Consider the following 277,298-nt stretch of genomic DNA (forward strand, 5'->3'; position numbering starts at 1 on the left):
GATCAAAATAACATAGTAGGCAGGAAAAACAGGAGAGAATTCCAAAGACTTGTGGCTTGAAAGACAGTGGGACTTGTTGAGATCACCACATTTATAAGTCCAAACCCCATATCCCTACATTAATTTGTAAACAACTCCTAGAATTGTGTCCCCACAAAAGATGTTGAAGTCTTAACATCCAGTACTTGTGCATGTGACCTTATTTGGAAATAGGGTCTTCACAGAGGTAATCAAGTCAAATAAAGTCATTAGGGTAGACTCTAACCCAATATGACTGGTATTCTTATTAAAAGAGCAAATTTGGACACAGAGACAGACATGAACATGGGGAGAATGCCATTGAACATGAAGGCAGAGATTGGGGTGATGATTCTACAAGTGAAAGAACACCAAAGATTGCCAGCAAACCACAAGTTATGAGAAAGGCATGAACAGATTCTCTCTCAGCCCTCAGAAAGAACCAATCCTGCTGACACCTTAATATTAGATTTTGGGCCTCCAGAACTGTGAGACCACACATTTCTGTTGCTTAAGCCAGGGGTCCCCAACTCCTGAAACTAGTCCGTGGCCTGTTAGGAACTAAACTGCACAGCAGGAGGTGAGCAGCAGGTGAGTAAGTGAAGCTTCTTCTGTATTTACAGCTGCTCCTCACCACTTTCATTACCACCTGAACTCCACCTCCTGTCAGATCAGCAGCACCATTAGATTCTTATAGGAGCATGGACCCTATTGTGAACTGTGCATGCAAGGGATCTAGGTTGTATGCTCCTTATGGGAATCTAATGCCTGATGATCTGTCAATGTCTCCCATCACCTGCAGATGGGACCATCTAGTTACAGGAAAACAATCTCAGGGCTCTCACTGATTCTACGTTATGGTGAGTTGTGTAATTATTTTATTATATATTACAATGTAATAATGATAGAAATAAAGTACACAATAAATGCAATGCACTTGAATCATCCCAAAACCATCCCCCACCAACCCAGTCCATGGAAAAATTGTCTTCCATGTAACCAGTCCCTGGTGCCAAAAAGGTTGGGGACTGCTGTTATAGACTACACAGGTGACTGAAAGAGGAAGTTTAGGCTAAAAACCAGTGCGGTGTGTATACACACCAAATGTATTGAAAGCTGAGAATATATCATGAGGAACCAAGGAGGAAAGTGCTTTAGGTCATCAGATTTTTTTAAAATAGTTTTTTCAAGATTAATTTACATACAATAAATTGCATACATTTCAACTGTGCAATTCAATGAGTTTTGACAAACATGTAGACCATCCCAATCAAGCTATAAAACATTTCCCAGAAAGTTCACTTTTGCGTTTTCCAGCCAATCCCCTCTACAGCTATGGCTGCCAACCACTACGCTTCTATTACTGTAGATTGATACTGCCAGTTCTAGAACTTCACGTAAATAGATTTACACAATAGGCACTATTTTGTCTGTCTTCTTTCACACAGAATGATGGGTTTTTTTGTTTGTTTTCTTTCTTTTCCAAGACTATTTCTTAGTGTGAACAGCATGATTTTTTTTTGAGTGAATAAATGAGTCAAAAAGCTATGAACATTCAGGTACAAGTCTTTGTATGAACATATATTTTCCTTTCTCTTTGGTAAATACCTGAGAGTAGAATAGCTGGGCCACATGGTAAGTGTATGTTTATTTTTATAAGAAACTGTCAAACTGTTTTCTAAAGTAGCCATACCATTTTATACGACTACCTTTCCTACATCAAGGGTCAACAAACTTTTCCTGTGAAAGGCCAAAGAGTAAATAAACATGTTAGGCTTTGTGGGCCACGTATGGTGTCAGTTACATGTCCTTCTTTATTTTACAACACTTTAAAACTGTAAAAATAATTCTTAACTCAAGTGCCATACAAAAGCAGGCCATGGGTTAGACTTGGCTCCAATGAAAATTCTGTATCAAGTCGGGATTCAACCAGAAAAACAGGACCACCAGAAGATATATCTAGAATTAGGGATTCGTTACAAGAGTTTGGCAGCATGTAATTGTTAGAAGCTGGTTAAAAGTTTTGCTATTTTCTAAGGTTGTTGTCTCTATATCTTGTCCTGGAGTTTGAAATTCACAGGGCAGGCCATCAGGAGGGAAGATGGATGTACAGTGGGGGAGGTTAGGAATAGACTGGACTTCACACATCAGTTGAAGACCATGAGGAGAGACTGACACCTGTGTCAGTTCTTGTTGCCACTGACCTTGGTAGTGTGGGTATCTGACAGAAATCAGAACCTTCAACCACACCCTCACCAACACTTGGCATGGTCAGTTTGTAGATTTTAGCCATTGTATTGAGTGTATACTGATATCTCATTTTGGCTTTAATTTGCATTTCCATGACAAGTAATGATGCTGAGAATATTTTCATGTGTTATTGGCCATTTGTAGGTCATCAGATTTTAAGGGTACTTTTCTTTTCTTTTCTTTTCTTTTCTTTTTGATAAAGCAATATGAGGTCAAGAATAGCTCTACATGGCTGGGTACAGTGGCTCACGCCCGTAATCGCAGCACTTTGGGAGGCTGAGCCGGGCAAATTGCTTGAGCTCAGGAGATCAAGACCAGCTTGGACTACATAGCAAAACATAGTCTCTGCAAAAAATAAAAATTAAAAATTAGCCCAGTGTGGTGGTGGGCACCTGTAGTCCCAGCTACTTGGGAGGCTAAGGCAGAAGGATCACTTGAGCTTGGGAGGTTGAGGCTACAGTGAGCCGAGACTGAACCACTGCACTGTAGCCTGGGAGACAGAGCAAGACCCTGTCTCAAAAAAAATAAATAAGTAAAAATAGAAGAGCTCTACAGCTTATTTCAAAAAGCTACTTAGCATTTGGAGTCTTAGTTATCTTCGACATTGCTAGACTGACAGTTAAACACCTGAGCAATATCATCAGGTAGGCCTGGGTCAAACCCTGACCCTGCTGCCTCCTGGCTGTGTGATCTTGGGCCAGTTCCTTAACTTCTCTCAGCTTCAGCTTCTAAATGTATAAAACAATACCTACCCCATAGGTTGATTATGAAGCATGAATGAGATAAGATCAAGTCACTATTTGGGGATTCACACAATATGTTCACATAGATATCACAATCCTTTACAGCCTGGTACAGAGTAGACGCTCAATCAATGGTAGCACATTGTTCTGTGTCTGAAATTTAAACTTCCACCATTGGGATTGTGGAGAGAAATTTAAGAAGGGAAAGACAGTTGTCTCTCCAAAAATGCTGTAGCTGTGGTAGTACACATTTGTTGTTGTTGTTATTGCTGTTGTTACGCTTTCTTTTATCCCTTTTCTTCCTTCTGGATTCAGTGTCCTTCATAAAGTACATCCTTTAGAAGCTCTTTCAGAGAGGGTTTATGAATGGCACACTCTCAAAGCCTTTATTTGAAAGTGTCTTCATTACACTCTGTCATACAAGAGTGAGGACATAATAAAGACCCTTTTACATTTTTATTCTGTATCATACTGTGATTCCAAGAAGAGACTCAGCTCATTAAAAATGACTGCTTCAGCTTCAAGAAACCACATGTTTTAGTTAGGTGAAGCAAGTACTTTTAATTGTTGTTGGCACTGTCATTTACACCCTTTTAAGTGGATCTACCATCTCAAGGAATAAATTTGTTCAAATTTATGTTAAGGAAATTCATCCTTAGTAAGCAAGTACTGAATAATGATGGAAAATATGACCTGTTTGCCAGAAATATTCTGCAGGTTTCAGGTTTCCACTGCCCATCAGAGGCAGCATTGGGCAAGGTGTATTCAGCCTTTGCAGAATAGATGAACTTCCTAGAATACAGCTGACCTGGTTTGTATACCTTATCCATGCAGTGAAACAACGTGGTTAGAAAATAAAACCACCACTGAGAATACACAAATGCAGTGGTTCTCAAACTCGAGCATGCACCAGGACACGGAGGGCTTGCCGCAACACAGCTTGCTGCCCTGTCACCCCAGAGTTTCTGATTCATCAGGTGTGGGGCAGGTTGCTGAGAATTTTCACTTCTGACAAGTTCCCAGGTGACAGTGACACCTGGTTCAGGACAACATTTTGAGACCCAAAGATCTATGGTATTTAAATAAACTGTGGCCATCTATGCTGATCATCAGAATTTAACAGACCTAAGTTCTTTTTGGTTTCAGGATGTAGATAAGTTCTCTCCCTGATATTGATCACTACTGAAAATAATGGAGGAAATGTTTTCAGTAAGAAAAATCATTGCCTATTTGGAAAATTATTTGAAATCAGTTATTAAGGCTTGAAGATCAACTTACTATTTGGGTTTCACATAGTATGAACAATCGTAATGAAAATGACACATTGAGCGAATGTTGAAAAAGCTACTAGAAAATATGTCTTTAAAATGAGACTATAGGCCGAGTGCAGTGGCTTACACCTGTAATCTCAGCATTTTAGGAGGCTGAGGCATGCAAATTGCTTGAACTCAGTTCAAGACCAGCCTGGGCAACATGGTAAAACTTTTGTCTCTACAAAAAAAAAAAAAAATTTAGCCAGGCGTGGTAGCTCATGCCTGTAGTCCTGTAGTCCCAGCTACTGGGGAGGCTGAGGTGGGAGGATCACTTGAGCCCAGGAGGTCCAGAGGTTGCAATGAGCTGAGATCTGCCACTGCACTCCAGCCCGGGCAACAGAGCCAGACCCCGTCATAAAAAAAAAAAAAAAAAAAGACAGAGAGAGACTATATAAATAAGTCAATCTTACTCATTTATCTTTGGAATAAATATTCTGGGCTATAGCAGAACTTCAGGCCTGAAGTAGGTTAAAAATATAAATTAACAAATTTAAACAGAAATTTTTTTACTTTCTCCTACTTTTTGTCCTTGTCTTTACCTTTCTTTTCATGGTGCACCTTTTGTTTTCTGCTCTTTCTCTTTTGGCTCCACTTTACTAAATACTTCCAATGTTTTTTTTTTCCTTTTCTAGGGTTTGATATGTAGTACTACATACCAAATAAACAAACAGGATAGACTCCTTAAAGGAATCTGTTTCAAACAGCCAGACTTACTGGGTTTGAATGAAGTCCATGTGTCCTCTGCATGGATCTGAATAACTTTTCCAGTCTAATGCTATTATGATGTCAAGTGGAAATGGCTTCTCCAACCCACCCCATCTTAATGAGATCCTGACCCTCTGTGCTTATCTAATAGTGTGTATCACACAAAGTTAAGCTGCATGTATTTAGCCTACACATTCATTCGAAGGGGAATAGCGAAGTCATCGGAGCAGGGCTGAACTATGAAAAGAACAATTCCTTGTGTTTAAAGGAGCACAGAGATTACATTGATTAGCTGGCTCAACCTCTGGCAATTGCATTTTACCACTGTCAAAGCAAACTTATGGAAGCTTAATCTATGTTTTAGGAAAAGAGTCATTGTAAACACAACACCTTACTTCCTTTACATAGTTGATGTCTATCCAGTGAGTTGATCTATTTTATGAAACTCGCATCAGTATGGTTTGTCAGACCCAAACATCTAACTTTTACAGAACCTTGTTTGAACCCAGCCATCTCACTTTGCAGGGACTGGGGGGATGCAGGTTATTCTAATGAATGTAGCACATGTGGGTGCTAAGGCATCGCTTCTGATGGTAATGATCCATTTCTAGGGGCTCTCAGCCCCCACCAAAGGATATGCCATTTGTGTGAAACCCAGAGTCCTTGAATAACAAAGGCAGCTTCTAGCCCTGGGTGGGCCAAACTGAGCGCTTCAGGGTCACAAGCGTTCTCTCAGAGCAGGTGACTCCTGTCATCCTGTCGCCCGTCATAAGTATACTGCTGTCTATCTCCTCACAAAGCTTTTAACCATATTTTGGTTTCTCTGTGGTGCTCTTTACCAGAATTGATAGGGTTAGAACTTCAGCTGCCTCACTTCTCTCTTGTAAGGTGGGGCTGATAATACCAACCACCCCAGGTTGCCGTGTAGAGTAACGAGGTGATGAATGAAAGCACCTAGAACTATGCCCCGTCCATGGCTCCACAGCTGTTTTGCAAACGTGAGTATCACCCCCCACTTTGATTTTCTACCGATACCTATAAAAAAGAAAAAAGTGAGTTCATTATAACAAGCAACCTCTAACTCATTTTTTAGAGCCCAATTTTTTTGTGTGAGCTGCTTGAAATAGCTGCGCCCCCCAAACCAAAAAAAATGCTTCTCATGGAAGCATTCTATGAGAACACTGCAAGTGAAACTGTCTGTTCAGAAGGTGCTGGCTTACTACACATGTTAATGAATTGTTTTCCATCCTATAGACATAATCTGAATCAGAGACCTGAACAGAAGATGCAACTTCAGGCGCAGACCTCTGGGAGCCCTGAGATGGTCCAGATTCTGTTTAAAGGGTTTGTCTTAAAGAGTTAGAGGTAAAGATGAGCCTCTCCCTGATTTCTTTACATAAACAAAAATATAGGACAGTGGGGTAAGAGGTTTTCAAAACATTTTTATTATAAAAAATTCAAATACACACAAGAGCAAACAAAATAGTGCAATGGAGGGGGTTGTTTTTAAACAGCTGACATTATATTGCAATGCAGGGAGTAGAATGATAAAAAGAAAATATTTAAATGCTATGTTTATGCCTTCTGTGATGAATAGCTTATTTAAGTAATTATATGTTTCTATTCAAATTGTTATATGACACTCTCATCAGCAGTGACTAGCAGAAACCACAGTAAGATATACACGTGGCCTAGACTTTATGTATGACTAAGACCAAAGTTTTATGAAACGATTCTTAGTATTTGCAGTGCTCTCTTGATTTATTCACTGACTTCTTCATTTGTTCAGTATATGTTTGTAAGATTAAATAAAATAGGTGTTATAACATTTGTTTAGAGAACATCAATATAGAAAAGAGAATACACACCCCATTTAGTTTCAATTTTCCATCCATTCTTTCCGAAGATCTAACTAAAATTCTCCAGGGTACATAATTTCTTTTCTGCTATAGAACAAAACGTAGCTCACAAATCTAATATTCATGTGGACAGTTTATTGCAAAGGAACTTCTAAGCATTTTTATCATCATTTTGTGAAAAAGAAAACCTAGGAACATAGAACTTATATTCTATGACCTGTCCTTGGTCAAAATGCATAATCCCAAAGGAACGGCAGGACTTCTACCCCAGGGCAACACTCTTTCCACTTCATACTCAACACTGGCCTGTCCTGGTGGATTTGAATTTTCCACTGCAAGGTAATTATGGCCTTGTATATCCAAGCAGCTCAGAAAAGTCCTAAATCTGAAACAATCAAGTGTACTTTTTGCTTAAGCATTAAGCAGACTCCCATTCACCTCTGTACCAAAAGAGAGAGAGAGAACATTTGGATATGTCTAGCTTTGGTAATATAAATTAAATTAGAATTATTCTTTATCTACCCATCTAACACTTTTTCCCTCCCTCTTCTTTTTAAGAAATAAGCACAAATTAGCTCATCAAGATAGCAATGACTATGCGGTTTGAAAGAAGCAGCCCATGTTTGATGTTGCTTTGTTTCTAACAGAATTTTAAAAAAATGCTAAACTCAAACCCTATAATTCAGCCCAACCTGTTGCTATTCTTTGATGAAAGCATTTTTTAAAATAGCAGATAGGAAGCTGAGATTTGCATTGAGATAAAGATAGCATAGATCAAAAGCAATCATACATATGTCAGTTAGATTCAGTGATAAGATGTGGTAAGTGGTAGGTCCCATATCTAGTTACTTTATGTACAACCACATTTGCTGAATGCAGGCACTCTAATAGGCTAGACACTCATAGATGGAAATTAATGGAAGGCAATCTATGATGGTTAGACTGTTTGTTCTGGTATAGATCCAAGACTACATTTCTCCTAATTAGTAATATTACCGTAATTTTTTATAACTGTCTATGCTGCCCTGCCCAGAATAGTAAATTATCTTTGAAACTTTTATCTGGCATTTCTGAGGGGGTCAGCATTATTTTATAAGTACTCTATATCCCCCATACAGAAACTTAGAACTTAGACAATTTCCCCAATTTATTAGAAGGAAAAATATTTTGAGTTAAATTTTAAGGGGAGGAAAAATCCTCCCCTTAAAAAATCCATATAAGGCATTTTAGGGGGGAGGGTGCAAGTAATATAAAATAATGTCAATATCAATAGGACGCAGAAAAGAATGCTAAATTGGTTTTGAGGTGAAGTGGGATTGTGGAGAGGAGAGGATGAGAAGTAATGGTTTACTTGGTAAGTAAAATGGAAGAGTCATACAGTGGTTATTTTTCTGGAAGGCTGAGTTGTAGCAGAAACGTATTGATACAGACCACGGTTAATGCCACATGTCTCTTTGGGATGCCAGCCATACATTACCACTCATAATGAAGATAATCTTGGATAATCAAAGCCAGGCTATAAATCGCAGAGATTAAAAACCCGTATTAGGGAATTTCTATGCAGCTCAACATGGGGGTTGCTTCCTTACTTAATATATTCACTAAAGTCTAAAATTCTACAGCTGAATCTTCTCATTTACTTTCACCAGGCTTGAACACCCCTCATTTGTAATAATCAAGCCAAATTACCTTTTAGCTAAAATGGTGTTCTGCCATTGATGATCCAACAGGCCAGGGCTAGTGTGAAGCAGCTGAGGCACTTACCTCGAGCACAAAATTTAAGGTAGGGGGTGCCCACAGCTTCAGTAATCAAGATAAATAACATTTTAACTTCCCTACCGTAATCCTATCTCTGTTGAATCCTGTCTTTATTTAAAATTTTGATAGATTGTCCACCATGGATTTTTTTGCATTGAATTTGAGTTTTTAAATATTATTTTTCTTTATTACTGAGATGTGGGGCACTCTTTCAAATTTTGTTCCCTGAAGCAGGTGTTTCACATGGTCCGTAGTAGTCCTGGGCCTATAACCTTATTCTTATATTTACATCACTTCAGATTCAAAAAGTTATTTCTTACTTCTAGCCCAGAGTTTCCCAGCCTCAGCACTTTTGACATTTGGGGCCAGATAATTCTTTAGTTATAGGGGTGTCCTGTGCATGGCAGGATGTTCAGCAGCAACCCTGACATCTCCCCACTCAATGCCAGTAGCAATGCCAGATGCCTCCCCACCCCCACAGTTGTAATAGACCAAAAATGTCTCCACATATTGCCAAATCATCCCCAGTTGAGAACCACTGATCAAACCAACATCCCTCATGCTGCAACCACTCATTTGCTTCCCGTTGCTTTCCCAAGAGAGATGGGAAGCAGCTTTTCTTCATCTTCTAAATAACAACCCCATGAGATTCTTTGCTTTATAGAGCATGTGTTTACTTTATAATCTGATTAGAGTGATGATAATTACATTAGCATGTCTAGACTTACTAAGGTCAAAGCCTTGGCCTCTGTAAAGTTTATTCCTGTCTAATATCTGACATCTCAGTAGACCACTTGACCATCTGAAGCAGTGGCCTCTCCCGCAATTCAGAAATGCCTTGTAATCATAACCCCCTGTCAAACTGTAAACTCAACTCCTTCATTGCATTATGCCACAGGGATTAGTTACTCCCAGCAACATTCTACTCCCTTCAAAGTGAATTTCATCTTGGAATTTATCAGTAACCTTTATGTAAACTATCATATTTTCTTCCATCTCAGAAGCTAAGGCTCTAATGAGTCAGCTTACATTAAATAATTCAGCAATTCAACTTCCTCTGTGATCTTATTTTTTAACTACTACAATTTCAGGAAGCCATTTTGCCTATAATGAGCCAGAAAGATATTTAGCATTTTTCTTTCTGATCATTCAAAGGGAAAATTTATTATGAAATTTATAAAGCCCAGAGTCAGATTATACTGGAAGGTAAAAGTCCTTTTTTGGACGTGAGTTTTGTAAGAATATACTAAAAAGTCCTATAACCATCCATGCAAATTGCCATATGAATCATAAGTAAGTAGTCAGATGGATAAACTAGAAATTGTTCCTAATGATACACAATCTGTCACATTCACCCTCTGCTCTGTTGAACATTCACAAAATTCTGGTTACTTGTGTGTTTTTTTTCTTCCAGGTAAGAATAATGTATGTGAGAGTCTTATATTCAAGATAATGAGTTTGGATATTATACCAGTCAGAGTTGTTTACCGCAAGCAACAGAAAATAACTCTAGCTGATTTAAGCAGAGAAAAGCATGTGTTGCTGTGTTGTTCAATAGCTCAAGGCATTTCAACAGTGTTGGAACCAGGCTTAGAAAAGGAGGCCAGACAAGGGAAGCTAGGCAGCAGGTGGACAACTAAAATCACACCACTTAACCCATCTAATGGGGAAACCACCATCACTCCCCTCACGCTAAACACAGATATCACAGGTTGACTGGCAGCCACAGACACAGGACTTTGAATGTGCTGCTCCACCTCCGTGCCTCTGGATTTGCTGCTGTCTCTGATTCTATCTGTTACCAGCTCCCAGTTCAAAGGCAATAGCAGGTACATCCATTTAGTCAAGCCTGGGTCACATACCTGCATCCTAGCTGCAAGGGAGGCTAAAAAATGTGTGGAGTTTTCAGCTCCTAAAGTGGGAGTCAAGCAGCTAAAAAAAGAGAGACGGTTTCCACTGAGATGCGACAAACGGAGGTAATTAATAATAACAGATGAAGTCTTGGGCTCTGGAGTTAGACTGAATTTGAATCGATGCTATGTGACCTATGTGACCTTGGATAATAAATCACTTAAACCCTTACTTGTTTCTATTTCCTCACTTCTAAAATAGAGATAATACCGTTATCTGCATTAGAGACCCTTGTGAGGATTAAATACAAACATCCATGTACAATTTCTTAGCACAGGAACTGGCACAGAGTAAGTATTAATACTTCTATATTTCTGTGTGTGTGTGTGTGTGTGTGTGTGTTTAAATGAACACATGTTTATACCAACACATAACACTGATAGCAGAGACAGAGCTTCTCTACTCCCATTCTCTTTCCCTTTTAGAAACACCTACCAAATACTGAGAGAGTACCGCATATCTCAGACATTCATTTAGTTTAATGCTAGGCAAGGCAACTCGATTTAACTTTGGTCTCCTCCCTTAAAGCATACATGATCTAGCAGAGAGACACCAAGGATGAAAGAGTTATAATTCTACATATGTTATAATATAATAAAAACAAAAGTTCAGAGAGGGATAAGATTAATTTTATCTAGAGAGCTAGAAAAGATCATATAAAAGGAACTCAAAAGGGAATGTGAAGAATAGATAATAAGAATTTTCCAGAGAATAGAGAGAAATGGTTGTCTACCAAGCAGTGAGAATACTCCCAGCACAGCGGTATAAATGCAGGGTGTCTGGCAATGGGGAAGAATTCAGAAAGACAAGAGCATGGGTTGATGGGAAAGTAAACAAAGATGAATTGAGAAAGACAGATTAGGTCCAGATTGTCAAAACCCTCTGGGGTCACGGTGGTTATCCTGTCACCTGCTAACATGCATGCTAGCAAAACTGCTAGGAACTGACCCAAGGCCCTAGCAATGTGCCACATCATTGGCATCAGTATCTTCATATATTATTTGTTCTTTTTAAACTCATTATTCAGAAGTTAAATCCCAGGGATTAAGGTTGGCCTAAACAAAACAGTGGAATAGGCAAAGTTTCTCCTACTCGTTCCTTTTGTTGGGTCTTCCTTTCTCCCTTAACCTCCATCCCAGCTCCCCAGTGCCACCTGAAAGCCTCTGGTTCTGCATCACACCCATTGCAATGCTGCCAAAGCTTCAGGCCCTCATGTGTATTGCCAGCTCCAGATCCTCCCATTCTTCTTCCTCCACCAACACACCAGAGCCCTGATTTCTGTTTAGCTGACAAGACTGAGAATGGGCTAAACAGATAAACCAGACTTAACTTCCGTTCCTGTCAGTGGCCCTCTTAATAACACAGTATCCTGATAGTGACAGTGGCCTCCCCAGAACAGTTCCCCAACATCAGTTTCTGTCAGTTGCTACACCTACATCTTCCCCAACCTCTCCACCTCCCCATGCCCACCCTGCCACATGCTCTAATATGGACAAAATAATTCTTGTAGACCACAAAATAAGAATGCTCAAAAGCAGGATTGCTCCAGAAAATATGAGGCTAGCCACTGCTTCCTGGTTTCTTCTCAGGAAACTGAATCTGCTCTTCCCTCTGGACCAGAATCTGATCTCAAGTTCTCTAAGACCATCAACCCGGGGCAGGAGCCCAGTAGCTCCAGCATCTGCGTGACCAGAAATGGGATGATGTGGCTCCTTGCTGGAGATGTTTCAGCACATTGATTGCAAAACCCAGTGAGTTTCTCTCAGGTTTTGTTTCAGCTGCCAAGAGCCCAGGGCCTCAAGCCTTGTGAGCAGCTCCAGGAATCTCAGGGAATCGAGAAGAGACCCAGGACACTGGCATTGGCAAAATGTTGCTGGTGTGGCCGCGTGTAGCACTGAAGTGGCCTGGAGGGTGCGGCCCATTCGGAAGAGCTGTGGCTGGAAAGAGTTTGTACATAAGGGACAGGTAAAAATGAGCAATTATATTTGAGACAGATCCATTCATTCAGTGGCAATATATTTTTCTTCACATGCTTTTCTTTTCACAGCAAGCAAATGCACATGAAGCCAGTGACTATGAAGTCGGTCAGATTGAATTGACTCAGTTTTTCTCAAGTCTTCAAGCGTGAAGCATTGCAAACCTTCGAGTGTACACTGGGGAAAGAAAGGAAGGGAAAAAAGGACTCCACGGCAAAACCTAAGGAAAAGCCTGTGAAAAGAAAACGGCAAGATAGAGCAACACGATTTCAAATCTTAATCTCCTGAAATGGTGCTTCTAAAGCTGCACTTTCCACATTTCTAAGTGAGACTCTTCAAAACTCTGTGTCAAATCATGTTATAACCTTGCTTCTTATCTGTCTGCGATGGCTTTCAAGGGCCAGTAATTCCCCACATGCGGCAGAAAAGTTCACAGTAGAGATTTGTGCACTTGGCTAAGCTTCCCGCCTTGCTTTTTGTGGAGTGCTGGTGAAGGAGAGAGATTTCTTTTCCCTTTCAGAACTAATGCAACTGCCAAGGACACAGGCTAGAAGCAAACCAAATCACTCACTTGGACACATAATCTGCAGGACAACAACTTAATATTAGACTCTCTGCTTTTGTCCAGTAAAACACATGGCCTGGTAGAATGCCCCTGCAATTTTTTAAATTAAAAACTGGCAGACAAGACCACAAGTACAGGGGAGACTTTTTTGCTGCCTTCTTGCTAGACACCCTCCCTTGCCCCATCACCAGAGATGACCTGGAGTCTTGGGCGCTGGCTGCTGGGGTGACAGTGGTGCAGGGGGCTGAGGAAAGAAGAGTCATGGAAATCTTAATAAACTGCAGAGAGAGGGTGTCATCTGCCATAGGAAGGGTGGAGGCCACCTCACCGTCTCTTTCTCTACCTGCCTACTGGCCCTTGGACTGGCCTGAGGGTTTGCACAGGAAGAGGCAGGCGTGAAGAGCTCTGAACAGCATTCCCTGCATCAGGGGCCATAAATGCAAGTGTCAGCCAGGGTCTGGCAGGTAACATCAGCAAGTAAAATGGGTGAGGTCTAAGAAAAGAAAAGGAAGGAAGACATTATCTACTATGTTATTTGTTTTTGTTTTTTAATAAAGATAGTTTTATTTCTTTACAAAAAAAATTAAGATGGCCAAGGCAGGTGGATCACTTGAGGTCAGAAGTTTGAGACCAGCCTGAGCAATATGATGAAGCCCCATCTCTACTAAAAATGCAAAAATTAGCCGGGCGTGGTGGTGGGCACCTGTAATCCCAGCTACTCGGGAGGCTGAAGCAGGAGAATTGCTTGAACCCAGGAGGCAGAGGTTGCAATGGGCCAAGATTGCACCACTGCACTCCAGCCTGGGAGACAGAGAGAGACTCTACTTCAAAAAATAATAATAAAAAAAATTAAAATAAAGATGACATTCTGAAACAAAAACAAAATTAATTCCTCTTGGCAAGCTGATACACTTTCTTGTATTAGGCACGAGATCTATTGTTCCCATTTTCCCTTGACTTCCAAGAGGCTCAAAGCTATATTTTGTGCTTCCCTTTGATTTTTTTTGGACCCATCTTTCTCTCATTCTCACCTGTCTCCTCTCCCAATGTGCACACACATTTTATACACATACATCATATACACACATATATATGCCACATACCCATATACGAGCATCATAGGCTCTTCTATTTTTACCTCTGGCATTTTTCCCTTTATTGTAAGTTTTATCACAAATCCTTATGACAGTATGCAGTGTGAAGTAATAAATTAATAAAACGAGTGCTTTCTACATTCAGGAGGCTGATGTTTCCAATTCTTTAATCAGACTACCACACCATTAGCTGCCAAGGAATCCAGACAACCTGGAAACACAGATCAGATTCCACCCTTGGTTCCTAGAGTGGTACAGAGGACAAGACCTACAGGGTTCTGCCCACTCTTGGGTGAAAAAGGACCAAAATAGCAGAATCCAGAGCCCTATTTTTTAACCACCTTGAAGCACACTCTCCTATTCCTCCCACTCTCTCACTCTCTTTCTCTCTCTTTCTCTCTCTCTCTCACACACACACACACACACACACCTGGTAGTCTACACAGATGTGGCATAGATAACGGAAGTATAATACTAGTTTAAACATTCCAGAGTTCTTAATTCCTTACTATCAAGCCCTGTATTAATATGTGCCAAACTGGCCAGGCATGGTGGCTCACGCTTGTAATCCCAGCACTTTGGGAGACAGAGGCAGGAGGATCATTTGAGCCCAGGAGTTGGAGATCAGCCTAGGCAACATAGCAAGACCACCATTTCTACAAAAAAAAAAAAAAAAAAAAAAAATTATAATTAGCCAGGCATGGTGATGCATGCCTGTAGTCCTCACTACTTGGGAGGCTGAGGAAGGAGGATCACTTGAGCGCAGGAGTTCAAGGCTGTAGTGAGCTGTGATCGTGCCACTGCACTCCAGCCTAGGCAACAGAGAAAAACATTGTCTCTAAAATACACACACACGCATATATAGAGAGAGATACATATAAATAAATGCCAATGTCTTATTTTTTATTTTCTTCTGTTTTAGGCTTTGGTTTTGTTTTTGTTTTTATTCTGGAGATGGAGTCTCACTGTCACCTAGACTGGAGTACAGTGGCGTGATCTCATCTTACTGCAACCTCTGCCTCCTGGGTTCAAGCAATTCTCCTGCCTCAGCCTCCCGAGTAGCTGGGATTATAGGCGCCTGCCACCACTCCTGGCTAATTTTTGTATTTTTAGTAGAGATGAGGTTTCATCATGTTGGCCAGGCTGGTTCAAACTCCTGACCTCAAATGATCCACCTGCCTCGGCCTCCCAAAGTGCTGGGATTACAGGTGTGAGCCACTGTACCCAACCCATTTTAGGTATTTCCATATAAAACTCTGTACCAAATGTCCAAATTCAATGGAAAGGACCATTAAATTAATTCCAAATTCTAACTCCAAAAGTATTCTGATTTTTAAAACATCTTTTTATTTTCATTTTAAGGATTCGAAGGATTTCTCTTTGGAAGTTTGTTGCTTTTATTTCTATTTTTACTCACTATTTTCTCTGTCTGCAAGCCAAATAGAGATGATATACATTAGGAAGGAGCTACAGATTCAAAATTAATCTCCACCAAAGTTAATTCCTGCATAAATTAAGCTGAATTTGTTTTTTCAACACCATGAATCAAGTTTAATAGCTATAAATAAAACATGAATTTGAGTTTCCTCATTTATAACTTCAAATCCATGACATTTTAGCATAGGAAGGGTAACGTTTTCTTTTTTCTTCTTTTTTAGAGCTCTGAGGCTAGTCATCTGAGAGACTGTAGTAAATATTGTTGATTCAAATAAATTCCTCTCTATGGCTGAAAAAGCTAATACTAAGAAGCCCACAGAAAAATTATCTCTGCATTCCTTTGTATGCTTATGCAAAACATCATGATCCTCCTCTTGGGACCAGCAAACCAGTAGAGAAATTGCCAGAGATGTGAGCTTTGGGGGTTGGGAAGGCTGTTCTGCTGCATGAAGCGCATGGCTGGTTGTTGGCCTCAGGTTACTCTATGGCTATAATTAGTTCTTGGAGAAATCGTGAACTGGGATTAAAATAGGATGTCAGGATGACCCTGTTGAGACCTAACCTGTAGTAGGTGCTGTGGTGCACCCCTACCCGCTTTGCTTGGCCCAGTGCACCCTCCCCAGCTGTGTGAATGTCTGGTGCCAACACACTTACTACAGAAATTATGCCCCACCCCACCCTCCCACCAAGGCCAAGGCAGCCCACAACCATTGAGAGCACAAGAGGACAATCCCCTTCCCTCAATTTTGTCTTGAGGTTTACACTCCATAACTACATTGTTTGATGTGGTAGCCATTAGCCATATTAACTATTTAAATTTACATCAAATTTAATTAAACATTTAGTTCCTCAGTTATACTAGCCACACTGCAAGTGCTCAATGGCCATAGGTAGCCAGTGACAACTCTACTGGACAGTGCAGATTCTATAGAACATTTCCATTATCATGGTAAGTTCTACTGGCCAACACTGCTTTAGAGTCTACCCCTATGGATCAGACCAACGTGAGGCTTCCCCTGAGGCAACGTCCTTGCTCTCTTTCCCTCTCCCTATCCTGCTTTCATGCCGCCCCTTTAAGTTTTTTAATTCTGTTTCTGAAGAACACTCCCTCAATAAGTCTTCTGCATTTGAATCCCTGTTTTGGACTCTGCTTCTAGGGAATTCTATCCAAGACACTATCTCTATTGCTTTCAGCTTATCGTAAACCAAGGAGTAAGCGTTTATGCATGGAAGCCTTGGACTTCCTTACTCTAGAGATAACATGTAGTCATGCTTTCTGAAGTATAGCCTCGAAGAATCAGTGGGCCTAAATTTCATAAAAGGAAAGGGGTTCTGAGAACGTAATGGAAAGTTTCATTTTCACACCTGAGAGGAAGTGACTGAGGGGTGCAAGTCTCTGCAAGAGGCCGGGTCCTGTGCTCCACTTGCATGCAATGGCAAGATGGGGGCACTAGCTGAGGTGTGCTGGGAGAGTCCACAGTAAGAGCCACGGGTGTGAAAGCAGAATACATGGTCCGCGGTGGGAGACAAGCTGTTGATGGTAGAACCAAGCAGAGGAAAGGGGCAGTGGTAATGATGTGGCCAACAAGGACTAAGCGGTAGGCCCCCACCACATTTGTATCTGGAAGTAAGGTATGCTCTAATGACAGAGGGGAGGGAGCCCCAATACTAATACTGAATAACCAGCCTGGTGAGTGGACTTTCAGAACTGGATAAAATGTGTTATAAACACACATGTGTAGCCATCAGGGAAATGTAAATCAAAACCACAAGCGGATTTCACTTTACACCCATGAGGATGGCTATGCTCAAGAGGAAAAAAAATGTTGGCGAGCACGTGGAGAAATTGGAACCCTCAAGCATTGCTTGTAGGAATGTAAAATGGTACAATCACTTTGAAAAACAGTCCAGCAGTTCCTCAACAAACTACACATAGAGTTACCATACGACCCAGCGATTCCACTCCTAGGCATGTACCCAAAAGAAATGAAACATATGAAATGATACAAAAAGAAAAAAGTGTGTAGGTGAATGTTCATAGCAGCATTGTTCATAACAGCCACATAATAGAAACAACCCAAAGGTCCATCAACTGGTGAATGGATAAATTAAATGTGGTATAACCACACAATATTATGCAATGACAAAAAAGAATGGAGTATTGACATGTGCTACAACGTCAATGAACCTTTAAAGGACACAACATGAATGGATCTTGAAATGTCAAGAATAGATAAATCTATGGAGACATAAAGCAGATTAGTGGTTGCCAGGGGCTGGGGAGGTTTGGAGGAAGTGTGGAGTGACAGATAATGAGTTACAAAGTTTCTTTTTGGGGTGATGACAATGTTCTAAATGTGATTGTAGTGATGGCTGCACAACTCTGAAAATACTAAAAAAACACTTTAAATGGGTGAATTGTATGGGATATGAATTACATCTCAATAAAGCTGTTAGAAACACACACAGACACACACAAGCAATGTGAGTTTTTTGCACTGTAGCTGTGTGACAAAATCATTTACATTGCAATATTTGTTTATCTTTAAATTTATACCTGGGGACCCCTCCTGTATTTTTTCAGATGAGCCTGTGACTCAGGCTGAATGACTGGCAAAGGCACAATAACCTCTCAATTTCTTGAACATGTTCTATTTTATCTCTCTCTTCTGAAGTAACTGGTCAGATAAATATTAAATCAGACATATTGTCTGATGAATCGATCACCAAGAGATTCATGCAAGGAATGTAAAAGCTAGTGTGAAAATAAGGGCATGCCACATTCATCCTCAAACAGGAACACATACTGGGAAGATTATGAAATGTAATAGCCTCAAAATAAACTTTCTCATCCTAAACAGGAAATAGATGTTAAATAGAGAAAATCAATTTATTCCCTATTCTGACCTAAGTCTTCCCTTTGAGTCTTCAAATAAGTAGGTTTTCCCTTCCCAAATAGTCCAACCTGGAACTGTTCCATAGAAATAAAATGCAAGCCACACATGTAATTTTAAATTTTCTGAAGGTCACATTTTAAAAAATCAAAATAAAACTGTGAAATTAATTTTAAGAGTATATTTTATTTAACCAAATAGATCCAAAATATTAACAATTCAACATGCAACCAATATAAAAAATTATTGAGACATTACTTTTTTTAGTATTAAGTCTTCAAAATCCTGTTTATAGTTTACACTATTAGTGTGATCTAATAATAGATCTCAACTTAAACTACATTTCAAGTGCTTGTGGTTGCTGTATTGGACAGTGCAGTTCCAACTACTACCTTAAACTTAAAATCTATCCATCACTCTGCCAGGTGCAGTGATTCACGCCTGTAATCCCAGCACTTTGGGAGACCAAGGTGGGTGGATCACCTGAGGTCAGGAGTTCAATATCAGCCTGGCCAACATGGTGAAACCCTGTCTCTACTAAAAATAAAAAAAAATAAATAAATAAAAAATTAGCTAGGCATGGTGCCGGGCACCTATAATCCCAGCTACTTGAGAGGCTGAGGCAGGAAAATCACTTGAACCCAGGAGGCAGAGGTTGCAGTGAGCTGAGATCACTCCATTGCACTCTAGCCTGGGCAACAAAACTGAAACTCCATCTCAAAAAAAAAAAAAAAAAAATCTATCCATCAGTCAGTAGACCAGTGATTATTTTCAGTGATCAAGCACAGATAAGTTTGTCTTCCAGGGCCTCATCTAAAACTACCTGAACCTTAAGATCCCTTTAAGCTATAAAATTCTGAGGCTCTGGGATTTCTCATTCTAAAATCTCCTCCAGCATATCTAACCAGTCTGATTTTTAGTCATGCCTCCTACCAATCAACCAAGATTTGAAATACTTTTGTATGTGTTTGGGCCTGTGTAAAAATTGGCCCATGTTCAGATGATGTGGTCCATCTGCAAATTAAGGAATGAGACAGGCCGAGGAAAAGAGAATATTTTGGTTCATGGCTTAAGGATAATTAAATCAATTTTTAAACCATTTTTTATTTAGTTTAAAAGCAATGAGCTTTACCTACATGTGTGTGAAATGTAATAATGTATCCATTAAGTAAATACAAACATATAGGCTGGGTGTGGAGACTCACACCTGTAATCCCAGCACTTTGGGAGGCCAAGGCGGGCAGATCACCTGCGGTCAGGAGTTTGAGACCAGCCTGGCCAACATGGTAAAACCCCGCCTCTACTAAAAATACAAAAATTAGCTGGGCGTGGTGGCAGGTGCCTGTAATCCCAGTGACTCAGGAGGCTGAGGCAGGAGAATCGATTGAATCCAGGAGGCGGAGGTTGCAGTGAGCCGAGATGGTGCCACTGCACTCCAGCCTGAGTTACAGAGTGAGACTCCATCTCAAAAACAAAACAAAACAAAACAAAAATAAACAAAAAAAAACAAGAAAACTAACAAACATACACACAAGGATATTTATTGCTGTGCTTTTATTATAGTAAAATACTAAAAATTAATTAAATGTTCACCCAAAGACAGTTTTTTTTAAATGAGTGACACAATTCCAGACTAAGGTTGAAAGATCCCCGAGATATTCTGTAAACTGAAAAAAGCTAGATCCAGGACAATGGATATCTTTACGTGCATGAGGAAAAAAATGTGTTTTTATAACATATTTTATCCAGTTCTGAGCCAATTTCTTGCAATTTCTTATAATAATTTCTTACAATTTCTTACACATTCTTATAATAAATTTATACACATACACACACATTTAGCTATTGATTCTATTTTTCTAGGGAACCCTGACTAATATAGGTAGTTCATACAAAAGCCCATCACACAGTGGTATTAACAAGTGTTCAGTAAGTGGTTCTGCGGTTAAGGCTAGCTTCTTGTAACCTCAGGCATTCCTTGATTTGTACATTCATCGCTCCAATCTTCCATCTTTACATGAGTATTTTCTCCCTGTGTGTCTTCACATTATCTTCCTTCTGTGCATGTCTATCTCTATGTCTGAATTTCCCTTTTTTATGAGGACATCAGTCACGCTGAATAGGGCCTAGCCTATGCCCTCATTTTAAATGGACTGCCCTTTTCCTATTAAGTTGCATGACCCTATTTCCAAGCAGTTACCACATTCTGAGGTAACTGTGGGTTTGAACTTCAACATCTATTTAGGGGGACACAAATCAATCTATTACATGATCCAATGACAGCATCCAGGGAAGACAAAAACCTGAGAAAGGGTTGGGAGCCAGCAGCCACAGGCAGAATTACTACATTAGTCATCATGCTGTAGATTGCATTTCATTAGAGAGTTAGGGTTTGGCGGGGAATGGAGGCAGCTAGATATGAGCACCTCCTTTCATCTTTGTTTCTAGCCAAGGAAACCAACTGCAATTCTGAAGAACACAAAGGGAAGCACTCCAAAACATACTGCAAAATACCTATTCCCTAAGGCCAATGCAGTTGGCCTGTGCTGTACTGAAACTAAAATGAAAAGAAAAAGTAGTGGAAAATGCAACTTTGTACTTATTTTTCTCCAGTCCCAAGGGTATAATGAAAACAGACACTTTCAGCTCAAGATTTTGCTGCCAGGATTCTAGCCGGATTTCTCACAATGCCCTAGCCAACTATACGTTCATTAATTATTGGGAATCCAAGCTCCAAAGGAGGGATTTTCACAACCCATTCAGATCCCATCAGCATCCAAATCTTCCTAGAGGGGATATTTGCTGATTTTATTTCATCCAATTGACTATCCTGGTTGGAGCCCTTAAGTATGCATCACTTAGATATTACTCACTCAGAGTTTCATTAAGGACCAAAGAAAGCCATCCAAACACATTCTGAAGCAATAGCCAGATCTGCTGAGCCCTAAAGCAAGGAAAATTCTGGCCTTTCATGCTTAAGATTCTCTTCTTGGCAACCATCTTTAAAGACAGAGCATCTTTAAATGGTCTGTCAGACAAGCCCTTGATGCTGTTCATGTTTATATTTGTGAGATTACTTGTGAGGTGGGAGTGGAAGGAAGAAGGTAAAGATGAAGGCAAAAAAGGTGAGATACACTGGGGAGGTGAAGGTGGAGATGAGTGGATTGACACCCTGACAGATGGTAATCAATGGCCTTGATTACACACAATGACCACTGTGAGGGTAAATTCAGAAGTAAAAATAATAATTCCTCCTTACATTTACTGAACACTTATTAAGTGCTCTGAGTATTATCTTATATAAGCCTCACAGTAACTATGAAGTGGGAACTATTATTGCTCCCATTTTAAGGATGAGAATACTGAGACTTAAAAAGATTAAGTGATTTACCCAAGGTTGCACAACCACTTAAGCAGTAGTGACCAGACTGAAAACCAGACACTCTGACTTGGAAGCCAGCCTCGCAACTCCCACTCTTTATTATTTTTTATGTAATACTTGATATATACAATGTACGTATAAGACACATATGTTATCGTCTTAGTCTGTTTTGTGTTGCTATAAAATAATACCTAAGGCTGACTACAAGAAGCATGGCACTGGCACCTGCTTGGCTTCTGGTGAAAGCCTTGGACTGCTTCCACTTATGGCAGAAGGTGAAAGGGATCCAGCATGTGCAGAGATCACATGGAAAAAGAGGAGGAAGCAGTGGCAGGCTGAAGGGAGTGGCAGGGAGGAGAGGTGTCAGGCTCTTTTTAACAATCGGCTCTCTTGGAAACTAATGGAGTGAGAGCTCACTCACTCTCAAGGGAGGGCATTAACCTTTTCATGAGAGATCCACTCCTATGACCCAAACACTTCCTACTAGGCCCCACCTCTCAACAGTACCACACTGGGCATGAGGTTTGGTGGGAACAAACAAACCATATCTAAACCACAGCAGTTATAAAGCACAGTAATAACATAAATACCTGTGAACCTATCATGCAACTTAAGAACTGTCCCTCTTTGTCTGATACCTTTAAGTCACCTATGTGCCTCTACTCATCCCCTCTCCTCTCTACCCCAGCAGGATCCATCATTTTGAATTTTGTGTTTATCATTCTCTTGGTTTTAAAAAATAGCTTTACCACATAGGTAAATATCCTTAAAATTTTAGTTTTAGTTTGTTTTTTGAGCTTCCATAAAATGGGGTCAATCTTCTATATACAATTTGTCACTTTTTTTAACTCAATGTTATTTACCTAAAATTTGTTAATGTTGTATCAGTTAGCTGTACTTTAATCATTTTCACAGAGTCCATTTGTATAAATAGACCACAATTTATTTATACATTCTCCCATTGAGGAGCATTTGGGTTATTTCCAGTTTTTGCTGTTACAAGCAATGATGCTATAAACATTCTTGAACTTGCCAATGGGTGCACATGTGCAAGAATTTCCCTGGGGTACTGCATGGTGGTAAAGCATGCTTAATTTTATGAGATAATGTCAAATTATTTTCCAAAGTTTTTATACCCATTTACACTCCTCACTCATGTTGTAAGAGTCCTTGTTGCTCCACATACTCACCAAAAATAGATATTGTCAGGCTTCCTAGTGTTTGCTAAGTTAGTGGGAGCAAAATGATATCTCATTTGGTTTCAGTTTGTATTTGTACATTATTATTGTTATTATTGTTACTATAAGTCACATCCAGACAATATTTGTTTGCATTTACCTCAGTTTAACCCTCATGTTTACTGGGTATTTCTGAAACTGGCCCAATATCCCCATATAACTGATGCTTATGGTCTTTGGATAGACATAGAAATTGACCCTCTTGGTCTTAAAGCTTGAAATTTACATTTGTCTTATCTGAGTTCCTTTCTCAGGAAACTGATCCTCAGGCCTCCTAGATAGTATCAAGGAAATGAAACTTACCAGATCACCACATCCAGATAATAAGACACCAGACCCCTCATCTGTCATGATTGCTTCCTTACTGCTCCCTAATTCCTGTTTTCCCACACATAGTTACATTTCTTCCCTGCTATATAAATCCCTAATTTTAGTCAGTTGAGAAGACAGATTTAAGACTTACCTCCCCTTCTCCTTGGCTGCAGCACCTTGATGAAAGTTTCTTCCCTGGCAGTGCTTGTTGTCTCAGTGATTGGCTTTCTGTGCAGTGAGCAACAGGACCCAGATTGAACCCCTAGCATTTCAGTAACATTTCTGTTCCTCATTTTTGCTTATATTTCTGAACTCCCTACTGGAATAATTTTTCTTCTTCCTGAATTACATCCTTTAGAACTTCATTTAATTAAGAACCATTGGTTGTAAATTATCTCATTCTTTGCTACTCTGAAGATGTCTTTATTTAGCCCCTTTTCCTGGGAAAGTACGTTTCCTGGAACACAGTAAGTTAATCAGTTTGAAGATATTATTCTATTGTTGTCTAGTTTCCCTTGTCAAGGAGTCTCCTGTCAGCCAACTTGTTTTTATTTTGTAGGTGATCCTTTTCTCTGGCTTTTATTTAAGATCTTCTTTTGGCCTTTAGTATTTTGTTCTATTACACAAGAATGTGTCTAGGTGTGGAATTTTAGTCTGCTTAGTATATGTTGGTCTTCCTATAGCTGTGGATTCATGGCTGTCATCATATTTGGAAAATTATAATCCATGATATGTCAAATGTTGTCTCTCCTCTATTTGTTCATTCTATCTTTTGTATTGCTTAACTTCTCTGTCATACTTTTTATCTCCCTATCTAGCCCTTATCTAGCCCTAACAATAATTTCTCATATTTTTTTGATAGCTCACCAATTTTAACCAATCCGTTGTGTTATTAATATCTAGGTTATGGCTGGGTGTGGTGGCTCATACCTGTAATCCCAGCACTTTGGGAAACCAAGGCAGGAAGATCACTTGAGCCCAGGAGTTTGAGCCTAGCATGGGCAAGATGGCAAAACCTCATCTCTACAAAAAATTTAAAAATTAGCCAGGTGTGGTAGTGTGTGCCTGTAGTCCCAACTAGGAAGGCTAGGATGGGAGGATCCCTTGAGCCCAAGAGTTCAAGGCAGCAGAGAGCTGTGATCACACCACACCACTGCACTCCAGCCTGGGTGACAAAGTGAGACCTCGTCTCTATTTTTTTAATTACAAAAATTTTATATATATATAATTTATATATATATACTTATATATATATATCTACTTACCACTCAATGCTATGTATACATATATATATAGAGAGAGAGAGAGAGAGATGTTATAATTTTTCATTTCTTCATTTTATTTCAAATGAGAAAATGAATGCCATTTCTGATTTTCCAGGTCACTTTATAGTCTCTTCCATGCACATTTTCTAAGTAAATTTTTTTTATCTTTGAATTTTCTTTAAAATGCTACGTGTCTAATAATTACAATGTCTAGAATCTGTGGGGTGTGGGTCTATATCTGTTTTTAGTTTCAGCTGACATTCAATATGTATTCATTTCCTAGTGAGTTCTATAACAAATTACGACCAAATTGGTGACTTAAGACAACACAAACTCTTTCTCATACAGTTTGGGGTCAGAAGTCCAAAAGCGCTAAGCTAAAGTCAAGGCTGATTCTTCTGGAGGCTGTAGGAATGATGTTCCCTTGCCTTTTCTAGCTTCTAGGGGCTTCCATCATTCCATGGCCAATGACCCCTTCCTTGCATCATTCCATACTCCAACCTGTTGCATCTTCTACTTTATTTATTTATTTATTTATTTATTTATTTATTTATTTATTTTTGTAAAATGAGATGAGGTCTTGCTATGTTGCCTAGGCTGGTCTTGAACTCCTGAGCTCATGCGATCCTCCCACCTCAGCCTCCCAAAGTGCTGGGACTACATGCATGAGCCACCCTGCTTAGCCAACATCCTCTACTTCTGTAGTCACACTTTCCTCTGCCTCCCTCTTATAAGAACACTTGTGATTACATCTAGGACCCATTTGGATAATACAGAATAATCTCTTCATTCAAGATCCTTAACTTAATCACACCTGCAAAGTCCTTTTTGCCATGTAAGGTGATACTAACTAACAGTGCAGTGTGACAGGCTGCCCTACCAGGTTACTTAAAAGTATATGCCCGCTGCCTGAACCCTGAAGGCCAGATAGTAAGTCACGGCCATGGTACCCAGCTGAGGAGCAGGTGTCCCTGAGAGCCTAAACATCCCAGGGAGTATGTGAGAACCTACCAAAGAAAACAGTACCATCACACAAACACAGTAGGCAAAGAGCCCGAAAATTAGCTTAACAGCAGCTTAGAGAAGGGAGGTGGCACAGATCTCTTGAGCTGTGCTGCTGCCACTCAGGAGTGCCCTGCCCTGTATGTCTCAATAAACTCATCTACTTGCCAAACACAACTTCCCTAAATCATTCTTTGGTCTTTCGGCACCTTCCCAACTTGGGAGGGATAGGGGATGTTACAGTCTCAAATTTTTCTCATAACACACGGATCCAGGGCTTAGGACTGAGATATTCAGGGGTGCCATTTTCTAGCTCATTACACACTTACTGTGTCAGAGACTCAGTTGACAACAAGCATCCATTCCCCAACTCCCTTGCTAGTAAGGAAAATACTAATTTTTAGTCAAGCTTATTGTTGGCCAGTTAAAACTCCCTAGTTTTTGTTCACATCAAGATGTGATCATTGTGGTTAAATTTTTGACAATAAATTTTAAGTGGCAGTACTGTGTGCAAACTTCAGAATGTTTTGGTTTTGTTTTTTTTTAAATAGGCCTGCCCTTCATCCCTTTCCTTCCACAATTGGCCTGGAATGTGAGCATCTGGAGCTCTAGCTGCCATCTTGGGTCACAAGAACAAGGAGCATAACGTAGATCTGAGATGATTCATAAACTGTAAAGAAACAGGTCCCTGATGAATTTCTGATGAATCTGTCCTGGACACCTATCTCATGACGTCTTTTAGATGAAAACAAATAAAACTGTGTGTGTCTAAGCCACCATTATTTGTTTGTTCTGCTGTGTGAGGCTAAACTTAGTCCTAACTCATATCATCATTATGTCTTTTGTTTCTTTGTATATTTGGGGATTTTTTCATCATAATTATCCATTTGGTTTCACATAGTCTATAGGAATCCTGAAATCCTGAATTAATGACACCTTCCTCAAAAGGGATTTGAATTTATATATTTCTGGAATTACGTATGCTAACAACAAGGGACAGCTTTAGCCTCCTTAATTAGGACACAGGGCCTGGCAGCAGCCTCAGAGCTTAGCTTTCAATCCCTCATTTGTGACTGACACTGGCATTTCTCCTCCAAGTTTTGCAGTTTGCTTACCACTCAATGCTAGCTTTAGCTTACTATGCATGTTTGCATGTTGTTTTATTTTGTTTTGTTGACATTGGAAAGTTCCCTTTGTTTCTTGTAAGAGCTCAACGTATTTAAAAAAAGTTATAATCTGATTATATTGCCATTGTAGTGGAATATTACTTCAGAGTCCTGTTCACCATTCACCCAGAAGCGGCACTGACGCCCTTCCCATGCCAGTTTCACCATTAGATGTGCTACGAAGGCTTTATGTCAGATTGACCCATCCAATACTTTGATGCAAGCTTGGTACAAGCAGAGCTCTTCTGAAAATAATATTGTTACCACTTTCTATGTGGTAACAATTCACTCATGTATTTGTACTGGGGATTCGGTTTGCACTCATTACTATTATTTTCTTTTAGAGTTTCTGGGACCTCTTTCAAATTACACGAGTTCATTCCTCTGCCTGCAAAGATTCGGACCCATCCCCAGGGATGTGTATAATACAATTCTACTAAGGGAAATACACTATTACTCTGCAACTTGCTTTTTTAATTAATAATATGTCATTTTGCCTTTCAGTACTTATAGTCACCTCATTCTTCCTTCATAGCCGAATAGTATTCTGTGGTACATACCACAATTTATTAAACAATTTTACCATTGATAGACCTTTAGGTTGCTTCCAATATTTTGATATTATTAATACTGCTGTGCTATAATAAGCATATATATACTTGTATATGTGCACATATTTCTGAGTAAATTTATACTTATTGGTTCAAGGGGTATGAATATTTAACATTTTGATGGATGTTGCCAATTTGTCTCCACCAAAAGCCATGCTAATGTAATGTGTTTGTGACAGAGACTACTAATGCCAACTTAATATTAATTTTCCCAAATTCTATACTGAAAGAATCCCTATTTTATTTCAGAGCGGTGGTATGCCTAGCCAAAGGCAACATTTCACAGTCTCACTCTGAGCTAAGTGTAGTCACATGACTAACTTCTGTCCGCTGAACTATGAATGAAAGTGTCGTGTGGGGTGTGCTGCAGTGCCACTTACTGGAAGATGTGCCACTTTCCACCCTTCTATCTTTATTCCTTCTTCAAACCTTCTCAGTGGTTTGATGGCAAGGTCCTTGCAGTCATCATGAACCATGAAATCATCTTGAGGATAGGGGTAGTGGAGAAAAAAGAATGGAGCCTGAATCATGGAGAGACACTATGCAACTTTAGACTACCTACAGCTTGACTTTCATTATATGGGAGAATTAACCCATTATTTTCCAGGTCTTTGCTACATGCAGGTAAATACTATTTCTAAATAACACAGCACCCCTTTCAATCATATAAACAATACACCAGTCCCATTGAGTACTTGCTGTGGTCCCCATCATGTGCTGTAGACTGTCACCGCAGAGCCCTTGCTCACTACCACAGTGGCTGTTCTTTCTGCATGGGTCAGTGCAACCAGGTAGGTGGGCTTGTACATTGACTCCTCATCCTTTCTTTCCCAATTGGTGACCTCAGTTCACAGGACTAGTAGAACAAACTTTAAATTTTCATTTTTGGCTCAGATCATCTAGGGAAATTAGTCTACACAAATACACACACACACACATACGCACATCCAGTACATACAGAAAACCAAATGGCTTTTCAGAATCCACAAATCTTCCCATACTTGAAGCAATCCTTACTTCAGTCTGAAGAGTTTTCCAAAATAACCCCTCAGCCCCTTTTAAGAGAAGACCTATCTAATGAAAAATATAAACGTTCTATGGAATAAAACATTGCAGACTTAATAATTCAAAACTGCTACTAAATCAATGTACTGCTTGTTGGTTTGTCAATATAGCTTTTTCAATTAGACAATTTTATTACAGTGATGAATACCAATGGCACAATTAAGAGACTGCCGTTCTAAATTATGGTCTGTTTAGCCTAACAATCCATATTTGCTACTGAATAAATGTGATGACTATAGCCTCCTAAAGATGAATGGGCCTCTATTGGCAGCTGCACCTGTCCCTGGTGAGGACTGGGCAGGAATGACTCTCATCATATTCCTTCATGGGATCCTTCTGGCTGACCACTGTAATGGCATGTTGCCTCCCTTCACAGTGCCCTCTCCTACACCAGGAACACCTACCCTGCTGGTGATGGGTGTTGTAGATAGTGCCTGACAAGTAAGTTCCGAGTTCCACACCAAATCCCGCTTTTCCTGGTAAATGAAAACAGCACATGAGGTGAGGCACATTGGCTCTTTTTCCCAGCACTTAGGGAGGTCAAGGCAGGAGGATCGCTTGAGGCCAGGAGTAACAGAGCCTGGGCCGGGCGTGGTGGCTCACGTCTGTAATCCCAGCACTTTGGGAGGCCGAGGCGGGTGGATCATCTGAGGTCAGGGGTTCAAGACTAGCCTGGCTAACGTGGCAAAACCCCGTCTCTACTAAAAATACATAAATTAGCCAGGTGTGGTGATGCGTGTCTGTAGTCCCAGCTACTTGGGAGGCTGAGGCAGGAGAATCACTTGAACCTGGGAGGTGGAGGTTGCAGTGAACCAAGATGGCACCATTGTACTCCTGGTACAGCCTGAGTGACAGAGTGAGGCTCTGTCTCAAAAAGAAAAAACAAAACAAAACAAAACAAACAAAACAGAGCCTGGTTTCCTTTTCAGCAGAATGAGGATAATAATCTCTACTTTCTAGAGTTGTAATAATTATAAGTGTGTGTGCATTCCTCTGACACATAGCAGATACTCAGAAAAGGTTAGTTGACTTTGAATCTATCAAACATATGGATACAGCAAGCCCTATTCCTCGAGGAAGGGGCAAGAGCCTCCACTTCTCCATGGCAACATTGTGTTATTGCTTTCCTCCTCATCCTTATTAGAAGTACCTGCTTTGGGGCCCATAAATATCAGTGGGCAGCATTTTTGCTTCTTCCCTGACTTTGCTGCAGGCTCTTAGCTTCCAAGTCTTCCATGTTTAATGCCAAAACAGGGTCACCTGCATTTAAGTGAATGACAAACCACCAGAAGGCAGACAACTTGGCTTCTTTCCTTGTTTTATGCCCCCAAAGCATGGGCAGGCAAGGTCCGAGTTGTCTCTGTTTGCCCTCTGTACCCACCCTCCCCGACACACTTCTGGGCCTCTCCTGGGAGGCTCTACAGAGGACAATTCAATTCAGCTCATAAAGGTGGGGTAGGGCAACCAACTCATCTTGCTTTTCCTGGGAATTTCTGTTTTTCACATTAAAAGGCCAGCAGCATCCCAGGACAGATGGTCACCTGAGGTGGGGGGCACCACGGGCATGTGGATCTGAACGGCTTCTTTTGAGGGGCTTTGCCTATTGGGTGTGAAGCAGGCCTCGTGAGTCAGTGCCTGACCCTCTGGGTTTCCACTGGCTTCCGTCTTGACTTCAGAGACTCCTCCCTAAGGATCAGCACCAGGGTCACCGCCTCTGGTCTTGCTAGGCCTTGTAAATAACAACCCAGCCCAAGGGAGCAGCCCTTCTCAGCGTGCCCTTTCCTCATGGCAGATTGGCCGTTAGACATGAGCTGCACTACTTAACAACCCCCATTTTCCCCTCACTTTCCCAGGTTGCTCATAACAGAACCATGAGGAGAGAGAGTTCCTGGGACCCCAAACTGAAGCCTGGTCTCCCCTGCTGGTAACTAATGAGAGTCTCCAAGGGCTGAGGCCCGCATTTGTTACTGTGTTGACTCTTTTGTGAGCTATTTATCCTTTGGTAACATATGCCCTCATATAACTATATAACTATATATATATATATATATATATATATATATATATATATATATTTTTTTTTTTTTTTTTTTTTTTTAAAGGTGTAGTCTCACTCTGTCTCCCAGGCTGGAGTGCAGTGGCGCGATCTCAGCTCACTACAACATCCGCCTCCCAGGTTCAAGCAATTCTTCTGCCTCAGCCTCCCAAGTAGCTGGGACTACAGGCACGTGCCACCACACCCGGCTAATTTTTTGTATTTTTAGTAGAGAAAGGGTTTCACCATGTTAGCCGGACTGGTCTCAATCGCCTGACCTCATGATCCACCCGCCTCGGCCTCCCAAAGTGCTGGGATTGTAAGTATGAGCCACCGCACCTGGCCTATACCCTCATATTTAACATCAAATAGTTACTCAGCACCCACACTAGCTGCCCAGCATGGCACCATGGGGCATATTCCCCTGCCCTTGAGGAGTCCCTTGTCTTTGTTCCTATGTCCTCTTCAGGGTTCTGTGACACCCATCCTAGGCACTTTATTTCTCACATACTTACTCTGGCTGGGCGCCATGGCTCAGGACTGTAACCCCAACACTTTGGGAGGCCAAGGCAGGAGGACTGCTTGAGTCCAGGAGTTCAACACCAGCCTGGGCAACATAGGGAGACCCTGTCTATACAAAAAATAAAAAATTAGCTGTGCATGGTGGCACATGTCTGTAGTCCCAGCTACTCAGGAGGCTGAGTTGGAAGGATTGCTTGAGCCTAAGAGGAGCTGCAGTGAGCCATGATTGCACCACTGCACTCCAGCCTGGGTGACAGAGTGAGACCCTGTCTCAAAAAACAAAACAAGGCCAGGTGCGGTGGCTCACGCCTGTAATCCCAACACTTTGGAAGGCTGAGGCAGGCGGATCACTTGAGGTCAGGAGTTCAAGACCAGGCTGGCCAACATAGTGAAACCCCATCTCTACTAAAAACACACACACACACACACACACACACACACACACACACAAAATAGCTGCATGTAGTGGCACGTGCCTGTAGTCCCAGCTACTCGGGAGGCTGAGGCAGAAGAATTGCTTGAAGCCGGGAGGCGGAGGTTGCAGCAAGTGGAGATCCAGTCACTGCCCTCCAGCCTGGGTGACAGAGCAAGACTCCATCTCAAAAAACAAAACAACATAAACACACACACATATACTTGCTCTAAGTGTTCTTTCTTGTCTGATCAGGCTGGTCTCCTCTTAGCAATGGCTCTTAAGATTTGCAGGCGGCTCTGTCTCTTCAGAGAGCCTATGCAGACCTTATCCCGTTTGACTGGCAGACTCTCCACCGCCCGTTTTTCGGGTTGCAGGTAGAGGCCTGCAAAGGTGGAATGACTTGTCCAAAGATCTAGAGTTCATGAAGAGCCAGGCTGGAACTGAGCGCTCTAAAGGCATTTGCTGTCCTCGCCTGCCCAGTGTCAGTTCCCCTTCTCATGGCGGCAGCCTGACTTTGCTGTGGGAACTACCGCAATACCCTCTCTGTTGTTTGAAATTTGTGGGCTCATGATTGGGCCTGAATAATGAGAGCACCCATTCTCCTTGACTGTCACAATTAGCTCAAGGATGGGCCGGTAACCCAGCCAGGCCAATGAGCCTCAATCCCAAGGCTTTTGCAGGAACTGATGGAGGGGAAATTGTTCTCTGCCCACTGGGGTTGCTCAGCTGGGATGATATACACCCAGTCATTTTTGCCACTGTGGAGGGAAAGCCTGCCTGAGAATACAGTCAACCCAGAGGAAAGAGATCCAAGACTCTAATAGACACTGCCCTGGCAGCATGATTTGAGCTTTGCACATTTCACTCAGCCATGCCAGAAGATAATTTATCCCTGCACTTCATGGTTTCATACCTCCTCTTTTTGTATTAACTCAGTGTGAGTTGGGTTCCTGCATCTTGAAGCCAAAAAGTCATTACTAACACAACCACAGCCTCTTTCTCTGTGATCAGTGTCTCTCTTTCTCCCAACATGCCACATGCATTCCCATCATCAACATCTTCACTCCAGCTGATCTCCCCTGGCCTGTCCCACCATCCCTCCACCCCAGGCCAAGTCTTCTTCCTCTCTGTCCAGCCTTCCTTAGCTTCCGCGTCCTTCACTGCTCTGACCCCTTCTCAATTTCTGTACATGCTGGCACCACACAATTTCACACTTAATGCCACAGTTGTTGGCTCTTGTTTCCATATGTCGCTCTTGTCTCCAATTAAATTTTAAGTTCTTCAAAATCAGAGATTGTGTCCCACCCTTCCACAGATCCTGAAGCAATGCTGGGAAATAGTAACTAAATTTGTGTTGAGCACATACCGTAGGCCAGTCACAGCCCTAAGACCATTACATGCACTAATCATTAAATCCTCACAACAAACCTGTGAGGTAACTATGATCATTACCCCTATTTTACAGATGAGGAAAGCAAGGCATAAAAAGGTTAAGGAACTTCCTCAATTGGCTAGGAAGGGGTAGAATTAGGATTTTAACTCAGGCATTCTGGGCTCCAGAGCCCAGACTTAATTACTACACTACACAGCTTCTTAATGCATCTTTGATAAATATCAATTGATTCAACATACAGAATTGCAGAGTTACACCAAACCTAAAGCAGTAGGTGGTAACCTCTAGGGAGTCACTCTGATCATCTGAAAGGTTTTGTACCCTTCTAGAAAGTGCATGTGCACACACACACACCACATGCACACCACACGCACCCCTGACAGAAAGAAGAGTGGTAACCAGAAGCCCTGATTCTGGGGCTGCTTTGCTATCTTCACCCTAAACTTCAGTCCTTTGTTATGATTAGGTATGGGGAAAAGTATGAGAAAGATGTTGTCTCCACTCTCCAAAAGTTTGACCTCAGAGTAAGGCTAGAAGCTGACATGAGCAGCAAACAAATTGGTTTTCAATGCCTCCTGCCTCCTTATTCTGTAGCATTCATGGGGCAGTGAGCATTCACCACGTCTGCCTGCCCAGCATCCACTTCCCTCACTCTCATGACAGTGCTTTGATTTCCATTTGGGGGACCACCACTCCCCCATTGCATGCAACAATATTGGACAGTCAACCAACTGTCCACCCTCCTCTGGCCAAAGAGTAAGTACATGACCCACATGAGCCAGCTGGACTCTGCCCTGGGAATTTGAGCAATACAAGGAGGAAATTCAGTTGGAGGCAATTCAAAGACTTAGAGCATGAGTGCCCATCTGCCACACCAAACCCCTGAGCTCCTTTGCTTTCTTTCCTGTCCGAAACCTGATTCTTGAGCTTTCCCCTCAGTTCCACATGCTACCTGAGTTGGCTTTATAAATGCCAACCTGGCGAGGCTGAATTACATTTCCCAGAATTCGCTTTCCTGTATGTTTCCAGTTAGGGTGGGCCATGTAGAAGCTCCTGGAGTGAGATTTGCAGGGTGGAAGTGAAGCAGCACCAGTTTTTGTAGCTTGCACACATTGTCACTTTCCGCTGGCTCACCGCGTCAGCAGGAGGCAGGGGCTGGGCCTGTAGCTGCTCTACCCTTCCCAGGATCCTCCTTCAGCTTTCCCGACTTCTGAGCCAGACAGGTCTGCTTAGCACTGTGATGAAGTATCCTGACTTCTGCAGGAGACCCATGCCACCCAAATCAGAGGCACGGTTTCCGTCCCTCCTCATGGTCTCCAGCGGGTGGTTTCCAGCTTTTTCTTGTTCACCCCCACCTTACACCCATCTCCCTGGCCCAGCTGCCTGCCCTGTGGACTGCAAGCTTCAGCATCAGACCTGAGGGCAAGAGCCTTACAGAGACTGTGTCAGCAGCTCCCATGGGTAGGTAAGATCAAATCCTGGTAAGAAATCCCTAGTGCTGATTCCTGTTACGGCTGCTTCCTGGAAGGCAGTGTCACGTGGAACCTCTAAATTGCAGCATTCAGAGCTCCAGGAAGGGAAAATTTCAAGTTAAATAGAATTCTATATACCATGTCTTTGGAACCTTCAGCCCTCAAGATTCCAACATCATGACCTCAGTTTCAACACCTTTGTCCTTAGTCCTCATGTCATGCCTTTGATGCTGCCTGTTGTCGAAGCAGTAGAAGCCTGCGATGCAATCACTCTCTTGTTAGGTGTGGTTCTCAGCATTACAGGCATTTGTGCTTGCTTGAAGGTATATGCAGAAAAGAGACAGGGCAGATGTGACTTTGAAGGGCTTACTGAATCAAACCTCACCCTGAAAACCTTTGTGCTATTGAGGCTAAACCTGAGCTTTGGTATCTGACAGTTTCCAAGAATCAGTAAATAAGGGAGTTTTACATTCTTCATGGTTTCCATGAAATGGGAGCAAACAGATACATATATAAACATTAAAAAAAGTTTTCTTTACAACAAATAATGCGCTGAAAAATGCAGCCTATAATTTGTATTTGCTGTTTAGAAAGGAAGTCAAAGAGGTAAGATGGCTGAAATTGACACAAGTAATATTTCATAGTTTTAGAATTCTCAAAGCATGTGAAATAGGAAGAAGGAAGTTGTTGCCTAGAATCTTAGGAAACCATCACTGTTCAGTTATAATCACTGCCTCCTGAATCATTGAGGAGTCTTTTCTCCATATTTTTATTCGATTTTTGTTTTGTTGTCTTTCAAGGTAATATTGTATTTAGATACCAGATAGCCAAAAATGGAAACTTTTATCTCTGGGGGAAAAATGTTTAGAAAAATGTATTCAGTGTATCTAATATTGAAGTGAAATGCAGAAAAGATTTAATATTAAAAAAACACTATAGACTGGGCACCGGTGGCTCATGCCTGTAATCCCAGCACTTTGGGAGGCCGAAGAGGGCAGATCACCTGAGGTCAGGAGTTCAAGACCAGCCTCGCCAACATGGTGAAACCCCGTCTCTACTAAAAATACAAAAATTAGCTGGGCATGGTGGCGTGTGCCTGTAATCCCAGCTACTCAGGAGGCTGAGGCAGGAGAATTGCTTGAACTGGGACCCAGACCCGGGAGAAGGAGGTTGCAGTGAGCTGAGATTGTGCCACTGCACCACTCCAGCCTGTGCTACAGAGCAAGACTCTGTCTCAAAATAAATAAATAAATAAATAAATAAATAAATAAATAAATAAATAAATAAAAAAACAGAAAAAACAATATAGACATTGACATAGAAAAGAGATTTAATGTTAAGAAAACAACTTTATATTAACTGAGTACATCCTCCTGATGAGAAGTACTATAGTAAATATAAACCCATTATGTTATTAAAAAAAAAAAGAAAAGAAAGAGGCCGGGTGCGGTGGCTCACATCTGTAATCTCAGCACTTTGGGAGGCTGAGGTGGGCAGATCACTTGAGGTCAGGAGTTCAAGACCAGCCTGGCCAACATGATGAAACCCTGTCTCTACTAAAAATACAAAAATTAGCCAGGGGTGCTGGCACGTGCCTGTAATCACAGCTACTTGGGAGGCTGAGGCAGGAGAATTGCTTGAACCTGGGAGGCAGAGGTTGCAGTGAGCCAAGATGGTGCCATTGCATTCCAGCCTGGGCAAAGAAGGGAGACTATCTAAAAAAAAAAAAAAGGAAAAAGAAAGAAAGAAATCCCTAGTGCTTTGCTTCTCTAATTGATCTCTGTCTAATTTACTACCCTAAATCTTCCTAAGAGTCCTCTTTCATATAAGTTATTCAGAGTCTATTTCTGTTGCTTGCAGCCAAAAAATTCCAAACTGTAGACACTGCATAATATATAAGAAAATATTTGCAAATTATAAAGCACCACATACACGCATGTCCAATTACATTTGTTAGTATAGACCATGCTGGAAAGATGAAGTCTTGGATCAGACAGACAGATTCAAAACCGAATTCTGCTGGGTAATATTTGCATGTCTTTGGACAAAGTTACTTACTTTCACTGAGCCTGTTTCCCCTCTGTAAAAATTTTTAGAAGTTAGCAGCTAGTAGTTAGGATTAGGTCTCTGCTGTGGTTTAGATATGGTTGGTTTGTCACCACCAAAGCTCATGTTGCAATTTGAGCCCCGATGTGGTGCTCTTGGGGCACGGGGTCTAGTGGGAAGTGTTTGGGTGATAGCGGTGGATCCCTCATAAATGGCTTGGTGCTGTTCTCCCAGTAGTGAGCTCTGTCTCTTGTGAGACTGAATTAGTTCTCGTGGGGATGGATTCATTCCCGAGAGTGGGTTGTTATAAAGTCAGACGCCCTTCGGCTTTCCCTCTCTTCTCACATGTCTGCTTCCCCTCTGACGTTCTCCACCATCTTGTGAGGCAGCATGAGTGAGGGACCTCACCAGAAGCCGGGGCTGTGCCCTTGAACTTCTCAGCCTGCAGCACTGTGAGCTAAATAAGCGTCTTTCTTTTATAAATTACCCAGCCTCAGGTATTCTTTTATAGCATCACAAAATGTACGAAGACATTCATTCATGAATACAAGGGAAAGCCCTAACCTCTTATTGGCTTAAACAAGAAACAAGTATTTTTGTCTATTGTCAAAGTCATCAAGGTAAACAGCCTAGGGCAGGTATGGTGGCTCCCAGATCACCAGGGCCAGACTCCTTATGCTTTTGTTTTTACCCCCTCTGGACGACAGGCCCATCCTCATGCTCCACAGTGTCCACACCTTGCTGATAGGGAGACTGGGAGATACAGTCTTTATTATGTGCTGTGATTAAAATGGGCTCCTGTTGTTGAGGCGGGAGGGGAGAGTGGGCATGGGGAGGCAACCTGCTGCTCTGCTGCCGTGGAGACGGTAACAGGCTGTGGCGAGAGTGTGTGGAAATCCCTTCCCCCTCCTCCCCTTTCAGGCTCCTGTGCTCTTTCCCTGTTCTCCCCAGCACCCTTCCCAATGCCAACATTCACTGTGACAACAGTTTGTAATAGGACTTTCATCCTTAAGTCCAAGTAGCAAAATGGATGAAAAAAGTGCTCTGACGACCTCCACTTATATACAAAAATGGTGAGGTTAAGAGTTTATTATCACGCCTGTAATCCCAGCACTTTGGGAGGCCAAGGCATGTGGATCACCTGAGGTTAGGAGTTCAAGACCAGCCTGGCCAACATGGTGAAACCCCATGTCTACTAAAAGTACAAAAATTAGCCAGACATGGTGGCTCACGCCTGTAATCCCAGCTACTCGGGAGGCTGAGGCAGGAGAATCGCTTGAACCTGGGTGGTGGAGGTTGCAGTGAGCCGAGATCATGCCAGTGCACTCCAGCCTGGGCAACAGAGTGACTCCATCTCAAAACAACAACAACAACAAACTATAGTATTTACCCCAGAGTTTTGTGGTGGGGATTTAAAAATACAACATGAGAGAAACAATATAGTAAGCACTCCACAAATATTAGCAGCTATTATTATTATTGTCAACATTATCATCTTTATAAATGTGATCCTGATCAAGACTCTAGAGACAGGCCACTGGTTTCCCTCCAAGTTTACTCCTCATTCACTGTCTTTCTTTCTTTCTTTTTTTTTTTTTTTGGAGATGGAGTCTCACTCTGTCACCCAGGCTGGAGTGCAGTGGCGTGATCTCAGCTCACTGCAACCTCTGCCTCCCAGGTTCAAGCGATTCTCCTGCCTCAGCCTCCTAAGTAGCTGGGACTACAGGTGCATGCCACCACATGCAGCTAATTTTTTGTATTTTAATAGAGATGGGGTTTCACCATGTTGGCCAGGCTGGTCTCAAACTTCTGGCCTCAATTGATCCACCTGCCTTGGCCTCCCAAAGTGATGGGATTACAGGTGTGAGCCACCTCGCCTGGCATATACTGCTTTCTTTAGCTTCCATAGCCTCAACCGAGAGCAAGAGAATAAGGCTTCTGACATTCTTCCTAGGAAGCTTTACGGAACAGATTGGAAAATTCACAACAAGCCCTAAGTGGCCCATAGTGGATTAGTGGGGACTGTGGCCGTCAGGACTCCCCCTTAGCTGAGGCTTCTGTGTCTTCTGTGTCTGCTTTCTTAGGGCCCTTTAGCCTGTGAGCTCTTAGGAATGCAGGAAGACCCTCTCTTTCCCCCTGGGTGGTAACAAAATTTCCCCTGGTCCATCATTCCTGAGCCCTAGTTCAGTCTGTGTGCGGCCAGGTCAGCGCTCAATAGGGTTCCAAACCTGTTGGCTGCAAGCACAGACTCCCTCTGAGTGTGAATGTTATCTCTCACCAGATGAGGGATGTGCTCAGCCCAGATCAAACACTTGTTTATCTACAGGGTGGTGAGAGCCAAAACTCTGCTTCTGTTTCTCCCTGGTGGTTTATTTGCTTACCCTTATCACCTCTGAGCAGTGGTGTTGTTTGCATAGAGTTCTCGGTTTCTGGCATGTTAAATTTAGAGGTACCCCAGGCTTCTCGGAGGGATCAGAGTGTTGAGCAACTCCTCAGGGAGGTGCAGGAGAATATCACTGGATGAGGGGTCAGGAGATGAGGGCCTGGGTCTGTCTTCAAATGCAGAAATTGAGTGCAGAGGTCTCAAAGGCCTCTTCTGGCACTGACGTTCTGACTGGCCATGAAAGCCTTGGGTGTCATAAAGAAGAAAAGTTGAAGACTTAAAAGGAGGAAGTGTGAGTGTCTTCAGCCTCCGGTGTGAGGGAGAACTGTGAGTCTCTTTTGACCACAGTTTATTTTGTGTTGCTTCTTTTAGCTGCATGGTCCATACGCCAAAGGTGGGCAGGTGGAGGGCTGCTACTCACTAACTTGGTAGTGCAGAAATGGCTTTTAAAAACAGTGGCTATATGGCTGCGCACGGTGGTTCATGCCTGTAATCCCAGCACTTTGGGAGGCCGAGGCAGGCGGATCACTCGAGGTCAGGAGTTCGAGACCAGCCTGATCAACATGGAGAAACCCCGTCTCTACTAAAAATACAAAAATTAGCCGGGCGTGGTGGTGGGCGCCTGTAATCTCAGCTACTTGGGAGGCTGAGTCAGGAGAATCGCTTGAACCCAGGAGGCGGAGGTTGCAGTGAGCTGAGATCGTGCCATTGCACTCCAGCCTGGGCAACAAGAGCAAAACTCTGTCTCAAACAAAACAAAACAAAACAAAACATTGGATCTGGTGCAAAGAAGATGGAGAGAAATTCTAGAATTCCTGCAGGAAGTTAAGTGATGGTATAAAGAAGTCCTTACTCTGAGAAATGCTTCGTTAAAATCAGAATTTACAGAATAAACGGTTGGTAGGAGATAGAGGCATGTACTATTTACTTTACAAAATAATTCCTCACTTTATAAAAAGCCAAATATTTTCTCTTGGAAGTTAGCCTTGTGATGCTACCAGTAAGACTGAATCTATAATAAAGCTAATGATCCAACTTTTGGTTAAAAAACCCATTCTGTAAAAAGAAGCATAGGCATGCTATGCAGTGTTGTTATATACAAAGTGGGTTTTCTTCATAAACACAATCACATTTTTGGAAGACATTTCTGTAAGATAATGTCTTTCTCAAGGTCCAGTTTGGCTTGCGTGCCTCCTGGGAATTAAACAGGATAGATTTTTCCAGCTGCATTTGAAAGACAAATTCCGTTTCCTTGTGTTGAAAGGTCTGCAATGCCCACATCTCCCACAAGGGGGCAGCGCACCACTGGGTCTTCAGGTACAAGGACGGCCTGGGATTCGGAACGTGCGGCTGAGGGGCCTCCTTCCCAGGGGAAGAAAATCCACTGAAAGTCGTGAAGAGGCGGACCTTATGTACCACGACATAATTGAATTTCATATCTCACGAACCCTGCGTATTTGCCAGAAACTTTCGGGCTGTTCTCATTCAGAAAAGGATGAAATCATTTTGTGTGTTGGATAGTCCTTAGACATTCCCAGAAAAAAAATTATTTTTCATGTATATATGCAAAGTGTATCCAGCTAAATCACAAGCAAAAGTGACTTTAAGCAGGTACCAAGACACGCCGGATCATAAAGACACTGTTCTCCCTTCAAGTTCCTTTGGTGAGTTTATGGACACGCATGAGGTAAGCTGCGCCGTTCATGTTCTACTGCGCGTGACTTTGTACTGCCCCTGAGTGGAAAAGGTATTTGGGATTCGAAAGAAGTTATTATTAAGTACAAACAAATTCCCAAGAAAAGAAATGTAGTATGAAGATCAATTTGAGTGTGTAGGGGGAGTTTTCCTTTCCTGTTTTTGTACTGGGCTGGGCTTGCATTGGTGCACATAAAGGATAATAAAAGTAACTTAAAAAACCAAGGGATTCCATGGTGTCTGGTTTACAAGAGCTGATGGAGAAGATACAATTGCCAAAAGGGAGTATTGGGTGCCAAGACCCAGATCTGGCCTAAGGAAGCACGCATTGGTAGCGCCCTAGTTTTCACCTCATGGGAGGACGCAGCCAGGGAGGCCGTGCTTGACGGCTCTGTCAGGGCGGCAGAATCCAGTTACACCTCCCAACATCCATTTCCCTACTTCCTCAGGACCAGAACTCCCAAATGGTAGCCGGGTATAACACTGCACACAATCAGGTTTATGCTTCTCGGTCTCACTGTGATAGGTGAGACCGAGACACAGGACCAAATCATCACCAATGGATACAAGCAAAAGTGCTCTTCAAAGTGCAAGATGTTCTTTTTCTTACTTTTCCTACTTTTCTGATGTCTGGAATGTGGATGTGATGGTTCAACTGGAACAGGCACACTGGATAATGCGTAATCTTTATTTTGGGTTTTCAGTTACCCGCAGCTGAACCTAACCCTAATCAACAACAATGCCTTCAAAAAACAGGCCAGAGGTTAAGATGGACTTTTTTTTCCTAATTACTTGTTTTATCATTATTTTATCATTTTAATCACCCACCAACATTTGCTTTTATTTATTTATTTATTTTTGAGACAGGGTCTCTCATTTTCCCCAGGCTGGAGTGCAGTAACACAGTCACCACTCACTGCAGCTTCAACCTCCTTGGCTCAAGTGATCCTCCTGCCTCAGCCTCCCAAGCAGCTGGGACTATAAGCTGTGCTACCACACCCAGCTAATTTAAAAAAAAAATTTTCTGTAGAGACAGTGTCTCACTATGTTGCCCAGGCTGGTCTTGAACTCCTGGCCTCCCAAAGTGCTAGGATTACAAGCGTAAGCCACTGCGCCTGGCCCAACATTTATTAAATGTTGTATTAAGGGGCCAGGGGCAGTGGCTCATGCCTATAATCCCAGCACTTTGGGAGGCCGAGGCAGGCAGATCACTTGAGGTGAGGAGTTTGAGACCAGCCTGGCCAACATGGCGAAACCCCATCCCTACTAAAAATAAAAAAAATTAACTGCGCGTGGTGGCACATGCCTGTAATCCCAGCTACTTGGGAGGCTGAGGTGGGAGAAGTGCTTGAACCCAGGAGGCGGAGGTTACAGTGAGCCAAGATCACGCCACTGCACTCTTCCTGGGTGACAGAGCAAGACTCAGTCTCAATTAAAATAAAAAAGTGTTGTATAAAGGGTATTGCTGAGTGATCTGGTTTTAAGTTGGCTTAGGGATAGAGTTGGATCAGAACACCATAAGCAAAGTTCAGTTGTTAAAGAATCCTTCATAAAATTCCTCCACCATGACTGTATAAATGCAGCTGTACTTGGTCACAGCCCTTTTACCTAGAATCTCATGCTTCAAGTTAAAAACACAAAGTCAAAATCCTGTTCCTTCATTCAAGCTTGATGTTTGATGTAAAATATACAAAACCTATGGACAACTGCATTAATGGCCATGCACTGTGAGGATAATCTGCATCTGCTTTCACTGTGCTGTCCTGATTAATAACCATTTTTCTGGTTCTGGGGTTGAGGACAAGGGTTTAGCCTCTAGATCCCTACACAGTAACAAAGATTCACAGTTTTCATACTGCCATTTGTCCATCCTAGACCCAGTAGGGAAAATGGATGAGTAAAGAATTTCTCACCACTCCAGGCAATATGCAGGTACTTAGGGTGGAATAATAGAGGACATTGTCCTAGCAGCCCTGAGTCCTCAGCTGGTTGGACAATGCACAGGACTTCTGTTAGCAGGTCCTGATAAGTCTGAGTGCAGCATGGGCCCAGTGCCCCCAAGCTCTCAGAGCAGCATTAAGCCCCGTTTTATTGGGACTGCTGGGTATGGCCCTGAGAATGGCGCCTGGCAGTCTAGTCTCATCCAAAGCAGGGAGGTGGGGCTCCACAACACAGTGAGAGTGGCCAGACATTCGGAGATAGAGGTTTCCTGGGTAAGCATAACCAACCTGCCTTTTAAAAAAACATAGCTAGCAGATGCCAACGCCACCGGAAGCCCTGTACTACCAGCGTGGTCAACTCCACCGTGTTCTTAGAAATTGCCATCGACAGTGAGCCCTTGGGCCGCATCTCCATCAAGCTGTTTGCAGACAAGATTCCAAAGACAGCAGAAAACTTCTGTGCTCTGAGCACTGGAGAGAAAGGATTTGGGTATAAGGGTTCCTGCTTTCACACAATTATTCCAGGGTTTATGTGTCAGGGTGGTGACTTCACACGCCATAATGGCACTGGTCCATCTATGGGGAGAAATTTGATGACGAGAACTTCATCCTGAAGCATAAAGGTCCTGGCATCTTGTCCATAGCAAACGCTGGACCCAACACAGATGGTTCCCAGTTTTTCATCTGCACTGCCAAGACTGAGTGGTTGGATGGCAACCATGTAGTCTATGGCAAGGTGAAAGAAGGCATGAATATTGTGGAGGCCATGGAGCACTTTGGGTCCAGGAATGGCAAGACCAGCAAGATCACCATCGCTGACTGTGGACAACTCTAATCAGTTTGACTTGTGTTTTGTCTTAACCACCAGACCATTCCTTCTGTAGCTCAGGAGAGCACCCCTCCACCCCATTTGCTCGTAGTATCCTAGAATCTTTGTACTCCCGCTGCAGTTCCATGCTTTCCTTATTCCCTTCCATGCCTAGCTGGATTGCAGAGTTAAGTTTATGATTATGAAATAAAAACTAAATAATAACAACAGCAACAAAAGCATAGCTAAAAGCCAATTGCCCACATATTTTTCAAACGAGCCATAGCGCCTGATTGCAGATTGCTGTTATAATCAGGTTGCACAACCCAGCTTCATATCCGAAGCCTGCATGTTTCACTTACTTTAGAGGACAGTCTGGTGGCCAAAGGAAAAAAGAAAAACTAATTACAAAGTAGCATTTCCCTGGAAGGTTCCAGGCCACCCCATAAGAATTATTCCAGAAATCCCTTACTAAAACACTCTATAATTTACCACCACACTTAGCGAAGTGCTGTAAGTTAAAGAATGGAAACATATTTGCAGTAAAAATTGCACAATAGCCTAGAGCTTCAGGGTTCTGAGACGGTTGTTTTTTTTTAGGCTTCGCTAAGGTCTGGATGCATTATTTTAAATACTGTCAACACCTGTCTCTAATTCCACTCTCACAGAAAGACTTCAAAACAATTACACAGAATCTCAGATAAATGGAGATGAACAAGGTTCTCATTTGGCAAACCTAGGCATTTTGGCACCTAAGGGTTCATCCCTCACTACATATGAATGATGCGCCATTTTGGTTTTTGCATCAGTTTGGTTTACATGGTCTAGTGCTGGAGAGCCTCATCATTTCTTGGCATACTGAAACACAAAGCCACGGATTAGGAGAGAGGAGAGTCCAATGACTCCTGGTCCAGGAGGCTACCTGTTTTTCACAGGGCATCATTCTCTAGATTCAGGAGAGTAAACCCATTTTATCTCACTTGCCAGCAGTTGGTAGTGGCTCCTAGCAGAGTGTGATAAAGCTTCTGAGGCTCAGGAAGAATGAGTGGCATGATTGATTAGTCATGTCTGCAATAAATTAGGGGAAGGGAAGGGTGTACGTAGATGGGATAGGAGTATCTGCATTTGAAGCAATGTATTTCATCAATTCAAATGAGCACATCCTTCTGCCCATTTATGCATCTTTGAAATTAGGATGCATCTTATAATCACTACACCAGATTGTCTTTTCCAAAACTAGCCACAGTATTTCAAGTCTCACATGCTTTTTTTTTTTTTTTTTTTTTTTTTTTTCTGTTTTTTGAGATGGGGGTCTCACTCTGTCGCACAGGCTGGAGTCCAGTGGCACAATCTCAGCTCACTGCACACTCCGCCTCCCAGGTTCAAGCAATTCTCCCACCTCAGCCTCCCAAGTAACTGGGATTACAGGGGTGTATGACCACGCCCGGATAATTTTTGTATTTTTAGTAGAGACAGGGTTTCACCATGTTGGCCAGGCTGGTCTCAAACTCCTGACCTCAGGTGATCCACCTGCCTTGGCCTCCCAAAGTGCTGGGATTACAGGCGTGAGCCACCACGCCCAGCTCACATGCTCTTTCAGAACCTAGCCAAGACCCCATCAAAAAGTAGAATTTACTTCATCTCCACAGGGAATTTTAAACATTTAGCTGGGTGTGGCAGCATACACCTGTAGTCCTAGCTATTCTGGTAGCTGAGGTGGGAGGATTCTTTAAGCCCAGGAGGTTGAGGCTGCAGTGAGCAATGATGGTGCCACTGCACTCCAGCCTGGGCAACAGAGCAACAGAGTAAGACCTTGTCTCACACACACACACACACAAAGAAAAAGGAAGTAGAATGTATGTACTCTGCCCTTGCACTTGGGATAGGAGGTTGTGATTGCCTCAACTAATAGTGTGGCAAAGTGATTGCTAAGTAAATTATGAAGATAGGTCATTAAAAAAACAAGATAGCTTCTGCCTGGTCTTCTCTTGGGATGCTCACCCTTGGAACCTGGCCACCATGCTCAGGAACCCTATGCCATGTGGCGAGCTCAGCCCTTGCTTCTCAGATCTGGTTGAGGTCCCAGCTAACAGCCAGCACCAACTTGCAAGCAATATGAGTGAGTGCCATCTTGGAAGCAGGTCCACCAGCCTTTAGTAGAGCTGCCTGCCTCATGCTATATGGAGCATAGATGAGCCTTCCTTGCTGAACCCTGCCCAAATCATAGACTCCTAAGCAAAATAAATGATAGTTAGTGTTTAAGATATGAAGGTCTGCAGTGGTTTGTTATACAGCAATAGGGAACTGAAATAATCGTGGTCAGCCAGGCTGCAGTCTTGACAGTTGTCACTGCCTGCATGTATGTATACACAAAAACATGTTGAAGAAGTGTCAGTGAATTGAAAGAAAACCCTGAAGGCAATAGTGGAACATGTTTTAAAGAAATGCTACATCACAAACACTTTTATGCACAAAGGACAATATTATAAGGAAAACCATGAACACTGATGGCTCTGAATTCAAAAAGTGATTTAGAAGAATTAAACTCTGAATATGAAGGAATCTAAGGAATAGCATACCAAATTTATTTTGTATAAATTTTTCTTTAATTTTTTTATTTCCATAAGTTTGGGGGGAACAGGTGGTATTTGGTTACATGAGTAGGTTCTTTAGTGGTGATCTGTGAGATTTTGGTGCGCCCATCACCCGAGCAGTAAACACTGAACCTGATTTGTAGTCTTTGATCCCTCACACCCTTCCCATCTTTCCCCGAGTCCCCAAAGCCCAGTGTGTCATTCTCATGCCTCTGCATCCTCATAGCTTAGCTCCCACTTATGAGAACATACAATGTTTGGTTTTCCATTCCTGAGTTACCTTACCTAGAATAATAGTCTCCTGTTTATGTGGTTCTTTTTAAGGATGCACACAAGTGATACACAATGGAAAAAAAACTATGTGTAAATAAAATTAAAAGAACACTCAATTAATATAAAGCAAATAGTGATAAAAAGAAAGGATTTTATCACAGTTTCATCATACCAGCCTAGCATCAGTGATATCAATGACATCTTAGATTTAATGAAATACAGGTGTTTATTGTTGTTGATTCTATTATATTACCAAATACAAGTGTCCTAGGAGAGATTTCCACAAATTTTCCATTTTTTTCTTTGCAAATTAAAAAAAAGTAGATATAAACTTTTTTAAAAGTTCAATTTAATTTTTACTTTCATAATTATATCCCATTGTTCTATAAAACATTGGGGCTGGGTGCGGTGACTCACGTCTGTAATCCCAACACTTTGGGAGGCTGAGGCGGGCGGATCACCTGAGGTCAGGAGTTCAAGACCAACCTGGCCAACATGGTGAAACCCTATCTCTACTAAAAATACAAAAATTAGCAGGACATGGTAGTGCATGCCTGTAATCCCAGCTACTCGGGAGACTGAGGCAGAAGCATTGCTTGAACCCGGGAGGCAGAGGTTGCAGGTGAGCCGAGATCATGACACTGCACTCCCGCCTGGGTGACAGAACAAGAAAAAAAAAAAATTTGCCTCAAAAAAAAAAAAAAAAAAAATTTGGAAACAACAACAAAAAAAAAGCTTAATTTTCTCAACGTAATATTCCAAATAAGTGACTCTCCATGATCACCTGAAATCACATAAATTTTGCATATTATGAATGTTTTAGTTGGCTCCGTTTTCTTGAATGGCATAGCATCAGTGATATTGATGACATCTTAGATTTAATAAAATACAGGTATTTATTGTTGTTGACTCTATTACCAAATACAAGTGTTCTAAGAGAGACTTCTAAAAATTTTCTAAACTAAAAAAAAAAAAACCTTAATTTTCTTAACTTAATATTCCAAATAAGTGACTCTCCATGATCCCCTGAAATCACATATACTTTACATATTGTGAATGTTTTAGGTGGCTGCGTTCTCTTCAATGGAGGTGGGGGAGGGTAGGCTTAATGAAAATGTGGTAAAGTCAATAATTCCAAAAGGCTTAGCTAAAGATATGTTGAACATTAAAGAAACAAAGTGAATTAAAACTACTAATTAAGCATTTATAAAGCAAAATGATGTGACAATGTTAACTTTATTACTACTGTTAAGGTAACAGAATCAAAGCTTCTGTAGATCTCAAAAACAGAAGTTTATTCATAAAATGCATTTTTAAAGTATGACCAAAAATAAGACTACAAAACCCCTACAATCTTGTACATTTCACCATCACTTACCACAGTCAAAAACCAAAAGTCTCACCAATTCAGTTCCTGTATTTTAAGTAAAAAAGAGCTCTTTAAAATCAAAGCATTTTGTTTTATGAATTAAATTGCAGAAAATAGCTACCCAAATCTAGACCAACCGTGCCGTTTTGAGAGAGAGAGATATATATATATATATTTGTTTTTTTTTTTTTTGAGACGGAGTCTCACTCTGTCGCCAGGGCTGGAGTGCAGTGGCGCAATCTCAGCTCACTGCAATCTCCACCTCCTGGGTTCAAGTGATTCTCCTGCCTCAGCCTCCCAAGTAGCTGTGATTACAGGCGCCCGCCACTAAGCCCAGCTAATTTTTTGTATTTTTAGTAGAGACGGGTTTTGACCATGTTGGCCAGGCTGGTCTCGAATTCCTGACCTCGTGATTCACCCGCCTCAGCCTCCCAAAGTGCTGGAATTACAGGCGTGAGCTACCACGCCTGGCCCACCATTTTGATATTTTATACAATAATATTATGTCCAGAAAATTACTCACACTGAAATCTCTCAAAATGTATTTATGAAGGTTAATTCAGTTTTTCCAAGGCAAACTCTTTTAAACCAAATGAAATGATTCCCACCACAACATTATAGACACTAAAACATAACACAAGCATAAAGATAAAATATGGAACTTCAGGGACACAGAACAAATCTGAAATATGTTTAATTATAGACAACTATTGACTTAGAAATGGAAGGGAGAGAAAAGAACTGGCCCTGGAGATAGTTTACTTGGTGCTTCTGATACCCACGTGCAGCAGCAAGTCAGCAAACAAGCCCCGAGAGAGGCTGGAGGCTGGCCCAGAGGCTTGTGGCTGGGGTCTTTTATCATCAGCCAAATCCAGCTTTGTTCAATGAGGGTCAGAGGACTCCAGAACCTATCTTAAATTGTGTGAGTGTTCCTCTGGAAGGTTTCAAGTCCAAAGTCTTTTTTTTTTTTTTTTTTTTTGAGACAGTCTTGCTCAGTTGCCCAGGCTGGAGTGCAGTGGCACAATCTCGGCTCACTGCAACCTCCGCCTCCCGGGTTCACGCCATTCTCCTGCCTCAGCCTCCCAAGTAGCTAGGACTACAGATGCCCGCCATGACACCCAGCAAATTTTTTTTTATATTTTTAGTAGAGACGGGGTTTCACCATGTTAGCCAGGATGGTCTCGATCTCCTGACCTTCTGATCCACCCGCCTCGGCCTCCCAAAGTGCTGGGATTACAGGAGTGAGCCACCGTGCCCAGCCTCAAGTCCAAAGTCTTGAAGTCAAATTTTATTGAGCTTTGTAACGATCAGTACTCTCACCGTTTGGTCAAATGAACTACAGACGCAGAGACCCCTTTTATCTGGACTCCAATCCAAACTTGAAATGGGCTGGGTGGACAACGTAACATTCTGCAGAAGGCTTACAGAACCTGCGACTCCCATTTCTATTCCCTCAGAATCTTTCTTTGACCGCTGAATAGGGTATTCACTGAAAACAAGATCAAAATGGTAAGAGCGCATAAATCTTAGCTTTCACCATTTTATTTTTATACATACACTTCAATGACTCTATTTCTCAGTTGGTTACTGGGACTAATAAATACTTAAAGAATCTTTCTAATACTGAGTTGTTTGCAAATAAAGAGACAATTTCAACCTCAATCCTATCCCAAAACACGTCATAAAAAAGGGTTATTAGTTCTACTAAAAACTTCTAAAAGTCATTTCTGCTCAACGTGTATCTGTATTTTCTCTTTTAATATGAAAGTTCTAGGTTGATCTAGGATTCTTTAATACATTTACTTGGTGCTTTTGGCAATCTTTTATTTATTGTAATTTTTCTCCAGATATAGATTGCTGGATATCACAGGCAAACAATGTGCAAAGGCAATGGCTGTAAGTAACATTTGCAGAACTTCATCTAAACACTTCCAGAATGAAAAACTGATGCCAGCTTCTAACCCTCGAGCTCCATTACACGGACCCAAGCCTAAGGACCTTTTGTGTACCATTTCTATGGGAAGGCGTCACAGGGTGGAGATGTTAGACCTAAATGTAATTGTTTCAAACAAGAAAAAAGTGGTTCTGAGAACATTTTTTTTTTCAGCTGAAAATATAAATTTATACAGTAAGAAAAGCAGAAGGTTAAAGTCATAAATCCTATTTGGTCTAGATTTGAAAAGGGGAAAGAGAACACTCCTCCCCAATAGAGATGTGTTCCTAATAAAATACAAAAGTATCACTCCTCAGAAGGCCTTTTAAAACCTACTAGTATCAATTATGACAACATCTTTATTTCATACATGCTGGCAAAGGCCAAGAACGTAAGAAGCACAAAGCCAATCAGAAGCAGAATGGAAAGGGAAGAAGAATCTACAGGTGGATGATCTACTATTTTCTCTTCCTCTCAAACCCTACAAATCATTTTGATGAAAAAAAATAAAACATTCAGATGAATAAATGGTTTAAATACAGACACCTTTCACATATCTCTTGGCAAAGGCTGCAGTTATTTAGTATTCAAAAGATAACATAAAAAATTTTTAAAACCCTCCATATTATCTGTTGAAGTTTTAAAAGAATATGTGTATATGATTCAAATACTTGGAAAAAAAATCAGCATGTTGAAGTTTTTCATTCAAAAAACAAGTCGTGAATAACTAGATGATTTCTTGTAGAAGCTGTTCGTTCAGTGGTCAATAAATATTTACAATTTAATTGCATTACTACCAAGACAGACTGGCAAATGAAAATAAAGCTAAATATCATTGTACTTAAACCAATTCCCTTTGCTGGTACAATACTTGACAGTAAAACTCCAAACCGATTTGAAGATTAGACTGGACATCTGTTCTGGTTAGGTGTAAAGTTTACATTGCGCTAAACTTCAAATTTGCATACAGACCTAACTTTACTGACGGAACTAAATCCGCTGTAGTAAAAAATTCCAGCTGCGAAAGTGTTCGTGTGCCTCATGGAATACAAATCCATGTGTAGATTACAAAGAAAACTGGGACTAGTTCTTCAAGCGAGCAGCCTAAAGAGTTTGGTCACCAAGTAAAATAGTGATGTGCCACCACATGGCTTCACTAAGGGGACTGGCAGAGTCTAACGTGGGGAGGAGACCGGGATGGAAGAATCAGGGAAGAACAACAGGCAGAGGTGCTAGAAGAAGGGAAAGTAGCAAGTGATCTCTCTACCCCACATTCTCCCAGAACGACTCAAACTTTTCCTCTGCTTTTCACTCAGAAACCATATTGGTTGTTTGTTTGTTTGTTTGTTTGTTGAGACAGAAAAAGTCTCTGTCGCTCTGTCTCACTCTGTCACCCAGGTTGGAGTGCAGTGGTGCGATCTCGACTCACTGAGACCTCCACCTCCCAGATTCAGGCAATTCTCGTGCCTCAGCCTCCTAAGTAGCTGGGACGTGTGCCACCACGCCCGGCTAGTTCTTGTATTTTTAGTAGAGACCCGGTTTTGCCATAATCATACTGCTTCGATCTAAAGTGTTCACTCTGGCTGGGTGCAGTGGCTCACACCCATAATTCCAATACTGTGGGAGGCCGAGGCAGGTGAATCACCTGAGGTCAGGAGTTCGAGATCAGCCTGGCCAACATGGTGAAACCCCGTCTCTACTAAAAATACAAAAATTAGCCAGGCGTCGTGGCGGGCACCTGTAATCCTAGTTACTCGGGAGGCTGAGGCAGGAGAACCCCTTGAACCTGGAGGTGGAGTCTGCGGTGAGACGAGATCATGCCACTGCACTCCAGCCTGGGTGACAGAGCAAGACTTTGTCAGAAAATATAAGATAAAGCATTCGATCTGCTTTTTGTCAGCGGTATCCCTGCACACAGTACTTTAACAAGTACTTTCCAACTGTAGCCCTGTTTTTCAGAACCCCTTCCAGCTTCTCAAAGGAGCTAATAGAGAAGAATTTTATAAATGTGAAAGTCCCAGATATATTGAGGATGGTGTTTTTCTTCTTACATTATTAATGAAACTTTATTTTTGAAATATCCTTCATTTATGGGCTTGCTGTTTTTTCCCTGAGTGATGTTTAAGAAAGATATAATTTTTCCCCTCCAAGTACATATTGCTTAGCTAATAAAGTATTCAGAAATACCATTAACTCACAATTTTTATCAGACCTTTAATTTTTGTTTTGTTTTGTTTTGTTTCCTTTTCACAGGCCAACCCTGAGCAATGATATCAGACCTTTTAAATGATCTAGTATCTGTGATGTTAGCGCCCTTGGGATTCAGAAAGTGGTGTGCATAGTAAAAGCTTTCATTGTAACTCACCCTGCCTAGATATGCAGAAAGCAAATTCAGTGATAAGATCTTTCCTGGAGACCAATCAGCAGCCTCAGGCTCTGTTGGGGTCTATCACAATGATGTTATCTAAATTTAGGCAAGGAACCCTTTCCCCATCTTTTAGAGGCAGTGAGTGTTCTAATCACTTCAAGATAGTATCTGATAAAAGTCTTGGGCCAACTTTTTCATACTTAGAAGACACAACTAAAATGATATACTAAAATGTATCAAAAGAAGATTAGTGTACACTCTACTAAGTGTAAAGTATATTCATACAAAATGCTTAGAAAACAAGTTATGTAACACCATGAAATTTTAAATCATATCAAAATGAACTAAGTCAAAGCAGGAAAAAAAAGAAAAAAAAGTTCAATCTAATCCTACTTTACACCCACAGGTAACTTTAAAAGGAGCAGTGTGCACTGGCAGACTTACTACTTCCAGAGGTGAAGGCCGCCGGCGCCTCCAGCTGTCAGAAAGAGCTCCCTGTTCTGCGGCAGGTGTCGGACCTGCCACACAGTAGATTTATGAGCCTAAATAGAACAAGAGGCATACAACTGGTTTATATGCTAAATGGTGCCCTGGAAGAGAAACGCTGCAAATAAAAAACTCTTACAACTATAATTTCAATGGTTATAAAAGTAATTAAGGTTATTTTCTGGCACATCTCTTTATAATGGCTATAGAGATTTATAGGAACACATAAGAAATTAGAAAAAGCATCATTTTTCTTTATTGCTTTATGAAACAAAGTTCTACTGGATTTTTAAAAAGACAGGTATTAAAATCCATTTAAGTTTATAGTATCAAATACTTATGAAAATAGATTTTACATATTTAAATACCTCTAGTTCATTCTGAGGGGGAAAACACTCAAAATATAAAAACATATACTTTTGTTTATATATACGAAAAATGTGGACTGAATTAAAAAAATACACTTTAGTTCTGAGAGCAGTTTGAGGTTCACAGCAAAACTCAGCAATAAGTACATAGACTGAATTTTAACTAAAATTTATAGACCGAAATTTAACTAACAGCTCCCAGAGCCTTATTTTCAATTTATTGCCATTTACCTGTCCAGTCTTCAAAATAAGGACCATGAGGACTTACAGACAATGTTTATGGTCATAATAAGCTAAGGTCTTTATCATTCACATTAGACTAAAAGATTAAAAACCAGCAACTGGAAGGTTAACAGGTTGTTAGCACCTCAAAAGCAGCCAGTAAATCCATCCCGGCGCCACTGCATTAACTGGGGGGAACTTAGGAGAGAGAGAGAGACAGAGGGAGAGAGAGAAAGGAGGCGGGAGGGAATGAATGACTGCTGCTTTGTAGAAGCAGTGGGGCTGGCTATCGTGGTACACCACATTTTAGTGAGTGATTAGTCTTGACCTTTGATTTCAATAGTCTTTTGAGAGAATTACCATTAGCAGATAAAGACTCATATCTCAAAACACACATTTTGAGTGTGTAACAGTCTCTCAGTGATTAGGTTCAAGCTGTCGAAACATTTTATTTTGTAGCTTAAACTTCTCTTCTTCTTCAGGAAGTTGAGAAAAACACAAAAAGCAAGAGGGGAAATGACCTCTTAAAATACACCAGAGTCTTCTATTTGGCAGATTTAGCAATTACTGGATTAACTAAATATAATTTTAAAAAACTGGGCCAGGTATAGTGGCTCACGCCCATAATCCCAGCACTTTGGGAGGCTGAGGCAGGAGGATCACTTGAGGTCAGGTTTCAAGTCCAGACTGGGCAACACAGCAAGACTCTGACTCTATGAAAAAAAAAAAATCTAATTAGCCAGATATGGTGGCGTGTGCCTGTACTCCCAGCTACTTGGGAGGCTGAGGCAGGAGGATCACTTGAGCCCAGGAGTTTGAGACTGCAGTGAGCCATAATCATGCCACTGCACACCAGCCTGGGTAAGAGGGCAAGATTCTGTCTCCAGAAAAAAAAAAAAAAAAAAAGCCAAACAAACAAAACAAAAAACCAGAGATGACACTATTATGTATAGATAATGAAATATGTGTTGCAAATTATACATGGAACAGTTTAGTAAAGTGATTTATGTTGTTGATAGATACTTAATATATTCTGAAATGACAAAAGCAAACCAATATTATAATTTATAGCTATCTTGTTAAGAATTTGGTTTTCATAAGGAAGTGACAATAATTTACACACAATAATAATAATGAGACAAAATAGAAAGGTTCAAGAAATCCTACTGAATCCACAGGAGAGAGAGAAGCAACGGAGTAAGTTCTCACTTCCTGAGCAACTTGTATATTTTAATCTTATGGAAACAAGGAATCTGTAACTGATCTTTCTTTCTTTTTATACTTGAGGAAGTTCAAATCACATTTCCAATCCATTTCTTGTGAATGACAGGACCTTTCTGCATGAATTTTCTGTAATCCCCCCAGTCCAGAAACTATCTTTTTTTTAAACCAGTATTTTCCCTTTGCCCTGCTTTCCTCATCTATTGGTCTAACGCCATAATACCGCATTTCCCTCTCAGCTACCTCAAATGCAAGGCAAAGTTAAGTAAGTAAATATTTTTGAACATTTACTATAATCACAGTACTCAGTGATTCAAATAATTTCATTTAATATAGCAAACTGGAATATAAAACAAAGTGTAATGAAATGACATCATGTACATATAGTTTATTTTGAAAAATATATAACCAGGTATTAGCACAAATATTATATACTTATTAGGAAACACCAGGCTGGGTTTTGTTGATCAAATTCCTAATATCAGCTAGGTTTCTTCTAATTGCTCCTAAACTACAAAATAAGATTCCTACCTGAGATCTTTATTATAATCAAGAAGTCTAAAGTTGATAAACTTTGGGGAAGTACTCTTTGCACAGAAAAACTTGTCAAGATCTCACAGGAATATATCAAAAATAGCTCCCTTCACATAAAGACCTGGAAGAAACCTTGGTGACTAATTCTACTTATCAGTCTAAACCAAGCTATCATTCTTCTTCATAGAAAGACATTTCCCTCATATTTACCTTTTCTGAAACAGAGGCAAAACCTTTGGTTGGATGCTGTGTTCTCATGTCAAAAACATGGAACTTTCCTTCCAGAGATGTGGCTACTAACTTATTCATACTTATGTCTTTTCTGTCAAACTCCAAGCTACACACCTGAAAACAGAGAATACTTATTATTGGTAGTCTCACCAGTATTACTCAGGAGGCTCTTTTATACTAAGTAAAACAGCTTTAAAATGGTCAGATAATGTGAAAGCACTCCAACAATCATTTATCTTTTAACTTTTCCCATAAAAATTTTTTTCCAGCCAGGCGCGGTGGCTTATGCCTGTAATCCCAGCACTTTGGGAGGCCAAGGCAGGTGGATCACGAAGTCAGGAGATCAAGACCAGCCTGACCTACATGGTGAAACCCTGTCTCTACTAAAAATACAAAAATTAGCCAGGCGTGGTGGCGTGCGCCTGTAGTCCCAGCTACTTGGGAGGCTGAGGCAGGAGAATTGCTTGAACCCGGGAGGCAGAGGTTGCAGTGAGCTAAGATCATGCCACTGCACTCCATCCTGGGCGACAGAGTGAGACTCTGTCTCAAAAAAAAAACATTTTTTTTTTTTTTGGCCAGGCACAGTGGCTCACGCCTGTAATCCCAGCACTTTGGGAGGCCAAGGCAGGCAGATCATGAGGTCAGGAGATTGAGACCATCCTGGCTAACACGATGAAACCCCGTCTCTACTAAAAAATATGAAAAATTAGCCGGGCATGGTGACAGGCGCCTGTAGTCCCAGTTACTCGGGAGGCTGAGGCAGGAGAATGGCATGAACCTGGGAGGCAGAGCTTGCAGTGAGCCAACATCGCGCCACTGCACTCCAGCCTGGGCGACAGAGCAAGACTCCATCTCAAAACAAACAAACAAACAAACAAACAAAAAACCCATTTTTTTTTTCCATTAGTAAGATCAACAAAACAATCTTGGGTTCCCATGCTCAGTGAATGCCTTTGGGGAATCATTATTTAACTTTTTACATTATTTAACAGTTAAGTAAAGGCTAACAGTAGAAAACAGGAGGAAACCACATTCTTTGCTAAAGGTGCACAACTAAGGAACCAAAAATCTGAGCTGGGGAGGTGACTACTGTTTCAGGCTTTCTGATATTGGCATAAAAAGACCTTTTACTTGCTTATTTTGAAATCTTACTACATGGCCCACAGGGGTCTGCAGACAGGCTGAAGGGGCTGGTGACTCCCCCAACGCTGTGCAAACCACATGTGGGTGTGAGCTCATTTTCTGAAGAGAGGATCCAGGATTTTCATTAGATTCTCAAACGGATTTGGCCTCAAAAAGTTAAGAACCGTTGGCAGAGGGGTTGACTCAGATGAGTTACTAGAGGTGTTTTCCTTTTGTAATAGTTCAGAGGTGAATGGAAACATGCTCAGAGAAACCAAAAAGCCTCAGAATGTACTTTACCCCATTTTTGATGTTTGTCTCCCACCGTAATGCCATATTTCTGAGATCAAATAGTTTGATATCCCCATTGTCATAGCCAGCACAAACAACACGTTCTTCTTGATTATAAGCATTGCCTGGAAATCAAGATACAACATTTCACATCCTTATAAATGCATCCTTATAAAGGCTGCTTTAAAAAAGTCTTATGAAACTAACATAAAACTTATATTAAATCAGATCTTAAAAATCACACTGGGTAGTATCCCATCTTACCAATCCTGAGAGGACATCAAGATTATTAATGTGGTATCCATTAGTTTTTTGTTTTGTTTAAATTTCTGATAAGAGTTTGGATATTTGTCCCCCCAAATCTGATGTTGACGTATGATCCCCAATGTCGGAGGTGGGGCCTGATGGGAGGTGCTGGGTCATGGGGCTGGATCCCTCGTGAATGGCTCAGTGCAGTCCTTATGGTAATGAGTTTTCGCTCTTCTAGTTCATGTGAGGTCTGGTTGTTAAAGAGTCTGGCACCTCCCTCCTCCCCTCTCTCTTGCTCCCTCTCTCGCCATGTGACATGCCTGCTCCCCTTTTGCCTTCTGCCATGAGCAGACAATTCCTGAGGTCTCACCAGGAGCAGATACTGGCACCATGCTTCTTGGATACTCTTGCAGAATCATGAGCCAAATAAAACTCTTTTCTTTATAAACTACCCAGTCTCAGGTATTCCTTTATAGCAATAAAGCAATTCAATGCAAAGCAGACTAACTAATATAAGCTCATTCACTGTAATTCCATACTGAAAGGATATGTGAAAGTGTTTATTGAATTCAATTTAAATAAAATGCTTTATAGGAGATCGAGACCATCCTGGCTAACACAGTGAAACCCTGTCTCTACTAAAAAAAAAAAAAAAAGAAAAAAATACAAAAAATTAGCCGGGTGTGGTGGCAGGCGCCTGTAGTCCCAGCTACTCGGGAGGCTGAGGCAGGAGAATGGCATGAACCTGGGAGGCAGAGCTTGCAGTGAACCAAGATCGCGCCAATGCACTCCAGCCTGGGCAACAAAGCGAGACTCTGTCTCAAAAAAAAAAAAAGAAAAGAAAATGCTTTCTACTATATCTGCAAAGGCTAGCAGGCCAACTACAGCTCAAACACAAAGGGGTCTCAGAGAATAAATACAGTTATACCTCTATTGCTTTCTTGGCAGTAACTATATTTGAATGCAAACAGAAACTTTAAAACTAATTTATCTTGAAAAATGTTGCTCTGGTGTGATTCCATCTTTACAAGGAAATCTGAAATAAGTTGTAGCACACTGTGACATATTTTTAGTAGTGTGGATGATCATACCTGAAGTAAGTTTATAATCTGTGGTTAAACTCATCCTCCTGGAATTAATTCAAGGATTTTTTTCCAAGTATCTCTTGCTGAGGAAAGAGTGTTAAGTGAGAAGGAGGCCCCTGTCACTGTGCTATGCTATCTGGGCATCCTATCCCAATGCTTTCATTGCCCCTAACTTCGTTTTTCTCATAAACTCCAGCCCTGCATTTCCACTGTGGGCCCCACCTAGATGGTACACCATCATCTTAAACTCATGATGTCCCAAAATGACCTTACCATTTTCCTTTACAAATTATCCCACCCCTTGTATAATTTTTTCAATTAATACCATCATTCACCCCACAATCAGCCTGAAAACTCAGTCATCTTGGACATTATCCTTTTCTTTGTTCTTCATATCCAAAAACATTCCCAAATTCTATGTATTCTGCATAATATTATCTTCTGAATCATCCACTCTGCTCCCTTCTCAGTGCTTGTAACTTAGGTCTTCCCTGGAATACTGCAAAGAGCTCTTGAACTCATATTCTCTGTACCACTCATCACTCCCGCTAAATACCACTAGTTCATTTTCCTAAAGCTCGGATTTCATCTCTTCCTTGCAAACACCATCAAAAACTTAGAACTATCTTCAGGCCGTCCTAACACCTCTGGCCATTGTCCTGAGCCATCTCTAAGGATATTCCTACTATTACTCTCTTCTACCGTTGGCCCTCCCTATCCATGGGTTCTGCATCTATAGGCAACCAACAATGGATCGAAAATATTTGGAAAAAAATTTGCATCTACACTAAAAACGTACAGACTTCTTGTGCTTGTCATTATTCCCTAAACAATACAACAATGACTGACACAGCATTTATATTATATTAGGTATTATAAGTAATCTAGAGATGATTTAAAGTATACGGGAGGATGTGTTAAACCATTCATGAGAACTCCGCCCCCATTAATCACCTCCCACCAGGCCCCACCTCCAACACTGGGGATTACAATTGGACATGAGATTTGGTGGGGACATAGATCCAAACCATATCAAAGGGCAAATGTCAATTAGTCTTCCAAAGTCAATATTCATTTTAAGTAAATTAATGAAGGAATACAGTTATCAAAATTTATAAGAAATAACTTTGTAATGGCAAACTATTTTCTAGAAAATAAACATACTCCGTATATAGCGTAATGTATGATTTGTTAGGTAACTGTTTGCATTTGAGGCTTGGTTTATCCCCATTAATGGTGTCTGACTTTAAATTAGGTCAATATTATCTAGTTAAACAGGAACACATAATAATAAGCACAATTCTCAGCACTTTACATGTAATTAACTCATTGACTCTTCATGACAACACAACTAAGTAAATTCTATTATTAATTCCATTTTATAAATGAAACATCCAAGGAACAGATAACTTTGGTAACTTGCTCCAGGCCACATGGCCAATAAGTAGCAGGTGAGAATTCAAACTCAGGCCCCAGAGGCTGACATTAACCACCACGTGTATTTGCCTCAGTAAACTATTAGAATAATCCACAAAACAGACCATAAAGAGACTACTGTGAAATTTCTTGCAGCATCGTGCTTTTTACCATCTGATAATTCAAATGCAAGAATTCTTCAATAATTTACCAAATGCCACAGTCCAACAGTCTCTCTTGTTTTCTCCTTGTACAGGTTCCATATTAGCAACAGGATCATCTTTTTGCCTTGGGTCCCACACCTTCACAGTTCCTGCCATGCATAAAAGTGAGTTGGCAAAAATTCAAAAGTAAATGATTATGTTTCTTTTCTACATTCTTCTTCTATGGCTTCCTGTGTACATGGCAATATGACAGATGTTATGACATCTGAAAATATCCACATTGTTCTGACTTCTAATTGGGTAAGTTGTATTTAATATCAGAGATATCACCCATATGTAACTATCTGACTTGGTTTCCAAATTAATAGACACACAGAAAAGCCAACAAGTGTTCCTAAGTTATCTACGAGTGATGACTGACAAGGCAAATGTGAATGTTACGTAATTCAAATCATGAGCCTAAAATGAATGTGTTATTTTTTAGGGAAAATACCAGTGTTGTTTTAATTTTTACTTTTTTCCTTATTACCCATTTTAACCATTGGCATGAATACACTCTAATTTTGAATTAATGGTTTCTTATGTGAGTTCTAGAATACTATTTCTTTTTCTTTCTTTCTTTCTTTTGTTTTGAGATGGAGTCTCACTCTGTCGCCCAGGAATGCAATGGCGTGATCTTGGCTCACTGCAACCTCCGCCTCCTGGGTTTAAGCGATTCTCCGTCCTCAGCCTCCCAAGTAGCTGGGACTACAGGCATGCACCACCACGCCCAGCTAAATTTTGTACTTTTTTAGTAGAAATGGGGTATTGCCATGTTGGCCAGGCTGGTCTCAAACTCCTGACCTCAGGTGATCCACCTGCCTGGGCTTCCCAAAGTGCTGGGATTACCGGCGTGAGCCACTGTGCCTGGCCTAGAATACTATTTCATATACAGTTAAGTTTAATTTTCCTGTGGCAATAGTGAAGAGGAAAATGTTAAATAAAATTAACAAATTCTCAATTTAATTTCAACCCCCTTGTTTTAATTCATGTTATGGGACTACTTACTAAAATAGTGTCACTACCTACAAAAAATGCAAATGCATGTAATAAAATGGCTAAAAGGCAAGTACCTGAGAATAAGAAAAGGGCAAAAAAAAAAAAATCCTTAAAAGGAAAACAACTCAGGAAAGGTGGAGGTACAACATTAGATTTATCTCCAGGGATAAAATAAAGTTGATCATTAAAAGGCTGCTTTACTTTAATATTTATTTATTTAGAGACAGGGTCTTGCTCTGTCACCCAGGATGGAGTGCAGTCGTGCGATCATGGTTCACTGTAGCCTTGACCTCCTGGGTCCAAGTGATCCTCCTACCTCAGCCTCCCAAGTAGCTGGGACTATACCACCATGCCTGGCTAATTTTTAGTTTTTGTAAAGATGGGGTCTCCCTATGTTGCCCAAGCTGGTTTCAAGTGATCTTCCCACCTCAGCCTCCCAAGTGCTGGGATTACAGAGATGAGCCACTGCACCCACCAAAAGCCTGTTTTAAAAAGAAAAAAAAAATCCCAGATATAGAGATAAGAGATTATCTTTCTCTATAGGATTCATACAAATTGATAAGATCTCAGCCCACTTCAACCTCCCACTGCCAGGTTCAAGCAAAACTTGTGTCTCAGCCTCCTGAGTAGCTGTGATTACAGGTGTGTGCCACCACACCTGGCTAATTTTTGTATTTTAGAAGAGACAGGGTTTCGCTATGTTGCCCAGGCTGGTCTCAAACTCCTGGTCTCAAGTTATCCGCCCGCCTCAGCCCCCAAAGTTGTGGGATTATAGGCGTGACTGTACCTGGCCCAATAAATTTTTTAAAAAATCATAAAATATATTTATTCCAAAAGAGTTACACATATGACAATACTCATTTACTCATTATTTTTAAGCCACTCTCATAAGACAACAAATAAAAAAAGCAAACCAAAGGCTTATAAGGGAATGGTTAAGTACGGCCATATGATGGAATATTATATAGTCATTAAAATGATAACTGTGGAAACAGCAACATTTGCATATGACAAAACATTAAATAAAAAAAGTTTCTAAGATACAAATTCATATTCACACTTATAACTATGCAAAATTATATATAAGACCTAAAAGGAAAAGAAAAATCTAATGGTTGTGGTAGTGTGGTAGACTGAATGTTATTTTTCCCTCTATACTCAATATTGCTTTTATGATTAAAAAAAATAAGTGATTTCTAAAACACAGCTGCTCTTGAGTACCCACTAGAAAATTATATCTCACTTTTCCTTTAAAGCAATTTCCTCATGGTCTTGAGCGGCCATTAAACAACTAGCCAAATCAATTATAATAGGTACCAAATTTCTCATGTACCCCTCGTGAAGCAACAACATTTCTGACTCTATTAAAGTCATGCAGTACCACTTCGGACACCAAAAGACCTGGCCCTTGTTGGTCACTGCAGGGTGGAAGAGCTGAGTTGGTGCCTTTGGAACTCTCTATAATGCTTAGTGGATGGATCACAGAACTTCAGTTTTCAAGCAGCTGTCAATATGACAATTTTCACAAGTACTAATTCTGCCTTTTAAAAAAAGAAAATGAAAAGCTGCCACCCACATTATATCGTCAGCTGCCTCAAAAACCTGTAAAGACATTTTAAATCCTTCAAGGTTCAGAGGAAACCATCATTGTTAGTAGCTGAACCAGCTCAACACTAAAATAGTGTTAATAAGTGCTATGAATCTATCTCAAAATAGCCAAAAGTCTGAAACAATCGAGAGATAAGCAATCAAACTTGTCTGTTAAAAAAGTAGCAGCAAGACTGTTAGATTTAGGGAGTCAAGGTGACTGAAGGGGATTTTTTACTCAGAGAGGATGTACTGCTGCATAGAGATTTCCATTAAAATAAATAAACAAAATACATAGAATACAGGGACTCACCATCTCGGCTGCCAGTCACAATTTCAGGTGCTCCTTCTCCAATTCCTAGTCCACCTATGCCATCTATGGCATTTATAATTTCTTTATGGCCCTTTACAGAATATACTGGCATCTCTGGAGCTTCTAAATTCCTAAACAACAAACACAGCTTCTTACACCACATATCCCAAACATATAAGTCTACTACTGAAATTCAAAAAGATATATTATAGTTAGATTTTTTCTGTATAGAAATTAAGGTTTTGCTATGAAGATAGTTTATACATTTATTTACACTTCTGAAATTTTCTCTCCATTCAACTTCTTTCAAGCCCCCATTGAGAACTGTCATCATTCAACTTGAAATTCCAATCCTGAGCTCACCATACTTAGTGTTCTTCAAAGACGATCTATGCAAGACCCCCACAGATGAATTACCAGGTTTGCTTGTTGATAAACGTGGACTCATGGGCTCCTCCCCAAACATAATGAATCAGGATTTCAGATGGGTCCCCAAAACAATGACTGTGGTACACTGAAGTCTGAAAAAATACTGCTTCAAATATAGAGTAAAGCCCAGGGAGGTCAAGGCTGCAGTGAGCTGAGATCATGCCACTGCCCTCCAGCCTGGGTGACAGAGCAAGACCCTGTTTCAGAAAAAAAAAAAAAGAAAGAAAAGGAAAAAAACAACCATGTATCTGAGGACGTGGCTCTCAGGACAGTTTTTTTCAATTCTGGGTTTTAGTGGCTGTTACAAAAATATGGGAGGTGAATAGAAGATGGACACCATTAGCTGGCCTTACTAAATCATCATACTCATTGTTAAATTCCATCCACCAAATATGCAAAGGTTTTTGTTAAAACGCAGCTAGTATATTTCTATCTAAATATATATATATGTAAATTCAAAGTGATATAGAATTCTTCCAAAGTAGGCCTCAGTAGTTGGATCTTATGACCTTTTTAAAGGATAAAATATGAGTAGTGTTTACTTTGTACACATTTCTTCCTTTATAATGTACTATTTTCCCACTGAAGTCCACACTGATTTTCTACTGACATATTTTTCAGTGTGTCATCATACTGGTAACAATATGTATTACTGCAAGACAGGCTGAAGTTCGTCTAATAGGTCAATTCACAGAAAGGCATTCAGGAAAGTACTGATTACCACAACTGCACTACTGGGCAATGAATGGCTTGACTAGGTGATCCTCACACATTCCTTTTCTTACCCGTCTCCATTTCTCCCCTTCTTTTGCTTTTCTACGGAAACTTCTATTTACATTTCTCTTAATAATTTAGTTTTCAATAACTTACAGATTTTTTAAATGAATGTGACTATACATGAAATATAATTCCAATTTATTATTGGGCCAAGATTTATTAGTAAAACCTTACTAATAAAAAATCTATGGCCAGGTGCAGTGGCTCACGCCTGTAATCCCAGAACTTTGGGAGGTCAAGGTGAGTAGATCACCTGAGGTCAGGAGTTCGAGACTAGCCTGGCCAACATGGCGAAACCCCATCTCTACTAAAAACACAAAAAATTGCCAGGCGTGGTGGTGGGCACCTGTAATCCTAGCTACTTGGGAGGCTGAGGCAGGAGAATCACTTGAAACCGGGAGGTGGAGGTTGCAGTGAGCCGAGATCGCATCACTACACTCCAGCCTAGGCAACAGAGCGAGACTCCATCTCAAAGACAAAAAAAATTTTTTGAGATATTTCAACCTAGTTTAGAAATGACATTTATCATCATTATGAACTAATCAAGAGATTAAACAAGATTGTGGTTCTACTTGAAATGACTGTTTTACTATTTTATAGACTTTAAAACATTATTTTTTAACATGAAATTATAAGATTTATCAATGAAAGTAAATTGGTAATATCTGTACTATACTAGGAAACTGTATTAGAAAGATGGTCAATGGTACTATCTAATATTTTGAATACTCTTGTGTTGAAATATATTTATTTTTTAAAATAGCATTCAAACTTGCCTTTCTCACAGTATCTCTCGAAGCATATGACAAAGCATCTAAGAACTAATGAATACATGCTAATTTAATTATTAAGGAGTTAAAGCAAGGAGAAATTGAAGTAGTTCCATTTTGTTTAATGTTATGATTCTAAGACAGATAAATATGTTATAAGTAATGTAATTATACAGTAGCAGGTTCTAAGTGAGACTCAAGAAAGGTCATGTTAGAAAACATGATGCAGGGAAGACGGGTTTTCTAGAACACTCTAGAACTTTCTCCATAATATTTTAGAACACTGCTGTATACTTTAAATGATTAAAATAATAGATTTTCCTGCAAAGTAATTAAAAAGGAATTTCAATTCATTCCACTCTAAATAAGAAACAACTCTAGGTAAAACACGAAAAAGGCATTTGGCAGAATTGTGATTTTGCCCATTCAAAAAAAGTTTATTTTGATTTGTTCAACAGATATGTTTCTAAAAAGTTGTGCTTAGATGTTAAAGCTTTAAAAAACAAACGTTCTGCAGTGCTAAATCTCTTGCTGAAATATAAATAATATCTACTTTTTCAGTGTTATTCATATGCATTTTTATATACTGTATTTTTAAAGTTGGAGGGGGAACAGACCTTTATTTACAAATACATGGCATTAAATGCTAGCACCAAACTGCGTGTGTGAAAATAAGCATTGATAATATTATCCAAAATATCTAAAGAAAAATAGGTTAGTATTTTTTAATGGATTTTGAATATGAAATCTAGAAATATATATTAGAGACAATTCTCATATTTTTATAGTTAAAATGGAACATAGAAAGATTTTAAAATTAAAATTCTCTCTTTCAGAGAAAGAGTAATGAAACTATCAAATAAATTGCCTATCTCATCTGTCTGAATACTGACTAAATCATCTTACCATATATGAAGGTTTCCACCAAAATCTCCAGTAGCTAAATATCTCTGCTGTAAAGATGTTGCACCAAATGTTCCACATTTAATAGGTTTGGCCTTTTCAATCTTCATAGAAGGGAGGAAGAGAGGATATATTATTTATGTAAGCAGATATTTATAATCTATTAATATCATATTTATGGCTCTATTATGGCATTTAAATAAGACAATATAAAAGGCAATTAAAACATCTTCTGATGAAAATAATCTTGCTTTTTCCTTTACTCATTTTTCTTTAAAATATGTAACTGTCAAAAAGAAAAAGTGTTAATTTGCCTTTCCTCTCCTCTCACTAATGAGACATTCAAATGCTGACAGCTCTACAATCTCTATTGCAAATATGAAAGTTTCAGCATTTCATGTGATATTCTTTAAGATCCTCAGCAGAAATGAGAACATAATGAAGATATTATCTTTCCAGATGGTTATGGGAACAAAAATGTTATGTGTCTCTTATAGTTTTCCCTGCAGAACCCTATAAACTAAAGATGTTTATGTCCCACTTTCTCTGGGGCCTTTTCAATGCAGAGAGATTTATAAACTTGTGTGTACCAAGGCGCTACTATTAGTATGGATCAGCCAATCTTTTGAGGTTTCTTTACTTTAAAAGGCTACTGCACCAAGTATTGTATATAGTCACATTAGTAAAACAATCACATACGAATATATTATTTAACGTATGGGGTTTATGGAAATCAGGTGAAGAAGACTATGTAGCCAAAAAGGTCCTTGGAAAGGATCTAACACAATACCCTCCTGTCATAAAAGGAGACCAAAGCATAGGGCTGTACAGATTTGCCGAACTCATACAACATTCAACATTTAATGGTTTCTACTACATGCAAGTCACTGAAGTAGGCAAAAGAGGATACAAAGATGAATGAGATTGGCCAGTCCCTCAAAAAGCTAACAACTCAAATATCAGTTCTTATCTGGTTCCTCCAAAATATACATATTCGTTATACTACTCCTATGCCTCCCTGGGTCTTCTATTCACCTTCTTTTACTTCCTGATGTTTCTGATTTCTCCATGGCCCCTCCCGCCGCCAACTCTACCTGCCCAGGTCACTGAAGTCCCTCCTACAGTCTAACTGCTTTTCCTGCTGCCTTGGCTCCCGAGATCTCCGGAATCTGGAATTAGATGAGGCCACTGATATCTGTCCCACATCACACTCTTGCCATATAACACTTCCCACTGACTGTCAGCCTCAATGGGGCAAAACTATTCCTCTTGGTCTCTAACAATTTTTACATTTTTAAATTCTTAATGTTTATAAAAGTAATACCTGCTCCCTATAAAAATTCAAACAAAACAAAAGGATGGAAGGAAAAAGTGAGTCCCTTTAACACTCTCCAGAAGTAATCCCCACCCTTCTAGGCCTTCTACGCATTTACAAACACACATGGTTTTGTTTCAATACAAGGCAGATCATGGTACACTGTCCTTTGATGTGTTTCACTTAACAATACATCTGGATAAACTTTATTCCTTTTGCAGTGTTCTCCAGTTTCCAGGACATCTCCCCTTGTAACTCTTCAGTTCTCTTCATCCCTCCCAGGTTGGCCTGTTTCAAATAATTTTAAAAATAATTTCCCTGCCACTTTCAATGTTTATCCAGGCATTTCTATATAGGGTATATTATCCATATAAGGTATACATAGCAATTTTCACGAATAAAATAGAAGTCACTTAACACAAACTATAACAACTTTTTTTCTCTGATTCAAAGGTTACCATTATATGGTATAGGGCTTTGGAAACTCCCAGACTGTTGAACTTTCCTATTGTTTGTGATCTAGATAAATTGGAGTTACTACGTGGCCAAGTCTAAAAGCACTCATACCTTCCTCAGAATTGTCTAGTAAACGAAATCAGCCACGTACAGTAACATGTTTGTAAAAGACCCTATTGATGAGAAGCATGGAACCACAGAATGTTTCTCTTTTTAATGCACAAGTGGACTGAGATGGCATCAGTTATTCACTGCCGCAGAAAATTAATATTCATTTATTCCCATTTTTTCCCAATTTTATGAAAAAGAGTATCTGAAAATGGGGCAACACAGAGGATCAAAATTTTGTCAACAAAGCACATGGTTTCTAACTGCAGGCAATTTATGTTTTCCTCACCATTCCCCTCTCCTCAAATAAAAGTACCTGAAATAATATATTAACAGTGGTAAAGCACTTAATCACTATTAGGGCACAATTTCTATGGTGAAATTAATTCTGAGTTCCAACCTATGCCAACTGGTGAGACGGCTATCCACTCTTTCCTCCCCTTGGTCTCACACTGAACCTGGGTCTTGCCAGCTCTAAGCCACTGATAATGGCTTCCATGTTCTGAGGCAGAGGGTGGAAGCAGACCCTCTGAGGTAAGAAGCTGGTGGTCCTCATGCACAGCAATGTGGTTCCAGGAGACAGGGGATTAGAAGCTGTGAAGAACTTGCATCATCTATTGACCCAATTCTCTGGGAACATTTTTCTCAGAGAAGCACTGGGAAGACTGGTCTCCCATTTTCTTCCCACCAACCAGCTAAAGCATTCTGCTTCCCAGAATTCCACCGCTGTCCCCTCAAACCTCTGATGAGGGTTTCTGTGATTCCTAGGCCATGGAAGAGGTAAAAACTAACCTACACTCTTTGGTTCCCTACAGTCTTCTAAAATTTTACTGCTGGATAAAAATAAAAAACTGGAAGCAAAAACTTTCCTCCCTGTTATTCTTTTACCCAACTTTCACTTTTAGACCCTTTAGACTAGAGAATCTCAAACTATACTCCTGGAACACACTGATCTTCTGTTACTAACATAATACATTAATCAGAAAATTCACCAAGAACAAAAGCTGATGCATGTGTTGTTTTCAGATTTTAAAGTTTTTTTAAAAATAATTTTCTTAGCTTGCCTGGTAGAAAATACTAGCAAATGAACACCAGTTAAAAAAACTTGGACTGTGTGCAGTGGCTCACGCCTATAATATCAGCACTTTGGGAGGCTGAGGCAGGCGGATCACCTGAGGTCAGGAGTTCAAGACCAGCCTGGCCAAAATGGTGAAACCCCCTCTCTACTAAAAATACAAAAATTAGCCAGGCGTGGTGGTGGATGCCTGTAATTCCAGCTACTGGGGAGGCTGAGGCAGGAGAACTGCTTGAACCCAGAGGGCGGAGGCTGCAGTGAGCCAAGATCACACCACCGCACTCCAGCCTGGGCGACAGAGAGAGACTCCGTCTCAAAAAATAAAATAAAATAAAAAAATAAAAATAAAAATAAAACCTTGGAAGTGAAGACTTAAAAACTGTGTGGTTACTTGTGATGTAAAAATCGGAATCTCTATCTATTTATCTATCTCTATATATAGTCAGATTTTTCTGCTGAAAATCTCTTCCCTGTGCAGAGATAGAACTGACTACTCCAATATTTTATGGTGTTCCAAAAACAGCACTGCAATGTGCAGATTCTTTGACACCTGCACATGTCTGAGAATTGCTACCTTCAAAGGAAAGAAACCAAACTGACAACCAGTCTACACAATAAGCTCTATACATTTTCACAGTTGTCATTGCATCCCTTCTAAAAGTATGTCTTTATTACAAATATAAAGGAAAGAAGTAAAATGTATCTACATTGAGAAGCACAGACTCACAAGAGTGGCATGAAGGCCTATGGTATACAAAATGCAAAAAGTCCTTTGGGATCTGGTCTTGTGTGTGTGACTTCATTTCCTGTTTCCTGCCTTCTCTACTAATTCCAGCCACACCAGACAGCTTGCTTTTTGTTCTTCATACTTGTCAAGGTCTCTTCCACTTGGGCCATTTGAATTTGCTGTTCCCACTGCTTGGACTACTTTTCCCCAGGTCACCATGCCTCTATCCTTCTCTTCATTCAGATTTCAGTTCAAATGCCACATTCCCAAAGAGGTCTTCCTTGTCCCTCCAATCTGAAAAACCCCTAAATTACTGTCACTCACCCTGTTTAATCATCCATTATACTTATCAACAAAATTATTTTATTCATGCAATTATGTCCCCCTTTCTAGAATGTGAGCACCATGAGAGCAGGGCCTTGCCTAATTTTTTTAACGCATAGCAGGCATTCAACATTTGTTGAATGAAGGTATAAATGACCATCCATGAATCTCTCAGCCCTAACACTAGGGACAGACAAACCAGGGCTGGAGTTCACTTTCTTTGCTCTCTCTTTTCTCCTACCATACTTTCATGTGCCAGGGTTCTGACAAACTGTTCAGTTTCTGGTGTCATTGACATGCAATCATGAAAATAGCAACCATCTATTGAACACCTACATTTCAGATACATTTTAGATATTCTTCCAGTCTAGACCATCCCTTTTCTAATATATACAACACTGCAAACTAAGTGTTCAGAACACCACTTTCAAGATGACGAAACAGGTTCAGAGGACTGAGTGACTTGCCTAAGGTCCCAAGAGCCAGATACAATCCAGACTTTTTCCTCTAAACTAGGCTGCCTCCAGGCTTATATGTAAATCAATTAAATAAACATTTTATTATTGGAGTCCTCATTCTGTAAACCTGAGCGTTATTGGAAGTATCAAAGAAATGTTCCGATCTTGATTGCTGAGGTAAATGGCACAACGGCATGAATTAAACCTACTTTCAGATCTCTGCCCTTTGGTTTTTACCTTCATTCATGTCTTTACAAGATATAAATATATGATATTATGCTTCCCTCATGTTCTTTGTCCTTTTCTTAAAGAAACACAAAGATATTTATGGTCATTAGTGGTCTGCTGTGCAAGAACCAAATTAAACTCAAACTGTATATCTTCAACGTATTAAACGTATTATGAACATATTAAACGTATTAAAACTTATCATTTGTGTGCACTGAGGACTGCACTTTGCTCAGAAGGGCCGAGCTCTGTTGGCAAACTGACTTACAAAAGTGGCCATGTTTCCTCTTTCCTCAGACATTCATGGAAATAATAATAATAGCTAAATTAAGAGGACACTAGTGAAGCTAATTTTTCATAGTTCACAAACGGGTTCCCTCTCTGCCCCATTAGATAGTTTATCTACAGAAAAGAAAAGATGAAAAGAAGTTGGTGGTAAATCAAAATTTTTCTTGCTGGAAAACTAGCTGGCAAAAAAAAAAGCAGCTCTATCTTGCAAAAATTGTTCAACAAAGAAAATCAATATATACTAACAATTTTTGCTATGTGATACTGAAAATGGCCATCAATGATGGTCATAATTGACCTAACTGTTCACTTTCTTGCTATAAGAAGTTAAAATGATTAAAGAAGCTCAAGATCAGTAATTCCTGTGTGAGCTATTTTTGTTCTGCATGTGGGTGGGTCTAGTACAGCTTGTCAGTATTTCCTCCTCCACATCCTGGCAATACTTAATTAACATTAAAAGATCTAGCCAACCAAATGCTAACAAGCAGTAAATTCGGTAGCACAGGGGCTAAAAAAGCAGAATTTTATTAGCTTATTGCTATTTTTTTTAATATAAACATCTACAACTGTGTTTCCATTTTTCAGGGCCATCCCTAGTCCATATGGTATCTTTGTGCCAATGAGAAAAAAGTTGCCTTTTATAGGCTGATGAAGTCTCACACATGTAAGGCTTGATGAAGGAAAAAGAGCTTTTAGCTCCCACTTGAGCACTCAGCCAGACACCTTTGTGTGGTGCAAAAAACTGCTCAACTGAACACGGAGGCCCTGCCCTCCATTCCCTATCTATCCTTTTAGAACTAAGATAAAGAAGACTTCAACAAAGACTGATATGCTGATATGCTTCCTTTACATCTTTTCTTCTTAGATGCACGGGCTTTGTGAGCTCCAAGTCAGTGATAAATTAAAAAAAAAAAAAAAAAAAAAAGAACGATGCATGAGTTTTGGAGCACATGACTTAAGGGTAGATCTACGATGATACATCAAGTCTGTTTCCTAATATTTTAATAAATGACCCATCTAGCTCAATGGTTCTCAGCTCTGAGACTCATTAAAATCACCTTGCGGAAGTTTAAAAATACTCTGATTTCTAAACCTTACTCCAGATGCAACAAAGTTGTACTACTGTGTCAGAATTTCTAGGGGTGGGACCAAGGCACAAATGTTTTAAAACACACACACACAAGCCACAAAATGCACTCAAATGATCCTGATGCACAGTAAGGAGTGGGAGTTACTGGACCAGTATTTAACCTATATTTAAAAATTTTTTTCCATTGCACCAGAACAGCCAAACACAATGAAGTTTTTTTTTTTTTTTTTTTTTTTTGGAGACAGAGTCTTCCTCTGTCTTCAGGCTGGAGTGCAATGGCGCGATCTCGGCTCACTGCAACTTCTGCCTCCCGGGTTCAAGTGATTCTCGTGCCTCAGCCTCCTGAGTAGCTGGGTTTACAGGCACGCACCTGACCACGCCCAGCTAATTTTTGTATTTTTTAGTAGAGATGGGGTTTCACCATGTTGGCCAGGATGGTCTTGCTCTCCTGACCTTGTGATCCCCCCGCCTCGGCCTCTCAAAGTGCAGGGATTACAGGTGTGAGCACCGCGCCCAGCCCAGTGTAAGTTCTTAAAGGTATTTTTGTATTAGTTTTACCCTCTTTTTGGACAGTAGGCTCTTTAGGAGAAAGGACTCAACTTTTAAATCTCTTCGGTCCTTGTTAAACACAGTACCTTGAAATAGTGTGTTCTCAGACAACTCATGGTAGAAAAAAAGAATATCCAAAGGATTCAGGTGAAAATATACTTCTTTTTTCTTTTTTTATTTTTTGAGACGGAGTCTTGCTCTGTCACCCACGCTGGAGTGCAGTGGCGCGATCTCGGCTCACTGCAAGCTCTGCCTCCCAGGTTGAAGCCATTCTCCTGCCTCAGCCTCCTGAGTAGCTGGGACTACAGGCGCCCGCCACCACGCCCGGCTGATTTTTTGTATTTTTAGTAGAGACGGGGTTTCACCGTGTTAGCCAGGATGATCTCGATCTCCTGACCTCATGATCCACCCGCCTCGGCCTCCCAAAGTGCTGGGATTACAGGCGTGAGCCACCACACCCGGCGTGAAAATACACTTAGTGGTTATTCCTGGCATTGAGATTATGGGTGATATTTTCTTCGTTTTCCTATTTTCTAAATGTTCTATCGTGGACACATATTATTTTTGCTACAAAAGAAAATTATCTTTTTAAAATTTGCTGAAATTCCCCAGAGTCGCTACAAAAGACAAACTACTCTATTCCACTTGATGGAGTAAGTGTACTTTTGAAATACATACAAATCATATATTTTCATTTTATTATTTTTTGAGACAGGGTCTCTCTGTCACCCAGGATGGAGTGCAGTGGTGCGAACACAGCATCCTTGACCTCCTGGGCTCAAGAGATCCTCCCACCACAGCCTCCCAAGTAGCTGGGACTACAGGCTCGCATCACTATGCCCAGCTAATTTTTGTATTTTTTTTATACAAAAAGTAGAGACGGGGTTTCCCCATGTTGCCTAGGCTGGTCTTGAACTCCTGGGCTCAAGCAATCCACCCCACTGCCTCCCAAAGTGTTGGAATTGCAGGCGTTAGCCACTGCACCAGGCCTGTTCTTATTTTAAAAAGTCACAGGTCTAAGCCCTGATCCTGCCACTGCACTCCATCGTAGGCAAGAGTGAGACCCTGTTTCAAAAAAAAAAAAAAAATTTCAATCATGTCCCATTTTTCTTCGAAAAAGGAATAAATGGCCAGGTGCAATGGCTCATGTCTGTAATCCCAGCACTTTGGGAGCCCAAGGCGGGTGGATCACCTAAGGTCAGGAGTTTGAGACCTGCCTGACCAACATGGTGAAACCCCATCTCTACTAAAAATACAAAAAAATTAGTTGGGCGTGGTAGCATGTGCCTGTAATTCCAGCTACTAGGGAGGCTGAGGCAGGAGAATCGCTTGAACCTGGGAGGCAGAGGTTGCAGTTAGCCAAGATCACGCCACTGCACTCAAGCTTGGGTGACAGAGCCAGACTCCGTCTCAAAAAAAAAAAAGAAAGAAAGAAAAGAAAAAGGAATAAATCCTTTAAATACCTTTTCTTTTTAATGGTGGCTCACACCTGATCCAGCACTTTGGGAGGGAGAGGCGGGAGGATGGTTTGAGCCCAGGAGTTCCAGGCTGCGATGAGCTATGACAGTAGCACTGCACTCCGGACTGGGACAGAGCTACGCCATCCCTAAACAACAACAACAAAAAACAAAAACAACCCAAAATGCAATGTAAAGAAATTTTACTTTGTGTAGAAATCAGGAAGGGCATCATACATTAGATAATCTGAACTGAACATTGGAATAGCAACAGGTAGCCAGGCTTGGTGGCTCACGCCTGTAATCCCAGTATTACGGGAGGCCGATGTAGGCAGACTGCTTGAGCCCAGGAGTTGGAGACCAGCCTAGGCAACACGGTGAAACCCCATCTCTACCAAAATAAAAAATAAAAAAATAAAAAGTACAAAAAAATTAGTTAGGTGTGGTGGCACACACCTGTAGTCCCAGCTACTTGGGAGGCTGAGGTGGGGAGGCGGAGGTTGCAGTGAGCTGTGTTTGCACCACAGCACTCCGGGCTGGGTGACAGATTGAGACCCTGTCTCAAAAAAAAAAAAAAAAAAAAAAAAGCCACTGGTTACCAGAAGCTAAGTGATGAACAATACAAGGAACGAAGGAAAGGTAGAAAAAAATAAGCCATGTTTCATGTTTGTCATTCAGGGAAACTTAAAGCGGGATGGGGTCTTACATACTTTCTATTCTAGGCTTAACAGTCCAAATTGTATTCATCCTTTATCTACCAGTTTAATCCCTACCTCCTCCAAGCAGATTCTCTCCATAGGTTTTGATCCCCAGAGTTAACCTACCCTGCACTTGTAGTCTATTACAACCCTGATCTGATAATGACTGATCATTTTTTCAGGTAACAAAATCAACACTTTTTAAAAACTATAAACAGCTATAAAATGCTAGTTACTATCATTATTCTCTAATTCTTTCACTAGTAATCTTCAAAAAAACCTTGCAAACCTAATCTTTCCACACCCTGCTTAAATCCTTTCAGTTGTGTCCGTTTTTTCTTAGAAAAAAGGCATAAATCCTTTGAATGTCCTACAGATCTTGCAATGTCTGGTTCCTGCTTATCCCTCTAGTTTCTTAAGGAGATAAACTTCTTCCCATCACTGAGCTTCTGCATGTGCAGAAGCCCTGGAAACCTTGTCCTTTACTCCTAGTTTGACCTAGTTAGCTTCTGCACATACCAAAATCTGTTTTCATTCATCCCAAATCTGTTTTCACTCTCATTGAACCGTAACCGTGTTCCTTTGTGTGAGACAACTCATCTCGGTTTGTATTTATGTATCGTTGCTTTGATTATTGAACTGAGTATCTCTCCCACTAGAAAATAAACTCCATGAGATGGGGGACATTACCATTCACATCCCTGGGAATACCAGGCACTCAGCTGATGCCTGTCGAATGTGTTAGGTTGCCTCTTCCAACCACACTGCAGGCATCCTGGTGCCCGCTTTGGCTGGACTGCACTGGGGGTGGCAGGACGGTTGGGCGCGGAGGAACTACCCCGCGGATGAGAAGAAAGGTTTTAAATAGGAAACATTCCTCAGTCGGCGGTCAGCTTCTCTGGTCTCGCGCGGCTCAAGCCATGCTTTGGGGGACGCTGGGCGAAGGCTCTGGCAAAGAGGAATGCAGACCCCAGGATCCGCACTCGCCCCCAACGGCAGTCCGGATCCTCGACCCGGCACCCACCTCCCGAAGCAGCTTCAGGTCCCCGTGCTGGATCTCGTACAGCTGAATGACGCCGGTGCCCCGTGCGAAGTTGCCCATGGTCACAAATTTGGCGCTGCAGGGCACCCACTTACAGTCAAACACCGTGTAGTTGAAGCCCTTCTGGATATGGGCGATGATCTGAGGCTTCTCGAAGGCCGACATGGTGCAGCCAATTTCAGCTACGGCAACCGCCACACCCAGAGCCCCCAAAAACGGCAACCTGGAAACCAGACTCCAAACATTGGCAATTTGTCCCTCCCGCTTTCCGTATTCTGCCCCAGATGCCCTGGCATGTTGGCTGTAGTTATCCCCGGATAATGCCAGATGCGCTCCTGCGATCGCACAGAATGTTCCTTCACAACAGCACGAATTTGTTTATCGCCTTTACCCACTGCCTTTCGCACACATACATACTAGAGATTACAAAATACTTGGGCTGGGAGTTGCGCGGCTGGAGTGAGCCCAAGACCATCAGGCATATCTTAGGACAGCCTAACCCCGTTTTCCCCCCCACCGGCCCCAAATCCTGCAGGTCCCCGGCCTGTGACGTTTTAGGAAAGGGGCGGAGCTGCAGGGGTGGTTGGCTGAGGCTGGCTTCTGCGTGGTGCAGCTGCGCACGTGTTTCAGCCGGCAGCGCTTTAAGATTTCCGGGGATGGAATCCGAAATGGAAACGCAGAGCGCCAGGGCAGAGGAGGGCTTTACCCAGGTCACCCGCAAGGGTGGCCGACGGGCGAAGAAACGACAGGCTGAACAGCTGTCCGCAGCAGGAGAGGGCGGGGATGCGGGCCGCATGGACACAGAGGAGGCCAGGCCGGCGAAGAGGCCCGTCTTCCCACCCCTCTGTGGGGACGGGCTCCTGGTATGTGGCTGGGACCCTAGGACAGCAACGAGGCAAGGGCCAGACGCGGATCAAGCCGATGGCCTCTGGAGAATGTTGAAGCTGCGGTGGGGCTGTTCTGCCGTGATGCTCAGAGAGAAGTGATTCTTTGAAGTGTAACTAGTTCAGTTAAAGGAGGCCCTTTGTGGATCAGATGTCATTTTAAACTCCATCACCGTCCCTCCATAGCCTTCTGAGTTGTGTGTTCTTTTATTTACAGAGTGGGAAAGAAGAAACAAGGAAAATTCCAGTCCCAGCTAACAGATACACACCATTGAAAGAAAACTGGATGAAGATATTTACTCCTATTGTGGAACATTTGGGACTTCAGATACGCTTTAACTTGAAATCAAGGAATGTAGAAATCAGGGTAAGGAAAATCTCAATCATTTCCCAATACACCAGGCTTTCTCTCCTACAGAGATGAAAAGGCATGAATAGGCTTTACTTAATGGGACTTTTCTGTTGTATGGTTTTTGTCCAGTTTAAAAATTTACCATATTGAGTTTGAACTTCCCAAATGCCTTAAAAATCTGCATTCGATACAAATATTAATTGAATTTGTAAATTAGTTCTGAGATCACACCAAAATACTGGCTCTTCTTCTGTGTATCTTTTATAATGTTCTATGTCAAATTGAGAAAAGGTCGAGTAAAGAGATTGCCATAAACAGAAGCAGGTAAATAATGAATATAAGCACTTGCTGCTTTACAAGAAGTATATACAGTCAGCGTCGGGAATATGTTCTGGGATATGTTTTGTCAGATGACTTAGTCCTTGTGCGAATATTATAGAGTGTACTTACACAAACCTAGATGGTATGTGTATATTTGTTTATATATTTTTTTCATATGGAAAACCAAATGTCCCAGCACCATTACTGAATATCAGTCATTTCATCTACTTGATCTGCATTGCCGGTATCCAGTGCCATATATCAGGTTTCTGTATATTCTCCATTATACTGTTATGAGACCACCATGGTATGAGCGGTTGGTCACTGATCAAAATGTCATTATGCAGTGCATGACTGTGTTTTAATGGTGCTCTTTTGATTAAAAAATGTATTATTTTGATAAGAAACATGCATATATATGTGTGTGTGTGTGTGTGTGTGTGTATATATATCTTTTTATTTTGCTCTTTCACCCAGGCTGGAGTGAGTGGCATGATCTTGGCTCACTGTTAACAGGTGCCTGCCACCAAACCTGGCTAATTTTTGTATTTTTAGTAGAGACTGGGTTTTAGCATGTTGGCCAGGCTAGTCTCGAACTCCTGACCTCAGGTGATCACATCTCGGCCTCCCAAAGTGCTGGGATTACAGGCGTGAGCTGCCCCACCGAGCCTATGTATATATTTTAAATTCTGTGCTATCAATCCGGGAATTAGACATTTAAATTTACTTTGGGCTTTCTTTTCTGGGTGCCAATTTCATACCAGAATCGATAACCGAAATTAATTATATTTTCCTTTTTAAGGATTCTTTTACCATCATCCGGACTGGTATAGTCTCATCTCTGTTAATGGAATATAATAATGGAACAAAGAAAGGCACTATTCTAAATAGTTGATAAAGTGTAAAATATCATAGAACATGATAGAGTAACTCCTCTTTGTCCCTGTTGCCATTCTCTCATTCAGGCTTTTATGGTTTCCTGCCAAGGAGTGGTTTCGTTGTAGGTTTCCCTTGCTTCATTGTTTGACGTCTCTCCTTTCTCCACTCATCCATCTGCCAGTGCCAGATTAAGTTTCCCAGATCACAATGCTTTTATGACATCCTGGCATCTTCAAAAAACAAAAAAAAATTTTTTTTTTTTTTTTTTTTTTGAGATAGAGTCTTGCTCCGTTGCCCAGGCTGGAGTGCAGTGTCGCAATCTCGGCTCACTGCAAGCTCCGCCTCCTGGATTCATGCCATTCTCCTGCCTCAGCCTCCTGAGTAGCTGGGACTACAGGCACCCACCACCACGCCCGGCTAATTTTTTGTATTTTTTAGTAGAGACAGGGTTTCACCGTGTTAGCCAGGATGGTCTTGATCTCCTGACCTCATGATCTACCCGCCTCTGCCTCCCAAAGTGCTGGGATTACAGGCGTGAGCATCTTCAACATTTCTAAAGGAAAAAGTTTTGGACTTAACTTGCTTTTCAAGTAGGAGACTCAGTCACAAGTTTGTCTCTCACGGATCATAAAGTTTGTTTATGTCCATACTTTTTGGTGGCTTTGGCCTTTGAAAGAGGTCCGCTCCTCCCTACTCCTTTCTCTTTATACTTCAGTTCCAGTATCTTTCCGGGTCTAGCTCAAGTTCTTTCTCTGTTATGGTATGTCCATTTTTCAGTCATATCTTCAGTGCCTAAACTTTTCATGTGCTTTATTGTCCTATTTATTGCAGGATAATCACTTTGGATTCCACTAACATTTGTTGATGCTGCCATATACCAGACACACAGTGGTATTACACCATGCTCTACATCATTTAGTCTTCAGGATATTCCCATCTTAAAGATGTGAGGAAACTTGGCCACAGTCATCAGTCTAATAAGGGAAATTTTCTATTATACTAGTAGGGAACACTCAGGATCTTCTACTCTGACCTCCTCATTTTACTGATGAGAAAACTCAAGACCTAAAGTATCTATGGGACTTGTCTAAGGTCACATATAGGATTGGAACTAGGGTCTAGTTTTAAATGGGAAAGCTCTGGGGACTCTCCCATTGCACAAGCCCATATGGTTTTACATTTGTTGAATACGTGGTCTCTTCAACTAGACTGTGAATGTGCATGGGACAGTGGAAATAACAGTTTTGAAATCAGACCTGTGTTTAAATCTTACCTTTTTTGCTTTTTAGTACTTTAGTTTCCTCACATACGAAGGTAGTCATATCACTTAACATTCAAAGTTGTTGTGAAGGTTAGAGTTATGGTGTGTAAAGCATGTTATTTATAGTACGTGTTATTTACAGTGGTAGGCTTTTTATGAATAACAGTTATTTCTGCATTTCTCAAATAAACTTTGAGGACAGGTTCAGTGCTTCATTCATTCTTTATTTCCCCAATCAGTGCATGCAGGTAGTTAGGCCTGGAGCTGTTGGTTTAAGAAACATCAGCATATAAATGATAACTAAGAAGATTAAGTCAGGAATCCCAGGGAAGACTGCCTTGAGAGAGAAGAGAAGAGGACATTGGGCATTGAAGGGATGGACAGAAGGTAGAGGTTCTTCAGAATGGGAGAGATTGGGTTGTGCCAGAGGAGTCTTGCTGTTAACCCCAAAATCTGATCATATAGTGCGGTTAGTTATTTGACACTCTTTGGGTGGAACAGCCAAGCTTTGGAGCTGGGAACGTTTTGTTTTGCAAATAAAGTACAGCACTTATCTGACCAGAACCTGTGTCATACAGAATATATTAGGGAAAGGTGGTGGTGAAGGAAATTCTCCAATAATGGGAAAGGACATTTCCAGTATTTTGTTAGGACATTTTCTGTTTGATTCTCAACGGTATTTTGTACCCTTTTTTGTTTTTTAACAGACTTGTAAAGAAACCAAGGATGTTAGTGCTCTGACAAAAGCAGCTGATTTTGTGAAAGCTTTTATTCTCGGCTTTCAGGTGGAGGTGAGTAATTCCATGATATCTAAAATGGGGACTTTAAAAATATTCAATGTGAACATTTCAATGGATTAGGCATTAAAAAAAAAAAAGGCCAGGCACAGTGGCTCACACCTGTAATCTCAGCACTCTGGGAGGCTGAGGCAGGTGGATCACTTGAGGCCAGGAGTTCAAAATAATCCTGGCCAACATGGCGATACTCTCCATCTCTACTAAAAATACAAAAAAATTAGCTGGGTGTGGTAGTGCATGCCTGCAGTCCCAGCTACTTGGGAGGCTGAGGTGGGAGAATCACTTGAACCAGGGAAGCAGAGATTGCAGTGAGCCAAGATCACGCCACTGCACTCCAGCCTGGGCGACAGCGTAAGACTCTGTCTCCAAGGGAAAAAAAAAAGCTTTCTAGCTCTAGAGTTTGTGGATTTTAGTTCCATAGTGCTTTGCACTTTACTCTTTTTCAGGTGTGCAAATGGAAGGGGCTTCACGGTGTTTGTTTTTATATTATAGGATGCACTTGCCCTCATCAGGTTGGATGACCTCTTCCTAGAGTCTTTTGAAATTACAGATGGTGAGTGTGTGTTGGTCTGCGCTCTTGTGTCGCTGACTTTGTATTGTGATGTGACTCTCAGTTTTCTAATAGCATCAATTGAGCTGTATTTTTAGCAACTTATATATATATATATACACTTTGTGTCCTTTAGAGAAATTTAGTTTATGATTAAACTTTATGTGGAATGGGTGGTACACTAGAATGGCTTGCCTCCTGAGATCTTGCTTTTCTTGTTTAGTTAAACCCCTAAAGGGAGACCATCTATCCAGGGCAATAGGAAGAATCGCTGGCAAAGGAGGAAAAACCAAATTCACCATAGAGAATGTGACACGGACAAGGATAGTTTTGGCTGATGTGTAAGTATCTGATCTTGAGAAAATTATTGTCATAATTTATATTTGATCTTTTGTTTTAAGAAAGTCATAACAGTTGTATTTTATGCATAATGTTGCTGCTAAATCTTTGTCAGTGCAGATGCTCCTCATAAATCCATCATAAATTGAAAATATCATAAGTCTAAAATGCATTTAATATGCCTGACTTATGGAACATTATAGCTTAGCATAGCCTATCATAAACATGGTCAGAACACACATTAGCCTGCAGTTGGGCAAAGTCATCCGACACAAATTCTACTTTATGACAGAGTGTTGAATATTGAATACTGTACTAAAAATGAAAAACAGAATGGTTGTATGTGTATTTGAAGTAGAGCATTCTGAATGTGTATCACCTTTGCACCCTTGTAAAGTTGAAAAATCCCAGTTCGAACCGTGTTAAGTTGGGAATCATCTGTATACTTTTGGGTGAATAGATGGTCACCAACTTTGAAAGAGGCTTAAGTTGAGAAAATTTAAGAAATTATATATTCTTTTCTCATTTAACAATGAGGAAATGCTATTAAAAGAAATTATTACAGGTGAAGATTTAAATAATATCTCGGGTTGGGCACAGTGGCTCACGCCTGCAATCCCAGCACTTTGGGAGGCTGAGGCGGGCGGATCACCTAAGGTCAGGAGTTCGAGACCAGTCTGGCCAACATGGTGAAACCCTCTCTCTACTAAAAATACAAAAATTAGCCGGGCATGTGGCATACGCCTTTAGTCCCACCTACTCGGGAGGCTGAGGCAGGAGAATCACTTGAACCTAGGAGGAGGAGGTTGCAGTGAGCCGAGATCATGCCACTGCACTCCAGCCTGGGCGACAGAGTGAGACTCTGTCTCAAATAAATAAATACATACATACATACATACATACATACATACATACATACATACTTACTCAAGGGAATCTATTAAATCACTAGGGGAGAACAAGCAATCACTATTTCAGATGCCCTTGTGAGTCTTTAGAAGTATATATCTACTTTATGTATATACATATATATGTTAAGGCCTTTTATAAAAGGAGGGGAATATCGTACATTAGGCAAAACTAGAGAGCAGTTATATGTGAACATAAACAAGATGAGAGGGGCTTAAAATAAAGGTGCCAGAAGTGAAGCTGGGATTACCCCTGTCTGAGGTTGAAGCTGCCCAGGCTGGGGATCTTACTGGCAGATGGCTCAGAGATTATATAATGCCATGAAGTTGGGAAACTGAACAGTTGACTGAGAGGAGGAGGGTTCTGCCTATGACTAAATTCTGAAATAATTTCATTTAATATCTCAATTTTGCTCCATACTGAAGGACTCTTCATTATATAGAACCTAAATTTTGTACATTCTTTACACTTTAAGGATAACTATACTACTGTGTTGGTGGCCCTCTTTACCTGAAGCCAGGCATATAATTATATTGTTTGATCTTTTATGGATTGAGCCTAGAGTCAGAAATATGGAGCCTTGGGAGAAGCTATTTTGAACTGGAAATGTGCAAATGCACACCACATTTAAAAATATGGCCAAGCATGGTGGCTCACATCTGTAATCCCAGCACTTTGGAAGGCTGAGGCAGGTGGATGGCGTGATCTCAGGAGTCTGAGACTAGCCTGGGCAACATAGTGAAACCCCTTCTCTACAAAAAAATACAAAAATTAGCCGGGTGTGGCGGCCCACACCTGTAGTCCCAGCTACTTGGGAGGCCGAAGTGGGAGGATCACCTGAGCCCAGAAGGTTGAAGCTGCAGGGAACCACGATCGTGCCACTGTACTCAACCCTGGGCGACAGAGTGAGACTCTAACAAAATAAAAATAAAAATACCACATATAGTCTGGGCGCAGTGGATCATGCCCATAATCCCAGCACTTTGGGAGGCCAAGGTGGGAGGAAGGAATGCTTGAGCCCTGAAGTTCAAGACCAGCCTGGGCAACATAGGGATCTCCATCTCTACAAAAAATATAAAAATTAGGTGTGATTGTGCACACCTGTAGCCCTAGCTGCTCAGGAGGCTCAGGTGGGAGGATTGCTTGAACCAAGGATGTCAAGACCACAGTGAACCATGATGGCACCACTGCACTCTAGCCTGGGTGACAGAGTGAAACCTTGTATCCAAAAAATAAAAAATTAATTAATTTAAAATCCATATACAGATGCTCCTCACCGTATGGTGGGGTTACGTCCAGATAAACCTGTTGTAAATTAATGATCTCATAAGTCAGAAGTTCATTTGATACTTCATTTGATATCATAGGATACTTCTCTTTGAAAACTGAAGAGCATTCCGAGTGTGTACCACTTTGGCGCAATTATAAAGTCAAAAAAAAATCTTCGGTTAAATCATCAAGTCATGGACTGGCTGAGTAGCCCTGAAAGCTTTCATGAATTTAGAAATCCATGGCCCGGCACGGTGGCTCACACCTGTAATCCCAGCACTTTGGGAGGCCGAGGCGGGCGGATCACGAGGTCAGGAGATCGAGACCATCCCGGCTAAAACGGTGAAACCCTGTCTCTACTAAAAATACAAAAAATTAGCCGGGCGTAGTGGCGGGCGCCTGTAGTCCCAGCTACTTGGGAGGCTGAGGCAGGAGAATGGCGTGAACCCGGGAGGCGGAGCTTGCAGTGAGCCGAGATCCCGCCACTGCACTCCAGCCTGGGCGACAGAGCGAGACTCCGTCTCAAAAAAAAAAAAAAAACAACAAAAAAAAAAAAACTAGCTGGGTGTGGTGGCACATGCCTGTTATCCCAGTTACTTGGGAGACTGAGGCAGGAGAATTGCTTGAACCTGGGAGGCGGAGACTGCAGTGAGTCAAGATTGCACCACTGCATTCCAGCCTGGGCGACAGAGTGAGACTCCATCTCAAAAAAAAAAAAAAAAAAAACGGCTGGGCATGGTGCCTCACACCTGTAATTTCAGCACTTTGGGAGGCTAAGGCGGGTGGATCACCTGAGGTTAGGAATTCGAAACCAGCCTGGGCGACAGTGAGACTCTGTCTCAAAAAAAAAAAGAATTTAGAAATCTAAAACTAACTGATTTGCCAATGAAATTATATAGTCTGTCATTAAGTTTATTACTGGTAAATTTATAAGTATATTTGTAAGTGTTAACCTAAAATTTACTAGTTAAACCAACGTTTTAGAAGTTTATTGTGGCATAATTTACATACAATAAAATTCTATTGTTTTAAGTATCCCGTTCAATGAGTTTTTGGCAAATGTATATTGTAGTCCCATGACACTCATACAGTTCTCTTACCCTGAAAGTTCCCTCGTGCATCTTTATGGTCAGTTGCCTGCCCCCACCCTTTTCTGGGACAACCATTGCTCTTGTTTCTGTCACTCTTATTTTGCATTTTCTAGAAATTCATATAAATGGAAATACACAGTATGTAGGCTTTGGTGTATGACTTCTCTTAATTAGCATGTTATTTTGGATTTCTCCATTTTGTTGGGTGTATCAGTAGTTCCTTTTTATTGGCAAGTACTATTTCATTGCACAGGTATACTGTTGACCCTTGAATATTGCAGGGATTAGGGATGCTGAACCCCTAACATGGTTGAAAATCCATGTATGTATGACTTGACTCTCCCAAAACTTAACTACTCCTGCTTTTGGCTGGAAGCTATACCAATAACAAACAGTTGATAAACACATATTTTGTATGTTATATGTATTATATACTGTACTCTTTCATAAAGTAAGCTAGAGAAAAAATGTTATTAAGAAAATTATAAGGAAGAGAAAATCTATCTACTCTTCATTAAGTGGAAGTGGGTTATCATAAAGGTCTTCATGGTGAATAAGCTAAGGAAGACGAGGAAGAGGGGTTAATCTTGCTGTCTCATGGGTGGCAGAGGAGGAAGATGTGGAAGGCGAGGCAGGAGAGGCAAGCATACTCTGGAACTTTACAGAAATACATTGTAATTTCTGACTTTTTTGCCCTTTCACTTCTCTAAAAATGTTTCTGTAGGGTACCAATCCTCTTCCACAGTTTTTAGTTTCAGTGCCCACGTCATAAAAGGGTCTATGTCATAAAAGACGTCAAAAGCATCTTGAATAATCAGAAACCTTCTGCCAAATTGTCTAATGTCACCTTGTTTTCTGACACTGCTGCTTCTACATCATCTTCCTCATCACCCGGCACTGCTTCAGAAGCACTCACCTCCATCAAGTCGTCTTCTGTTAATTCCTCTGGCATAGTGTCTGTTAGCTCTTGATTTCTCCGTGATCCATATCTTGAAACCCTTCACCCCTCACTTTTGGCCATATCCACAGTCTCTTTCATGATTTCTTGTTTGGCTCTGTCGTAAATCCTGTACTGTCATGCAAAACCTCTGGACATGGTTTTCTCCAGCAGGAATTTATAGCTGCAGGCATGAGGCTTTCACAGCTTTTTCCATAATAATGACAGTGTCTTCAATGGCATGGTCCTTCCAGACTTTTATGATGTTCTTTCCATCGAGTTCTCTTCCATAGCATTGACACTATTTTCCATAGAGTAGTGTGTGTAATGAACCTTAAAGGTCTTTATGACTACCTGTTCTGGAGGCTGAATTAGAGAGTGGGTGCAAGGAGACCACTTTGTTGCCTTTCGGTATTGAACTCATGGGGTTCTTGGGTGGCTGGGACATTGCTCAACATCAAAAGAGCTTTAAAAGGCATTCCTTACTGGCAAGATACTTCCTGACTTCAGGGAAAAAGCATCAATGGAATCAATCCAGAAAAAGAGCTCTCCTTGTGCAAGCCTTCTTGTACATCCAGAAGACAGGCCACTGGTGTTTACCTTTTCCCTTCAAGGATCGGGGTTAGCAGCTTTATAGATAACGGCAGTCCTGATCATAAACCTGACTGCATTTGCACAAAACAGTAAAGATAGCCTATCCTTTCCTGCATTAAATCCTGGTGTTTGCTTCTCTTCTTTACTAATAATTGCCCTTTGTGACATTTTTTTCCAGAACAGGACGTTTTTCATCTGCACAAAAAACCTGTTCAGGCAGATATTATTTCTCCTCAGTGATTTTCTTAATGGCATCTGGGAACTTGTCTGCTGCCCTTTGGTGAGCAGAAGCTGCTTCTCCTGTTACCCTGACATTTTTAAAGCCACCTCTTTCTAACATTATCGAAGCATCCTTTGCTGGCGTTAAGTTCTCCAGCTTTAGATCCTTCATTTTCCTTTTGCTGTAAGTTGTCATATAATGACTTAATTTTTTTCTCCATCATATTAGACTCTATAGATGTGTCTTTCTTAGAACAATCCTGCACCCACATAAAAGCTGCATTTCCAATTTGAGATTGTCAAGAAAAGAATCACAAGATCTATAAATTTGGAGAGGAAACTTTATTTCTTAGAAAGGGTTGCAGTCTGCAGGGTGGCCATTCTGACAGGCTGGAAAGTATAGCCTTCAGCAGAGACCAAAAGCAGGCACTCTGAAGGAGGAAAGGATGAGACAGGAATTTATGCTGAATGCGTTGGCCAAGTATACTTATTTAACAGGTTATAGGAGGAGCTCTGAATATAAGAGGGGTCCTAATGCTTGTATACCGAGTAAATGTACAACCCCTGGTCGCTTTGGGGTGGAGACTTAACATTTAAAATACCTGACAATTAGATCCTGTATGTTACAAGATGAAATAGGGACAGGGACATGACAACTGAATGCACTGCCTCTGGAAGCTGGTAGTACCAGTCCATGGTCAGTGATCTCTTATCAGGAGATGTTACTGGGATCAGTCTCTTGTCCAATCAAAGCTGTAGTTACTGTTTGTGGAACAGAGTGTGGGAAGAGGGAAGCTGGGGTCAATCTGTATCTAGCTGTTGGTGAGCTGTAATTGTTTTAATATTGTTTATCACAAGGCCAGTGCTTGTTAAGCTGCTAGAGAAAAAAAAATATCCTGTGGCAATTAGAATGTCATTTACTCTTTAAGTGTAGGGTGTATGACTTAACCCTTGCCCAGGTGGTCTTAGGTCTTGTTTACAATTTGATATCTTATTGCCACAGTCTGTTCTGTCTTGCCTGGGCGCCTAGGGGCTTTATTTTTATTTTATAAGATAAAGGGGTATTTGGCAAAACTGCAGGTGTATTCATATCTGCTGTTATAGCTGCAGTGACAGCTTCATGAATTTCCTTTTCTTTTTTTTACAATGGTCCTATGGTATAGTCATTTATCTTGAAGTGGTGGGCAACTGCAACTGCAGGCCTCAGTCAACAGTACCTATCAAGCAATTCAGCTTTTTTCTTTTTTTTTTTTTTTTTTTTTTTTTGAGATGGAGTCTCCCTCTATCGCCAAGGCTGAAGTGCAGTGGTGCAATCTCGGCTCACTGCAACCTCCACCTCCCGGGTTCAATGGATTCTCCTGCCTCAGCCTCCTGAGTAGCTGCAACTATAGGCATTTGCCACCATGCCCAGCTAATTTTTTTGTATTTTTAGTAGAGATGGGGTTTCACCGTGTTAGGCAGGATGGTCTCAATCTCGTGACCTCGCAGTCCACCCGCCTCGGGCTCCCAAAGTGCTGGGATTACAGGTGTGAGCCACTGCGCCTGGCCAGTTCAGCTTTTTCTTGTACTGTCATGACTTTTCTGTGCTGCTTTGGAGCACTCCCAACATCACTAGTGGCACTTTATGTGGGACCCACGTTGGGTGGGTCCTATGGTCCCAAAGCTTACAATATTGCACTAAGATTAAAAATAGGCAAGAACTGCGAGAAATCACTTTCTACTGTGATAGACAGTTTATTGGAGAGTCAAAACTGCTTATGGGAGATAATCAGCATCACATGTGATCAGCATCACATGGCATTCTAAGTGGATACTTGCAACACCTGAGCTCACCACAAGAGCAATAGGTGGTGGCTGTGAAGTTGTCGTACAGTATGCACTACAGTTAATTTTATGGAGTTATGATTTAATACTGCATCTTTGCATTTGTTTCCATTTCTCTTGACTACAAATGGCATCATATATGGCTTGTGTTTGTGTGCGTAAGTTTTAATTTTAACTTTTTATAATAGATTTGTGTATATTTTACGGTAGTAAATAAGATAGACTAGTACCTACATACAGTTTATGCATTCATGACGTAGCTTTTTCTTAATTTTTTTGACATTTCTACGATACTTAGCTCCTCTCTGGGTTTTTTCACATCTCCAAAATATCTTCCAGTATATGTGTTGAAAAAAATTTGTGTGTAACTGGACCTGTGCAGTTCAAACCTATTATTCAAAAGTCAGCTGTATTACATCTTGTTTATCCAGTCACAGTAGATGGACTTTTGGGTTGTTTTCAGTTTGTGGCTATGAGAATAATGTTGCTACTGAATTACTTATATCTTTTGTGTTTTCTTACAAACTGAATTACAGACTACTTGAAATTAAGAGATGTACTATCTCTTGCTTTTGCTGTAGACAGGCTAGTTGGAAATCCACGTTTAACAGTTTATATTAATTATAATAAAGCTGTTAGATGGGCTGTTGTGTACCTATAAAAGTTATTTTTGATGAGTTGCCAATAACCTGGCAAAATACAGTAAGTATAATGTGAGCCAGATAGAAAACTAAAAACAATTGGTTCCAGGTATGTTTAATACAGCAGATGGGAAATGATGTTGCCTCTGTGTCTTGAAGCCTCCATTCCTTTCCAACTATTGCCCCATTACTTTGGTTCTTTGTGCAGCAAAACTACTCCCATCTGTTCTTGTTGTCTTTATTTCCTCATCTGTCATGCTCTGTTTTAAATAATTTTAATCAAAGTTAAACATACACATAGTTTTAAAAAGCCAAATATTGGCCGGGCGTGATGGCTCACACCTGTAATCCCAGCACTTTGGGAGGCCGAGGCGGGCGGATCACAATGTCAGGAGATCGAGACCATCCTGGCTAACACGGTGAAACCCCGTCTCTACTAAAAATACAAAAAAATTAGTCGGGCGTGGTGGTGGGCACCTGTAGTCCCAGTTACTTGGGAGGCTGAGGCAGGAGAATGGCGAGAATCCGAGAGGCGGAGCTTGCAGTGAGCCGAGATTGCGCCACTGCACTCCAGCCTGGGGGACAGAGCAAGACTCCGTCTCAAAAAAAAAAAAAAAAAAAAAAGCCAAAAATTTCTACTGCCTACCTCCATTTCACCCTTTTCAGGGGAACCAATTTCAACTCTTTTAGCTTATCTTAAAAAATTATTTGTCTCTGTATTTCCAGATATTTTGTTCATATACAGCCTCTTATTTTTCAGATTCACTATTGACTTTCTACCATCAAAGATGAAGATTTAGCTGTCTTTCACCCCCTTACTTCCACTGCACACACTCAGCCTTTCTGTCACTCCGATTTATTCTTCTCTGTCCTCCTGATGGTCCCCTTGTGGTTTTTGTTAGATTCGTGTTCAGTATTACCTGAAAACAGAAATCAGTGCTCAGTGTACTTATAGCTGAGCCAGGTGAAATACTGTGACTGCCTTATCTTTCTTTTGCAGCATTGTTTTCACTTGAGGAAGTAACTCTTATGTGTCTATGTCCTTTCTTCATTTTCGTCGTACTAATTCAGTAAGAAGCTATACGTTGTCTGTATCTCCTCTTGATGTATTCGAATGCATCTAATATTTGAGAAATCTCTCCTGGAGATGTTCTGTTCCAAAAACGCCCCCATGCTTTCTGCGTGCATTCTGGCTGCACAGCCATCATCCTGGGTTCCCTGTCCCCTGCCTCTTGGAGTCTCTTTCCCAGAGTTCTGCTTCTTGATATTCCTGCTGCTGATTTAGGCATCAGTTGACTTCGGTCTGCACAGTCAGTTCCATCTCCTCCATCTGCTTTCCACCTTTTTGGACTTTGCTACTGTTATTACTCTCTTCTTCCTTTTGGGCTTACATCTTTCCTGTCATTTTAGTGGAGTTTGAGGAAGGAGCATTTGTAAATGTTTGTTTTGTTCATCTGCAGGTGTCTGGAGGAAGAGCATTACAGAGGAAGGGGAAAGCACAAAGATCTTGAGTTGAGGGCACATCTGGCAGTGAGCGAGGAGGCTTGACCAAGGATGAAAGGGAGAGAGCGGAGAGTGACAGATGAGTCAAAAATAATAGGGCCTCACTGAGGTCATCATAAGGACTTTGGCTTTTACTCGGAGTGAATAGGAAGTCATTGGATGATTGTGAGCAGAGGAAGGGAGGTGGGATGTGAGGGGGCGAAGGGCAGTGAAGGTGAGTAGGATCCATAGATGGGAGGTCCTGGGGTAGGGGTGAAGGATTATTTGTGTTGATATGAGTGGAATGACAGAAAGTGGTGAAGGGAGAGTTGGATGTTTGAAATCGAAATTATGGGGGGGTTGCAGTTTTTGGTAATGACCAAGTCCAGGGTGTGACCATGGATGGAAGAGGCTGGAGTAGGGTGGAAAACAAGACCCCATGTTGGCATAAAGGATATCAAGGACCTGAGAGGCTGGCATGTTGGGATTATCATCTTCATGGGTATTGACATGATCGAGCATGGTGATGGGGAATAGCAAGAGAAAGCAAGCCAAGAGCTAACATCTTCACAGGTGATCTGTAGGGGCAGCTGAGGACCGCAGCCAGGCAGGGTGGTGGGTGATGTGGCCTCAGAGCAGATCCAAAGCCAAAGGGTTTTTAGGGAGGCAAGAGGGAGAGCATGTGGTCTGGATGTGGCATGAAGACACCTGCTCCTCCCCCAGGCCCAGAGGTACCTGGTTTGTGGAGGAAGAACTGGCCACCATTTGAGATCTGGCCTTAGTTGAAGCCAGAAGGTGAAGGGAATATTAACAGGGGTTGAAGATATAGAAGCTTTAGCTGATTTGTACAGGGCACAGTGAAAACAGTTTGGAAGATGGACTCAAAAAGGCAAAATTGTATCTTGTCAGTTTTGTCATTCAGTAAAGAATGCCCATTAAAAGGGTCTAAATGATCCTCAGAGCCCTGAAGAAATTTAGATAATCTTTAGGAAACTTTGCAGTTGAAAACCAATTATGTTGAAATTGAGTACAGTATTGCATTTATGGGTATTCAGTAACCAGCTCTGCCAGTGTGTCGTCTTGGGCAGGCTTTTTGATTTCTTATAAACTTCTCTCCTCATCCGTAAAACAGGAAGGTCATGTGAGGATTAATGAGGGCATGCATAGAAAGCCCTGGCACATAAAGCACTCATAGGATGGGAGCCATCATTAACCAAGAATCTTCACAAATTTTTCTTTTTCAAACAATTCTTTGTCTTTTCTAATAATTTTTTATTGGGATACAATTCATATACCATAAAATTCACCCTTTTAAAAAGTGGTTTTTAGTATATTCATGGAGTTGTGCAGCCATAACCACTGCCCTCATTAAAGAATCTGACTCAAATATCATGATTTTCCAGCATTTTTGGAGTACAGGACTTAGGTAAGGAAATGCTTTTTTGTCTACAATGTCTTTTTTTTTTTTTTTTTTTTTTTTAAGAGAGAGGGTTTTGGTCTGTCACTCAGGTTGGCATGTTGCACTCTACAGGCACGTGCTACTACACCCAGCTAACTGTTGAATTTTTTTGTAGAGATGGCGTCTCATTATGCTGTCCAGGCTTGTCTCAGACTCCTGGCCACAAATGATCTACCTGCCTTGGCCTTCCAAAGTGCTGGGATTACAGGTGTGAGTCATTGCATCCCAGCCACTAATTTGTCTCATTTTATTTCTTTCAGGAAAGTTCACATCCTTGGCTCCTTCCAAAATATCAAGATGGCAAGAACTGCCATTTGCAACCTAATCTTGGGTAATAGCAGTTTCTTTCTTTGGTGTTTTCTCTGGGAGGGATAGGAAGTTAATTGAGGAAGTCAAAACCACATTTGCAAAGCAATTTAGGGTAATATTAAAGATCGCAAGTAGAAACCCTTGGGAGTTGGCAAAGGTGGGCCTAGAGAAGGAAGTAGAATTTTTTTTTTTTTTTTTTTTTTCTGAGCCAGAGTCTCGCTGTGTCGCCTAGGTTGGAGTGCAGTGGTGCGATCTCGGCTCACTGCAACCTCTGCCTCCCAAGTTCAAGCGATTCTCCTGCCTCAGACTCATGAGTAGCTGAGACTAAAGACGCCTGCCACCTTGCCTGGCTAATTTTTGCATTTTTAGTAGAGACGGGGTTTCACCATATCGGCCAGGCTGGTCTCGAACTCCTGACCTTGTGATCCGTCCACCTCAGCCTCCCAAAGTGCTGGGATTACAGGCGTGAGCCACCACGCCCAGCCAGAAGTAGAAATACTTTTGCTTAGATTCCATTTGTCTGCAAGAGAAGAGAAGGTGTTTATTGGGTAATATTGCTTAAATCTTTGCTGCCTTCTTGATAAGGTGCAGAGAAAAACCATTCCAGAATAGCAGGGAACATCACATTTTAGGTTTAACAAAGGAAGAGCTGCTGAACAGCTTCAGGCAATTTAATTGATCCACTTAACCCATTTTCTTGATCCTGCAGCAAAGTCAGTACTTTCTGATAAGAGTTGCAGGATCTTAGCGGCTTGCTCAGAAAATTGGGATTTTCTGGTTCTCAGGCCTCAGTGATTGGCTTCTTTTTGAAATATTTTAACAACTCAGTGCCTTTCGCTCTTAGAAGTTTAAAATATTTTTTGGAGAATATTTGGGTATTATTTCTGTTAAGGTTTTTTTTTTTTTTTTTTTTTTGTAATTTCCAATTAAAATGTCTCTGTTCTTTTTAGGGTTCTAGACCCTTTTTCACGTACAGTCTGCCCTCTGTCTGCAAGGTCCACATCTGCGGATCGAACCAATGGCAGATCAAATACTCAGAAAAAAAATATATAAAAATAATGGCAAATTAAAAATAATACAAATTTTAAAACACAATACAGTACTATTTACATAGCATTTGCATTGTATTAGGTATTATAAGTAATCTAGAGATGATTTAAAGTATATGGGAGGATGTGGGTAGTTAATGTGCATATTTTTTATGTAAGAGACTTGAGCATCCAAGGATTGTGGTGTCTGTGGGAGTCCTGAAACCAGTCTTCCTTAGACACTGAGGGACAACTGTAGGCGCTATAAATGTGAGTTTATTTGTGTATATACTTTTTTTTCCCCTTTGCAGGAAATCCTCCTTCCAAGGTTTATGGCAATATTCGAGCTGTGGCTAGCAGATCAGCAGATCGATTCTGATTTCAAGTCAGAGACTTTTTATCTTGCCTTTGGACTCTGGTGAAAAATACTTTACAGTGGTCGGTCACAAGAAACCAGCTGAACAATTTCAGTCATTTGAAGCCTCCGTCCCTTCTTCCATTCTCAGCCAGAAGCATAAACAGAAAAGAAAGATTTAAGAGGATTCACACTCAACAGGTTTTAGGATAATTTAAATATCAAAAATTGATTGTTATACTTAACACATTAGGTATAATTTATCATTTATCTGAAATCACATGTAGCAGATTGCATAGTCTGTAATCCTCTCAGAGGGAAACTTCTTGTTTAAACAGCTCTATATGGATTTATACTTTTATATTTATAAATTTATAACTTCATACAAATTTATAAACATTTCTTTATAAATTGTAATTTAATAGATTATCTCAGAAAAACCTCTCTGAATGATGACCCTTCCTTAATACTGGGTGATGTGTGAATATTTGTTTGTTGGCAGACAGGGTCTCACTTTGTCACCCAGGCTAGAGTGCAGTGGTGCAATCTCAGCTCACTGCAGCCTCTGCCTCCTGAGTTCAAGTGATCCTCCTGCTTCAGCCTCCCTAGTAGCTGGGACTACAGGTATGCACCACCATGCCTGGCTAATTTTTTGTATTTTTTGTAGAGATGGGGTTTCGCCATGTTGACCAGGCTGGTCTTGAACTCCTGGCCTCAAGGGATCCGTCCGCCTCAGCCTCCCAAAGTGCTGGGATTACAGGCATAAGCCACTGCGCCTGGCCTTGATGTGTGAATATTTGAGAGGTCATAAGCAGTGGTTTTGGCCATACCGTATTATACCATATACATCAGTAAGAGCTCATCTTGGAACCTGTTTTGCAGTTTCTTGCAGTTTCAAAAATTAAAGACCTACATCACAGGGTTAATGTGAAGAAAGCTTTATTTTTCAAATGAGTATTTAATGAAAGTATACATAACCAATGTTGGGTATACAGATGCTTCTCAACTTATGATGGGTTTAGGTCCAGATAAGCCCACTGTGAGTTGAAAATACCAAAAGTCAAACATCATAGCTTAGCCTACCTTAAAAGGGCTCCGAACACTACATTAGCCTACAGTTGGGCAAAATCGTCTAATACAAAGCCTATTTTATAATAAAGTATGTTGAATATCTCATGTAATTTTTGAAGATTACATTGAAAGTGAAAAACAGAATGGTTGGGTACTTGAAATACAGCTTCTACTGAATGAATAATTCTAAAGTTGAAAAATAATAGTAAGAACCATCATAAGTCTGTTTCTTCTAGTAAAGGTGAAATGATGAAAGAATGCTTTTTTCCCACCCAAAAAACTATGCTCTATAAATGCAGATTAGCTAGTTTCTGCCTGTTTAAATGGTATTATTTTATACATTACAAAATGGAAGGAACTTACTTTATTAAACTTAACTTTGATACTTCTCTTATGCATCTCTAAAACCCTTGATGAAAACATGTAAACTTCAGTAATGGCAGTATTAGAAAGTTCATGTAGGAACTAAAAGAAAAATTGTTAAGCTTGTTTCCTTTATATCATCAGTTACATATCCCACTGTTCTAAGCTAGTTTGTACAGTATGTGGGATCGGATATACTTAGATATTTTTAAAAATTTCATTCATTAATGCTTTTTTTGCAAAATACTCAACTGGGAATCCAACTGGAAATTGCTGAGTATGTCCCACCTCAAATTATTTTTTTATCCTTTGGCAACAGCAGCATGGAGCAAGGATATGTACAATGATATCAGATCCTTTTACTCATACCTTTTTGAAAAAGATTTGGGACTTTTTTATTCTGGAGTCTGTACAGGTTTTCAGAGGTACTTGCCTACCTTCATCCTTTCCCCAGGAAGTTAAATTCAAAATTGTGACTATTTCATTTACTTTCCTGGGGAATGGGCCCATGCCTGTAATCAGGTTTTCCAAGCACTTGGACTGAATTGAACCATTGCTAGGTGACCATAAATGTTTTGAATCGACTTTCAAGGAATGGAGGAGGCAGGAAGTTAAAAGCATCATTTCAACTGCGAAAATATGGGTTATCTGTATTAAAGGGAAATAACGTTTTGGTATTATCCAAATTACTTCCCCTTTTGAAGATTTCCTATGTAATTACAACTGTCAGTAATACAAGAGAGCAAATATATTTCCCTGGCAGCTGCTAAAATTTGGAATGCTGAACGTTGGTTTAAGGAGTTGCTTTCACCTCCTCCCCACCCCCGCCCGCCGCTTAGTTAAGCGTTTGTATCTCCTGTTCCCCAGTAGTAGTAGTAGTACTACTTGGGGCTTTTGAAAGGGAGAGAAAATGTTAGGGGAACCCAATTAATAATCCTTGGGATGGGAAAGTATGAAGAAGGAATAGAGGTAATAAATTTGACTATCATACTGGCAGTTGATCTTAACCTGGGTCAAATAACTTCATTAAACCCTTCTCTAAGGCCAAGACACTAAATCTAATACTTCCAACCTTACCTGTTTCTATGGCGCTTGTCACTCTATATTGTAATTATTGTGTCTGCCTGCCACCCTAAGGCTTATATTTTGGATACTCAGTATCTGGTACGATTTTCTGACATACACTTTACATATGTATTCACTGATACATTGCCTGGGAGATGGGCCTGAGAGAAGAGCATTTTCTTAGGTATTCGTGGCTGGCAAGAGACCCATGGAGTTTCCTCCTAGTCACTCGCTCCTGAAGAGCTGGGCTCCAACTCTCATGCCACCTAGAACTAGGAATGGTATGCAAGAAAGCTCATGCTCCTTGGATAGTCATCTTGTCTACTTCTAAGACTGTTAGAAGTAGGTTTAAAAAAAGGGCCGGGTGTGGTGGCTTAAGCCTGTAATCCCAACACTGGGAGGCCAACATGGGAGGATCGCTTGAGCCCAGGAGTTCAAGACCAGCCTGGCAACATAACAACACCCTGTCTTAACAAAACAAAAACAGCCAGGTACTGGCATGCATCTGTGGTTCCAGCTACTCTGGAGGCTGAGGTGGGAGGATTGCTTGACCCCAGAAGACTGAGACTGCAGTGAGCTGTGATCATCCCACTGCACTCCAGCCCAGATGAACAGAACAAGACCCTGTCTCAAAAAAAAGAAAAGGAGCTCTGGGCCTTAAATCCATCTACTTGCTTAGGTCTAACAAACCTTTACTCCTGGGATGTTTTAACAAGTCACAGAACCCATTGTAACTAGTGCACATCTGGTGATACAGGTGTTCTGGATATAAAACATCCCCAACTTATCTGGCCCAGGGATGTCATTTGCCAGAGCATCTCAAGTGCCTATTACAGTGATGGACATGTAGTAGGGACTGTAAAGTTGAATAAATGAAAGCAAAGTTACCAAGTAAATGTAATCTCAAGAAATGCCAATTTTACCTTTTAAAAATACTGAATAGCATTTATTATAAAATCACAACCTGCATAAACAGGGTATCACATTAATTTATTAATTATTTATTGGGTAAACACTAAGAGCTAGGTAATACTCTGGACAACTGGGCTGGGGCTATCAGTGAACAAGAGACAAATCACTACCCTTTTGGAGCTTTCATTTTATTCAGTAGTCAGGGAATACAAAATACGTAAGTAAACTGTGTCAGAAAAGAATAAATGCCATTGTAGAAGGAAAAATATAGAGGAGGAAAGAAGAGCCAGGCGTATCTGTATTTTTTAATAGGGTAGCCAGGACAGTTCCTTTTGAGCTAGGCTGTAACTGAACAAACACCTGAAGGCATTAGCTATGAGATACTGGGAAAGGAAAGGGGCAAAAAGGGACTGATAGCGCAAGGGCCTAAGAGACACAAACCCAAGACTCCAGGTACCACCGGAGGCTAACATGGCTGGAGTAGAGAGAGGGGTAGCAGTAAGGGAAGTCATGGCAGGAGGTGATGGGAGAGTACTACAGGAATTTGTAGGTTTTTATAGAGATTAAATGTCACTTTACCAGACTGTTTTTAAGAATTTAAAAGCCTGAGAGGAAAAAAAATTCTCATAGCTATGGAAACCATCAAAGACCACTGAATACATTCAAGCAAGTTTCAAATATTTTATTTTCTTATTCATACAGTATGAAGTTTTCTAAAGATCCCACAACATGACGTATCATGCAGAAGAAAAACTAAACATTCAACATAAACCATCCCCTCCCTTACCCACCCCCACACACAAACTAAAAAAAAAAAAAAAAAAAAAGAAAAAGAAAAAACCCTCATTCCCCGGTAAGGAAATAATGTTTACACTATTTTTCTGTAACGCCAGCCAAGATATGCACAAGCAAGAGAAATAGAAAGCATTTGCTAAAATATTTGTAACAAATACTTATGTACAAAAAATTCACAAAAGGCTAGTTCCCCCTTGAAGCAGAGCACATGGCAGTTGACACTGGAACAGTTCAAACCACTGGCTGGGATTATAAGCCATGCCACTGATCCAGAGGAAGAAAGTTACATGTAGTGGAGATTTTCAGTCTGAACATTAACATTTCCAAAGTTTGGCAACATTATCTTTTAAAATTATGCAAATTATGTAAACAAGAGGTACATTTTAAATTGATCTACATGCAAAACTCCATGTCATGCAAGGACACCAAGCACCGGGATTTTTCTCTCACAGACAGAGCCCATGATGTGCAGCACTCAGTTGAAGGAACAGCGATGGCAGGCAGGTGTGCTCAATTTCAGATTGATTCACCTTGATTCAACCTGCCCTTTTCCACTGATTTTAAAACCAGTTTTTATAGAGAAACTATAAAGGGAAAGACTACTGTCATACAAAGCTAACCAAAATGTTTTTCTTCCAGCTAACAGTACCTTTGCAGAAATGGGAAGGGATAAGATCAAACAGTAGAACATGATACACTACTTTTATATCACACAAATTTATTAAGTTATCCATTACCAATTATATGGGCAAATCAAGAAAAAAAAACCAGTATGCATGCTCTATCCCTCGTGGTAAAGAAATTTAAGTGGCATAAATTTGGATACAATTTTGCTCTTCTGTGGCATATAGATTAGCAAGATTTCTCACACTTAAACCACAAATATATGTGGGTGTTTAGATACATACATGCATATTAAATATCACCAGTTTTTTAGATTAGCTGCAAGTCTTTTGAAACAAGGGAATTCATGATTCAAACACAAGTTTAATGACAAATTATTTACCCATGTAATCAAACAAATGGATATCCCTTATAAGTAGTTACATGATCACTTCAGGTATTCTTCAGTAAGTGATACATACAATCAATCATGATTGCCTCAGACAGCTTCTGGCCTTTATGTATAAAATCACAACTAGCACTTAACGTTACTGAGGGACATTTAATAAATGCAATGGCTCCTAGTTACAAAGTAGCAGAATGAAGCAGCTATAAGCCCTGTGCAGTTACTATATGAACACAAGAACTAGCTCTTGGCAGTAGCAATGAACTAGACTTTCTCCTCAAGCAGAGGTGTATTAAAAGCTGCTCAGCAATGAGAAGTAGTCCCTGGATATATTCATAAGTATAAATAAAGTTACAGACTCCTTTGTTACAAAAATGTAATTAAGGTAAATAATAGGACGTTAACAAATGCTTTGTCAATCTCTCAAAGGAGAAAGCACAGGAAAAGGAAAATAGCTGGCCTAACACCCGGCTCAAATTGTACAGTCTTCTATCTATATATAAAACTGTGTGAAATAAAAGTAAGGATGTTTTATGTTCTGCTTGGCACTTTTGTACTCTATTGTTTTGTTTCTGAATCAAGTATATTAAATTAAAGCCAACCTACTACATATATAGAAAGCTACATATATCTATATATAAATATTTACATATGTATATATAGATACTTTCTTGTTATAAAAGATGAAGAAAAATAAATTAAAAAGCCAACCCCTTCCCTTTCTCCACCACATTGATATGCTCTTTTCATGTTGCTGTCCTTCAGACTTTAAAGTGCTACACTGAGTTATTGAGAGAATTACAGTTCAATAACACTTAGTTGGCTTCATGAGGCTCATGTTGGAAAATGTGGCTTCACAGAGAAAAATACTTCCATTTAAATACACAGAGAGCATTGCTGGACGTCTTGAGCAGATCTTCAGAGATGGAGAAGAAAGCAAAAGTGTTGGGTGGTACTCTCTGATAAGAGTCACACATCTACCACCATCTTTTTGTGGATATCTAGGCCACCTACAACCTGCAACAGACAGGAACAAATCAAGCTTCACAGTGTCTGAGAAACTCCTCATTCGTGGTCTAACTACTTCATCAAATTTTAAAAAATATTACTAGGGGGCTGGGCGTGGTGGCTCACACCTGTAATCCCAGCACTTTGGAAGGCCAAGGCAGGTGGATCACAAGGTCAGGAGATCGAGACCATCCTGGCTAACACACGGTGAAACCTTGTCTCTACTAAAAAAATACAAAAACTTAGCCGGGTGTGGTGGCGTGTGCCTCTAGTCCCAGCTACTGGGCAGGCTGATGCAGGAGAATCGCTTGAACCCGGGAGTTGGAGGCTGCAGTGAGCCTATATCGCGCCACTGCACTCCAGACTGGGCAACAGAGCGAGACTCCATCTCAAAAAAAAAAAAAAAAAATTACTTTAGCTATATTCAGAAGGTGAATTTAAAGACACACAAAAAACCAAAACAACAAAACTTGAGTGACCTCCAGTTAGAATTTTCATGGTTTCTTTCTCCTAGGATAACAGGCATTACTTTTTGGGTGTTCTTGTACAAGGGCCAGTCTTGCAGGCTACATGTAGTTTCTTTCACATTTTCCTTTTTTTTTTTTTTTCAAAACAACACTTCAGGTAAAAACGATTCTTAGTTCAAAGACAGACATAAACAGGCTATGGGCAGGATCTGGTTTGCTCTGTAGTTTGCTGGCCCCTACTTCAGTAGTTTAATATCACACGATAACCAGATATTATGACAAAAACTGTCCTCACAATCAAATATGCGTGTCACTCTCAGTCTGTTCTAGACAATTTAAAAAGTACCAAGTGAATAAACATGTCTGTATATTATTTTTCTGTAGAGTCAAATACATGTAGTCATACACATCTCAGTGAATACTGACATGGTAATGTGTAAGTGTAGTATCTGTATCATTTGGGGGGAATGTTTTATTACATTTAATCTACATAAAGAGAATGCATAGGTCATAAATGTCCACAGTTTGATGAATTTTCACAAAGTAAACACCCAATAACCAGCACCCAGATCTTCCAGTCACCAGACATCTCCCCTCCTCCAACCCCCCCCTCCCCCCACCACACACACACGACCAGTAGCTACTATTTTCTGTTTCTGTACATTTTATAAATGGAATCTCTTTCGTGTCTAGCTTCTCTCAATTTTATGCTTGTGAGATTAATCCATGTTGTTATGTGTATTTGTTATCTGTATTATTTTTAAATTCAAACTAAAAAAATAGTCCCTTTATTTGAAAACTAAAGCATAAAGTGCCAACGAATTCTACAACTCCTGCTGTGGGAAAAAAAGCAGTTTGTCACCCTGCCCTCATTCTCTATTTGCTTTTATGCAGTGGCAATAATTTAAAGTTTTCAGCTGACTTGCACTATTTACCTCCAGGTCTCTTAAGATTTTTAGCTTTCACATACTTCTCTTCCCTCTATCTCCTACCCTACACACTTCACAAACTCTGTACCATTCCAATGGCTTTATCTTTATTTTCATCAGAAATTCAGCATTTTTCAGCCAGGTGCGGTGTCTCACGCCTGTAATCCCAGCACTTTGGGAGGCTGAGGTGGGCAGATCACTTGAGGTCAGGAGTTCAAGACCGGCCTGACCAACATGGTGAAACCAGGTCTCTAATACTTAAAAAAAAAAAAAAAAAAGATTAGGCGGCATGACTCCAGCCTGGGCAACAAACTGAGGCAACACTCCCTCTCAAAAAAAAAAAAAAAATCAGCATTTTTCATTGTTATAACTATACAATACAGATAAACAGAACTATGTATTATGATTACTTTTTCTTTCCTGCACATTTGTTTGGTACACAGTTAATTCCTTTGCTGGGTGTTCTATGTAATTATAATTCAACCCCTAACTTTTGTTCTAAATACATTCAACTAAAAATATTATGTAATTCTATCAATTTTATTGTCTTGAAAGCACTCTTTGAGCCTTCCAACCTGCTGCACTCTAGACTTTTTGTCTCCAGGCCTGTCATCTCTGGCGCTCTTCATCATATTGGGGATCCTCCCTCTCACCATGCTGGACCCTCTGCTTCCTGGATCCTACACTCTCTACTTGTTTGATTTATGACCTTATTGCAGTGGGAGCACATCCTCCAGTAGTTTCCAAAATGAGAAGGCCTTACATACCTAAAAGTGTCTTTCTACTACCATTTGAGTGTATAGAGAATTTTAAGTTGGAAATAACTGTCCCTCAGAATTGCACAGGCAAAATGCTCCATGTTCTTGTGGGTTTCCCACACTGCTACTAAGAAATCTGGTGCCATTATGACTCCTGGTTGTTTATATGAAGCCCTTCTCCCAGCACTCCACCCTACCACCCCAGCTCTTTGGAAATCTGCAGAACCAGTTATTTGTTCCCACTGTCTCAAAATTTCATGACAGTGTGCCCAGGTCCAGATTATTTTTACAGACTATGCTAGATGCTCCATAAGCCCTCTCAGAAAACATATTATTTTTGGCTTTGGAGTATTTTCTTGATTCATTTTTGATTATTTATTTCCCTCCATTTTCCTTCTGGAATCCTGGCATTCGGGTGTTACAACTCCAAAAATAGGTATGTAAAATTACATTCCCAAGAGCTTTTTTATATATTATCCAACTTTTGTTTCAAAAATTCAATATACAATATCCCCAAGGATAATGACAGGTTTCAGTTTTCCTTTTAAAATTTTTACTGGTCTTGTCTAATCTGTTTGTTTTGAACTTATTTTTTTGGACCTGGTTTCATCTTTATATTCCATACACAGAGGTTTCCTTCAGTGTTTGGTGAGATCCTTGGCTTTGCTTCTGTAGAAAGGGCACTGGAACTCTGGGTGAATGATGGGGCTGTTAAGTGAGAGCTATACTTTGAATGATCTGGTAGCACCATTTCTTTGGGGAGATAAGATTTCCTAAAGAGGGCTCTTTCCCATCTCTTACCTAGACAGTGTAAGTCCAGCTGCTAGGGAGTCAGGAAGTCAGGTACAGAACAAGGGCACAGATGCCAATATGCAAATATGCTTACTGCCACTTAGCTCCCCAACACATATACCTCATCTCTGCCTCATGTTTCCCAGCCTAGAGACTCTCCCCAATCTCTTGATAGGGTGCAGGAGAGAGAGCTGTCCAGGGGAACAGAGTAGGGAAGGCGATCTTGTGTGTTCCAGTTCCTTCTTAAAACAGACTTTAACCAGTCTTTCTGTTTTTAGCCTCACTTTCATCCTCACTTCCAGTTGCTTGTGCCATCAATTTCTGAGCCTTTCACGGATTCTCCATTATAACCCAGCTTGTTTCTCAGATTTCCAAGCTGATAAAGCTTAGAATCATTCTGCTAGGTTAGTTAACCATTCAACTTTCTAAACGTTCTAAATTACCAAATTTAGATGCTGTCTCTTCTCTGCTCTTCATTTTTGTCCTTGTGAGTACATAACCCTTTCTAATTCATTGCATTTTATTGGAGTTTGGGGAGGAGGTAAAAATAAATTATACATGGGTTCAATACACCAACTTTAAGCCTGTCACTAATCATCTGTAAGAATTATTTGTATACATTAAGTACTCTGAAAATTTTAAAGTACATATATAGTATGCAATCTTTTAAAATAACTTCCAATCTTTCACTGTTATAGCTTGAGAAGTCAACATAAAAAGAACTCAATGAAGCCAGTTACAAGCGCTTGATCAATGTTTAGAAAAGTTGGTTTTAAAAACACAACGAACATTTTTCTCCACTCGTAAACTATGCCCCTTAAAAATACAAGCAAAAAGCAACTGATTACAAATACTGGTGGCCAGACACAGTGGCTCGTGCCTGTAATCCCAATGCTTTGGAAGGCTGAAATGGGACGATCGCTTGAAGCTAGGAGCTGGAGACCAGCCTGGGCAACATAGCGAGACCCCTGTCTACAAAAACTTAAAAATGGGCCAGGCGCAGTGGCTCACGCCTATAATCCCAGCACTTTGGGAGGCCAAGGCAGGTGGATCACAAGGTCAGAAGATCGAGACCATCCTGGCCAACATGGTGAAACTCCATCTCTATTAAAAATACAAAAATTAGCTGGGCCTGGTGGCATGTGCCTGTAATCCCAGCTACTCAAGAGGCTGAGGCAGGAAAATCACTCGAACCAGGGAGTCGGAGGTTGCAGTGAGCCAAGACTCTGCCATTTCACTCCAGCCTGGTGACAGAGTGAGACTCCGTTTCAAAAAAAAAAAAAAAGAAAGCTTAAAAATAAACTAAAATAAATATTGGAAAATAAACTCGAAACTTAGCTTATGTCTTCAATATAGATAACAGCATTATTTCTATATATAAAAGATATATTTTAATTTCCTTCCACTGATGTGATATACTTATTACATTTTATATTTGCTAAATGCAAGTAATCTTCATTTATATATTATATTTATATATTTATATTTCTTATATTTATATTATATTTATAATTTATATATTATATATATGTAAAATATACATAAGATATATACATTTTATTTATATATATATATATATCTCCCCTCTTCCAATACCATTGAAGCCAAGAATTTTCCATTTATTTTATTCCCCTAAGGCTTAGAATTTCTCCTTTCCTTCTTTTGAAAACTGGCTGCTATTTATGATGGCACAACCAGCCTGGTCTCATGTCACACTCCACCAAATGCCAGTTCACAGTGACCCTTGGCAATGGTGAAGGAGGTAAAACGGAAGGGACAGAAATGGCTTGCGGTAGCGCCCCCTGGGGGTAGTTCAGTGTCTTAAACGTCTCAAACCCATCTAACTCTTCCAAAAAAAGACGCAGTCTATTCTTTACAGTGCCACCCCACTTTTTGAAAACATAATAAAAAGATGGTTTTTGCTTAAGGATAATATGAACTTCTACTTAAAGGTCAAAGTAGCTACACTTCAGTTCTCACATAACACACAACTATCAAAATCACTTGTTTTTCCTTATATGATTTACATTTAAAAATAAAAAGGAGGAAGAAAATCTTTCTATGGAAGCATCCAATCATTACTGACAGAAAAATTTCAAAACTTTGTTATCTTTGCCTCTACTCTGGATGCTCTAGTTTTCTCTAGTATCTCTAGCTTGCAGTTTAAAATCCTTGTAACACATCAAAAAGCCTACTCTCTGTTTTTAGGGCATAAGTAGAGAAGAGAAGCTAAGTGGTTGTGGTTGTGCTTCTGTTCAGAAGCAATGAGTGATTAAATGAACCTTAAGAGTATAACCTAGTTGTAATTTGAGAGGCTACCAACAATAAGTAAAGTAGTATCCTTGGGAATAATAATTGTTAATAATTACAATGAAGAACACATTTCAAAACAATACGGGCAATTAGGAAAAATCAAATACTTAAGTTTTTAGGACAAAATATGGAAATTCTCTATTAAGTGGTTTTTAAAATATGTTGCTGAAACATAACTAACGGAAGAACCAGCTCTTTTGTACTTACAGCACAGAATTCTTCAAAGGATATTCTTCCATCTCCATCCTTATCTGCATTTATTATGGTTTTGTCTACAATTTGCTGTAACTGTGTATCTTTCAGATTGTTCCCCACCATCATCTTCAATACCTGGAAGAGTTCCCCATTGGAAATATAGCCATCTTTATCCATGTCATAGATACGGAAAGCAACTAAAAAAAAGGAAGGAAAATCAATTCCAATTACAAAGCAATCACAAGTAAATGCTTTCAGTAAGAAAGAAAATAGTAAACTGACAAACATCAAAATTATGACTATGAGGATGTCTCCTTCCTTAAAATAGAGTTGTCCTTAGGCACAGTTTAACATAGTTGGTTAAACGTACGGGCTTTTGAGACTGCCTGAGCAGATTTGGTGGAGCTTAGAGTAGGTTAACTATCCCTGCTAAGCTTCAGTTTCTACACAGATAAAACTGGATATAGTAACAACTCCAACCTCTCCGGTTCTTTAGAACATTTCTTCCCACTTTCACTAAAAAAATCTCTTCTCTAAATTACATATGTAGTTTTACATGGCTGTTTTCAGCAGAAAGAAACTGTTTTCCTTCTATCCAACTAAAAGCAGCAATGACACATTATTCAAATATAGTAGTTGGAAATGTCCTAAAAGGATTTTCACCAGAATGTAAAATTTCAGTTATGTCTAAGGATCTGGAATAAAAGACATCTTTTTCATTATTTTAAAAAGCATTCTATAATACAGTATGAAATGATGGTAGTATAAGAGAATGAAGTCAGTGAAGAAAAATACTTACACCTCAATTTCTGCTCCTTATCTCCTTTGACACTGAACTGAGAGACGCCCTCAATGAATTCTGAATAAGAGTTAAAAATGTTCACAAATCAGAACTTCCAATTTTTTACACAAAAAACATATTTACCTTACATACCCACAAAAGGATATTTCCTTGCTGCAAAACAGAAGTACTACTAGCAACGTTTAAAAATAAAATTGCCAAATTTGAAACCTCAACAAACAAGGTCTCTCTGTATTTTTTTTATTTGAACTTGGAGTTCTCTAAGGTCAATCAATTTGAACAAACATTTGTTAAGTGCAAGATAAAAGAACACTCAAAACATATTATTTAAGTTGTTTAACTCTTCCCTCTTAGAATATGACTGTAACAAGGGGCTTTAAAAAAAAACCCACTATAAATTGTTCTGACACACACAAAAAACTTTAGCCTTCTGTTTCAAAATTGTGAATCAAATATGCTGTTAGAAGTTTCATGACAAATGATCATTTTTCTTCACTGCCTGATAAGCACTAAATCATAATCAGTTTTATATCCCTCCACTTATAATTGTCCAAACTAAAATAAAATCTATTGACAAATCCCTTGTGAAATGTTTATTTACTTGTTAAAACAAACAAAAAAAAAAACTGGCTTGGCGCGGTGGCTCATGCCTGTAATCCCAGCATTTTGGGAGGTTGAGGCACGTGGATCACTTGAGGTCAGGAGTTCGAGACCACAGCCTGGCCAACATGGTGAAATCTCGTTTTTACTAAAAATACAAAAATTAGCCAGGTGTGGTGGCACATGCCTGTAATCCCAGCTACTCAAGAGGCTGAGACAGGAGAATTGCTTGAACTCAGGAGGCGGAGGCTGCAGTGAGCCGAGATTATACCACCACATTCCAGCCTGGGCAAAAGAGCGAGACTCCATCTCAAAAAAATTAAATAAATAAATAAAAGGAATTGCAGCTTCTAATGTATATAAGAATATACAGTATTGCCCTAAAGTGAGATTAATTTTCTAAAAAGAAAGGAAATACTGAGTCCCCCCTGCTTTTTGGTAGATTATCCTAAAGAATGACTTAATCATTTATGAACCACAGAGTAAAATGTCCTAGTTCATTAAGGTGTATATGCCACAGACGCTGAGGTTTTAACATAATCTATTATTGTAAGGTCACTAGGAATATAAGCACTTTTTTTTTTTTTTTACACAGAGCTGTAAGAATACAAATAGGTTAGATAACTTGTGGTTATAAAAAATAACTACTTTCTTACCTTTAAAGTCTACTTCTCCATTCCCATCTGTGTCGAATATATCTATTACTCGCTGTACTAAAGGATTCTGTTGTAACTCAGGCAGAGACATGAACTCTTCCACACTCAAAGAACCAGAATTGTCCAAATCAAGCTTCTTAAATCTCTTTCCTAGCCTTTTAATTTCATCCGCATCAACTAAAAGCAAACAAAAAAGGAAGCAAGAATTTTTTAAAAATGTTCCCAAATCCTTTCTAATGGGCAGTAGCAAGATTTTAAAAAAAATTTTAATAGTTATAGGGGGGAAAAAAAATCTAACAGTTATCCAATAGTTTAATTTCCAATTTGATAAAAAGAGGTATATATTATGTTAACTAATTTATTCTAATAGAGTAAGTACAGCATAAATACTTGTATTTGGTTACCTTTCTGTTTGTTTGCACCTGCCATTACATACATCCGCTGTATGCTGAGTCTCAAGATATTCCAGGCCGGATAATGCTAAGCTGATCATGGAGGTCACAAAAGATTATTTCAGGACTGACAATGCTAAGCTGATCACGGAGGTTCTACCAGACAGGTTCAATCAACCTCTGTTCTGTAAACCGAAGTACTTTCATTTTCATTTTTCTTGTTAAATTTTAATTTACTTTATTTCTAATAGTTCATGACTCAAAAATTCAAAGGGTATTCAAAATTCAAAGTTTCCCTCCCTTCCCACCCCGAGATATCCATTTCCTTTCTCTGAAAGCAACGTTGCCAGTTTCCTAAATATTCTTCCAGAGATACTTTGCAAGTTTGAGCAAATAAGCCAGTTTTTACTTAACAACCAAATAGCTAACAAAATTCACTTATCAACACTTTAAAAGAGAAAGAATAACTAAAAAGAAATGTTTACATTAGTTTGTAAGTAATCCATAAAAATTCAGTGTCAGGTCTCTTATATAAATTCTTGAAACAACAGGTTTAAGCTATTTTCTTCTAAATTACATCATTTTCATTCCTTTAAAATATCTGACTAATACACATAAGTAATTTTGATCATGACTTTATAGAAATAATTACAAATATATTTTTTAAATTAAATACAACGGGCCAGGCGCAATGGCTCACGCTTGTAATCCCAGCACTTTGGGAGGCCAATGTGGGCAGATTACTAGAGGTCAGGAGTTACAGACCAGCCTGGCCAACATGGTAAAAACCCCACTTCTACTAAAAATACAAAAATAAGCCGGGCATGGTGGCACGCACCTCTAATCCCAGATACTCAGGAGGCTGAAGCAGGAGAATCGCTTGAACCCAGGAGGCGGAGGTTGCAGTAAGCTGAGATCACGCCACTGCTTTCCAGCCTGAGTGACAGAGTGAGACTCCATCTCAAAAAATTAAAAATAAAAATAAATTAAATACAACAACTTTTAAAAAGAAAATTAAGAAGGCAAATGTTATACTGCCCATGAGTATATATGTATTATGGCCCACAACACTAGAAAAGAGTACAAATACAAGCTGTTTTGACAGCTTAAATATATGGCATCCTCACTGTAAGAACTTAAAAATTAAAGCATATATTTTAAATATAAATTATATTAAAATAGAACTATATACTATCAAAGTAAAAACTACAGCTACAAGATGGTGTTCTAATATGAATTAGTTCACACGTAATTCGTAAAGAGGAAGGAGAGTAGTATTGTCAGTAATCATGGAAATTTCACTGGTTCACAGGGATTTTTCACAGTAAAGGATCAGGGCAAGTTTCTCTTAAAAAAAAAAAAAAAAAAAAAAAAAAAGGCCGGGTGCAGTGGCTCACGCCTGTAATCCTAGCACTTCAGGAGGCCAAGGCGGGTGGATCACCTGAGGTCAGGAGTTTCAGACCAGCCTGGCCAACGTGGTGAAACCTCGTCTCCACTAAAAATACAAAAATTAGCCGGGAGTGATGGCAGGGCGCCTGTAATCCCAGGTACTTGGGAGGCTGAGGCAGGAGAAGCGCCTGAACCTGGGAGGCGGAGGTTGCAGTGAGCTGAGATCGCGCCATTGAACTCTAGCCTGGGCGACAAAAGGGAAACTCCGTCTCAAAAAACAAACAAAAAAAACCCCTCAATATATGAAGACCTTAAGAAAACAATAGTGAAGAGGTGCTTTCCTTTAGAGAAAACAAGTTTAGGGGCTTTAAGAACCTCAAGTCTTTCTAAAATTGTTATGTTGTCTGGTGAAAACTAAGGACACAGATGAAGTTGTGAAGACAATTTCTTTTGTTTTTATGCTCCCCCTCACCCCCACAACTATTAATAAAGGTAGGCATACATTGGCTCACTACTGAATTTTAGAAAAGTAGTTTCTACTAAAGCAAATAACTTCAACCTGCACCATACCTTAAAAGAAGCACAAGTCCCCGTTTAAGGCTCATAAGTGATGGGCTATGGTGTTTCATTTGTACAGTTAATTTGTACTTGCATTTTTAAGATCATTACTGTTTATGTTAATACTCTGTTACAAACAAAGCTGCATAATTTGAATGGTCTACTCTATCCATATTTTTCCCAGATGTGATTTCATGGCATCTGAGGTTTTCTAGAACACATGTATCAGAAATGCTGTGATGAAAAATTTATGTAAATACTGCTGCAAACACCAAAATACACATACAGTCAGTCATGAGTCACTTAACGATGGGGTTACACTGAGAAACACATCATTAGATTTCATCATTGTATGAACATCAGAGTGTACTTACACAAACCTATGTGGGACAGCCTACTACACACCCAGGCTATATGGTCCAGCCTATTGCTCCTAGGCTACAAAATCTGTACAGCATCTTACTGTACTGAATACTGTAGGCAATTGTAACACAATGCTAAATATCTGTGTATCTGAACATATCTAAACATTCAAAAGGTACAGTAAAAGTATAGTATGAAAATTTTACTTAAATGGTACACCTGTATAGGGCATTTACCATGAAAGGAGCTTGTGGGACAGAAGCTGCTCTGGGTGAGCCAGTGAGTGACTGGTGAGTTAATGTAAGGGCCTAGGATATTACTGTAGACTTTATAAACTCTGTACACTTAGGCTACACTAATGATGCATTACTCAATGCAACTCGTTGTTAAGTGACACATGACTGTACATGTATTTTCAGCTCCATTATAATCTTACGGAACCACTGTGTATATGTGGTCAGCCACTGACCAAAAATTATTATGTAGCACATTAATGTATATAAATAATCTGATAAAAAAGATCATATAAGCACTTCATAAGCACATCAACTACACAAGCATTTTATCCCTCTATTAAAGAGTATTCCTTCTTTAATGGAATATGTGACATAACTGCAAACTGTTCAAATAAACCTTATTTCCCCATTTTCTATCTATAAAATGACACACCCTTACTCTTGAAAGAGAAAAAATATAATGAAAGTCCTACAAATGCTTTTCGCTTATTTATTTATATGTCTACTCCACCTCAGGGCAGAGTCCATGACTTTTTCATTGGTGCTCTGAGCATCACATATAACAGGTGCTTAATTATGGTTTTAATAATGTTTTAAGTATTAATAAGTATTTCAAATGTAAAACTTATTGATTAAAATTCCATCAGTATTTAAAACTACTAGCTAACCAGGTACCAATCAGCAAACCATTCAGAACAGTGTCTCAAAGTTCATAGATTTTGCTGAAGAGCTACCCTCTCCACGCTTGCCTTAATTTTTTACACATATACCAAGGATTAGTTAATTATTTTCTTCTTCCAATCTTGAGTTTTGCCTTAGTTTACAACCATAGACTAGGAAAGGTGACAGGGAATTTAAACATAACAGATCACAAAGGTGATCTATTGTGAGTAGATAAGAAAAGATAATGTCTCCACAAACTTTAAGTGGACAAATCAGGATCATTTCTTCTAGGCTGTATGATTAATGGGAAGAGGAAAAGCAGAAATGTAGTATGATAATATTTATGCAAACTATTTATTAGTCAATTTATTGAAGTGGGGACATTAATTATAGTTTAGAAAGTTGTTTATCAAGAAACTGAAATTTAGGCACTTAAAGGATTGTTTTAGCTACTCAGAAAACTCCTCCAATCAAGAAGATAGCATTTCAGTCTTAATAAATGAATAAAAAATATTAAGAATACTTGAAAATCATAATCATAAATCAAATAAATATATGTGGTTCAATCCATCTTCTTTACATTGCCAACAGTAATCTTTCTAAAAGGCAAATTCAGCCAAACGGCTAGCTCCTGTGCTTTACATTTTCTAGTGGCTTTCTAATACAAAAAGTCTAAAGTCCTCGGCAATACTTAGCCTCAAATTTAAATTTCCATCTTATCTCTTTCCCCATTTCCTTTTCTTTGGCTACAATGCTCTTGGCACATCTCTGCTAAAGTATAGATTTTATACCTCCATTTCCTTATAAACCTCCTGCTGGAATGGCCTTGCCTGAATTCTCCATTTATGAGACACCTATCAATTTTTCTCTGATAAAAGAAAGGGGTTACTAATGATTTATCTTATAGTTGTATCATTATCTCACTCCCTGGCAAAGGCCCTTAGAAGGAGTAGTTAAATTTTATTTACTTGTTTTAATATCTTGTGAAACATTATAAAGTAGTTGATATCTGCTCTGGATGAGTAGTCAAAACTTTCCTCAAAGGCAAAGCAATGTGCCAGTGATCACATTTTACCTTGACAATAAATGACTTCTTAAAAAGCCCCTTTAATATGACTAGGAGGGAACAAGCTCTATCTAATCTTTCCATTCATCATCATTCCCACATACCCCATGTAGCTAAAACTGATCTTGAGCTAAGAAGCCAGTGCAGCATGTATGGGGGCAGTTATCTTTTCTCCAACCACTCATTTATTTCCTCATCTCCCTCCCCTCCTTTCAGCTACGATTACGATGATGAGTAAGATGGACTAAATACTCAGTATTTACAATCTAGTCGAGGCTGAGCAACTAGAGGAATCCATACCTAAATATCCAGAATATTTTTAAATGGCCAGCTTGGAAAGCAAAGCCAGGAAAAAATTTTAAAGCCAAGATCTACGAAAGTCAGCTTTCAAGAACAAATGGTAAATATAGTTATTTTAGGTATCAAACAAAATGATTTCTTTGGTCATTACTGGCACCTGAGGGGCAGTTATTTAAGCACTTCCACTTGCCAGCAGTGTTGCTGTGCTACAGTAGGATATTAGAGTATGAAACAGAGTTTTAATTCTTGAAATATCGGCATTAGCAATCACCTACAAATTAGGAACAGATCTCTAAAGCAGATCAAACCCATCTTGTTAGCACCATTAAATTTAGTTTCAGTATATTTATAGAAGATCTGCACTTAGTACCAGTTAAATACTGAAGAACAAATTCTAACTTTTGGCGCCAATTTTCATTAAATATATTTTTTTCCTGCTGCTTAGGATCATATTCCCTTAAAAGAGATGGACAAGGAAAAACAAACCTCACCCTCTTGACTCATCTTGTGACTCAGAGATACTCTTTTTCATATGTTTTGCCAGGTTGAAACTCATGTTATTTTTCTACTTTTTGGAAGGACAACTTTGGGAGGAATGCCTTAACAGTTGAAAATGCCTACATATTCAATTGACATTATATTAGACAAAATATTAAAATAATCTTCAAGTCATATACTGTTATCTAAAATTTAAGCAAGGTGGCAAAAACTTAGATATTTTAGTCAGAGTTTATAAAACATAAAAAGTTACTAATAAGGAATTGGTAGATTGTTTATACAGAAAACAGACTGTTGAGACTTAACCTCGATCAATTGCACTCTGACGGTTCTCACGGATAAATGTAAAATTCAGATGGTAACTCATTTTAAAAAGTGACTTCAAGAATCTTGTTAATGTTACTACATGAAAGTATTAAGAACTTGCTTTTAGAGAGCTCATGTTGCTACACTAAATTTTAGTATTTTCAACTGGACATATTAATACTGCAGCAATATAATATTAATAGAAATAGAAGGTTACATATTCATTCATCACACTTTCAGATGATGAAACATAAATCATCTCCCTTATATATTTCTCTCATTTAGAAAAAAAGAATACAAGAAATTTCAAAATAGTAAAGAAAAGACCACAGTGTTCTGGTTCTGAAAGCATTGCTATTAATACATACACACCAAGCTGCTATTCAACTGTTGGGATTAAAAGTAAAGACAACTTAAAGCAGTGTGAACTGTTTTAGGTGATGCTAAAATTTTTCAGAATGAAGAGAAAATGAAATAAACAGAATGGTAGAAAAACAAAACTTTCCTCAAATTTTAGCCAATTCCCAATAATTGTATAGTAGAAAAAAGCAACAAGACTATTGCTTCATCAGGAAATTCTTTTAATAGCTACTTTACAAATAACTTATTACCTATTAATACACCAACTGATTTAAAACAAAGCAAGTATCTCTAAATTCTAACAATAATATTTTGAAAGAAACAACTATATGTAATGTGGGATCCAGGAGAGAATCCTGGAAAAGAAAAAGAACACTCTCCAAGTTTCACCATTTTTTTCACTCATGTATGTGGTTTAATATTCTTTAGCCAATGTTAATTTCTTGATGTTGATAACTGTACTATAATTCTGTGAGATGTTAACATCCCCACTTGGCTGAGGGGTATTCAAGAACTCTATTATCTTTGTAACTTTTTTGTAATTTCTCCTGAGTCTTGGCTCCAATTTGTGACAACTCTTGATTGATTGTCTTTCATGACCTTGAAACTTATGATCCAGTATTTTGTAAAACTTCCCTCAGTTTGAGCTTCCTGTTTTCTCATGATTAGAATGCATTTAGGCATTTGGGGCAAGAATACCACAGAAATGATATTGTGTCCTCCAGTACACTGTATCAAGGGGCTCATGACATCAATATGTCTTATTACTAGTGATGTTAACTTTGATCACTTGGCCAAGGTGGTGGCTGCCAGATTTCTCCACTATAAATCTACCATCTTTTCCTTTGCAGTTAAAAAAATATCCTGGGAGGAGAGGGGGTAGGGAATACTTTGAGACTGTGCAAATACTCTTTTCTCCTCAAACTCTGACCTAATTTTGGCATCCATCAGCAGGTCCTGTCTGCCACATTTATTACCGTGGTATTTGCCTAATGAAAAATTTCTTTTCCCGTCTTTCTTTCTACATTAATTGGGATGCTCCTGTAAAAAAAATACAAAACCAAAACCAGTGCCTTCTCCACCATTTATTTATTAAAATACTTACATCAGCATGGACTCATGAGTATTTTAGTACATGAATTAAAATCCAATACTATCATTATTTTGTTAGTCAAATTGTTCCAGCTTTATTAGGTCTTTATTAGATCTTCAGGTTGGCTCCTATGCGGCCTTTCCAACAACCTTTTTTTTTTTTTTAAGTACTTCCTTAATTTCTGGCACCATAATATGTTCAAGGCTTATCCCAACTATACGTACTATTTCTAAGACACGATTCTCCAATCTCTTTTGTACAGCAAGAAATTTAGAACCATATTATAGGATGAGAACTATTAGAAACTACTACTCCAATACAGGATCCCGGAATCTCTATCTTAGAGGTGTTTTGGAAAAAAGCCATCAGACATGGCAAAATTATCTATGGAAAAGCTTGTACTGAATAACTCCTGTGAAGATCACAAAACAAAAAACCTCATAGTGTTATCAACAGAAGTTACTGAGAAGTTTTTCAACATAAAGATTAACTTAAAAGCTTTACAGTTTTTTATAAAGACACCTCCTACGAAGGTAAATGGCTGTATTTTCATGTGACCCCAATGAGAAGTAAAATCCACCAGGGGGCGCAGCAGATAAAACCTTCAAAAAGCTCCAAAAAAATTTTCCAGTTTTATAATGATCTTGTTGTGTACCAAGTGGAAGTTTAATATTTATATTCTGCACAGTTTGACTACCAAATGAACAAAGCAAAGAGAGCACCCTATCAGTATTATGACAGACTTGAAATAGTATATTATGAAATGAACACAGGTCATACATGTATGTGTTGTACCTTTTCTTAAATACATGAAAAACTCATCCACTTAAAAGGTCTACATTCGAGAAATATAATCTTAGACTGCAAAAAGTAATGAGTCTTTTTGGAGCTCCTAGATTTCTTACATACTTTAAAGATTATCATGCAATTGTCAAATATGCAAAAACTCGGTATCACCACCAACAAAAGAAGTATCACATTTTAATAAAAATGCTATTTTTTTTTTTAATGGAGACTCACTCTGTCACCCAGGCAGGAGGGCAGTGGTGTGATCTCAGCTCACTGTAACCTCTGCCTCCTGGGTTCAAGCAATTCTTCTGCCTCAGCCTCCGGGGTAGCTGAGATTACAGGCGTGCGCCACCACGCCCTGCTGATTTTTGTATTTTTGGTAGAGACGGAATTTCACCATGTTGGCCAGTCTGGTCTTGAACTTCTGACCTCAGGTGATCTGCCCACCTTGGCCTCCCAAAGTGCTGGAATTACAGGTGTGAGGCACAACGCCTGGCCTAAAAATGCTAAAATAATTTAAGCCAACTTTGAGGAATAACTACCTTCAAATGATGCATTATTAAGTATATGGTTATATAAGTTTTGACAAATGCATATACCTATGGAAGCATCACTACCATCAAGATAAAAGAACATTCCATGACCCCTAAACACTCCCTTGAGCCCTTTTGCAGTCAATCACCCTTTTCTTACCACCCTAGGCAACCACTGTTCTTTCTATAACTAAATTCTATCTAGAATTTCATGTCTACAGGATCATACAGTAGGTACTCGCGTCTATCTTCTTTTACTCACCAAGTTTTTGACACTAATCCATGTTGTTGCATGTGTCAGTTTGTTCCTTTATACTGCAGAGCAGTATAGTCCATTATATGGATATACCACAATTTGTTTATGCATTCATCTGTTGACAGACATTCCTGTAAAGCTACTATAAATATTAATGTGTATTTCTGTAAACAAACGTTTTCCTGGAATTGCTGGGTCACAGGGTTAAGTTTTCAGAAACTGTCAGTTTTCCAAAGTAATGTACCATTTTACTCTCCCATCAGCAATATATGATTATTTCAGTAGCTCCACATCCTTGCTAACAAGTGGTATTGCCTATTTTTTCATATATTTTTATTAGTGAATTGTGCTTTTAAAAAAAAAGCGTTATGTAAAAGATTTGTGAAATTCTCTATATACTGATCCAAGTCCTTTGTTAGGTATTTTCTAATAGTATTTTCTCCCAGTCTGTGAGCTTGCCTTTTCATAGGTGTATTTTTAAAACCAAAACCTTTCAATATTAATGAAATAGAATTTTTTCCCTTTATGATTCCTGTTTTGTGTGTACTAAAAGTCTTTACCCATCCTTGATCATGAAGATTTTCTCCTGTTTTCTTCTAGATGTTCCATTGTTTTATGTTTAAATCTATGACCTACGTTATATGCCTTTTAAATATATGATACATATAGAAAAATAATGACTTTTTATTCCATACAGAAATACAGCTGTTTTGTTGAAAAGGCTCCCTTTACAACGGCACCTTTGGCAAAAAAAAAAAAAAAAAAAAAAAAAAAGCATATATATGTAAACATATATATGTAAATATATATGTAAACATGTTTACATATACAATACACATATATGTAAATATATACATACATGTATATATAATATATATTTACATATATGTGCATACATATATACATTTTACATATATGTATACACATATGTACATACATATGTATACATACATATGTGTATGCATGTATGTGTATACACATGTATACATGTATACATATATGTATATACATATGTACATATATGTACATGTATATGCATATATATGTACATATATGTACATGTATATGCATATATATGTATATATATGTGTATGTATATGCATATATACGTATATATGCGTGTGTATATATGTATATACATATATACGTATATATGCGTATGTATATATATGTATATACATATATATGTGTATACATATATGAATGAATGAGTCTGGACCCTCTATTCTGTTTCATTGATTTTAGTCTACCTTATGCCAGTACCACAGTGTTATGTTTTATGGTAAATCTTTAAATCGAGGAGCTGTACTTTTACTTTGTTCTGTTTTAAAATGCTGACTCTTCTAAGACCCGTGCATTTCCACATGGAATTAACCATCAGTTTGCTAAATTTTTTAAAATCTTGTTAAGAATTTGATTGGGAAGGTCTTGAGGAAGCTATAGATAAGTCTGAGTAGAACTGACATCTTTGTAACAAGTCTTCTAATCTATGAATGCGGTATATATCTTCATTTGTGTAGGTCTTTTTAAGTTCCAATAATTTTCTGTAATTTGGAGTACAGATTTTACACATATCTGGTTAAACTTATACCTGAGTATTTTACAATTTTACTCTATTATGCATGGTACTTGTCCATTTCATCTTTATTTGTATTATTATTTTTTTAAGATGGAGTTTTGCTCTGTCACCCAGGCTGGAGTGCAGTGGCACGATCTTGGCTCACTGCCACCTCCGCCTCCTGGGTTCACACCATTCTCCTGCCTCAGCCTCCCGAGTAGCTAAGAATACAGGCAAGTGCCACCATGCCCAGCTAATTTTTTTATTTTTAGTAGAGATGGGATTTCACCATGTTGGCCAGGATGGTCTTGATCTCCTGACCTCGTGATCTGCCCACCTCAGTCTCCCAAAGTGCTAGGATTACAGGCGTGAGCCACCGCTCCCAGACCCATTTCATTTTTAATTGTTCTTTACTATTATATAGAAATTACACTGTTTGGGTATATTATCCTTGTATCCTACAATCTTGCCAAATTCACATCAGTCCTAGTAACTTAACATTTGCTATATATATAAAACCATGTCATCTGGGAATAAAAACAATTTTACTCCTTCCTTTCCAATCTCAAGTCTTTTTCTTTTTCTTGATCATGTTGTGACTAGGACTTCAAATACAACGTTGATTAGAAGTGGTCAAGAGTGGAAAATCTTGTTTTCTTCCCCAATCTTAGGTAGAAACGATTCAGCCTTTCATCATGAGATATGAGTATGAACAAAGTAAAGGTTTTTTAGTAGATGCCCAATATCAGGCTGAGGAAGTTCCCTTCTATTCCCAATTCGCTAATATCATGAATAGATATTACATTTTGCCAAACACTTTGCTGTAATTACTGAGAAGATGTTTTTCTCTTTTGTCAAAATAGTAAATTACATTAATTTTTGAATGTTAAAATTGCATTACTGGTATAAAAATCCCCTTGGTTGTGTTTTATCATCCTTTTTACACACCACCGAATTTGACTTGCAAATACTAAATGATTTTTTGCACATATATTCTCAAATAATGTTGGTTTATATTCCATATTGATTTTATTATAATGTCTTTGGTATTACCATCAAGGTAATGCTAGCTTCTATTTTCTAAGAGTCTAGATAAGACTGTGTTTCTTTCTTTCTTTTCATTAAATTTGATAGAATTTACCAGTAAAGCCGTTTGACCTTACTATTTTCTTTGTAGAAAGATTTTGAAATATGAATTCAATTTTATTAACTAATAAAAGGCTATTAAGATTTACTATTTCCTCTTATTGTCAGTTTTAGTAATTTGTTTTGCAAGGAATTTGTCCATTTCATCTAAGGTATGGAACTTATTGGCATAAAATTGCTTCTAACATTCTTTTGTTATCCTTTTAACATCTGTAAGGATCTGCAATGATTTCAGTGCTTTCATTACTGATACTGTGATTGTGTTTTGTTTTCTAGATTGCTCCTTCAAAATATAAATACCACATACCACTGACTTCCTCCTTATATAAAAAATGACTAAAAATGACCAACACACTAGAACTCATTCACCCAATGGCGTCCAAAGATGTCACAAAAGAAGCTGAACATTTATAACAATCCTAAAAATACATTCTTAGAATTATTTTCAGTGCTCAGTGAGCTTCACGAGAAAATCTAGCATAGAAAAGCCATGTAACGTAAGCAGTCACAAGAAACCTTGAAGATGACAAACTCAAGATGAGGAAACAAACCCAAGGAGTGAGGTAAGCTGCTCGATGTTATAAAGCTTGATGACAAAGTGAGGTGACTGGGATTTCTTGAAATACTTTCTGATCTAATTTCTTTTCCTATGTTAGTTCCATCTGAAGAGTCAGCAAGGAGCCTTAGGCATCATTTCTATTCCCCCAACCTGCATTTCTGGGCTAAATGTGGAGAAAAGAGAATAAGAGTCTTCCCACTCTAGATTGATAAAAATCAGACCATGTTTTACTAAGACGTCCTTTCTAACCCTTCTCTCAACATGTATATTACCGTTTTTCCTACTGAAGGCCTGTGTATTATTGTTTTTCTCCTTTTGGTTTATCCACATTATGGTTCAAATCAATACAGGCAGTAAGTTAATGAAAAGCATGTATTCATAATATGATACAAATATACCTTCAAGTATTCTGTTATTAATAACCCTGCTTAAAGATATACTGTTTATTTTTTTAAACTAAAATGTATACTGCTTAGTTCAATGATACATCTTATTCAAAAGATCTGGCTCCTAAAGCATTTCTTTTTTCTATATATTAAGTCCAATCCCATCCCATTACATCACATTTTCCAGATCTTCCTCTTATTTTATCTACTGTTCCTATGTGATGTTGCATTTGAATGTTAGCTGCACCTTTCTTTAGCTTTGTACCACACTCCACTCCCCACCCTATTTTCCTTTAAAAAAAATTATATTTCCACAAAAGAATGCATATTTAAGAGTCTTCTTTTACTTTCAGCCTCCATTATTCAAGACTTACTTACACGTATGGCTCCTCCAAAGCTTAATGTGGTTTACTGCCAAGAATGTCATACTGCATCCCCCAGTTTCTTTTTTTTCTCTCGTTGACTTTTATCTTAACATTAAAAAATTCCACCACATAATTCATATAACGGCTTTTACTTTCTTCTTGAAGACATTCTTCACAGACAACTCTGCCATTTCGTTCTAATTTGAACCAACTGCTTTCTAGGCCTATGGCATAGTTGTTATCCTGAGATTTTCACTGGTGTGTTAGTTAGGAATTCCGTTTCTGGGGTCTCATTTCATCCTCTTTCTTGAACTTCTATTTCATTTTGCTAGGTACATATTCAAGAACTCGTTTAAGTTAACCTTCCCAAGTCCTTAAATTTCTGAAAATGTCTTTTTTTGTTCTCACATTTGAGTGATCATTTGGCTGTTATCAAATTCTGGATTAGAAACTCCGAACTTTGAATGTATTACTCCACTGCCTTCTACCAACTACTGCTGCTGTGAAGAAGTCCAATGCCAGCGGACTCCTATTCTTTTTAGGTAACAACTTCTATGTCTGGAGGCTTTTAGGGTTTTTTTACTCTTGAAATTTTAAAATTACAAAAGTTGAAACTAAACATAGATGTTCTTTCATCTAATCTTGGCAATCAGAATGCTTTTAAACAAAAGATTCAATTTTTCAAGAAAGAGAAATTTCTCCTTTTATTTCACTGATTATTTCCCCTTCTATGTTATCTAATACAGCTCCTGAAATTTCTTTCAGTCAGACGCTATCACTCTGTGTTCTCCAAATCATTCTTTCCTTGCACATTTTTCCATATCTTTTATCTTTTGCTCTAACATTCTGAGAAAGATTCAAGAAGTTTTATTTTTGTTACGCAGATAGCTAGACTTTTTCACTAGCTAAAGTAACTGATTTCTTCAAATTACTCAAATTTGTGCTAGATAACGAGATTACTATATGTCATGAACCTCATTACCGAAACTACAAATTTCTTAGTGCTGCCACAATACCAAAATTTGACAGTGTGGATAAAGCAAATAAAGCCAGTCCTTCCTTTTCTTTTTTCGTTTTTTGTTGTTGTTGTTGTTGTTGTTGTTGTTGTTTTTTGAGATGGAGTCTCGCTCTGTCTCCCACGCTGGAGTGCAATGACACAGACTCGGCTCACTGCAACCTCTGCCTCCTGGGTTCAAGTGATTCTCCTGTCTCAGCCTTCCAAGTAGCTGGGATTACGGGCACCCACAACCATGCCCGGCTAATTTTTCTATTTTTAGTAGAGACGAGGTTTCACCATGTTGGCCAGGCTGGTCACGAACTCCCGACCTCAGGTGATCCACTTGCCTCGGTCTCCCAAAGTGCTGGGATTACAGGTGTAAGCCACTGTGCCCGGCCAGTCCTTTACTTGAGACTACTTGTTTAAAAACTTGAAATATTTAATATATACTAGAGAGTTCAGGGAATTTTTTTTTTTTTTTTTTTTTTTTTTTTGAGACGGAGTCTCGCTCTGTCGCCCAGGCTGGAGTGCAGTGGCATGATCTCAGCTCACTGCAAGCTTCGCCTCCCAGGTTCACGCCATTCTCCTGCCTCAGCCTCCCGAGTAGCTGGGACTACAGGCACCCACCACCATACCCGGCTAATTTGAATCCAGGGATTATTAAAAACCGTCTGTAACACTAAAACAAGGTAACCCAAACTATTTAAGTTCATGTACTATACTTAAGAAAATCCTTTGTTCTTCTCGTCATTACTTAATTCTAATGCTTTACTGAGAGCAAGCAAAGCATAAGTAATTCTCAGTGACTAGGTGAATTAAATCAGAATTGAGATCACTAAATTACCAAGTAAATGATAAATGACAGCTGGTAAACTGTCTAAGAAACATTAACTGTATAATAAATTTATGAAGATGTTAATGTAAAGCAACAACTGCACAAGTCAATTTCAAAATTAACGGCATACAATGTTTTAACAATAAATGGCATTTTAGGGCCAGGCACAGTGGCTCACACCTGTAATCCCACCACTTTGGGAGGCCAAGGCGGGTGGATCACCTGAGGTCAGGAGTTCAACACCAGCCTGACCAACATGGTGAAACCTTGTCTCTAATACAAATACAAAATTAACCAGGTGTGGTGGCACATGCTTGTAATCCCAGCTACTCGGGAGGCTGAGGCAGGTGAATAGCTTGAACCCAGGAGGCAGAGGTTGCAGTGTGCCGAGATCGCGCCATTGCACTCCAGCCTGGGCAACAAGAAAGAAACTCTGTCTCAAAAAAAAAAAAATGCTGAAATGAAAGAGGAAATCAAATTAACTACAGATAACCTTTTTCTCTGAAAACACTGTTTTCAAAACAGCAAACCTCCCTGAGACGAATGTGATTAAGAGCAGACATTAACAGCAAAGTTATTATCCTTAAACTTTCACATCACCTGTAAATACTCAAACCAGAAACAAAACTGCCTGAATGTGAAACTGTTTACTAAAAACAGAAACAGCGTTCTAACGGCTAGAAGGGTTTCTACTGGCAGTTCATTATGCAAAAGGAGAGGTTCCTTCAGAGTCTGCCAAGCTCTTCTTAGGGGACCTTCTAACAAAAGAGAGATGAGACATCTTTTTAGATAAAAGATTTAATCTTTCACCTACATTTAGTCTACAAAACAGCCCTTGTGTTTACTAATTTTATCTAAACCACTCAGAATTACACTGGCTTTATCAAAAATTAGCTGAATCTGATTTTCCACTCTTACTTTCAATTGTGCCCCAATCTAGTCTTCTGCTTAAATTATCTAAGGTAGTATCTTGCACTCAGTCACTTTTCCAAAGTTATCATGCCAAGTTAGAACTAAGGCTTCCACTTTGAGCAAATCACCTCAACAGAGTATACATTTCCTAGTCCAGAGAGGTTAGCCAACAGACAGAAATAAAGTCACAACGGCCTAGAATAAATTCAATAAAAATCCAACACTGAATTGAATGACATATACATATATATACACACACACACTATATATATATATTCTGATATATATATATCAGAATACCTATGTCTTAGACAAATCTAGTCTTGCCTAGAATTATTCATGTAGACAATTATAACATTAATTTTGTAAGATTTACTGAAGACAGACTATATAATACTATGATTAAAAATATTGACTATGAAACATGATGGCCTAAGATCAAATCATGGCTTTGTTACTTCACCTGCTGTGTGACTTAAGCCAGTTATTTAAAGTCTCTTTGCTTCTATTTCCTCATCTGTACAATGGGGAAAGTAATTGTGCCCCTCTCCTGAGGCTAATATGAGAATTAAAAGAATTAATGTATGTAAAACGCTTAGAATAATTCCTGGGACATGGTAAGCACCATACCATTATGGATTGTTATTATTTATGAAAACAAATGGGGTGACTAGTAACTACCAGGTTTTCCCAAAGGTATACAGCCTTTAAAATTATCCAACGAGTTGTCTATGTAATCCAGCTCTGAGCTCTTGCTAGCTAATTCAGTCAACCAATTATTTACTCAGCATCTGCTTTATGCCAGGCATTATGCTTCCACTGTCAAAGTCCCAATTCTTTTACTGGTGAAAATTAGTTTGAACAGCCACTTATTATTAAAGTTTACAGTCTGCATGCCATTCTGAATTGTAATTAAATAATTATTTCTTATTGATTTTATTCTTGGTTACTTCCTTCTCCCCTTTTCCATTTATTTAAAAAGCCCCAACTTTTCAATAATAGAAAATTTCAAACACACACAAAGTTTGAAAAAAGAGTATAATGAATTCTATATGCTCATCATCCAGTTTCAACCATTAAACATAAGAAAAATGTTATCTATATCCCACCCCAGTTATTTCAGAGCAAATCCCAGACATATCATTTCCTTGTAAGTAATCAGTATTATCTTTTTTTTTTTTTTTTTTTGAAACGGCGTTTCACTCGTTGCCCAGGCTGCAGTGCAATGGCGCAATCTCAGCTCACTGCCACCTCTGCCTCCCGGGTTCAAGCAATTCTCCTGCCTCAGCCTCCCAAGTAGCTGGGTTTACAGGCATGCACCACCATGCCCTGCTAACTTTTTACATTTTTAGTAGAGATGGGGTTTCACCATGTCAGTCAGGCTGGTCTCGAACTCAGGTGATCCACCCACCTCGGCCTCCCAAAGTGCTGGGATTACAGGGGTGAGCCACTGCACCTAGCCTAAACAGTATTATCTCTAAAAGATAAAAACTCTTTAACACATCATAACATTATCACACCTAAAAATTAATTATTTGGTATCAAATAATCAGTGTTCAAATTTCCCCAAAGGTCACAAGTGATTTTGTAGATTTTTTAAATCAATCCAGATGTGGCAATTAGACAATGTGTTGATAAAATGAAGATGACCTTGATAGCAGTGTCCGTGGAGTTATAGCAGCCGAAAGCCAGATTGCAGTAGACCAAGAAATTAGCAGAAATAAGGAAATAAAGGTGATTGTGTAGGCTCTTCTTTTTTTTTTGAGAGGGGGTTTCGCTCTTGTTGCCCAGGCTGGAGTGCAATGGCGCGATCTCGGCTCACAGCAACCTCCACCTCCTGGGTTCAAGCCATTCTCCTGCCTCAGCCACCTGAGTAGCTGGGATTTAGGGATGCGCCACCACACTCGGCTAATTTTGTATTTTTAGTAGAGACGGGGTTTCTCCATGTTGGTCAGGCTGGTCTTGAACTCCGGACCTCAGGTGATCCGCCCGCCTCGGCCTCCCAAAGTGCTGGGATTACAGGCGTGAGCCACCGCGCCCGGCGGCTCTTAAAAGGTTCAAATACGTGAAAGAACAGAGAGAAACTTCCAGGTACATGCAGGATCAAAATCAAAGAGAAGTCGACTGTGTTATAAACTGAAGAGAGGAAGAAGCTGAAGACATATGGGAAAATAAAGAGAAACTTAACAAAGTAAGATCCTAGAGATGAGATAGCACAAGATCAAAAGCACAGGGGAAGGGCTAACCATGAAAAAGGGAGGCCTGATACTGAAGGAAAGGAGGTTAAGATTAAATGTGAGATCAGACAAGTTTCTCTTGTGGCAGGCAGAGGTGAGGGGGGAGGCCAACACTTAAATCATCCCCAAGTTTTCTCAGTCCCTAGTTTTCTCAAGCATTAGGAGCAAAATCATTTATTAAAACCAGGTAATGCAGGCAAGTTTGGGTAGAATGCTGATGATGTCGGTAACATATAAGGAGACTGAGAGAAATAACTACACAGGTCAAAGAATTAATCCACATTCTAATCCTACACAGCTTTCAAATGTCACCCCTTCCAGGAGGCTTTTCTTAATTTCCTTAACCAAAGGTCATTTTTCCTCCTTGGAACCTGTGTTTTTATTTCTCGTAATAGTTTACCCATACTGTAATAATCTATGTATTTCCCTTTTTCCCAGTGGCTAATCCATAAGTACTTGGTAGGTGCTTACTTATCTGTGTGGCACAGGAAAGAATACAGTATGTTACAGCATATAATTTAGAGTCCTGTTAAACTTTTTTAAAAAGTAGCACAACTACACTGAAAGAAGAAAAGCTGAGAGGACACTGTGGCTGGGGCAATTAAATAAGGACAAACAGAGAACACTGGCTTGAGCTAGGTATGGAAGGGATGAGAAGGCATGACAGGAATTAACCTAAATAGGGAAGTATAAATAGTGAAGTGTGTCAAGGACTGATTTCAACAATCTTATAATATGAAAGCACTATTCACAGATAAAACTAAGCTCTTCCAATAGTAAAGAGGTTTTGGGAAAAAAAAAAGCAAAAAAAAAAAATTACTACAATGTGTGGGTGAACAAAAAAAGTGGCAGTTTTAATGTGGAGAAGGTCATTTTTGGGAAATTGATCCAAATAGTCAGGAAAATATGATAAAAAAAAAAAAAAAGCATGTAAGATTCTAGTGAACCAAGCAGGAAAAAAGAACTACATAACAGACAAAATAATTTAGATAGATTCACAGCTGGCTGAACAATGACAAGTATAGATCTTTAGTGACAAGGCTCAACAGTTTAATCAAAGTATTGATTAAAGTGATAAGAAAGAAGACTTACTACTAAGTTCTGAGGATTAACTGAAAAGGACAGCTTTAACAGTGTATGAAATCTTATTTCAAATGCTTACCACACAAATAAAAAACCATGACTTTTGCCATCCCAGATGTACGTAAGGAACATCTATCTGCCTTTTGCCCTAGGACATTTTTCTCTGGCCCTCAGTCCCAGATTTAAAGAATGAGCAGCAGAAAAGAATCTGTGAACTATGGTTCCCTCAAGACTTCTGTTCTTTGACTGAGAAATAAAAAATTAATGTCCTAGTACCTCATCCCCATTGGAGTTTATGCTAGCCACAATCAATCCCAACTCTAATGCAGCCTAAAGCCTAATTACAGACCTCTGCACCTCTTTCTTTCCACTATCAAGTGGAGGAATAATTCACGTCACATGCTCAAACTAAATGGTAAACAGAAGCTCAATTTTGAGTGGAACTCTTTCAATTCTAGAGAAACTATAAAACAGACTCATTGCAGGGCGCAGTGGCTCACGCCTGCAATGCCAGCACTTTAGGAGGCCGAGGCAGGCGGCTCGCCTGGGATCAGGAGTTCGAGACAAGCCTTGCCAACATGGTGAAACCTCATCTCTACTAAAAATACAAAAATTAGCCAGGCGTGGTGGTGGGTGCCTGTAATCCCAGCTACTTGGGAGGCTGAGAGAGAACTGCTTAAACCCAGGAGGTGGAGGTTGCAGTGAGCCGAGACCACGCCATTGCACTCCAGCCTGGGCAACAAGAGCAAAACTGCTGTCTCAAAAAACGCCCGACTCACTGACTTTACCAGAGACAAGTATTATAGATCTACATAACACCCAAAGCACCAGTCTGTAACTTCTGTGTAGACCATATTCTGTAGATAAGTTAACTGTGCAGTAATGACTCAAATAATAGTTCTCAACTCCAGAAGCCCACTATAGTCTACAAGAGGGTTCAGTAAGCTTTTTTCTAAAAGGCCAGGTGGTAAATATTTTAGGCTTTGTTGACCATACGGTCTCTGTTGCAATTACTCAACTCTGCCACTGCAGCACAGAAAACAGAAAAATGGGCATGGCTATGTTCCAATGGCTATGTTTTATTAATAAAAACTGCTGGCAAGCAGCAGTTTACCAATATTCCTGGTCTAGAGGCTAGTAATTAGGTCTAGTTTTGGTCAATTCTAACACTATTCTAGATGTAACATTTTATTTCATGTTTTAAAATAGAAACATACATGCCCTCATATGATCCTAATTATATTAAAAATTCATAAAAAGGTTGGGTACAGTGGCTCATGCCTGTAATCCCAGCACTCTGGGAGGCCAAGGAAGGTGGACTGTTTGAGGCCAGGAGTTCGAGACCAGCCTGATCAACATGTTTCTACTAAAAATACAAAATTAGCCAGGTGTGGTGGCGCTCACCTGTAATCCCAGCTTCTTGGGAGACTGAGACACAAGAATTGCTTGAACCTGGGAGGTGGAGGCTGCAGTGAGCCGAGATCATACCACTGCTCTCCAGCCTGGGTGACAAAGCAAGACTCTAAAAAAAAAATTTTTTTTTTTAATTTAAAAAAAATCATTAAAAAAAGTCTGGGAGGAAACAGCAAAATAAAATGTAAATAGTGATTGGGATGGAAAGATTATGGATAACTGGTCATAGGTATCACCATTTTTTTTTAAGTTTAAAAAACTGTGGAAGTTGGCCGGGCGCGGTGGCTCACACCTGTAATCCCAGCACTTTGGGAGGCCGAGGCGGGCGGATCACGAGGTCAGGAGATCGAGAACATCCCGGCTAAAACGGTGAAACCCCGTCTCTACTAAAAATACAAAAAAATTAGCCGGGCGTAGTGGCGGGCGCCTGTAGTCCCAGCTACTTGGGAGGCTGAGGCAGGAGAATGGCGTGAACCCGGGAGGCGGAGCTTGCAGTGAGCCGAGATCCCGCCACTGCACTCCAGCCTGGGCGACAGAGCGAGACTCTGTCTCAAAAAAAAAAAAAAAAAAAAAAAAAAAAAAAAACTGTGGAAGTTACAAAATAGCAGATAAATTAATAAATAAGTAATTTGGGTTTAGGTCAACTGCTATTAAAAAAAAATAAAGGCCAGGTACAGTAGCTCATGCCTGTAATCCCAATACTTTCAGAGGCTGAGGTGCATGGATTGTTTGAGCCCAGAAGTTTGAGACAAGCCTGGTAACATAATAAAACCCGGACTCTACAAAAAAATGTTTAAAAAACTTAGCCAGGAGTGGTGGTACATGCCTGTGGTCCCAGCTACTCCAGAGGCTGAGGTAGGAGAATCGCTTGAGCCCCAGTGAGCCAGGCTGCACCGAACCATGGTAATGCTACTGCACTCCAGCCTGGGCAACAGAGGCCAACTTTGCCTCCCTCTGTCGAGTTTTAAACTCCCTCTATCCAAGTTTGTAAGACACAACAACAACAAAAAAGCCCCAACAAAAACAGCTCAAGGTACTTATTAATACCTGAGAGTTGAAGGAGAATGAAGTCAGTCAAATAAAGAGCTGACCAAAGACCACTCTACCCAAACTCATAAACAAGCAAAGGTGGTAATAGGAATGAAAGAAATTGACAAGTGTTTTGGGGGAAAAAAAAGGAGATTGCTGAAACATAATGAGCAATGGGGAAAGTGGTCTTAACAATACAAAACAGAAGTGACACCTCATCTCAAGGTAAGATGTCTCCTCAAGCAAGGCAAGCCCAGCCTCATGAAACAGGGGCTGAAGAGGCTATGTCTGCTTGCAAGGAAGGTTCAGAATGGTTGTGGCAGTTCCAGAACCTCATATCTTAATCTATTGGCCTCTATTCCAATTCTTACAATCTCCTCTTTCCCAACCATTGTCCTTTCACACAAAAGATCTTATTATTTCTCTCAATTAACATAAGCTCCCTGGGTCATCTTAACTGGTCCTTCATTCAAGAACTTCTAAGCATGTAATTTTCTTTAAGTTCTCCAATACAGCCAAAAGTAACCAGCCCATCCACACTCCTTATACTCCTCATTCTCCTCAGCAAATATTTGACAATAGCAATTTGGTCTACCAAAGTTCTGCCTTCAATAAGAACTTTATTTTACGCAACCATAAAATAAGTTAATGTTCCAATTTGTTCATGATAATGGGATCATTATTATCTTCAAATCCAACTAAGTCAGACAACCAATCTAGATTTCCATTACTTTGAAAGTGTGCAGACTACAGCATTCCTGGAATTATATTTTTCGAGGGTTCAACAGACAAAAAAATCTAACTCTAGGTAGTTGAAGCAAAGGTTGTTTTTCAATGTTAGAAATTGTTAGGAGGCTAAAAAATGAGCCTGGGTTGAACTTTTAGGAAAAATTCACAAAACCAAACTACAGAACGAGGCCATCAAAAAACATACAGTTTGGCCATCCCAAATCCAAAAATCCAAAATCCAAAATGTTCTGAAATATGAAACTTTTTGAGTGTTGACATGGCATGCAAAAGAAATGTTTTTTGGAGCATTTTGGATTTCAAATTTTTAGATTTGGGATGCTCAGTCAGTATATATAATGCAAATACAGGCATACCTCAGAGACATTTTAAGTTTGCTTCCAGACCACCACAATAAAGTGAATAAAGCGAACTACATGAATTTTTTTGTTTTCCAGTGCATATAAAAGTTATATTTACGTATTACTGTTGTCTACAAAGTGTGCAATAACATTATGCCTAAAAAACAACACATATACCTTAATTTAAAAATACTCCATTGCGGCTGGGCGCGGTGGCTCACGCCTGTAATCCCAGCACTTTGGGAGGCCGAGACAGGCGGATCACAAGGTCAGGAGATTCAGACCATCCTGGCTAACACAATGAAACCCTGTCTCTACTAAAAATACAAAAAAATTAGCCCGGCGTGGTGGCGGGCGCCTGTAGTCCCAGCTACTCAGGAGGCTGAGGCAGGAGAATGGCGTGAACCTGGGAGGCGGAGCTTGCAGTGAGCCAAGATTGCGCCACTGCACTCCAGCCTGGGCGACTGAGCGAGACTCTGTCTCAAAAAAAAAAAAAAAAAAACTCTATTGCTAAAAAATGCTAAGGATCACCTGAGCTTTCAGTGAGTTGTAATTGTTCTGCTGTTGGTAGGTCTCACTTCAATGTTGATGGCCACGGACTGATCGGGGTGGCTGTGACAATTTCTTAAAATAAGACAGCAATAAAGTTTTGCCACATCATTTGACAATTCCTTTCATAAAAGATTTTTCTGTAACATGCAATGCTGTTTGACAGCATTTTGCCCACAGTAGAGCTTCTTTCAAAACTGGAGTCAATCTTTTCAAACCCTGCTGCTGCTTTATCAGCCAAGTTTATGGAATATTCTAAATTCTTTGTTGTCATTTCAGTAATGTTCACAGCATCTTCACTAGTGGACTCCATATCAAGAAACCACTTTCTTTACTCACCCATAAAAAGCAACTCCTTATCTGTTCAAGTTCTATCATGAGATTGCAGCAAATCAGCCACATTTTCAGGCTCCACTTCTAATTCTAGTTCTTTTGCTCCTTCTATCACATCTGCAGTTATTTCCACCATGAAAGCCCTGAACCCCTCAAAATCACTCATGAAGACTGGAATCAACTTCTTTCAAACTCTTGTTTATACTGATATTTTGACTTCCCATGAATCACGAATGTAATTAATGGCAAATCTATAATAGTGAATCCTTTCCCGGTTTGTTTGTTTTTTTTTGGAGACAAGGTCTCGCTCTGTCGCCCAGGCTGGAGCGCAGTAGTGTGATCTCTGCTCACTGCAACCTCCACCTCAGGAGTTCAAGCCATTCTTGTGCCTCAGCCACCTGAGTAGCTGGGATTACAGGCATGTGCCAGCATGCCTGGCTAATTTTCATATTTTTGGTAGAGATGGGGTTTCACTATGTTGGCCAGGCTGGTCTCAAATGCCTGACCTCAGGTGATCCACCTACCTTGGCCTCCGAAAGTGCTAGGATTCCAGGTGTGAGCCACTGTGCCTGGCCCTTTCCAGAACGTCTTTAATGTACTTTGCCCAGGTCCATCAGAGGAATGACTATCAAAGGCAGCTACAGCCTTACAAAATGTCTTTCTTAAGTAATAAGACTGGAAAGTCGAAATTACTCTTTACTCCATGGGCTACAGAATGGATGTCGTGTTAGCAGGCATGAAAACGTTACTCTCTATGTACATTTCCATCAAACCTCTTGAGTGACTACCTGCATTGTCAATGAGCAACAATATTTTGAAAGAAATCTTTTTTTCTGAGAGGTAAGTGTCAACAGTAGGCTTAAAATATTCAGTAAACCATGCTGTAAACAGCTGTGCTGCCATTTAGGCTTTGTTGTTCCATTTAGAGAGCACAGGAGAGGAAATTTAGCATAATTCTTAAGGTCCTATGATTTACAGAGTGATAAATGAGCACTGACTGTAACTTAAAGTCACCAGCTGCACTGGTCCCCAAGAGGAGAGTCAGTGCCACCTTCATCTTCTGGATAACTTGTTGCAGCTTCTGCATCAGCACTTGCTGCTTCAACTTGCAAGTTATGGAGATGGCTTATCTCCTTATACTTGAAGAACCAACCTCCACTAGCTTCAAACTTTTCTTCTGCAGCTTCCCCATCTCTCTCAGCCTTCAGAGAATTGCTCTGCACTAGGCTTTGGCTTAAGGGAATTTTGTGGCTGGTTTGACCTGCTATCCAGACCATAAAAATTTACCCATATAAGCAATAAGACTGTTTCATTTTCTTATCATTCGTTTGTTCACTGGAGTTAGCACTATTAATTTCCTTTAAGAACTTTTCCTTTGCATTCATGTCTTGGCTAATTGTGTGGCACAGGAGGCCTAGCTTTTGGCCTATCTGGGCTTTTGACACACCTTCCTCAATAAGCTTCATCATTTCTAACTTCTGATTTAAAATTAAAGATGTGTAATTCTTTCTCACTTGAACAATTAGAGAGCAGTGTAGGGTTATTAACTAGCCTAATTTCAATACTGTTGTCTTAGGGAATAGGGAGGTCTGAGGAAAAGGAGAGAGTTGTGGGAATGGCCAGTCAGTACAGCAGTCAGAACACAGACAACTGGACTAAGTTCACCATCTTACATGGACACCGTTCATGCTGCCCCAAAATGATTACAATAGTAACATCAAAGATCACTAACCACAGACCACCATACAGATATAATAATGAAAAGGTATGAAATACTGCAAGAATTACCAAAATGTGACACAGACAGGAAAACATGCTGCTGGGAAAATGGCAGAGACAGACTTGCTTGGCATAGGGTTACCACAAACCTTCAATTTGTAAGAAACACAATTATCTGCAAAAGTACAATAAATCAAAGCATAATAAAATGAGATACACCTGCATACTACCCAAAACAATTTACAAATTCAATGCTATTTCTATTTAACTACCAATGACATTCTTCACAGAATTAGAAAAAACTATTTTAAAATCCGTATGGAACCAAAATAGCCAAGGCAATCCTAAGCAAAAAGAATAAAGCTGGAGACATCACAAGACCTGACTTGAAGCTATACTACAACTAAAACAGCATGGTACTGGTACAAAAACAGATATACAGACCAATGGAACAGAATAGAGAGCCCAGAAATAATGTTGCACACCTACAACAAATTTGACAAAAACAAGCAGTGCAGAAAGGACTCCGTAATTCAATAAGTGGTGCTGGGATAACTAACTATATGCAGAAGACTGAAATTGGACCCCCTTCCTTATACCATATACAAATCAACTCAAGGTAGATTAAAGACTTAATTGTAAAACCTAAACTATAAAAACCCTGTAAGATAAGCTAGAAAATACCAGTCTAGATAAAGGATCTGGAAAGATTTCATGACAAAGACGCCAAAAGCAATTGCAACAAAGACAAAAACTGACAAATCAGACCTAATTAAACTAAAGAGCTTCTGCCAAAGAAACTATCAACAGAGTAAAACAGACAACCTACAGAATGGGAGAAAACATCTGCTAACTACGCATCTATCAAAGGTCTAACATCCAGAATCTCTAAGGAACTTAAACCTAAAAGCAAAAAAAACAACCCCATTAAAAAGTGGGTAAAGGACACGAACAGACACTTTTCAAAAGAAGGCATACATGCGGCCAACAATCATATGAAAAAAATTCTCAACATCACTAATCATTAGAGAAATGCAAATCAAAACCACAATTAGATACTGTCTCACACCAGTCAGAATGGCTATTACTAAAACATCTAAAAATAACAGATGCTGGTGAAGATGCAGAGAAAAGGGAACGCTTATACACTGCTGGTAAGAATGTAAATTAGTTCAGCCGTTGTGGGAAGCAGTGTAGCTATTCCTCAAAGAACTTAAAACAATTACCATTTGACCCAGCAATCCATTACTGGGTATATATCCTAATGAATATAAATCATTCTAACATAAAGACACATGGACACATATATTTACATTATTCACAATATTATTATTCACAATAGCAAAGATATGGAATAAACCTAAATACCCATGAACAGTAGACTGGATAAAGAAAATGAGGTACATATACACCATGGTATACTACGCAGCCATAAAAACACGAGATCGTGTCTTCTGCAGCAACACGGATGCAGCCGGAAACCATTATCCTAAGCAAACGCATGAACAGAAAACCAAATACTGCATGTTCTCACTTGTAAGTGGGATCTAAACAACAAGAACACATGGACACAAAAATGGGAACAACAGACATCAAGGCCTACTTGACAGTGGAGGGTGGGAGGAGGGAGAGGATCAATAAACGACCTATCAGCTACTATGCTTATTACCTGGATGGCAAAATGATCTGTGTACCAAAGCCCCGTGACACACAGTTTATCCATATAACAAACCTGCACATACCCATGAACCTAAAATAAAAGTTTAAAAAAAAACATGAGGTACACCTATATTCCAAAACCCCCCCCAAAATTCAAAACCCAAAACATTTCTGGTCTCAAGATTTTTGGATAAGGGATACTCAACCTGTATTCCCTGTCCATAAGGAAGCCGCATAGTAAATTTGAAAGCTTCGGGCTCCAGAGCATTGCACACACCAACAAATCCAAATCACAACCAGAATCCTACCAGCAAAAACAGTAAAAATAGGAAAAGAACAAACTCTGACTCACTTCTACCTTCCAAATCTCACAAGTATATCTGTGGCAGAAATAAAGTAACATTAAGAACTCTGACTGCAAAGGGATCTGAGATATGTACCTGTGAGTTTTACAGTTTCTACATAGCAGAAAGTTTGAATAGTATTGAATACCTTTGGTAATATAACATGAAACTCTGGTTTCCACACCAACAAACATACTACAATGGGAGAGTATAGAAGACAACCAAATTAAGGGAATGAAGTTGCTCAGAGGATATAAAGAAATTAGGATTTGAAGATGGAGGGGAAAGTGGGTGGGGAAAGAGTAGAGTAGATAGGGCTAAATAAATAAAACTACCATGTATATGAACAGTGTAAACAAGGACTTAAGAACTACTAAGTCCTTGTCTTGTATTAGTAAATACTAAATTATAAATAAAACACACTATAAGAATGTTGTTTTATATATCAATTAGTTGTTTTTTAGACTTAATTCTTAACCCTAAGAGCTAACAGTAACCAAATAAAACTAAAATTTATATTGTAATGGAAAACCATAGAGGGACGATCCTGTATTTTTTAAAGGGATGGCAAAATGAACATGCCCTTTATACAACGTCCCATTAACGGGTACCATCAAATTGGATATGGTAAGTGACCAGACCACTGGTCTAAGCTAAGTCTTAAAAACAAAAAAGGAAAAAAAGCTTACTGGGATATTAATACATGCAAATTAATTCTAAATTAACATCCAATCTTTCAAACATTAAGCTTCTATCAAAGATATACATTAAAGACCTTTTTCAAACTTAAAAATAAGACATTTTAAACATTAGAAAAAGGCTTTAGACAACAGAATTTTATTCTGAAAGTTTGCTGTTCAGTCAGAGAATCACCCCTACCCCTCCCTAAAATGTGAAAAACAAAAAACTTAGTGATTCTATTTGTTCAAAAAATAAAAAAATTAAAAATTAAAAAAAAAAAAGGACTTAATGAATGCTGTGTGCCTTGTCCATCTCTTCTTCCAGAAAATACGGAAAGCTGTACTTTCAAGCCCCAACAGTGGCTGCATAACTAGCTCTGGCCCATAAATATGAAATATGAGCACCAGTGATATAAATCACCTCTGGGCCAAGGCAGATAAAAGCACTGCCGACAGGTCCTTGGATTTCCCTCTTCCTCAGTGATCTTGGGAATAAGCATTAGAGATGGTGGCATTCCAAGACAAGGGAGCCTGGATCACTGAGTCACCAAAGAGAAAAGAGTTCCTACAAATCCACTTTGAAACTTCACTTGAAAAACTTCTGTTAGGTTAAGACACTGAGATTTCAGGGTTTAATTATAACTATAGTACAGTGTAGATATGAGTAATAAAGAAGTCTATTTAAAAAAATGTTCCTACTCTGGTAACATAAATAGACTGTATGTCAAATTCACTACCCACTTTAAATAGTTAAGGGCTCACATTGCTACAAAGGTAAGTAAATATACATTACAGAGGTATGATACACACACACACACACACACACACACACAGAGAGAGATGAGTGAATAAAAGTAACTTTTGGTAACAAGAATATGACTTACAGTGTGAGCACATTTCCAAAGGATAACTTGCCTCATTTCCCTGGGGGGAAAGAAAGAAATAATTAGTCATAAAATAGGCACAAATTTGTTTAAAATATTAAACCTAAATATTTTAAGTCAAAAAACATAGGGAAATAAGCCATAAACTAATAATATGACCACATATATAAATTACATTTATATTTTTAAAAAATAAGAAAACAAATGATAATACTGTAGAAAGAGTTCTTGAATCAAACTGTTCTGACTTATGACTCTGTCACTTAGGATTTATGCAAATATTTGATTGCAATATATTTCAAATATTTTCTAATACCCTAAATAAGTTATATGCCAAATTTTAACACATTAGGGACTGTCAATGTTCCAACATGTCTTGCTGGGTGAACTGATTTTGCAGTAGAGATTAGAACAAAGATTCCCTTGCCAACTCTAACTGAAGAGTTTCCTGAGACTGCAAAATGAGCTGTTAAAAACAAAAAAACAGAAACCTGCTACCATTTTTCCCTGCATTGAAACATAATTTTCTATATGCTGAGCAACTAAAATAAGAAAAACATTAATGGAAAGGTGAGTCTAACTTGACAGCCAGCCACTTGAAAACCATTTCAAATTTTTCTTTTCATACAAAGTCTTATTTCATGAATAGACCCTAACTTAACATAATTTATCTGAGCTCCTAATTTATATATAAAAAAAGTAGAACTATCAATTTTCTATACTAGGATTTTATGTGAAATATATTTAAGAAAAAAAGTGTTCTAGAAAAACTAGAGACCTGGGTCAGTGCCTACATTTAACAACTCTTGAGAACTGGGACCAGGGAGGTCAAATATCTGCTGGAAGATCACACCATTTGATTAGCAGTGGAATCGAAAGTACTTCTAAATCTAAAACAGTAATATCTCAAGTAGTATAACAGACTCAGAGGTAGAATCATTAAGGTCTTTAAAAACGTCTACAGAATTTAAAGTAATATAAATTAAGTTTTTAAAGTTCAGTGGTAAATTGAATACGAAGCATCCTATATTCTATTTATCTAACCTTGACCCTGCCTAGCAATTAAATAGCAGTAAGTATACAGTTGCTATTAATTTAAGTGTACAATTAACATGGGCATATTTAAATATATATCTTCAGAAGCTACTGAAAACCTGAATTCTTTTTTTTAGTATGACTGGCTGGCTTTTAAACTCCTCAACGTACCTTTAATCTTATGTAAACTTAAAGGCTAATCAGTAAATTACCACATTCAATTAACTGACATATTGCCAATAGCTAGTCTTTTTCTTGCAAGTTATAGCAGATAATTGCAATTTTCCAGAACTGGTTAATTTAATATTAGGTCACTTTAAATATCAAATATGTTAAAGTGAGGATAAAAGAAAGCAAACATTAATAAAGCTTGATATTAATGAACAGAGATGGATTTCTGCTTACTTTGCACATTACTTAATTGATCTTAATATTCTTACCATGATTCTTATCTTCACTGCCTTACATATTCTTGCTGTCTTAATTTTTTTAATGTTTTTTTTTCCTTATTCCACTCCACCTTAAAGTTAAGTATGTTTCTTGCAAGACTCTCAAGAGCATACCGGTATTTTATTTACTAAAATTTGCACTGTCACTGTGAGTTTTTTTTTTTTTAAATAAGTATCATTACTGTTTTATAAGTGAAGGTAAAAAAGTGTTATGTGGTGGTTTCAAGCAGGATTTTAAAACCAGGTCCTTGTTTCTCCAGTTCACTGACCTTTACAGTGTTATCAATTCTTTCTAAATGATACCATCTATCTCACCTATTTATCTGTATCATTCCCAACTAGACAACGTCCACAAGACCTAAGAACCAACCAGTCCAGGGCTCCTAAGGACTTTCCCATTAACAAAGAATAACTCGTCTTGCTCCTAAACTTGGAATGCATATATCCAAAACACTACTGCAACCACAATCTGTCCCAAACTGACCACATCACATCTCTGCTAAAATTCAATAGCTCCCACCTGCCTTCAGAATAAAAACCAACACTCTTTAGAAAGCTAAGTAAAGTCCTTTAATTAAGAGAACTCGTATCTCTGTAGTCACTCTCCCAAACAGCACCACCATCTCTATCCTACACTCCCCACTTTTTACTTCAAATTCTGTATTGTTTGAACTTTCACAGCAAGAATGTCTTCATAGTCTACCTTCCATTTAAAAAAGGAAACCAAAGCAAAACATGGCAATATAAAGATAATTTTGTCAATATGGTCAATATAATTTTGTTCCACGTTCAGTCTTCCTCATGCTTAGTCATTAGTAAAAACAGGAGTTTTGGAGATTCCCCTTTATACTCCTCTCCACACCCCCTCACGTTCAGCTTCTTAAGCTACTACCTGGGAGTATTACATTTATCAGTAATTGTTTCATTCAGGTTTGGTGTGTGGGCTATAGTTTATTGATCCCTGAACCTAATGCATAATTACATTTAACAAAAAATACACATCAGTTTGTAAATTATTATATCAGACTTAACTGGAAAAAATAGCATTTCTGAAGGTAAATTAATTCTGCAGTGAATTTGTAGCCAATAGCTCCAGTCTAGGGTTGGGAAATACTAAAATAATGATAGATACTGTGAGAGACATACCCAATAAGGTACTGACATTTACTTCTAAGAGAACCACTCAACTAAACAAAACCATAAAATTATATCTAAATATGAAAAAAGTCCTAAAGCTAACATGTTTTAAGTTTACATAAGAACACTTGAAGAATTCAAACATCATGCCACATGACCAAGTTACTGACAAGATCACTTGTTGATGAGGTCCTTAAATAAATCCATTTGCCTGAAGTTCAAGATAGACTCCCCTTACACTATACTGATTTAAAAATTCAGTAACATCTGCCCATGGGGGAGAAATGCTATATGAACCACTTGACCAGTGTTAAAAAAAACTAGTAAATCAGAAAAATTTTATCAAACAACATTTATCAGGCATTTTCTGTGATCATCTATATAAGAAAACAAAAGAGGTAAAGCCCTTAGGATCTATGTCCCAGCTTACTGTCTGGAGAAAGTTTCCAGGTTGCAGCACAGGAACAGAGAACAGAAACACAATCCCGAGACATCGCCAAATTGAGAAGTCAGAGATACATGAAGTTCGTATGGCCAAGGAGGTGAGACTTGTGAGGAAGAGTACTTCAGAAAAGGGAGACACATGAGAGAACTTTGGAGATCTGCATAAAAGTCTCCTCCAGTCTCTGCATAAGTTTGAGAGGAAACTCCCCAAGTCCAGGAAAAGAACTAGTAGCAGGTTGAATAACTTTTGGGAGTTTGCACAGAGCTAGGAATAGTTCATGATCCCATGGGCCAAACTGGAGAAACTTGTAAATACACAGGGAATTGGGTCCAGTCCTCAGAACGACTATATTGGCCATGAATTAAAGGCTGTTCTTTACTTACCTTAAGAAAGATAGAAAACAAATCTCAGATCAAATTTGGGTCTCAGTAACTTAAGTGGATGGCAAAACAAACTCTTACGTTCTTTAAAGGAATAAAACAAAATCTAGCACAACAGCATAAGATTCACAATGTATGTATGACATCCAATATAAAACATAATAGGACGCTATAAAATGGATGAACTTCAAAATCATGGTAAGTAAAAGAAGCCAAAAACAAAAGGCCACATTTTATGATTCCATTTATATGAAATATACTGATAAAGAAAATACACAGAAACAAAATGTAGAGACTGGTGGGTGCCAGTTACACAGAAACAGAATGTAGAGACTGGTGGGTGCCAGTTGCTGGGGGAGGAGGAATGGTGAACAATTACTTTTTGGCTATGGGGTTTCCTTTTAGGGTGATGAAAATATTTTCGAATGACATAGAGGTGGTGGTTGTACTACATTATAAATGCCAGCCTGGGCAACATGGCAAAACACTGTCTCTACAAAAAATACAAAAAAGGCCAGGCATGGTGGCTCACGCCTGTAATCCCACCACATTGGGAGGCCGAGGCAGGCAGATCACTTGAGGTCAGGAGTTCAAGACCAGCCTGGTCAACATGGTGAAATCTGTCTCTACAAAAAATACAAAAATTAGCTGGGCATGGTGGCGGGTGCCTGTAATCCCAGCTACTCGAGAGGCTGAGGCAAGAGAATCTCTTGAACCTGAAGGTGGAGGCTGCAGTGAGCAGAGATTGCACCACTGCACTCCAGCCTGGGCAACAGAGCGAGACTCCACCTCAAAAATAAAAACAAAAACACGAGCCAGGCATGTTAGCATATGCCTGTAGTCTCGGCTACTCAGGAGGGTGATATGGGATAACTGCTTGAGCCTGATAGGTCAAGGGTGCAGTGAGCCTTGAGCACACCACTGCACTCCAGCCTGGGCAACCAAGCAAGACTTTGTAAATAAATAAATAAACAAATGTCACTGAACTGTTCACTTTTAAAATGACTTTGTTATGTGAATTTCACATCAATAAAACGTTTTATATGCTGTTTAAAGAAATAATGGCCCCAAATCTTCCAAATTTGATGAAAACTTTAAATCCCCAAATTCAAGAAGTTCAATGAACTCTAAGTAGAAGAAACATGGAAAAAAAAAAGCCACATAATAAATTGCTGTGACACAGAAAATCTTAAATATAATCAGAGGGGAAAAAAGATAAACTACATACATACAACATAATTACTACAGCATATTTCTCCTTAGATACACCAAGGACAGGAAACAATGGAATCTGTTTAAAGTGTTTAAAAAAAAAAAACTATCAGTTTTTATATCCAGCAAAAATATCTTTCAAATATTATGGCAAATGCTTTTTCCAGATAACAAAAACTGAAAGGAAAGATTAGGCTTCAATATATGTTCACTACAAAAAAAAAGTCAAAAGAAAATTCTTCAGGCAGAAGAAAAATGATACCAGATGGAAAGCTGGATCTAGACAAAGAAATGAAAAATATCAGAAATGGTAAATAAAATAAAATAAAAGATATTTTTCTCATGTTTAAATGTCTTTAAAATATGACTTTTAAAAGCAAAGATAACATGTTGTGGGGTATATAAAGTGAACATATGACAACAGCACAAAAGGGTAGAGAAAAAATGGATGTATGCTGTTGTCAGGATCTTACACTGTAAGAGAAACACTGTATCATTATTTGAAGGTACAGCATGGTATATTAAAGATGTATATTGTAAACTCTAGAACAACTTAAAAAAGGAGACGAAATAAAATGGTATCATTGTGATGGTTAATTTTGTGTCAACCTAACTGGGCCAAGGGATGCTCAGATATCCAGCTAAACATTATTTCTGAGTGAGAGTCAGCTAGGCTGTTTGTGGAAGAGATTAGCATCTGAACTGGTGAACTAAGTAAAACTGATTGGATAACATCCATCTGTCCAGCACCTAAATAGAACAAAAAGGCAGAAGATTGAATTAGTTCTCTGCCTCACTGCCTGAGCTGCAAAGTCAAGCTTTTCCTTACCTCAATGCCCCTGGTTCTCAGGCCTTCAGACTCAGACTAGAATTTATACCATCAGTTCTTCAGCTCTCAGGCCTTCAAGCTACAGCACCAGCTTTCCTGGGTCTCTAACTTAAAGACAGCAGGAACAGAACTTCTTAGCCTCCATAATCATGTGAGGCAATATCATATAATAAATCTCTTTCTAGACATATGTATCTCCTACTGGTTATTTCTCTGGAGAAACCTGACTAATACAATCAGAAAGAATACTCAATCCCATGAAAGGCAGACAAATAGGTACAAAGAAAAAGCAAATGAGAAAAAAAAGAAAGTAAATAGTAAGAAGGCAGATTTAAAAGCAAACATTTTGAGAATTATACATTTCATAATGCTAAAAAAGAGCCAATTCATCAGAAAGATGAAATCCAAAAACATACCAATCCTACACAAATTATTTCAGAAAGCAGAAAGGAAGGGTACTGTCCTGAACTCATTTTATGAAGCCAGCACTACTGTGATGCCAAAATCAGACAGTATCACAAAAAAAGAAAACTATGGCCGGGCGCGGTGGCTCACGCCTATAATCCTAACACTTGGGGGGCTGAGGCAGGAGTATCACTTAAGGTCAGGAGTTCAAGACCAGCCTGGCCAACATGTTGAAACCCATCTCTACTAAGAATACAAAAATCAGCTGAGCATGATGGTAGGCACCTGTACAATCCCAGCTACTTGGGACGCTGAGGCAGAAGAATCGCTTGAACCTGGGAGGTGGAAGTTGCAGTGAGCTGAGATCACGCCACTACACTCTAGCCTAGGCAACAGTGCGAGACTCTGTCTCAAAACAACAACAACAACAAAAGAAAACTATATCTAATGTTTCTCTATGACCAATAATGTAAAAATCCTTAAAAATATCTTAGCAAATTGAATCCAAAAATAAACACCATGACTGAGGATTATTCCAGCAATGGAAGGTTGGTTTAATATTCAAAACCAACGTGATTCACAACATTAACAGAGGAAAAAAAAAGAAAAAAACCACATGGCCAACCAAACAGACGCAATAAAAGCATCTGACAAATTGCAACATCCATTTTTGATAAAACAAGAGTAACTCAGCAAACTAGGACTATTTCTCTATCTATAAAAGGTTATCTACAAAAATTCTTCAAAAAGTGTCATATGTAATAAGATTCTCCCTAAGATTAGAACAAGATAAAGACATCTGCACAAATACAAAAGGGAAGACAAAAAAAAAAAAAAACAAAAGGTATACAGATTGGAAAGGAATAAACTGCCTTTCGTTGCAGATGACATAATTGTGTATGTACATAAATCCTAAGCAAATTACTAAAAAGCTATCAAAACTAATAAATGAATTAAGCAAGACGGCAAGATAAAAGGTCAATATACAAAAGTTAAATATATTTCATATTCTGGAAACATGGAAAATGAAATTAAGAATGCAGTTCCATTTACAAAATCATCAAAAATACAAAATACTTAGAAACAGTTAATAAGAGATGTGCAGGGAGTACACATGAAGACTATAAGACATAGCTAAGAAAGAGATCTAAGAAAACCCAGCTATATTTGTTCATAGATCAGAAGGCTCAATGTTGTTAAGATGGCAATTCTTCCCATAATGATCTGCATATAGAAGACAATCCTAATAAAAATCCCAGCAGAATATTTTATAGAAATCAATAAACTAATTCTAAAATTCATATGGAGATGCAAAGAACCTAACAGCCAAGGGATCTGAATGAAAAACAACAATGGTGAAGGACTTAACAATATCTGACTTAAAGAGTTATGAAGGGCTGGGTGCGGTAGCTCATGCCTGTAATCCCAGCACTTTGGGAGGCCGAGGCGAGTGGATCACTTGAGGTCAGGAGTTTGAAACCAGCCTGACCAACATGGTGAAACCCTGTCTCTACTGAAAATACAAAAAAAACTAGCCGGGCGTGGTGGCAGGCGCCTGCAATCCCAGCTACTCGGGAAGCTGAGGCAGGAGAATCACTTGAACCTGGGAAGCAGAGGTTGCAGTGAGCTGAAATCACGCCACTGCACTCCAGCCTCGGCAGCAGAGCAAGACTCGTCTCAGGAAAAAAAAAAAAAAAGTTATAAAGCTAGTCATCAAAAGAGTGGTACTGGTGTAAGAACAGACAAATATCAATTGGACAGAATAAAGTAAACACACACACACAATTTTCAAGAAAGGTTTCCAGGTAATTAAATGGGGAAAAAAAATCTTTGCAACAAATGATGCTACAACAACTGAATAGCAATATGCAATTTAAAAAAAATGACATGAAGACTTGAATAGATATTTCACAACAAAAGATATGATTAACATCAAATAAACACATGAAAAGACATTTAATATCACTAGACATTAGAGAAATGCAAGTTAAAACCAAAGTGAGATATTACTATACAGGCAACTGGCATAATAAATATGGCTATAATTTAAAAATGGACACACAAAGTGTAACTGAAGATGTGGAATAAATGATTATGTGGTGAACAGAATTCTTAGGTAGCCCTTTGAAATTCTGAACCCCTTGTATACATACTTTTTCTCCCAATTACTAAATCAAACACTCATCTAGTTACTGCTGCAGAAGGATTTTGCACATGTAATTAAGGTCCCAAATCAACCACCTCTGGATAAGATTTATCCAGGTGGCCCTGACCTGTAAGAGCCCTTTAAAAGCAATTTTCCCTGTGTGGTCTAAGAAGGTGAAAATGAAAGAGTCAAAGCAGGAGAGGAATTCAACACAAGGGAAGTGGAGAGGCCACATGGCATTGAATGCAGGCAGCCTGACGGGGATAAGAGTGACCTCTAGTGAACAGGAGCAAGGAAACAGAGTGCTCAATCTCATAAGGGCAAAGAGCTGAATTCTGCCAATAACGTGAACAGCTTGGAAAGCAGACTTCCCCAGAACCTCCACAGGAGAACTTGGTCTGGATGGCATCTTGATTTCAGCCTTGTGATACTCTGAAGGGAACCCAGTCATGCAGTGGTGAGCTTCTGATTTGCAGAACTATGAAATAATAAATGAGTGCTGTTTTAGACTACTATGTTTATGGGAATTTGTTACACAGCAACAGAAAACTAATATCCAAACTTATAGTGTATGCGGCTAAAAATAAAAACACTGACATACCAAAGTGTTGGTGAAGATGTAGAGCAAATGAAAATTTTATATCTTGCTAGTGGGAACTCAAAATTGTACCGCTATTTCAAAAAAACAGTGTGTTGGACTCTTAGTGTAACCAGAAATGAAAACATGTCCACACAGAAATCTGTACTCACATGTCCACAGCAGCTTTATTCAGCTTTATTCTTAATAGACCAATCTGGAAACAACCTAAATGTCTTCAACTGGTGAACAGATAAACTGTTATATCCAGACAATGGAGTACTATTCGGTAATGAATAGGAAAAGACTACTAATACACCCAATAACATAATGAATCTCAAAAGCAATATGCTAAGTAAAAGAAACCAGACACAAAAAGCTATGTGCTGTATGGTTCCATTTATAAATGCTACAAAAAAACAAACTACAGTAACTGAAAGTTAAGGTGTTGTGGGGTAGAGGGGGAGAACAGGGAGTGAACACAAAAGGGTACCAGGTAACATTTCAGGGTGATAGACCTATTCTACATCTTGACTGTGGTGATTACAAAACTATATACATTTATCAAGGCACATTAACTATGCACTTAAAACTAGTTAGTTTTTACCATAGGTAAGTTGTACCTCAATAAAGCTGATTTTTATAACTCAAAATATTAAGGACCTTAGTCCCAAATATAATGGAATTGCTTAATACATAATTTTAGTCTCCAGTTTAGAAACAATCTCATCACTTTCTTTAAAACAATAAAGTTTCACAGCTGTCATATTATTCAAAATTCAAACTATATGGATTTATTTTTATAAGACACATTTCAAGGTAATGTATTCATAGCAAATAACATTTTCCAGATTAATCTTACAGAATCATGAGACACCAAAAACTATTTACACTTACAGTAATCTTGACATTTATAATTCATCCCTTAGTCTCCTTCCCTGATTTTAAACTCCATGAAGGCACCAACTGTCTTACTATCTTTTGATATCCTTTGCCAGATTTAACATTGTCCTAAATTTACTTTAAAGGAAGAATTTGATTAGGTGCATGGTAAAAGTCTGGAACGGTTTAAGTCCTAATTTAAGCATCAATGCGTTAAAGTACAAGGTTAGATTAAGGGCATTAGAAGACCCGAATTCTTAAAAGTCCAGTTATTCAAGCACTTTAGATTTTCTCTTTCCTTTTGATGCTCACTTTTTATAATGAGTATTAAGCATTTGGATCTGCATACATTTTAAATAAGCAAACAGTACTCTAATACTGAAGTAATATTTATAGTTCACAAAGAGTCTATAACCAAATAAGGAAATGTTGTCATCTCTTAAACTCTACTAGATAAAGATGTCTAAATATTCTGACTGCATATTCTCTGAAATATTCAAAGCTTTACAGAATGCATCTATAAAGTTTATTTTTATTCTTTCAAACCTTGTCACTTTAAGATCAAAGTAACTCTAAACCAAAGAGAACCAAGTTTTTTCATTTCTTTGCCAGAAAATTTCTTTATTTTCCTGATTCCTACAGATCTGATCCCAAAACTGACAATCGTAATAGAATATTTTTTAAAAATGTTGAATAACATGAACTTGAAAAGTAAGTTATCTTAGGAATCAATCTAAATGTCTTTACCTGCTGAAAGCTTGATGACTGCACAATTAATGTAATTATCATAATGAAATTAATTTTTTCTAGGGTAAAGTCACTGACCATCTTAGTAACTGTTCTAGAACAGATTCTCCTTATTCTTAAATACAAAGCAAAAGGTGTTTGGATGCATGAATGTCGGGGACAGAAAAGATCAAAAGACAGAAACAAGAGATAAAAACCAATCATACCTATGACAGATCCAAGCTTCTTTAATGATTTTAGGAGGGAAAAAAAAAAAACCTTAAAATTTCTAGTCTGATAAATGCTGCCATAATTACAATCTATAACTTGAGTGAATCCATCCAGCAAATGTTTGAAGGCACATAATATGTTTAACTATTTTAAAGATCCTATTACTCACTTTGACAGTTAAACTATATTTCCTATTAAATGACACCTAAATTACCCCCATTCCTGTTTTTCCTTCTACTATTTAATGTTAACAACAATTTTTGTGTTTATCTTGTATTGTGCACAATTTCGCCGAACTTATTCATTAGTACTTTTATTTTTTGTAGATTTCTTGAAAATTTTCTATGTAGATAGTCATACCATCTGCAAACGGGATCCGTTTTTCTTCTTTCCAATCTGTATGCCTTTATATTCTTTTCCTGCATTACTGCACTGACTAGAACTTTCAGCACTACGCTAAAAAGGGCAGAAATCCTTGCTTTGTTACAGATCTTACAGAGAAAGTACTGTCTTTTGCCATTAAGTATAATGTCAGCTGTAGGTTTTCACAGATGTTCTTTATTCAACTGATAACATTTCCCTCTATATTTTTCTAAGTTTTTGTTTTGTCTTGGGTTTTATTCTTTAGTCTATTAATATAATTATACAGACTAAGTTTCAAATAGTGAACCAGCCTTGCACCCATAAAACCACCATAACTGATTATGGTGTATAATCTTTTAAAAATATTAACTCTATTTGTTAATGTTTTAAGGATTTCTGCATCTACACTGACATGAGGATGTTGGTCCATAGTTATCTTTTTTGGATTTTGGTATCAAGGAAACAGGGCTACTCAAATTCTATTTCACACTGGAAGAGGTGTGATAGTTTGTGTTTAAGGAACTGGTTCATTACTTCAAAGTTGTCAAATTTATGTATATAAAATTGGTCATAGTAACCCCTTATCTTTTTTCACATCTGCAGGGTCTACAGTGATGTCCCCTATTTCATTCCTGATAATGGTAATTTGTGTCTTATTACTTGTCAGTCTTACTGATGTTTTTGAAGAATGAGCTTTTTGTTTCAAAGGGTTTTTCTCTATTGTTTCTGTTTTTTATTTCATTTACTATTTCCTTCCTTCTGCTTGCTTCAGGTAGATTTTTCTCATCTTTTTTTCTAGGTTCTTGAAGTGGGAGCTTAGATTATTGATTTGAGGGGGCTTTTCTTTTCCTCTTCTCAAATGTGTGCATTTAGTGGTATAAATTTCCCTCTCTAAACTGCTTTAGTTGTATCCCACAACTTTGGTATGTTGTATTCTTATTTTCATGAAGCTCAATGTATTTTTTAAAATTTCCCTTGAGACTTCCTCTTTCACTCATAGATTATTTGGAAGTGTTTAGAGATTTTCCAGGTATCTATTATTGATTTCTAGTTTGATTCCACTTTGGTAGGAGAACACATTCTTTGATTTCAATTCCTTAAAATGTGTTTATGTTTTCTGGGGGGTTTTCTGAGACAGGGTCTCACTGTCACTCAGCTTGAGTGTAGTGGCATGACATGGCTCACTGCAGCCTCAAATTCCTGGGCTCAAGTGATCCTCTCCCACCTCATCCACTCAACTACAGGCATATGCCATCATGCTCAGCTAATTATTTTTTTTTTTTCATGGAGACTGAGTCTTGCTACATTGCCCAGGCTCGTCTCAAACTCCTGGCCTCATGCAATCCTCCCACCTTAGCCACCCCAAGCATTTAGGATTATAGGCATGAACCACCATGCCCAAATGAGGTTTACTTTTATGGCCCAGGACATAACTTTCCTTGGTATATGTTCTCTGGTCACTTGAAAAGATGAAGCATTCTATAAATTACATAGCACTGGTTGATTACATATGTTGAGTATCTTTCTATATCCTTGCTGATTTTCTTGCTTGGTTACTCCACCATTTATTGAGAAATAGGTGTTGACGTCTCCAATTATAATTTTGGACTTGTGTATTTCTCTTTTTAGTTCCATCAGTCTTTTTTCATATATTTTGCAGTTCTACTGCTAACACATTTAAAACTGCTATGTCTTCTTAGTGGATTGATTAACCCTTTTATCATATAATGCCTAGTCACTGTCTCTGGTAACTGCTTTGTTATGAGGTCTACTTTATCTAATATTAAATATAACCATACCTGCTTTCTTTGGATTAATGTTTGCATGATACATCTTTCTCCTTCCTTTTACTTTCAACATGCCTATATTGTTACATTTAAAGTAAATTTCTTACAGAAATCATATGATTGGGTAATGTCTTTAATTGATTCTGCCAGTATGTTTAATTGGTGTGTGTGTGTGTGTGTATGTATGTGTGTATATATATATACGGGTGTGTGTGTATATGTGTATATATATGTGTGTGTATGTGTGTATATATGTGTGTGTGTATATATACACACATACACACACACACACACACACACACACACACACACACACATATATATTTGGAGACAGGCTGTCACTCTGGAGCGTAGCGGCACAATCTTGGCTCACTGCATTCTCCACCTCCCAGGCTTAAGCAATGCCCCCATCTCAGCCTCCTGAGTAGCTGGGACCACAAGCACTCGCCACCGTGCCCAGCTAATTTTTTGTATTTTTGGTTGAGACAGGTTTCACCATGTTGCCCAGGCTGGTCTCAAACTCCTGAGCTCAGGCAATCCACATGCCTCAACCTTCCAAAGTGCTGGGATTACAGGCGTAAGCCACCATGCCCGGCCTTCATTTCTGTTTTCTTTATCCTGTCTCCTGGTGGGTTAAACATTTTTTAAATTCCATTTTGATTTATCTATAATGCTTTTGCATGTATCTGTAGAGCTTCCTTAGTGGTTGCTCTATGTACATTACACAGATAACTTTTCACAATCTCATTGGTATCATCATTTTACCCTCTCCCTGCTTACAGCTATCTTAAATATTTCCTCTACATACCTTTAGAACCACATCAGTATTGTAATTTTTGCTTCAACACTCAAACATAATTTAAAAACTCAAAAGGAGAATGTCTATTGTATTTACCCGTACTTTTACACTTTGAATTGTTCCTTCCTCTTTCCTGATGTTCCAAGATTCTTTCATCATACCCTTCTGTTTTCAGAATGTCTTTTGTTATCTTTCTAGGGTAAGTCTGCTGGTGACATACTCTCTTCATTTTCCTTCATATGTCTTGATTTCCCTTTCATTCCAGAAGGGTGTTTTCTCTAGATACAGGTTTCTGAGTTGACAGTCCTTTTCTTTCAGCACTTGAAAAATGTGAAATTTCCTTCTGATTAGAAACCTGCTATCATTTGAACTGTTTTCCACATCTACATGAAGTGTAATTTCTCTCGTGCTGATTTCAAGACTTGTCTTGTTTTTATAAGTTTTACTTTGAGATATCCTGGTCTGGATGTCTACAGGTTTATCCTGTTGAACATTCACTTGGCTTTTTAAAACTGTAGCTTAATGTCTTTTGCCAAATTCGCAAAATTTTCAGCCATTATTTCCTTAAGTACTTTTTCAATCCTGCCCTCTCTCTTCCTCTCCTTCTGTGACTCTAACGACACAAGTGTTAAATCTTTTTATAGACTCATGGTTCCCTGAGGCTCTGCACATTTTTTTTTTCAGTCTGTTTACTGTTGTTCAGACTGGGTAACTACTTCTGCCTGCTAGTTCACTGATCTTTCCTCAGTCTGGTCTATTTGCTATTAAGCCTACTCACTGGGCTACTGTATTGTTTATTATATTTTTCAGTTCTAAAATTACTATTTGGTCTTTCTTTATGTCTTCTATTTCTTTGCTGAAGTTTTCTTTCTTTTTTTTTTCCTGTTTCATGTACGTCAGTTTTTTCTTTGAGTGACACAAGCTTGTTCATTTTTGAGAAAATGTGTGCCAAATACTCAAGTGTGAATAATAGATTTTATTAGTTGTTCTCGCTAGTAGTTTTGGTATTCTATGAAAAAAAGCAGCTAGTTCAGCTTACAAATCACACAAGTGCTTGTTTTTCCTCAAAACTACTATTACAATTTCACATGTACAAGTAGTGCTTTACACTTTTATCATTTTATCATGGAGATATTTAAAATACGTGTAGTTATTGGTTGAGATTTAACAAAATATTGCTTTATCAGTGATATTCTTAAGCAAAAGTGGTGTTTTTTAAAATTGCAAGTACACAGTAATAAAGAAAACAACTTCTAGTAAAGTAGGGTGCTTCTGTTTTGATTCATGCTAAGGTACCATCAAGTTTTACTAATGATTGCTTTTGCACCATCAGTATAAATATAAACAGTCAAGACAGGTAATGTTTTAGTGTTATTATGAAAACAATTTTGACCTCATGTGCTCCCTAGAAAGTGTCCTGGGGATCCCCAAGTATCCATGAACCACTCTGAAAATTGCCAATCTAATCTTAAGATCTTATTTAGGCTGGGCGCCGTGGCTCATGCCTGTAATCCCAGCACTTTGGGAGGCCAAGGCGGGCAGATCACCTGAGGTCAGGAGTTCAAGACCAGCCAGGACAACATGGGAATACCCGTATCTACTAAAAAAAAAAAAATATATATATATATATACACACACACACACATATATATGTATATATATATACATATATAAATACATATATACGTATATGTATATACATATTATATACATATTGTATATGTATATATGTGTGTGTGTGTGTGTGTGTGTGTGTGTGTGTGTGTGTGTGTATATATATATACACACACACAAAAATTAGCCAGGCGTGATGGCAAGCATCTGTAACCCCAGCCACTCGGTAGGCTGACACAGGAGAATCACTCGAACCTGGGAGGTGGAGGTTGCAGTGAGCCAAGATCACACCACTGCACTCCAGCCTGCGCAACAGAGTGAGACTCTTGTCTCAAAAAAAAAAAATCTTATTTAGATTTTGCCATTAGGGAGTATCAACATGTAAAGAACTGAAAGAGAAATGTATCAAAGAAAAAGAAAACTCATACAGCAACAGAACCAGTAGACTATGGATCTACTCTATTTGTCCTAATATTCTATTACAGTGTTTTTGTTGTTGTTGTTGTTGTTGTTTTTGAGACAGAGTCTTGCTCTGTCACCCAGGCTGGAGTGCAGTGGCACGATCTCAGCTCACTGCAATCTCCACCTCACAGGTTCAAGCAATTCTCCTGCCTCAGCCTCTCGAGTAGCTGGGATTACAGGCATGCACCACTTTGCCCAGCTAATTTTTGTATTTTCAATAGAGATGAGGTTTTGCCATATTGGCCAGGCTGGTCTCCAACACTTGATCTCAGGTGATCCACCCACCTCAGCCTCCCAAAATGCTGGGATTATAGGCTTGAGCCACCACACCTGGTCTCTATTATATTTCTATAATAATATTATCCTGTAATACATATCACAAAGATATCCTAGCCAGGCTACTATCTACTATAATCTACTATAATATACAATCACAAACACTTTCTTATTTGCTTATTCTTTCTTTCTTATTTCTTATTCACACAAAAGCAGACCACATTATTCTGAGTCTCTCTCTTGTAGAAAAATATTTCCTCAGTTACCACACAATTACTTTGGCTACGAATGAGACAAGATTCTATCTTAACTAAGACCTAAATTAAATGCAAAGAGATGTTTCCACACATGGCATCAGTTTCTCATTAACTCACTATACTTTAAGCTCCATGACAGCAAAGCACTTGCATGTTTTGTTTACTCTTCAGTTCATGATACAGAGAAAATAATAAATATCTTTGAATTATCATTAAATATGCTTTTATAAGTAATTATTAAGTAAATCCCTTTTATTTCTTTGGGAAAATATATTGACTCCAGAACAACTGGAGTTTTAGCTTCAGATATAGTTCACTTGCAAGTGGATCTTCCTCTGCATGCCAACCTCAATTTTTCTAGGAATGAGACTTCCAATATTTAGGCAAATTCTCGAAATACTGAGTATTATGTCCCAAAATGTAAAAATAATATTTTACAAACTGCTTAGTACACTGTAAGCAATCAATTAATAAATCCAAATATTCAAAATTAACACCTCACTCCCAAAGGTGTATTTCCCAAATCGCAGTAATTTTTTTTTTAAGTCTACAAACAAAAAAAATCTGATAGCTTTTTTCTTCTGGTTTTCTTCTAACCATGGAATTTCTTTTCTACTATTCTTTAAGTTCTAAAATCCTTCAGATACCTCAGATAAACTAATTTACATTTCAATGACTTTTTTCAAACTGAACATAGAATAAATGTTGCTTTATCAAGTTTCAAAATTTTTTTTGTAGGTAGAAACTAATGGATCTAGAAAGTAATCCTTAAAAGTTAAAAGTTAACTCTGTGACTATAAACAGGGATGGAAAAAAGAAAGTTAACATTTACTGAATACAAAAAAAACAGAGAAATAACATTTACATGCTGAGCACTCTATTAGAGACTTTACATACATTATCTCATTTATCCTCCCAAACAATCCCCTGGGTAAACAGAGGTTATAAAGAAGCTTAAGGCCGGGCACGGTGGCTCACGCCTGTAATCCCAGCACTTTGGGAGGCCGAGGCCAGCAGATCACGAGGTCAGGAGATCAAGACCATCCTGGCTAACACGGTGAAACCCCGTCTCTAGTAAAAATAAAAAAAATTAGTCGGGCATGGTGGTAGACACCTGTAGTCCCAGCTACTCGGGAGGCTAAGGCAGGAGAATGGCGTGAACCTGGGAGGCGGAACTTGCAGTGAGCCGAGATTGTGCCACTGCACTCCAGCCTGGGGAACAGAGTGAGACTCCGTCCAAAAAAAAAAAAAGAAGCTTAAGCAGCTTGCACAAGGTCACGCAGCTGGGTAGTGGTAGAGACCAAATTTGAACTCAAGCTAATATAAATCCCATAACATTCTTACCAACATATCATAAAGCCGCAGCCATTCTGTATTATGCAAGAGGAGCAAGAAGTTATTACAGCCATTTTCTTCTCATCTTAGAACACTTAAATTCAAGTGGCTTGTTACTGCCAACTCACACTGGCATAGCAATTTTAAATGTCTTCCATATATCTAAAACAGCAGTCACAATCGCAGAAACACGACAGTGAGAGGGTGTCAGGTGAAGACAGCTGAGGAGTAAAATGGATGAAAAACGTGAAATACTATTACATGGAAACTTTCCAACAACTTCCTGCAGGTAGCAACAATAATTTGGTACTACTTTCTAATTTAAAAACATATATAATAACCCCCTCAAAAACCAGAAAATGATATATGTATGGCATTTTCAATAATTATAATTGAGAAAGTAATCTCAAAACAAGAAATAAAGTCCTAGCAATGGGACAGTTCAGATAATGATAAGATACCATATTGACTATGGCCATAGGAAATAGCTGAAGTAGAGAGAAAACTAAAGGTTAGTAAAATGGAGGTGGTCAACAAACACTAAGGCTAGAATGTCCATAAAGATGTAACCTGATGGTGGAACACAGAGGGAAAATGTGAGACAAGTACTTAAATTTTGAATGAAAAATTGAGTAACGAGAAAGATTTGAGTTAGCAATGAGAACAGATAAAGAATGGCTTAGCAGGAAAATGAAGAATAATCTATTATGGGTCAGCAAGCTTTGGCTTGCTGGTCAATAAGCCTACCACCTGTTTTGTTTTATTACCGCTTTATTGAAATATAATTTATATACCACACAAACCATCCATCTAAAGTATACAACTCAATGGTTTTAGTACATTCAAACCATTGTGCAGCCATCACCACAATCAAATTTAGAGCATATTTATTACCCACAAAAGCCTGTATCTACTGGCAGTCATTCCCCAACTCCCCCTCAGGCCAGCCCTAAGTAATCACAAATCTACTTTCTGGCTCTACATATTTGCCTATTCTGGATATTAAATACAAATGAAATTATACAATATATGATCCTGTATGACTGGCTACTTAGTCGAGTATTTTCAAGGTTAATCTAATGTGTTGTAACAAGTATCAACACACTTCTTTTTACTAATGAACATTTCATTCGTATGAACATACCATATTTATCGATTCATCAGTTAATAAACATTTGGACTGTTTCCATTTTTGGCCATTATGAATAATGTTATTATGAACATTCATGTCCAAGTTTTTCACTTCATTTCACATGTTTCATTTCTTTTAGGTATATACCCAGGAATGGAATTACTAGGTCATATGGTAACTCTATGTTTGACATTTTGAGGAATTATTTTCTAATGCAGTTATAAACATTTACATTCCCACCAGCAAGGTTTGAGGGTTCCAGTTTCTCCACATCCTTGACAATACTTATCAGTCTTTTTTGATTATAACAATCCTAGTGGGTGTGAAGTGCTATCTCGACATTTTGATTTGCAATTCTCTAATGACTAATGATGTTGAGCATCTTTGCATGCACTACTGACATCTTCATATCTTCTCTGGAGAAATACCTACTCAGAACCTTTGCCCACTTTTAAATTGAGTTGTCTTTTTATTGCTGAGTTATAAGAATTGTTTATATATCCTGAATAGAAATTTCTTATCAGATAACGATTTTGAGAAACTCCCCCTTTCTGAGAATTGTCTTATTTTCTTGTCTTTTGAAGCTTAGATTTGTTAATTTTGATGATATACAATTTACCTTTTTTTTCTTTCATTGCTTGTGGTTTTGGTATCATATATATTAAGAAACTATGTGAACATGCGTTTGTAAAGTTTTATTGGCATACTGCCACACTCATTCATTTATGTACTGTCTATAGCTGCTTCACACTACAATGGCAGAGTTGAAATGGTGCAACAGACTGTATGGCTCCCAAGCCTCAAATATTTATTATCTGGTCCTTTGCAGAAAGAGTTTTCCAACTCATGATCTAAAACAATGCCAACAACTCCTAATTACCCCTAACCTAAAATGAACAGCTATGCTCCGCTTGAAAGAGCTTCGGGGAGACGATAACCTTCAGAGAGGAAGTAGAATTTTGGTTACAGTAACTAGACAAAATTTTTGGTGAGGAGAATGACAACATGAGGGGATAGCTATGTACTGGTGAGGGAAGAGGTCAGTATAACATCAGAAGCCAGATACAGCTTTTACTATTTAAGATCCCATCAGTAATCTGGGACCATTATTCAGAGTACCTAATAAAATACTGATGAGGTTGTTTTTACTATCATATGGCCTAGACTCTGGTGATGGAAAGTAACCTAGGGCCAGGTTATAAAAACTTAAATGCCAGAGTAAGGAATGTGGCCTTTTTCTAGTATGCAAGAGCCATTGAGATACAATGAGACCTAAGGAAAAACCTCCTATGAGACTTTTAAGGAAGTTTTGCTCCCTAATAAGTACTTAAAGAAGCATTCCCTGCTCTTCTTTGGCCAGATGTTGGTATCTAAAATTGGGGCAGCCCTCTGCTGACATGCAGAGGAGCTTTAAAGTAAGCAAGTCTTATGTTCTTGATGAAACTGAACTGCTGAACCAACCCTGTAACTCTCTGGCTCTGAGCTTCTCATTCTGTGAAATAACAAACTGCTTATTATTTAAGTCACTTTTAGTTAGGTATTGTTACTTGTAGCCAAAAATATCCTGAAACATTCTTGACTCTGTTAATCACTACATTTCTGAATAGTGGGCTGCAAAGAAATTAGGATTATGAAACCTAGACCTGCCAAGAATACTACATACTGGTTTCCAGTAGTTCAATTGATTCCTTAAAAAATGTAAAAAGCATTTTACAATTTATCAAACATCTTAAATAATTACCTACGCCAATACTCAGAAGAACTGTGAATCAGGCAATCTTGTGGTGGTTATTTTACAAATATAACTTTTTTTTAATTTAGAGTACTCCAAAACAGGCCTTCCAATTCCATAGCCCAATCTTGCTCTACCATATCATGTTACTTCTCATAATATCAAATTAAATTTACTGATAAGCAATGTAATCAACAAAAAAATTATAGTATTCTTTCAGCACTTGAACAATTACTTGACATTATACAACTCTATGAGTAATGTGACGAGAATGAATAATAAAATACCAAAACAGCTGCTACATGTTAAGTTCAAACTGGACAAGCAGAGTAGCCAGAAGAAATCTAGCACTTCATAGTAGCGCTACTGAAGCACTTACTATAATATTTCCCTCCACAGTTTCTGGGGCTGTATCTTTTTTTCATTCATCTTTATACCTGAAACTATGTTTGATATATCTAGTAAGTGAACATTAAATGTTTGCTAAGTGAAGGATATCAAAGATGTAGACTTGCACTAACACTTTATTAGCTGTTCTAGAATCTCCAGAACAGCAACAAAAAAAGGTTACAATAAATCAGCTTAGGTAAACAAAGGTAAACACTGTTCATAAATTTTGAGTTTCCTTTATTTATGAAAATGTTTACTTATTGAAAGTAACAACCTGACATATAAGTCTCTACTCAGATATGTAACAAGAATTTTGAAGCATAAAAGATCTCTTTTACAATCAATAGCAGTTTCCTTTCTGGTAGCTCTCCTATTTGTGCCTAACACACTGGGGGTTTTCTAAACACTTATCCACAGGACTTGCAAAGGTCTCCCTAGTCCTAGATGACTAATATAACTTAGCTCCATTGCACCTCTGCATTAAGTGACAGATACCACAACAGGGATTAGATTTACAAAGATGAAAAAAAAAATGCATCCACTGCCCTCGAGGAGCCAACAGTTTAGGAGGGCAGGCAATTAAACATAATGAAATATGGAATGTACTACAGTGAAAGTTACTTACAAATGGCCATTAACTGCCTGGGAGAGTTGGGAACATTTTCACACAATGCCACTGTGGATCTTGACGTTTGCCAGACAGAGAAAGGGGAGAGACATTGCCAACAGAAGAAAGAGTACAAAGGCATCAATAAGTGAAAAAGGATAAGGAATCTGAGAAAGCAGCAGTTTGAACCAGTTACAGCATAAGGATGGCTAGAAATAAGGGTCAGAGCCCGACTGTCATGCAAAACAGTTTAGATTTTTAATTCTCAAAGACGTAGCCTTGACTTTCAAATGAAAGCATTGACATAAGATTTCCTCATCCAAAGAAAAACTCTCATGGCAATAGGTAAGGCAGAATGAAGGAAGAAACCACAGGCAAAAAGAAAAAAGTATTATGTGGGCTATCAAAATAGCCCACCTGAGAAATAAATGGTAGCACAATGATGTCAATGGCAATGGGGATGAAGAAGTAGCAGATTCAAGTGGCATTTGGGGGATCTAAATGAAAAGACACGTTTGCTATATAACATGATATTTATGTCCCTGAAAAAAACCTCGTGTTCTTAAAACCACCCATTAAAAATAACATGGCTTAAGGAAAATTCAGTCCGGAACAGACACTTAAAACCTATGCAACTCTGTAACCACAGTACTACAAAAACAATACAAATCCTAGTAAAAATATTAACAAAGCTGTGCTGAATAATAAACATAATAAAATACTTTTAAAGGTACAGACGAAAGTAACAGAAAAAGATGTAAGGATTATTTGAAGCAAAGTTATTAAAACAAGGAAAAATGCATAAAGATCTAGAAGAGTTGTGCAATAAATTGTTCCAACACAGATAAATAGCCAATATGAGTCAAGAGGAAGGATGTGAACTAAACGGACAGTATACAGTACCGTATTCTGTAGCTTGCTGCTTTCAGCTGTGTTCCTATATTTTGAATTCATCTACCACCACTTGGTGACACAAAACATAAATATGCTGGGAATATTATGTTTCCCTGTTTACTGACAGAATATAAGTCAATTTGTGTTACAGAAATAAACAATATATGAAGTGCCACTGAAAACTGCCTTAAGACTTAGAAGTGAAGAGAGTAAAAAAGTATGACTGTACAAGGTTTCCAGGTAAAAGTGCATGGATAGACACTGTTTCCATTAAGAAAAAAACAGAGAATAATGAAGCATCAACATGAAGATAAATGAATGTGGTTTTGGTTACATTTAGTTGAGTTTGAGGTGTCTTAGAAACAACCTTATTTAAATAGTATCCAGTAAGCAGAACTATGGACTGGAGAAGAGAACGATGTGGCCTGAAAAATACGAATGAATCATCAGTACACAAGAAATAGATGAAACTTTGGGGTGGGGGGAAAAAACAAGGAATTTGTGCATTCACTCAAGAAATATTTAATGAATTTCTATAATGTGTAGGGTCCTATGCTGGCAGCGGCAGTATATAAAAGTTGTTAAATTAGCCTAAATTTGGCCTCAGGATGCCTCTGCATTTGAGTCCTTACATAATCACTGCCTAGCTCAGTAAACCAAATGAAAACCTAAGAGTACACAGATGGTCGCTAACTTAAAGCGGTTGATTTTCAACTTTATGATGGTACCCATAAAACCATTGTTTTTCACTTTCAGTACAGTTTTCAATAAATTATGTAAGTATTACAAAACAGGCTTTGTGTTATCTATTTTACCAACTGTAGGCTAATGTAAGTGTTCTAAGCACATTTAAGGTAGGCTAGACTAAGATGTACATTAGGTGTATTCAACGCATTTTCAACTTACAATGGGTTTATCGGGATGTAACCCCAACGTAAGTCAAGGAGCATTTGTAATTTTATAACACAACTGAGTCTCAGCCAATTACAGCAGCTGAGCTTCAGTCAATCGCAGGCAACCAATGACTCAAATAAGACAAACGACCTGTAACCAATTAAGCTCTGTACCTCACTTCTGTCTTATACTTCACTTCTATTTTCTACCTATAAATACTACTAGACCACGTTGCTTGTTGGAGTTCTTAGATCTGTTCTGATTCTGAGAGCTATCCCATACGCAGAGTTTTCTTTCTCAAACTCTGCTAAATTGAACTTGTATGAAGATTTTTTCCTTTTAACAGATGAAAAACAAAACAGACAAGATGCCCATTCTCACAGAGTTCACATTAAATCATGGGGAGACAGAAAGCGACCAAACATCTCAAAACTAATCAATTATGTGCTACAAAGGAAACATTAAAGGTACTAAAAGAGTGTAACATAGAACATGACCTGACCTGCTCTGGGAGTGTATGGCTCCCCCTTAGTTAACTGAGGGACTTTTGAGGCATTCCAGTAGCATATGCAAAGGTTCAGATGGTGGAATAAACATAGCAAACGATACTGGGTGAATGACACAAGGCCAAGTGGCTAGAGCACAGAAAACAAGTAGGAACATGGTGGAAGGGACAGAAGTAAGCAGATGAAGAATTCATGGAGTCTTTTAGGCTATGTTGAAGATTTCAGTCTTTATAATGCCGGAATTTTAAACGGGAAAGTAATACAATCATATTTGAGAGAGTCTTGGACCAAACCTACATCAAAGGCTGGAAACAGACTAAAAATGGTCAGAGAGGTAGAAATAGCAACTAGCAATAGTAGAAAAGGTCGCAGAAGCCAAAAGAGGAGAATTTCAAGAGTTCCCGACAAGGTCCAACATTACAAAGAAGAAAAATGTTAAACCAAATGCATTTAATGAATACCTATGGGATCTCTAGACGCTCTACAGTGGTCCCTCAGTATCCACTGGGAACTGGTCCCATTTCCCCACCCCCACCTCTTAGAAACCAAACTCCACAGATGCTCAAGTCCCTGATATAAAATGGCATAGTATTTGAATGTAACCTATGCACACATCCTCCTGTATACTTTAAATCACCTCTGGATTACTTGCAATATCTAATACAATGTAAATAGTATTTATACTAAATTTTTATTTGTATTATTTTTCATTGTTATTTTTTATTTTTTTTCCCCAAGTATTTTCAATCCATGGACCCAGAACTCATGGGCATGGAAGGCCAACTGTATATGTCACAATTTAAGGTGTTGTTATTCCCACTTTATATACATATGTACTGCACTAAATAAGGTCTAGAGAGCTTATGATATTTGTTCAAGGTCACATTGCTAATAAATGGCAGAGCCAGAATCTAAATTCAGATCTTCCCAACTCCAAATCTCATGCTGGTAATTAGAAGATTACTGACAATGTGGCCGGGCACAGTGGCTCAGGCCTATAATCCCAGCACTTTGGGAGGCCAAGGTGGGCGGATCACCAGGTCAGGAGCTGGCCAACTTGACCAACATGGTGAAATACCGTCTCTACTAAAAATACAAAAATTAGCCAGGCACGGAGGCACATGCCTGTAATCCCAGCTACTCAGAAGGCTGAAGCAGGAGAATCACTTGAACATGGAAGGTGGAGGTTGCAGTGAACCGAGATTGCACCACTGTACTCCAGCCTGGCCCACAGAGTAAGACTCCATCTCAAAAAAAAAAAAAAAAAAAGATTACTACCAATGTAAGTTTCATTGACATGCAGGTGCAAAATCATTGTAGACAAGCAGTATCTAATGGAAACTTCTGCCACAATGGATACATTCTTTATCTACACTAACACAGTAGCCACTACCTACATGTAGTTATTGTGTACTCGTAGATATTGTGAATGAAGAACTGAATTTACACTTTTACTTAACTTTAATTAACTTTAAAATTTAAACAACCACATACAGCTAGTGTCTACTGAATTAAACATCACTGAACTGTGGTGGACTGAAAAACAAGAAATGCACCAGGCGCGGTGGCTCACGCGTGTAATACCAGCAATTTGGGAGGCTGAAGCAAGCGGATCATGAGGTCAGGAGTTTGAGACTAGCCTGATCAACATGGTGAAACCCTGTCTCTACTAAAAATACAAAAATTAGCTGGGTGTGGTGGTGCGCACCCGCAATCACAGCTACTCGAAAGCTGAGGCAGGGGAATTGCTTGAACCCAGGAGGCTGAAGTAGCGGTGAGCCAAGATTGCGCCACTGCACTCTAGCCTGGACAACAGAGCAAGACTCCGTCTAAAAAAAAAAAAAAGAAAAGAAAAACAAGAAATGTACGAACAGACGTTAACAGTCCAGAAGCAAGGTAAAAGCAGCGTGACTGCCAGACAGCAAGATACAGCTGAAGTATTCCTCTGATTATAAGTTCACTCTTTACTTGAGAAAGAGTATAAGTTAGTTTATAATTCATGAAATTCTATTTGTTAGGGAACACAGGTGCACCATGAACAAATATGTAAGTACAGATTTATCTTATTGCCCATTATCACGTGTTTTTCCTGAGATTCCAATTTTTATTAAAGATTGCCTTACAAGAAATACTAGACAATGCCAGCATACTGCATGCCTAAAATAGGGGCTTGCTTATGGCATTACACTCAGGAGGATATGAAAGAAAATCATCCCTGAATCTAGACAGATTAAAAATAAAATACTAATGGATAGCGCTAGTAAGGGCCAAGGGTAACATCCTTTCTGTAGGCTGCTATGCTTCATTCTATTGTAACTAGGTTTTAAAATGCATACCTAATTCTAACATAAAAATAAAAATGAATACTCTGTGTTCTTTAGAAAAAGAGCTGGTCAACGCACCAGTGATTTTACCAACACCAGAAAAACAAGTCAATGTAACATCTCATCTACAGGAATGTTTTTTTGGGATACCAACAGGGCTACCAATTTGGCCCTCTTTTTACTACTTACAAGAAATATTTAAAAAACAAAACAAAACTCTATGAGGAAGAACAGTATAGGAATCTATGAATTGTTTAAATTATTAGTGCTAAATTTCAAAAGATTTCCTACAGAAATCTTCAAACATTTTAAATATTTCATAGTACAAGACTATAAAATCCAAAGACAAACCCAGGAATACATTTATCAAAATGTTATTCCTGCGCCAGACCTATAAATTAGTCAGAATTATACTGTCAATTCACAAACACTGAGGAGATGTTGACCATAAGTTTCCTTTATTATGGAGTCTATGGAGAAAATTCAGAAAGGGAAGAAAAGATGAGGGCTACTGGAGAAAAGGCTTACTTGGAAGGGTAAAAATGAGGAATAAATTTTAAACAATCAAGCTTGAGTTAAAAAAGACGCTTTATCCATTATACTTCAGAAGCTATTTTCTCTTTTAATAATTTGTTATCCATGTTATGTTTAATAAGATATTAGGTAGAAATAAGTACAAAAAAAAGTTCTAGTAAAATGTTATTTTCCCCAGAGTAATTTCTTAAGAACATGGTCATAGTTCAGACCCTCGTTAAAGTAACAACCTCTATCACTATAAAATTGTTACCTAATTAGATTTATCAATTATTTCTGACTCATTGTTTACATTTAAAATACCATTAAAACTTTGGACTAAAACTGATTGTAATGAGTAAACTATGAGTTTACTTATAGTTTGTAATAAGTAGCGTATCATTAAAACTTTTACGATCAATCTTTTTAATAAGAACTAAATTATAATAAAATCCATATGTTGCCACAGGCGGGAAAAAAAAGGAAGGAAAAAAACCCCACACAAAAAACTCTTCGAAGAATATATAAACAAGAAACTTAATACTGGGGGAGGGGTGGCCAGGGAAGACTTACTTTCCATTTTAGATCTTTCAATATCATTTGAATTTTTAAGTGACTACATTAATGTAGTGTCTTTAGAACTTTAGGGAAAAAAAATTAACATACGGATCTAAAACATGTTTCCCCTTCCTTAAAAGCTGAACTCAAAAAATGATTCCTTTTAGACCTATGTAAATTGATCAGAAGAACAAATCTGAGTTAATAAAGCAAAGACTGCCAAAGTATTAAGCTCTTTTCTGGTTAAAACCCCTGTTTTCTAGATTTATTTCCTAGGTCACTGACCAACTGCTGCCTTCTCCTAGGTCCTAGCTACCATTTAGTTATATTTATTTATTACCTTGTTAACTGCCTAACAATTCCCCAAACTGGATAACACAATCCTCTTCCACAGCCCTCACCCCTCAAAACCACCCCAGTTCCCTCAGGCTCAATGTCAACCTCAGCAAATTAACTTGCCTCAAATTATCCTGAGATACTAAGATGATTTAGGCCACCTGCTATGAACTCCATTATTAAAACATATCTGTTGCCATGGCCTATTTCTCTTCACTCTGATTTTTTCTCTCTCTTTTAATGTCTATCCTTTCCTTTTATCCTCTTCTTTTTAACTTTTCTAGAGCTCATTCCATTAATCACGCTCTTACAGCTCCCTCTCCTGGCTTTTCTAATTCTCAAGAATATCCCCATCTTTCTCTTACCAAAAAAGAACTTACTCCAACTGTAAACCACTGAAGTTAATTATCCTTTGTCTTTCTTTCATAAATGTCTCAAAAAAAAAAGAAACTGACACTCACTGCCTTCAATGTCCGATAAGCACCTTTTCCTTTATTCCACTTCACATACTCCTTCAAATAGTACTTAACATCTACCATATACCAAGTATCTGGAATATAAGAACGAAAAGACAAAGACAAGGCTTCTGCATTCACAGAGTTTACTTTCCCCTGCAATCTTATGTTTGTCACCTAGGACATGACTGAAGTTAGTCTTAAAAATTATCAATATTCTTCTAATGACCATTCCATCAGTATTTTCTTAATCTTCATCTTTACAACTATCCAATCAGCTATTACCCTGACTCAAATATTCTACTTCTAGGCCAGGCCTGGTGGTTCACGACTGTAATCCCAGCACTCTGGGAGGCTAAGGTGGGCAGACTGCTTGAGCTCAGGAGTTTGAGACCAGCCTGCGCAACATGGCAAGACCCTGTCTCCACAAAAATTAGCTGGGTGTAGTGGTGTGCACCTGTAGTCTCAGCTACTTGGGAGGCTGAGGAGGGAGGATGGCTTGAGCCTGGGAGGTGGAGGCTGCAATAAGCTGAGATCGCACCACCGCACTCCAACCTGGGCAAAATAGCAAGATCCTGTCTCCAAAAAGAAAAAAAAATTATTCAGTTTATTTTCCAAGTACATTATCACATTTGTTAAATAATTACAGTATAATGTCTCAAGCCTATCAAATTAACTATCTAAAACCAAGCTCACCTTCTTCTAACACTACTTTTCACCAGCAACTCACTCTTACTTTCCTGGTTTTATTTGTAATGTGCTATCTTTATATCTAATCACTAGGTTGGGTCATCCTTCATGACTGTTTCCTCATCATCAGTTTCTAACTCTTTTCAACTCTATATTTAAAATGCCTCCATTTTTATTTGCTTTCAAATCCTTATAACTTCATACTTGTAATACTATAAAGCAGTATTCCTTTGTGGAACTCACCTCATCTAGTTTCCACCCTTTCCAAGTCACCCAGCATCTTATTTCCAGATTAATCAATGGTTCCCCAATGGGACCAAACTGAACTCAAAACAGTTAAACCATTTACAACTTAACACATGACTTCCTTTCCAGCCTAAACTCTTATATGACCTACATAATAGTTTTCATCTTTTTCTCCTTCTCTTTCATGTTAAAAGGATGAGAAAAATTCCCCTTCTTGTCTAAGGAGAGTCATAAACTCCCTTCTACCTCCTTGGAGACATTAAGTTGTCAATAATCCTGTCTTTTCTCTTTGAAAAGATTCAAAAGATAATCTCTCCCTTTTTACCCTTTTTACTGACTTTTTCTTTCTTTCTTTTTTTTTTTTTTTTTTTTTTTTTGAGACAGAGTCTTGCTCTGTCGTCCAAGCTGGAGTGCACTGGTACAATCTCAGCTCCCTGCAACCTCCGCCTCCCGGGTTCAAGTGATTCTCCTGCCTCAGCCTCCTAAGTAGCTGGCATTACAGGCACGCGTCACCAAACCCGGCTAATTTTTGTATTTTTAGTAGAGACAGGGTTTCACCATATTGGTCGGGCTGGTCTCTAACTCCCGACCTCATGATCCGCCCGCCTCAGCCTCCCAAAGTGCTGGGATTACAGGAGTGAGCCACCGTGCCCGGCTCTGACTTTTTCTTTCAACCCCAAGATAAATCCTTCCTCAAAACTAAATTCTCTAGCTTTCACCCTCTCTGCTACTCAAAGCTTTAAAAAGCAATCTAAATTCAATGTCTCACTACCTCCTGGCTTCCCTTGCCACCATTACAACAAACTACTATTGACCAAGTCATCAAAACTCTCCTGTTATCTCCAAAAGACATCTTTAAGTTCTCTTTCTTGATCTCTGCAGTATCTATTCACTGCTGACTCCTTCCTCTTTAAGACTCCCTTCAATCTGGCATCATGCTATGCTGCTCATTTCCCAACTATCTCTCTGGCTATTCAATGACAAACTTCACAGGCTCCTCATCCTCTACCTGCCTTTTTACATGCACCATCTTTAGAGTTCACTCTCTTCACGTCTCATTTTATATTCTCTCTACACAGGATTTCATCCAGTTTCACGGCTTCAACTACTACCTAATATAAATGCACAGACAATGCTCAAATCTTTAATGCAAGCCCCAGATGTCTCTTATGAGCTCCAGATATAGGTAGCCAATTACCTGTTGGCCATAATCACCTAGATAACCCAAGATTACTATTCCCTGCCCACCTCCCGCCCCCCAAAACAGTCTTGCTCTGTCACCCAGGCTGGAGTGCAGTCACACAATCTTGGCTCACCACAACCTCCACCTCCCAAGCTCAAGCCATCCTCCCACCTCTGCCTCCTGAGTAGCTGGCACTACAGGCGTGTGCCACTGTGCCCGCCTAATTTTTGTATTTTTGTACAGATGGGCTTTCACCATGTTGCCCAGGCTGGTCTGGAACTCTTGAGCCCAAGATCCATCTGCCTCGGCCTCCCAAAGTGCTTGGATTGTAGGGATGAGCCACTGTGCCTAGCCCACCCATGATTCCTTTAAATTCAGCATGTGCAAAAATAAAAATTCTCATCACTCCCCCAAAACCTTCTTCTCCTACATCTCCTAGGAGAATGTGCATTTCTAACAAGGTCCCAAATGATACTGATGCTGCTAGTCCAGGATCCACTTCTTGAGAATCACTGTTCAAACACATGTGCCTCTTTCTACCTCCAGGCTATCAAGTTCTTTCTGTTTCTCCTAGGCCATGACATGTATGTAGCAGGCACTGTTAATATTTCACAGCACTCTATCCTATTGAAATTGGAGTCTTGCAACATAGCATCCCAAGCACTAATTACCAAATAATAGAAGCCTAGAGATGAAACAATAGTCATCCCAGCAAACTGGAAGTTTCTCGAGGACAGGAACAGTATTCCCCATGTATTCCTAAAACCTAACCTTAACCAAGTAGGTGCTCAACAAATATTTGCTGGGTGGATAGCATTATCCAAAGCCAGAAACCAAAGCAGAATTCACCACCTCTTTTCTTCCCCATAATCCAATAGTTACCAAGTTCTTTCTTCTACCGCCTAAATGTATCTCCTGTAGGATCCCTACTATCTATCTGCATTGTTACTGTATTCTTTCACATCCTTCTGTCTCATATAAATTACTATAATTATTTCTGAATCCTCATGTCTAGATTCATCTATCCTATTATCCACCCGGCCATCAGAATGGTCTCTTTAAAAAAGTAAATGAGACAATGTCATTCTCCTGCTTGAAAATAACTTCCCACTGCTTTTAGGAGAAAAAAGATTAACTCCTTCATGATATGCAAATCCCTCTATGATCTAGTGTCAATCCACCAGACACTACCCCCTTCCTCTCCAGCCACGCTAAACTAACACTGTAGTTCTCTGGATGGCTTGTATATCTCATGCTTCCATGACTTCGAACAGAAGCTCTCTATGTGGTGTGCCCTTCCTCACTGGCTAAATACTCATCCTTTCAAGACTCAGTTCAGACACCATTTCTTCCAGGAAACTTTAAGTGACATTCATCCCCAGTGTGGATTAAGCCTCTTCCCTGCCATGTGCTCTTACAGCATCCCATGTTTAGTCTGTTAATAGCACATAGCACACTGCATAATCACTGTCTTATTTACCCTACTTGATTAATTTCCTTGTAGATAACAATTATGTCTTAAGTACATATAGTTAGTGCTAGGTACATTAAGAGACGCTTGACTCAACTTTACACATTCCTTCCTATTCTCTAAACAGTGGTTCTCAAAGTTCAGCCTATATCACAATTACCTGGAAGACCTATAAAACTTAAGACTGCTTGGCTCATCTCCAGAATTTTGGATTCAGTTGTTCCAGGGTGGGGCCTGACAAGTTTCCAGATGATGCTGTTGCTGTTGGTTCGGGAACCATCAGTGCTCCAAATGTACATTGTCTCTTCCTCCCTTTAGGATTTAAAGTGCCTTCTTCTAGATGCCTCCAACTCTGCCTACTGCAACGCTGATCTTTTTAGACCCAGCTAGCTCAATTACCACCTCCTTCATAAAACTTTTCCTAATCCCAGGTGAAAATGATCTTGCTCCTTCTTAAATTTCTATCATGCTTTGTGTGTACTATTCATATGACACTCATCACATGCTAACTTACTTCACGGTTACTGCCATTTGTCTTACATTCTCTACTTAAATGAAGGTAGGAAACCTGCCTTAATCATTGCAATATCCTCCACAACAGAGAGCACAACAACCAGTAAACGGCAGACAAAATCTACAAGTATTTGTTGATAGGAATGAATCCCTGTTGCTTGCCCCAGACTCCAGGCCCACTGTCTGACTTAATATCCTCCTGGCCCAAGGTGACTTCCTTATACTGCCTTACTACCTATAACAGTTGCCTGATCCTTCCATACTTGTCTGTCCCTCTCATTGCTGACTGACCCTTAGTCAGCTTCTTTACTTTATACCTTGAACCATTTTAATTTTCTCATTCACTATGGGACAAAATGAGTGGATAAATTTTCTCAGGACAGATGTGAATTTTAATTCCGCTGGTCATAAGACAGGTTTTTTTTTTTCTAAAAAGTGGCCTTTGCCACAGAATCTGAACTAGAATATGTTGTGTAAAACTCTACATACAGTTATAGACGGCAATAAATTTGTTTTAAGTTCTAGATGCAGATCATGGAGATAAAAAAAAATTTAAAAGTTTAAAAGCACAAAGACATGAAAAGGCCTTTATAAAATTTAAAGTTCCCTTAAGAAACAAAACGTAAAACAATTACCTTTATATTATGTTCATTTAAGTATCCAGAACAAAATCCGTATTATCTATTTCAACAAAAACATATATAAAACACCTCGTTCAGGGGAAATTCCTAGGAGCTCACTATTTACAAGATTTTTTTTTTTAACATATAACCTTCATTCTCCCTGGACGCTTAACAATTTAAAACTCAAATAAGGGTGAAGGGAGGGAAAGACTTTAACTTTCAGGAAAAAAAAAAATAAACTACGTTTAAGGCACCAACTAAAATTAATACCTGTCAGAAAAGATCCTTGAGAGTACATTTAAATCTTATAAGCCTTTTTACTTTCCATACTTGAATTAACTAGTGATATTTCATACTGTAAATGCTGTTGACAGAATGTAAATAATAAGAGTTCTAAGAGAGATTTTCCAAAGGGTGTGAAAGTTTTCAGAATTGTATGTTCAATTAACCAGAAAAATTAACCAGATCACTCCAAAGCCTGATTTATTTGGGTTAATCGACATCCCATATGGCAAAGTTGAGTTATGGGTATGGTCTTGATACTTTCAAACCAGTACTGTATTCAGCAGACCAAAATAACCCTAAAGTTGGAAAGCCACTGCCAACATTATGTAGGTCCTGAAATGGTATTGGGAGGATGAAAGAGGAAAAAAAAAAACCCAACAGTTGAATTAGGAAATAAATACTGAAAAGGGAGCTGGGAAGAAAAGGAACATAATGACCTGGCAGGAAACAACATCGTCTGATACACCGTAAAATATTTTAAAAGACAAGAAAACAGAGTTAACAGGAAAATAAGAAATTGAAGAGCTAAAAGAGAACTTCCCAGTTTCAGTCTGTTGTTCAAAAAACAGAGGACGGGGTGCACCGCAAGAGAGTTACTATTTGGAAACCATACCACTTCGCTGTATAATATATAAACAACAAAAGGCTAGATCATTGTTCCTCAAATGTGCTGTTTATAAAGCTAAGTAAAAACATTCCCTGCAATGAACAAAGATCTTCAAGATCCTGACCTTCAAGTAAAGCATGTGCATAAGGAAATTCTATTAAAGCACTGAAATGCAATTCTTCACTTCAAAAGACTATGCCAACAAAAAGATTATATGATGAATGGCTATGATCTTCCTAAATTGTTTTGTGACTTTCAGGTGCCAAAGTTGCCTCTCTGAGCTGCCTCGCAAGTTGGCAAGGAAAAACTTTCTCTACACATCAAAATCGGCAATCATTTAAGTCTGCTCTTAATCTGGGTTTTAAGTGCACCAGTAAGCACTTACTCATTTGCCCTATATTTTAAATAAAAGCTGACTTACCTGAATATTCTAATTTCACGTTCTTCCCTTAAAATCGATTTCACCAAATCGATTTTAAGTTGTAAGCAACAGCATTCCTCCCTTCAGTAATCCACCACGTACACTGAAGCACTTAAATTCTACATACAGGGTGGGATACCATACAGTGGAAAAGATGCGAGAAATTACCCACCGTCAACCAGTTTAAGTCTTCTGACAACTGTTCAAAGACTTTTAGAGAAAGCCTAATAACTGAATCGCATGATGGAGTATCTGATATACGCGGAATAGCACTCTGAACTTTCTCTACTGTGTATACAACTCTTGATTACAAAGAGGAAACTAACGACTAGGGCTTCCCCGAGCGAGAGAACCGGTAAGGTAACAGGCTAAAAGGGCGTCGTTGATTTCTTGGCTGCAGCGACAGAGGCGGGAGACACACCCCTAGCGTCGGTCTGAAACACTACAGCAGCGAATTCTACCTAGGGATTAATGTGAGGGTAAGGAAAGACAAATTAAAATCGCCATGATTCAAAAACAACCACTCCAAGAGAGAGACACAAGAAGGTACCAAAGAAAATGAAAAAACCCTTGGTAGTAACGGAAGCATGAAAAATTAAGCGCCCCCATTTCTCCCAAACCAAGTTCGCGTATGTTTTCGTGAACAAACACCTTGGATCTTTCCGGTTCGCCAGGGCAGCGAGCAAAGCAGCAGCGAACGGAAACCCCGCAGGGCTGCGCACCGCAGCTAAACCGACGCTCGCAGGAGAGGGGAAGTGAGTGGCAGGGTTCCCTGCCAAGACTCACTGCTGGGAAACAGGCAGTGAGTGGAAGCAGCAGCAGCTCTGGAGAGTAAGTGGGTCTTATGTAAAGTGCCATTTGCCACATATTGTTATTTCCAAAGGATTTCAGAATACCCTCGAACTCGAAAAACAGAGTGAGTGTGGAGGGGAGGGGGGTGCTCCACGTGGAGGAGGGTCGCGAGAAGGAGAGTGCGCCGGGCTGATGGTCAGCGGTGCCCGCGGGGGTCGATGCCGGGCGGGACCGGCGGCGCGGGGGTGGGGCGACGGCGGGGCGGCGGCCGAGCAGCAGAGGGGCGCCCCGCAGAGGCCGGGGGCGGGCGCGGGGGCCCCGCCGCCGTCCTGTCAGCAGCCGCCCCGCCGCCCTCTCCGGCTCGCCCGCAACCGCCGCGGGACCCGCCGGGCCCGGGTCTCTGGAATTTTCCACGGGGGACAGCCGACCGGGGGCGTCGGGGCTCGCCCCCGCACCCGACCCGGACGGCGGCAGTAGGGGGAGGGATGGTGCATCGAGGAAGCCAAGGTCTCACCATTTTGCTCGGCGGGTCGGCGGCTCGCTGGCTCGCTGGCTCGGAGAAGTGTTGCGCTCAGGCTGGCTCGCAGGAAACGGCGGCGGCGGCCCAGCTGCGGCCCTCGGGTCGCCGGCGGGGAGGGGGCGCGCGTGGGGGAGGGGAGGCGGCGCCGCGGGGCCCGCGCCGGCCGGGCGATTGGGCACGCGAGGGAGCGGGCAGGGTAGGGGGAAATAAATTAAGGTCGAGATTCAGAGCCGGAGAGCGCGGGAGGAGCAGCGGCGAGAGGCAGGAGAGGCAGAGAAGAAGAAAGGAGGGGGAGAGGGGGCGAAGACGGCCGGGAAACTCGGGGGCTGCAGCCTCGCGCTCGCGCCGGAGCCGTGACGGACTCACTGCAGCGGCTCGCGCTGACCCGCAACCTCAAGGCACGAAAAAAGGGGAGGGCGGAGAGGGAGGGGAAAGCGGAGTGCTGCAGCGCGCGGGGCGGGGGCGGGGCTTCCGCGAGCGCCGCACATCCGGGAACCTGCGCGCCCCGCTGGGCGGCGAGTGCCGCGGCGCTCTGGCGAGCTCTGGTTGGGGAACGCTGAGCGCGCGGACCACGTTCGCCCCTCAGCCGGCCGCCCCTTGCGTGCAGGGTGGGGGGAGGCCAGGGGCGGGGGCGCGGACGTCGGTGACGTCGCGTGGCGGAGCCCTTCCGGTCATGTGGCTGGAGGCGGGCGGGGAAGAAGGCAAGGCTGGGAGGGGAAGGAGGAAATGCGAGGGTTCCCCGGCGGGAGGAAGCGCGAGGGGTGCGCGAGTGCTAGCGAAAGGGGGACAGGGGCCCTGGAGTGGAAGCCTTGCGGGAGAGGAGGAGCAGAGGAGCAGTCTTAGGGTGTCAGAACCACCCGGATGCCGCACCAAAAAACAGGAAAAATCCAAGTCCTGCGAGAGGCAGTCAAAGGTATCTGTGCATCCGTGTACCGACTTGGATCCACTACAGAATTGCACGGCCCATCAGGACTGCTGTCACCCCGGTGCAGCACCCGCAGGCCCATCTGTAATATGAATTGGCAGAGTCAGGAACCAGGTTGCAAAGACAGAGAAGCGAGCCAAAGCTGGCCGCAGCCCGAGGCGTGGGGAGAACCTGGGCAAACGAGGAGAAGGGATACTTCCCACTCGCAGAAAGACTTTCCACCCAGCTCTGCATTCCCATAAACCGTCCAGACTCCCCTTTGGCGGAGTCCATCAGTTTTTGTTTAAAAAAAGAAAAAAACTCGAATGTAGATTGCCCGCTTATCCTTTTAGTAGAGCTATATCCACTCCTGTGGCAATTATCTTCCCAGAAAATTCAGATTACAATAGGAAATTACATCCAGAAAAGCATAAGGAGGAAATTTATGTTCGAGAGAAGAAATAAAGCTGTCAGGAGAGGTGTGATGAGGATAACGAAGAAAACATTTTGCAACTATTTTAACCAGTTATTCCTTTACAAGCCTTGATAATCGCCCGCACTCGTGTGTGTTTGAGAGTGTGTGTGTGTGTGTGTGTGTGTGTGAGAGAGAGAGAGAGGATGTTTTCTGAGTGATCGGAAACTCCTTATTGATAAAGCCTTTGAGTCATTTTATAAAAAGCCATTGTGTTGTTTTTTTTTAAAAAAGTCTTAATGATCCTTACATGAGAACTTTATTCTTTTTATGTGCTAATTATTTTTCCATATGATGAGCATGCATTTTTTTCTAATAAACGCTCAGCGATTTGCCCTAGGACTAAATGGTTCCTGTCTCTCTTTCTCTCTGTCTTTCTCTCTCTGTCAATCCCCCCCTCCCCGCCCCTCCATCCCTCCCCTTCCCCCTTCAGGAGCTACTTTGCTTCTGTGTCAGGATGAATAAGGAAAAGAACTTAGACATAACAAGCTGTGTCACACAGTGAATGTATCAAGGAAAGGCCAAGAAGGGACACTTTCTTCCACAAGTTTCTTGATTTAAATATGTTGCTATTTGATACTAACATATTACAGAACAAGAAAAAGTCCCTAGGGTATATGTGTAACGTTTTCTAGGTATACTATTTAAAATTAGTTTTTTATCATAAAAAGACGTGCTTTTTAAGAAAAAGTACTGTATGCAAAATTCTTCCTCTCTCCACTTACCAGAGGTAATCATGCTAACTGCATTTGTTTGTGTCCCTTGGACATTTTCAGTGAAAATCAAATTATTTTAACTAAGGGGTATGCACTAAGAAGGAATTCGAGCTATTTGGAATACAGTGGATTTAAAATAACCCATAATTTTGTTGTGTTGGAGGCAATTTATACTAGTCTGAATTCAGTAAGATAAGTAAATCCAAAATGCACCTTTAATAGGTTTTTCATCAAAAGGCTGAGGGGAAAAGTATGGTAAGTAGTCATTCTCCTTTTTGTCTCTTTCCATTAAATTTTGATGTAAAGCTTAGTGTGAGTGGGAACAGGTACCAAACAGTCCTGCAGAAGCATATGTGTTTTTAAAAATGTATGTACCAAATAGCCCTGCTAAAGGCATACATGTTTTTAAATAACTAGATAAATGAAGAGGTAATGGACATATCTTTGTGGCTTATTTTTCCTAGAAAATTTAACAAGCTCTTAGATGATTATCAGAAAGAATTATGTCAGATAAATTGAAGGGAGAAACACTTAAGACAGGGATGCCAGTTACAAGAATTAGTAACAGGTAGGCATGAGGTGATAAGGGATACCAATGGCAGAGGAAAGGAAAGGCGAGTATGAACAACATGAAGCAAAAATGGACTGACTATGCAACATAGTGGATGTGTGGAACAGAGAGGGAGAAATAAAAGGTGACCAGTTTTCGTTTTGATGACAGGAAATAGTGTTAACATTAAGAGAAATGGAGAGGTCCAAAGTTTGGCTATTGAGTGAGAAGAGATGAGTTTAGATTTAAAGATGCAAAGTTTTAGTTGCTGATGAGCTATCCCAGTGGAAGCACCCAAATAGAAGCTGAAAGTGCAGGTTAGAAAGGAATAGAGATATGGGAATCAATTTTAAAAAGGATTAAAATGAAATCTTCAAATTTTTCCTTATTTAATTAGTGATAGGAGAAGGAAAAGACCCAGAAATGATAATAAAGCTGCTAGGTAGAAAATTAAAGGAAAAGAAGGTTTTAAGAAAGAGAGAGTAGACCGGGCAAAGTGGCTCACGCCTGTAATCCCAGCACTTTGGGAGGCCAAGGTGAGTGGATCACCTGAGGTCAGGAGTTCAAGATCAGCCTGGCCAAACTGGTGAGACCCTGTCTTTACGAAAAATACAAAAATTAGCTGGGTGTTTTAGTACGTAGCTGTAATCCCAGCTACTTGGGAGGCTGAGGCAGGAGAATTGCTTGAACCTGGGGGATGGAGGTTGCAGTGAGCCAAGATCGAACCACTATTGCACTCCAGCCTGGGCAGCAGAGCAAGACTCTGTCTCAAAAAAAAAAAAAAAAAGTGGGTAATGTTTACAGTCATGTTTGACCATAGGCAGCCTCAGACTTCTGTGTCTCCACAATTACCATTAGGAAGTTAGAAATGTCACAAGATATTATTTCCTCCGTAGACCTTTAAGATAACAGTGACATCCAGAAAGTTGCCTTACTCTTAAAGGACTGATCACTGCCATTACTTTATATATAATATTTAAGGGTTTCAGGAGAAACAAATTACCATTTCTGTAGTTGTTTAAGGTATTTACAGTATTACTCCCCAAATGGCCACTTTTAGTAATGATTATATTTACTAACATCAACTAGAAACTATGTTTGATTTTTCTACTCTTCTTGTACATAGGAAGAAAATGCCAATCAAAAATGAAAGTCAGTTAAAACCACTTGAAAGCAATGTCTGTTCCTTTTTAGAATGGAAAGTTGGAGGAAACTTCAGCCTCTCCTCTTAGATAAAATGCATGCCCCAGGTTAAGAATTCCAGGTGTAAGAATACTTTGTACCTTTTTGCCACATAGTTCCATACCACAAGATTCCCTTCTCAGTGGACACTGAGGTTGCATAGGGAATAGATCACCTTCCTTCTCAGAATTCTTTTTTGTAATGAGGAGAACGCAGGGATGCAAGCTAGCCCCCTACTCCAGGGTGTGGTTGAGAAAGGGCTCCCAGGCACCTGAGATGCCAAGAGAAGTGGGTCATTCCCTTCCTGCTAAGCAGCAGAGGTTTTTGCCAAGGATCTAAATTCCATCTTGGAAACTCATTTCTCCATAGAAACCATTTCACAAAGAGTTCTATAAACAATGGCCTTCCTGCAAAAAGCCTACTTAAATTACAATGTAGCTGAAATTCTGTGTATTTGCTACTAAAAGTTCAATAGTAGAAAATAATACTCTTAAATATATGTATCTTTTTGAATTAATGCATTTGGGAAAAAATGTATTCCAAGTACTAGATGGGTTTTTTTCTTTAATTGTACATATAATTACTTTTAAAATTATGGACTTTGTATAACTTTTCCAGTTCCCACAAGAGAATTAAGAATATTGAATTTGTTCAAAATTAAGCCTTCTATCACTTACTTTTTAGATGAAATACAAATTAGGACAGTTTTTAAATTAGGAGTTTCCTAATAAAAAAATTATATGATAAATTAGTTACATAAGTTGTTTCCATACTATGCACTGGAACAAAAAGAAAAGGAAAGAAAAAGACTTCATAAGATTTATTCCTAAACCTCTTGCATTCACACTAATTTTGTGTGTTAGAAGAAAAGCCCACAGTGTTTTTAAACAGTTTGTTAACGCTCTTTACATAATGAGCTTTATTCTTTTTCTATGCTAATTATTTTTTCATGTATGAGTACATTACAGTTGGGTGATTATCTACATAAAAATGACTTGAAATCAAGAAAGAGAGGACAGAGATCAGAGAGTTTAAACAGTAAAGACCTGGGGCAAGGCAGAACTAAAGGGAGCATCTACGTTTGAGTGGCAGAAGGAAAAAGAAGTGATAGGAAAGATGATGAGCAAACCAGAAGGGCAGAAGACCCAGTAAGGATACCCTGGAAGCTGAAAGGGAGGAGTTCAAGATCAAAGGTTGATCAACATCATCTAGTGGCTGGGGGGTCCAGCAGTGTGGTCAGAGAGGACCAAGACAGATGGAGGTGTCCATTGAGGTGTCCTAGATTATGTCATGACATTGTTTATCTGAATTAAAAGTCTGTCTCATTTATTTGGTCTTTTGCACATAAAAGTGAATACCAAGAAAAAGCCTGGTTATTTGGACTTTGATAGTATTTCCATTTTACTAGTTTAGTAAGAGTATTTTATACCATCTTCTTAAACATAACAGAAAATATAATGTAAATGTAAAACAAAACTATTATGGCACTAGAGAATACCTATCTGTCATACTTGTTGACTCACTAATGCATGTATGCACTCAAAAATAACTGTGTGCTTAGCTCCACACATGTATCAGTGAGACTGGAGTGAGACCCTAGTTCTAATCTCACTTCTGGTTCCAGGACATTCCTGTGTGAATTTTGGATAGTCATCTAGCCTAAGTTGCCTAATATGATAGTCAGTAGCCACTTTTAGCTATTTAAGTTTACATTAATTTAAATGAATAAAAATTCAGTTCTTCTGTCTTGTTAACTACATTTCAAATGCTCAGTAGCTGCATACCTAGTGGCTATGGTATTGGACATTAAAGAAAGTTCTTTTAGGCAGTACTCATGTAAGTTCTTTGCCTCAAAGTTTTCATCACCAACCACTGATATAATGCTTGTTTATTATAAAGGTAGGCACATTTCAAATATAATGAGTTAAACTACCTTAAGTGCTCTTAACAATTTGAACAAACATGCAATTAAATCCCCCTTTAAAAAAAAAAAAAAAAAAGGCCGAGCGTGATGGCTCACGCCTGTAATCCCAACGCTTTGGAAGGCTGAGGTGGGCGGATCACGAGGTCAGGAGTTCAAGACCAGCCTGACCAACATGGTGAAACCCCGTCTCTACTGAAAATACAAAAATTAGCTGGGCATGGTGTGTGCGCCTGTAATCTCAGCTACTCAGGAGGCTGAGGCAGGAGAATCGCTTGAACCCGGGAGGTGGAGGTTGCAGTGAGCTGGTATCACACCACTGCACTCCAGCCTGGGCAACAGCAAGACTCCGTCTCAAAAAAAATAATATATATATATATATATATATATATATATATATATATATTCAAGCAAATGAAAACATACTAATATCAGAATATATATATTAGATTTTATAAATATGAGAGACTGAAGACAAATGTTGTCAGTACTTTTACCAAAATTCATATATTCTTTATTAAAATGTGTCAAACAATATATTACAATGTAAAAAGATATTTCACAACAAATGCAATAGAAAATGTTTAATTTATAAAAATATTTTAGCAACTGCATAAAATTAATAGTTAATTTACTTCAGAAATTGTACTTTGTTTTCATGAAAGATTTTTATTTTTCCCTATAATCCAATTTTCACATTTTACCCAAAGCCTTAAGATATATTTCAAGTAGCAATCAGAACACTATAGAAAAATTTTTAATGGCTGGGCACGGTGGCACACGCCTGTAATCCCAGCACTTTGGGAGGCCGAGGTGAATGGATCACGAGGTCAGGAGATTAAACCATCCTGGTCAACATGGTGAAACCCCGTATCTACTAAAATACAAAAAATTAGCCAGGTGTGGTGGCCCACGCCTGTAGTCCCAGCTGTTTGGGAGACTGAGGCAAGGGAATTGCTTGAACCCAGGAGGCGGAGGTTGCAGTGAGCCGAGATCGTGCCATCACACTCCAGCCTGGTGACAGAGCAAGACTCCATCTCAAAAAAAAGACAAAGAAAAAAGAAAAAAATTTAAATGCAGAGGGCATGTGGTAAGGGATATTTGGGTCATCTCACAAAAATTCTTAAGATTCTTTAACAAAGGATTAGGATTTCAGTTGTATATTCTATCTAAAAATATAAAAATAACATTTCATAGTACTGAATCAGGACTTTGTGCATGAACATACTGAATCCAGTTCTTTCAATTGTCAAAATTTTTCTGAGGGAACTTTGATGGTAGACTGTGGCTTCCAAAGAAAAAATAAGAGTACAAGCTATTTTTGGAAGACAAGAAAATGAGTAAACTAGTTAAAAAAGATTGGTTTGGCATGGAATATTCATTCGTTAACTTAACTCATCTGATGCTTGAAAAGGTATATACTCCAGGATCAGGCTGACCACTAGAAAAGGGAACATTATTTTCAAACTAAAACTCACGTGTACTAGGGATTAATAGGTTTTGGATGGCAGACTTCAAAAGTCCCCACTGACTCCTCTTGGGAATAAGGAGCAAATGCCACTGCAATGCCATTCAGTCGTGAGTAAACAATGACGAGAACATAACTTAGGGTGGCATTTTCTAGGTGGGGATATATACAGAGCAGGGGACACTGAGGCCATATATTGGGCATTAGTAACCTGCGTTTGCATGTCCTTTACTTCTGTTGTTTCCACGAGAAGAAAATACTCTGAACATTGCGCTATTGTTTTTGAGCAAGCCTGTTCTCTCTTTTGCCTGACTCTGGACACTGCATAATTGTTTAATGGCGTAAATGGAATAGCTTAATTCTAAAAGATCCTTGGCGAAACAGTACTGGATCATTAACATGGTTATTATAGAAGATGTTTTAAATACGGAAAAGGGTAAAGAAAGGAAAACCATCTGTAATCATAACACCGTAATCACTATGTTTGGATGTATAGCCAATCATATATATATATATAATGTATAGAGATGTATTTATTAATTGGGCATGTACTGTTTTATTAAATACTTTTTCACTTAATATTTGGGGAATATTCCTCACATCTTTCAATATTCTTTATGAATATTTTTGATTATATATATCCAATTATGTTAGTATATGCCTTAATTTATTTAACAAATCCTTTATAAATTTTGATTTTGGTTCTTTTCAGTTGTTTTCTATTATAGACAATGATATATATATCTTTTTTTTTCTTTTTTTTTTTTTTTTTTGAGACAGAGTCTCACTCTGTCACCCAGGCTGGAGTGCAGTGGCACGATCTCGGCTCACTGCAAGCTCTGCCTCCCGGGTTCACGCCATTCTCCTGCCTTAGCCTCCCAAATAGCTGGGACTACAGGCGCCTGCCACCACGCCCGGCTAATTTTTTGTATTTTTACTAGAGACGGGGTTTCACCCTGTTAGCCAGGATGGTCTCGATCTCCTGACCTCGTGATCTGCCCGCCTCGGCCTTCCAAAGTGCTAGGATTACAGGCGTGAGCCACCGCGCCCGGCCGATATATATATCTTTGACAAGGTCCCACTTTGTGGCCAGGCTGGCGTGCAGTGACACAATTGCAACTCACTGCAGCCTCAGCTTCCTGGGCTCAAGCAATCCTCCCTCCTTAGCCTCACAAGTAGCTGGGACCATAGGTGCGTGCCACCATACCTGGCTAACTTTTGTATTCTTTTTTTGTAGAGATGGGGTTTTGCCATGTTGCTCAGGCTGGTCCCAAACTCCTGAGCTCAAGAAATCAGCCTTCCTTGGCCTCCCAAAGTGCTGGGGCTATAGGTTTGGGGCACTGCACCCGGCTGGGCATAAACATTTTTTTAAGTTTGTGACCCCGTATATTTGTGCACCCATATAGGCTGAATAATAGCAGTACTAATATATAACCCAAACATTACCATCTTTAACCTAATTATTTATTTTATCCTAACAACTACTGCATTCCTAGCACTCAATCTGAATTCAAGCACCACAGCCCTATTACTATCCCACGCCTGAAACAAACTAACATGATTAATATCCATAATTTTATCAATTTTATTATCCCTAGGGGGCTTACCCCCATTTACAGGATACCAGCCTAAATGAATTATTATCCAAGAATTTACAAAAAACAAGAAGCACCCATTTTTCCACAACTATACAAACTATATGTTGATATTTCCTTTAAACATAGGCTTTTAAACAAGTGGCATCTCATCTTAATTTGCATTTCTTGGTTTTATGGTAATATTGAACATTTTTCCAAAGTTTTGATCTTTTACATCAACCACTAAGAATATATCCCTGTGACTTACCTGTTCAGTGCCCACTTTTCTTGAGGAAATTTGTCTATACATTTTGTATATGAAGGATATGACCCCCATACATTTGTTAGGATGACTCCACCAAGTTTATAGTTTGACTTTTGATTGTTTGTGGCATTTTTAAAGTTTATTTTTCATCCTATATATGGGAGAAAATACAACATACAGATGACAGCTAAAGAGCTCATATCCTTAATATATAGGTATCCTAGTTAATTGTGAACTATTTTTTCTTATTAATCTATGACTTCTATGCTGAAAATTGCATATGTATATTCAATGACTAGACTTGAAGGTAAAATAGTAAATTAATAAAAACTTTTACTTACAGAACATGGGTTAATTAAGTCTTACTTGACATTGGCTACTTTACTATTGAATAACTAATCAAATTCATCGAAAACTTCATTTTTACCTTAAAAATAAGCAAAACTAATGTATCCATCATTTTTTCAATGAAGGGTCAAGTAATGTATGCAAATACTACATTAAGGCCACATAATGAGCTACCCATACAACTGACAAATGAAGTCTTCAGAGATTTTTTTTAGAAACAGCTGAAGATAATATGGTCTGAAAATGTCATATGGTATAGGGTCAACTGCATGTGTTATTTTGTTATAATTTGTACCAATTACACACATAAACCACATATGCATCTGGTTATAAAATGTTCTATATGTCATATACATTGCTGTACCGCATTTCTCTATCCAAGCACATACACCATTCTAAAAATTATGCAAAATTTTTTTGGGAGGCTAAGGCCAGTGGATCACGAGGTCAGGAGATCGAGACCATCCTGCCTAACACGGTGAAACCCCATCTTTACTAAAAATACAAAAAATTAGCCTGGCATGGTGGCGGGCACCTATAGTCCCAGCTACTCGGGAGGCTGAGTCAGGAGAATGGTGTGAACCCGGGAGGCAGAGCTTGCAGTGAGCCGAGATTTCGCCACTGCACTCCAGCCTGGGGGACGGAGCAAGTCTCCGTCTGAAAAAAAAAAAAATTATGCAAAATTTTATATCATATTGTTCTTTCTCTCCATGGTACCCTAAGTAATTGACAGAAAATAAAACCAGCCACTTATTTGTACCTAAAGGTAACTGCAACATTGTTCCTCTATATCTATGTTCTGTGAATGTAATAGAAGGATTTGCTTCAACAAAAGTAACATCATAACTAGATACAGTTACAAGTCTGATTTAAGTTTTAGGTAGTTAATTCCTTCTGTTTTCCTGGTAGAATAGATTATTCCTTGTGCATATTCTAAATTAGAAATATCTTTTATAAAAAAGAATTGACTGCTTATATCGGTTCTCTTTGTAATAATTAAAATTGTCATATACATTTGTTTTTTATTTTAGAGCAAACTTGTTGGAACCAAACTCAAAATATTCACTAGCACATTATCTATAATGCTGTTCTTCCAGGAAAATGAAAGTAATCAAAAAGGTGTATTTCAAAGAAATATACTTTTAGAAATAAATACATATGATATAATTTATGTATATATGATATTGTAAATTGTTAAGATATAGTAAATGAGCCATGCCTCCTTGTTCAAAATTATATCACTAAAATTAATCAGTGTGCTTTAAAAAAGTCTACTCTTTTGAAAATAATTTATAAATTTGTATAAGATATATAAAATTTATAATACTCTAAGAATTTATTTTTGCATAAATGGCAAATTGCACTAGTGCTAAAATTCTCAAGGTCAGAGCTGAAAATTGCACTGTAAATACATTTTGTGCATTTTATCAGAATGGGGAAGTTGGTTGCATTTCTAAGAAAATATTTAAAATTGTATATTTTTGAATAAAAATGAAATGTTTGGTAAATAAGTTTTTTTTTCAGTGAATTCCATGTGTTCTTTGATTTTAAAGAGCATGTTCAATTCCTCACAAAATCAAAAAGAGTTCTGTTAACTACTCAAGTGACAAATCTGAAGGAAGAGAGGCATTAAAATGTAAACAAATTACCTATATTCAAAAGCAATAGAGTTTCAGGGCCCATTCCACTTTAGGCACAAATTTTGTCAATGGTGATTTTGCTTAGTTTCAATTTGTTTTTCCCATTATATATCAAAATTGTTGCTCATTTTAGTTCCAAGACATCACTATAGTCATTAGTTACCCTGTCTAAGAAGAAAAGATTCTTACTTTTACTATAAATCAATGTATTTACAATTAGCAGGGACCTGTGTCCTTTCCCATTGTCGGCATCTGTGTAAGCATGGTTTGCCAAGAAAAAAAAAGACTTTGCAAAAAGCAATGGGGAATAGTGAAGTGTGAAGAGTGAAGAAGCAGTAGAGCCTCCAGCATAACAATTGCAATCAGGTCCTTCCAGAAACTCATGCTCGAGCTATATACTTTCTGGCCGTCATCCCTCCTTTCTTGCCTACACTAATCTCAAATCCTGAGCTTTGAAATCCCCAACCTACACCTGTTTCCAACCCAGTCTTCTATCCTTGATTCTTTTTATGAGATCCTATAAAGCACTGAAATTAGCAATTATAGTGGATCTACCCAAGAGCCAGAGGATGGTTTTATTTGCAGAAAGCAGGTAACAGAAAGCACTTTAAAATTGATTGTGCTGTCTACAATGCTGTGTAAACATTTGGTATGACTAAACAGATCCTCCCCCTGTCATGTAATTGGATAAATTGCAAAGTAAGAGTACGGCCCACCGTGATATTTTGTAATCTCCTTTTCATCACAAAAACTGATGTTATAGAAAAAAGACCTTTCTTCTAACTTAGAAGCATTAGACCCTATGGTCCTTCTTTAAATGTGACTACATTTCTTATTTTTCATCTATCTTTCTTTCTTTTTTTCTTTTTTTCTTTTTTTTTTTTTTTTTTTTTTTGAGACAGGGTCTTGCTCTGTCACCCAGGCTGGAGTGCAGTGGTGCTATCTCGGCTCACTGCACCCTCCACCTCCCGGGTTCAAGTGATTCTCGTGCCTCAGCCTCCCCAGTAGGTAGGATTACAGGCACGTGCCACCACACCCGGCTAATTTATGTATTTTTAATAGAGACAGGGTTTCACCATGTTGGCCAGGCTGGTCTCGAACTTCCCATCTCAAGTGATCTGCCCGCCTCAGCCTGCCAAAGTGCTGGGATTACAGGCATGAGCCACCACACCCATCTTATTTTTATCTATCTAAGTTATACAGCAACACAAGAAACTCTTCTTAATGGTATATCATAAAGAGAGATGGCATAAATGAAACATTGCATAATGGTATTCATTTTAAATTAAACCTAAATATGTAAATATCCAAGGTCTAATTAGCAATGGATATTCTTAGTGTACAATAAAACTGCATTAATCTGGACACCAAAGATGTTGAATCATTTGCCTTTAGAAGATGCTTTGAGAAGATTGGTCTTTGGAGACTCAAACAAAAAGATCCTGGTGTTCAAAGGACATGTGTTTAAGAATAAGGATTTATGAAGTTAAGGTCATGAGAGGAGTCTCAGAAGACTCAAATCAAGGAGTGATAGAGATGGGCATGTTCTTATAATAGAGTAACATAGGCATTGGCTAAAAAAGATCTACAGGATGTTTAGATAGTGATGGGTAGGCAGGTTAGACACTGTGAATACTGAGTTTAAGAACTTTGAACCACAACAGCGTACTCCGGGACCCAGCATTGGTGGAGAAGCATTGAGAGGTCTGAGCCTGGCTGGTTAGTGTGGAACGAAGAATCACAGGTATGGCTGGAAGAGCATGGGAATGAGTATTTGTAGTTTATAAAGACACAATTTTAAGCACTTTGAAGCCTCTACCATGTGCTATTTTTAAGTCTTCTCAGTTGATTGAGTCTGAGAAGAGTGAAGATTAAGTGCTGGGGCTGAAAGTTTAACCTAGATCTGTGTGACTCCAAAACCCAACCTTTTCAGCACTATGTTATACTGCCATTTGGTGCATAACTATGGGACAGGGGGGTGCAGATGTGCGTACACATGCATTATACATTTCATTATATATTTCATTTTCTTTTTTAAATAAAATAGGATCATGCTGTTTTGTAACTGTTTCTCTCATCAAATCTTGTGTTCACATAACGCATTAAGTTTTGGAGAGCTTTGGTAACAGTGGTTCAAGATACCCAAACGTAAGCCTAAGAACAAAGTGTAAATAAAACCCAATTCCCTCCACAAAGAACAGACCCAGAAGGCCATACTAAAGGTACCAGTGACTTGGGCAATTTGTCTGTCATCCAATAAGCCCAGAAGTTGCCATGAGAAGAGAGATAATGGTCCAATTTCTTTGACTTTGTCAAAACAGTCAAATCATGGAGACATTTTAAGACATTCATGACCACAAATTCAACAACATTTTCCCATTTAGAACATTTTGGGCTATTATGCAGAAATCGCAGAAATACAATCTTCTCTATTGTTTCCAAATAAGTTTATACTCATTAGATGGTAATATGCAACAGTAAATTTTTTAAGAGTTACAATGTTGCTTATACAATAAATAAATAAGTGTATTTCCAAGATATATGGGAAGCAGATATGTGGAGTAAGAAAATGATTTTTTAAGCTATCATTTCCTTGTTTAAGCCACAGTCATGCTTTGGTCCCATTGCTTGCACATGTAATCCTGCCGAATACTGTTTTGTTATTTCAAAGTTGGTGGTTGTATATATAAAATATGATATTGAAATAAAAATCTGAGAAGTAATTGAAATGAAAATCTGAGAATAAGGTAGTGAAATGAAAATCTGAGAAGAAAAAGTTTTTAAAAATCCATTTTTATTACTCATATCTCCAGTTTCACAAGTTTAACTGTTACTCTTTTAATAAAATCCATGAAGCCCATTATAGAAATCAAAAGAGGCAATAAGCAGCTCATAAATGAAAGAGCCTAAAAAAGGAAACATAAGAAAACAGAATAGGGAGAGTTTTTTTTTTTTTTTTTTAAACGGCCTTTGTACAGACCTCTTCTCTTATCTGGAAAGGCTAGTAGAGCATTTGGGATGTGGGTGAGGCCATGTTTTAAGTTAAAGCCTTTATTTTTAAAGGAATGATTTACTTACTATTTATTATTAATAAGGTCATTATTGAACAAAAGCCAGAGATCTTAGTGATTTTTGAAACGTGAAAACTTTTCATTACTTTCTATTTAACATTATCATTTGTATTTCACTCTTTCCAATACAGAAAGCTAAAAGAAATACCTCCTCCCTGAAAACAACATTATCGTTAACTGGTAACTGTTCAAAAAGTCCATTTTATTTTTTTCTGAAAGTCTTTCTTTAAAGGCTAGATGATAATAAGATGTACTATGGTGATATGTTGGTTTTAGACACAAATTTCATTTAAAACTTAGATTTCATATTTGGAAGTTTTTATCAGGTTGGTTCTGTTACTTGAGGTGCTATCCACATTTTGAAGTTTTTCTTAATTTATAATGATAAGGGAAGTTTTTAAATCAAGGTAAACAATTTGCTCCTAAATAGAAACAGCTGAAGTTGATTATCAAAATCTTAGCATGGCAAGCTTCATTTATTTACGATGACAATGTGGGTACTTAAAATCAGCCTTAAATTGTGACATAATTTTTTTAAAAAACAACATACATATGACATCCTAGCCAGATCAATCAGGCAAGAGAAAAAATAAAAGGCATCCAAATTTGAAAAGAGGAAGTCAAATTATTTGCTAGCAATATGATCTTATACCTAGAAAACTTTAAAGACTCCTCCAAAGACTTCTAGATTTAATAAGTGATTTAGTAACATTTCAAGATACAAGATCAGTGTACACAAATCAGTTGCATTTTTATACACCAATAACAACCAAGCTGAGAACAAAATCAAGAAGTCAATTCCATTCAGGATAGCTCCAAAAAACAAAACAAAACAAAAAAAAACCCCACACAAGATGCCTAGGAACGTATTTAACCAAGAAGGTGGAAGATCTCTGCAAGGAAAACTATAAAACATTGATGAAAGAAATTGTAAATGACACAAACAAATGGGAACATCCCATGCTCATGGATTGGAAGAATCAATATTGTTAAAATGGCCATATTGTCTAAAGCAGGGCAATCTACAGATTCAATGCAATTCCTATCAAATACCAACTTCATTTTTCACAAAATTAGAAAAAAAACAATTCTAAGATTCGTATTAACCAAAAAAGATCCCAAATAGCCAAACTAATCCTGAGCACAAAGAACAAAGCTGGACGCATCACATTACTGGACTTCAAATTATACTACAAGGCAAGAGTAACCGAAACAGGATGGTACTAGTATAAAAACAGACACATAGATCAATGTAACAGTATAGAGAATTTGGAAATAAAGCCAATTACCTACAGCCAACTGGTCTTCAACAAGATTGACAAAAGCATATATTGGGAAAGGAACATGCTATTCAATAAATGGTGCTGGGAAAATGTGGATTGCCATATGCAGAATGAAACTGGACCCCTATCTCTCACCATATACAAAAATTAATGTTGATTAAATACTGAAATGTAAGACCTGAAAATATAAAAATACTAGAAGAAAACCTAACCAAAAACTTTGCCAGACATTGGCCTTGGCAAAGAATTCATGACTAAGACCTCAAAAGCAAATGCTACAAAACCAAAAATAGACAAATGGGACTTGATTAAATTAAAAACTTTTGCACTGCAAAATAAGTAGCAGAGTGAACAGGAATCCTGAACAATGGGAGAAAAATATTTGCAAACCATGCACCAGGCAAGGGACTAATCCAGAATCTACAAGGAACTCAAACAACTCAACAACAACAAAAACCAAGTAACCACATTAAAAAGGGGGCAAACGACATGAGCAGACATTTTTCAGAAAGAGACATATAAATGGTCAGCATCACTAATCATCAGAGAAATGCAAATTAAAACCACAATGAGATATTATCTTGTGTCAGTCGGAATGGCTATTATTTAAAAAAAAAACATGTTGGCAGGAAAAGGGAACACTTATACACTGTTGGTGGGAATGTAAATTAGTACAACCTCTATGGAAAACAGTATGGAGATTTCTCAGAAAACTAAAAATAAAACTCTCATTTGATACAGCAATCCCACCCAAAGGAAAAGAAATCATTATATCAAAAAGATACCTGCACTTGTAGGTATCTGTGGCACTATTCACAATTGCAAAGATGTAGAATCAACCTGTTTCCATCAATGGATGATTGGATAAAGAAAATATGGTGTATATCTATACCATATATACTTAGCCATAAAAAAGAATGAAATCATGTTTTTTGCAGAAACATGGATGGAACTGGAGGCCATTATCTTAAATGAAATAACTCTGAAAGTCAAATACCACATGTTCTCATTTGTGAGAGCTAAAAAATGTGTACACATTGACATCGAGTGTGGAAGAACAGACACTGGAGACTTGGGAGGATGGGAGGGTTGGGAAGGGAGTGAGGGATGAGAAATTACTTAATGGGTACAATATACACTATTTGGATGATGGTTACACTAAAAGCCCAGACTTCATTACTATGTAATATATCTGTGTATCAAAACTACACTTGTATCCCCAAATTTATACGAATAAAAAAAATGGGCCTCTGAATTTGGAACACCAGACTTTGATATCCTAAGAATATATCTCTATTTTGGTTTGTGTATTTCAAAATTATCAAGTGTATATATTTTAAGTCGCTTACAGTTTTCAAAAGAAACATTTTTGCTTGTGGTGTTGTGGCTTCTATATATGGATTGAGTAGAACATCATATAGATGTCCTTCTCACAGTAACATAGTTGGAGGATGGCAGGCCTGTAATTAGGGAGGAGTGATGTATAAAACTGAATTCAAAGCAGTTAGCGTATTTCATCGTCCTAAAATGTATCAAACATCAGTTAATATAGGATGTTTACTTGAAGGACAAATCCCTCAGAAATGCTCACAGAGGCTGGATGAAGATCAGTCCTAAACATCATTAAATCTTGTTTTGGTATTTTAACATTCATTATTTGAATCTGATTTCTCCTCTTCAGCTTTTTCAAATGTGTTTGAATTAAGATCACTCATTGGTTTATCAGACATAAAATGAGAAAGGGGTTCCCGAGGTGGGTGCAGTGGTGCAGATGTGTAATCTCACTTAACTGGGAGGCTAAGGCAGGAAGAATGCTTGAGCCCAGGAGTTCAAGGATGCAGTGCGCTGTGATGGTGCATGTGAATAGCCACTGCACTTGAACATGGGCAACATGGTGAGATCTGGTCTCTTAAAAATAAGAGACTTCTTATGGAAGGAAGTAATCAATGCATTCTTAAAATCAGGTAATGTGTTTTATAAATACAGAGGTTGGTGAATCAAATCCAGGTCTTTAAGTTTTGTTCTGTATTTTGCTCTGCATTTTCTTAGTCCTTTCATGGGAACAAACTAAAACTTTGCCCCAATTCCTCCACCATGTGGATAGAGCAATCACAGCACATTTTGGGGTCCCAGTCCATTGGTAGGATATAAATTTTTTTTTTTTTTTTTTTTTTTTTTGAGATGGAGGCTCCCTCTGTCGCCTAGGCTGGAGTGCAGTGGCGCGATCTCCGTTCACTGCAAGCTCCGCCTCCCGGGTTCACGCCATTCTCCTGCCTCAGCCTCCCGAGTAGCTGGGACTACAGGCGCCCGCCACCATGCCTGGTTAATTTTTTTGTATTTTTTTTTGTATTTTTAGTAGAGACGGGGTTTCACCGTGTTAGCCAAGATGGTCTCGATCTCCTGACCTCATGATCCGCCCGCCTTGACCTCCCAAAGTGCTGGGATTACAGGCGTGAGCCACTGCGCCCGGCCGGATATAAATATTGCTAAAGTGAACTTGAATTAAAAATGGCCTTTTAAAATGAGCAAAAAGCCCAGTGCAGTGGCTCATGCCTATAATCCCAGTGACTCTAGAGGCTGAGACTGGAGTATCTCTTGAGCCCAGAAGTTTGAGGCTGCAGTGAGCCACGATCGTGCCACTGCAATTTAGCCTGGGCAACAGAGCCAGACCTCCACTCTAACAAAAAATTTTTCTTTTGTTTTTGAGACAGGGTCTTACTCTGCTGCCCAGGCTAGAGTGCAGTGGCATGATCTTGGCTCACTGCAACCTCCACTTCCCGGGCTCAAGCGATTCTTATGCCTCAGCCTCCCAAGTAGTTGGGATTACAGTGCGTGTCACAACGCCCAGCTAATTTTTGTATTTTTTTGTAGAGACAGGGTTTGACCATGTTGCCCAGACTGGTCTCGAACTCCTGACCTCAACTGATCTGCCCACCTCGGCCTCCCAAAAGTGCTGGGATTACAGGTGTGAGCCACCACGCCCAGCCCAAAAAATTTTTCTAAAAGGGAAAAAAATAGAAAACACTCCTCTCAAAATCACAGTCCCTGTCTGGGATGCATTTTTCTCATCTCTAAACTGAGAAGCTTAGAAGAGATGAAGGCTAAGCTTCATCCCTTCCACTTCTAAAGGTCTATGCTTCTATTGTTTCCAGCAGACCTTTTGAAACCTAGCAGGGAAAAACCAGGCAAGGTCCAACTGCAGCCTCTAAGAGGAACACAGAAGAGCCTCTTAATTTCTTGGGCTCAGCAACCGTTTTACTTCAGAATATTATTTTAGTCTTCTGGCTACAGAACTGAATTTCCAACCTGAATCACATGGATCAATGTCAGAGTGAATCAGGCATTCTTATTCAAAATATACATGTGAACATATATTTTAAAAATAAATCTAAATAATATACCAATATAAAAATGTTCCCAGAACAATTTTTTTTTTTTTTTTTTTTGAGATGGAGTCTTGCTCTGTCACCAGGCTGGAGTGCAGTGGCACAATCTCGGCTCCACATCCCAGGTTCAAGTGATTCTCCTGCCTCAGCCTCCCGAGTAGCTGGGACTACAGGCCAATGCCACCATGCCCAGCTAACTTTTGCATTTTTTTAGTAGAGACGGGGTTTCACCATGTTGGCCAGGATGGTCTCGATCTCTTGACCTTGTGATCCACTAGCCTTGGCCTCCCAAAGTGCTGGGATTACAGGCGTGAGCCACCACGCCTGGCCACAAAATGATTTTTAAAAGGGAAGACAGGTAAATGGATCGTCATGCATGCCTGTAATCACCATTTACTTGGAAGGCTGAGACAGGAGAATCATTTGAGCCCAGGAGTTCAAGGCTGCAGTGAGCTATGACTGTGCGACTGCACTGCAGCCTGGGTGACAGAGCAAGACCTTGTCTCTAAAAAAAAATAAAAAATAAAATTTTGTAAAAGGGATCATCAGATATCTCTGAATCACAAATTGCTTTTATTCCTGGGAATAAGACAAAACCACCAAACCTCCAAAGACAGCATTCAAAGATGCCTTTTGCAATTTCGAAAGATCCTTATTTCTGCCATGATGCAGCTAATAGGATATGTACAAGGGCCTTTTTTCTCTTTCTTTCTTTCTTTTGTTTCTTTTCTTTCTTTCTTTCTTTCTTTCTTTCTTTCTTTCTTTCTTTCTTTTCTTTCTTTCTTTTTGTCTTGGAAGAAGAAAGGTCAGTAGTAGATTAGACTCTAATGTTTCAAGAGATTTCTTGGCATAGAAATTATTTTCAATGCCCAGAATGATGGAGGAATAGAAGATAAATGGGAGAGAAAACGGTTTGGATATATTTAGAAATAAAGATCTCCTAAAATAGCAAACACAAAAGGAGAACTAGTGGTACATTTTGTGTAATTGTGGAAGATGTTTAAAGGCTTTGTTGTCTTTCTTCACTTATGACCAAATTATTTTCTAAATTGTTAAAACTCAAAATACTTAATTTATCCTATATGTACTTTACATGCATTAAATTATTATGTAATAATAATTTTCTTGAAGATTCCATCAGCAACACAGTAACAGTAAATGCATGGTGCAAGACCTCATATTATAAATCATACTTAATGTACAGTATCAAAAATAAATTCACAACCTAACAACCAATCTGAAATCTAACTTCTCGTTGGAGGAATGAGATGTATTTTAATTATAGGTAATTGATTAGGTTTAATAACAAATTTAGAAAGCTTCCAGTTTGCCAGCAGTCAAAGTTATAACTGGGGCATACCAGCAAAAGGTAGCACTGGAATTAACACAGACTCAAATGTTAGTTCACCCACATTCTGCCTACTATCCCCATTCTCCTCCTGAACTACACCCCCATGTGTCTTTTGCATACAGAGCTCTCTTTGAAGCCAGCAAGTGTTTCATGCGTGGGAAATCAGGGGAATCAAAGCTACCTTATACAAAAGCATATGGTTAGGAGGCCAGGGGATGCTGAAAAAACACTGCATACATACTTACAGTGTCCCTATGGGGAGCTCATCTGACTATGAGACCCTCAAGTTTTGCACTTCTTATGCCTACGGTGTTTAAATTGGTGGCCTCAATTTTATAACACCAGGGTTTGTTTTCACATTTAGTTCCCTGGGATTTTTTTAAACTGACTTTGACAAAAAGGAAAAAAAGAAAAAGAGAGTGCAAAATAGGAAAAGAAGGCAGGGAGTGGGGAAAGAATAAATCATTATGCAGCTCTCAGCCTCCACAGGGAAACAGCAGTACAAACCCACAGATCCAGAATTGTCAAGCAATGGGGCTGTTTGTTTACAAGTCACAGAATCAGTTATGTAACTAGGGAAGTTAAAGAAACCTAGTGAGTGTGTGAGAGACTGATTCTTTTGAAATAGTCAAGAGACTTCATTTCTGAAATAGATTCATACAGATGTTCTGTATTCTTATTTTTGGTTGCTCTATAAATTTAGTTTTTGAGTTTTCCATGTAGATAATGACCCTTTATTCTTTATTATTATTATTAGATACACTAAAACACTTTCTTACCATGGGAGTTGCTAAAGTATCAGCATGTATTTTTAAGGGAAATTGAAATAGCTTTTTATCTTCTGATGTATTATGTTGGTAAAAAAGTAATTGCGGTTTTTGCCATTGAAAGTAAGGGCAAAACCGCAATTACTTTTGTACCAACCTAATAGAATTCTTGTCTGATTTAGCAGGAAAAATGTATTACATGACCAATAGATCAGTTCCAATTTCTGTCCACCCTTCACTCCGTTACTTCTTCTTTTAAAAAAAATTGTTTTCACTTTTATTCTCAAAGGAGGTGATCTTCTTTTTCTAATTGATTTTTTTTTGTTTGCTTGTTTGTTTAAGTTCTGGGACCATAAAGTGTTTATAAGATGCAGACCTTTAAAAATATTTCCATGTAAGCCAGGAACAGTCGCTCACCCTTGTAATCCGAACAATTTGGGAGGCTGAGGCAGGAGGATCACTTGAGGCCAGGAATTTGAGATCAGCCTGGGCAACATAGCAAGACTTCATCTTTAAAAATATAAAATGTATTTCCTTGTAAATACATTTTGTTGTAGATCTGAGACAGTGTAAAAATTTCAACTCTAAAGAAAAAAATTAGAAAATCAAATGATTTAAATAAATCATCATATTGGATTATAGTAAATTTCATAAATAAGTTATTCTCAACAAACACCTTAGATAAGAAAGTTTTTATGATCTGTTTAGTTAATATCTGCATTTATATTTAATACACTTTAAAAATGTGATTTTTTTCCTGAAAACTTAGAGCCACAATTTCAGGGCTATATTGGTAAAAATGGGAATTGACTCTGAAAGATTATAATTAATCAACTTCTGATAGCAAATTAAACTCAAACTATTGAGGTTGCAAAGTCAGTAACTTTATGAGACATTGTTTTTCTTTCTCATTCAGCTAACTCATTCTTCAGTGGGGTCAGTTTGGTGTCATATGTTACTCCATGGGGAAAAACCCTAAGGGGATTGATGGAGAAGGAAAAATCCTAAGGGGATTGATGGAGAAGAATTATGTTTTTCACCAGGCAGAAAAAAGCCCTGAATTTGGTCCCTCAGGAATCTTCTCAGGGTATTTTCTGCTAGTAGTACCAGAGCCCTATGGCCCTATGGTGCCAGAGCTCTATGCAGTTCCAGGAGGGAACTGCGCCACTGAGACTCAATACCCAGAAGGCTGCTCAGCTCTTGTTCCTGCTACAATCGACACTGAGGATAGGGATTAAAGCCTCATTAGTCTTTCGAGGTATGTGAGGAATGGCTATTTTGTTTTTGTTTAATTAGGGTCTTGGTGTAGAGCAGGACATTTAGTGGCCTATGTCCTTCTGTCCAATTTAAAGGTAGGGCTGAGCTGATTCACTCTCTAGAGATGAGTAGTGCAATGAGCTACAATTAAACAAAAATAATAAGAAGAACCTTTGCTCAGGGAGAATGTTTCAGTAACTTATATGTTCCCGCCAGCAGCATCATAAAGCCTCTGCAGTTGGGCGTCTGATATTTACTATCTTAGAACAGTGGTATGAATTAGCCAAGGTGTCTCCATTTATTTGGTTGTCAGTGAATGCTAAATAGAAATAAATGAGTCAAAATTAAAGGAAAAGATGGATATCAACTTGGCATGAACTCCTCTGAATTATTATTCAAATTCTTGGGTCCTTCTGGACTTTAAGACCATATTTTTTCTATGATGGGCAAGAAAGATGATTTATGCAGTTTATTTAGAGGTAAATTTTATGGACAAAATTTTATACACATCTATACAATATGTGAGTTATAATCATTGTTTTAAGAAACAATGATAGCATACAGAGGTGCCTACAAAGTTTTTATTTAAAGAGTCAGGGTCTCTGTCACCCAGGCTGGAGTGCAGTGGCGTGATCCTGGCTCACTGCAACCTTGAACTCCTGGGCTCAATCAATTCTCCCTCCTCAGTCTCCCAAGTAGCTGGGACTACATGCACATGCCAACATGACCAATAAATTGTTTTTTATTTTTTTCAAGATGGGGTCTCACTATGTTGCCCAGGTTCAATTTTAAATATTATCTTTATCTTTTTTGCCTGCTGCCCAAAGCCATAAGAAAATGTATCATTATTACTTAAAATGAAATCATAGCTGTAATAATACTTTACTAATAATATTTTAATTTCAATATGGAGCTTAAACTTTCAAAGCACTCTTAGATATGTAGGCCAATTTATTCATTATTTGAGTTCTTTAGTACACATAGTACATTCCTCTGAGATATGAAATGGCAATGATATGTACTCGTCTTATTACAAAGTGAAGATGGGATAGATTTTAGATATTTCAAAAAATGAGTGTACTTTATTTCTGTTTGTACAGTAGTCCCCCCCTTATCCATGGTTTCACTTTTCATGGTTTCAATTGCCCAACATACAATACAATAAGATATTTTGAGAGAGAGACCACATTAACCTTTATTACAGCCTATTGCTATAATTGTTCTATTTTGTTATTGTTATTGTTAACTTCTTACTATGCCTAGTTTATAAATTAAACTTTATCAAAAAGTTATGCATGTATAGCAGAAAACAGTATCTATAGGGTTCTGTACTATTTGCCGTTTAGGCGCCCAGTGGGGGTCTTGAAATATATCCCCCACGGGTAAGGGGGAACCACATACTTCAATACAAAGTTGAAAAAGCTCTGACCATATAGTATTCATGTTAATTTGATATTAAAACATCACTAAAACTCAGTGGACTAATTCTCAAAAAAAAGGATATGTGTAGCTTTTGTTTCTTCAATAACAATGTATAGAAGTGTCTTTTAAGAGTGATTTTAAACTACTTGTCTTTCAAGATAACTTTTAACTGATGACTTGGGGGCACTCATAAGCTCTCTGGGGATAAAACTGAGATTCCATTAGAATATCTTTGTTTAGGTTGTGGACAGGGGCTCTTGCCTGTAATCCCAGCACTTTGAGAGGCCAAGGCAGGAGAATCGCTTGAGCCCAGAAGTTCGAGACCAGCCTGGGAAACATGGTGAGATCTCTTCTCTTAAAAAAAAAAAGAAAGAAAAGAAAAGAAAAAAAGAAAAAAAAATTGGTTTAGTTTCTAAGTTCAAAGAGAGAGAGAGAGAATAGGGATAAAGAAGAGAAGAAATTCCTTTCTGTACAGGGCAGCTTTAAGTATAACTTCTTGGCGGTGTCTGAAGTGGCAGAGAGAGAATGGCGTCTGGGATTTGATTCTCTGCACTGTGATTTAAGTTCACTGAACCTTGGTTTCCTCATCTATAAAACGAGAATGTTGTCTTGAAGAGCAGGTGCTTAGTACTATTATAGTAAGCAAAGGAGTTCAATTAAATTACTTCTTGGGTTTCTTTTAAATGCCAGAATTAAATAATTGTAAAATAGATGAACCAATTTCCCTTCAATTGTGAGTAGTTTAAAATGCCACCGAAGATGGCAGAATAAGCCATTAAAATGGCTTTTATAAAACTTTCTTCCTTCTGCTTTTATCAACTATAAATTAAAGCTATTCTATTCATAGTCTAAAGCTGAGGAAATAAGCTTTTGTAACCTGCCAATATTTTCACCCCAGGAAAATAATTGTTCTTAGAAAAGCTAAAATGGTCTGGGCACCATGGCTGTCGCCTGTAATCCTAGCACTTTGGGAGGTGGAGTCAGGTGGATCACCTGAGGTCAGGAGTATGAGACCAGCCTGGTCATCATGGTGAAACCCCATCTCTACTAAAAATACAAAAATTAGCCAGGCGTGGTAGCAGGTGCCTGTAATCTCAGCTACCCGGGAGGCGGAGGTTGCAGTGAGCTGAGATTGTGCCATTGCACTCCAGCCTGGGCAACAAGAGGGAAATTCCATCTCAAAAAGAAAAATAGTAAGAAAAGCTAAAATATTCCTATGCTTAATCCTACTGTTGGAAGCATAAAGAATTGTTATGTTTCTTGCATGGGTTTAAAAACCAAGGACTGTTTTCAAAACTTAAAGCAATGATCAGGTGCCATATAACTGTCAAGTTATACATCACCTGAGGACCTTAATGGAGCACATAATAAATACTAATTAATTTAACCAACACCCCTGTGGTAAACGCATTATTACCCCTCCTCCCCTTTGAACAGGCAGGGAGACTGATTCCATGAGACCAAGCAACTCACCCTGGGGATGTGTGGAAGAAGTTGCTGAGCCAGAAAAAGGAACCCAAGAGGTTGGAATCTGAACCCTATGTATTTACAACTTAAGGAGAGTCTCGGCCGGGCGCTGTGGCTCACACCTGTAATCCCAGCACTTTGGGAGGCTGAGGCAGGCGGATCACGAGGTCAGGGGATCGAGACCATCCTGGCTAACACAGTGAAACCCCGTCTCTACTAAAAAAATTCAAAAAATCAGCCGGAGTGGTGGCGGGCGCCTGTAGTCCCAGCTACTCGGGAGGCTGAGGCAGGAGAATGGCGTGAACCTGGGAGGCGGAGCTTGCAGTGAGCCGAGATCGCGCCACTGCACTCCAGCCTGGGCGGCAGAGCGAGGCTCTGTCTCAAAAAAAGAAAAAAAAGAAGAGTCTCATTCCTTATGGATAAAAACATTTCTGCTCCCCTTTAGATTGATATATGTGTGAAGATAGAGTGGATTGTGTATATTACTGAGACACCCACCCTTCCCAAATGTTAGCTCTTTGTTTCCAGGATGTGCAATGACAAATAATTTGTTGGTAATGCTAACACTTCAATTAGTTAGATCTACACTTACTTAGTAAGCTTCAAATTGTTCCTATAGATGGATTAGAAAATGGAATTTAATAAGAACAATGAAGACTGAAAGCAACAAGGTAAATAAAACAGATTTCTCCATTAAGCAGGTAATTTTTTTATATTTTATTTTTTGAGACAGGGTCTCACTCTGTCGCCCAGCCTGGAGTGCAGTGGCAGAGTCATGGTTCCCTGCAGCCTTGACCTCCTAGGCTTGAGTGATCCTCCCATCTCAGCCTTCTAGGAAGCTGGGACTACAGGGGTGTGCCACAATGCTGGGCTAATTTTTTGTATTTTTAGTAGAGATGAGGTTTTCCCATGTTGCCCAGGCCGGTCTCGAACTCCTGGACTGAAGCGATTCCCTTGCCTTGGCCTCCCAAAGTGTTAGGATTACAGGTGTGAGCCATCACGCCTGGCCATGCAGATAATAGATTTGCTTTTTTATTGTGATTTTACTTTTATAATTTTTTTCAATAGTTGTTACTGGTAAGGTAGTCTAGGAATTATTTTGTGATCTCCTCTCCTGTCCTACCTCCTCAGTTTATAGAGGGCACTCAATAAGGACTTATTGGCTGAAACATAATACTCCTCCCAGTCATACATTCATCAGTGACTAATATAGAATGTTGTATAATGGTTAATACAATGTTTGAGCAATTTACTCATTCTAGCATTCAGTTAATATTGTGCATTTACTCATTTGATCAGATAATTTGTGATTAGAAGAATCCAAGAAATAAACCAGAACTAGCCATGTTGATTTCAACTCAGTTAACTTTGACAAACACCCAGTGCAATTCTTTAGAAGCTAAAAATTTGATGATTTGGTGACTATGACTTATGATTTCTAAAAAACAAAAAGAGATTGAATGTGTCGAGAGCCAGTATAACATACATTTGCCCAAATTTTATTTTCCAAAACATCACTTTTCCTAGCCAAGAATAAATGCTAGAGGCTGCCTGACTACCACTATTGGGTAGCATAAAGAAACAGAATTCACCATCATTGGGTAGTTTTTTTTTTTCCATGCTACACTGCAATACTGGTTTATTTAGCATATGTATAAGCTCCTTTCTGTCATACTTTTGGAGTTTTGATGTATAAAATAACACCTTGAAATTGTTAGTTATAATACAGAAAAATAAAATTGAATTTGGTCAACATCAAGATACTGCAGTGTACTTCTGAAAATAAGCCTTGCAAATGTTTTTCCACTAGAATATTTATGGATATAGTAATTTAGGTAGTCATTCACTAGAGGAGATTATGACATGCCAGTAGCTGAAAGATGAGAATAAAACCTACGGTTTCCAGTTGCAACTAGAGAAAGATGTAAAAACAAAAACAAAAAAACCCAAAACACATGCACTTTTTTTAAGGACCTTTTTTTCCTTTTATTTTCTTTTTTAGATTGGTACTAAGTTTAAGAGGTTTACACATTTGGAAAACTGTCTGTATGACTATTTCTGAAAGACCACATTCTTTCCTGTTTAAAGTTAAATAACTCCAGAGATTTTAATTTTAGTTTCTCAAGCAAGACAAAACCAGTTGAACTGCTTTATATTATTTCCTGAGTCAGGAATTGAGGCCAACAGTATTGAAAAGGTAACCATGAGTTGATTTTTTGTGTTTTGTAGGTTAATACTAGCAAAGAAAAGGGCAAGTTGTTTATGTCCTTAAAAATAATTTCAGAAGAAATTAAAGAATCTTCATCTTACTATTAATCACATTCTTTCTCACCCCTTTGTCAGAGGAAGAATTTATAAATGTCAGTAAAGTCCTTTTTATGCAGAAATTATTGAATTTAAATACATGCTAATTGCTGCTACTGATAGCTCTATCTGCAACAGGATTAAAGCTGTTAGAATATATTTTAAGAGTCTTGGCAGATGAATGTTCTTATAATCATCACATTTTAGAGACCTTTCTAAATCATGAGTTACGTGAAATAAAGAACCTAAAACAAATTAAGCAAGATCGTTTCATTTGTACATATTATGTGCCAGGTATTTTTTGAAGTAAAAAAAAAAAATTGTTTCAGCAGGCTTCCCTTTCCCTCTGGGGCCTATTAAATACTATACAAACAAGTCTGCCTCTTACTTTGGCTTATTTGGCGTTGGTACACACCTCTTAGGCAAGTGGGGCCAGCTCTCTAGAACTGGCTGTCTCGTCTTGAACAGTTTGTTATTCATATTTCAGTCCTCTTTTTTTCACACCTGTTTTTCATTTCAGGATATCAGAGTATCTGATATTGATCAAATCAATGGAAAGTAGACTGGGATACAAGCATTTCAGACTAGCACATTAGGACTGGGTTTATCTCACTCACTGACACAAGCTGTATGATATCTGAAAAGGAAAATATTTGTTTAGAAATGTCTTTTCTCCTCTCTGTCAGGGTTACAATGGCTTGCCAGGCCAAGCATTGAGCAGAGAAGAAGGGCATCCATTTTGAGAAGCCACATACTTTAGATGACATATGCAGAAGCAACATGCATTGGCATTTCATCATTTAGAATCTTATCCAAGTGCCAACATTTATCGTAACCTGGAAGGGAAGGGTGCCAAAGTAAAAAAAATGTGTTCACTTTTGCCTCATGAAATTCATGCTTGGGCAAATCTTAGGGGTATACAGTCTTCTGTACGTTCATGTGTAACACCCATTACTGTTAATAGGAGTTACCACATAGGTCCAAAAGAAAACATAGCCTTTAGAATTGAACTTAGACCTTGGGGATCAAAAGATCTCCCTAGCTAATAGCTGATGGGAATTGTGCAGTCTCAAATTTGCTCCCTGCTAACCTGACATCATTGAATTTGGAGAAGCAGAGCCAGGTTCATTCAGGGGTGGCAGAGAGAGAGAAAGTGGAAAAAAAACTGTTTTGAAAATAAAAGTGATTATAAATCAGGCTTTTAAATTAAGTCACAGAAATCCCTACCTAATTATATCATGAAAACAAGTTCCAGCTCATAGTTCTTAGAAAAGAGAAGGTTGTGACAGATTTATTCTTGTTTACTACTTTCAACCCCAAGCACTCTTGATTAATTTTTCTCAAAACAATAAAATGAGACTCAGCTAATAAAATTAGACTCATCTAATAAAATAATATTTAAATTTGGAGTCAATTTACTTTTAATTTTCAGAGATTCATGGTAAGGGAAATCAGATGGTCAAAATAATCTGACCTACACAAAAACACAAATTTTGATTTATATCCCATCACTAACCTTCTCAACCCCAAATGTGAACAAGGGGCCAGCCAGTTACTGAAGCAACAGAGTGTTAAGAAACTGCTGTGGGCGGAACATTATGGGAGGTGCTGAAGGGAGACAAATGTAATAGAAAAGCATAGTTCTTGTATTCAAATAAATGTATAACTAAGGCTGAATGTCAGTACAAAGCATATGGATAGGTTTACATTTACTTTTTTTCTTTGACCTTGTCTCTGTCCTTTGAAAAGGGTAGTGAACTAGGGGATAAGGGGGGAAAAAGTAAGGTCCTCAGCAGTCTATTAAATGGTGATATGCAAAAATCTCTGAACAATTAGAGCCCTTAACTGTCTTCAAAATAGGATAGGAATTAAGAAGACAGGTTTGAAAATAGATAAGCCTGAACCTGTTGCTTGAACCTTTCCAAGTCCCTGTTTTCACATTTGTAAAATGGTAGCAACAATGCTACTTTTCAGGGCGGTTGAATAAATTGAGTAAGAGAAAATATATGAAGAATTTAGCACAGGGCTTGGCAAATAGCAACAGTTCAAGTAAACAGTAGTCTTCATGGCCAGGTGCAGTGGCTCACGCCTGTAATCCCAGCACTTTGGGAGGCTGAGGTGGGCAGATCGCCTGAGGTCGCGAGTTTGAAACTAGCCTGGCCAACATGGTGAAAACCCATCTCTACTTAAAAATGCAAAAATTAGCTGGGCGTGGTCGTGGGCGTCTGTAATCTCAGCTACTCAGGAGGCTGAGGCATGAGAATCTCTTGAACCCAGGAGGCGGAGGTTGCAGTGAGCTGAGATGGCACGACTGCACTCCAGCCTGGGCAACAGCACAAGACTCTGTCTCAAAAGACAAATAAACAAACAAAAAAGTCTTTATTATTATTAATGATGGATAGTGGCTAATATCCATTTAATAGCTAATATCCTATGCATGGAATGTTCCTGACTTTCTTCTCTAGTATTTATTGGTGGCTCAAGTGACCACTCAGGGAATGTCAAATACAACTGTATACCTTGGTCAATTTCTTCTTGGGTTCCATCCAAAGACTGACTCTGCAAACTGCCCCTGCTGGAGGTGACGGAGTTTGGGGTGGGGTGGGGTAAGGGGGTGAAGAATCATGCTATACTCTGTGAGGATTACAACCAGGAGCATGTCTTAGCCAAGTCAGAGCCACTGCAGGCACCTCTTGGCTTTGCACCTATTAGGACTGAGTAGCGTTGTGTGTGCCAGGCTGGCCCCGTGGGTATCCTTAGTAGATCATGTGAGTGTTGTCACTGTGTCCATTTTAGACTATGGAAACTCCAGTATTGGGAATCCCATTTTGGAATGAAGTGTTGTTTTCATACAAAGGAAAATACAGTAGCTAGTTCAGACTATTCCATGATATAAGAAGCAACAAACCCTGCTTAAAAGGAAAAAAAGCCCCCAGAAGTGAAATCACAAATGCTGCATTATCATGGGTTGCAATAAACATGGGTGTGTGTAGAAAGAGGCTGTGGCAACACTTTTGTCTCCTGCCATGTCAACCGAGGTGATGGAAAACATGACAGCCTAAAATAATTAAAAGTAAGTGGTTGGAAAGAAAAGCCAGTCTTGGAATTAGGGAAAACAGGTGTATGGTGCCAGCACAGAGTTTCATTCTTTTTGTGCATGTGATTAAGATTTGGATTGGGAATATCATTGTAAAGTGAAGAGCCTGAGAAATATCTAGATATATGTGAACCAAACTGTGTGCAGCTTAGATTGATGCAGAAAGAACACTTTTTTACACTTGCAAATGTTTTGATACAAATTAAATACAGAAAATACTACGTGTTATATTGAAGGAGAAAGAAAAATAGTCTGTGGACCTCGACCCCTAAGCTCTGAAGACACATGCTAATAATAATTGGCAAAGGTATTTGTTTTACTCTATAAAGTTAAGAAGTTAAACCCACATGCAGGTGTCTAAAATTCGATGGATATGCAGGTGTCATGGATGAACGCAGGAAGCTTAAAAGCTGTCCAATCTGTCCTGCCACTAGTACCACCTAGTGGTAGCCAAGAAGATGTGTAAGCATCTTTTTAAAAATTGCTTTAAAAAATTTTAAAAGCAAGCATCAATAAAACTCATTGTTTAAAACAATTGAAACATGCACAAGAATTCAGAGTAAATTGTCAAGGGTCCTTCAATTCCAGTCTCTCCCAACCCCACTGTTCTTCCTTATTAATAGTGCCTTTCCTCTGCATTTCCTCAAATTTCAGCCTCTCTCTGTCCCCCTTTTTTTTCTGTCTCTCTCTCTATGCGCTTAACATTTTGAAAACATAAATGGAATCATTTAATCATATATTTTATGGGTGATGTTTTTCACTTAACAAATATCTTTAAACTTATTCTCTAGCACAGTAGAAACTATTGCTAATGGGCGCAGACACTAGGATTTGCTCATAAGCGCAAGTATCAGGTCTGCTTTCAGATTCTGAGCTGGAAGAGTTGTCTGGCTATTGAAAATGCCCTCCCTGGATGAGGTTCTTGACTCAGACTAGCCTTTATCAGACATGGTCAGCTTCCCACCTCCTCCTACCCTCCTGTACTCTCATCATCTGTTACTCCACCTCAGAGACCCCAGCTGCCATCATCCTTATTTAGCTTCCCCACCCCTCACCACTGCAGAAGACTCTGTTCTTATCTCCTGCCTCCAAACTGCCTCCAGGAATATTGCTTCATAACTCAAATATCATTCTATCATTTAATATTTAAAAACTTCCTCTGGTTCCCACTTTCTGTAGAACTAAACTTAAACTGCTCAGCATGTGTAGAAGGCTCCTCATAGCCTTGCCCCAGCCCATGCCTCTCTCTTCCCTATGCTCCAGCCACACAGAGTTTCTTCTTCCAGAGTGGATCATGTATTTTCACATGCCAATATCCTGCAGTACCTTCTCTGTGCCTGAAAGCAGCTCAAATATCATCTATGAAGCTGCCTCCAATTCCCACAGACTCCTCCTCAATGCTTTGATGTATTTTGTATTTTTTCTAGTATAGCACTTGCCTCATTTTATTGTAATTATTTGGCTATAAACAACTTGATTACTTATCACACTCCTATTGCCATCTCCTGCCCCCACGGGACCTGGCACATGAATGCTTATTGAATGAATAACTGAACTTTAATAAGAAGGAGTACAGTGAGTAAACCCTTGGGTAGTGTTTTCCAAACTTTAATATGATAAGAATCACCTAAAGTGCTTAATAAAATGCAGATGCTTTGGATTTACTCTCAGAGAGTTTGCTCAATTTAAGAGGTCTAAAAAGGTAGAGTTTAGGAATCTACATTTTAACAAGCATCCCCGATAATTCTGATGGCCTGTGAGAAGCCCTCCCCTAGAATGCAAAGCAAATAATTTGGAAAAAAAAAAAAGAACATTTGTTCCTCATGATGGCACACATTGAAGAATGTGCTTATTCTTCACATTCATATGTAAGAGAGATCTCTTGGGGTCGTTGTTCCAGGCACTCCTGAAAATAAATAGATACCAGAATAAGTTTGAGAAAACCACAGTTGGGTAGGTGCAGTGACTCACGCCCGTAATCCCAGCACTTTGGGAGGCCAAGGCAGGCAGATCTCTTGAGGTCAGGAGTTCGAGACCAGCTGACCAATATGGTGAAGCCCCATCTCTACTAAAAATACAAAAATTAGCTGGCTGTGGTAGTGGTGCACCTGTAGTCCCAGCTACTTGGGAGGCTGAGGCAGAGAATCACTTGAAGCTGGGAGGCAGAGGTTGCAGTGAGCTGAGATTGTGCCACTGCACTCCAGCCTGAGTGACAGAGCGAGACTCTGTCTCAAAAAAAAAAAAAAAAAAGAAAAGAAAACCACAGCGAAGCGAATTCTGTGAAGACTATAAAGAAGCATCAAGCTCTGTGTAAAGGGCTAGATTGTTTCTTTGTAAGGACAATTGTCATCAAATCCCATATGTTTGTTTTGTTAAAATAGCCACTATTTAGCCAGGCCCAAGCTGTTTTCACTAATACACTGCATTTCTGTCAAGCTTCTCTTTGGATGTTCTCCAAGCATTTTAGCAGCTTTAAGCCTGTCTTCCCTTGTTCCCTGAGGGAGGAACAAGCACAAGTTCACGCCAACTCATTAGAGAGACATTGCTCAAGAGCAGCTCCTGGGGCACCAGATGCAGGCAGGAGCGAGGGAGTGGGATCCCTTCCAGGCCCCTCCCCTCTGCGCTGTCTCATTTTCCCCACCCACCCTCCCAAATGCTCATTATTGTCTTCAGCAGGTGGCTTCCACCCCTGCCTTCAAGTCTGCTCAGACAATCTCCCTCCCAAGATAGACAAGCTCCAAAAAGATTCACAGGTTCTACACAATGCAGAACTGCCAAGGACCACATTGGCCAAAGCAATGTCTTCATACAATCAATCTTAAGGGATTTTGCAGAGACAATGGTAAATGTGGATTAGGCTTTTGATCAGAAGGCAGAATATTCGTGACCAGCCTGGGCAACATGGTGAAACCCATCTCTACAAAAATTAGCTGGATGTGGTGGTGGCCGCCTGTGGTCCCAAATACTTGGGAGGCTGAGGTGAGAGGATCACTTGAGACTGGGAGGTTGAGGCTGCAGTGAGCCAACATCGCACCACTGCACTCCAGCATGGGCTGTTACAGAGCAAGACCCTGTCTCAAAAAAAAAAAAAAAAGAAAAGAAAAGAAAAGAAAAGAAAGAAAGGCAGAACCTTTAGGCAGCAGATGTCCACCAGAGGTATGTGTGCATGTGTGTGCATGTGCACGTGTGTGTACAGCCATATGGGTTTTAATACATGTATAGATTCATTCAACCACTGCCGCTATCAGGATACAGAACAGTTCCATCGCCCCAGAAAGCTCCCTCCTGCTACCTTTTTGAGTGTATCCAAGCTTTATTTTAAGGCTTTAATCTTATAAAAATCTCCAGGGAAAGGTGAAATGCTATAGAAAAGTTAAAGATAGTCTGTGTTCAATTATTTGAAGAAACTTGTCATTCAGGGTTAGATTGTTTCTATAGGGTGAGGACAAATTCCCATTACCTATATAGGTACTTACGTTGTCTTTTCAGGCAAATTTGGTTAGCTATCCCCTCCTACCCTGTCAAGCAGTAGCTATCTAGCCCACAATAAACTCTCTGAGTGGAAGCCTGATGATTTAAAGTTATGTCTACCATACCCATTATTTTTCGACTAACAATAGGAATCCAAAATCATTAGCTTGTAGCCATGAAAATTCTGAAAATAGACTCTCAGTGTGGCCATATGAGTTACATTTCAAAGTGTAACCATCTAGATTTGGGGAAATTAAGGACCTTACGAACACACACACACACACACACACACACACTCATATACACATTATATAGATCTACTTCACACCAAACACAAGCATAAAAAATAAACTGGGAAAAGATCAAGATTCCAACTGGGTTTTGAGTTGGAAAAAACATTAGTATTTTAAAATATATGTTTTGTCAAAGAAAGTGACTATCTGATAAAGGTAAAGGAAAAATCAGCTGTTTCAGTTTTGGGAAATTCACAATGCTCCTTTGTTTAGTGGGCTTGTTGAACTTTTCTGAACATTCAAAAAATATTTTTGTCAAATAATTTGGACATTTCAAATTCTGCTTCAAGCATGAAGGGAGGTTGCCACTAACACCATTGTTACCTCTTGGGCCACGGTCTCCCTTGGGATGGTCATTTCAGAGGGAGGAAATACCCTTGGCTGTCAGAGGCCAAGGGTCTATAAACTTCTAGATGAGGGTAAGCGTGTTGAAGTCATACTGATTTGGATTTTCATTCTGTCTCCTCTGCTCACAATAGCTATATGACCTTGGGCAGGTAGCCTAACCTCTCTGAGCTTAATAGCCTCATTTTAAAAATGGAAATCATATGTACTCTTCAGGATGATTTTGAAAATTAAATGAGATCATATATATAAAATGTCTGCCATACAAAAGATAGTCAATGAATGCTAATTTTGTCTTTCCTTTCCTCATTTAATTCATCTCTCTACCTCCAAATACAGCCTTATCAAAACTAGGTCAGTCATAATTTATCTTATTTTTTAAGACCATGGAAGGAAAAAAAGATGGTTTAATCCTTCTCCTAATCCATATTGTGACTTCTAACTTTCTCTGGCAGGAAATGATTTCTTAGAACCAACTTCAGACCATTACTTTTTTCTTTTTGGAGAAGTTTTACTTTACTGTCTTCAGCAGAAAAGGAGAGTAGGTGGTCTGGATTCCCCAGATGTGGATCAGGAAAGGCAAGGTTATGCTGAAGTAATGAACAACCCCAGAATCTTAGTGATGGTTTATAGAATAGTTTCTTGTTCATCTCTCCACCCCAAAAAAGCAGATTGATACAACATAAAGGACAGATAAGGGATAAAGCAAATATACCAAAATGTTAACTGTGAAATTCAGGTGATAGATATGGGAATGTGTGTTATGCAAGTCTTTCAACTTTTCTATACATTTCAACATTTTTCACGATAAAATATTGGGAGAAAAGTTTATTTCTCACTTATGCTATGGGTCCAACAAAAGGTGGCTAGGGTTCCATGCCGTATCTTCTCACTCCAGGACCTAAGGTGATCAATCATCTTGAAAGTGGCTATTTGCCATGGCAAAGGGAAAGAGAGTTCTGTTGGCATTGCACAGACTGTTGGATAATTTCAGCCTGAAATGACATGTGTCACTTCTGCTTACAACTCATTGGCCAGAGCTACCAGCACATGGCCTTAGCCCAGGCCATGGAGGTCAGATCCTATCATGTGCCTCGACGGGGGAGGGCTGGAAACATTTGGTAAGCAGCACAAGTAATTACCCTGATGAAAATAAACAACTTCATAAACTTCAAAGAATAACATACCTTAGGACTATCATTAATAATACGAACGTGACAAGGCAAATTCACTGGAAGCAATGTCAGTAAAAGAATTCAGAAACTTTTTTCTTTCTCATCCACTTTCCTTCTTTTAGTCTCCTTTAAAGGGAGCAGGAGAACTAACCCCGTAAAGGCTAACAGATTGCAAACTTCTTGCTGGCTGGTTTGCAGCCGGCCGGCCAGCCAGCCAGCCAGCCAGCCAGCTCTTTCTAGAATCTCATCACCTTTTTGTTGAGTCAGCTCATTTTCCCTGAGTCAGTAAGAAGATGTGGAAGCTGTCCAGAGATCTTAAGAAAAGCAGAAGTTAGGTTGAGGGTGGTAAAGCTTTTCAGAAATAGGATAATAAAATATCTGAGTAAACAATATTTCAATATTTTTCTTGACTCAACGTTTTAGAGGAGTCAGGAAAGACTTCATAGTGACATTTAAGCTGGCACTTGAAGGCGTTTGCAAGGTAGGAAATGGAGTAGGGCGTTCCAAGCAGAGGGAACAGGCTGTGCAGTGGCAAGGAAACTGCTTTGGACTTGGTAGATCTGCAGGAGAATAAGAAATTCACTGTGACCAGAGACTAGAATGCCTGTCAGGATTACTGTTAAAGTACTAGCGTAGGGCCAAAAATACTGTATTTTTCATTTGTTAGCAAGTGGGAAATGAAATACCCTACTTGTTAAGGAAAAATTTTAGTCTTACCTAGTGCTCTAATAGTAGTTAACATGGCTTCAAAGAGAAAAGATTATATGCAAGTAATTTGCTATAAAGAGAACTATAGGCAAATGAGTTTCTAGCAACTGAATACTTCTGTTTGTTGGCAACAATTGTTGGCAACAATTAATATATCCACAGAAACTTTCTTTGGGAAAACAAGTTACCTACTAGGCTGCAAACAAATTAAGGCAAAACTACCAGGTTATAAAAACAAACACTGCAGGAGAGTGGGCAGGTAATGAGGTGATTTTAAATGAAATACATTTGTCAAGAGAACAGTGATGGGGAGAAGAAAAACAAGGAGCTTTACGTATGATATATCATTTAATCCTAACACATGTTGTGAAGTGAATGTTATTATCACCATTTCATAAATGTGAAAACTAAAGATCAAATAAAGTAGCTTCTTATAAAATGAGCTGTTTAAATTTGAGCCTTATTTTTGAATCTCTGAGACATTTTTCCTCTGTAAAATGGAGACATGACACATCCTGCCTACCTCACAGGGTGGTTAAGAGGATTAAAAGAAATAACAAAAGAAATTGACATCATTCTTGACCTTGACTTTTTAATCAGAAAATCTTAAGTTTTCTGATTCTGTCTTGATGTTTGTATATTCTTCAAAACTATGTCTTTATATAGGAAACTTAAGATGGCTGTTTGTGGAAAAAGTCTTTCTAGCATATCTTAAAATATGCTATTTTAAACTATTTTTAAATAATTAAAAATTTTACCTTTCCAAGCATCAAAATAGAGTATAACGTTTGGCCATTATCTGAAATCCATTCATGGAATATTTTAGGAAAATAAGTTTTATTTTTTAAACTCCTTTAGTTTTTCTCTTGGCATTTTAAATAATTTTGTTTGAAAATGTATCGCTCCTTTTCTTTTTTTCTTTTTTTTTGAGACAGAGTCTTGCTGTGTCACCCAGGCTGGAGTGTAGTGGCAGGATCTCAGCTCACTGCAACCTCCACTTCCAGGGCTCAAGAGATCCTTCCACCTCAGTCTCCTGAGTAGCTGGGACCACAGTTGCACACCACCACGCCCAGCTAATTTTTGTGTTTTTCATAGAGACATGGTTTGGCCATGTTGCCTAGGCTGGTCTCAAACTCCTGGGCTCAAGCGAGCCACCTGCATTGGCCCCCCAAAGTGCTGGGATTACAGACATGAGCCAACGTGCCCAGGCTCCCTTTCTTTTTTAATGAAATATACCAAATAATGATATTATGTGCCAGGAACTGTTCTGAAGGTTTAATGTACATTAACTTATTTAATCCTCATAACCATTCTGCAAGGTAAATACTATTATCTCCATTTTCCAAATGAGAAAATTGAGGCACAGAGGTATTAAGTGACTTGCCTAAGACCACACAGCTAATAAACAGCTGAGCTGGGATTTAAATTGAGGTATTTTTGCCCAGAATCTGAACTTTTTTTTTTTTTTTTTTTTTTTGAGAAGGAGTCTCCTCTGAAGCCCAGGCTGGAGTGCAGTGGCATGATCCCGGCTCACTGCAACCTCCTCCTCCTGGGTTCAAGTGATTCTCCTTCCTCAGCCTCCCAAGTAGCTGGGATTACAGGCGTGCACCACCATGCTGGGTAAATTTTACATTTTTAGTAGAGACGGGGTTTTGCCATGTTGGCCAGGCTGGTCTTGAACTCCTGACCTGAAGTGATCTACTCGCTTCAGCTTCCCAAAGTGCTGGGATTACAGGCGTGAGCCACTGCGCTTGGTGGAGAATCTGAGCTTTTAAACACTGAACCATGATACATTACTGATGATAATGGGCCCTCTTTCTAAATGAATCAGGAATATCATTAGGCTTATCAATTTTTATTTGATATATACAGAAACTACTGTGGTTTAATACAGGATTATTTATGTACCTACAGGATACAGTTGTCCCCATCTACTGTTCTTTTGATTTACTTTGTCTGCTTTTTATAGTTTTCTCTGTCCTCTCTGAAAAAAAAAGAATATTTTCAGTATATCTGCCTCTACAAATTGTCTTCTTCCCTTTCATGTTCTACTTCCAATTTCATAAGAGTCAGAAACCAGATCACCCCACATGTTAGAATTGTGTCTAAAACAGGAGTCAAGAGGCCTTGGGAGAAGACCCGAGCCTTTAGTGAATGGACTTGGTGACATCTGTGACAGGGATCTTTATTTTTTGGCATGTTTTCTGTTCTTAACTGTGATCCAGATAGTTTAAATGGCTGGATAAGTGACTTCTCAGTAAGCGAGGTGTCACAAAATATAAACTCAAGGCATTTCTATTCTTCCACCTGTTCAAAAGTGTTTTAGTCATCATCATAATTGGAAGGATGGCCTAGTTCCTCAAGCTTCTGGGTAGCCATCTGATGCTTGGAGGTAGAGAGACGTGGCTACAACTTGTATAAAAATAGCCCTTCCAGATGGCTGAGGGGCAAAGTTACAACTCAGCAGCTCGATATAGCTGAGCACTCAAATTTTGGAGTAGGAGGAGAGCTATGTGAGAAGTAGCCAGAGAGACTGGGCTGGAGCCCAATCATAAGTAGAACAGTATATGCCAGGAGCGATCACTTAACGTGCAGATTAGCTGTTAAGTTTTTCTGTTACTTCATCTCCATCTCCTCCCCAACTCCCTTGATTCAACCTTACTTCTGGCCCTAAGGAAACACATACACATACGACATAGACAGATATGCACACACACTTTCCCCTTTTTTTTTTAAAGGAGTATAAAATAGAGGAACAAACCATAACTCTTAAAAGGCTTCAGAATTCTACTAGTCTAACCCTTCATTTTAGAGATAAGCAAACTGAGGCAGAGAAAGGTGTGGTGACCATCCAGGATGTGAGCAGGACTCCCACGCTCCAGGTGCTCTGCCAGGGCTCATCTTCTGGCTCGTTTGTGGGACACTGATAACAGCGCAGCTATCCCAGGACATGTTTCCTCCAAGTCTGCTTTGACTCATTTCAAACTCTAAATAAAGCCTTTAGTTAAAAAAGAAAAAAAAAAGTATGGGCCCAGCGTAGTGGCTCACGCCTGTAATCCCAGCCCTTTGGGAGGCCAAGGCAGGTAGATCACGAGGTCAGGAGTTTGAGAACAGCTTGACCAACATGGTGAAACCCCATCTCTACTAAAAATATAAAAATTAGCTGAGCGTGGTAGCACACGCCCGTAATCCCAGCTACTCAGGAGGCTGAGGCAGGAGAATTGCTTGAACCTGGGAGGTGGAGGTTGCAGTGAGACAAGATCATGCCACTGCACTCCAGTCTGGGTGACAGAGTGAGACTCCATCTCAAAAAAAAAAAAAAAAAAAAAGAGTGGATTATTGCAAAAGTCATGATAATGTCTCCACCCTCAACACAAATACTCAAGCTCTAGTCCCTGGCTTGAAAACCTGTTTCACCAGTGAAAATATTTACTAATCAAATTAGTAAATATTAAATTGTGTAGTTCCCACTTTTTATTTTAAATCTTTTATTCACTCTGCATTTCTATTGGATATTCTGGAAGAAAAACCTCTGTAGTAAATCCATTGTTTTAAATATCTCAATGTCTGTTCAAATAATTGAGTGTTGGTTTTAAAAAATAGTCATTAGGAATGGGTTAGTACTTACGTTTTAGCAATTGTAATGAAGACTTTAAAAAAAAACAAAAAAACAAACAAAAAACACAAGCTTATTGAGAAACATGTTACACTCCTTTAACATCATTTATGATCCCCAAAGGCAAGGCATTGCTGTTCCCTGGTGGCTGTACAGCATCACTGCAGGTAAGCGATTTGGAGGTAGAAAAGGTGTTGAGTGCCAGCCTTTCAAATTCAGTTCTACAATGAATCAACTTTTAAAAATACTCCCAGTAGCTTGCATTTTCTTATAAGAAGGGTTTACAGGTAGCAAAAACAAACAATCCCCAACGAACTTTTTCCAATACTATAGGATTTGTGCTGCCCAAGTAAATATTACATTATTGGAAAATAGCATGTTACTTTTCAAGAGGAAGTTCACTTCCTTCTTATGGAATTTATCCTTAAACTGTATGGTATATGGGCTTTGTGCAAGGTGCTGGAAGTAGGCAAGGAGGCCTCAACCATGATGTACACACACTATTATAGCACCATTGCTCTCCTGCTACTGAGTCACATAGCTCACCAACTGGGGAGGGGTCACCACAGAAAGAGTAATGGAGCGAGATAGGTACAAGCATTTTTTGATTGCCCGCCAAGCACCTGGGCCTGTGCTAGCCCTGTTAAACTTGGCTGGAGCAATCCTGCTAAAAGGTCAGGCTTGATTCATGAATAGGTGTGCTAATTCTACTCCGGATACATCCCCGTCATCCTGTAGCATACAGGCCTGAGTGAAGCTGGCCTAGAGCAGGGATTCACCTGCTAGATAATTATTGCCCAAATTAAGAATGCAAGTCAGGGCATGATTTTCAACGCCTTTATTAAGAAATATCAAAAGTTGATTACAGGTCCATATGCAGTTTTACAAAGTTCAAGTGAAGAAGACTGTAGGGATGCCATCAATGTGCGTGTCTGAAGACTATGGAAGCTTGTCAAAGGGGTAACCCTACAACTCCTGTCACTTTAACAATGGTCCACAGCAATGCTTTTCCCCCATTTCTACTAGGCTAGGCCATTGCACAATACCTTAAGCTACTTAAAAGAGTTTTAATACGTTATAAATACGTACATATTTGTCCTTCTAGTTTGTTACCATCCTTCCCTGAAAGAGCGGAGCTGTTTATAGGAAGCACAACATTTGAGTCCCATTCACTGCTGTTTGTATTACATTTTCACAAAGCCTGCTTTGAAAGCTGGCAAACACTGCAAGTTACATGTTACCATATTACACATGGGAGGACCCATACACATTGTTATTTTTAAATTTAACATTGAACAAAAAAAAGGAGGAATCACTTAACTTGGAAACAAAACACCAAAGTTAGTCAGTGGAATGGTCAAGAGCAGGACAAGCCTGCCAGGGCCACTGAACTCCAGTCACAAGTGGTCAAAAGTATGACCGAGAACAACTGGATGCAGGAACATCAGCACAAAATACAGATGGGAATATTCTCGGGAGTGGTACATCACCATCTTGTATGTGAGGGATATTGTGTCAGAGGGGAATTACACTTTCAAAATAACCAGGGCTAGTAGGTCATTAGTACCAGATGGGGAACAGCAATGGTGTGGCATGCCTTGTTTAAGGCCTGCGCTGGTTTATCTAAAAGTAGATTTCTGAAAAGATTGTCCAGTAGCATCAGAAAGAGCCACTTTCAGAGGAAGGACTCCTTGTTCACCCACATCAGACTGCGTGTCTCGTTGGGCTTGCATTCATACTCAATGACAGAGAAGGGGCTTCCCCACTGGCAGTGATCCCGCTTGTGGTAATTGTAGAACTTGACTTGCCACACTGTCTCGAAGGTCCCAATGTCTGTGAACTGAGGGAAGAGAAACATGCCTGATAAAAAACCTCATTCTGCCACGAGCAATAGATGAGAGCTAACATTAGTGATGTAGCTCCTGGATAATCAAGCAGACCCAGTCCAGATTCTCTTGGTCTGCAAGGCTCGGAAGGCTTTCCTTTAGTGGTCTAGCTCCCTCCTTTATGATGGGAGATATTTTCCTAAAAAGCTGTCTGTAAACCATTCTTCTCTATAAAATCTGATTCCCATTGCAAACGTGCCACTCGCTATCATATTGCTTTTAATAAAAATAACTGCAAAGTTTATCTTGTTTTTCAAGTTTAATTTTTTGAAAACTTAGAATTTTAAAGCTTACTCTAAAATGGCCCCTGCTGGCCAGGTGCAGTGGTTCACCCCTGTAATCCCAGGCTGAGGCAGGATGCTAGCTTGAAGCCAGGGGTTCCAGAATAGCCTGAACAACAAAGCAAGATTCTGTCTCTAAAACAAACCCCCATGTTCATCCCCCAAATGGTCCCTGCTACAGAAGGGGAATGGCGAAGGGAAGAGAAGGAATAAAGTTTACTGGCTTTTCTCAAAATACAATGGTACAAAACAACCTGTCTACAATACATCTACATAAAATTTCCATCATTAGTTTCAATTCCAAAGAAAAATATTTCAAAGTGATAACTGAAAATATTTCATTGGAAGTGTTAAAGGCCATATTTTAACTATTAAACATTGAATACTTATAAGTCAGGAGTCCATGCCTACATCTTGGGCTTAGATTATACATTACCCAGAACCATATTTGAGTATCTGCTATGTACCTTGCATGTATAAAAATTCGTATAAGGCAGGATTGTTGCTCTTAAGAAGTTAGCATTCTACTTCCAGAAGGTAGGCCCTGTAAATCACTGCACAGAACTCTCCTGAGGTATAAAGTACACATTTCTCTTGCAGCTGAGAAGAGTACCTGGAATACCCTGGAGGCCACTGGGCAGATGCTCAAGTGGCCTGTGGGGTAGCCTGACCCTGCTACTGCCTTCTGGAGCTATTTAGGGGATCTGGCATTAAACTGCATGATGCCTGTCGTTATTTTCTCCTCTGACCCTCCCCTGTCATGGGAGGGGACAGGGACTGACTTGGCAGGACTCTTAGACTTGTCTGGAGCCAGAAGACGTGGACAGAGGAAGGCAGTGAGCATTAGGAGTCTTATGCTTCTTGCTGATACAGGAGGAGGGTGATCAGGTGCTTTCCAGATAGCTTTCCAAGATGCTCTCAAAATTATATCTTGCACCATTGCCTCATCCTGCTAATTTGATCCCAAAACAAGATCTAGGCTTTCCTCTGGGAAATTTGCTTGATTTGAAATAGTGGATGATATACCTAGAGTCCACAGACCTCCCAGGTATGAAAGTGGATTACCTCTTTTTAGAGAGTCATGGCTTAAAGACCTATATAAGCATACAGCAGCTTTATTCACAATAGCCCCAGGTTGGAATTGACCCAAATGTTTATTCACATGTTGATAAGCAAGTTTTGGTATATTTATAAAATGGCCTTTTGCTGAACAATAAAGGAAGACATGCTGATTCAAGCAGCAACAGGGATGGATCTCAAAGACATGCTAAGCAAAATAATCTAGGCCCCCAAAGTACATGCTGTATGAATCCATCTATATAGTGACAGAATGTAACCTACACTGACAGGAAACATCTGTGGTTATCTAGAGCCTAGGGTGAGAAGGGGAACTGATGCAAATGTGCAAGAGGGAACTTTTTAGGGGTGATGGAAGCATTCTGTATCTTGATTGGGATGGTGGTTACATGGCTGTACATATATGTTGGTCAAAACTAATTGAACTGTATGCTTAAGATGAGTCCATTTATTACATGTAAACTATACCTCAAAGTTAAGAAAAATAGAAATATCCATTTTTAGTGAGCTATAAGAAAACAGGTATTCTAAATGCTGCTAATGGGAATTGAATTAGCCTTTTGGAAGGATCATTTGCATGAAGTTAAAGGTGTGAGTACATTCAGGCCCAGCAATTCCATTTATAATTTATCTTAAGAACATCACAAAGTTTAGAGTAGTAAACAATGCAACACTAAAGGTCCATCTTTAAGGCACTATTTGTGGCATATCTATATAATGGAATACCATGTAATATTTTTAAATGTAAAGTATTTAATACAGTTTTTATTTTATATTGTTACATGAACTAAGCAGAATACCATGAAGAACATGAAGTATTAATTCAGTTAAAATTAAACTTGGCTAGGTGCAGCAGCTCACACCTGTAATTCCAGCACTTTGGAAGGCCAAGATGAGAGGATCGCTTGAGACCAGGAGTTTGAGACTAGCCTGGGCAACATAGTGAGACCCTGCCTCTACAAAAAATGTTTGAAAATTAGCTGGGTGTGGTGGCACACACTGTGAGACTGAGATAGGAGGATTGCTTGAGCCCAGGAGTTTGAGGCTGCAGTGAGCTATAATCATGCTACTGCATTCCAGCCTGGGCAATAAAGACCCTGTCTCAAAAAAAAAATGTATGTGTATATATGTGTATGTGTGTGTGTGTGTGTATTTAATGTTAGAAATCCTGATGGACTGTTTTATTTTCTCCTATGTTCTTTTTTTAATTTTTATTATATTTTTGAGATGGAGTCTAGCTCTGTCGCCCAAGGTTGGAGTGCAGCAGCACGATCTCGGCTCACTGCAACCTCTGCTGCCCGGGTTCAAGCAATTCTCCTGCCTCAGCCTCCTGAGTAGCTGGGATTACAGGTGTGTGCCACTACGCCTGGCTAATTTTTTTTGTATTTTTAGTAGAGACGGGGTTTCACCATGTTGGCCAGTCTGGTCTTGAACTCCTGACCTCGTGATCCACCCACCTCGGCCTCCCAAAGTGCTGGCGTGAGCCACCACACCCGGCCCAACTTCTATATTTTTTAGCAGAGACGCGGTTTAACCATGTTGCCCAGGCTGGTCTTGAACTCCTGACCTCAAGTGATCCACCAGCCTCGGCCTCTCAAAGCGCTGGGATTACAGGCATGAACCACTGCACCTAGCAGATTTTCTTCTATATTCTTATTTGTATTTTCAAAATTTAACGATTACTTTACCAGAAAAAAAATTAAACCAAAACTGTATTTCCCAAAAGTATTACCAAATAGTCATTATCCTTAATATAAAGGACCATATGCATTATTAGTAAGTACTACGAGGAACATTGGAATAAAAAATTGGAATGGTTCATTAAAAACAAAACAAAACAAAGCAAAAACCATAGGCTGGGCGCAGTGGCTCATGCCTGTAATGCCAGCACTTTGGGAGGCCAACATAGTAGTACCACTTGAACCCAGAAGTTTAAGACCAGCTTAGACAACATGGTGAAACCCTGTCACTACAAAAAATTAAAAACATTAGCTGGGCATGGGAGTGTGTGTCTGTAGTCCCAGATACTCAGGAGGCTGAGGTGAAAGGATCGCTTGAGCTCAGGAGGCAGAGGTTGCAGTGAGCTGAGATCTTGCCACTGCATTTTAGCCTGGGCAACAGGGCAAGACACTGTCTCAAAAAAAAAAAAAAAAAAAAAAAAAAAAAAAAGGAAAAAATGACTAACACCTGCAAAAATATTCAAATGTAATTAGTAATTAAAGAAATATAAACTTTTAAAGAGATACTATTCCTCTAACAACTTAGTGACAATTTCTGAGTGCCAGAAACAATCTAAGCATCCAACATTAGGAAAATATGAAAATGGTGGCATATCCATATGATAAACTTACAGAGCAATTAGGAATTTAGGGTTGTCGATGATTCAAGGAAATGCTTAGAACAATGTTTAAAGGAAGATGAATTGGAATGGTTTATATACATTATGAGCTCAAATATGTAAAATAAGATGTATAGAAAAAATGAAAAATATTACCTTCTAAGTAAAGAAATTGAATTTTTCTATCCTTACTCAGATTTTTTCTACAATAAATGTTACTTTTAAAATCAGAAATTTTTTAAATGGTGAAATGGATTTATCATCTTACAATAATATATACAGCCTGCAAGCCTAAGGGATTTTATAAATTCTATTAAAAATATGTACATTCTAATGAAATTATGACTTTGTTCACAATAGGTTAGTGGTGGTATGTATAAATCAAAATCTCATTTTATAATTTACCAAGACTTTTAAAGAGGATTTAGTATTATTTTTGACCAGCACAAGGCATTGCACACTTTAAGTGCAACTGAATTTTACAATTCAATTAACATTTTAATTCCAAATTATAAAAATATTTTGTAATAAAATATACACTGAAATATAAACTTTATACTAAAAATATTTTATAATACTTTTCAAATGCCAGCTAATATTTTGAAGGAAGCAGCTTAAAATCATGCTAGGTAACAGAGAAACAACACTGAGATTTTTATTTTTTGAAATAAAAGTTGGTTATAAAAATAAAAAGCCCACCAAGCTGATTACAACCAGACAAGAAAAACGTAAGGCTTATGTCTAAAAAAATTTTCAAAAGTCTCAATCTAAGAATTCTCAGTAACAAAGGAGACCAAAGTTAAAATCTGCCAATAGCAACAGTCATAGCTAAAGATATATTTAAGTGTTCATATTAATATTTCAAATTTGGTTTATTAATGTGGGACCTAAGGTCACGTTGAAGTAAATGTAACTGCTGGTAACTATGCATATGTCTTCCTCTCCCCGATGCCTTAGCTGTTTATACTTCTCATTAGCCGTCTTCCTATTCTTTCTTTTGGAGCTCTATTTCCTGGGCCTCTTACTACCTAGCTCATAATTTCTTCTTGTCTGGCTAGAAACAGATGGGGTCTTGAAAGCTGACATTCTTCTTAAAGAACAGGAACAATTATACAGGCTCTTCACTCCCTCCCCGCCCATCTGTCCCTTCTAAGGAGAATGTACCCAGGCAGGCTCCTGGGTGGTACAATTTATGCACAGGTATAATTCTGTATATTTGTATAGCACCCTATTTTATGTGATACTTTCACATACATCATTCCACTTTAGTCTTGTGCCTGGTTTTATTATCTCCAGTTTATGGACAAAAAAACTAAGATTCAGAGAGGTTAGATGATTTGCCCTCAGTCTAGACTCCAAAGCCAGCCAATGATAGGAGCAGGACAAGAACCTAGGTCTCCTAATTCCTAGCTTAGGAGCTATTTATCACTGTACAAAACTGCTGATATAAATGGTTATAGTGGACAGTTTTTTTTTCTCCCTGAATGAGAAATTACATGAGTTGTCACAGGTAGAATGCTTTAGGGCATTGCTATGGACTGAATGTTTATGCCCTCCTCCAACCCCAATTCATGTGGTGAAGCCTAAATCCTAACTGTAATGGTATTTGGAGGTAGGGCCTTTGGGAAGTATGAGGGTCATGAGGGTGGAGCCCACATGAATGGGTTCAGTGCCCTCATAAGGTACATGAGAAAGATGATCTCTTCTTCTGCCGTATGAGGATACATCAAGAAAGTGTCTATGGACCAAAAAGAGGGTCCTCACCAGACTACTGCCTTGATGTTTGGTCTTCCCAGCTTCCAGAACTCTGAGAAATAGATGTTTGTTGTTTCATCCATCCAATCTATGGCATTTTGTTTTAGCAGCCCCAGCGGAGACAACACTCTACCTGGACATTTTATTTGCTGTAATGTTCTTACGAGTTGCAAGCCTGGTCCACTTTTTACTTCACAACTAATGTGGAAGAGAACACATCTGATTCCAAGGAGAGGAGACTCATCTCTTGTCCTCAATAACAAATGAGGAATCTGAAGAGCTTGTTTTAAACAATTTTGGTGGTCTTACAACCCACTGGCATAGAATCTCGAGTGTACTTCTTTCTATTCACCATGCCACCTACTTCTACTGCAGACATGAAATTAATCAAGATCACGTAGAAATCCATTGGCTTGGGAGGACAGAACAATCTTATTCATAGAAACATGATGTTACTTTATTAGTAAACAAATTCAGTATAAATATGCATCTGTGACTTTTAGTGTGGTGTGACCTATCAATTTCCACTGAATTTCAAGCCTTTCTATTCCTGAATTGTTTGAGGTTTTATTAGTAAATGTTTCCCATTTCTCTTCACTAAATAGGACTAAAAGTTCTAGGTCTTATAAAGTACATTTGTCTTTATAAGCAACTGTTAAACTTTTCCTAAGTGATTGTGCCCATGTTATATTCTCACCAGCAATGAGAATTTCAATTGCTCTATATCCTCTCCAACACTTGGCATTGCCAGTCCTTTCAATTTTAGCCAGTCTGGTGACTATATAGTGATAAGACAAAGAAAGGAAATCAAGAGGCCGGGTGCAGTGGCTCATGCTGGCAATCCCAGCATTTTGGGAGGCCAAGGCAGGTGGATCACAAGGTCAGGAGTTCAAGACCAGCCTGGCTGAGATTGTGAAACCCCATCTCTAGTAAAAATACAAAAATTAGCCGGGCGTGGTGGTGGGTGCCTGTAATCCCAGCTACTCTGGAGGCTGAGGCAGGAGAATTGCTTGAACCTGGAAAACGGAGGTTGCAGTGAGCTGAGATCACACCATTGCACTCCAGCCTGGGCATCAGAGCAAGACTCTGCCTCAAAAAAATAAAAAAAGAAAAAAGAAAAAAGAAACAGCAGAAATCAATGAATTAGAAAAGAAAGACTATAGAGAAAACAATGAAACTAAAATCTAGTTTTTTTGAAAATATCTTTAAAATTGATAAACCCCTAACAAAACTGAGCAAGAAAAAATACAAATATTAGGAATGAAAAAGAGGACATCACCATGGATCCTACAGACCTTAAATTAGGAAAACCTTATACTAATAATTTCAACAAAATGGACAAGTTCTTCCTTGAAAGACACAAACTATGAGTTGACATCTACCTAATGAGGAAATTGAATTTGTAGTTAAAAATCTCTCAGGCCCAAATGGCTGCATTGATAAATTCAGACATATAAGGGGAAAAAGCCACCAATTCCACATAAATTCTTTCAGACAGCAGACAGAACAGTTCTCAAATAATTTTATGTAGCCAATATTGCCCTAATTCCTGACAAAAATATTACAAGAGAAATTACAGACAGATTCCTCATGGGCATATACGTAAAATTTGTTTATAATTTTTATTTGCTTGAAGTATTGGTAAATCAAATCTAGCAATATATACTGAGAATAATATATCAAAACCAACAGGGATTTATCTTCTGAATTCATAAGTGGTTCAACATTTGAAAATCTACCATATTAACAGAATAAAGGAGAAAAACCATATAATTATATCCATAGTTGGAGAAAGAGCACCTGACAGTGCATCATTGATTCTATTCTCAGCAAAGGAAAGTTTTTCAACTTCATTAAGGGGCATTGACAAAAAACCTATAGCTAACTTTATCCTTAATGGCAAAAGACCGAGTGGTTTCCCTGTCAGATGGGAAACAAGGCAAGAATATGTGTTCTTACTGCCCCTATTCAGCATTGCATTCCAGGTCTTAGCCAGTACCTTAAGGCAAGAGGAAGAAAAGGGCGGTGGGGAGAGTAAAACGGTCTATCCAGTGAACAACTGTGTCCGCTAAAAATACTAAGCAATTGCCTGGTGAGGTGGCTCATGCCTGTAATCCCAGCACTTTGGGAGGCCGAGGCGGGTGGATCAAGAGGTCAGGAGATCGAGACCATCCTGGCTAACACAGTGAAACCCCGTCTCTACTAAAAATACAAAAAAATTGGCCCAGCGTGGTGGCAGGCACCTGTAGTCCCAGCTACTTGGGAGGCTGAGGCAGGAGAATGGCGTGAACCCGGGAGGCGGAGCTTGCAGTGAGCCGAGTTTGCGCCACTGCACTCCAGAGCCTGGGCGACAGAGCGAGTCTCCGTCTCAAAAAAAAAAAAAAAAAAAAAAATACTAAGCAACCTTAACAAATAGCCAGTAGAATAAGTGAATTTAGCAAGGCTTCAGGATACAATATTAACTTATAAAATTCATATTTCATAAAGAAATATGCCAGCCCTGAACAATTATCTTTATTATTTCACCAATTTTACATGAAAGTTGACATTGTATTACTTACCAATAGTGAGATAAAACCATTTTTCATATATTTATTGGCCACTTGTATTTCTTTTATAAATTGCCTATTTATATCTTTTGCTTAATTTCCTACATCTTATGATTATCTCTTACACATTTCTAATAATTTGTTGTATAAAGTCACAGCTTTCACCAAATACTAGACCAGACAGCTGTCACGAGGACCAACTTCTATATTTGGAAGGCTATTTCCCTCCACTCACACATACTCAGCCTCATTACCACCTCATATACCTCCCTGCCTTCTTCCTCCAAACTCTCACCAGTCTCCCAGTGAAGAGGGCCAACAAAAGGGATTATGATGATGATTCGTGCAGACAGACTCTCTATCTGGCCTTTCTCCTTGGAGGGACTGATTGGGAATTAGTCACACTGCTCTGTGAAATGGGGTTTGAGAGGCATAAAGTTGGGTGTCACTTTATTAGCTCCCAGTACCAGGGCCTCTAGAATTATCTGAAGATCATTGCCATTAATCTAAGTCAGATGGCATTTGACTATTTCCTGACTTCAGTGGCCACTCACAGCTTCAGCAGGCAGTAAAGGGCTGTGAAATGTCATTGACAGTAGCTGCAGTGTCACTATGGGCAGTGGCAAATCAAGGCAACACAGCTTAGGAGACTATACATGTTATCAATGATTTTTTCACCAGTTCACTTTGAAGTGTGATATCAGAAAAGAACAGTAACGTTTCCCCCAAATAGCCAGTTATCCCAGAATCATTTATTCAATGATTTGAAAAACTTTTTTTTTTTTTTTTTTTTTGAGACGGAGTCTCCCTGTCGCCCAGGCTGGAGTGCAGTGGTGCGATCTCGGCTCACTGCAGGCTCCGCCCCCCGGGGTTCACGCCATTCTCCTGCCTCAGCCTCCCGAGTAGCTGGGACTACAGGCGCCCGCTACCTCGCCCGGCTAATTTTTTGTATTTTTAGTAGAGACGGGGTTTCACTGTGTTAGCCAGGATGGTCTCGATCTCCTGACTTCGTGATCCACCCGCCTTGGCCCCCAAAGTGCTGGGATTACAGGCGTGAGTCACCGCGCCCGGCCGAAAAACATTTTAAACTACTTGGTATCAACTTTGGACTCTTAAGCAAGACTCAAAAGACAATAATAGCTAGGATATGTCATCAGAGTTGAAAGGAAATATTATCTTAAAGCAGAACTGCAAATACTAAAATTGCCAGAATTTTAATGAGGTCTTAGAGGGCTAATAAGCTACCTTTCACTTAAAATATCCTGAGCACTGGGTAAGTGTGGAGAAGGTCATCATAAATGAGACTGTTTCCTCTCTTCCAAGTACTCAGAGGGCAGAGAGGAGACCTCCCCAACTCCTCTCTGGAGCTGACCTGGCTTGGGGAGACCTGAGCTGTAATTTCCTGTTCACCTCCTCATGCTACTACTGCTCCCTCTGGGCCTCTGGTCTTAGCAGGTTGGATTCACACTTCTTTTGCTTTAGATGTAAACAGAACACTAGGAAAGAAGATTAATTCAAACAGTTTCAAAAGCACTCGATTCAAAACTTCTTCCTATTTGGATCTGTAAAGTAAGAATTTCTATATCTTTTTGAATAGCTGAAGCACAGGGTCTTCTTCTGTTTTAATGTGAAAATGATTCAGACTTAGTCATTAAAACAAAGATGTTATTACCTACCATAAGTCTTATTTGCCTGTCCAGGCATCCATTAAAAGGTTGGAGAGTCCAGGCGCGGTTGCTCACCCCTGTAATCCCAGGACTTTGGGAAGCCAAGGCAGGCAGACCACCTGAGGTCAGGAGTTTGAGACCAGCTTGGCAAACATGGTGAAACCCTGTCTCTACTAAAAATACAAAAAATTAGCTGGGTATGGTGGTGCATGCCTGTAATTCCAGCTACTTGGAGGCTGAGGCATGATAATTGCTTGAACCTGGGAGGCAGAGGCTGCAGTGAGCCAAGATCACACCACTGCACTCCAGACTGGGCGACAGAGCAAGACTGTCTAAAAACAAACAAAAAAAACAAACAAAAAAGCCAGCCAGGTGCAGGGGGTGCATGCCTGTAATCCCAGCACTTTGGGATGCTGCAGCAGGCAGATAACCTGAGTTCAGGAGTTCAAGACCAGCCTGGCCAACATGGTGAAAACCCTGTCTCTACTTGAAAAAAAAAAAAAATACAAAAATTAGATGGGTGTGTTGGTGGGTGCCTATAATCCCAGCTACTCAGGAGGCTGAGGCAGGGAGAATTGCTTGAACCTAGGAGGTGGAGTTTGCAGTGAGCCAAGATCACGCCACTGCACTCTGGTCTGGGTGACAGAGTGAGACTCCATCTCAAAAAAAAAATAAAGTTGGAGAGCCTTAGCTTAGTTACTAGATGATTTGAAGGTATGTTTTAAGAAAAAGGTCTGCGGTCCCTAACTGTAACTCGTGAATCCAGCAGTAAAGGCTAGGTTTCTATATGTGAATTTTCACATCTAGAAGCAGCAGCTGATTGACAGTTGATTGTTCCCCACCATGATCACATAGGTTTTGGTTTGAGCACTGGTCATCTGGTTGTCTTTTTTTTTTTTTTGAGACAGAGTCTCGCTCTGTCACCCAGGCCGGAGCAGTGGTGCGATCTCAGCTTACTGCAAGCTCCGCCTCCAAGGTTCATGCCATTCTCCTGCCTCAACCTCCCAAGTAGCTGGGACTACAGGCGTGTTTGTATCTTATTTCTAATAGGCTGATAATAAAGAAAATGATTGAAAATATAGGTTTTCTGATCAAGTCACCAGCTCCTATATTAAGTTCAAATTTTTATTCTAGTCTTGAAGCTTTCAGATAGCCAACACAATCCAATGACATTTTAAAGTCACCAACATTTCAAACTTATGTATTAAAAAATATAGACACTGGGCCGGGTGCAGCAGCTCACGCCTATAATCCCACCACTTTGCGAAGCCGAGGGGTGTGGATCACCTGAGGTTCGGAGTTTGAGACCAGCCTGACAAACACGGAGAAACCCTGTTTCTATTAAAAATACAAAATTAGCCGGGCATGGTGGCACATGCCTGCAATCCCAGCTACTTGGGAGGCTGAGGCAGGAGAATTGCTTGAACCCGGGAGGCAGAGGTTGCGGTGAGCCGAGATTGCGCCATCGTACTCCAGCCTGGGCAACAAGAGTGAAACTCCGTCTCAAAAAAAAAAAAAAAATATATATATATATATGTGTGTGTGTGTGTGTGTGTGTGTGTGTGTGTGTGTGTACATATAAAACATATATAATATATATTTAAATATATATAGACACCACACTCTCATGGACAATTGTGAAAACTTGACATGTCCAAGTAAATCCAATCAATTAATTAGCAAGTCCCTGGATTATTCAGATTTCGTCAAGGGAAATGTCATCAGTGTGGGTGCCTAAGTCAAGTCAGAAATGTCAGAATTAAAACTGGAAGTAGGCCGGGGGCGGTGGCTCACGCCTGTAATCCCAGCACTTTGGGAGGCCAAGGCGGGCAGTTCACGAGGTCAGGAGATTGAGACCATCCTGGCTAACACGGTGAAACCCCGTCTCTACTAAAAATACAAAAGAATTAGCTGGGCATGGTGGCGAGCACCTGTAGTCCCATCTACTCGGGAGGCTGAGGCAGGAGAATGGCATGAACCCGGGAGGCGGAGCTTGCAGTAAGCCGAGATGGCACCACTGCACTGCAGCCTGGGCGTCAGAGAAAGACTCTTCCAAAAAAAAAAAAAAAACACACACACACACACCTGGCAGTAAAGAAGATATTAAGGCTGGGCACGGTAGCTCATGCCTGTCATCCCAGCACTTTGGGAGGCCGAGACAGGAGAACCACTTGAGGCCAGGAGTTCAAGACCAGACTGAGCAACATAGCAAGACCTTGTCTCTACTAAATATAAAAAGGTTTTGCTGGGTATGGTGGTGCGTGCCTCTGGTCCCAGCTACTAGAGAGGCTGAGGTAGGAGGATCAGTTGCCAGAGGTCAAGGCTGCAGTGAGCTAGAATCATGCCACTTCATTGCAGCCTGGGCAGCAGAGACCCCACCTCTACAAAAAAAAAAAAAAAAAAAAAAAAAAATTAGCTGGGTGTGGGTGGTACGTAGTGGTAGTCCTAGCTACTCAGCAGGCTGAGGTGGGAGAACCGCTTGAGTCTGGGAGGTCAAGGCTGCAGTGAGCTATGATTGTGCTGCTGTACTCCAGCCTGGGTAACAGTGAGATAACAGCCTGGTAATAGTGAGATCCTATCTCAAAAAAAAAAAAAAAAGGAAAAAAAAGAGTACCAGGATACTGTTTACCTCTAATTAACTGTGTGATCCTAGACATATCTGAACTCGTCAGGCCTGAGTTTTCAATGAAAAGTGTATTCCACTATCTAATCTCTAAGGCCACTTTTAGCTCTATCATGGTATAAAGATTACAAATGGCGACCAGGCACAGTGGCTCACGCCAGTAATCCCAGCGTTTTGGGAGGCCAAGGTGGGAGGATCACCTGAGGTCAGGAGTTTGAGACCAGCCTGTCCAATGTGGTGAAACCCTGTCTCTACTGAAAATACAAAACTTAGCTGGGCGTGGTGGCGGGTGCCTGTAATCCCAGCTACTCGGGAGGCTGAGGCAGGAGAATCGCTTGAACCTGGGAAGTGGAGGTTGCAGTGAGCCGAGATTGCACCATTGTACCACAGCATGGGTGACAGAGCAAGACTCCATTAAAAAAAAAAAAAAAAATTACAAACTTACCCTTAAGGGTATTGCATTATGTATTTTTTGAAGAAAGTCAGATTCTCGAATACTGTCATTTACAATCACACCAAACAGGACAGAAGGCCATTCAAGTACCTGTAGAATTCCTTTTTGGTTGGGCACAGAGGGGAAGGCTAGGAATGTGTCCCAGCATCTTAGATGATTTGCATGATTTTAAAAAGTGAAATAAGATTCATAAATTTGAGCAAATTTTTAAAGTGGCAGTAATCCTTACATTTTGATTCAGTTGATTTTCAGATCCCCTTCACATATACGTATTTTACAGTTGCAATTATTTAACATTAAATGTTATACAATTGTATATATTGTCTAACTACATATCATTGTTACAATTTTGTCAAAATGTTATACAATTGTATATATTGTCAAACTATTGTTACAATTTTGTCAAAATGTTATACAATTGTATGTATTGTCTAACTACATATTCTTTGCTACAATTTTGTCAAAATGTATAGGATTGTATATATTGTCTAACTACATATCGTTACAATTTTGTCCTTGTTTGTTGAGGCAGGATCACTCTGTGGCCCAGGCTGGAGTATAGTGGTTTGATCATAGCTCACTGCAGCCTTGAATGCCTGGGCTGGAGTAACCCTCCCACCTCAGTCTCTGGAGTAGCTGAGACTACAGGCATATGTCACCACGCCTGGCTCATTTTTTATTTTTTATTTTGTAGAAATAGGATTTTGCTATATTGCTCAGGCTAGTCTTGAACTCCTGCCCACATGCGATCCTCTTGCCTTGTCCTCCCAAAGTGGTGGATTTATAGGTGTGAGCCACTGTGCCTGGCCTCATTGTTCCAATTTTAATGATGACATAGGACTCTTATCGTGATGTATCATGACAATTAGACTACTCCCCAGATGTTAGATATGTCAGTTGCCCTCTAACAAAAAGTGCTTTAATAAATAATTTTGTATATATGTCTACTTTAATAGGAGTGGAATTATTTGGTCAAAAGAAATGAATCTCTATGGCTGTTCCCACATATGACCATTTTGCTCCTTTTAAAGTATACAAACAATCTTACAATGTTAACAGCAAAGAAGGCATTGTTTAGAAAAATGATATCATTGGGCCAGGTGTGGTGGCTCACCCCTGTAATCCCAGTACTTTGGGAGGCTGAGGTGAGAGGATTGCTTGAGCGCAGGAGTTTGAGATGAGCCTGGGCAACATAGTGAGACTCCATCTCCACAAAAAATTTAAAAATTGGCTTGGCGTGGTGGCATGTGGCTGTAGTCCCAGCTATTCAGGAGTCTGAGGCAGGAAGGTCTCTTGAGCCCAGGAGTTTGAGGTTACAATGAGCTATGATCATGCCACTGCACTCTAGCCTGGGTTACAGAGTGAGATTCTGTCTCTTATTAAAAAAACAAAACAAAACAAAACAAAACAAAAAAAACCCCCGATGTCATTGGGAATTACTTTTAAAAAATAGATTTCCTAGTTTACTTTTCACTACCATTTACAAGAATGCACATTTCTACATTTTAACTTAGTTTCTTCTTCTGGAAAATGTTTTGTCAATATTTCTGTTGAAGATTGGTATTTTTAAAATATCACAGACTCTTGAAGAAGTGTCATATTTCTATTGTTTTATTCTCACTTTATACTGTGTAGAGACATAATTTCTTATTTTTCTTTATGATTTCTATTTAAAAATCAAGTTAACTTTTCTAGTCTATTTTGATTTTTCCGTAATTTTAGATTTTATAATTTAACTTTCCCACCTTATTTAACCTTAATTTATATATTTATACCTATATCATTTTACAAAGAATTTAAGAAGGTATTTAGCATTTTATATAAAATGAAAAAACACACATAATGATGGTCTGAAATATAAGCATATTAAACATAATGCTTGGTTTGAGCTTAGATTTGATGCTGGGCTGTCTGGTTGCTGGTGCAAAAATTAAAAAAACACAGATTGTCAATTATCAGTGATTTTAATGTTTTTGCAGAACTTTTTTTTTCTACCCAATAAGACAGCACATGACTAGATGAACAAGAGAGATGCCTGCCTCTCCCCACCCCTTTCAGTGAGCACTGAAATATCTCAGGTGGATCCAGAATTCAGAAAACAGTCCGAAAAAGGAGTTAAATCATCTCATCATTAGAAGGGAGAGAAATATTCTCAGTTTCCCAGAAGAAAAAAAAGTTAAAAAGCCTTTCTAGCTCTAATTTGTAACAAAACAAAACAAAAATAAAAATGAAAACACTCCACATGAAACATTTAGGGCATTTAGCTGTGAGCTGTTTTTACACACAGCTATTTCTTAGAGCAAACTTTCATAACCTTTGAAAGCCCAGTGTCAATGTGCAACTCAGTTAAAGTGCTTCTAAACTTGTTTAAGGGTGTTGTTTTTGATGGCTTAACTGGTCTATCAGTAGCATTTAATATTTCTAGAGGTCTAAAAATACATTTTAAAATTCTGTAGAAATGGATGTTTTCCTCAGAAAAACATAATAGTCACTCAATAAAACCCCCAAAAGGCAAAAGTCATGTGCTAAATTGAGAATTCAAGACATTCCTTCTAAATATCTTTATTTTTGGTCCTGACTTTTATGGGAAATTTCTGTCAGACTTTCAAGTAACAGTTAAGTTCTATGGTATGTAAATTGTTTCAGAGCATAAACTATAAAAAAGTTCCTAATTCACTTCACAAAGCTATTAACCCTAATACCAAAATTTAAGACTGCAAAGGCCTTCTAATTGTTCTTTGCTTTTCTGTCTCCACTTCTAATCTAAGCACTGGCACTAGAGTGCTTTTAAGGTGCCTATCTTATCACATTACCAGAAAGGGGTACTTCTCAACCCCTTGAAAGACTGGCAGGAGAAAATGACAGCCCTATCTGTTGGAAGTGGCAGAAGACAGCATCAGGACTGGCAGAGAAGCTGGAAATAACCTAGAAAAATCCTGGAAGAAAGAGATCTGCAGAAGGAATAGAACCCCAAATCTGACTATAAACTCTGCTGTAATCCCTAGCTAACTGCATATGAAGGATAGTGGGACATGGACACCCTACAGGGGCCATTGAAAAAGCAGACAAACCAGCAAAAAGTCAATCCTTGAAAGATAAAGTTGTGCTAAGATTAATAGCTTCTTTATATTTACGTATGTATGTATGTATGTATGTATGTATGCATGCATGTATTTTGAGTACATTCCCTAACCTCAGAAGTAGGTATCAGAGTAAAGAGTTTTGGATTGGCCAGGCACGGTGGCTCACTCCTGTAATCCCAGCACTTTGGGAGGCCGAGGCAGGTGGATCACTTGAGGTCAGGAGTTCGAGACCAGCGTGGCCAACATGGTGAAACCCTGTCTCTAATAAAAATACAAAAATTAGCCAGGTGTGGTGGCACGCGCCTGTAGCCCCAGCTACTCTGGCGGCTGAGGCAGGAGAATCGCTTGAACCTGGGAGGTGGAGGCTGCAGTGAGCTGAGATCGCACCACTGCATTCCAGCCTGGGCAACAAAAGTGAAACTCCATCTCAAATAAAGCAAAACAGTTTTGGATTGATAGAGCAGCTGGAGAAATAGGGGAACCTCAGGGTGGGTATATCCAAAAATCTCAGTATAAGCTCTCCAGTTCCTTGGCTGACTGCTAAGCTCCATGGGCACAAAAGGAGACCAGGCTAGAAAAGCAGCAACTGGAAGTTATAAAAACTGAGCAAAGAGATCAGCTGCTGCATACTGCTGGAAGATAGAATTTGAAGTTTGAGTACAGGAATGTTTACTGCCAGCTAGAATACAAAAAACCAGTAATACCCAGAAGAATAAAGCAGAAACTAGAGTTGGTAATAAACTATCCACAATGTTAAGTTTGTGGCCAAAAATTACGAGACATGTAATGAAACATGAAAGTGTGACCCATATTAAAAAAAAAAAAAGTCAGGCTGTAATAATTTACTCTAACTAGAGCCAGGTGTTGGATTTATTAACTACTTCAAACCAGCAATTACAAATGTGCTCAGATAAATTAAGGAAAACATGGTCTCAATTAGCCAACATAAGGAATCTTGAGAAACTGAAACTATAAAAAAGACAAATGAAAATTCTAGAGCTAAAAAATGTTATAGAATTTAGAAGATAAGCACAAGACTAGAAATAGAAGAATCAGTGAACTTAAGGATACATCAGTAGAAATGATCTAATCTGAAGATCCATTAAAAAAAGAAAGAAAATTGAACATGTCCTCAAAGACTTATGGGATAATACCAAGCTTTTCAACATATGTTTAGTTGGGGTCCTACAAAGAAAGGAGAGAATGAAGTATTAAAAAAGTATTTAACAAAACAATGGTTAATAATACTCCAATTTTGGTGAAAACATTAACCTCTAGATTCAAGAAATTCAGTGATCCCCAAGGGGGGAAAAACCAGTTAAGATGCATCATAACCAAACTACTGACAAGCAGAAAGAACTCTATGAAGGGATCATTTTACTGTATATGTATTATACTTAAGTTAAAATATTTCAAAGCAAACAAGGGAAGGGAATAAATATAGGATTAGAAAACAATGAAGTAGAAAAACAGAGTGAAGCATGTGAAAAAAAAAGCTAGGATTTTGAAAAGGCCAATAAAACTGAAATCTCTAGCTAGACTAATCAGAGGGTATAAAAATAAAAATTTTGAATAACAAGAGTGAAAGAGTAGGTCGGGCGCGGCAGCTCATACCTGTAATCTGAGCCCTTTGAGAGGACAAGGTGGGCGGATCTTGTGAGGCCAGGAGTTCGAGACCAGCCTGGCCAACATGGCAAAAGCCCATCTCTACTAAAAATACAAAAAATTAGCTGGGTATGGTGGTGCGCACCTGTAATCCCAGCTACTTGGGAGGCCGAGGCAGGAGAATTGCCTGAATCTGGGAGGCAGAAGTTTCAGTAAACCGAGATTGCACCACTGCACTCCAGCCTGAGAGACAGAGTGAGACTCCATCTCCGGGGAAAAAAAAAAAAAAAAAAAAAAAGAAAAGGATCAAAGAGTAAAAGAGTAGACATTATTAGAGATCCTAAGACACTGAAGAATGGCGGAGATTATAAACAACTTTATGGGAATAAAGTTGAAAATTTAATTGAAATAAATGACTTCTAAGATAAATTACAAAAACTCAGGAAATAAAACCTGAATAGCCCGATATCTATTAACGAAATTGAATTTGTAATAAAAAATCTTCAAATAAAGTATAATCTATGCCTTCATTGGTGAATTCTGACATTAAGAAAAATATCATTTCTATATAAACTCTTCCAGAAAATAGAAGAATGAACACTTTCCGAATCATTTTATGTAGCCAGCATTACTCTGATACCCAAAACTAGACAAAGGCATTATAAGAAAAGCAAACCATAGACAAATATCCCCCCCGGAACATAGATGTCAAAAATCCTTAACAAAATATTAATGAATCAAATCCAGTTTTACATACCGAGAATAAACCATGACCAGTGGTATTTAACCTGGGAATTCAAGGTTATTTTAACTTTGAAAAAGCAAGGTAATCTACCATAAACAGAATAAAACACCTTATGATCATTTCAAAAGATACAGAAAAACTATTTGAAAACATGTTATAATACGTTCATGATTAAAAAAACATTCAGTAAACCAGGAATAGAAGAGAACTCCTTTAACCTGATAAAAAGATTTACAATAAAGAACCTTACAGCTACTATACTTTGTATTGAAAAACAGAATGCTTTCTCTCTCAGACTGAGGGACAAGAATGTCCACTCTCACCATTTCTATTTAGCAGCATACTGCGAAGGTCCTAGCCATTGCAATTAGGCCATAAATAAAATGAATACAGATTGGAAAGAAAAGAGAAACTATTTACAGATGACATGATAGCATATTTAGAAAATCCTAGGGATCCTCCAAAAACAGCTATTAGGATTAGTGAGATTAGCTAAGTCTCAGGATTCAATATCAATATACAAAAAAAATCGATTTTATTTCCATATACCAGCAAAGATTCCATTTACATTATTCAAAAATATGAAATAATAAATTTAACAAAATATGTATAAAGTCTGTAGAGGAAATACTGTAATATATTGTGGAGAAAATTAAAGATGACCTAAGAGATATTTCATGTTCATGGTATAGAAAACTCTATATTAAGATGTCAAATATCTTTAAGTTGACCTATAGGTTTAATGGAAACTCTATATCCCAATTTTTGGAGGAATTGACAAGCTCATTCTAAAATCTATATAAAACACAAAGGACCTAGATTAAGCAAAAGAACTTAGAATAAACAAAGCTAGAAGATTTATGCTACCTGTTTTAAGGACTACAATATAGATCAAACAAGATTGTTTTGGGTCTTCTATGTCTTTGGAATTTCCAAATTAAAAAGACATACATTGAGTATGTAAAGCAACTAGAATTCTCATACACTGCTGGTGGATATACAAAATGGTACAACAGTGTGGATATTTCTTACACAGATAAACACATACTTACCATGTGATTTAGCAATTGTCCTCTTAGGTATTTACTCAAGAGAAATGAAAATATGTTCACACTGAGACTTATACTCAAATGTTCACAGCAGCTTTATTCATAATAGCAAAAGCTGAAAACAACCCAGATGTCCATTTATTGGTAAAGGGAGAAATTATGGTATATCCACACAACATAATATGCTACCCAGAAATAAAATGAACCAACTACTGATATGTGCAACATAGGTGAATCTCAACATTATACTAAGTGAAAGAAGTCAAACAGCACTGTTCCATTTACATGAAATTCTTACATAGTTAAAACTAACATATTGAGATGGCAAGCTCAGGATAGGTTAGGTTGGGAGGAATTAACTGCAAATAATTTTCAGGGTAATAGAAGTGTTCTGTTATCTTTATTGGGGTGGTGATTATATAGTAGCATCTACTTGTCAAAACCTATGTAACTGTAAAGTTGGTGCATTTTATGTTAATCATATCTCAAAGCTGATTTCAAAAACTTCAATGATTTCCTATAGTCATTAGGATAAATCCAGTGGCAAAAAGGTTCTATATCATCCAACCCCTACTTACCTCTCTGGCTTTATCTTATACTGTCTTTGCCTCACTCTATGCCCACCATGTTGGGCTTCTCATCCATTAGAATACATACGCTGTCTCCAGCTCTTGACTTTTACAACTACTCTTTCCTCAAATGCTCTTTCTTTCCTCAACTCTTATTCATCCTTCATTTTTTCCTCAAGAAAACCATCCCGCAAATCTTGGACTAGGATAAGACCCTTGGTATATACTCTAACAGCACTACTTTTTTGCTATACTTTTCATATTAGCAATTATTTACCTTATCATTGATAATCATGTATAAAGTATGTTTCCACCCTCAAGATCAGAAATTCTATGAAACCCGGGTTATCTATTTTGTTCACCACTCTTCCCCCTGAGTCCCTGATATACAGGAAATCCTCAAATATTTGCTGATAAAGCAAGCAAATTTTAAAAATCTAAAAATTCTAAATAAAAGAGCATATAGAATTTAGCAATATATTAATAATACATGTTTAAGTAGGGCTTATTGTAAAAAATAAGGTTTAGTATTTGGAAGTGTATTACTTTATGTAATTCATCAAATATATCAAATAAGATAAATTATCTCCAACTACTGCTACTAGCTGTAGTTGACTGCTAGCAGCAGTCAACATTATTCTAGAAACATTAGACAATGCAATATGACCAGGAAAAAAAAAGACAGTTATATTCAGATTCTGACCATCTATATGAAAAACCCAAGATGATTTGCTGAAAAATTTTAGTAAGCAAGTTCAGTAAGGTGGTCAGTTACAAAGTATATGAATACATATTATAAAAACAGTGTATCTAAAACAATGCAGTATTGGTGTAACAATAGATAGATCAATGGAATAGATTAGGGAGTATAGGAGGAGATAAAATTTTTGCAATATAAGAAATTTCTATGAAACTGACCTTTGGAGAAGCATAGATTATTTAAATAATTGTATTAGGACACTGTGGGCAAATACTTTCCAATATAAAAGTAAGAACTGAAATAATATCTAAATCTGTAATTCATCTAAAATTTAACAAATGAGACCATAAGAGTTCAGATGAAAATACACAAATGCCACTGTGTATATGTCTATATATAATTAATTAATCTGGGAGTCAAGGAAGACTTTCTAAGCTGGATCTTAACTGCAAAATAATAAAGGAAAAGGCTAACATGTTTGACTACAAAATTTATATTTTATATTGTAAACAAAATAAAAATTAAAATATTAAATGAACACTCAAGATGTGATAAAAATGACGATTTTAAATTTATAAAGATTTTTCAAAAAATCAATAAGATACACTTAAGCAGAAAAATGGGTGAAAACTATGAACATATAATCCATGAAGCAAATACAAATAGTAAATGAATATGTCAGGATTTCAAATTAACAGTAAGTAAAAATTGAAGTATTTCAGTCAGATTAAAAATATGTAAACATGACAAACTATACCTAGTGCAGAGAGAAATGGATACTTAAATACAGATGATAGGCGTGTAAATTGCCTAGCTTTTCTGGAGGTCAGTGAGGCAGTCTTATAAAATGCCTTAACGTGCACATTTCTTCTAGAAATCAAGAAAACATTAGACAATTGTACAGTACTCAGTGATTTGTAATGTGGTTTTGTTTATAATACCGAAAACCAGAAATAATCAGCAATAAGTGACTGAGGATAATTTGATACATTCATAAAATACAATACCCATACAGACTTTAAAATGACATTCCATATATATATATGGGCATATATTTGACATTGAAAGATGTATACAAGTAGAAAAAAGTATATATATGGAATGATACTCAAATATATATATTTAATGACAGGGTCTTACTCTTGTCACCGAGGCTGGAGTGCAGTGGTGTGATCATAGCTCACTGCAGCCTCAACCTCCTGGATCCAAGTGATCCTCCTGCCTCAGCCTCCCAAGTTGCTGGCACTACAGGTGTGGTATCACCACACCCGGTTAACTAAAAAAAATTTTTTTAGAGACAGGGTCCCACTATGTTGCCCAGGCTCACACATATATATTCAAAGACATAGAAACAACTTTCTAAGAACATTTATTGACATGTTAACAACACTTCTCTCTTGCAGGAATTATACATTTCCCTCATTTTTGTATTTTTCTGTGTTGAAGGTTCTTTGACAGAACAAGAGCACTTTCTAAAAATAGTTCAAACATTGGATGCAAAGGGATGAGCTGCTAGATTATTTCCTTATGTGACTATTGTGGTTTTAAAAAGTATAATGGGGACTGGGAACACTTTAAGTTTCCAAAGGTTAGATAGGCATTTCTCAAAGTGCATTCCCACACCATCCTCTTCAGGATCTGGTATGCTTGCTAAGAGTTTCTCTGTCCCCACCCTAGCTCTACTGAGCTAAGATCACTGGAGAGGGAACCTAGGACTGGAATTTTAAACAAACTCCCAAAGAGATTCTCACGCATACCGATATTTGAGAACCCTTGTGATACTTCCTATAAAGCTAGAGGGCAGACAGTTGAAGGTTGTTCTTGCAGAGGGAAAAGGCTGCCCAGTTTGCAAGCAGCAGTTTAGGTGAAGCTTCCTTTTCCTGTGCTTTAGCAAGCTTGCTTCATCACCTATTTATTATGTTTGCACATATAGTTAAATCTATGTCTTGACTCTATCCTTTCTACCAATTTGTTTTTTCTTACTTGGGGCCATATTACCAGGGTATATCATTTTATTATATATGATATCTGATAGGATTACCAGATATTATATATAATAGGTATATATAATATAGGTATATATATATTATATAGGTGTATATATAATAGGTATATATTATATAAAATAGGTGTATTATAGGATATTATATAAGAGGTGTATTTTTCCCATGACACTTTTTTTGGCTCCTCCATTTAGCTTTAAGTAGCAAAGTGTCATTCAAATCAGCTTTCTCTTAACCAGAATATTGTGGCCTACTTGGAATCAGAAACTTTTCACAGCCAATTATCTAAACCAGTTCTGAAGTAGACTATAACTGGGAAAATGGCAATGTAGGTTCTGTCTCTTCCAGAACCATCTGCTTCTGCTTATGGTGTCTTTTCAGCATCTACAGGGTCAGTCTGTCATGCAAAAGAGCATTAATTAAGTAGTTCTCTCTCCAGCAGATGCTTGAAGGAAATCCACAACTCAATTTCCACAGTAATTGGCTCCCAACACACCTTTTCTTACAGAGAGATAGTGATTGTTTTCTTTTCTGTGGTTTCCATTTTCCATGGCACCATACTCCTATACCCGCAAGCAAGCCTTACCGGCATGGTGATCTGGATGGGTTGCCGTTCTCCACTCTTCGTTGGGGTCACACCTTCTGTGTCATATGTACCCGTATAAACAACTCTGTCCCCATCAGGCTCTTTAGACTTCAGTTCCAGTGGGACAAGCACACCACCAATGGAAATATTCCTGCAATAGACTTGAGTTGACCACATACGGTTGAAATTAGCCTAGGCACCCTGTCCTGTTTTGGACCAAAACTCTAGGCAGGAAACTTACAGGGTTTCACTAAGGGGGGCATTGTGGTGCGGGAGAAAGTTCTGCAAGTTCAGGGGGCAGTGCTTCTCCTATTTATGAATTAAAAACCTACCTATCCCCAGCCCCAGACATTAGGATTCAGTTGGCCTGGGATGTAGTTTGGACACTGGTACATTTATTTTAAGGTTATCTAGGTGATCTTAATATGCAGGTAGGATTGAGAATACTGAACTCGTCCTCTAATATTTTTTTTCTCCTGTTCCAACAATCAGGGGTCCTATGATTTGGAGTACCTCAAGCCTTCTACACCATCAGAAATTCTCACTGGCATCATTCTTTTGTGTTAGGATAATGGTTCTCAAAGCCAAGTCCCTGGACCAGCAGTATCAGCATCACCTGCAGACCTTAGAAAACAAATTCTTAGGCCCTACCATAGACTAAACTAGAACTTCTAGGGAGAGCTCCAGCATCTGTGTTTTAACAAGCACTCCAGGTGATTCTGATATATACTCAGGTTTGAGAACCACAGGATTAGAGTTGAGAAATCCTTGATAGCATTAAAATGTAACCAGAAAAAATAGTTTTATTCCTAACAAATTAACTTTTAGATTAGTTTGAACACTAGAGGAATACTCTAAAAAAAAAAAAAAGAAATATATTAACAGATAACTCCGGGGATAAGGTTGGCAGGAAAGAAGGGAAAGGAAAAGCCTGGATTATATCCAGGTGCACAGAACACTGGGAAATGTGAGAATAAAGGGTGCATGGAGCTGTGGGGGATGCTGACAAATAGATGAATCAGGAGTACCAGAAACCATCCAGATTTGGTTCTAGGTCCTTGCACCTTGGAAGGCTAATACAAGTTTACTGAATTAAAACGTAAGCTATAAGTAGTATCTGATGAATTCAAAGTCCTTCCACCCCCGCAATAATGCCCACCATATGTAGTAGATACAATAAATGCTGGTTTATTTTCTCTCTGCAGACTAGACTTTGGTAGGTAGAAACGAGAGGTAAAGGGGCTCCACCCGCAGTTCTTCCGGGTAGGCTACTGCATGCTCCCACACACTTTCCCGCCAGAGGTCTACTGGGTGCATTATCCAGCGGTCGCTGGCAAGAAATCGTCCCTGCCATGGATAAACCAAAAAACATCCTCTTGCTGTGGGGATGTTGCTAATCCCAGGCACCATCACCAGCCTGAACAGAAAACTCAGGAGAAAAAGAACAGCATACGGCATGGAAAACCGTGAAACTAGGCCAGAGAAGGGGCGGCCGCTCTCTTACTAGTGTCTGCTGCTCCACCCCAGGGTCCCAGCCACTGAATGGCGAAGGGAGTGGGGAGCATCCCTCAGGGAGCCCCAGTAATCACCCCTCCCCTGCCTTTCCACCTCATTCCTCCTTTCTCCCTCCTTCAGCCTTGCGGGCAGACCCTGTGGGCCGCCTGGACCGCGCGCAGGAGGGCTGGGATTGCGGTGGCTGAACCCTGCGGACCTCTCCCATCTGCTCCACCCCGACCGCCTGCGGTTCCGCGCCCAAGGCTGGACAGAAGGCAGGAGAAATTTATAAGAAACAGACAAGCAAAAACCCTGGCTTCTTGTCACTGATTTTAAAGAACCCACTGAGGTCACTGCGATGGGTGGAGGGAAGCGAGAATGGAGGAATACAAGCCAAAGGGAAGGAAGGGGACGAAGGCGGACAGGGAGTGACCTCTTCCTCCAACCCCCGGGCCCGCTGGGAGCGGCGCGAGGCCAGAGGCCCTTGAGAGGCTCGGGCTGTCCTGGGGGCCTCAGTCCTCTGCCTGTACCCCATGGGGGACCCTGCTGCCACCAGGCGCCCCGCACTCACTCGACCTGCAGCGTGCTGGGTTTAATCTTCACCTCAACCTTGTAGGAGGAGCCGGTGAGCAGCTTGATGGTGCGGTTCTGGCCGAAGCGCTGCCCGTCCACCTTGTAAAAGACCGGGCCGTCATTAGGCTGGATGCGCAGCGCGATGGAGAGGCGCACGAGGCCCGGCAGGTCCCCCATGTCTGGGCGAGGGTCTGGCGCGGCGGCTCCGGGGGGCGGAGGACAGCGCCGGCTGCGGCCGAGTGGCTGGAGCGCGAGGGGCGGAGAGGAAGCGCGGGGAGGGTGAGGGAGGTGGTGGAGCTGAGGCTGCCGCTAGGAACCCGCGCCGTCGCCGCCGTCCGCCCGGGCTTTTGAGGAGCAGCTCCTTAGGCTGTGGCCCCCCTCCCCACTCGGCGAGGAAGCGGGCCCAAGAGACGGCTCCAAGGCCGCGCGCTTCCCCATCCCCCGCTCCAGTGCTGCGCCCTCCACGCACCCGAAGGCTCGCTCTGGCCCGCAGGCCGCCGCGCAGATCCGCGCAGCTGGGGGCGAGGGAGTTAATCCTGTTTACGCACCACAATCCCCTTCAGCTGGGGAAGCGGACATTTAGGCTCCTCCTAGAACAGCCCCGGGCAGGAGGAGGAGAGGTTTGGGAGGCACTGGGAAGGCGCTGGAGTTAAGCGACCACTATGCCAAGGAGCGAGACCCCCGGAATCTGGATACCGCCTCGGCCAGCTACGTGAGGTGGACACTGCTGCTCGCGGATCCGGCGCCAGCCAGGCGGGAGGAGGCTGAGGGGGGGTAAAGGGAGGCGGGAAGGGGGGACAGGAAACCGCTAGCCGGTGATTTAAATTTCAGGAAATATGAGTCTTTCCAAAGCTTAGGGGAAATGGCCGAGGAAAGGCGCAATTCCACGTGATGGAGCCACGCTGGATGAGGAATGGATGCAAGAGGAAGAAAATAACCATATTCAAGGAGCTACATCTTCTTGTGGGTGTACATTTCCATTATACGTATGCTCGTCCCAAAAATGACACATACATAAATATATGTAATGAATCACATATATTTACACAGATTTTGAAGGGTGAGCTATTAACCCTGTAAAAGGCAACTGACATGAGCCTAAGGCATTCTGGTGACAAAATGGCCAAGAGGTGGGATGGGTCAAAGGATTATTGGCAGGGGGCCATATGCGACACCGCAGAGTTTAGATTTGCATATTAAGCGTGATTAGACAGTTTTCGTGGCAGAGGTCGGTAGACAGCTGACTTTTGGAAGCGAGGGGAGACTCAGGGGGTGAGGACTATACTGGGAATGGCTTCCCGGAGCAGAGAGAGCACCTGCTTCAGCACCACCCAGATGGATAGTACCAGAGCCAGGGAGCACACCTGGGAAATGAAGTGGGCTAGTGAGAACAAATGGGTAGGGATGCGTTTCCTTGGCAGTTTTTGTTTACCCAAGTTAGACTGCTCTTTTTTAAGAAATAATAAGCTATACATATAATATATATGTAATATGGGTGTTTATTGCAACATTGGTTGCAAAAATAAAAATAAAACCTAAATGAAATGTTAACCAATAAATAAATGGCTGAATAAATTCTTATATACCCACACTATAGAACGTTACACAACTATCAAAATAATGAAATATAGGTTGCATTGGCAAACACACAGGCAAAAACTGTTAATGATAAAAGTGGGATGGCTGGGAAACAAAGCCTGAGGGCGAGCATTTTGTCTGTTTTGTTTGTTGCTGTTTCCCCAGCATGCCAAAATAGTGCCTGACACATAGTAGGTGCTCCAGAAATCGTTGTTGAATTGACTTACGGTTGTGGTCTTAATCATGTCCATATGTAAATTCTTTCACATCTTTAAAATTAATTAGATCCTTGCGATTTACCTGGAATGATGAAAAGAAATCTAATTGCAAGTAGCATCTCTAGTGTTTTAGAAAAATGAAAATTTAAAAAGAATATAAATGTGTATGTTTGTATTAGCTCTTTTAAAAGAATGAGAGAGTTACACAGTAAACTTAATGTTGGTTATTATGGTTTATGAGTAGTGGAAAGAGGGTGAGTATCTTTTTGGGGTCATTTAAAAGCCTTTTTGGAAATTTTGCCTTTTTTCCTCAACCTTTTGTTTAGCAACCCCACAATCTCAAGCCAACTTCCACCTGTGTATCAAAAAGAGCATTGGACCTGGAGGATGATGACTCCATTTTAAAACCTGGTTCTAAGGCCGGCATGGTGGCTCATGCCTGGAATCCCAGCACTTTGGGAGACCAAGGAGGGCAGATCATTTGAGGCCAGGAGTTCAAGACCAGCCTCGCCAAAATGGCAAAACCTGTCTCTACTAAAAATACAAAAAATTAGCCAGGCGTGGTGGCGCATGCCTGTAGTCCCAGCTACTTGGGAGGCTGAGGCATGAGAATCGCTTGAGCTGGGGAGGCAGAGCTTATAGTGAGCCGAGATCATGCCACTGCACTCCAGTCTGGGCAACAAAGTGAGACTCCATCTGAAAAAAAAAAAAAAAACCCACACAAAAACAAAAACAAAAACTCTGGTTCTAGCCTGGCTAGGTAGTGCACTCTTGCAGTCCCCACTACTTGGGAGGCTAAGGTGGGAAGATCACTTAAGCCGACGAGTTTGAGGCCAGTATGGACAAAATAGTAAGACTGCCATCTCATAAATAAATAAAATAAAAAAAACCTAACTCTGCCACTTTTTAGTTTCGTTATGCAAATAACTTAACATCTTTATGTTTCATCTTTGTAAAATGAGGATTAAAATACCTCCTTCCCAACATTGTGAGAATTGAATGAGGAAATGGAAATTGTTTGAAAAAAATAAATTACTTTTCAAATACGAGGTGTTACTAATGCTGGGCAATATCCATTAGGAATAGCATTTTCAGGACCATACAATGTAATGTCTTAAAATGAAATTAATAAATGTAAAAGTAATTGGAAAATTTATCATCACTGATACATATGTGCAAAGAATATGAATATGGAGTCTGATGGATCTGTGTTTGTGTTGCCAGATCTGTGGATTACAAACTGAGTGACCTTGAGCAAAGCTGCTTTAGTCTCTTGGAGCCCCAGTTTCTTCATTTGTAAAATGATGATGGTGACATAGATGATGCATATAGAACCAAATGAAATTGTGTAAACTATGCAAGAATATCAGGCCCATAGAGACACTCAATACATTGTAACTATTTTTATTTAAAAATATACTTGCTGAATATGTAGCAACTTTTAGTTTAGATTCAGGTTTGTTACTGGAGCGTATTGCATGATGCTGAGGTTTGGAGTAGAAATGATCCCATCATCCAAGTCCTCAGTGTCTATTGTTACCAATGGAATGAAGACTACTAGCCAGGGAGGGAGGGAGACAAGTAAGGGTTGAAAAACTGTTTTATGTCCATGGGTACCCAATGGTTAGCACCCACTAAAAATGAGAACATGCGGTATTTGGCTTTTTTTTCCTGCATTAATTCATTTCTTGCTATATATTTTTAAGGTATCTAGTGCTTTCAGTCTTATTGTAGATTCTTTAATTATTACCTCAGATTGGTGATCTTAAACATTGTCTGTCTAATGGACAATGCTTATTATCATTCTTTTGAAAACTGTGAAATTGAGCCCAAGTGAACGATGGACTTAGTTGTCATTCAGAGGAATCACATGCTATGGTTCAAACGATTCTCCTGCCTCAGCCTCCCAGCTGCTTGTGTTCCCCCAAAATGGCTATGTTGAAACCGAATCCACAAAGCAATAGTATTAAGAAGTGGGTTCTTTTGGAGGTGATTAGGTCATAAGGGCTCTTCTGCCCACGTGAATGGGATTAGTAGTACCCTTGTAAAAGGGGCTTGAGGGAGGTCGTTTGCCCCCTTCTACCATGTATGGATGCAGCGGGAATTTGCCATCTATAAAGCAAACAGTGAACCCTCACCAGATACCAAATTTGCTGGTGCCTTGACCTTAGACTTCCAAGCCTCCAGAATCGTAAGCAATAAATTTCTGTTGTTTATAAATTATCCAGGCTAAGATATTTTGTTATAACAGCATGAACAGACTAAGACATTGTGCTAACAACCGTTCCATATTCGCTGTTCCAGTCTCTGCTGAATTCATAATATAGAGTTCAAAAACAGTTAGAATTATGACACAGGACATAGTTGTGTGCATGTATATGAAAATAACGTAGTTAAGAGTGCTGGGACTGGGTTATACACATACATATGTATACACTCAATTATGTCATGTGTCATAATGTGTCCTGGGCTTGGGTTATACACACACACAAACACATATACACAATATAATACCAGCACATTTAACAATGTATTTTCCTTTGTATTCATGTTTGCATTCAGGTACAGTTTAACATCTGCAGGAGTTATTTCTTATTTTTATTCTTAAATTAGTGTCAATGATTTATGAGGTGCTTGACTCCTTCCCTTTGCCTACCTCAGAATGTCTTAGCATTAGAGATCTTAACTGGTACATTTTACATTTTATTTTATTTTATTTTACTTTTATTTTTGAGATGGAGTCTAGCTCTGTCACCCATGTTGGAGAGCAGTGGTGCAATCACAGCTCACTGCAACCTCTGCCTCCCAGGTTCAAGCAATTCTTATGCCTCAGCCTTCTGAGTAGCTGGGATTATAGATACGTGCCACCATGCCCAGCTAATTTTTTTTGTATGTTTTAAAGCAGAGACAGGGTTTCACTATATTGGTCAGGCTGGTCTTGAACTCCTGACCTCAAGTGATCCACCTGCCTCAGCCTCCCAAAGTGTTGGGATTGCAGATGTGGGTCACAGTGCCCAGCCAGGTACACTTTACATTTATATCAGGGCTTTCTTTCTGGCTAGATTTAACAGACATAAAGACAAAGCCATCCTCCTGGACCAATTCTGAAGAACCTAGGTCCTCCCTTAGACCCAAAGGATTTTGTAGCCATGGCAATAAGCAGTAGACCTCATTTGTCTGCTAGGCTCTTAGGGGATCTGGTTACCTCCTTATACAGTCACATGCACCTTGGTCAGGTGATGGCGATCATAATGTCAGTTTCGTATTTTGTTCTGGGCCAATTTAGCATAGCACTTTATGTTCCAAATAATACTTTTGCTGTTTCCCTACATAAATGTTATCTTTCCTGAACAACCAGGACAGCTCCACTCACTTTTTCTCCACAAATGAAAGTAAATACTCAATTAAAACTAGATTCCATGAAGATAGTTTTCTACTTTTCCTGTTCTTGACTCCTTTTGTGAGGCTGGCTAGAGTTCCATTGAAAAAGAACACAAACCTCCTTACATTAGGTGGAAATATCTGTATTATTTCTACCACACCGATACTTCTAATTTTATATCTCCAGGTTCAAACATTTGTCTAAGTTCCAGATTCACATAACCAACTCCTGACAGAATATCTCTACATGCGTGTCTGATAGGTTAACAGGTGTCCCAAGCATAACATGGCTAAAAGTGAATTCTCAATTTTTTTAACCTCAAATTCATTCTCCCTGAGGGTTACTTTTTTTTTTTTTTTTTTTTTTCTGGAGACAGTGTCTCACTCATTCTGTCACCTAGGCTGGAGTGCAGTGGCGTGATCTTGGCTCACTGCAATCTCTGCCTCTCAGGTTCAAGTGATCTGCCTGCCTCAGCCTCCTGAGTAGCTGGGATTACGGGCACCTGCCACCATGATGGCTAATTTTTGTATTTTTAGTAGAGATGGGGTTTCACCATATTGGCCAGGATAGTCTTGAACTCCTGACCTCAAGAGATCCACTCGCCTTGGCCTCCCAAAGTGCTGGGATTACAGGTATGAGCCACCACACCCCACCAAAGGTTTCTTATCTCAGTAAGAGGCATCATAGTTTACTCAGTTGCTCCGGTAAAAAAAAATTGGTTTATTCTTGATCCCTGTCTTTTTAACCCTTTGCATCAAATCTATCAGGAAGTCCTATCAGTTCTTCACAAGCAAGCTGTTTCCAGGCACCTCTCACCATTCCTACTGTTACCACTGCGGTACAGGCTGCTATCACCCCCATGCAGAACACTGCACATGGCATCCTGATGTCCATCCCACTCCCACTCTTTCCCCTTACAGTCTGTTGTGAATATTTCCCCGCCTGTATCATACTCCAGGTCCTCACTCACTGTATTTTTCTTCAGAGCACTTGTCACCAACTGTAATTACAAAAGAAACTTGCCTACTTGTATATTGTACCCCCACTGTCCTCTGCAACCCCAGTGTATAAATACCTTTAGGGCAGAGATTATATTCTGTTTATAACTATATTCCCAGTACTTAGAACTGACCCCACTGTATAGGGGTGCTTATATTGGTTCAATGAATGTACAGATACATTAATTATTCAAGATTGTCATTCTTCTCCTTCATCAAGGCCCGAGTCAAGTTCTTCCTTTTCCTTGAAGCTATAACCGACTAGTCCAGCCCCCACAAACACTCACTTCCTTTGAAGTCCTACAGCAATCATGGTATGGGCAACTTTCAATTAATCGAAATGTTGGGGGTCATGGAGGGCTGGGAGAAGATAAGGCAGCATGGATAATCCAAATCTGAGGTAAAAATGGAATTAGTAAAAAATCCAGTACAAAATTTATATAATATTTATAATATACTTAATTTTTAGGGCATATTTTCCCTGTATAGATTTCTTTCAAAGGTAAAAATGATACAGCTACTTTTAGGAACACAAAATGTTACACAAATTGTTAAATCAAAAAATAGCAAAGTCTTCTTTGGTTTTCAAATAATACAGCGAGGTCCATGGCATATGAGTGTATCAATGAACAAACTGTCTTTTCAGAGTTCTGTATTTTCCAGTCATAGTCTGTGATATTGAGCTCAATTTTGTTTTTGCTCTCTGCTTTCCAAACACCATCATTTCCCATCTTCACACTGAGCAAACTCACAAAGCTGTCATTTTTCAGTCTTTGCAAACAAGGTTTCCATGCATTGGACCTATGCCACTGGTCATTGCCATTTTCTCCAGTGTGTTCTCTGAAAAACTAATGATATTGTGTGAATATGGTTATTGAGCAAAATAACACATTAAAGTTATCTTCTATTCTTTTTTTTTTTTTTTTTTTTTTTTTGAGACGGAGTCTCACTCTGTCGCCCAGGCTGGAGTGCAGTGGTGCAATCTTGGCTCACTGCAAGCTCCGCCTCCCGGGTTCACGCCATTCTCCTGCCTCAGCCTCCCAAGTAGCTGGGACTACAGGCGCCCGCCACAACGCCCAGCTAATTTTTTGTATTTTTAGTAGAGACGGGGTTTCACTGTTTTAGCCAGGATGGTCTCGATCTCCTGACCTCGTGATCCGCCCGCCTCGGCCTACCAAAGTGCTGGGATTACAGGAGTGAGCCACTGCATGCGGCCAAAATTGTCTTCTATTCTTAAGGCTGCAAATATTTTTTGTTTAGTGCAGATCAAACCAAACAAGGGCCATTTCCCGAGTCTCCTGTGATGGATCCAATCCATTACATCTTTTTCTCTTCCAAGAAAAACAATTTTCCATAACGTTTTCTTTCCTTCTTTCTTTCTTTCTTTTTTTTCTTTTTCTTTCTTTTTCTTTTTTTTTTACTCTGTTAAACGCAAGTGACAATGATTCAGGTTGCTTACCATGTGCCCCTCCCCCCATTTTTCTAATTGTTCAAATATTTCAAACATTGTTAAGATGCTGACGTTTTGATTACTGAGGTTATTTTAATTACACTTAAACTTTCAAACGTTTAACAACAGCATATAGCTCAGATTTCCAGAGAACAGTGGCAGAATGTCAGGCTGTGGCACAGTAGGTTGTATCTGATCAGTGAGGGGTTTAATGCTTAGCAGGTGGTATTAACTAACAGATGTTTTTAAATATGCAGGTGTTATGGCAATTTTAATATTTTTCCACAGATGCAATATTGCTTTCTAAATGCAATTATGTTGCAAACCAATTAATATACCACCAAACAATTAGTAATTGTTACTATAACAATTATATTTATTTACTATCTTATATGATTTTCTATTTGTTTCTTTTTCATATGTCTTATGTTTTAATCAGACTATAATTTCCTCTTCTTTTATATATGTCACAAAACCTAGCACAGCTGAATTAGTCAGGATTCTTTTGCAAGTGGTTGTAAGTATAAAAATTCAGTTCTAACCAGCTTAGGGGATTATTACCTGGGCATATTATGTGACAAAAGGAAGAGTTGATGAAGCAATACACAAGAGACAGAAAGGATCAGCTGGACCTCAGGAATAACCAGAACTAGAAACTTGAGAGCCAAATGAGTGGGAAGGGAGAATCATCGCTCTATAAAAGGGGGTAGTATTTCCCAAGGAAGCGACCAGTGAAGGTTCTGGGAAGGCAAAAGAAAAAATAAAAATAATAATAAATGACAGAGGTGGGATTTGAGCTGAGATGGTCCAACTCCAGTGCCTGAACTCCAAGCACAGTGCCTGCCAAGCCCACCATCACTGATAACCCTTATTGTATTAGTCAAATAACTGTAATCCTGTCTAATCTTATAGAAGACATAATTATGGAGTTCAAAGACCAGATGGGAGTTTTTTTTTTTTAACAATCTCTTGAAGTTTGTTCTACATCTAGAGTCCTGTGATTAACTAAGAAACAAGCTAAATAAGGGAAGTTAGGGTATCTGGATATTTCCACTTCCCACCTCCAACCTCTCCTCCCAACACCCACGTGCATGGCCACATACTCAGGTGCTGGGAACACCCCACACTGAAGTAGCATGCACAATCCCCATCACTTGTCTAAATGTATAGGAGGTATTTTTTGACATTAAGAAATCCCAATGCCCTTAAATTACAAAATATAATGAGATTTCCTACTAATGATGACTGGTCTGGCTCCAAGCTGCTGTTGGGATCATGTGATTGGCTTGGCAGAGTGACCGTTATTTTCTTGCTTGTCCCACGTTATGTTTTACAAAATGTCATTCTTGAATAATCAGAGGACTTATAATACTGACAAGTAAGAACTAATAAACAGTGGAATAGAATGTGTGCTCTAGAGGAAAATCAGACGACTGATTGAAAAACAAAGCACAATTCCCAAAGATCAAATTGTCACTTAAAGTGCAATATACTATTTGAGAACATCCTAAAAAGTGGGAATAAAGAAAGTATGGGGAGTTCCATAAGTAGACTAGGAAACAGCGAATAAACTTACATTTTTTTTTGAGGGGAAAAGATGCTATTATGTTATAAGGTTCAGAAAATCTGACCAGTGTTTTATGGAAAATAATGTGCAGGAAATTCCCCCCTCTTCCTTTACTAGTTCCTTGGGTTACACATAGACATTCCAAAGATGGTAGTTAAGTGTCAGTTTCAGGGACCGTCTGGTAAAGCAGTGTTCACAGACTGGGTGTCCAGACATGGGACTGGGTTATGAGGCGGAGTAGAAGGCTCTTGAGAGCAGCAATATGCCAGGAGTTAGTGTTACGAATCCAACAGGTCTTGTTCTAACGTAGGCAACATTATTACTTGTCTGTGGATGCATAAAAAGTGACCCCATAATTTTGCAGCTTAAAACAACAAACATCTATTATCCTACACTTTCTGGGTTTGCAAGAGTCCGGGGGCATTCAGTTGGGTGGTTCTGGATCAAGGTCTTTCATGAGGTTGCATTTAAGCTGTTAGCTGGGGCAGCAGTTTCTGATGGCTCCATTGGGGCTGGTGCATGTGCCGCCAAATTCACTCACATAGGTGATGGCAGGTCTCAGTTTCTCTGTGTCTGTTGGCTGTAGGCTTCAGTTTTTTGCTATGTGGGCCTCACCACATGACGTGGCAGAGATGGAAAGAGAGGAGGAACATGCACTCAAGACAGAAGCTGCAGTCTTTGTAACCTCATCTCGGAAGTGACATGTTATAGTTTCTACCGTGTGCTGTTGCACTGTGGGAGAGGACTGACTACCCGAGGGACTACACTGATGACCAGGAGGCAGGGATTGTTGGGGGCCAAGTTGGAGCCTGGGTACTACAGGCACAAAAGTATCCATTAAGATTGTTCTCCCTCAGAAATGCCAGGTCAAATCTGAAATATTCCTAACAAGAAAGCCCAAGAGAATAGACATATTTTGGTTTGAATAAACGACATTTTGTATGTGTATGTGTGTGCATGTGATCATTGCTCTACAAATATTTAAAACAGAGGTCAGCAAACTATAGCCGTTGGGCCAAATAAGGCTGCCTATTTTTGTGTGGTCCATGAAATAAGAATGGTTTCACATTTTTATTTACTTATGTATTTGTTTATTTATTTATTTTTTGAGATGGAGTCTCACTCTGTCACCCAGGCTGGAGTGCAGTGGTGCGATCTCAGCTCACTGCAACCTCCACCTCCCAGGTTCAAGCCATTCTTGCTTCGAGCCTCAGCCCCACAAGTAGCTGGGAACACAAGCATGCCACCATGTCTGGCTCATTTTTTTGTATTTTTAGTAGAGACAAGGTTTTTGCTATGTTGCCCAGGCTGGTCTCAAACTCCTGAGCTCAAGCGATCCACCTGCCTCAGCCTCCCAAAGTGCTGGGATTACAGGTGTCAGCCACCGCACCTGGTTGAGCCACCGCAGCCAGCCTCATATTTTTAAATGGTTGGTAAAAAGTCAAAACAATAACTATACTGATGACGTGGGAAACTACATGGTTCAAATTTCAGTGTCCATTAAATAAATTTTTATTGGAACACAGTCAAATTTTGAACAAATTTTGTAATATTAAGTATCTCTAACATATTAAACCAATGTTTCATAAACTGTTTAAACAGAACATCGATCTCACAAGAATTATTAGGTGTTCCACGAGAAATGATGTGTGGTCAAGTAACTGTGGGAAATCCAAAATTTAAAAATATTAACATATATGTTTGTATACATATGTATGTGTACACACACACACAACTAGAACTTTCTAGAGCTTTTAGCTTGATACAGTAAACAATACAGAAAACAATGCAATGTTTTCTAAATGTTTTTCAACTGCCAAAACCCATTCCTCAAAACTAATGTTAATATCACTGAGGGCACTTGTGTTCCACCAACTCCTGTTCCCATAAGTATTGAGATGTGTTGCATTAGATACATACCATACATATTTCCTGTTATGTGCCACTTGTTGAGAGTATAGAACAGATGCACACCATCTACTATTAATCTTGAAATAAGCATAATCAACCTGTATCTTGCTGTAATTATGTGTTATAAACTTAGGGGTATCATGACCTCTGCTCATTGTGAACTCCTTCTTCTCCTTCCTCTGAAGACCCAGCCATCTTTGGTGGGATGAGGGCAGGAAGAACAATGGAAGCAACAGACAGCTACAGTCCTCAGCAACTGAGGCCCACTCAGGAAATCCACCAAGACAATGAGTCCCTGGGTCCTTTCTTGAAGCAATATAAATTCATTAACCCTGGTCATGACTAGAAAAGTGGAAGAAAAAATAGGCATATGACAAGACCAAGATGTTTCCCAGCTGAGAGAGGGGGTTTGCAATACCCCCTTTTATTCACCCACTTTTATGGTGGCAGAACCATTCTCTTACTCATTTGCACTGGCTGTCTGGTCTTGCCCTATTTCACGCAGTCTTAGTGGAAATGCTGAACACAGTGCTTTGTGCTGGCTGTCACTCAGGAAAAAAGTAGTATGGAGATGAGTCAGCCAGTGACAGGGTCATAAGGAGATTGTGTATGTTTTCATGAGGGGAGCTGGGAGCTGTGGGCTGTCAAGGTTCTTGTGCGTTCTGAGGTCTGGGCATTCTATTTGAATAATGGCAGCTTTCCAATATCCTTCTTTTATTTTTTCTTTTTTTTGGAGATGGGGGTCTCACTATGTTGCCCAGACTGGACACGAACTCCCCAGCTCAAGTGATCCTCCAGCCTCCCAAGTAGCTGGGACTACAGGCACATACTATTCTATCCAGCTCAGTATCCTTCTAATAAATACTTTTTATTGTTTAAGTAAGTCAGAGTCAATTTTCCTTTCTGGCAATCAAATAATTACAGTAGAGTTGGGGTCAGGGGGTGCAGTATAATCAGATAATATATACTAAGATTTTAACAGTAACAGTTGTTTTCTAAAATTGTTCTTGTCTATATTTTCTACAATGAATAATGAATATGTATTATTTTTATACTATCAAATGAAAGGATAATAAAGCTACTTTTACCAGGATCGAAGACAGAGATAAAACCAGGCACCTGGGATTTGTTGATTACCACAATTGAGCCTTGAATTTGGCTCGAAGGTTCCTGGGAGTTAAGGAGAAAACTTGGGACAGGAAACATATGGGTTATTTAGTCTGACAAAAAGAAGAAAACTTATTTTGCTAAAGAGACGAGGTTTTTCCTGGCACTGAATTTAAGGAGAAATCTTGTACACGTGTGGGTTCTTGTATAAGACACATAGAGTAACTTAACGGCTATTATCTTGAAATGTGGTTTTACAAAAGACAGAGTGTTCTTCAAATGGATTTTTATATTAGTATGGTATAAAAACTAAGAGACTCACAGTAAATCTTAACATAATGAAGGTATCTATGCAAGAGACCAAAATAATAAGGTCAGATAAATTTCATTCTTCAGGTACCAACCAAATGCAGGGAAATCCCAGCTCTTACTTTCACTTACCTTAAAGCCTGACTTCTTGCAATGTAGATCCAGTTCACAACATTCTTCTTCTTTTTTTTTTTTTTTTTGAGATGGAGTCTCACTCTATCGCCCAGGCTGGAATACAGTGGTGCCATCTCGGCTCACTGCAACCTTCGCCTCGAGGGTTCAAGCGATTCTCCCACCTCAGCCTCCTGAGTAGCTGGGATTACAGGCACATGTCACCAAACCAAGCTAATTTTTGTATTATCGGTAGAGATGGGGTTTCACCATGTTGGTCAGGCTGGTCTCGAACTCCTGACCTCGTGATCCGACCACCTCGGCCTTCCAAAGTGGTGCAATTACAGGCGTGAGCCGCTGCACCCGGCCAACACAACATTATTCTTCACAAGTGGATATATTTGTGATTAGTTTGTGCACATTCCTCACTGAACAGCAGAAATTTAATCAAACACATCCAGTCGAGTTGGGTCTTCTTCCCAGTTATCTCTTTTCACCTCTTTCTCATCCCCAAATTTCTATAAATCCTCTCTGATCCAAGTTCATCTCTTGGCCTCAACTAAGGACAATCAAGCTTTTGCCTACCTTACTTAATAAAAATGTATGGCTTAGTTAGTAGAATAATTTCCATTTATTGTTCTCAAACAAGGCCATTAATGCCTTACCAACCTACCAAAAAATATTATCTTGGGACTTCTGCTTTTGACATGATGGTGAACCATATAGTCGTAAAGAGCTCTTCTCTTACCAAACAACTTGAACCAACACAAAACCTAATTTTTATAATATTCTTGTATCACAGAAAATAGGAAACTTTCCAAAGGAAAACAACAACAACAACAACAACAACAACAACAACAGACACCCAGTGAGTCTTAAGTGCCTCTGAGAAGGTAGAGTTGAAGAGGGAGCAAACAAAATTAAGAGATCAACCCTGCAATCCAGAAACTCAGCTGATGGCCAGTGGTAAGATGAGGGAAGTTGGGGGAAGGGACACGTTTAAAACCCCAGATGCTCCAAATATGGATTAAAAGTGGTTGCAGGCTGGGCGCAGTGGCTCACGCCTATAAACCCACTACTTTGGGAGGCTGAGGTGGGCAGATCACCTGAGGTCAGGAGTTCGAGACCAGCCTGACTAACATGGTGAAACACCATCTCTACTAAAAATACAAAAAATTAGCCAGGTGTGGTGGCGCATGCCTGTAATCCCAGCTACTCTGGAGGCTGAGGCAGAAGTGCTTGAACCTGGGAGGCGGAGGTTGCCGTGAGCCGAGGCCTCGCCATTGCACTCCAGCCTGGGCAACAAGAGCGCAACTCCATATCAAAATAAATAAATAAATAAATAAATAAATAAATAATAAAAAAATAAATGGTTGCAGGTTTGTAACGCCCCCAACTCTTTGACGAAGTGAATAAAAATCATCTCTGGAGGAAGAATTCTTGATTTAAGCCCAAACATTTTTCAACTGATGAATTTCAGCAAAATATCAGTTCATGATCAAAGATCACCAAAACCATATAGAAGAAAAAAGAATAAGATTCCACACAAACAACAAGCAACACACTTAGACCACTAATGACTTCAGTTATTAGAACACCAGCTAGGAAATATAAAATATGGATGAAATGTTCAAAGAGAGAGAAGATGAAGCCACAAAGACGAGTTAGGTCATGAGACTATAAAATATGCTAAGGTAGCTATAAAAAATAATTTAAAATTCAATGAGACCAGGTAGCAGTAATCCATTTCCAAACAACATTACAGAGCTGGGGAAAGAATCAACTATCCACCAGCAGTAGAATGAATACATTATGGGCAATAGAATACCGTGCATTATTGAAAATGATCCAACTAGAGCTATATGTTGTAATACGAATGCATCTCTCAATACTAAACTAAAGAAACAAGAACTTCAAGAATAAAAATAATAGGATCCTATATATTTCAAAAACAAGTAAATTATGATAACAGTTAGAGATATTTGTCTGTTTATATGTGCACATAAATGATAAAGGAAATCAAGAAATGATTATCTTGCAATCAAGGTAACTGTAATCACTGGGAGTGAGTGAGGCAGGGATGTATGAAGGAGAGAGGCACATGGGGTTTCTAGGACACTGGAACTATTCTATTTCTTGACGAGTCGTTACACACATATTCATTTCATCATTTTTCTTTAAAGTGTTTACACATTTTATGTACTACTCTGTATATGTATCACATGATAAAAGCAAAGAAAAAAGCCAGACCGGGGCCCACACTCCCACCAATGAGGATAATTGTGTTGTTCTTATCTGACCACATCCATCAGTAAGCAATATATCACAGCTACCTCTCAAAAAAACAAAAAACAGCCAAAAACAAATGAAAAAGTACAGAAAATTATTAGAATGGATTGTACTGCAATTAAGAATGCTTGTTCATCAAAGACACCATAAAGGAGAGAAAAGACAATCTACAGAGTGTGAAGAGGTATTTATAAAAATTCTAGAAAAGTCAGATATACACTAAGAGCTCAGTTGGGGTAAGTAACTACCTCATTCTAGGTGCCTGATGCCATCTCTGTCTCTAATTCTGCTTGTAAAAATAGTTTTATTATTCTTTCATATTATAAAAATAATATTCATTATTTGTTGTAGGAAATATAGACAAGGAAAATGAAAAGAAAAGCAACTGTTATTTTTAAAATCTTAGTGTATATTATCTGATTCTACAGCCTACTGCCATGCCCCAACTTCATTATTGTTATTTGGTTGCCAGTAAGGAAAATTGACTCTGACTTACCTAAACGATGAAAAGGCTGGGCATGGTGGCTCTCGCCTGAAATCCCAGCACTTCGGGAGGCCAAGGCGGGTGGATCACCTGAGGTCAAGAGTTCGAGACCAGCCTGCCCAACATGGCGAAACCCAGTCTCTACTAAAAATGCAAAAAATTAGCCGGGCGTGGTGGTGAGCACCTGTAATCCCAGCTACCCGGGAGGCTGAGGCAGGAGAATCGCTTGAACCTGGGAGGCAGAGGTTGTGGTGAGCCGAGATCGAGCTACTGCGCTCCAGCCTGGGCAACAAGAGCAAAACTCTGTCAAAACAAACAAACAAACAAACAAACAAACAAAACAAAAAAAACAGACACATACAATGAAAATTATTTATTAGAAGAATACTACAGAGCCTTGTGCAAATCAAGCAGAATGCTCAGGCCACGGAATACACAGGAACCTTGGTGGCCCTCAGCTGTCAGCAACCAAAATCATGGGCAATCTCCCTAGGACCCTTCCTCAGGTTGTTTTATCTTTAAACAACTTTTGTCCCTGAATGGTTACACTCCAGATCTAAAATCCCAGCAAAGGTGCTTATTAGCGGGCATGGAGCACTGTATTAGGAAACCCCCCAAATACTTGGAATGTGACAAGAGCAGGCACCCAGACCAAAGAAGTATGTGTATATTTGGGGGGAAGATTGTAAGGGGACAGTTATTTCCCCATGAAAACAAGGGAAAATAATGAGCCACCCAAAATAACAAACATAAGACCACCCTCTACATATTGTTTTAAGGCGATGTTTTATTTTTTATTATTATTTTATTATTTTTTTGAGACAATGTCTCACTCTGTTGCCCAGGCTGGAGTGTAGTGGCATGATTTCTGCTCACTGCAACCTTCACCTCCCAAGTTCAAGTGATTCGCTTGCCTCAGCTTCCCAAGCAGCTGGGATTACAGGAGCATGCCACCATGCCCAGCTAATTTTTTGTTTGTTTGTTTGTTTGTATTTTTAGTAGAGATGGGGTTTCACCATGTTGGCCAGGCTGGTCTCGAACTCCTGACCTCAGGTGATCCACCTGCCTCGGCCTCTCAAAGTGCTGGAATTACAGGCGTGAGACACTGTGCCTGGGCTTAAGGCAGTGTTTTAAAACTTAATATTTCTCAATATTTCTATGTCCTTAAGGACTCCCTTATAATTATTTTTAGCTTTTATATTGAAATATACAATACATCCAAAGAGTGCAAAAATTGTAAGGGTATAGGCTGATGAATTCTCACTACATAACTATCACTAACATCAATAAATAAAATAATGTCCCCCAAACTCTCCTAATCATTACTCACATATTCCTTCCCAAAGATAACCACCAACCTGATGTCTAACATCATGAATTAGTTTTACCTGTTATTGAACTTCGTGTGAACGGAATCTGTGTGAATTCTTTTGTCTGGCTTCTTTTGATAAGTGTATTTGTTGGATTCATTCCTGTTACTATGTTGGCAGCTGTCTATCCGTGTATATGATATATAGCCTTTCCATTGAATAAAAATACCATCATTTATTTGGTATATTTATTTACTGTTGAGGGAAAGTAAGCAATTTCTACATTTTAGCTAGTACAAAGACTACAGTGATGAACTCTATACCATTTTTTTTTTTGGGTGAACATATGGGTGCATTTGCAAATGTTCAGCTTTAGCGAATATTGCCAAATAGCTTTCCAAAATTGTTTTGCTAATTTACATCCCCCCATCAGTGTACAAGAATTTCCAGTTCCTCCACATTCTTGTCAACATTTGTGATTGCTAATCTTTGAAATGTTAACCATTTTTGGTGAGTGAGTAATGTTATCTCATTGTGGTTTTAATTTATGTCTAGGTTTTAAATTACATTTCCATAGTGACTAATGGGATTGAGTCTTTCCCTCATAAATTTAATGGGCCTTTAAAATGTTCTCTTTTGTAAAAAGTACCTGTTTGTGTCTTTTGCAAATTAAAAAAAGTCTATTTTTTCTTATTCATTTGTAAGAATTCTTTGTATATTCTGGATATGATTCCTTTGTTGGCTAAATATGTTCCCACTAACTGTTCCCAGTCTGTAACTTGTATTTTCATTCTCTCAATGATGTCTTTTGATAAACAGAAGTTCCTAATGTTAATATAATTCTATTTCTTAATTTTTTATATTTCTTTTGCTTAACCTAAGTTCTTAAATATCTTTCCCCATATTTATTCGTTAAAACTTTTGTTTTCCCCTTTCGCATTTAGATCTAAACACATTTGGAGTTGGTTTTAATCTCACTTTTATCCACTAAAAAATAAGGTATAATTTATAAGCAGTAAAATATACTGCAGTGAGATGCTCAATTCTGTGAGTTTTAACAAACACATGCAGTTATATAACTACCACCACAATTGAGACATAGAGCATCTCTATCACCTCCCCAAATACCCTCACGTCTTGTACTCAACTATTTCCCCCATTCTCAGGCCCAAATAACCATTGGTATTTTTACTGTCTATATTTTTTCTCACCCAGAATGTCATATAAGTGGAATCATACAATACGAGCCTTTGAGGCTGACTCTCTCACTTTTCATAATGCAATTGAGAGTCACCCATGTTAGTGTGTATCTTTTTTATTGCTGGATAGTATTCCATAGTGTGGATGTATCATTGTTTATTCATTTACCAGTTGAATTATATTTGAATTGTTTCTAGTCTTGGACAATTATAAATAAAGACACTATAAACATTCATGTCTATTCATAGCATTTTAGATTAGCTTTACTTATCATTTAATTTGGATAAATACATAGAAGTGGAATTCTTGGGTAATGTGATAAGTATATGTTTAACTTGATAAGAAATTACCAAATTATTTCCTAAAGTGGCTGTGCCATTTCATATTTTAACCAGCAACATATGAGTTTTCCAGTTGTTCCACATCCTCACCAGTACTTGGCATTATCAGTTTTAAAATTTTAGCTATGCTAGTAGATGTGCAATAGCATCTCATGATTTTAATTTGCATTTCCCTAATGACTAATGATGTTGAACATCTTTGCATGTGCTTATTTTGTCACATATATATCTTCTTTGGTGAAGTATTTACTAGTTTCCCATTGCTGCTGTAACAAATGACCACAAAGTTAGTGGCTTTAAAAAACATAAATGTATTATCACACGGTTTGGAGGTTGGAAGTCCTAAAACAAAGTGTTGGCAGGGCTGTGTTCGTTCTGAAGGCTTGAGAGGACAATCAATTTCTTTGCCTTTTTCTATTCTTCAGAGGCCACCTGCATTCCTTGGCTCATGGACTGAGTCAGCAGCATATTATCTTCCAATCCCTCTCTGCTTCCATCATCACATTGCCTTTTCCTGACCTTGACCCTCCTTCCTCTCTTTGATAAGAACGCCCATGACTACATTAGGCCCACCTGGATAATACCTGCCTCAAGATCCTTAACTTAGTTACATTTACAAAGCCCCTTTTGTCATGTATGGTAACATCTTCACAAGTTCCAGGGTTCAGGTGTGGACAACCCTGTAGATGGAGAGGCATCATACAATCTACATAAAGTGCTTTTTCCATTTATTTTGCCCAGTTTTGTACTGGGTTGTTTGTGTTTTATTATATAGTTTTAGAGTTCTTCATATATTCTGGATTCAACCCAGAATGTGATTTGCAACTATTTTCTCCCAATTTATGTCTTGTCTTTTCATCTTCTTGATGATGTTTTTCAAGGAGCAGAAGTTGTTCATTTCGAAGGATTTCAATATTTCAATTTGTTTTTCTTATTGATCATGAGTTTGTTGTTGTATCTGACAAACCTTTGGTAACCTAAGGTTGCAACGATTTTTTCCTGTTTCTTTCTTCTGCAAGTTTTCTAGTTTTAGCATTTATATTTAGAGCTATTATTCACTTTTAGCTAATTTTTGTGTACGATGTAAAGCATGGATCTTTTTCAGGACTTTGAATCTTGAATAAATGATGCAAAGACTAAAACATAGTTAGAATTCATTAGGCCAGGAGTGGTGGCTTACTCCTGTAATCCCAGCACTTTGGGAGGTTGAGGTGGGCAGATCGCTTGAGCCCAGGAGTTCGAGACCAGCCTGAGCAACAAGGTGAAATGCTGTCTCTACAAAACAAAAAATTCAAAAATTGGCTGGGCATGGTAGTGAACACCTGTGGTCCCAACTACTAGTGAGACTGAGGTGGGAGCATTGCTTGAGCCCAGAGGTAGAGGCTGCAGTGAGCTGTGATTATGCCAGTGTACTCCAGCCTGGGTGACAGAGCCAGACCCTGTCACAAAACAAAACAAAACAAAACAAAACAAAACAAAACAAAACACATCATCCACAGTGGTAGTTTGTGGTGGATATCCCGGTATCCACAGTGGTAGTTCATGTTGGATAACCTTTGTAAGTTCCAGAGTAACAATAGTGTCTGACATAGAGCTCCCAAGTCCATTGGAATTTCCTGGGTGATAGAAACATCTTTTGTTCTAGTAAGCTGACTCTTGATGTGCTCCTGGATGTTGAGGTTGGTCACCAGAAGGACCAAGCCATGATTAGACAATTGGAACTTTTAGCCCTACTCCTCCACCCTCCAGGAAGGAGACAGGGGCTAGAGACTGAGTTAATGATTGATCACGCCTATGTCATGAAGCTTCCATAAAAATCTCTAAACTATTGGGTTCGGAGCTAAGCAAGTGGAGGTGCCTAGAGGATGCCATGCCCAGAGAGGGTCTGGATGCTCCGCTCCCCTTCCCATATACCCTGTCCTATGCATCTCTTCCATCTGGCTGTTCATCTGTATCCTTCGTGATATTTTATATAATAAACCTATAGACGTAAGTAAGTGTTTCCCTGGGTTCTGTGAGCCATCCTAGAAAATTAATTGAGCCTGAGGAGGGGGTGCAACTTGGAGTCCCGAATTTGTAGCCAAATTGGGCAGAAATTGTGGGTAACTAGACTTGTGATTGGCACTTGAGGTGGGGTGCAGTCTTGTGGGAATGAGCCCTTAATTTGTGGGATCCGACTCTACTCCAGGTAGATAGTGTCAGAATTGAATTAAATTATAGGACACTAGTTGGTGTCTGCTGAAGGGTTGATTGGTGCATGGGGACAACCCCCCACCCCCCGTCCCCCTACATTTTGGCAACCAGAGGTGAAGTATACTGTGTACTGTGTTGACTGGTAAGGAAAAAAAGACATGTTTTGTTTCTCTGATACTCAAGGCAACTATACTGAAGATAACAATTTTATGTTCAACAAAACAAAAAATGCCTAAGCAAACAAAATCCTCAAATAATAACAACAAACAAAAACACCTTCCTTAGAAACCAGTATGAGATGATAAATATGCATTTCTCTACCACATCCAAACATTTTAAATTAAAGGATTTATTACAGGCACGGAAAAAAAAATGTGACTGACATTGTACTGCTTATTTGAGGAGTTATGTGAGAAAACTTGAGCTGAACAGTATGATTTTTATTTATCCTTATGATGTCTAGATTGACAGATAGACTAATGTCCTAGAATATTGTTTTTTGGGCCCATCCCCTGTTTATATGTCTCTTCTCATGTTCCCATAGTGAAAAGAGATCTTCCCTATAACTATATTCTAATATTAAGTTCTTATTTGGTGGAAATTTGAGAGAGAATTAAATATGAGTTCTTAAAACACTCTGGACCTCTAAATGGTTACACTCTATTTTTTATGTTTACCTTTGCCTTTATTATACTGTGCATTATGCTTATTTTATTAGTGGTGACATAAGAATTTCCATGAATAATTTCTGAATGAGCACTTGCAAATGCTAACTACTACAGAATCAGAGATGAGAGAACATGAGCCTTGGTACTAGATGGACCTGGGTTTCAATCCCAGCTTTGACATTTATTAGACTTTACAGAGGTTCTTAGCCTCTTTATGTCTCAATTTACCCTTCTGCAAAATGGAGATGTTACCTTCCTGGGATGCACAGATTAGGTGCTCTATAAATATGGCTCTATAGAGGAGGACATGGGGGTTGAGAAGAGACAGAATTTGCATTCTCAAGGGCATTTACCGAAGAGCATTCTGGAGTGAATCCTAAGGGATGAATCTGACTTGCTTTTTGCCTGCTTTTTTGTAGCCGTGACAAACTATGTGTTCCTCCCCTACTGCCTGCCTGCCTCTGCTGTTACCATGGCGATCCAGGTTCATTTTAGGAGTCTGTGACAGGACAGATTGGCTTTTGCAATTTGTAAAAATCTCACTCTCTAAAAATAAGGACCAGGCAGCCAGGGTGGCAGTAACAACACGGTGTTGGGTAGATTTTCTGCCACCTCTCAGCTACACGGTAGTAGTGGAGAACCTATTGTCAGCTTGGCATGCTGCTGGATTCTGGATCTCTGGGTTTATCTGGGGCATAGTCAACTGACTGATAAATTATAGCAGTTAAAGATTACCATTAGCTTTTCAGTTTCCCTCCCTTCAGTTTCTTTTTTTACACCGCGTGCCCTCATGTTCCGCCCCTTTCTAGTATCAAACACCTGCTCTCAGATCATTCATTCTTACCAAGTAGACACAGTAGAAGTCACTTAGTGGGCAATAAACATAGAGATTCCTATAAATTGATTTAAGAAAACTTTTTATTATGGAAAATTGCAAACATGAAAAAGTAGACTGAACTCATCACCCAACTATAAGAATTACCAATTCATGACCAACGCACATTCCCATGCAATTTCACTCTTGCCTATATTTTTGAGCAAATCTCAAAAATTGTTATTCCTTAGTTCATAAATATTTCAATAGAACCTCTAAAAGATGAGAGTTGGGTTTGTGTGTGTGTGTGTGTGTGCGTGTATGTTTTTAACACGACCACAGTACTATTTAAATTGACCTTGGAGATGGTCTTTATCACTCTTGGAGGAGTTTTAAAGAAAAAAATTATTTTCTTGCGCTTCTTCTAGTGAAGGTTTAAAGGCTGCAAGAACTTCCCTCCTGTAACAAACAACTAGAAAATTGAAAAAGTATATATAACAAGTGTTTTCAGACAGTGGACAACAGGCAACATAGGACTGTGAAACCTGGGAGGAGGGAAACCAATAAGGTGAGCCCTGTGATGGTTGCAGCTCACTGTCAGGAGCCAACTCAGGGCCACCGGGCAGGAAGGAGAACTGAAACAGAGCCTGGCCGACTCACCAAATTAAGGAAGAAGCAATCAGGGTTAGGGGGGTCCTGGCTAGGATTTGCAGGGCGGAATATCAGTGAGGAAGGGAGGGCAGAGGCAAGGACCTTGCCTTTTTTCACATAACAATGTATTCATTCATTCATTCATTCTTCGTTTAAAGATTATTTAGAGAGTTCCTCATATGTGCCAGGTCCTGTTCTAGATGCTGGGGTTGCAGCCTACCTAATGATGTATTGTCCATCACCAGCAGTAATTCCAGGTATCATACTGGGCATTCAACCAGTAAGACACAATGGGATTGAGTCTAACACTAAGTTTACTCTGTAGATGGGAAACAGCATGCAAACGTCTTTGATTGCATCAGTAGTCCCAAAACTACTTTCTGGGAATGCAGTTACCATGAACCAGGTCAAGGTATGTGTAACTTATTTTGAAACAGAAAATGTACTTCCCTAATACTCCACTTGCCTTTTGATATGATTTCAGTTACATAGAGCCAAGATTTAAGTGCCACTTTGCTGCTCTTCCAGTAAACAAGACAGATAACCAACTCATGGTATGTAATATTTGACATTTATGCAAGGGAATTGTGCTTTCAGAAGGCAATCCCGGGGTCATCTCTCCAAGCAGGCCTGCGGTTTACCCCTTTAGTCACTGGCATACTTTTGATGGGGATACACACAAACCCAGGTATATCATCAAGACAGTAATGATAAATATTATCATATGGTCAATAAAATAGAAAGAGATAGAGGATGATGGAAGGTGCTGCTTTATACCTTAGTGAGGGGAGTCCTTGTGTATTTATCATTTGCACACAGCTAAGTACATCCCTAAGACAATTGTTCAAAAGCAGATTTGCTGAGTCAAAGTATATGTGCTTTTATAATTTGGTAAATATTGCCAAATTTCCTGTTGCAGAGTTGCTCCATTTTGCATTTCTACCAGCAATGTGACTACTCTCCCCTACCTTCATCAACACAAGGTACAATCTAAGTTTTGCATTTGAACCATTTGATATGTGAAGAATAGCATCTCATCATTCCGTTGTGCATTCCTTTTATTATAAATTGCATCACACATTTTTCACAAGCTTAAGAATCATTTGAACTCTCTTTCTTGTAAACTGCCATTTCATGTCCTTTATTCATTTTCTGTTGTCTTTATCATATTTCTCTGTATGAATTCCTAGTACATTAGAGAAATTAACCTTTTGTCCATGATCTGTAATAACTTTTTTCCAATTTGACATTTGTCTTTTTATTTTGCTTGTGATTTTTTCTCATACGTACTTTTTTTACTTTTATGTAACTTGGTTTATTAATCTCTCATGGCATCTCCATTATGAAATTATAAAAATAATTTTATCCCATGGTTTTTGGATAGAACTTTCCTGGTATCATTTTTAATGTTTACATTTTTTATCTATCTGGAATTATTTTGATATAAATTTACCTTTTTTCCCATTTGATTATCTGTTACAACACCACTATTTATTGAATAATAATTTGATTACATTTCAAAGCATACATATCTACTCTTTATTGGCCACATAGAATATGCACACTGTAGGGCTTTGTCAAAAACTATAACCTCAAAACTATTGATGCTCAAGTTTTATCCTAGTAACGAACTATCAAAATGATCCCTGAGAGTAGAGTCTTTCAAGTTTTATCCCAATCATTGCGATGAAAAATGATTTATGTGGAGGATTTTTTAAAGGATATTCATCTGACATTTGTGTGCCTGTGTGTTTATTTCTTCTTATTTTTCCAATTACAGTTTTGAAAGACAGATGATTAGAGAGTTTTATATATGGCTCCTATTGTCTTAACACGGATCAGAAGCAGGGCCTTTTTCTTTTTTCTTTTTTTTTTTTTGAGATGGAGACTTGCTCTGTCACCAGGCTGGAGTGCAGTGGTGCAATCTCGGCTCACTGCAACCTCCACCTCCCGGGTTCAAGTGGTTCTCCTGCCTCAGCCTCCCGAGTAGTTGGGATTACAGGCACGAGCCACCATGTCCAGCTAATTTTTGTGTTTTTAGTAGTGATGGGGTTTCACCATGTTGGCCAGGCTGGTCTTGAATTCCTGACCTCACGTGATCCACCTGCCTATGCCTCCCAAAGTGCTGGGATTACAGGTGTGAGCCACTGCTCCCAGTTTGGGCCTTTTTCAAGTTGAGGCTCCCAGTCTGGGCCTTTTTCAAGTTGAGCATTTACTTCCTTACTTAGGATCTGTTGAGAGATTTTTTTAAATGGCTATACAAAATCTAAGACTGCATTTATTATAGAGATATTTTATTCAGTGCCTTCTACATGAAATACACAGGAAGCAATTTTTTTCCCTAAGAATGAAGAGTCAAAGAAGCTTTGTTTATCCTGTGGAAATGTGGCTCTTTTGGGGAGTTGATGTTAATTTAATGATTGATTTCTTTTGGCTGCCAAACAACACAGCCTAGGGGCGTAGGCATGCTGGGTGTTGTTTGAAGCTTGCAGGCTCTAGAGTGGGGCAGACATGGATCAAGTCCCTACTGTTACCCAAATAAGCTGAGTTGCTTTGGGCAAGTTATTTAACTTCTCTGTCCCAGCTGCCTTATGTGTAAGACAGGAATAATAATAATGATAGCTGCCTTATTAAATTGGGAGGATTAGATGAGATTAAAAAATAAGTAAAAGGTTTAGCACAATGCCAACATATAGTAAGCATTCAATATACATTAGCTGTTACTATTACTGTGGATTCATTTTGATCGAGGTGTTAAGAATCACACCATTTTTAAAAAGGTTGATAGCATTTGGAAGATTAACAAAAGCCTTAGATGCATTGACATCTGTCCCTCCCATGAAGAAGTGAATTATTTCTCTTTTGCTATTGTTCTGAATAGCCTATAAGCTATGCACTTGAAAAGATTAAACTATACAAAAATAAACAAAATGTGAATGAATCCTATTTATTTTATAGAATTTCAGAATCTAGATGTTGGGCTGGAACTTAGATGTTATCTAGTCCAATCTCCCTTCCGAAAGTTATTTGGTAAATATGTAAATAAACTCAGATTTTAACTTTTTCCCCTATGCATGAGACTGAAGTATCTTTTAAAGAAATGTGAAATCTACTTGAATCAGAATAAAATATATACATATTATTCATATTATTTCTAAACTTTAGAATGTCAAAATATTCTCAGAACTGAATTGTGATCCGACATTTCATTTGGTCTAAATGCCATTGGGAAGCAGTTTCCTCCACTTTTTATGGGGAGTGGGAAGCGACAGGGCATGAGATCTCACCGCGCTGGGGACACCACATCTAACTCCATGTCCCGCGCAGCGCAGCCAGGCAGTAACCAGCAAGGACTGCCGCTGCTGCAGAGAGGAGGTTGTGCTGACCCAGGAATAACAGCTATGAGCTGATGATGTCAGTAACTTTTAAAATAGCTTATTTAAAAATCTTTTCAGTGACCTCAGCTACACTTAATGCCAGTTAGCTCATCTGGACATAGGCAGGAAATGTTAGAAGGTTGGGTGACAACTGGAACTCCAAGCAGCTGTTATCCTAAGAAGCTCATTTTAGGAAAGAACTTGTCTGAACAAGTCGGAGACTGAAGATACCCTCGGTATCTAGTGACCATGATGTAGATATAGATCCAGTGTGTCCCCAGCCATGCAAGTCTGCAGAAAATCTAGCATCACAAGAACAGTTACACATGGTATTTCTAGCGCTCTGCCCATATCTTCTGTGATGGCAACTCTGGTGCCCTTTCTGGGTCTCCTGTGTATTTTGGAGATTCTGTGGATGACTCACATGGATTCATGGGCTTAATTCTATCAGTCACTGTGGGTTTCCTCTATTGCCCCTCCTTACGATTCTCTTCTGCAGCCATGCAGCCACCGCAGCAGGTGATGCCTGGATTCTGCTGCATCCAGGCTGCAGATGCCTGATACCTGACACCCTCGGAACTGACGTCTGCACTGAGAGCACATCTCCCAACTGCAGAGCCCAGGTGATGGTGCTGCTGCCAGCAGAAGTGCTGATGGGCCAAGCTCCTACAAAGCTTTCTTGGTCTTCTGGAGCCTTCAGTGTGTTGAAGCCACACCAAAGCAGAAGGCGCTTTCTCATTAGTGGAATAGTATGTTAATTGGACACCAAAGCTATGCCATAAAATCATCAACACTGTATAATTGTTGCTATTGAAATGCTTATGGTTCATTATTAAACATGCTCTTATTAAAAATTTGACCATTTATTCCACAACACCTAGGTCATCACTCCACCTGCCTCTGCATCCCGATGTGCTGGGATTACAGGCATGAGCCACCACGCCCAGCCTTACTATCTGGCTTTTTACAAAAAAGGTGTACCAACCCTTTATTTTTATTTTTATTAATAATTTTTTGTACTCAGCAAAAATACTACTGATTTACCGTTTATTATAAAGGGTATAATTCAGGAACAGCCAAATGGAAGAGAGATAAAGGGTAAAGAAATGTGTTGAGGGAAGATGGGATGCGTAAGTAATCCTCCAACTCTTGATTTAGATTTTCAAATGAAAAATAGATTAAGTTCCACTCCAGAACATAAATTTAAAGAAGATGAATAATCCTATGGTGGATTTTAAAGAGGAGTCAGAGTATTGCATTTGAGGTATAGATCACAAGTGAAATCTTGAAGAATGAATGGACTTTTCTCGGAGGGATCAATACAATTGTTCTTTCAGGGACAAGCAAATATGGGAAGTATATGACTCTTGAGATATATAGTTGATCTGTCTCATAGCATGCATTTAAAATTTTGAAAGGTACTAACACATTGCTCTCCAAAGAGATTTTTATTAGTTCATATTCTCACTATAGTATATGAAAGTGCCTGTGGGCTGTCATCAATATGAAAAAATTTCCAAGCCTGAAGAGCAACAAATAACATATCCTTATTGTTTTAAGTTGCATTTAAAAAATTACTAGTGAAATAATACCAAACAGTCTCTCAGACCACAGTGCAATCAAATTAGAACTCAGGATTAAGAAACTCACTCAAAACCACACAATTACATGGAAATTGAACAACCTGATCCTGAATGACTCCTGGGTTAATAATGAAATTAAGGCAAAAATCAAGTTTTTTGAAACCAATGAGAACAAAGAGACAACCTACCAGAATCTCTGGGACACAGCTAAAGCAGTGTTAAGAGGGAATTTTATGGTACTAAATACCCACATGAGAAAGCTAGAAAGATCTCAAGTTGACACCCTAACATCACAATTAGAAGAGCTACAGAGGCAAGAGCAAATTAATCCAAAATCTGGCAGAAGACAAGAGATAACTAAGATCAGAGCGGAATTGAAGGAGATAGAGATACAAAAACCCTGCAAAAAATCAATGAATCCAGAAGCCGGTTTTTTGAAAAAATTAACAAAATAGATATATTGCTAGCTAGACTAATGAAGAAGAAAATAGAGAAGAATCAAATAGACACAATAAAAAATGACAAAGGGGATAACACCACTGACTCCACAGAAATACAAACTACCATCAGAGAATAATATAAACACCTCTATGCAAACAAGCTAGAAAATCTATAAGAAATGGATAAATTCCTGGACACATACACCCTTCCAAGGCTAAACCAGGAAGAAGTCGAATCCCTGAATAGACCAATAACAAGTTCTGAAATTGAGGCAGCAATTAATAGTCTACCAATAAAAAACAAGCCCAGGACCAGATAGATTCACAGCCAAATTCTACCAGAGGTACAAAGAGGAGCTGGTCCCATTCCTTCTGAAACTATGCCAAACAATTGAAAAGGAGGGACCCCTCCCTAATGCATTTTCCGAAGCCAGCATCGACCTAATACCAAAACCTGGCAATGACACAAAAAAATTGAAAACTTCAGGCCAATATCCCTGATGAACATTGATGCGAAAATACTCGATAAAATACTGGCAAACCGAATCCAGCAGCACATCAAAAAACTTACCTACCAAGATCAAGTCAGCTTCATCCCTGGGAAACAAGCCTGGCTCAACATATGCAAATCAATAAATGTAATCCATCACATAAACAGAACCAAAGAAAAAAAACACATGATTTTCTCAATAAATGCAGAAAAGGCCTTTGATAAAATTCAACATCGCTTCATGTTAAAAACTCTCAATAAACCAGCTATTGATGGAACATATCTCAAAATAATAAGAGCTATTTATGACAAATCCACAGCAAATATCATACTGAATGGGCAAAAGCTTGAAGCATTTCCTGTGAAAACCAGCACAAGACAAGGATGCCCTCTCTCACCATTCCTATTCAACATAGTATTGGAAGTTCTGGCCAGGGCAATCAGGCAAGAGAAAGAAATAATGGGCATTCACGTAGGAAGAGAGGAAGTAAAATTGCCTCTGTTTGCAGATGACTTGATTCTATGTTTAGAAAATCCCATCATCTCAGCCCAAAAACCCCTTAAGTTGATAAACAACTTTAGCAAAGTCTCAGGATACAAAATCAATGTGCAAAAATCACAAGCATTCCTTTACACCAACAATAGACAAGCAGAGAGCCAAATCATGAATGAATTCCCATTCACAATTGCTGCAAAGAGAATAAAATACCCAGGAATACAGCTAACAAGGGATGTGAAGGACCTCTTCAAGGAGAACTACAAACCACTGCTCAATGAAATAAGAGAGGACACATACAAATGGAAAAACATTCCATCCTCATGGATAGAAAGAATCAATATCATGAAAATGACCATACTGCCCAAAGTAATTTATAGATTCCATGCTATTCCCATCAAACTACCATTGACGTGTTTCACAGAATTAGAAAAAAAAAACACTTTATGGCATCAAAGAAGACCCCATATAGCTGAGACAATCCTAAGCAAAAAGAACAAAGGTGGAGGCATCATGCTACCTGACTTCAAACTATACTACAAGGTTACAGTAACCAAAAGAGCATGGTACTGGTACCAAAACAGACATATAAACCAATGGAACAGAACAGAGACCTCAAAAATAATACTACACATCTACAACCATCTGATCTTTGACAAACCTGACAAAAACAAGCAATGGAGAAAGGATCTCCTATGCAATAAACGGTGCTGGGAAAACTGGCTAGCCATATGCAGAAAACTGAAACTGGACCCCTTCCTTACACCTTATACAAAAATTAACTCGAGATGAATTAAAGACTTAAATGTAAAACCCCAAACCATAAAAACGCTAGGAGAAAACCTAGGCAATACCATTCAGGACATAGGCATGGGCAAAGACTTCATGACAAACATACCAAAAGCAATTGCAACAAAAGTCGGAATTGACAAATGGGATCTAATGAAACTAAAGAGCTTCTGCACAGCAAACGAAACTGTCATCAGAGTGAACAGGCAATGGAAGAACATTTTTGCAATCTACCCATCTGACAAAGGTCGAATATTCAGAGTCTACAAGGAACTTAAACAAATTTACAAGAAAAAAGCAACCTCATCAAAAAGTGGGCAAAAGATATGAACAGACATTTCTCAAAAGAAGGCATTTATGCAGTCAACAAACATGAAAAAAAGCTCAACATCACTGATCATCAGAGAATTGCAAATCAAAACCACAATGAAATACCATCTCACTCTAGTCAGAATGGTGATTATTAAAAAGTCGAGAAACAATAGATGCTGGGAAGGCTGTGGAGAAATAGAAACACTTCTATACTGTTGGTGGGAATGTAAATTAGTTCAGCCATTGTGGAAGACAGTATGGTGATTCCTCAGGGATCTAGAACCATAAATACCATTTGACCCAGCAATCCCATTACTGGGAATATACCCAAAGGAATATAAATCATTCTACTATAAAGACACATGCACACATATGTTTATTGCAGCACTATTTACAATAGTGAAGTCATGGAACGAACCAAAATGCCCATCAGTAATAGACTGGATAAAGAAAATGTGGTATATATACACCATGGAATATTATGCAGCCATAAAAAGAAAGGAGATCATGTCTTTTGCAGGAACATGGACAAAGCTGGAAGCTATCATCCTCTGCAAACTAATACGGGAACAGAAAGCCAAATACTGCATATTCTCACTCATAAGTGCAAGCTGAACAATGAGAAAACATGGACACAGGGAGCAGAAAAACACACCAGGACCTGTTGGGGTTGGGGGGCAAGGGGAGGGAACTTAGAGGTCAGGTTAATAGGCGCAGCAAACCACCATGGCACACATATACCTATGTAACAAACCTGCACATTCTGCACATGTATCCTGGAACTTAAAAAAAAAAATTACTAGTTAGATGGACATTTTTCATCATTATTGACCATCTATATATTTCTTTTGTAAAATACGTTTTCCTGTCTTTTGTCCTCATTTTTTTCTCTTAGATTTTCTTTTCATATTAGATTTGTAGGAGTTTTTCCTATGTTGTAAATAGTAACTTTTTGTATTTTATACTTATTTCAAATATTTTTCTAGGCTGTCATTTGGGCTTTAACTTTTAAAAAAACACAAAAAATAGCTAATATTAACTAAGCACTTACTATCCACCTGACATTCAGCTAAGAGTTGTACACAAATTACCTCATTTACTTCTTTTTCTATTTTTTTGACAGTCTCACTCTTGCCCAGGCTGGAGTGTAGTGGTGCAATCTCAGCTCACTGCAACCTCTGCCTCCTGGGTTCAAGTGATTCTCCTGCCTCACTCAGCCTCCCGGGTAGCTGGGATTACAAGTGTGTGCCACCATGCCCAGCTAAGATGTGTATTTTTGATAGAGATGGGGTTTCATCATGTAGGCCAGGGTAATCTCAAACTCCTGACCTCAGGTGATTTGCCCTCCTTGGCCTCCCAAAGTGCTGGGATTACAGGTGTGAGCCACTGTGCCCAACCTACCTCATTTACTTCTCATCGTAACTTTATGAGGTGGGGAACTATTATTACCCTGGTGTTACAAACAAGGAAACTGAGTCAAACTGAGTCACAAAAAAGCCAAGTAACTTGCCCAAGGTCACATGGACAGGAAATATCAGAGCTGGGGTTAGAACCCGGGTAAGATCTTCACCACTCTTCCATATTGCCTTCCTCACAGGCATTAGTCAAGATCTCATTTAATCTTCACAACGACCCTAGAGGAGGCTACGATTGCTCTCTGCAACAGATCTCATTTCACAGGTGAGGAATCTGAGACTCAGAGAGGTGAAAGCCCTTTGCCCAGGATAAGAGGTAGGGCTGGAATTTGAATGCAACTCTGTCTGAGTCCAAAACCCGTGATGTTTCTCCATGTTACAATTCCAAGGAATCTTTCTTTTACCTTGAGGGCCTCTCTTGAAAGATAAAAGAAAGGTAAAAACCGAGGTGAGCTTGGGAAGACCTTGCTAGGAACTGCTGGAGTCACAGGGCTTTTTGCTCAGGACTTCTAAGCTCCTATAGAGACCTGCCCAGTTTTCTGACTGCGCTGGTTTAGAATACTCCCTTCCTCTATCCTAAACCTGAACGTGCATCACAGTACAATATGCCATACTGCACTGGTCAGTGTTTAATGGGACTCTTGAGTCTGTAGTCCACTTGCATCTAACAGGACCTCTTTTCCCTTGCTGTGGACCACAGCCTGCCCCCTACCCAATTCTGCTTTTGAAAACATGAGTTGAGAGCATGGAGGAAGGTGGTGCTAGAATACATCATCTCCGTAAAAAGAGATTTCAGGGTCTTTATCATGGGCACCCTTCAAGAAAATTTACCTTATTGTGGGGACCAGGGATCAAGATTGAGGGGCCCTGGCTCCACAGACTGTACAGTGGTTCTGGCCTTAGATAGTTTGTCACATGAGAGAGGAATATATGTACTTTGGGTAAGCCTGTGTTTTATTTAACAATACCCACTTTCATGCTGAGACAGCTAATAAGCATATAACTTTGGTAATTCAAGAAAAGACAAGTTAAAACCATGAGATACCATTTTATATCCACTAGATTGGCAAAAATTTTAAAGTCTAACAATACTAACTGTTGATAGAATCCTGCCAATATGAGAATAAATGCGTAAATTTTGTGAAACAATTTGGTGGTTGTTATCTTGTAAAGTATGACGCTGTGGGCCAGGCACAGTGACTCACAACTCTAATCCCAGCACTTTGGGAGGCCGAGGTGGGTGGATCACCTTAGGTCAGGAGTTCGAGACCAGTCTGGCTAACATGGTGAAATTTCGTCTCCACTAAAAATACAAAAAATTAGCTGGGGGTGGTGGCAGGCACTTGTAATCCCAGCTACATGGGAGGCTGAGGCAGGAGAAAGGAGAATCATTTGAACCTGTGAGGCAGAAGTTGCAGTGAGCAGAGATCGTGTCACTGTTCTCCAGCCTAGGCAACAAGAGTGAAACTCCGTTCCAGTCCTCAATATATCTGTGGTTCCAGTCGTCAGTATATCTCCAACATAAATGAGAGCACATAAGCACAAGAGGACAATCCTCATAGGATGAACATTTGTAAAAACAAAGAACTGGAAATAACTCAAATGTCTATTCGCAGGAGAACTATAAATAATATCGGGTATATTCACAGAACAGAATGTTATACAGAGGTGCAAATGAGTGAATACATGTACAGCTATATGCATCAACATAATGCCTGTGATGTTTGAACTTTAGGAATGTAATACTGGGTAACAAAAACAAGCTAAAAAGAATGTATATAATATTATGTTTCCAGTTCTTGTGCAATATATTCTGTTAATTCTCTGAGGTTATTAATTATTTTTTCTTTTCTTCCTTGCATTGTTCTTCTCACACAGTTCTTTGTGATTTGCATGTTTGTTTTCATTTCTAGCTTCATCTTAACGGTTTTCTTCCTGTGCCTAGTTATCTTTTGATGCCATTCAAGTTCAGATATAAGGCACTAAAAGTCTTACTTGTGCTTGGGTGGTATTTTTCAACTTATCTTGCTCCCAGTGGCTGGCTGGGCAGAGACCTGGTCGTTTGTTGGAGGCCTCCTCAGTGTCATATCTGATAGTCGTTTCCCCAGAGAGGTACACCCCAATCATGCTCTGGGTGGGTGTTGGCCTGGCTACCAATATCCCTGACCCAAGAAGAGGGGGTGAGCTGACTATTATCTCACTGTCTGGTATGCAGACTTTATCTATCTGTTTTCATATGTGCTTTATCTCCATTTTTAGCTGTGATGGTTGTCTTAGAATCCTCTCTTGTCTTCCTTATTCAACATCTCTGAAATGAGCAGTTCTCAAAGTATGGGCTACAGGCTCCTGAGAGTCTCTGAGACTCAAGAGTCTAAGAGGTGTAAACTATTTTCATAGTAATACCAAGATGTTATTTGATTTTTTTCTATGTCAACATTTGCACTGACAGTGCAAAAAAAATGGTGAGTAAAATTGCTGACACCTTAGCATGAATCAAGGCAGAAATTGTGTAATTTTCACTGTGATTCAGTCAGGGTGGAGAAAAAAAGCAAGCAAACTTCAAAATGTCCTTGAAGATGCAGTAAAAGTTATTATGAAAATCTTTTATGAAATCTTTACCCTTGAGTGCATATCTTTATAATACTCTCTGTTATTATAATATCTAAAGGAAAAACATACATGTGTGATTCTTGGAGCTGTGAGCTGAACTAGCCACTTTTTTGTGGAAACACAATTTTTGCTTGAAAGAAATGGCAATCTGGTTATTCAGACTTGGGTATTTGGTAGACATTTTCTTGAAAATGAATAAAATGACCCTGTCACTTCAGACAAAATGGTATTGGTTGCTGATGATATGATTCAAACTTTCAAGTGAAAATTAGAATCTTGAAAAACTTGTATCTGCTACCATAATCTTGACAGTTTCCCAATAATTTAATATTATTGTGATGAAATTGGGGATGATATTTTCAAAAATATGGTTTTTAAAAATATTGTGGTATAAGCCATCAATATTTAGAAGATTTATATAACTTGGTGAGCCAATATTTTTCAAATGATCAATGCATCATGCTACAAAATGGTGCAAGGATAGCATAAATCTATTTGAAGTGCAAGGCAGATCAATAACTTAAATAACTGCACACCAAAAGTTTATTGATATGGCTTTAAATTTTACATCACGACTAACCTTTAGAAACTTTGAGTTTTGGTGTGTTTGTAAGAAGAATATGTACAATTATCTCAAAAGACTATTAAAATACTGTTTCCTTTTCCATATCTGTGTGAGGTCATATTTTCTTCATTTACTTCAACCATAACAACGTATCACAACTGTTCAAACACAGAAGCAGCTATGAGAACCCAGCTGTTTTATTGAGCTAGATATTAACATGCTTTAAAAAATGTAAAACAATATCACTCATTATTGATTTTTTTTTTGTTTTAGAAAAACAAAACATTTTTCACCAAGAAATCTTATTTGTGTTAACTTGTAATGGATTATTATTGTTATTTTAAAATGAATGAATGCTTTTTAAATTTCTCAGTTTTTAATTTCTAATTGGTAAATGTCAATAAGTAGGATCCACGTAAACCAAATCTCCTTGGGAGTCTTCAACAATTTTTAAGAGTATAGGCCGAGCGCGGTGGCTCATGCCTGTAATCCAAGAACTTTGGGAAGCTGAGGCAGGCGGATTGCCTGAGGTCAGGAGTTCGAGACCAACCCCATCTCTACTAAAAATACAAAAATTAGCAGAGTGTGGTGGTGGGCACCTGTAATCCCAGCTACTTGGGAGGCTGAGGCAGGAGAATTGCTTGAACCCAAGAGGCGGAGGTTGCAGTGAGCCGAGCTCATGCCACTGCACTCCAGCCTGGGTGACAGAGTGAGACCTCGTCTCAAAAAAGGAAAAAAAAAAAAGAAAGAGTGTAAGAGGGTCCTGCGGTGGCTCACGCCTGTAATCCCAGCACTTTGGAAGGCCGAGGCGGGCGGATCACGAGGTCAGGAGATCGAGACCATCCTGGCTAACACAGTGAAACCCCGTCTCCACTAAAAATACAAAAAATTAGCCGGCCGCGGTGGTGGGCACCTGTAGTCCCAGGTACTTGGGAGGCTGAGGCAGGAGAATGGCGTGAACCCGGAAGGCGGAGCTTGCAGTGAGCCGAGATTGCGCCACTGCACTCCAGCCTGGGCGACAGAGCGAGACTCCATCTCAAAAAAAAAAAAAAAAAAAAAAAAAAAAAAAGAGGGTCCTGAGACCAGTAATGTTTGAGAACCATTGCTCTAGGAAGTAAACCTCTCCTCTCCTATTATAACAGGAGTGGGCCAATCACTGGGCTGTGGTCGTGAGAGAGTGAGAATCAACTTAACTCCCGTAAACAGGCTTTCAAATATATTCTTTTGCCAGAGCCCATTCTCTGGGTGTGAGGAAACAGGCTTCTTACTGATGTTTCTTCCTCCAACTGATTAGGGTTATTTTGAGTAATTAATTTTTTTGGTTAGCTCATATAGTTCATCAAGTTCTTTTTCTAAAAAGTCAAAAAGATGTATGTGTGTATACTTTTCAAGCCCTTAAACACATGAAAATGTCTTTTTGAAAAGTCTTCAAACATATATGATAGATTGGCTGTGAGTCTGGGAAATTTTGTTGCTAGTTTTCTGATTTGTCAGTTTCGCTTTCTGCAGTTCCATTCTGCTCTGCTTTTGAATTATTGAATTTATAACCACTTATCGGACCAGATCTTGGAGTTTTGCTGGAAGCTCCGTGCGAGAAAGGAACTCACTAGTGTCAAATACTTTTACATTCTGAGTAAGTTTCTAGACCAGGGGTCAGCACACTTTTCCTGTGAAAGGCACAATAATGAATATTTTAGGCTTTGTGGGTCACATGATTGCTGTCACAGCTACTCAACCCTGCTTTTGTAGTGTGAAAATGGCCATAGATGATATGGAGACAAATAAGCACGGCTGTGTTCCAAGAACACTTTTTATTTATTTATTTATTTAGAAACAGGGTCTTGCTCTGTTGCCCAAGCTAGAGTGCAGTGGCATGATCTCAGCTCACTACAGCCTCTGCCTCCTGGGCTTAAGCAATTCTCCTGCCTCAGCCTCCCAAGTAGCTGGGACTACACGTGCGTGCCACCACACCTGGCTAATTTTTGTATTTTTAGTAAAGATGACAGAGGTTTCACCATGTTGGCCATGCTGGTCTCGAGCTCCTGACCTCAAGTAATCCGACTGCCTCAGCCTCCCAAAGTACTGGGATTACAGACATGAGCCACAGCATCTGGCCCAGGAACACTTTATTTATGGCACTGAAATGTGAGTTCCATATAATTTTCATGGGTCACAAAATGTTATTCTTCTGTTGATTTTTAAAACCATTTAATAGTGGAAAAAACATTCTTTGCTCATGGACAAAGAATTAACAAGAAAGAAAGAGTGGAGGGGAATATCATCTGCAGGCTGTGGTTTGCTGATCCCTGTGTTAAACTAGTCACCATTCATGTAGGACTTGCTAAAGGGGTAAAAAGTTCTGCTAGATCAGCCAAGTGCTGGGCTACTGCTGCGTACTGTGATTGGGAAGATTGAGGAGAGGATTTCTCTGGAGCCTGGTCAGTGTGCTGGAGTCTCCACTCCTCTACTTCTCCCTATTTGGGAGGGAAGGACATGCTTCCCTTGCCTCAGACCAAGGGAGGGAGGTTTCAGGGAGACCTTCAGAGTGTTCCCAATCTGAAAGGTTTAAAGGGGGCACTGGAACAGAACTGCACTCCCATTGCTGGAGGCCTGGGAGCTCACATTGTGGGGCCAGATGCAGATCCCTTGAGGGAAGCATGCCTGGGGTTGGCTTAAAAAGAATCCTGTCCAAGAGGACCAACAGGAAGGATGAGGGACTCTTCACAGAGAATTTGCCTGCAGGGTCTCACTCCTGAGGCTGAGCAGGGAGTCGGAATCAAACCACTGAAAGGGCCACCTTGTCCACATTGAAAGGTTTGTCATCATCTGTGTCCAATGGCAGAACCAGCATGAACATCCCAGGAGAGAAGGAGCCAGCCCTGGTACACCAGCCATGCAGGGGCTGAACTCACCAGGCAAGACCTAGCGCAGGGAGTGCTGTCCCTAGTGGGGCATGGGCCTGGGGCAACTGAATGAGTGGGGCCACTTGAAGGGCCCCACTGTAGGGCATCTTGATGGTCCCTTAGGTTATCGTGAAAAGCAGAATTTTTCAAATTAAGCTGTAGTGATGTGTAGGAATGAGGAGTTAAGGCCCAAAGCCCAATAGACTGTCCCCTTTCCTCAGGCACTGGAACTGCTCAAGAGACAGGCCTGATGATGTAGCTTTCACCTTCCCCCTTTGACCCTGGAGAAATCATAAAATCAGACCTAGCAAATGGGGCTGGACAGGGAGCTAGGCTATGGTGAAGACGCTGATCATTACCTTCTCCCTCTACTCCAGTTTTTAAGTTGGAGATGGGGAAACACTGTAAATTTTTTAAAAAAAGGATTATAGTGTTTTATAGTACACTGGACTACAGTTATATGGCAATTAGACTGATTTGGATTTTATTAAAGCTAGGAGTTATTAGGAAATCTGTGAAACCTGCCTAAGATTTCATCCAAGGGACAGAGAAAAACCTGATGGTCAGAACGGGGAGTATTGAGGAAAAAATATGATTTTATGATTGTATCCTACTGGGTTCAGCTCCTTTATGGATGTGCTGCATTTTCAGCTATGTCAACTCTTTATATGGGCTAATTTTTTTTGTTGTTGTTGTTTACTCTTTGTCCTTCAAGAGACCGATCTCTATATTTCAATGTTAGAATTGATGTTAACTTCTGTTCCTGTTCCTATTGCTGTAGGAAAAAAAAACCGGATTCTTGTCACACGACCAGGAAAGATTAGGCATGCAGACACTTTAAAGGGTGAAAGGTTACAGAATTTATTGGGAGAAAAGAAAAAAGACTCTTTCAGCCAAGCAAGAGGGGTTCCTGTTAACAGGCCCCCATCTCACAGACTGAATCCCAGGTTACCACCCAGGAATAGGAGAGGCCAGGCTCCTACCCGCTGCAAATGGCGTGAACCTCCCAAGGCCCCACTCCATCCTCCCAGTGCACAGGCCGGTCAGAGGTTCTCTGGGGAGCCCTTTTTCTCACTGTCTCACTATCATTCGAGCCCAAACAGAAAGTAGAGTAAATTTTAGATTCATTAAATCTGGGCAGGTGCAAACCCATGAGCACAGGGTTTAGCTGGAGGAGGGTACTATTGCACACAATAACAAGGTACCTCTTCCCCAGGGCAGCCTTGACTTGTGCTGGAGGGCTTGCTACACACAGCTTGGATCTCAGCCTTCAGTTGCCTTCATGGCCATCACTGTTCAGTAAACAAACTACAGGGTGCTCTGTAAACCTGCAGCTCCCCCTAGCATGCCCTTTCATTAGAGCAACTGCCCTCATTCGCAGGCAGAATAGCCACACTCCTTTAGGTGGTTGGCTCTTTGCAAGTGTGAGCTGGCAGCCAGTGCCCGGCTGTACTCTTCCATGCACTGGGCCTGCTGCACTTCCCTGAATTTCTAGCAGGACTGGTATTTGGTCCTCATTGACCCTCAACAGTCCACACCTCCAGTAGTTAGAGCTCTGGGCTCACCTGTATTAATGAGATTCTTCTAGAGGATTCATTCTGTTCGTTATTGGTGGTTATTGGTGGTGTAATGCCTCTGTTTAAGAATACTATAAAAAACCTGAAATCTGGACGCTTTCCAGCCAGGGAATTATACCCCGAATTAAAATCTTAAACTTAACAAAGGCACATCCTTTAAAAAGCAACCTTCTGTAACTCCATGATCCTCAAGGGGAGAGGAAGAACTGATCAAACAAAGATCCCACTGAAAAAAAGAATTCTTACTGAATTTAAAGCCTTTCCGAATGAAGAGAATGTGAACATAACAATATGGAAATGGTTGCATTGGAATCTCCATCTGTACATGATGAAAATGAGAAAGTGGAGAAGAATTGGAAATGCTTTCTTTTTACTAAAATGACCTTTTTATTTTTTATTTTATTTTATTTATTTATTTTTTTTGAGATGGAATCTCGCTCTGTTGACCAGGCTGGAGTGCAGTGGCATGATTTCGGCTCACTGCAACCTCCACCTCCCAGGTTCAACTGATTCTCCCACCTCAGCCTCCCCAGTGGCTGGGATTACAGGCACCCGCCACCACGCCTGGCTAATTTTTGTATTTTTAGTAGAGACGGGGTTTCACCATGCTAACCAGGCTGGTCTCGAACTCCTGACCTCAGGTGATCTGCCTGCCTCAGCCTCCCAAAGTGTTAGGATTACAGGCATGAGCCACCACGCTTGACTCTTTTTTATTTTAGAATAATTTTAGTTTTACAGAAAAATTAAGATAGTACAGAGTACCCATTTACCCCGCGTCCAGTTTATCCTATTATTAACATTTACATTAGCAGGGCACATTTGTCATTATTAATTAACCAAAATTGATACATTTATCATTTTAAAAGGTCATACTTTCTTTTTTTTTTTTTAGACAGAGTTTCGCTCTTGTTGCCCAGACTGGAGTGCAATGGCGTGATGTCGGTTCACCATAACCTCCGCCTCCTGGATTCAAGCGATTCTCCTGCCTCAGCCTCCAGAGTAGCTGGAATTAGAGGCATGCACCACCACGCCTGGCTAATTTTGTATTTTTAGTAGAGACCGGGTTTCTCCATGTTGGTTGGGCTGGTCTCGAACTCCCGACCTCCAGTGGAAGTTCACACTTTCTTTAGATATACTTAGTTTCCCCCTAATGCCCTTTCTCTGTTCTGGGATCCCATGTAGGATATTATATGACATTTAGTTGCCATGTCTCCTTAGGCTTCTCTTGGGAGTGACAGCTTCTCAGACTTCCTTTGGTTTTGATGACCTTGACAATCTTAAGGGGCACTAGTCAGGTCTTTCATAGACTATCACTCAATTGAGGTTTGGTCTAGTGTTTTTCTCATGATTAGATACCAAGGGTGTATACTATAATCTGATTTAT

At 39.2% G+C, this 277,298-nt stretch overlaps 4 protein-coding genes, 3 long non-coding RNA genes and 2 pseudogenes across 23 annotated transcripts, besides 21 other annotated features; 5 read left to right on the top strand and 4 right to left on the bottom strand.

Annotated features, from left to right (window-relative positions):
* Positions 1–6,451: 6,451 nt before the first annotated feature.
* Positions 6,452–29,153, bottom strand: LOC105374789 (uncharacterized). Of its 2 annotated transcripts, XR_940223.3 has the most exons (3): positions 27,880–29,153; positions 23,607–23,683; positions 6,452–12,765 (listed from the first exon to the last, which is right to left on the bottom strand). It is a non-coding gene; the product is annotated as an uncharacterized LOC105374789 (long non-coding RNA). The 2 variants fall into 2 exon arrangements; XR_007086704.1 differs by lacking the exon at positions 6,452–12,765 and having other exon boundaries at positions 20,061–23,683.
* A 5,425-nt stretch (positions 29,154–34,578) lies between these two features.
* Positions 34,579–34,835, top strand: LOC124906018 (small integral membrane protein 30-like; annotated as a pseudogene).
* Positions 38,492–38,651: an enhancer, noted in NCBI's record as "active region_15942". NCBI's record gives its function as "activates an Ori minimal core promoter by ATAC-STARR-seq in GM12878 lymphoblastoid cells {active_cell/tissue: GM12878}" and the evidence as "EXISTENCE:reporter gene assay evidence [ECO:0000049][PMID:35858748]".
* Positions 38,882–39,051: an enhancer, noted in NCBI's record as "active region_15943". NCBI's record gives its function as "activates an Ori minimal core promoter by ATAC-STARR-seq in GM12878 lymphoblastoid cells {active_cell/tissue: GM12878}" and the evidence as "EXISTENCE:reporter gene assay evidence [ECO:0000049][PMID:35858748]".
* Positions 39,062–39,141: an enhancer, noted in NCBI's record as "active region_15944". NCBI's record gives its function as "activates an Ori minimal core promoter by ATAC-STARR-seq in GM12878 lymphoblastoid cells {active_cell/tissue: GM12878}" and the evidence as "EXISTENCE:reporter gene assay evidence [ECO:0000049][PMID:35858748]".
* Positions 39,990–40,284: an enhancer, noted in NCBI's record as "tiled region #1618; K562 Activating DNase unmatched - State 8:EnhW". NCBI's record gives its function as "activates a minimal TATA promoter and a strong SV40 promoter by Sharpr-MPRA in K562 cells {active_cell/tissue: K562}" and the evidence as "EXISTENCE:reporter gene assay evidence [ECO:0000049][PMID:27701403]".
* On the top strand, positions 40,513–43,365 carry PPIAP64 (peptidylprolyl isomerase A pseudogene 64; annotated as a pseudogene).
* A 3,992-nt stretch (positions 43,366–47,357) lies between these two features.
* DNAAF10 (dynein axonemal assembly factor 10) lies at positions 47,358–75,080 on the bottom strand. Of its 3 annotated transcripts, NM_138458.4 has the most exons (8): positions 74,814–75,080; positions 65,020–65,120; positions 62,138–62,268; positions 59,247–59,348; positions 56,295–56,410; positions 54,852–54,986; positions 52,255–52,352; positions 47,358–48,998 (listed from the first exon to the last, which is right to left on the bottom strand). In NM_138458.4, exons 1-8 carry the CDS (start codon positions 74,994–74,996, stop codon positions 48,791–48,793), a joined length of 1,074 nt encoding a protein of 357 aa, NP_612467.1. In that variant the 5' UTR covers positions 74,997–75,080; the 3' UTR covers positions 47,358–48,790. The 3 variants fall into 3 exon arrangements, 2 of the variants coding, with proteins under 2 accessions (NP_612467.1, NP_001243405.1); NR_046234.2 differs by lacking the exon at positions 47,358–48,998 and having other exon boundaries at positions 51,637–52,352; positions 74,927–75,080; NM_001256476.2 differs by lacking the exon at positions 47,358–48,998 and having other exon boundaries at positions 51,637–52,352.
* Positions 74,323–75,255: an enhancer, noted in NCBI's record as "H3K27ac hESC enhancer chr2:68383902-68384834 (GRCh37/hg19 assembly coordinates)". NCBI's record gives its function as "activates a minimal SCP1, AML or CMV promoter by ChIP-STARR-seq in primed H9 embryonic stem cells {active_cell/tissue: H9 hESC(primed)}" and the evidence as "EXISTENCE:reporter gene assay evidence [ECO:0000049][PMID:30033119]".
* Positions 74,323–75,372: a biological region, named in NCBI's record as "H3K27ac hESC enhancer GRCh37_chr2:68383902-68384834".
* Positions 74,713–74,852: an enhancer, noted in NCBI's record as "active region_15945". NCBI's record gives its function as "activates an Ori minimal core promoter by ATAC-STARR-seq in GM12878 lymphoblastoid cells {active_cell/tissue: GM12878}" and the evidence as "EXISTENCE:reporter gene assay evidence [ECO:0000049][PMID:35858748]".
* Positions 75,133–75,372: an enhancer, noted in NCBI's record as "active region_15946". NCBI's record gives its function as "activates an Ori minimal core promoter by ATAC-STARR-seq in GM12878 lymphoblastoid cells {active_cell/tissue: GM12878}" and the evidence as "EXISTENCE:reporter gene assay evidence [ECO:0000049][PMID:35858748]".
* Positions 75,441–93,791, top strand: PNO1 (partner of NOB1 homolog). Of its 4 annotated transcripts, none has more exons than NR_138146.2 (7): positions 75,441–75,694; positions 75,933–76,082; positions 79,236–79,319; positions 79,818–79,878; positions 80,130–80,216; positions 90,900–90,970; positions 92,288–93,791. NR_138146.2 is itself a non-coding variant. In NM_020143.4 (7 exons), exons 1-7 carry the CDS (start codon positions 75,488–75,490, stop codon positions 92,353–92,355), a joined length of 759 nt encoding a protein of 252 aa, NP_064528.1. In that variant the 5' UTR covers positions 75,441–75,487; the 3' UTR covers positions 92,356–93,791. The 4 variants fall into 4 exon arrangements, 3 of the variants coding, with proteins under 3 accessions (NP_064528.1, NP_001316845.1, NP_001316846.1); NM_020143.4 differs by having other exon boundaries at positions 80,099–80,216; NM_001329916.2 differs by lacking the exon at positions 90,900–90,970 and having other exon boundaries at positions 80,099–80,216.
* Positions 75,653–75,752: an enhancer, noted in NCBI's record as "active region_15947". NCBI's record gives its function as "activates an Ori minimal core promoter by ATAC-STARR-seq in GM12878 lymphoblastoid cells {active_cell/tissue: GM12878}" and the evidence as "EXISTENCE:reporter gene assay evidence [ECO:0000049][PMID:35858748]".
* Positions 93,171–93,340: an enhancer, noted in NCBI's record as "experimental_59016 CRE fragment used in MPRA reporter constructs". NCBI's record gives its function as "activates a minimal promoter by MPRAs in K562 erythroleukemia cells, with activity observed for both the introgressed and non-introgressed 2:68402835 variant alleles {active_cell/tissue: K562}" and the evidence as "EXISTENCE:reporter gene assay evidence [ECO:0000049][PMID:34662402]".
* Positions 93,792–96,409: 2,618 nt separating the features above from the next.
* Positions 96,410–170,085, bottom strand: PPP3R1 (protein phosphatase 3 regulatory subunit B, alpha). Its single transcript, NM_000945.4, has 6 exons — positions 169,678–170,085; positions 134,645–134,684; positions 106,067–106,243; positions 104,808–104,867; positions 104,021–104,205; positions 96,410–98,563 (listed from the first exon to the last, which is right to left on the bottom strand). The coding sequence occupies exons 1-6, from the start codon at positions 169,678–169,680 to the stop codon at positions 98,516–98,518; spliced, it is 513 nt and encodes a 170-aa protein (NP_000936.1). The 5' UTR covers positions 169,681–170,085; the 3' UTR covers positions 96,410–98,515.
* Positions 110,394–112,412: an enhancer, noted in NCBI's record as "VISTA enhancer hs2040". NCBI's record gives its function as "enhancer in: nose[3/5]" and the evidence as "EXISTENCE:transgenic organism evidence [ECO:0001131][PMID:17130149]".
* Positions 123,121–123,621: an enhancer, noted in NCBI's record as "H3K4me1 hESC enhancer chr2:68432700-68433200 (GRCh37/hg19 assembly coordinates)". NCBI's record gives its function as "activates a minimal SCP1, AML or CMV promoter by ChIP-STARR-seq in primed H9 embryonic stem cells {active_cell/tissue: H9 hESC(primed)}" and the evidence as "EXISTENCE:reporter gene assay evidence [ECO:0000049][PMID:30033119]".
* Positions 137,272–137,441: an enhancer, noted in NCBI's record as "experimental_59162 CRE fragment used in MPRA reporter constructs". NCBI's record gives its function as "activates a minimal promoter by MPRAs in K562 erythroleukemia cells, with activity observed for the introgressed 2:68446936 variant allele {active_cell/tissue: K562}" and the evidence as "EXISTENCE:reporter gene assay evidence [ECO:0000049][PMID:34662402]".
* Positions 147,909–148,078: an enhancer, noted in NCBI's record as "experimental_59182 CRE fragment used in MPRA reporter constructs". NCBI's record gives its function as "activates a minimal promoter by MPRAs in K562 erythroleukemia cells, with activity observed for both the introgressed and non-introgressed 2:68457573 variant alleles {active_cell/tissue: K562}" and the evidence as "EXISTENCE:reporter gene assay evidence [ECO:0000049][PMID:34662402]".
* PPP3R1-AS1 (PPP3R1 and CNRIP1 antisense RNA 1) lies at positions 169,156–217,559 on the top strand. 2 transcript variants are annotated; one of them, XR_001739526.2, is made up of 2 exons: positions 169,156–169,287; positions 217,184–217,559. It is a non-coding gene; the product is annotated as a PPP3R1 and CNRIP1 antisense RNA 1 (long non-coding RNA). The 2 variants fall into 2 exon arrangements; XR_001739527.2 differs by having other exon boundaries at positions 217,187–217,559.
* Positions 169,405–169,514: a silencer, noted in NCBI's record as "silent region_11586". NCBI's record gives its function as "represses an Ori minimal core promoter by ATAC-STARR-seq in GM12878 lymphoblastoid cells {active_cell/tissue: GM12878}" and the evidence as "EXISTENCE:reporter gene assay evidence [ECO:0000049][PMID:35858748]".
* Positions 169,695–169,744: a silencer, noted in NCBI's record as "silent region_11587". NCBI's record gives its function as "represses an Ori minimal core promoter by ATAC-STARR-seq in GM12878 lymphoblastoid cells {active_cell/tissue: GM12878}" and the evidence as "EXISTENCE:reporter gene assay evidence [ECO:0000049][PMID:35858748]".
* Positions 170,005–170,444: a silencer, noted in NCBI's record as "silent region_11588". NCBI's record gives its function as "represses an Ori minimal core promoter by ATAC-STARR-seq in GM12878 lymphoblastoid cells {active_cell/tissue: GM12878}" and the evidence as "EXISTENCE:reporter gene assay evidence [ECO:0000049][PMID:35858748]".
* Positions 170,535–171,204: an enhancer, noted in NCBI's record as "H3K27ac hESC enhancer chr2:68480114-68480783 (GRCh37/hg19 assembly coordinates)". NCBI's record gives its function as "activates a minimal SCP1, AML or CMV promoter by ChIP-STARR-seq in primed H9 embryonic stem cells {active_cell/tissue: H9 hESC(primed)}" and the evidence as "EXISTENCE:reporter gene assay evidence [ECO:0000049][PMID:30033119]".
* Positions 201,724–237,502, bottom strand: CNRIP1 (cannabinoid receptor interacting protein 1). Of its 10 annotated transcripts, none has more exons than NR_163970.1 (4): positions 237,325–237,502; positions 236,775–236,875; positions 234,710–234,860; positions 210,563–211,579 (listed from the first exon to the last, which is right to left on the bottom strand). NR_163970.1 is itself a non-coding variant. In NM_001371607.1 (4 exons), the coding sequence occupies exons 2-4, from the start codon at positions 236,896–236,898 to the stop codon at positions 211,415–211,417; spliced, it is 408 nt and encodes a 135-aa protein (NP_001358536.1). In that variant the 5' UTR covers positions 236,899–237,019; positions 237,325–237,502; the 3' UTR covers positions 210,563–211,414. The 10 variants fall into 10 exon arrangements, 7 of the variants coding, with proteins under 7 accessions (NP_001104571.1, NP_001358536.1, NP_001358533.1 ...); NR_163971.1 differs by having other exon boundaries at positions 234,710–234,870; NM_001371607.1 differs by having other exon boundaries at positions 236,807–237,019.
* Positions 213,168–213,267: a silencer, noted in NCBI's record as "silent region_11589". NCBI's record gives its function as "represses an Ori minimal core promoter by ATAC-STARR-seq in GM12878 lymphoblastoid cells {active_cell/tissue: GM12878}" and the evidence as "EXISTENCE:reporter gene assay evidence [ECO:0000049][PMID:35858748]".
* Positions 220,830–221,124: a silencer, noted in NCBI's record as "tiled region #10638; K562 Repressive non-DNase unmatched - State 23:Low". NCBI's record gives its function as "represses a minimal TATA promoter and a strong SV40 promoter by Sharpr-MPRA in K562 cells {active_cell/tissue: K562}" and the evidence as "EXISTENCE:reporter gene assay evidence [ECO:0000049][PMID:27701403]".
* Positions 237,503–250,176: 12,674 nt separating the features above from the next.
* LOC102724389 (uncharacterized) lies at positions 250,177–265,229 on the top strand. The gene is made up of 4 exons (XR_940224.4): positions 250,177–250,373; positions 259,842–259,911; positions 260,277–260,340; positions 263,234–265,229. It is a non-coding gene; the product is annotated as an uncharacterized LOC102724389 (long non-coding RNA).
* Positions 270,184–270,598: a transcriptional cis regulatory region, noted in NCBI's record as "candidate enhancer chr2.2452 targeted for multiplex CRISPR interference". NCBI's record gives its function as "positively regulates CNRIP1 gene expression in K562 cells {active_cell/tissue: K562}" and the evidence as "EXISTENCE:mutant phenotype evidence [ECO:0000015][PMID:30612741]".

The sequence above is a fragment of the Homo sapiens genome, chromosome 2 (assembly GCF_000001405.40).
Source record: "Homo sapiens chromosome 2, GRCh38.p14 Primary Assembly".
Taxonomy (NCBI): domain Eukaryota; kingdom Metazoa; phylum Chordata; class Mammalia; order Primates; family Hominidae; genus Homo; species Homo sapiens.

What these genes read in the sequence shown, in the direction of transcription:
- CNRIP1 (NM_001371604.1), bottom strand. Translation starts at nt 236,953, where the DNA reads ATGGGGGACCTGCCGGGCCTCGTGCGCCTCTCCATCGCGCTGCGCATC. An exon ending in CCCAGCACGCTGCAGGTCGA is followed by an intron (nt 234,861 to 236,774) that starts GTGAGTGCGGGG and finishes AGTCTATTGCAG; the next exon opens with GAATATTTCCATTGGTGGTG. An exon ending in CCATCCAGATCACCATGCCG is followed by an intron (nt 211,580 to 234,709) that starts GTAAGGCTTGCT and finishes CTCTTCCCTCAG; the next exon opens with TTCACAGACATTGGGACCTT.
- PNO1 (NM_020143.4), top strand. Translation starts at nt 75,488, where the DNA reads ATGGAATCCGAAATGGAAACGCAGAGCGCCAGGGCAGAGGAGGGCTTT. An exon ending in TCTGTGGGGACGGGCTCCTG is followed by an intron (nt 75,695 to 75,932) that starts GTATGTGGCTGG and finishes TTTTATTTACAG; the next exon opens with AGTGGGAAAGAAGAAACAAG. An exon ending in CATTTGCAACCTAATCTTGG is followed by an intron (nt 90,971 to 92,287) that starts GTAATAGCAGTT and finishes TCCCCTTTGCAG; the next exon opens with GAAATCCTCCTTCCAAGGTT.
- DNAAF10 (NM_138458.4), bottom strand. Translation starts at nt 74,996, where the DNA reads ATGTCGGCCTTCGAGAAGCCTCAGATCATCGCCCATATCCAGAAGGGC. An exon ending in GGTGGAAACCTTCATATATG is followed by an intron (nt 62,269 to 65,019) that starts GTAAGATGATTT and finishes TTTGTTGTTTAG; the next exon opens with GAATTTAGAAGCTCCAGAGA. An exon ending in AGACAAACATCAAAAATGGG is followed by an intron (nt 54,987 to 56,294) that starts GTAAAGTACATT and finishes CTCTGTTTTCAG; the next exon opens with GTGTGTAGCTTGGAGTTTGA.
- PPP3R1 (NM_000945.4), bottom strand. An exon ending in TGGAGAAGTAGACTTTAAAG is followed by an intron (nt 104,868 to 106,066) that starts GTAAGAAAGTAG and finishes ACTCTTATTCAG; the next exon opens with AATTCATTGAGGGCGTCTCT. An exon ending in TAAGGAGCAGAAATTGAGGT is followed by an intron (nt 104,206 to 104,807) that starts GTAAGTATTTTT and finishes CCTTTTTTTTAG; the next exon opens with TTGCTTTCCGTATCTATGAC.